Here is a 288,358-nt window from a genome sequence, read left to right on the forward strand (position 1 = left end):
TATTACTTTTCCACATTTTATGAATTATGTGCTTTTTATATGAAATTTTAGCCTAACTTAACTTATCAAAGCTTTCCCTCTGTTCTTTTCTAGGTATTTTGTAGTTTTAGCTCTTATATTTAAGTGTTTCATTCACTTAGAAAAGTTTTGTCTGTGGTCTGAGGTAAATATTAGAGTTAAAATTCTAACATATGGATATCCAATTGTTCTAGGACCATTTGCTACAAGACTATATTTTGTAGCTTGTCAATTTTGTTGAAAATCCCATTATGTTTGAGTCTATTTTATGATTCTATTTGGTTTTATTGATACATTTTTTGTACTTATGCCAATGCCACATGACCTTGATTGTTGTAGCTTTGTGCTAAATCTCAAAATCAGGTACTATAGGTCCTAGAACTCTCCCATCCTTTATTAATAAAATGTTTTTATTATTATAAGTCCTTTTCCTATTCTTACAAATTTTAAAATCTGCTTGTCTATTAGACAAAAAAATAACACCAGGATTTTTTTTTTTCAGTTTGCATCAAATCTATAGATAAATTTGGAGAAAATTGACATTTAAATGACATTCAGTCTTCATCTATGAGCATTGTTTTTCCTTCACTTATTTAGACCTTTAATATTTACTCAGCAATATTTTATAGTTTCTAGTGTTATTTCCCTCAGTATTTCATGTTTTTATATCTGGAAATTGATTCTGTATTTAACTTCCATTCATCTGTTGTTATAAAATAGAAACGCAATTGATATTTGTATATTGATCATGCATCGTGAAACTTTGTCAAACTATTCATTCAGCAATTTTATTATCTACTAGAGGCCCAGTGCACAAAATTCGTGCAAGGGCCTTGGCCCCGGCCCCTGCACACCGCTGCGGCAGCCGGGGGCCTCTGCCACCTCTGCCACCTCTGCCACAGCCCCCACCCACTTGTGGCTTTGTCCAAAAGGAAGAACATCTGAAAGGACATTTGTCTAATTAGCATATTAGCCTTTTATTATTATAGATTTTGTAAATTGCTTAAGATTTTTTCTATAGATGTTTACACCATATGAGGGTAAAAGTCTTTTTATTTCTCTTCTAATTAGTATTTCTTTTGTTGCTCTTTCTTGCATTATTGCACTGGCCAGCACCTGCCATGAGGTTTAATAGAGGAAGGAGGTTGTTTATTCTTGTAATATTCCCAATCTTATGAAGCAAATGTTTTCTGCTATAAAATATGTTAGCTGTAGTATTTTGTAGATACTGTTTATTAGCTGGGAAAGTTGCATTCTATTCCTAGTTTGCTGATCAATCTGTCTAGATGTTCATCCATTTTATTAATCTTTCCAAAGCACCTGGTAATATTTACATACTATTTCCTTTTGTTTTTCTCTCTTCTCTTTCATTGATTATTTGTACATTTTTTTTACTCTTCTTTTTTAATTAGGTGCATTTTTCTCTTATTTCTTTCACTTTTTAAATGTAAATGCCTATATTAATTTGTGGCTTTTTTTTCTTACATAGCAGGTCATTGCTTTCTGTTCCCTCCTGTGCTTTGCTTTCACTACAACTCACAATACAACATATTGTTTGCATTTTTATTCAATTCAAAATGCACTAACATTCCTTATGATTTCTTTTTTTTTCCCCCTTGTGGGTTCATTTGAAGGTTTTTACATTCTTGACATATACCAATTTTCCAGATACCATGTGCTTGTTCCTATTTCATTCTGTTGTGGTCAGAGAAGTACTTTTAAAAAATTGAAGTTCACTTAGTCTTTTATTATCCAGATATATATTTTGTCTTAACTGTTTTTGTATAAACTTGGAAAAAAATAACTCTGCTACTGTTAGGTGAAGTGTTCTATAAATATTAGTTAAATTTGGTTGATAGTGTTGTTCAATATTCTTATTTTATAAATTACTATTATTCTATCAATTTCTGAGAAAGGGGAATTAAAGTGACAAGATATAATTGTGTTTTTCTTCCTCTTCTTTTAAGCTTTTGTTTCATGTATATTACATTTATCTTATAAAATGCACACACAACTAGGATTGTTTATCCTCTTAATAAACTGACCCACTTATTATAAAATGCAGCTCTTTATTCACAGTAATATTCCTTCTTCAGAAATATGGGAGAAAGAATTGTAAAGAGAAATTTTTTGGAAAGAGCTCTTGTCATGTTGATATTTTGCAAGGCCCAACAAAGTATATTCTTTCTCCTATCAGTGATCAGAGCAAGAAGAACAAGTCATGGAAAAGTCAGCTTTATTACTAAAAACATTTATTTTGAAGAGTATGATATAAATGTACATAAACATGGACTTCCCAATTCTACCCTTCAGAATGAGGCATATTTCCCAGCCAGTCATTGGCATCAATTGACAATAGAGTCTCTGATGGTGATACAAAGTAAAAAATCCTAATTAATTTCTGAATATTTCTCCCATGGTCCTCCTTTCCAAATCCTAAATGAGTTACATACTCATTCAATGCTAAGTGGAACATCAAAGTTCACCTCACATTTCATCTTTTTTTTTTAATCTCTTAGGCAATTTAATTGAACTTTGGATAAGTAGAGGTATCTTTCCCTCCCTTCTCTCTACTCTACAATCTGTTTCACTGAAGCATGCTCATTTACCAGTTATGACCAAGACCATCTCTATACTCATAAGATTAGCTGCACCAACATATGCGGTCCAGTATAAGTTGTGAAAACATATTGCATACATTTATCTCTTGGTTCTTTTACATCTATATAGTGTCTAGCATGTGCTGGGTACTGTTCTGGGTATGTGAGAGAGATTCATGAACAAAGCAGACAGAAATCCCTGTTCTCATTCTAGAAAGATAAACATCTCAGGTTAGTTTCTTGGCTTATTAGAGATGTTTTTAAATAAAGATAAAAATCAATTAAATTTTTATCAGTAAACTTAAAATATATGTTTGATGGAAAGGAAAATGTATGTGAATTCAGAATACATAAAAAGCTAGATTTTCTTTAATTGCTTTAATTCATGAATGGGGAAACTAAGGACAAACACCTTTTCTACTGCATATATATTTTTTTGCATTTTCACAATTGGCACTACTTATGCCCTTCTTAAAAATGAAGGCACAGTTACCACTTCCTTCGATAGTGAACCTGGAACAAAACAGAGAGATTATTTACTAAACCTCATTAAAAACACACACACACACACACACACACACACACACACACACACACAAAATCCAACAACAACAACAACAAAAACAAACCAATAAAACTAGGCACAGCCTAAAATATATAATGTAAACTTTGGTGACCATGTTTCAAAATGTGCAATGTGAAACTAATAGAGGGAATAAAATGAGCTGCTTCTCTTCTCTTATTAGTCTTCCAACTTTACTCAGCACCTTTGTTAGGGGAAGAAATGAACACTATGGAAGTTTACTGCCTTAATAACAAAGACAGTCCTGGATCTTTATGCTGTTTTATAATGTAGCAAACCTTGTAAATCATTTTGTTGATTAATTTTTCTCTTTATACTTTCAGATAAGAATTAATAAATCCATTTGCTTAGCTATTTAAAGATTATGTATAGGGAGAATGCAATTAATATTTCAATGACCACCCTTCACACATTTAAAACATTGGTCTATGTTAAGGCCGAAACATATATTTCCTTGTCCACTCTTTGCAACCATCACCATAGTGAAATAAGTATTTTGTATTTTACTATAATAAACATGAATAATTATAAATAAAATATCTAGAAAGAGTTTATGAATTCTATTTTAAGTCATATAAAAACATAGGGAATTATTCAAAAGAAAAATAGAATGATAAATCATGAATTTACAGTTATATCATAATTAAAATGCTTTCAGCACTTCCTTTTTGGAGGAACTTTGTAACACTTGGTGTGCACTTTCTTAATTTCTAGGGTATCTTCAAAATTTTATCCTGCCTGTTTTAAAAATTTATGTCTATTTCTGTGCCTATGCATTCCTTAGTGTCAACTGAGAACTCGCCAACTCTTATGGACTGAATTATGACCCCCCCAAATTTATGTTATAGACCTAACCCCTAGTAGCTCAGAATGTATTTGTATTAGAGCATAAAGTGTTTTCCAAGGTGATTATGTTAAAATGATGTCTTTAGGGCAAACCTTAATCTAATATTACTGGTGTCTTTATAAGAAGAAAAAAATTAGATACAGATAGGTGTTGGCAGAGGGAAGGCCATGTGAAGAGAAAGAGGGAGAAGATGGCCATCTACAAACCAAGGAGGGAGGCTTTAGAAGAAATCAACCCAACTGATACTTCGATCTGGGACTTCTAATCTCCAGAACTGCTGTTTAAGGCATCTAGTCTGATATTACAATAGCCTAAGCAAACTAATATACTGACTTTAAGCAACATATAGCTCTTTTACTTCTACCTCCTTTTTAAAATGAACTACATATAATATATAGTATGTTAAGCAGCCAATATTTTCTCTCAAGAAAATACCACATTAGGTTTCATAGTCAGAAAGTTTATCGTACTCTTTCTTACGTTTTTTTAAAGTTGAAAACATAATTACTGACTATATTATTTTCCTCAAATCATTGTGTGTGTATTTTTGCCCCAAATTGGATATTAACACAATGGTAACAGAAGTTTCTCTAAATTTATGCTGTTTTTTAATCTAGGAAATATCATAAACCATGTTGCTACTCTTTTTATATAGCTAGTAAAAGGTAGCTAGTGGTCCCCTCTATGAGAAACTCAACATCCTTCCTATTTCTTTCTCTTCCTTGAAGTTGGAGAAACTCTTTAGTGTTTCAAGAACAAAAATGGAGTCTAAAGGTACAATCAGTTCCTCAGGCTAAGGAACATAGAGAAGTTCTAAAATTTTAAATAAAAGCCAAGAGGAACAAATATTTCATATTTCTCACTTATTCTCTTCCATTTCAGGTCACCAATGGATGGAGTGTCAGCTTGAGTGTATTTTCTAAGACTCCCCTGTCAATGAGAGTCTACAGCAACCACAAATGAACAAAAGGCAAAGTACAAATGAACAAGGTGGGAAGAGGCAAGGATCAAACTACTTAGACTTTCGTTTAGTAAGTAATATAGAAAATAATATAGTCAGTAATTATGGCTCACATGTGCCATAGATCAAGTCACCATGTAGAAGGAAATATTGGCATCTGATGCCAAACCCTCACTAAAGGCCACATGTTTGTCTGAAGGTTCTCTCTGGCATCTCCTTGTTGAGGCCCTTTTTGGGACATGATGTGAAGGACCTATGGGGCTAGAATCCTTATCACGCTTAATACATTTAATAACAAACGCATGTTTTTCAGACTTACCTATTGCCGAATGCATTACCATTTGCCCACATCCAGCGCTCACTTGCATTTTGCTTTTTCAGTCCAATCCAGTAAGAAGAGGTTCCCAGATAGTAGGTCAAAAAGTCCTTTTACAAGATACAGACTGTTGTAATGAATGTCTCTGCACTTTTTCATTCTCACTATCTTCAATGCTAATGTCCTTCTTTGAGCCCATTATTCTCTTGTTAGGGTTTCTGCAACAGCTTTGTAAGATGACACTGTGCGTTTATATTTGCCATTCACTAGTCCATCAGAGCAAAGACAATGATTCTTCTAAAACTTAAGTCAGATCATGTCATATTTTTGTTCATAATTCTGCAATATCTCCCCATTTTACTTTACAATAGTCTACAAACCCTTAATAATCCACGTCCTCTACTCACCCCCTCATTCTAGGCACACTGACTGGCTGCCCCTTTTCTGTTCCTTGAATATTCCAGGCAAATATATATTATAATGTTTGTGCTCCAGTTGTTTCCTCTTCCAGGGAAGTTTATCCCTCAGATTCCCTTGACTAACTCCCTCATATACTTTATATTTTTGTTCAAGTGTCATCATCTCAATGAGAGAAGACCATCTTACTTGCAGCCTACCCACTTGGAACATTCACAATAACCACTTAATTTAAAAATATATATTTTTGTATAAAATTTACTAACTTCTATATCCTAATATAGTTGACATATTTGTTATAACTGTTTCTTATTCCCTGTCTCTTCCCTTGGGGTGTAAACTCCATAAAGGCAAATATATTTGTTTTGTTGAATGATGTATCATAACTATGAAGTATACTTGTCATATAGTAGCTCAAAAAATTAAATGAGATTTATATTGCAAAGGAAAAATCTAACCACTTCATTCTGGGAGCTGAATATGATCAGAGTTCCATAATAGGCCATACAGTTTGCCTGGCTGTCTCTCCAAGTTTTTTCTTGTTCAGATCGAAAGAAGCATTTATTATGGATTTGATTCCAGCCTTGTGGACATGTAATTGCATCCCAAGTGCATGTCTTTTCTTTAAAGATCCTTGGATTTTTAACTAAAATTAACACAGTGATAGAGAAAAAAAATGAATGAAGTGTAAGAAATAGAAAGAATTTAACCTTCAGGGTAAACAGTTATCATTTATTTAACATTGAAAAAAACGTATTTTTCCATATTCAATTTAAATGGTTTAACTTTAAACATCAACTCAAAAAAATTAAAGATAAAAAACAAAGTATAAAGAAATCATGATTGAAGAATTCAGATCTATGCTTAATTTAAGGTAGTAATAATAAACAAATAAACAAACTTCCAGAAACTCAAACATTTTAAGCCATTTTCCCTCCCGGTTTCTTCATACTATTGCCGTTTTCTCTATTCATCTATTTCTTTTCTGTAGCCTACTATGGGACATGTGGGACATGTAAATAAACCCATTCTCTGTATTCATAACCTGAGAAGGCCGACTCCCTTTTGCTAACTTAACTAACAATAGATGTATTTCAAGAACTACATTTCCCCAGAAGTTGGCATTGGAGGGAAAAATGTTGAAATTTTACTAGTTTTTTACTCTCCAACTTACTGTAATTAGATAAATGAAGTTATTTGTTAATGTATAGCCTTGAGAAAAACAAAGTTTACCAAAAGGACACCTCCTACCCACAGCAGAAATAAGTTACTGATTCATAGTCAAGTCTATGAATGGGAAGATCTTCAAATGGAGCAATAAACTAGCAGTGTGAGACTAGTATAAAAGCTAAGTTAAATAATCAGGTTACCAAAACTGTTTAAAAGTATCAAGTCTAAAAAAACAGCTAGCACAAAAGTCAAGAAATTGGTTCAGAACTTGAGTCATCAGAAAGCCAAGCTTTCTCATTCATTCATTCATTCATTCATTCAACCAACTACCAGTTGAGCTTTTATTATGTGCAAAGCGCCTTTGTAGCTCTGGAAATACAACAGCATACATAACACAAAAAATAATGTTTGCTCTATAGGACTTACATGTGCAGGTAATTATTGGTTAGTCATAAAATATATTAGAGTGAGGAAGATTGGGATTATTGGTGGAAAGAGTTGCAATTTTAATGCAGTTGTCAGGATAGGGTTCAATGAGAAGGTGCTATGTACTGAAGGTTTGAAGTAAGTGAGCTAGTGAGGCATACGCATGCACAGGGGAACATCTTCCCAAGCAAAGACAAGAGATAAAATACAAAGTGTTTGGCTTGTTTACACAAGGGTTGGAGTGAATATGCCTATATGACTGGGGAAAAGGCAAGATGTAAGAGATGAGATCACAAAGGAAATTGGGTAACCGGATCTGATAGAACCTTATAGGCCATTGACAGGCTTTTGGCATTATTCCAAGTGAATAAAAAAAATTGCAGTACTTTAAACAGGTCTGATTTCTTTAAAAGTTTTGTTAAAAAATATACTCTAAAACTTTACTGTCCAGTATAGTAGCCATTAGCCAGATGTATCTGTTGAACCTTGAAATATGACTAGTTCAAATCTAGATGTCCTGTAAGTATAAAATATACACTAAATGTCAAAAACTTAGTACCAAAATGAATGTAAAAATCTTATTAATAATTTTATATTGTTACATGGTATAATGACACTATATTGACTATACTGGGTTAAATAAAAATACAATCAAAACAATTTTTATTAATTTCCTTCTTCCTTTTTATTTTTAAATTTTTTTTCCTTTTTACTTTTTAAAATGTGGCTTCTAAAATATAAATGACGTTTTTGGCTAACATATTTTCACTGGAAACTTTTTCCCTGGAAGGTTAAGGGTGGAAAGGGGAAAAATATTTACTAGGGAAAAGATGTTAACTAGGAACAGGGTGGTAATAGTAGAGGTGGTGAAAAGTACTCAGATTCTGGTTATATTTTGAAAGACCAAGCAAATTTGTTAATTATATTTGGGTTTGAGAGGAGGAAAAAAGAGTCAAAACATGACTATAAGGATTTGTATTTCAAAATTGGGAGATAGAGGTTCTATTTCCTGAGATGAGGCAGATTTCAAAGAGAAGAGGTTATAGGGAAGAAGTAGATAAACATTTCAGTTTAGACAGCATACGTTTGAGGTATTGGACAGTCAAGTAGGTAGATTTAAAAATTTTGAACTCAGGGAAGAGACCCAGATTGGAGATGTGCATTTGGAGGTGATCAGTGCTTATGTGACATTTAAAGTTGAAAGTCTGGTCCAGGTGGCCAAAGATGCAAGGGTAGATAAAGAGGGGACCTTTTCAGGGATTGACCTTTGGGGCACACCAAAATTAAGAGGTCAGGGAGTAAAGAAGGAAGCAAAGGAAATCTGGAAAGATGGATAAACTAGATAAGAAGCAAGCCATGAGAGAATGGTGTCTTGGAAGCCATATGAACAAATTATTACCAAGAAGAGGGAGTGTTGATTCCTGTAAATAGGTCAAGTAAGAAGAAAATTGAGAATTGACCACTGTATTTAGCAATATGGAAGTTACTAATGAAACTGAAAGAGGAAGTGGGAACCTGATTCGAATAGATATAACAAAAAATGGGAAGATAGAAGTTAGAAAAAAAACGAGCAGAATTTTTTTCAAGGTGATTGCTGTAGAGTAGAAAATAAATATATTGGCAGCTAATGGAAGTCTACGTTTTTAAAGGTAGGTTATATACCACCATATTGTATTGCTGATGAGATGTTTCCATTGAACATAAAAATAAACAAACCAAAACAAAACACTTGATGATGTAGGAGAGAGAGAGAGAGGAGAATTACTAAAGTATTATTACTGATCAGGCTATAGGATTTAGTGTGGAACATGACTTCTTCATCGATAGTACCAGGTGTCTGAACAGATAGAAATTAAGGTAAGTAAGTAGATGTGATCATAAAAGTATTTGAAAGTTTTCTACTAATTGTTATAAGTTCTGAAGTAAAATTGGAAGCAAAGATATAGATTTGAGAGTAAAGATGGGGAAAGAGGACTTAAAGGTTTGGAGAGAAAGGAGATCTATGGGAGTGAGAGAGTTAATGCACTAGGGAAATGTAATACAATTACTAGTCCCCACCACACTTCTTTTTAACCCTATCAAAATTACACCTGTGTGATTCTGCAACACTCATGCTCTTTCTCTCAGTTAAAGAGCTCTGATAAATGCCTATTGGACCTTAAGATTCAGCACAGATGCTTCTCCCTTCATAAAGCCTTAATTGAACACCAAAAGCAAATTTATAATCTTCTGTTCTGCTTCAAATTGGGCATACTTCTATTTGCAATTATTTGTGTTGTTACTGTTTATTAATATGTTTGTTTTTTAGGCATAGATGGATTCCTTTGAGAGCAGAAATCCCATTTTTTCATTTGGTTATCATCACCACCTAGTACTTGCCTGAAGTTCAATAGATATTTATTGAAAGAATGATCATTCTAGAAGGCAAAGCAAGTGACTAAATTTGAAGATAAATTAGATGCTCTTTTTGGGAGAACACTTTCTGTTTCAATTGTTCAATGTAGTATAAGGAAATGATCATTAATATTTTTTAGCAAAAAATGTTCACTTACATTTTCTAGGAAATCCTAACATTGCCCAAAGAAGAATGGCCATGCCTCCACATATCATACTTCCTACAATTAGCATTTTCTTTGTTTCTAGACCTAGAGAAAAGACATGTATGTCATTGTTTATCTTCTATGGAAAAACAAGCAAACAAACATCTTTTTCTCTATTTTCTCTATGTTCTGTTCACAACCAGATAATTAATATATTAGGAAGGGGAGATAGGGTGTGAAGGTCTGAATTTTCAGCAGCAACAGCCTCAAAGTGCATTGGCTCCACTTTTTGGTACCATTTCTGAGAACTAGGTGACTCAGCCTTCTGCCCCTTTTCCAGCACAGATAACCAAATAGCCTCCTGGGACATTTGAATAAAAGTCTGTCTTTTCAAAGAAAAAAAAAAACAACAAAAGACTGTCTTTTCCAAATGCTGTGATGATGGGAGTGTGGGAGTTGTATTTTCTTTTGGGTGCAAACTGAGATCAAGAAAGGATGATAAGAAGATAAGACAAGGCTTAGTTCCTGTCTCCAAGGCCCACCTCTGTCTCTCCCTTACCTGGCCTCTTGACCTCCTGCTCCACAGCTTCCTTCCCATCCAGACCCTCAGTCCCTGTTCTCTCCATCTCCTTTGCGCTCCCGGATAAATTCATCCGAGGTCACAGCTGCTGGGATAATCCTGGGGTAAAACTGCAAATTGCTAATTATATGTGGTGAACGCTACAGGGAACTGAGACACCAGTATGTTAGGAGGATGGTGTCGCAAAACTGAAGTGGAAATAGCACATCAATCTAGTTTCCTCCACTCCGGCCCACGGCAGGACTTGGGTTAGATGTGCCTGTGGGCAGCACCTGTCAACTGCCATTGCCTCTGAGGCTGGGACAGTAACTGCTACCAAGCAAACAACAACCCGCCCCCTTGCCCTGGTGGCTAAGGCTCCACGCCCAGGATTGGCTGGAGGACTCTGAGAATTCAGTCTCTGATTGGCTCCTGCTAGTCGCCCTCCTGCTAACCTCTCAAAGCTGGGACTGGAGAGACCCGTACTTTCCATTTCTGATGCTGTTATGCAGTCTCCCTAACATCTCAACCCTGAGACAATTTTACAGCACACAGGTTATTGGTTTGTGCGCTGTGCATACTCTCTAGCACTACAAAGTGGCTCTGCCCTTCCCCCCCACGTTTGTAAAAATAAAATTTTCTGTTCTTAACTTCTGAGTTCTAAGTTTATCTATTGATTGCTTAGGGATATTTGGGGAGACAAACCCAGTGTTCTTAAATGTGTCCATAGTACTTGAATGAAGGTTTGTTTCATATACAAGGAGTCCTTATTTTGAACAGTAAAGCAGGATAATAAAAATGTGTGAGCTACGACCATGTCATGTTATTTTAATAATCAAAGGGGGGAAACTATGATGGTTCCTTGCTCTACCTATAATTTTTTTAAATTTTTCTTTATTGATTAAGGTATTACATATGTGTCCTTATTGCCCCATTGCTCCCCCCCCCAATCCTCCCACTCATGCCCTCACCCCCCTGGTGTCTGTGTCCATTGGTTAGGCTTATATGCATGTATAAAACTTCTTTGGTTCATTTTTTTTTAAATACTCACCAGAGGATATTTTTATTGATTTTTAGAGAGAGTGGAAGAGAGAGGGAAAGACAGAGAGAAATATTGATGTGAGAGAAACACATGGATTGGTTGCCTCATGCAGGAGCCCTCTGGGCAGGGGAGGAGCCTGCAACCTATGTACATGCCCCTGACCAGAGTCAACCAGGATCCCTTTTGTCCACAGGCCAACGCTTTATCAACTAAGCCAAACCGGCTAGGGCTGACATTTAAATTTTTTTTGTTGAAACATTAAAAGCTCTCTTATTCTCCCTCAAAAATGTATGGGGAATAGAAAGCCAGTACAACTAATATTTTTTTTAGAACATTGTATATAATTTGAAACATTAGAAGCATTGAGAATTCAAATGCTTCATTTTATTTTGAAAAAAAAACAAGCAAACAGCAACTTCTCAAGAGTGCTTTGAATAGGTTGACTTCTTGTATAAGTTGCAATATTGACAAGAATCTTTTCTATGCGCTCTCAACCTTTTATTTCTAAGTTTAAATGGGCTTCCACCATTGGATCTTTTGCATTTGAAATGTCAAGAAATATCTTTGAAAATTCTTTTGACATAAATTGTGTGTGTGTGTGTGTGTGTGTGTGTGTGTGCGTGTGTGTGTGTTTGGCTGTAACTCCTTTGGGACATCTCCATTTTTCTCAACACATGCACTTTCCTTATTTTGTGTTGATGTTTGCCTTCACTAAATTTCCCCAGCTGCATAGGTAGAGTCTCTTCAAAGTGGAAGTGTCAGTATCCCCATGACCAGGTATTTTTTTTGTAAGTCCATTTACCTCCTATTTGAGTGTCACTTTTAGCATTATCACTTTTTGTTTCTTTGCTGCATTTTAATAATTGTTGACCAACTCCTTCTTCTGACTATCTTTTTTTAAAGTGTTTTATGAATTTATCGCTGGGAGACAAAGAGGTAACAGACTACACTTAACTACCTATGAATTAACTGATGAGAGATACACACTAAATAATCATTGAAAGACTTAGAAAGAAGTGATTTGGTGGATCATTGGTCATGATGTATAATGATTTGTAGGCTGAAAAACTAACAGTGAAGTTTGTACTTTATATAATTACTTCTAGTCAATGTAATGTAAATCTGTTGTAACTATACATAAGCATACTGTAAAACTGAAATTTACATGTACATGTAAGACATGTATTTGGAGGGGGTGTTATTTAATTAAACCGTGGTAAATAAATTTGTTCAGAATTAGAATCATGCTAAACAATTCACAATCACCCTTCGCACATTCTCTTGCAAATTTGCCTATAAATATATACACATATAAACATACATTAAATATACATATACCTTATTTTACAGCTAAATTATGAACTAAGTGTTTGTATAACCCAAAATTCATGGGTTGAGCCCCTTCCCTCTTATTTACCTGGCCAAGTAATTAGGTTTAGATGAAGTAATGAAGGCAGAGCCCCCATAATGTGTGTGTGTGTGTGTGTGTGTGCGTGTATTCTATCTACATTTTTTTTTCTACTCAACCTGGTAATTAGGACAAATGAAAGGCCCGTTACTATACTGTATGCACTATGCTGAGTACTCAGAGATCTGAGTTGATTTGTTTCCAAAAACACCTATAGTACCTCACTATTAGGATCATCTATTTTGATAAAAGAAAAGGGAAAAGTAGGACTCAAATACAGATAAATGTTCAAGTATGATGCCAAGCTATTGCTGGAGTATTGTCTTTCTTTAAGGAAATACTAAAGTTATTTGCTAAGATAAGAATGAATGTGTAGATTAAAGTAGACTAGAAAACATTTGAAGTCAGTCCGACAGATAATTGAGGGGAAAAGGGACTTGCCTAGCATAGATATTTTCCCAGCTTTATTGAAATACAATTGACAAATAAAAATTGTATCTACTTAAAATATACAACTTGATGTTTTGATATATGTATACACTGTGGAATAATCACTACAACCAAGTAATAATATAACTATCACTTTACATAGTTCCCATTTTATTTCTATGTGTGTGGTGGTAACACTTAAGATTTACCCTTTGAGGAAATTTCCAGTATATAATATGGTTTTGTCAACTATAGTCACATTTCTGCACATTAGATCTCCAGAACTTATTTACCTTGAATAAGGAAACTTTGTACCGTTTGACATTGCCCCATTTCCTCCTCCCTCCAGCTCCTGGGAAGTGCCATTGTACTCTCTGCTTCTATAAGTTTGGTAATTTTTGATTCCATATATAAAGGAGATCATGCAGTACCTGTCTTTATGTAAATGTATACACAATACAAAAAGCAGCAACTTTGAATACAAGAACACAAAGTGGTATGAGAGGAGTAAAATTGTAGAGTTTCTGTATGTAATTCATGTTAAATTGATATCCATTCTTGAATCCAGTCAACCATTACATATAAAATCAGCCTCTCATTCATAGAATGGAGTGTATATAACACATACACCTCACTCGTAAAACAGGACTGTAGTTAAAATGTAGAAGAGAAGAATGTATTGGGATATATAACCAATAGTGTCTGATACAGTGTTATTGCCAAAAGCTTTTAAAAATGTGTGTGCCCTGAATGGTGTAGCTAAGTTGGTTAGAGAATTGTCTCATGCACCAAAGGGCCGTGGGTTCAATTCCAGTCAGGGCACATACCAAGGTTTCGGGTTTGAACTCTGATTGGGTTCACAGATGAGAGGCAACCAATCAATGTTTTAATGTTTCTCTATATCTCTTTTGCCCTTCCTCTTGCTCTAAAACAGTGGTTCTCAAACTTCCTAAAGCTGCGACCCTTTAATACTGTTCCTCATGTTGTGGTGACTCCCAACCATAAAATTATTTTCGTTGCTACTTCATAACTGTAATTTTGCTACTGTTATGAATCATAATGTAAATATCTGATATGCAGAATATATTTTCATTGTTACAAATTGAACATAATTAAAGCATAGTGATTAATCACAAAAACAGTATGTAATTATATATGTGTTTTCCGATGGTCTTAGGCGACCCCTGTGAAAGAGTCGTTCTACCCCCAAAGGGGTCGCGACCCACAGGTTGAGAACCGCTGCTCTAAAATCAATGGAAACATATCCTCAGGTGAAGATTTTTAAAAACTGTGTGTGGGGCGGGGGGGTGGGGGGGCAGGGGAGGGGGTTGTTATTTACTGATTGCAGGACACAAAGGAAGTGGTAGCACTAATACTCCTCACACACACTATAACAAAGTCACAAAGACAAACCCATTCTGCTCAGTTTCATCTGAGACATCAAAGGTTAAGAATAATTCACAAGTACTGATCACCTTATAGCCAGTCAGTGCTTTATCACCTATGCAGGAGTTACTCAGAGAGTATAAAATCAAGTTGACTTACATGAGACCATGATTCTCCTTATGAGTACAAAGCTATTTTAGTGAAAATGTACAAAAAGGAAATGCATTTGAAAAGAGTTGCCATTATGCTGTACATCACCTCAGTGATCCATGGTGAGGGAGGGAAGTCATTTTCCACTCATCTCCACACAAGTGCAAAGAGCTCTGAAGGGACCACTCAATGGACACAAATTTGAATGGAGCAATGGCATTATCTGACCCTACATAAAGAAGTATAACAACTACTTCTGGAGTAACCTGAAGCTGACAGAGAAAAGAGATAAAGGATTGATTGCAAGGTAGTTAACCTACTTCCACCAATCACAAAGTGAAACCAGATGCACGTCCCACCTTGGGAAACCAGGTTGGGGTGATTATAAAAAGTATCCAATACAGATTTAATGCAGTTTTATCAAACTGCCACCAGTGTTTTGGGCAGAAATATAAAAATCCATCCTAAAACGCATATGGAAACTTGAGATCCCAACTAGCCCAAACAATTTTGAATAAGAATAAAAAAGTTGGATAGTTTACACTACTTGATTTCAAAACACATTGCAAGGCTACAGTAATCAAAACAGGTTCATACTGGCATCAAGACAGACATATGGAATAAGATAGAGGGCCCAGAAATCAATCCTCAGCTGTATACATGCTCATCTTTTCTACAAGAGGGCCAAGACCAGTCACCAGGGAAAAGACATTCTTTTCAACTAATGGTGTTGGGAAAACTTCATGTGTATATGTTAAAAATAAAGTTGAACTCTTACCTTATACTGTATGAAAATTAATTTAAAATAGATCAAAGACTTAAATGTAAGAGCTAAAACTATAAAACACTAAGGGGGAAAGTTATAGGAAGCTGGATTTGGTAATTATTTCTTGGATATGACATCAAAACCACAGTCAACTAAAGTAAAAATATTTAAGATTACCTACATCAAAATTTTTTAAAAAATACTATGCATCAAACAACATAATCAATAGAGTAAAAAGGCATCCTAAAACAATGGAAGGGAATATTTGCAAATCATATATCTGATAAAGGATTAAAATTCAAGATACACAAAGAACTACATCTCAACAGCAAAAAATAAAAAATAAAAATAAATTAAAATTTTTTTTCAAACAACCTGATTTTTAAAAAATGGCAAATAACTTGAACAGATGTTTCTCCAAAGAAGACATATAAGTGACAAAAACTATATGAAAATATTTTCAACATAAATAATCATTAGGAAAGTACAGTCAAACCCACAATGAAGTAAGGTACCATTAGGGTAGCCATTAGTATGGCTATTTTCAAAATATCTATACTAATAAAAGGTAATATGCTAATTAGACCAGGTAAATTGGCCATCTTCCAGATGTCTGACTTCCTTCTGGACAAAGCCATGGTGGTGGGGGCCAAGGTAGAGGAAGTTATGGGCAAGATCAGGCTGGCAGGGGGTTAGGGGTAATTAGGCTGGCAGGGGAGGGTAGTTGGGCATGACCAGGATGGCAGGAGAGGGTCACTGGGGGCAACCAGGCCAGCAGGGGAGGACAGTAGGGGGCATTAAGCAGGCAGGCAGGTGAGTGGTTAGGAGCCAGTGGTCCTGGATTGTGAGAGGGATGTCTGACTGCAGTTGGACATTCCCCAAGGGATCCCAAATTGGAGAGGGTGAAGGCTGGCCTGAGGGACAACCCCCCTCCCATGCACGAATTTCATGCACTGGGTCTCTAGTAGAAAATAAGTGTCATGAGGATGTGAATAAATTTGAAATCTTGTGCACTGTTGGTGGGAATGTAAAATGGCACAGCTGTATGGTGTTTCCTCAAACAATTAAACATTGAATTACTATATGATCAAGCAAATCTACTTCTAAGGATATACCCTCAAAGAATTAAAAGCAGGGTTTTGAAGAAATATTTGTAAACCTATGTTCATAACATTTCTGTTCACAATAGCTAAGCAGCAAAAGCAACCCAAGTATCCATTGATTGAAAGATGGATAAACAAAATACGGTATATACATACAATGGAACATTATTCAGACTTTAAAAGGAAGAAAATTCTGACATGAGTGAACCTTGAGGGCATATGCTAAGTAAAATAAGCCAGTCACAAGAGAACAAATACTGTATGATTGATTTCACTTATATGAGGTACATAGACTAGTCAAATTCCTAGAGGCGGAAAGTAGAATGGTGGATTGGAAGGGGTTGGTGATAATGGGGAAGTTGTTATTTAATGGGTATAGAGTTCCAGTTTTATAACATGAATAGAGTTCAGGAGATTGGGTGCACAACAATGTGAAAGTACTTAACACCACTGAATTGTGCACTTAACGATGACTAAGGTAGGGAATTTTATCTTGTGTATATTTACCACAGTTTAGAAAACAAAACAAAACCACAACATATCATAGGGGATTCCAGGCAATGAAACCCTAATAGTGAATGTCAATAAAATCCCAAAAACTGAGAAAGAATCAGATCAAGAGAAGTGTCTCTAACAGGAAGTAGCAGTCAGATAAGGGGATTTCTACAAAACCCACAAAAAAACACTGAGTTAGGAAGCCATCAACAACATACATCTGTGCTTCTCTGCCTACAGCTTTCTCCCCTCCTGTGTGGGCCAAAAAGAGTAGCTATTAAGTAGAGGGTTGATTGGAGCAAAGGGGAAAAGGGGAAGCAAGCAGAGCACCCTGTCCTCTGAATGCTTCCAGGTTTGAAATACTTCACGTCAGAAGAAGGAAGAGGTTTTAAACTGAAGATTCAGTTTGAATAGATGAGCTTAGAGTTTTGATATCATGCTGGAGATAAAATTTCTGAAATGATACTGTTCTTATTACTGATAGGGACCCCAAACTACTAACTGTTGAGATGAGTTACTACAGAATGAGTTTTGAATGTATTGGGCCCAAAGTAGAAAATAAAAAATATATATTATTGGATATCTAGATTTTGTGAAATTTGGAATCCAACTGCTTTGAAGTGCAGTAAAGAAGAATGTGGAATAGAATAGCCAGAAGAGCCTTCAGTGTCTAGTGTGCAACGATTTAAAGGTGGTTTGGGGTTGAGTTGGTTGCCTGGCAGCATTCTTTTGATTCATCTCACCTCCAGTGCCTGCTGTACTGAGCTTTTGGGGTACTGTTCCCCACCAGATCGCCAGTGTTCTTTAGAAATAAGCAAAGGTAGAGATGGTCACTACTGGACCAAGCATTCTGTGTACCTAGGCCTCAGTTTTATACTATTTCATTCCACTTGTTGTTGCAGCCTGGATTTATAACTTTGTGCTATGCAGTTGCATTTACTGGCTAACTGATTTGCAGAAACCTCAGTAGCTATGTTCTTGTTTCATTTAATAAGCTTTCTGTGGCTTGTGAAGGGAAGATCCTGACAGAGTGGGCATCCAGTCCATAAAAAACACAATGGCCCATCCAATGTGGCTCAGTGGTTGGACACTGATCTATGAACCAGGAGGTCACGGTTGGATTTCTGGTCAGGACACACGGGTTTCGGGCTCAATCCCCAGTGAGGGATGTGCAGGAGGCAGCCAATCAATGATTCTCATAATTGATCTTTCTATTTCTCTCTCCCTCTCCCTTCCTCTCTGAACTCAATAAAAATATGTATTTAAAAAAACACACAATGAATTTTCTGATGCCTTTCAGTCACTTGGAAAACAGTAATTGGGTCCTAATACTTGATAAATTCTATGAAAAAAGCATCGAATTGGGTAATGGATAGATTGGTTGATATATACATGTATGAAGAGGAAGGGAAAGAATACTTTTTGGTGAGTTGTCAGAACAAAAGTGTGTTTTTTTTCTCATGAAAAGATTATTTTTACCGTCTATACAAATTTGTATTTATTTTTCCAGCCAATTCACTCTGTATGTATGTGTAGGGTAGACAGATTTGGAAAATTAAAATACAGATTTCCCAGTTAAATTTGAATTTCAGATCAACCAAAAATATTGCAAACATAAGAAGCACAAACATTGCATGAGAAATACACTAAAAAGAAAACCACATTTTAAAATCTGAGATTTAAATTTAACTGGATATTTTTTATTTTACCCGAAGGCCCTGCATAGGTCACAACAATGTTTCTTATCTTTTAAGTTGTTAAGTGTTTGGTGTTTTCCTCAATTTCCTGCTTACACCTCTCAGTGAACCCTTAGGTAGTGATGCAGCGCAGGGACTGGGGGCAGGAAAGGAACGCGCAGCAGAGGAAACAGATTGCTGCCCTGTAAGGGCGGAAAGGACCCGTAGGAAGGGGAAGCAGCAAAGGATGACAAGAAACACTTGGAAGCAGGAGCAGAGGAATCCAGGTAAACAGTGTATTTGGAAGGTGAAACCACTGCAGGAACAAACATGAAGACAGGTGCGCTGTCACTGAGAGACACTCGAGCTGAATTTAGCAGAGGACTCCTAGAAGCAGTGTCAGGACCATCACCGTGTTTTCCTGTCTTTCCCCAGGAGTATAAAGTTTCCATTTCACTTCCCGCTGTAAGGAGCCTTCTGCTTTGCCTCCATTGCCCTCAGGCTTTTGTTTCATAGAGGAGACATTTCCAGGCCGGGCTTAGTGTCTTTTGTACAACAACTACTGTTCATCTCCTCCAGGCTTGCAGCATACCGGGGAAACTTTCTAAAGTCTCTCTTTTTTAAGTTTTATTGTATTGTTTAAAGTATTACATATAGTTTTACATATGTCTCCTTTTCCCCCCATTGACCTCCACTCAGCCAACCCCCCCGCCCTCGTTCCCCTCCCCCCACACACATGCCCTCACCCTCCTAGTGTCTGTGTCCATTGGTTATGCTTACATGCATGCATACAAGTCCTTTGGTTGATCTCTTACCTCCACCCCCACCCCTCCCCTGCCTTCCCACTGAAGTTTGATAGTCTGTTCTATGCTTCTTTGTCTCTGTACCTACTTTTGTTCATCAGTTTATAGTGTTCATTATATTCCATAAATGAGTGAGATCATGTGATATTTATTTTTCTCTGACTGGCTTATTTTGAACTGGCTATCAAATTTTCACATCCGGCGAGGTCTGTAAAGTGCCTTCAGCTAGGTCTGATTTACTGCTGAGTTCTATGCTTTCATCCAAACCCACACTCTGCCTTTAGCAACTTGTTAAAACCTTTAGCAGAATGTTTATAACGGCTTGTATGAGTTATTTATTACCCCAGGTAAGTACGTGTTCATGACCTGTCTCTCCTTCAAGGTGCCTTTCATTTTGACTTCTTTTTCAGTTGAGTTGACTGCCCTGTGGCCTCAGATTTCTGATGAGTTTAAGAAAAGTTGTGAATTTGCAAATTATCCAGCTTTACTTAGTTGTTATAAAAGCAGAAATGACGCCCCTTTCCATTTTTCTGCATGAACCTGAGTCTTCCCCTCCAGTGGCTGTGTGACCAGAGATCTAGCCATGCAGCCTTTACACATTGAAGTTTTGGCTCAACTGCAGAGGGATAAATTTCAGCCACATTTGGAAATCAAGACTAGAATGAGAGGCAAGAACTACCTCATCCCAAACTGATTTGCATCAGGGTGAGCTCCTGTATATTTCCAAAGTAGCTGGCTACCGTTGAGGGCTTAAGACCCTCAATGTGAAGAGTGTGCTTCAGGGCGGTCTCAGCTGATAGGTTCTGACATGTCCACAGTAACAGATATAAAAAGCAGGACTGGTGGCTCCTGTGGTGAAAATGCCAAGGCAGCAGAATAGGGGAGATGCAAGATTTTCCCATGCTACAGTGTCGTCACCAAAATGCTTAGAATGCAACCCTTAAGCTATCCAGCAAAAGGGTCCCCAGCCACGCATCGAAAACACCCACCTGCACCATCAGAATTCCTCCCTGGCCTCTGACATCCTACCTGCCAGATTGCTGGGCATTGCCCCAGTGGGATAGTGAGAGGACAGCTGAGCAGCTACTATTGCCTCTGCATTTGTGGTATTGTCTCCTAGTAAATGTCCCAGAAAAACTGATGTGAATGTATGGGTTGACTATTGGCTCTTATACAGTACTAGTGGCCCAGTGCGCAAAATTCTTGCCCGGGAGGGGTGGGGTGTCCCTCAGCCAAACTGCACCCTCTCCAATCTCAGACCCTTTGGGGGATGTTGACTGCCGGTTTAGGCCTGATCCCAGGATGTCTGACAGGCCTGATCCCAGGATGTCCCTGGATATCTGGCAGGCCTGATCCCAGGATGTCCGACTGCCGGGATTGGGCCTAAACTGGCAGTTGGACATCTCTCTCACAATCCCGTACCACTGGCTCCTAATCGCTAGCCTGCGTACCTGCCTGATTGCCCCTAACCGCTTTTGCCTGCCAGCCTGATCAGCCCCCAACAGCTCCCCTGCTGGTCTGATTGACGCCTAACTACTCCCCTGCTGGCCAGATCACCCCCAAGGCTTTTATTAATATAGATATGACCCTTCGCAATAAATTTCACTAACCCTGCTTTACAATAAGGGCTTGACGATTGAATCATTGGGGCCAGACACCAAGATTTCCTTTCTTTGAATAGTGGAGGGAATAATTATCTTGTCTTTAAGTTGCCCTGAACATCAAATGAGATAATGACTTAGAAAAGTATAAAAGCACCATATAAAGACAACTGTCTTTTTCATGTACTGAAAAGACAATAAAGTGGTAAAATGAAAAACACTATTTCTATTCTCCCTCTTCCTTCCTTTACAGGCTTTATTTAAACTTTGAAACTTAGAAAAATTTCACTCCTATTTTCATTTCTTTACATTCAATGTTATTTTGTATTAGTTTCAGGATTTATATTAGTTACAGAATAGTGGTTAGACAATCATATACTTTACAACGTGTTCCCTGATATTTCCAGTACCCACCTGGCATCATACCGTCATTACAACACTGTTGAGTATATTCCCTATTTAAGTGACAATAAGTTTACAGGTTCCTTCCAATCTTTCTTTTGTGTTGCTCACCCTTCCTTTTCTTTCTCATGTCTTCACTGATTTTCTTTATATAGTATCTCAATTGGCCCTCAAAGCTCAGTGAAGGCACTGGGACACGCTTAATCCATTTTACAGACCAGGAAACTGAGGCCAGTTCCAGTTGGCTATGGAACTGGACTCAGCACACAGGGGGCCCTCACAACTGCACTCTCCACTTTTCCTAAGGGACAGCTGCGGGGCAAACAGAGCAAACCTCCCCGTGAGGCTTCCAAGCCTTGTTCTCAAGCACCTCTTCACCATGGATCGTCCACATTCTTTCCTCTCCCCCGCCCCTACCCCACCCCACCCCCATTCTTTACTGCCCCCCCATTCTGGGGAGCAGGTGGTAGGCTTCGCACTCACCATGCAGGCATGCACCCCCATGGGGCAGGGCGGGAACTGAGGGTGTGATGGGGCGGGAACTGGGCGCAGGGTGGGCACAGGCTTGCTTTTGGGCCAAGGTGGGAGAAGGAGTCCTGGCCTCTCAAGTTCACAGGCCGCAGCAAGGCTGGTTAGTGCGGGAGCTTCACCAAACTACCGCAGTTGGGTACCCGGCAGTGTGGCACTCTTCCATCTAGGTGGCGCTGCCCCTCAACCCCTGCCTCAGGGCTGTGAGTCTGCGCCCTTCCGCCTGGTCGTCCTTCCATGCCAGCAGTCATTGCCTCTTGTTTCCCACATCTTGGGGCCACTGCAGAACCTCACTCTCCACGGGGAAGGCAGATCCCTGCCCGCCAGCACCCTGCCCCGGCCTGAGCCCCCGCCAGTGCATCCCACCTTGGTGCCGCTCTGCGCCCCTTGGGCTGCCTGCCTCCTGGCCAGCCACTTCGCCGAACCGTGGTGCTTGCCCAGGAGCTGCCCCTCAGGCAGAGGCCTGTCGGTGCACCTGCAGACCCCATGGCCATGGCTCCTGGCTGGCCGCTTTGCTGAAGCTTCCTCTTCCTTCAGGCGCTCTCCTCAGACCCCTGGGACCTTCACTCGGTGGCCCCACCCTTCCGTGGCTCTCTGCAGCCCCCTCTCTACTCAACTCTCCCGGGCCGCCCACCTGTCAGGAAGCTGCCCAGGTGCCTTGCTGCAGGTAGCGCGGTTCTGGGGTAAGGAGTGGGGGTATAGGGAGCAGCTCCAGTAAAGTTTAGTAAACCCCAGGACCCCAGGCCCTCCTTGAGAGGAGTCCAGGGCCAGCGGGAAGCTTGACTTCCTTCATCACCAGGAGCAACCCAAGCCTCCTGCTTGCTCCAGCTCCATGGCTGCCACCATCTTTAGTAGTCTTCAGTCTTCGCTCTGCACCTGTGTATGCAAATTAACCGGCATCTTTGTTGGGTTAATTTGCATAGTCACTCTGATTGGCTGGTGGGTGTAGCGGAGTGGCAGAGTGATGGTTAATTTGCATGTTTCTCTTTTATTAGTGTAGATATGCTCAGTATACAATGAGCAATAGGGAGATCTCCAGTTCTGGACATTGACCTGTGGCTTATATGGCATGGAAACTCCTACAAAAAGATCATTATAAAAGTTGTACATTTGTGGTGAGTACATGGTACAATATACAGATCTTGTAGCATAGAAACCCATATCTGAAGCCTATATGATCATGTTGACCAATGTCACCCCAATAAATTTAATGATAATTTTAAAAGTTGGGCAAAATTCTAAAACAGCTAAGAAGACAAAACTTGAGGGACTCCAATTGGTTATGACTTACTGTTTTTATTTTACCTGCCTGCAAGGAAAAAAATAAATATCTCTTTGTAGGATGATATTATTCATAATCTCCATTGTTGTTATATACTACTAGAGGCCCAGTGCATAAAAAATGTGCACTGGAGGGGCTTCCCTCAGCGCAACCTGTGCCCTCTTGCAGTCTGGGAGCCCTCGGGGGATGTCTGCCTGCCGGCAGTAGGACATCCCTCTCACAGTCCGGGACCCCTTGCTCCTTACTGCCCATCTGCTCGCTGCTCCTTAGCGCTGCCACAAAGGCGGGAGAGGCTCCCACCACTGCCACTGTGCTCACCAGCCATCAGCCCGGCTTCTGGCTGAGCAATATTCCCCTTGTGGGAGCGCACTGACCACCAGGGGGCAGCTCCTACATTGAGCATCTGCCCCCTGGTGGTCCGTGCACATCATAGCAACTGGTCATTCTGCTGTCCAGTCTATTTGCATATTACCTTTTTATTATATAGGAGGCCCAGCATTTAATAAAATATTATTAGGCACCCTTAAAAGAGAAAAGAAAGAAAAGGACTAAATGACAAAGCATCAATTGACAAACCAAAAGTCTCAGACACTGATAATATCAAACAGGAAATTTAAAATAAAAATGATTTGTGTGTTCAAATTAAGAGATAAAAGTATAAAGAGGTTCAACAACATGGAAATAATTTGAGTCAAATAAGAGTTCTAGAACTGAGATAAATAATAATTCTAATTTAACATCATTTCATTAAGGATTAAGTGACGGCAAGATAGAATCCAAGAGATTACTGCAACCTTCACAGTGACTTCAGGATGACTTGCAGGAGGGCTGATGAAACAATGAATACACTATACAAGAAATATGAATTTGGAAGTCATGGGGGGCCAGGTGGAAACCTCTTTCATGAAGAGGCACTTGGAGTCCGGGTCCTGCCCACTTTTTTATTCACTTTGAATACACATTTGCCCTTTAGCAATGCATACTGGCATATCAAAGGTAAAGTTTGGTAAACAATGTAAAGATGATCAGGTCAGGAAATTGCCTTCAGCCATCACAATCACAGCAGGGCAAACTACTGAATATCAAAGTCCATTGGCTTTCCAAAGTCTCTTTTGCACTTTCATGCAAATGCTTGTTATGCGTTGACCTCCAGCAAGAGATAAAAGTGTTTAAGAAGAAAGGAATGGCCATTGGCATCAAAAATTTCTGAGAAAGAACAGCTAAGCAAATGTTATTGCTTCTGCATCTGTGATATTTTCCCCAACTAAATGTCCCAGAAAAAACTACTTACTTGTAAGTTTAGATAATATATACAAGAAATATTCAATGGATGTAGTGAAATATAGCCTTTGTTGGATTTTGTTAGGCCCATTTTGTTAAATTAGAGAAAATAATTTAGATTGGACTGGATTAATCCTACCTAGCTATGTGTGTGAGTGTGTGTGTGTGTGTGTGTGTGTGTGTGTGTGTGTTATTTGCAAAAGAGGAGAAAATTGAGCTTGAAACAATAATTGGGACTCTGATCCAGACATGGATTTGTCTTCCTTACTTTCAATGCATCTGATAGCACCATTAGTCTTGGATTTACAGGGCAATTCATTAATCTCCATGGTATTCCTCACAACATGCCTTCTGGCAAAGTAATTCATTTCAAGGCAAAGGAAGTGGGGCAATAAATAACAATTCACTGGACATGCCCCACCACCCAAAAGCTGCTAACTTGGTAGAGCAGAAGAGTGACATAAATGTTTTTTGAAACCCATATGTGGTGTAATCTGGAAGACAGTACTTTAGAAACATATAATATATATCATATATATATGTATATATATATATATATATATAATATATATAATTTTGTTAAGTTTGCCATGGGTATTTTACTTTATTGTATTTTGTCATATAAACAAATTTAGCTCTTATATTGTCATTGTGTCAATTTTGAATGGCTTTATTCATCTTGTTTCTAAAGGCATTTCTCACTTAAAGATAATAATAAAAAAAATCCAACAATGCATATTTTCATCTAAAATGTTAATGTTGTCATTTTTATACATAAATATATGATCCACAAAGAGATTAGAAGGGGCTAGTCTATTCTCCCCACAAGAGGCTTATTTTTAAAAAATATGAGGCATTATTGCCTGTAGGTATATTGCACTAGGCAGCCATGATGCTTGGGTCAGGTCTCAAGTCTATCACTTGTCATCTGTGTGATGTTGGATAAAGACATCATCTCTTTTTTATTTCATTTATTTTTTATTTTAAAACATATTTTTATTGATTTCAGAAAGGAAGGGAGAGGGAGATAGAAACATAAATGATGAGAGAGAATCATTGATTGGCTGCCTCCTTCACACCCCCTACTGGGGATCCAGCCTGCAACCCAGGCATGTGCCCTTGACCAGAATCCAACCTGGGACCACCCTTCAGCTCGCAGGCCGATGCTCTGTCCACTGAGCCAAACCAGCTAGGGCAGTGGTTGGCAAACTGTGGCTCGTGAGCCACATGTGGCTCTTGGTCCCTTGAGTGTGGCTCTTCCACAAAATACAGTGCGATTGAAACTTCGTGGCCCATGCGCAGAAGTCGGTATTTTGTGGAAGAGCCACACTCAAGGGGCCAAAGAGCCGCATGTGGCTGGTGAGCCGCAGTTTGCCGACCACTGAACTAGGGAATAACCTCTTTTAAAAAAAAATATTTTATTTTATTGATTTGAGAGAGAGAGGAAGGAGAGGGATAGAGAGATAGAAACATCAATGATGAGAAAGAATCACTTATTGGATGCCTCCTGCATGCCCCTCGTTGGGAACAGAGCCCACAACCAGGACCAGGAATCAAACCCATGACCTCTTTCTTCATGGGTTTACACTCAACCACTGAGTCATACCAGCCTGGGCAGGACATAACCTCTTAGTAGCTCACTTCCAGTTTGTAAAATAAGGGTGATGATAATAGTATTAGAGCTGTAATGATAAAACTAGCATTAGTAAAGTGCTTAGGATGAGATAATCACATGTTTTGCATATTCTTTCTTTTAAATGTTGCTGGCAAGATGTTCACTCTTATATTTTTAGATAAATTTTGATAGCTATTTTCAAGTATCAGAAGGAAAATCTAGTAGTACTTCAATTAAGTTGACATTGATTGTTTAGATATGTTAGGTCAGAGGGAGCCCAGGATCAGGTGCATGCAGATATGTGACGAGATAATGGACCCTCCCTGGAATTTCTAACAGGTCAGTGTGCCAGACAGAGGGCCACACAGATACCGGCTCCTCCCTGGAATCCACAATGACCCCCACACTGATACTGACTCCTTCCTGAATACCCTGCCAACCCCCACGGTGGGAACTTCATGACCCCTGCCTGCGGGAACTTCCTCAGTTCATGCCCCCCCCCCCCACCGCCCCTCACTAAACACCTGTATAAAAGAAGAGCCGCCCCTCCCTGTTGGCAGGAACTCACTGGCCCTGTCTTTGGGGTTCGTGGGTGTCACCCGAGAATGTGGATTAAACCTCTTTTCCCTTTTCTGACTGGCTTGATTCTCTTTTCCTGTGTCACGAGCCTAACAAGATACATTTAGGAGAAGTGACTTTTTTCTTACAATATTGATGCTTGCAATTCAAAAGCATGTTTTCTTATTTTTAATTTTTTTGTTCAAGAGTTTTAGTTTTTTTCCTTTTGGTTGTGCATATTTCTAATTATTTTGTACCTATGATTTTTATTATTTAGTATCTCTTGTGAAAGGGAGCTATTATTTTTCTTAATCTTACTGTCAATTCCAACATATAATAAAGCAGTTAATATTTTTATTAAGTACTTTAAAAAATCTTTACATATTCTCTTTAGTAAAAAACAAACAAAATGTCAATCCATTTTATGATATTTATGGTATCAGTTGCCTCCTGCACACTCCCTATTGGGGATCCAGGCTGTATCCCGGGCATGTGCCCTTGACCTGAATCGAACCTGGGAGCACCCTTCAGCCTGCAGGCCGATGATCTGTCCACTGAGCCAAACCAGCTAGGGCATAACCTCTTTAAAAATATATATTTTATTTTATTGATTTGAGAGAGAGGAAGGAGAGAGAGAGATAGAAACATCAATGATGAGAGAGAATCACTTATTGGATGAATAAGTGATGAATCACTTATTTATGGGGGGGAATACCAATACAAAATTTAAGGTAAGATTTACTAATGAAATCAGAAAGAACTTACTCAAAAACAGTGGTTCCACAACCCCACCTCCGCCTTTCATACTTGATCAAGAAACGAATGAGCCTGCCTCCTGAGAATGCTGCATCACACAGACCAGTAGCCTGCCCGCATAACCCTGGAGACACATTTCCTTCCCCCTTTTGGTAGCTTAGCTAAAAGCTGGCTCAAATTGTTTGAGCCAATCTGCAGAAAGATAGTAAGGCTGAGCTCAGCTTTTCTGGTCCCAAAACCGTTTTTGGGGCCTTTGGCATACCAACATTGGCCGCCAGTATGCAGACTCCCTAACATGGCCCCTGAGCCCCAGAATCGAACCTGGGACTCAGGGACCACGTTCTCATATTCTAGGGAAACTAGGTATTCTATCTCATCTTAGGCTAATCTATACCTGTGTCACAAAGTGGCAAGGTGGAGCCTACTCTCTCCCTTTCTCTGGGAGAGCCCTTCGTGTCTTTGCTGTCTCCTGGCTACGACAAACCCCCTCTGCCAGCACCTTTGCCGTGACATGTGCAGGGCATCTGTGTCAAGCCATCTTTGTGGAGCAGTGAGCGTTTGAGAAGTGTTCCCGCTTTGTTATTTCTCGGCTTGAAAGTTTGTGTCCAATAAATTCGATGTCTGCATCATGCTGCACTAGTGACCCATAAGCCCTTGTACAACACTGACAATACCCAGACACAAATTCGAAAATTGCTCGGTACTTGGTAGACACAGAGAAATAAGAAAAAGGAAGAGATAAGAGGAAGAATGTCAGCATATTCCCTCGTGCACAAGTTCTCTGTGTCTGAGGCCACAGTAGGGTTGCAGCTCATTTGTAAACTTGTGGGAGGTTCATACAGAGATTTAAAAACAGAAGTTTAAGCTTTAGTTTAGAAACAGAATTAAAAGTCATAACTCCTGTTTAACATTCAACTGTTAGTTTAACCTTCACCTCCCTCTCTCTCTTTTTATTTTTATTTTTTTGGTTATCAAGCTTTCCTTTCATCGCTATCAATGTCTGAAGAAGTTACTTATGCAGATCTAAAATTCCAGGACTCCAGTGAGATGGGAAATATTCAAGAGTTTGACCAAGTTGGTGTGAAAGGTAAGATTCTGGGCTATGGATGTTTTGTAAGATGGAAGAAGTATAGAAGGTGGTAGAAGTGTAAGGGCTTTACCAGGACATGTTAGGGATGAATAAATATGCAAAATGAATGAATGAATGAATGAATGAATGAATGAATCAAATTAAGGTGTATACCATTTCCAGGCCTTTTTGCTAATTTTGCTTCCCACAGCACCTCCTGCTCCTTCCCATGTGTGGCGTCGAAGAGCCTTGGCTCTGATTCTTCTGTGCCTTCTGCTGCTGATTGGACTGGGAGTGTTAGGAAGCATATGTATGTATTACCCAAGTTTTCTTTCTGTGTGTGTGTGTGTGTGTGTGTTTTAATCTTCACCCAAGGATGTGTTTATTGATTCTTAGAGAGAGGAAGAGAGAGAGGGAGAGAGAGAGAGAGAGATTGCTATGAAAGAGAAGCACTGATGCGTTACCCCTAGTACTCCCCCCCCCCAAACCTTTTGGTGTATGGAACAATGCTTCAACCCAGCCACCTGGCCAGGGCGTCACCCACGTTTTGATTGAATGGAAAGACACTTAGAATTGCATGAGTTTTACAAGGAAGTTCACTCTTTGAATTGAGGCTTTGGAATGATTATAAGTGACGTGAACATAAAGGGTGCTTTATAACAGAGTCCTTACAGTATGGTACTTAGTCTCTTTCCCTCACTCTTGTGAAATGAATGCTTCCCTAGACCTTCAATATTCTTAATACTATTTCAGCAAAAAGAAGGTGATGGATGTATTGAGAGATTAACAGTTTTTATCATTTCTTTTTTTTTTTAATATGGAGTTTACCTAACTTCGAAAATAGAAATGGAAAAATTGGAAAAGCTACAAAATTTCAGAGACAAACTTCAGAGTAATGTTTCTCTACAACTAATATATAATATGGATAGTCTTGAGAAGATCAGAAACCTCTCTAGCACACTGCAAGAAATGGCCACCAAATTATGTTATGAACTATGTAGAAAAGAACCAGGTAATCCTATATTCCTGTCTAAGTTATTTATTATACAATGAACTAATCCTAGGAGTCACTCGGTAATCAGTTTTTCCTTAGGAAGACATTATTTGGGGGAAGGAATTAAATCTGGTTGACAGAGTACTTAATATTTCTATTTAGTTAAAAAGAAAAACCATAAAGTAATAATAACATAGGCCCCAAAATTACAGGGATGACACTAACTTAATGAAACATTAAACAATATACAGTTTCTCTAATCTGACATTCATTAGGTTTTTCTGGGTAATGAATTGACAGAAGATTGGGAGAAAAGAATATCTCTTTATAGGTGACTTGGTTCCTAAATTTCAGCAAATTTTTAATGAGTCAAGAGAAAATAAAGTTGGGCCTTGTCCTTGTAACACTTTCTATAACTATTATAAATAAAATATGTTCTTTGTGCCCTTGCAAAGTTTCCCAAATATGCAACAAGTCAGAGCTAAAAATGGTCTCTTTGAAGAAGACAGGATTGATGTGGATTGATGTAGGTTTGTGGGCTTGATTCTCATTACCCAATGTTTCCTAGGATTAGCCTTTATTACCTTGTAGTAATATCACAAATGACAAAGGGAGAAATAAATTAATTATTATCCAGGGCTCCTGAGGTAGGAAAATGTGCTAGAAGATAAGTGTTTAATTTGAAATGTGTTGTTCAAATTATGTTTTAGACACATTGTGGTGGTATAGAGGGGCCTAGAACACAAAATTCATTTTCTTCACCTTTGATGTACAAAGAAATAAGACAAGTAAATTTGGTTAATTTAACATAGAGGACAACGGGAATAATGAGAATAATAAGATTATCAAACACATCAAATGGAACCACATTCTTTTTCCAGAGCACAAATGTAAACCTTGTCCAAAGAAATGGGAGTGGCATGAGGACAGCTGTTATAGAGAATTTAAAAAGTCTGAGACATGGCAACAGAGTGACTTCACATGTTCTGCTCACAATGCCAGCCTGGTGAAGATTAAGAACAAAAGTGTATTGGTAAGGTCCTATGATCTCTGCGTGTGAGGAGGGAAATAACTTTTCCCAAGGTAGAATAAGTAGGAGTGAGGCATGTTGGGGAAGATCTGTATCAATCCAGACATGATTCTGGCTTATTCTAGGTGGAGTATGACATGACTGAGACTTGGCACATTTATCTCAGATAGCCAAGGTAAAGCATATAAAACTTTAGCTGAGGACCCTAGCATCAGTGTATCTGAGAGGCTGGGCAAATGAATAGATATGGGGCACCCAGAATCAGGTCTGTAAGCATTTCCAAAGTTTAGGATCAACTTTTAGGACATGATTTTTGAACATTTATCTAAAAACAGAAGATCTGGAAATTATTCCTGACGTTCACTAATTCCAAAATATGTACAAAGGAGGAGATTCTTTATTTCCACCACTTTGTTGTTGTTGTTTTTTAACTAAGAGAGAAAGCCAATATATACTAGAATAAGAAGATAGTTTGGACGAAATACGTATAAAAAAACAGAATTAAGATGGGATGGCAAAGGCAAGTGCCAAGCAAATATATTGCACAGAGTTCCTGGGTCCGAGAAAAGGTGAGTTCTCCGGAAGATTTGTTTATATATTTATTTTTTCAAATATCTATATAGCATCTCCATATTTTACTTATTACTCAACATTTCTGGTCTCTCAGTGGGTAAGCACATATTTATTTTTCAAGGCAAAACTTCATTTCCCAGGAGTCTCAGCTTCCCGACTCAAACATCTTTCTCCTTCTCCAAAAAAGAGAGGGAAATCCATCCATAGCTCTTCTTCATGTGTTTTTCCTCAAGTGACCCATTCATAGTGTTTATTAAAAAATGTGACTTTGGCTACAAAACTCGGGACTGGTTTTAAGTTCTGTTCTATAACCACTCTCGTCTGACTTTGCTACATTTTCTCCTACTCTTTCTATTTCTATTTTCATGTGTTTAAAGCCACCTCTTTGCCCCTAGACTGAATATTTACTGCTCAATATTTGAATCCCGAAGTTTGTGAACTTCCTTGACTCTAAATTAAGCTTATGAATGGATTGTTATATCCATGTGAGATATTAACTGATGTATAAATGCTGGAAGAACTCATAGTGAAAAACACTGCCTCAATTTTCTTTAATGACAATGAAAAATAGTAGTATAATGTTAAAAATGTTACCTTAAAAGAGTTATTTGTAAGAAATTATGTTGTGAGGTAAAATACAGAAATGGAAGATAGTTATTTTAACAAACCATCTCTATTTCCTGTAGGAATTTATAAAGTCCAAGGAGTTATATGGCTATTGGTTAGGATTATCTCCCAGAGAAGATTACAAATCTAGGAAAGAATTGGATGAAACAATTATCTCCTCTGACTGGTAAGTCTTTAGTCATGTTGAATGTTTCTGGTTGATTTGAATAAAGGAATTTTCCTCAGGAGCATTGTAGGTTACAATTAAAACTGGCTTCAATTGAAATAGTATCCATAAAGAATTATTTTCCATAAGGCTTCCCTCATACATCTAATAATGCAAGAAGTTGGCACAAATGTCTTCCCATTATCTTGACAAGTTACTAACAAACTTATGGTAGCAAAATAAGAGAGAATTTCTATGGATTGTGCTTTTATCTAAGAGAATTTTAAAAGCCAACAAAATTCTTTTCTGTTCCTTTTTCCTTTTTTAAAAAATTTGCCCTGCCCCGTCTTCTCGGTTTGTTTTTATTCTGTTTTGTTTTTACAAGGGACTTTATATAAAGAACTGAATTCCAACATTCAGGTGGGGTTGTTTTTTTGTTTGTTTGTCCTGTTCTTTGAAGTTTTTGCCCTATTGAAGATGACCAGAAAATCCATTCCCCAGTCAAAAAAAAAAAAAAAAAAAAAGGAAGCCAACAAAATTCAATGGGCTCTAACATGTACTTAAAATGATGCTAAGTGCTTAGATTCACAGTTAAGAAAAAGATTGATTCTGCCCTTAATTACTTAACCATTAATTGTATGATTAGACTAGCTTTACAGATAAAAACAATAGAAGGTGAAAATGCTTCATTCAGAATAACAAAAAATAAATTTTAGCTTTGACATTTGTGTTATACACTGACTTTTTTTTAAATGTTTTTTTCTTTTTTAAAATATATTTTATTGATTTTTTACAGAGAGGAAGGGAGAGGGATAGAGTTAGAAACATCGATGAGAGAGAAACATTGATCAGCCGCCTCCTGCACACCCCTCACTGGGGATGTGCTCGAAACCAAGGTACATGCCCTTGACCGGAATCGAACCTGGGGCCCTTCAGTCCACAGGCCTATGCTCTATCCACTGAGCTACACCGGTTAGGGCTACACTAACTTTTGAAATGACCACTTTGAATGGAAATTCTAGAGATAGACTAGAAGAGAATTTCTGGTAAAGAAAATAAAATGAACTTGAGCCTGGTATATTGCACATATGCTATATCTAAAATATTTCATTGTGTAATATATTTAAAATGTAATTATAAATGGATTCATATGTTGTCTTGTTCTGCTTGTAATGAGGACAAAAGCAAGCCTTACATAAAAGTAATGTCAAAATTTTATTGGTAGTTTATAATCCCTTCAATTTCGGAAGTAGACAAAATTAAATTAAAGAACGAAATCGAGTCTTAACCTGTTGTATACTGTTGCAAACTGGTGAATTTATACATACCTGTTGTTTGAGGACACATCAAGCAAACTCAGGGTGACTGTGTTGAGGTGTTTCCACACTGAATCTAAACTCTGAGATTCCTGCATACTCACTACTTTGGGCGAGACAGTAAATAGAAGCTTTGACTGCTTTTGGTTTTGGTTGTTTTTTCCTTCAGAAAAAAAAAAAATAGTAGGTGTAGGAATATAAGTGAAAAAGACAGGGCAGCCCTAGCTTTGGCAGTTTGCAATGACAGGACAGAATAGGGGATAAGGTAAGTACAAACAGAGGAGAAAAGGATATATAGTTTAAAGATCTCATTTGGAGTGAAGGACTAGGGCTAAAGGTAGTGTATGTCTCAGGGGAGAGTGTAAATGGCATCTTGTTTTGGAAAAGTAGAATTTCCATGTGTTTATTTGCAATTTTTGCTAATGGGAAGATAATCTATAATGGGCTGGAAACATAATAGATTATTTCTAATTATAAAGAAATGATACTGAAATAAAAATTATATAATACTATATGTATATAAAACACATTATATTTGTATATAATATATAATTAAATATGTATGTATATATGATTCCCTTTTGGTTTTTATTCTTGATGTTATTTTGGAGTTTGTTTCTGGAAAGGGGTGTGATCAATGACATCTGTATTATTTCACCTCAAATAGGAATTTTTACTTTTGAATATTTGAGGAATTTTTTTATTGATAAATGGTCATTATTTATCAGCTCAAGTATGAATACTAAAGTTTTTTCAAAAGATAATATTTTCAATTTACAAGTTTGTCTTAATGTATAATCCCTGACCAATAATCTTGTATTAGTGGCTGGTAATAATTCAGAACTTCAGAGTAAAAATCTCTAAAAAACAACTAGAAGGAGAGAAGGTGAACCTAATATATGGTTACAGGAGAAAATTTGACTTTGGGTGGTGGGCACATGGTACAAAATACACATAACATAAAAACACACACTTGAAATCTATATGTTAATATGACAAATGTAACACAAATAAATTTAATTTTTAAAAAAAGAACACTTTTCAAAAATGGGGAAAAACTTAATAAAATGTGTTATATTGTCTTTATCATTAAAATAAATTTTAAAAAGCTAGAGGGATGTGTCACTTGGAGATAATGTTCATATTAGATTTATTATTGGTTTTGGTGATTATGAAAAACATTTGAGAAAGACAGTGTAAAAGATTTACTACTGAGCCAGTTAGACTAGAAAATCTAATGGAATTGCATTATTCTAAATCATGTTAGGTATTAGGGAAGGGAGATGCTAGGTCTGAAAGAACAGCAAATATTCCAGATGTGAGAAAGAGAACAAGGCAGAGAAAAATGAGGCAGTGTTTGACATTGTATATATGTCAATAAAAATGAGTAATCTGAAGACTCTTGATATTCTAAATAATAATTAAAACTTATTTTAGACAATGCAGAGCCTAGGAGCAATGATATACTGGAAAAGCAATTTTTGTGTGTATGAATATGTTTCAAATGTTTGAGTAGCCTATTGTAATTCATTATTTTCTTTTTCAGGTTTACAGGAAACACAAGTGACTTAAATGCTGCAATGTATTGTGGATATATATATTCTAAGTATGTTTATTATGATCTCTGCACTGAGGGAAAAAATGCTATATGTGAGAAGTTAGCTAATCCAGTGAAGATTGAGAGCATACTAATGAATGAAGAACCAAGTGAAAGAATGTAGTTAGTGTAATTAACTACAACTTTAAGTTACATGTATCTTGTGGACCACACAAATGGAATAAAGATGTTGTGAAACTAAATGTCTGCCTCTATCCTAACAATTCGCATTTTCAAATGTCCTCTTTCTCTTCATTTTCTAAGTAAAAGAAACCTTAAGTTATGCCTACAGTCAAACCATATCATTTAGATACTAAAGGATAATATTAAGCATCAATATAGTGTCTAAAATGAAAGTAATCTTTTTCTTGTTTTTCCAGAAACAAACAAGATAAATACTAACCTCATGGAGAATCAGATAAAATTGAATCTAAGAATATATATGAGGATAATAAGTCATGCCCAATTGAGATTTATTCTAGTAATACAGATTGATTTCCATTTTGGGAAAAAAAAGAGAAAGAGAGAGAGAAAATGGAATTGCTTGTCTTGCCCACTGAGGGTCAGCCAGGACTGATATCCATGAACTTAGAGAATTATTTGATCAACTATGAAACCTTACAAAACCTCATGTCTGTCAGGGGACACACATTCTAACATTGAGGTAGGAGTGGACAATTGACCATGGAATCCTCTTGTCATATCACAAACTAAAGCAACATAAAGCTGCATGTAGATCAAGCAATGGAAAGGACTAAGGGCTGTTTAAAAGCACAGCTGAAGAGCCAGCTCAGAGTTAGAACTATGACAACACTAGAGGCCCGATGCATAAAATTTGTGCATGAGGCTCAACACTCCCAGTCCTGGCTTCATCAGGAAGTTTGTTCAGCTGTCTGGTCTAATTAGCATATTACGCTTTTATTATTATAAACTAGTGGCCCAGTCCACGAAATTCATGCACGGGGGAGTGGGTGTTCCTCAGCCTGGCCTGCACCCTCTCCAATCTGAGACCCCTCGAAGGATGTCCTACTGCCGGTTTACAGGGATCGGCCTAAACCGACAGTAGGATATCCCTCTTGCAATCTGGGACTGCTGGCTCCTAACCGCTCACCTGCCTGCTTGCCTGCCTGATTGCCCCTAATCACTCTGCCTGCCAGCCTGCTCACCCCCAACTGACCCCTGCCGCCGGTCTGCTTGCCCCCAATTGCCTCCCCCTCCAGCCTAATCACCCCCAACTGCCCCCCCCCACCCCCCGCTGGCCTGCTCAACCCCACCTTCCCTCCCCACTGCCCTCTGCTGGCCTACTCACTCCAAACTGCCCCCCTCTGCTGTCCTGATCACCTCCAACTGACCCCCACTGATCCTGCTTGCCCCCAATTGGCCCCCCTGCTGATCTGCTTACCTTCAATGGGCCCGCCCTCCACCAGCCTGATCACCCACAACTGCCCTCCCCTCTTGGACTCTAACCATCTCTACCCCAGCCCTGCCACCATGGCTTTGTCCAGAAGAACTTCTGGAAGGTCTCCAAGAAGGTCTCCCTGTCTAATTAGCATATTACCCTTTCATTAGTATAGATAGAGGCCTGGTGCACAGGTGGGGGCTGGCTGGTTTGCCCTGAAGGGTGTCCCAGATCAGGTTGGGGGTTCCTGTGGTGGTTTGCAGGCCAGCCACGCCCCCATGGGGTGAGGGTCCACGCTGGGAGGGCATGGCCAGCCTGGATGAGGGGCTGAGGGCTGTTTTCAAGCTGGCCACACCCCCTTCAGGGTGGGGGTCCCCGCTGGGGTGACTGGCCAGCCTGGGTGATGGGCTGAGGGCTGTTTGCAGGCTGGCTACACCACCTTCAGGATGGGGGCCCCGCTGGGGTGCATGGCCAACCTGGGTGAGGGGCTGATGGCTATTTGCCGGTTGGCCACAGCCCCTGGAAACCCAGGCTCCCAGACCCTCCTTGAGCGGAGGCCACAGCGGCTGGAGCAGGTATCTGGGATTTATTTATCTTCTTTTTTTATTTTGTTTTATTGCTTAAAGTATTACAAAGAGTGTTACATATGTCTCCTTCTTTTTCCCCTCCTTGACATTCCCCCGGCCTCCCCTACCCCCAGTGTCTTATGTCCATTGGTCATGCTTATATGCATGCATACAAGTGCAGGAGATGCGGGACGCCACCCACTGTCTTCACTAGCAGAGAAGTGCAAACAAGGATCCCAGAAGGCTGGTGACCCTTGTACCCACGGCAGGGCCTGAGTTATGCACCGATTGTCTAGTCCTGACAATGGGAGCTCAAGCTATTTCCTGGTCAAATAGTCTCAGAGTAAATCCTTCTAGTATTTACTGACCTTTAGGATAGCCTGTCTGCTACTGCTATTACCTGCCTGCCTAAGGGCTTTATGTTTAACCAAAGCTGAATAAAAGGCTGGCGAGGCCTGGGCACCAGTGGAGGTCCTTCCCCTTGAGTTGGACTTGCCCGCCTGGCCCCCCAATATTTCCAAATTATCTCTTGTCTCTTCTCTTTCATTTGTGTGCGGCTCCTCTTCCAGATCCTGAGCCCTGAACCACGCGGGACGTGGAGGAAATAAACATACAACATCTGGCGCCTCAACGGGAAATCTGGAACTGAAGACTTCACCTAGAGTGAAAAAATGAAGATTCACTGGAAAGGTGGGAAAGGATTCACCGTATAGGTGGGGAGATATTTCACCGCACACAAAAGCCCACAATCAGCTGCAGAAGTCGAGATCTGTAAGTAGGGTGGGAACGTTTTCTTTAGCCAGGCTAATAGGGCAGGATTCGGCTTAAAAAGTAAGAAACTTTATTATAGACTTTTGATTTGCATGCTTAAGAAGTTAAAGTTTCAGAACGTAATCTCTTATAATTTTTGCTTGATGTTATAGAACATAACCCTTCGTTTCCTGAAGAAGGTACATTAGGTCTTGACTGTTGGGAAAAAGTCAAAACTTGAAGAAAAAAAAAAAGGCTCAGCAGCAGGGGAAAAACTTGCCTCCAAACTGTTTCTCCTTGTGGAACACGGTATTTCATTTACTAGAGCCTTTTAAAGAGAGTAAAGAGGAGAAACCTGGCTGAATGCTCAAATATCTTATGAAATGTTAGCAAGACTGGGACAGTATAATGATGTGCAAAATCAGCTAAAGTATGTGCAGAAAGCTTATAAAGCAGATTAGACTTTGTGGTAAAGCTTTTCAGTGATAATGTGTTGATGATAAAGGGCCAGTTGCTCTTCTCCCTGTAAAAGCCAGAGAAGCCTGTAGCGGCAGCAACAGAAACCTTAAGTGTTATCTCTAAAGGAAAAAAGTGGCGGTTTTAAAATCCCCTCCCCCTACCTTCTCGCCAGAAACATAATTTTCCAAAGCCTTTGGTAACTTAAGACTTTAGAACATTGCTGAATTAAATCAGAAAAAAATATTAAATATCTAGGTATTTTAAAATGACAAAAATACTGAAATATTAACCTGAGTTTACCTCAAAAAAATAAATCTAAAGGATAAAATTTAATCTATTAATTGAATATGCCTTGCATTTTATTTGAAATATATCCTTAAAAATGTAAAATATTATTAATTTGAGAAATGCTAAGTATTTTACGTGCTACCTAAAATTTGAAGCTTCTTAGAATTCAAATTAAATTGGGAGAAATTATATAGTTGTAATAACAAAATGCCTAAAGTATAGAAATTTTGAGAAAATAATTTTTGTGTTTTCTCTGAAATAATGAGGAATTCAAAATATGTTGCTCATTGGTCTAATTAAAAAGGAGGATTAATTATATAATCCTAACTAAATTTTTAATACAAAAACCAGTTTAAATTTCATTAATATCCTATCTAATAAAAGAGAAACATGGTAATTAGCCGTACCTCCGCTACCCTTCCCATTGGCTAATCAGGGCGATATGCAAATTAACTGCCAGCCAAGATGGCGGCTGGCAGCCAGGCAGCTTGAAGCGAACAAGAGGCTTGCTTGCTTCAGTGAGGGAGGAAGCCAAGGTTCCCCACCTGCCACTGCCGGCCTCTGAGCTTGCAGTTTGAAACATAGTTACAAATATAGAAGCTAAACAAAACCCCAGAAACCTGCTTTCAGCCTGCCAGGATCTCAGAGCTGGAGTTGAAACAGTGTTTCGATTATAGAATCCAAACAAACCAGTTACCTACTTTCAGCAGCTGAGGCCTAAGAGCTAGAGCCAAGCCTCAGAGCTAAAGCTGGCCCAGAATTAAAAAAAAAAGCAAAAAAGGAGAGTTAGGAGCTTCAGTCACCTGCCAGCCTGAAAACAGCCCTCAGCCCCTCACCCAGACTGGCCAGGCACCCCAGTGGGGACCCCCACCCTGAAGGGTGTGTGACCATCTGCAAACAGCCATCATCCCCTCATCCAGGCTGGCCAGGCACCCCAGTGGGGACCCCCCACCCTGATCCAGGACACCCTGTAGGGCAAACCAGCCAGCCCCCACCCATGCACCAGGCTTCTATCCTATATAGTAAAAGGGTAATATGCCTCCCAGCACCAGGATCAGCATGACAGGGGGCAGCACCCAAACCCCCTGATCACCCTGTGGCTCTGTGTGTGACAGGGGTGTGGCCACAACCTCCCTATCCGCCCTGCTCTGTTCATGACAGGGGAAGGCACCCCAACCCCCTGATTAGCCCTGCTCTGTGCCTGATAGGGGGGAGCTCCCCAACCCCCTGATCGCCTTGCGGCTCTGTGTGTGACAGGGTGTGGCGCCCGAACCCCCTAATCGGCCCTGCTCTGTGTGTGACAGAGTGCGGCGCCCCAACCCCTCCGCCCACGGGCCCTGCTCTGTGTGTGACGGGGTAGAGCCATAACCTCCCCATCGGCCCTGCCCTGAGTGTGACAGTGGCGGCACCCCAACCCCCTTTTCTGTCCTGCTCTGTGTGTGACAGGGGGGAGCTCCTCAACCACCTGATCGGCCCTGCTCTGTGTGTGACAGGGGCGAGCTCCCCAACCCTCTAATTGACCCTGCTCTATGCATGACAGGGTACAGAGCCCCAACCCCTCAGATGGGCCCTGCTCTGTGCGTGACAGGGGGTGGCATTGCAACCTCCCTATTGACCCTTCCTTGAGTGTGACAGGGGACATTGCCCCAACCCCCCAATCGGCCCTACCCTGAGCATGACTGAGGGTGGCATCACAACCTCCTGATCTGCCCTGCTCTGTACATGACAGGGGACAGCGCCCCAACTCCCCAATCAGCCCTGCTCTGAGCCCGACCAGGGGCTGCACCTAGGGATAGGGCCTGCCCTCTGCCACCCGGGAGCAGGCCTAAGCCAGCCGGTCATTATCTCCTGAGGGGTCCCAGACTGCGAGAGGGCACAGGCAGGGCTGTGGGACGCCCCCCCACCCCCCGAGTGCACAATTTTTTTGTGCACCGGGCCTCTAGTCTTTTAATAATTATAAAAAGTATATAATCTTTAAATATATATTTGATGGTCTTTCCATGTTAAATTTCAAAGCTATAACCGAGGGATGGTTTTTGGAAACTCCATGGGCCTGGAGTCATCCAAAAAAGAATTTGTTCTCTCTTCTTAAAGAAAACATTTTAAATTTAGCCAATCTAATATACTTGAAATCACATGGAAAGCTTTAATCAAATAAAAATTAATAACTATATTTTACTTATATATATATTTTTTAAATCTTATGAGGGTTTTGGCATCTAGGAAGGGCAAAATAGAGTGATGGTACAGATACAGCCAAATTTTTCAGCAGCGGAAATTTAAAAAACAAAAAACTCCTAGCAGCCTGCATGTTAAATAGGCTGGAGGTGGGGCAGCATTTGTGCCTCATGCATCAAACGTATAAATTCACTTGCTTTGCTTTTTAAAGATATCTACTTTAATTACTTTATAAATTAGCTTTTTAAATTATAATCAAGGTTTCATATAATTTCAGCTAAATGAAAAGCCCATATTTTTATAAACAATTAAATTCTAATAAAGCCCTCTGAAAGTTACTGGGACCACCCATGATCCCTCTGTATATACAAATAAGACAAAGGGGGTACTCTTTAAAAATATAATTCTAAGTTTAATAAAAAGGAGAAATTTAAAAATTTTGAAATTTCTTCCGCTAATATTTACAGGGTAAACTAAAGATTATTATTAAAATACTAATCTGATCCTTACTTGTAGTCAACATAATGTAATGAGAGTCATTGAAATATAGCTATTCAGCTGCATGGCTCAATATCCAAGCAGCAGCCCTGTATGTTGCTTGGTGTAAAAAGAAAGAAAAGTGTCTTTTAAGAGAAACTCTCTAAGTGTGTCCTAATAATTGCTCTGGAAGGAAATAAAAAGAGGTTTTCTTCAAATACATGAAAGCTGTAATGAAAAGTCAATGTTAGGCTTCATAAGCAAAACTAAGTAATTTGTGTTTTGCCTCCCTGAGAAAACTTTTTTAAAGTTATTCAAAGGCTAATAGCACAACTTTAGTTAATGTCATTTACTGTCTATAACCTAGGACAAGTGAAGTTAAAAAATCAACCTTATTTTAGACTAATTTAAATTGGCTAATTAAAATAAATGAATATTCATAAAAACTTTGTTGTACTGGGCAAAAAAAACTGTTCCTGAAGCATTAACTAATTTTTTACTAGTGGTTTATCTTATAGTTCAAAAACTGCTTAACATTCAATGAATACAAACCAGTCATATTTCTGTGCATAAAATAAAATTAAAAAGTTATCAAGACTGCATTGCAAAATTTCCAAAAATTTCTTAATGTTATTTAAATCAAAAAAGAAGGGGGGTAGCGTAATAATCCCCTGTGAGTAAATTACATCAAGAAAATTTTACTTTAAAAATTAATTTTTCACTTGTAATGCTGAAGACAAGACACCCACGAAAACACACATGGTGTCAAAATAAGCCAAAGGAAAATCGTTTGGGCAAAAATGAAAGGATTACAAGTCTAATTATAGAAAAGATTTCCTTATTAACCTTTGGTCGAGAATATGTCTGTATATTTCCAGAAAATCTCTCCAAGCCCCTGTGGATTCCTACAACAATGAATCCCAGAGAGGAACTGACAACACATGAAGACAAGAAGAGAAACAGTCCAGAGATGGAGATGGTGAAGACTCCTTGCCATACTAGCAGTCAGCAGCTGTGCGTCGCTGCAGGTTGCCCAGGACCAAACCAGAGAGGGTCGGACCTGCATTGCCACTGTTTGCCCACCATCCAGAACTAGCATATCATTGCTGAGATGTACACATGAACATTGAAATTGGGACTCAGAGAACTGTTGGCTCAGAAAGAAACTCACTACAGACTGATTCATTTGCCTCTCAGCATAACCACTATTGCTTGTCTCATTTTTGTTCTCATATGCTTATTTCTAGTCTGCAGATGCGGAATGAAGAGTCTTAAAAGGGCTCAAACCCTTCAGGCAGCAGTCACCTTTCAAGAATTATTAAGGAAAAGAAATGGGGGAGATGCAGGAGATGCGGGACGCCACCCACTGTCTTCACTAGCAGAGAAGTGCAAACAAGGATCCCAGAAGGCTGGTGACCCTTGTACCCACGGCAGGGCCTGAGTTATGCACCGATTGTCTAGTCCTGACAATGGGAGCTCAAGCTATTTCCTGGTCAAATAGTCTCAGAGTAAATCCTTCTAGTATTTACTGACCTTTAGGATAGCCTGTCTGCTACTGCTATTACCTGCCTAAGGGCTTTATGTGTAACCAAAGCTGAATAAAAGGCTGGCGAGGCCTGGGCACCAGTGGAGGTCCTTCCCCTTGAGTTGGACTTGCCCGCCTGGCCCCCCAATATTTCCAAATTATCTCTTGTCTCTTCTCTTTCATTTGTGTGCGGCTCCTCTTCCAGATCCTGAGCCCTGAACCACGCAGGACGTGGGGGAAATAAACATACAACAGTGAAGTATTTCTCCAAAGTTTCTATCTTTGTAGGGCTTTTATTTTCCCCCATTTTTATCCAGACATTATCCATCATTAATATAATAATTTCTGTTAAGAAGAGAGGAACAAAACATCAACTTTGCTTCTGATTTCATTATCTGAATAGTCTAGAATTTCAATTTTTCCTTTCGTTTAACATTTATCTTTTTTCCATTTCTCACTTTTATAAATAGCGATGAGGTGACTATGCAGTGCATAGACCTTTGTCTATCTCTGTGTCAAGTTCAAACAGTCAAATTACTGGCTCAAAGCAAATGTACGCTTTAAGACCTCAAAGAAACATTGAATAGATTTATCCTTGGAAGAAGAAGTTGAGTATCATATAACTTTAGGAAAATAGGTTAAAAGCTTTAGATCAGTCCATTTCATTTTTAATAAATAAGTAAAGTAAGGCCTAGAGACTTCTCTACTTTCCTTAATATTAGAGAAAGCACTAAATCTCATGTTACCCACATATTTCCTGCCCCTATCTCTGCCTCCACCCCCAACCCCCAATCAGAATACAGTTTCTTCCTCTGTCAAAAGGAAAGCCTCACTGCATTTGTAATTAATCACAATGAATTATGAATATTCCTTAAGTGTGTCTTACCTGTTCTGTTTTTAAAACATGTTTCTGAAGTATGGTACCTATTTGCTTTGTTTAACAATGGACAGGTTACTTTGATTTTCTAAATTGTATAAGTCATCCCATTCAATTGAATGCCTTATTGATTGTAACGTGACTATCCCATTGATTGTGATCTTACTGGTTATCGAAGCATATTCTTTTGTACCTGAGAAACAGGACTGCACAATTATCCTAAATTGTTTTAGTGACCACAGATAATGCGTCCCAGCTGACTCAGTGGTCCCAAGACCAGGACAGCACAATTACTCTAAATTACCTCGATGGCTCTAGATAATGAGTTTCTGGCAACCCAGTGGTCTCAAGACCCGAGGGCTCTAGATAAGGTGTTTCTGTCAATTCAGTGACCCCCCGAGACCCAAAACTGTAATTAACATGCTTAATTCTGCTTCTGTAAACTGCTTTTTTGCAAACCAGGTTCCTCATTCCAAACCACGAGATGTAATCAATACCTTTGTGATCTTTGCCTATATAAGTCTGGCTTTGCCACCATCTTATCACTATGAGATTTGGGAATGGCCCCTCATAGGCCCAGATTGCAATAAATGTGACTCTTTAATTCGACTTCTTGAGGCGTCCTTCTGTGATTCCTGGGGTACGTCACAACATTTCAAGAAAAAAAAAATTTCTTTCAAGTTTTGTAGTAAAAGGTAATGTCTTTTTCCTTGTGTCAATTATCATGGCACAAACTTTCCTAAATTTATTTCTTATAGTTCTTTTTGTTTTTAATTCTGTAGGAGATGGTTCTGTCAACCTATTGCACAGCGCCCAATCTTTCTTGAAAGTCAACGCAGGTGTTTTTTATTAATAAGAATATTTAACTGTTGCTTTTCACTGAGCAGTACTGTGATTATTTATGAAAGGGTTAATAATTTATTCATTGACAGGTACTGGTTGAACCAATGCATCGTATGGTTGTCACTACGCTAGATATTCAGGACACAGTGAGCATGCTCTTCACTGACTAATCTGGTGCTGGATCTCAAGCAAAGCACTTGGTCTCCTATTTCAGCTCTGCACTATTTAAAATAGCTTCATATAAATACTTGCCCTACCTTCCTGCCAGAATTCAAGTAATTAGAATTCAAATCCTATCTTAATGGGTACACTCTAAAGAAAGAACTGCCACTTTCAAATATATCTCCCTTTGTTTCGGTGGCTGCTTTGTGTGTGTGTGTTGAGGTGAGGAGGGTGAATATCTAACTACCTTAATTCTTAGTAGCCTCCCAGTTTTTCTTCTCTTTCTCTTAGTGCTACTTTTTCTTGATTTTCTATTGTTCATTAATATCCTGCTTTTAACTTCTCAGGACTCTTTTCAACCCAGAAAAATAGGAAGTAAAAAGGAAAGAAAAACATTTTGGTGAGTGTTATGGGTTGGCTCAACGAGATAGACCACCAACTCAGAATTTAAATTTAAGAGCCTTTATTAAGCTGGCCAGCTGACCATAGCACCTATCTCCCCCTCTGGGAGCTTTGGAGCATGTGGCAGAGATCAAGGGTGCAGTATGATCCTTTATAGCAAAACAGTGTTACCTTAGAAGTTCACAGAAAGTTCATAAGCACAAGGGGGGGGGGGGGGTAAACAGAGTCACACCTGGCTGGAGCGTATCATAACACATTGTTTTTCTAAGACAATCTAGCAATTTTTCTTCCATGGTTCCTAACCCTGACACAATCCTCCATACGTCAGTCCCCCCTCCCAGCACATTCAATTTCTCATGTCCCATTTCCTCCCCTTAGCACATTCTGTAACATTCTGTAACCCTTCCATGCTGCAGTCCCTCACCTTAGCACATTGAGCATTAACTCACCTGTGGTTTTCTAGAAATTCGTAGTGGGTTACACACAATTATAACACTGTTCTCATGGGCACAATGTGATTAACAACTTTATATATGCAGAAGAAAATATACCTGTATTTGTATTTTCACAGGGTGCTCTCAAGTCTGGAGATCCCTATGGTTTTTCCACAAATTAAAAAAAAACAAACACCAACTAGTTTATGTTTAAAACCTATACTTTTCTCTTAAGACCATTTCTTCAACTTGGTGTTTTACTGGAGGAAGTTAGAAAAAGGGAGATATGATGCATGCAGAAGTAACAGTTCTGTTTTTGACACTCTTTTTTTTGCTTGGTTTTTACAAAGGTAGTTCACTCGCTAAGTCCCTGCATGCCCAGATCACCCAACAACAGCAGCTCCTGCGAACGTCAGTGGGACAGCACAGCACACAGAGTGATTGAATTGTGCTTTATTTGTTCAGTAATGTCTGAGGAAGTGACTTACGCTACCCTCAAATTTCCAAATCCTTCTCAGTCAACGAAACTTCAGGAGAGCTGCAGTCTCAAGAGAACAGGTAAGATCCTCTAAGCAGGATCTGACAGACCAGAGAAGAGATCATTCACCTATACTGGTGGGTTCTCCTGTCTTCAACTCCAAGATTCCATTATGGAGTGCTAGTTCATAGTGAAGTCGCTATGCCAGAGCCTAGTTTTACTGAGCGTATTTAGTGTGCAAGGTCATGAGAGTGTGTAAAAAGACTCTGGTCTAAGCCTCTGGGAATCCAGATGTCTGGTGTCACCACAATAGCATATCTTATATTTTTTTTTAGAGATTATAGGCTATTAGGGGAATGGAAAAAAGTAATAGCATGAGGATAACTCTCCAGGATTTTTATTTAACTGCTAAAAGATATAAAGTAGACATATGCTATGAGGTTCATAGGACCATCTCACTCTACACTGAAAGTTCCTTATCTCAACATCATATAATTCCAGTCCACATAATTGCAGTCTGTTTTATTCAGCAATTCAATCCCTAGAAAGTTAGAGATAACTGTGAAGCAGTAGGAAGATAATTTTGGAAAACATCAGAATCATATTTCCTGAAATGTCTTTAATAGGACACATGGTTTCTTATACATTCCTGAGACCACTTTTGTTATTTATAAATTATTTACATATTTCAATACTTCTGTATATTTTTAATTCCTTTTGCTCTTAATAGGAAATTATATCTTCTATAAATATGTGGAATTTTTAATTTACTAATTTACCCCAAAGTATTTTATGTTCAAATGATGAAGATAAAGCTCTCCATATAAACAAATCTGATTATAGAATTTTAAGTATCAGGTTGGTAGATAATGTGTTAGGAACAAATGTCCAAACAGAGTCATCTTCTCCATGGTGTTTGATGAAGGCACTGTATGTATTTAGGGAGAGGTATTATATCATCAGCATCCAATTAATATCATAGGCAACTGACTTCAAGAGCTTATAAAACTGGAGAAGCAATTCATGTTCAGTCACATATTTCCCAATAATTAACAATCGTTATTAAAAATGTTTATAAGAATTTTATTCTTTACATACATCGGGGTAGGTTGTTTGAATTTCATTTTTGTAAAGTTTCACAAAAAGTTTGTCTATTTAAAAATATCTATCATCAGAATCAAGCAGAAACACTGGGAATATCTGAATAGTTAGAAAGAGAAAAAGAGATCAGAGCCAGGAGTGTTTTTTTTAAAAACACTTTAACTTTTCCCCCTGAAAAGATAACCATGAAATGCCAGAATTGGAGCTGAATAATGCAGCTGAAAATGGACCAACAAACATTGAGAGCACAGCTGAGTTGCCAGAAAGCATAGCGGTGAGAGGTAAGACCTATTTGAGTAAATAGACCCACTGGCTCCAGAAATAATTAATAAGAATGTGTGTGTGTGTGTGTGTGTGTGTGTGTTGGGGGCGTTGAAGCGGGGGAGGGTAGGCGGGAGGAGGGGGAGATGTTGGAGCATAAAAATTAGAGATTATTTTATTGTTTTTAAATATGTTTTTATTAATTTTTAGAGAGAGAGGAAGGAAGAGGGATAGATAGATAGAAACATCGATGAGAGAGGAACATCATTGATCAGCTGCTTCCTGCACGCCCCCTACTGGGGATCGAGCTCGCAACCCCAGCATATGCCCTGACTGGGAATCAAACCAACAACCTTTTGGTTTCTGGGTCGATGCTCAACAGCTGAGCCACCCCAGCCCGGCTAGCGATGACTTTTAAAAATAAAAGATAAAAAAAATGTCAAGAAACGAAGTAAGGAGGATAAACTAATGTTCTTTAGTTATGGGAAACGATCGCTTTTTTATGATTTTTGCATCTACCCCAGAGTTTTCATAGCCTTTTCTGGATTTTTCTTATTTTTATATTATTAAATCTCATTTTCTTATTCCCTCCCTCCTTTTTTTAAATCATTTTATCCTTTTGTTACAATTGATGGGTGATTTTCTTAAACTCTCTTATAATTTTTCTATCAATAAAATGTTTTTGGTATCATTTTATTTAAACTAATTCTTATTTTCCAAAGGCTTCTTTTTATAACACTCTATTTTGTGTGTAAATGAAAAATCTTACTTTTCTGATTATTTTTAAAAATTTTATTTTCAGGTCAACCTTATTGAAGTGTAATTTAAATACAAAGTAATATTCTCACTTTAAATGCATTGTACTTAACAAGCATATACCTATATACCACCACCCAAAAGACTCCTTGTGTACCAGGCTGGTGTGGCTCAGTGGTTGAGTGTCCACCTATGTACCAGAAGGTTATGGTTTGATTCCCAGTCAGGGAACATTCCTGGGTTGTGGGCTCTATCTCTAGTAGGAGGTATCCAGGAGCAGCTGATGGATGTCTCTCCCTCATCAATGTTTCTATCCCTCTGTCCCTCTCTCTTCCTCTCTGAAATCAATAAAAAATACATTTTTTAAAAAGACACCTTGTGTACCTTCCAAGTTATCCTAATCACTGACCTACTTCCTATCATCCTGAACTATCATGCCTGGTCTAGAATTTTATATAAATGGTTTCAAATAACATATACTCTTCAGTATTGTCTTCTTTCATAAGCATAATGCTTTTGAGATTCATCCTTGTTGTGTAAATCAGTAGTTAATTTCTTTTCATTGCCGAGTAGTAGTCCATCTCATAGATATACCGCAATATTTATCTATTAGTTGCTTCCAATTTGGGTCTAGTATGACTAAAGCTTCTTTGATGTGCAAGTCTTTGTGTAGACATTTTAAAGAAATTCCATTAGGTAAATACCAACCCAGGAGTAGAATTCTAGATTGGGTTGGGGGTATGTTTAACTTTATAAGACACCTTTAAGAGGGTGATACCAAATCAAATTTGTGGGACCCCAGTGTATATGAGATGGGTTTGCTAAATTGTAGCCTTCACTGAAGAACTCGTTGTCAGTGTTTGTAGTTTACCACCCCTCCTCCCCTCTTGGCCAGTTAATGGCTCTGGAGATGAATCCTCCAATTCATTGCTACAGACAGTGTTTTATGAGCATGAATAAGAGAAGGTAACTCAAAAGGACTTGTATGCATGCATCTGGGCATGGCCAATGGACACAGACACTAGTGGGGTGAGGGCATGTGCTAGGGGATGGGAGTAGCCTGAGAGGGGTCAATGGGGGAAAAGGGAGACATGTAATACTATATGTAATTCTTTAAACAATAAAGAAAAAAAGAGAGAAGGTAACTCAGTTGTATGAAATGGGGGAGAAAATACAGGGTGAGGGGAGTCTACTTGTATCTTACATAGATTTTTAGGTACATTTTCAGTTTTCAGGTCACTCATATTTCTACATGGAAAGTAGCAGGTAACACCAATTCATGAAGCTTTGGGGGATTCTTAAGTGAGCATCAGGTTGCTTCTTTTGTTTCCTCAGTGCTGAATGTGATGAACAGTTTCTAAGGGCCCACAAAGTTACTAGCAGCTTTTGTGTCTGCTTTCTAAAATCCATGTCGTTTTCCTGAATCCAGGCCTCCCCGGAGGACATTCTGTTCCATTGAAAGTGTGGGGCCTTGTTGCTTTCATTTTGCTAATGCTGAACCTGGTAGTGCTGGCTGGACTGGGAACCCTGATCGTAATGAGTAAGTTTCCACTTTTCTCGGAGGCTATCCCTTGGTTTGATCAGGAACATTACATTACTCTGATACATTATATAAACTTGAAAAATGAAAGATTTTAATAATTTGAAAGACTGCCAGGTAAACTAATATCAGTCTATCAAGAAAAGCCGGATTATGTTGTAATGATACACAAAATAGATAAATTACCAAGCTTTCTGAATCTTCTGGAAGATCTTAGAGGCATGACCCCTGTCTTTCTAATTTTTTTCTTCAATTCAGAGACTGGGGTTTAAATTATGGTTATATCTATTAAAGAACCTGAAATACATAATACATAGGTTCGGCAATATATTATAATATCTCCTAATCTAAAAAGTGTGGTTTGCATTTTTATAAACTAAATACTGAATTACACTCTTTTATTTTGAAATCTCTGCTTCAAATGGATCTTTTTGTTTTGCATTTAAATTTATTTGGGCATTTCCTTTAATAAGGAACTAGTTCTGCATTGAGTAACAGGTCACTTTTATCTCAATTAATTTTAATATTAAAAGTATGAAAGGTTGATGTTCTACATGTATGTAGCTATTATTCTATTTTTTCCATTAAATTGTTAAATAACTATTCTGATATTAATATAATGTATTGGAAGGCTTTGTGAGAAAATCTAATTAACCTCTTGCTGTGAATTATAGATTACCATGAACTCTTCTCCAGCAACAGAACAGCTTATGACAGGCAACAAAACATAATAGAACAGCTGGAGAGAAATATAATATTATACAGGGATATGTATAAAAATATCTCAAATGAGCAAGTTGCTTTCAAAAATATGTTTGAAAATACATTAAAATCGTGGAAAAAATTTACCTCAAAATACGATGAAGGTATAAAGAAGAAGGAAAATGGTGAGTGAAATCATTTATCTGTTTCATAGTCTCATCAATAACAGAGTTGTCTAATTTTCCCCAGCCTTTTCACTGTGTTCAAAATCTTTAAATATTTTTGAAATTAAAAAATCATGGAAATCTGATAACCATTTATAAATTCTTCTATAAAAAAACACTTTCTGTCTTTCTTCATTTAGTTTCTTTATATGCTGTTTAACTATTATTTTTTATCAAACTAATTTCTATATATCATCTATCTATCTATCTATCTATCTATCTATCTATCTATCTATCTATCTATCTATCAATCATCTATCTCTCTTGGGTTAGATTTAGTTTTCTTGAATCCCTTCTTTCTTCTTTTTCCTTTTTTTACACTCCGATTTATTTATGCTCCCATTTTAATGGACTTTACCTGGATATATAGGAAATAAATCTTCTGCATATTTGCATGTCTGAGAAGGTCCTCATATGGCTTCTTATAAATTTAAAGGTTAAAAGGAGTTTCTTCAAGAATATTGAAAATGTTGCTTCATTGTTTCTAGCAAGCAATGTTGTTAATACGAAGTCTGTTCCCAGTGTGATTTTCATTCTATAAAAATGACCTGATTTTAGCTTTTAAAATGTTTTCTTCGTTTTGGGGAGCTGAAGTTTTAAGATATTTTGGGTATGAGTGTTTTCTAATCATTTATTGGTGTGTACTCTGTGGGTCTTCTCAATATGAAAGTTTATGTCTTTCAAATTTAGGGAAAATATGTGCTATTACTAGTAAGTTCATACTTTCTACCCCATTTCCTCTGTTCTTTTCATGACTTCTTTGCTTCAAATGTTAAGATTTGCAGATTGTCTTCTCTTTCTTTTTCTGTATTATTTTTTTACTATGGGAGATTGTCTAAACTTTTTTTTCAATCTTTATATTGATTATTATTTTCACAATCATATTTTTAACCTGATAAAACCTTGCGTGATTCTTGAGAATTTTTTAATTGTTTTTTTAGCAGTCTGTTCTTACTTTTAAAGTCATCTCAGTATATTACTCAGAGGAGTATTTTAAAATATGACTCTTGTCTTTCCTAAAAAAAATTTTTTGGGTGGTAGACAGGTTATTTGCTTTTGTCTTTTCCTTTTTTTTTTAATCATGGTAATTCTCTCTCATGTTCTGGTGCTGTAATATACCTTATAATTCTTGCTTCTCTCTTCATATGTAAGAAAGGGATCCTGGTTTGTGTTGACTATACCGCTGTTAAAAGAGGGCAGGTTTCTGTTAGATCTCTCTGGCGATGAAAAATCTACCTGGATATTTTAAGGGTGGAAGACCAGACTGGAATGTATGAACAGACAACTTTCCTTTTTTTTCAGATGAAGCTGGATATAAACTGTGGCACTAACAGTCATAGCAGAAACCTAGGCTTTGCTAGATAGAGTATCCAATTTCTTCATAGAGGAACCATGCACTTCCCTCTGCTAAAAGCCCTTTGCCTTCTCACTGATTTATCTCCTTTTCATTCTTCAGTCCTTCCTTTCTTACCTTCTTTTATTTAAAAAAATTGCCTACCACTTGGGTGAAGACTCTAAGAATATAAAGTTTTCTGTATAACAGTTTAGTAATTCTTTGCCTTGAGTAACTAATGATATGATAGAAAAAACAGATGAGTAAAGAGATAATTGCAATCCAGTGTAATAAGTGCATGTAAACATAAATATATAATGCAAGAAATAATATAGTTGGAGGGAATAGTCCAGACTGGGTTAGGGTACAACATTCAGTGCTGGAAGGGAAGGCATATTGAAATAAAAGTGATGAGCAATATAGCATGACAGTCTCAGGAGAAGTTCAAGGTATTCAAAATAAGATTAATAAGAAATAAAACTCGACTGTCATTAGAGTTCCTGTAGATAATGGAGAGGGTTGGGATTTTAACCTGGAAACAATAGAAAAACATTGTATAATTTAACGCATGGTCTTATAGAAACACTAGAGGCCCAATGCACAAATTTGTGCATAGGTGGGTCCAGCTGGCCCAGCACCAATCAGGGCTGATTGGGGCGGGGCCTGTCGGGAGGAGAAGACAGTGGGAGGTTGGCCGGCCCACCCCGTTTGGGGTGCGATCAGGGCCGGGCCGGCTGAGGGACTGGGCCTTGGGAGATTGGCCAGCAGGCCCCTCCCCCTATTGGGGTGGAGGGGCGAATGGGGGCGGGGCCAGCCATGGGGAGAGGCTGTGGGTGGTTGGTCAGCCAGCCCCACCCCTGATTGGTGTGTGGGGGGGCTGATCAGGGGCAGAGCTGGTTGGGCGGAGGTGCCACAGGTAGATCGGGGTGGTGGGGGCTGATCATGGATGGGCCAGTTTTGGGGAGTGGCTGTGGACAGTGGGCCAGGCAGCCCTGCCCCAGAATGTGGTGGGGGAGGCTGATAGGGGGCCAGCAGCCTGGGGAAGGGACTATGGGTGGTTGGCTGGCCAACCCTGCCCCTGATGGAGGGGGCATTAGGAGGCGGAACTGGCTTGGGGAAGAGGCTGTGGGTCGATTGGGATAGGAGGGCCAATCAGGGGTGGGGCCAGGTCAGGGGAGGGGCTGCAGGAGGTTTGCTGGCTGGCCCCACCCCTTGTTGGGGTAGTGGGGGGCAATCGGGGTGGGGCCAGCTGAGGGGTGGGGCTGCGGGCCAATCGAGGTGGGGGGGTGCACCAGGGATGCAGCCAGCCAGGGCGGAGGGGCTGCAGGAGGTTGGCTGGAGTAGGGGGAGGGGGTGGTCAGGGGCGGGGCTGGACGAGGAGGGGCTGCAGGCCGCTTGGGGTGGGGCAGGCTGATCAGAGGTGGGGCCAGCTGCGGGACGGGACCACAGGAGGTTGGCCAGCTGGCTCCATCCCCTGATCGGGCTGGTTTGCTAGCCACAGTGGGCGTCATAGCGACTGGTTGTTCAGTTCATTACAGTGTTCCAGTCACTGGCTTTTTATATATATACTAGAGGCCCGGTGCACAAAAATTTGTGCACTCGGGGGGCAGGGAGGTCCCTCAGCCCGGCCTGTGCCCTCTCGCAGTCTGGGACCCCTCGGGAGATAACGACCTGCTGGCTTAGGCCAGCTCCTGGGTGGCAGAGGGCAGGCCCTATCCCTAGGTGCAGCCCCTGGTCAGGCTCAGAGCAGGGCTGATTGGGGAGTTGGGGCGCCACCCCCTGTCATGCACAGAGCAGGGCGGATCGGGAGGTTGTGATACCACCCTCAGTCACTCTCAGGGTAGGGCCGATTGGGGGGTTGGGGCGTCGCCCCCTGTCACACTCAAGGCAGGGTCAATGGGGAGGTTGTGGCGCCACCCCCTTTCATGCACAGAGCAGGGCCAATCAGGGGGGTTGGGGCTCCGTATCCTGTCATGCACAGAGCAGGGCCCGTCAGGGGGTTGGGGAGCTCCCCCTTGTCACGCTTAGAGCAGGACCGATCAGGGGGTTGAGGAGCTCCCCCCTGTCCCTCACAGAGTAGGGCCGATAGGGGAGTTGGGGCACTGCCCCCTGTCACACACAGAGCAGGGCGGAGCAGGGTGTTGGGGCACCGCACCCTGTCACACTCAGGGCAGGGCTGATGGGTAGGTTATGGCTCTACCCCATTTCACACACAGAACAGGGCCTGTGGGGGGTGGTTGGGGCGCCGCCCTCTATCACCCACAGAGCAGGGTGGATCAGGGGGTTGGGGATCTCATTTGTTGTGCGGCTCCTCTTTCAGATACTGAACCCTACTCCACGCGAGTTGTGGAAGGAAACACTCAACAGGGAGCCACCACTGTCACACTCAGGGCAGGGCCGATGGGGTGGTTATGGCTCTACCCTGTCACACACAGAGCAGGGCCCATGGGGCGGGAGGGTTGGGGTGCTGCATCCTGTCACACACAGAGCTGCAGGGTGATCAGGGGGTTGGGGAGCTCCCCCCTATCAGGCACAGAGCAGGGCTGATCAGGGGGTTAGGGTGCTTTCCCCTGTCACAAACAGAGCAGGGCGGATAGGGAGGTTGTGGCCCTGCCCCCTGTCACACTGATCCCGGTGCCAGGAGGTCTCGCAGCTCCGCTGATCCCATTGCTGGGAGGCATATTACCCTTTTACTATATAGGATAGAGGCCTGTGCATGGGTGGGAGCCGGCTGGTTTGCCCTGAAGGGTGTCCTGGATCAGGGTGGGGGTCCCCACTGGGGTGCCTGGCCAGCCTGGATGAGGGGATGATGGCTGTTTGCAGATGGTCACACACCCTTCAGGGTGGGGGTCCCCACTGGGGTGCCTGGCCAGTCTGGGTGAGGGGCTGAGGGCTGTTTTCAGGCTGGTGGGTGACTGAAGCTCCCAACCGCTCCTTTTTCTCTTTTTTATTCTGGGCCAGCTTTAGCTCTGAGGCTTGGATCCAGCTCTTAGGCCTCGGCTGCTGAAAGCAGGTATCTGGTTTGTTTGGATTCTACAATTGAAACACTGTTTCAACTCCAGCTCTGAGATCCCAGCTGGCTGAAACCAGGTTTCTGGAGTTTTGTTTAGCTTCTATATTTGTAACAATGTTTTAAACTGCAAGTTCAGAGGCCGGCAGCGGCAGGCAGGGAATGTTGCAGTCCTCTGCCACTGAAGCATGCAAGCCTCATGTTTGCTTCAAGCTGCCTGGCTGCCGGCCGCCATCTTAGCTGGCAGTTAATTTGCATATTGCCCTGATTAGCCAATGGGAAGGTTAGCGGAGTGACACCAATTTGCATGTTTCTCTTTTATTAGTGTAGATCAGGTAAATCCCTGAAAACAGTGAGGTGATGAGGCTTCTGTAGAAAATTTAACAAAATAGAGATGGACTAGGTCCTGTTGAAGCAATTCAAACATACTGAAGTTTTCTCTGAGTGCTTCTTCATTTTTCTTCCTATGTATCTATGATTCTTTTTCTGTCTCAGATTGTTTCAGATTCAAATCCCACCTCATTTCAGACACATTCTCTTCTTTCATATTTTAAGCAGTCACCTCATTCAATATGTAACCTTTTAACCTTTCAATATATAGTGAAGATGTTGGAATTCCAATATGTATGCTTATTGATTGTATATCTGTGAATACATATTATGCATATGTGTGTGCCAGCCTCAAAGACTTTCTCATTTGATTTTCAGATCTCAGATCTTGCTCATGTTCAGAGTCATGCATATGGTACGGAGATAGTGGGAAGAATTTCTCCTCCCTGATATGTGACAATGAGAAAAATGGCAATAGAACTCAGGTCTGTGTTATGATTTATGGTATGTCTGTATACATTTCCTGGTATTGTTAAGGTACAGGTAAGAAGAATTTGAGTGGCAATATTAATCCTTGGCTATTCCTAATGAATGGCTTTTATGCCCTTTCTGTGTGTCCCTTCCCTCTGAGTTGAGTCATTGGAGAATTCCTATACCACAGGTTCAAATAGCAAGGACATATAATTATTAGACTTACCAGACCATGAAACACATCATAGCAGGTAAGTTATAGATATGTATTTCTTTGGTATTTCTTATTCCCTGTGATTATTGGTTCTAATAGAACCAGAGTATAATGACTTAGTTTCAGTTGTGAGGCATATTTTAATGGACTATTGATACAACTTAAATCATGGGATTCTCTTTCCTCCTTTGTGCTGTTGTACACTGATGAAAATTTATAGTCTTGACTAATCCATTTGGTATAATCATATAAATCATTTATCTTATTTTCACATGTTACAGCCCTACTTAGTGTTATTAAGGTTAAAATACAGATAAATCAATAAAGTTACTGCAATACTCATGATTATTTTGCTGTTATTTTATTAATATTTGAGTGTCAAAAAAATACCAAATTCCTAACTATGGAATGCTAGAACCCTTACTATCCCAGCACACTCACTCGTTTAATTTGCTGTAATATATAGCATGCTCCAGCCCAACAGATCTTGTTATCAGCATGAACTTGAATTTAATTCATGTCTCTGTGATTTTTGCCCTTTATGATTTTACTAGAGGCTCGTCACGCAAAATTTATGCATGGATATGGTCCCTAGGCCTGGCCTGTGATCAGCGCCATCTTCCCCAGCTTCCTGCAGCGGGCCCGGCCCCCCGCCCTCCGCCACCACCCACCCCCAGTTCCCTGTTTACAATTGAGCAATCGGAGCCTGATGGCTGGGGGATGGGCCCGAGAGGTCAGCCGTTCCTGCCAGCTTGCTGGCCCCGTCCCCACCGTGGGTTGCCCTCTGTGTGTGGGGCAACTAGTGGGGTGGGAACCTTGGCATGGTGCCAAACCCATCCCCTGCCACCCACTCCTGGTTCCCCATTTGCCATTGGGTGATTGAAGTCTGTTGGCTGGTGAAAGGGACCGAGAGGTGGTCAGTGCATCTCATAGTGACTGGTCGAGCAGTCATCTGGTTGTTCCACTGTTGGGGTCAATTTTCATATAACCCTTTTATTATATAGGATAGAAGCTCAGTTCAATCTGGGTGCGGGCTGGCCAGCCTGCCCTGATGGGGGCCCTAGATCAGAGTGGGGGTCCCCGCTCGGGAGCAGGGATGTCTGGGGCAAGGGGCTACGATGGGTTTGCAGGCCAGCCACATCCCCGATCAAGGTGAGGGTCCCCCCTGGGGCCAGCTGGGGCGAAAGGCCATGGGTGGTTTGCCGGCTGGTCCTGCCCCCAATCGGGGTGGAGGGTCCCCGCTGGAGGGCGAGGTGAGGGGCCGCAGTGGTTCTGGTCTCTGGTCATTCTGCTCATTCCGCCGTTTTGGTTGCTGGGCTTTTATTATATAGGATAGTATTACCTGAACCAGAGGCCCGGTGCACAAAGTTGGTGCACAGGTGAGGTCTCCAGGCCTGGCCAACAATCAGAGCCAATCTTAGCCAGGCCAATCAGGGACGGGCTGGAGAGGAGGTGATGGTTGCAGGGCCGGGTGTGGAAGGAATGGACATCAGCCATTGCCATCACCATTGTTGGCACCCTGCCATCATGTGGTTCCCCACCTCCCCCCCTCCTCCTTCCCTCACCACCACGCCACCACCGCAGCGAGCAGGAGGCGGGCTGATCAGGGCCTGCCAGCTTTGGGGAGGGACAGGGCACAGGAGGTTGGCCACCGGCCCCAAGGAGGGAGCCAGCCCTTGGACCCTCTGGGAAAGGGGCTGCATCTGCTGCCACCCACCCTTAGTTCCTTGTCCCAGCCTGGGGCCTGCTGGCTGGGGGTAGAAACCAAAAGAGGTTGGCCGGCTGGGGGGAGGGACCATGGGAGGTTGGCCAGCCAGGGGATGTTGGCTGTGGGAGAGCACTGACCACCAGGGGGAAGCTCCTGCATTGAGTGTGGTCAGTGAATGTCATAGCAACTGGTCGTTCCGTTCTGGTTGCTTAAGCTTTTGTATGTAGATAGATAGATAATTATTTTTGTTGTTGTTGTTAATCCTTACCCAAGGATATATTTTCCATTGATATCTTTTAAAAGAGAATGGAAGGAACAGAGAAAAAGGGAGGGAGGGAGAATGAAAGAAAGAGAAAGAGAAATGTTGATGTGAGAGAGAAACATTAGTTGGTCACCTCCTGCACATGCCCTGAACAGGGATGGGGCTCTAACTTGCAACCCAGTTACATGCTCTTGACCAGCAATCAAACCAGAGACCCTTTGGTGCATGGCTGACACACTAACCACTTAGCAACATTGGCCAGGGCATTGACTGAATCTTTATTTTGTCCCTTTTGAATTTGATTAACCCAACTCTATTTTCAAATTTTAACTTTGTTGCTTCCTTGGAAATTTACTTCCATCACAGCAGGTTCAATTAGTGGTCTTCTCTTTCATATTCCCACATCACTATTTTTTAGTCACTAGCTATAAATGTGTCTGTTTTGTTAGACTTTTAGCTCCATAAAGATAAAAAATGTCTTATTCATTTTGTATATCCATTTGAAACACTTTAAGCCTGGCTGAAGTACAAGGTTTCTTCAATAGCTTGATTTTAAAAAACTGTGTTTTTTTTTTCTATAAGATTGTACTTAGAATATCAAAGGGGAGTACACTTCATTGTTTTAACATATTATATTTAATAATTTACTTTATTAAAAAGAGAAACATCTCAATCAGAGAAAAATTAATAAATTGTCAATAAATTAAGAAAAATTAAGAGATAAAATTGTTTTTAGACTAAAATTAGATATGAGATATAAAGGAAAGGGAGCAGACTATGATAATTTTAAATTTTCTATCTTCTTTTTTGTTTGTTTTGTTAATCTTTACCTGAGGATATTTTTTCATTGATTTTTTAGAAAGGGTGAAAGGAATAAAGAGAAGGAGCAAAGGAGGGAGAGAGAGAGAGAAATAAATATCCATGTGAGAGAAATGCATTAATTGGTTGCCTCCTGCACGTGCCCACACCGGGGTGGGGATCAACCTGCAACCCAGATACCTGCCCTTGACTGCGAATCAAACCCATGACCCTTCGGAGCATAGGCCGACACTCTAACCACTAAACAGTACTGGCCAGGTCTTAAGTTTTTTTTAATCTCAAATTTATACATAAGAAAACAATGATCTGGTATATGTGTGGTATTTTTATGTTTGGAACTGATATCGAGTATAAACTTTAATATGTCAGATTTATGTGAGAATCACATGAATATAATTTAATTTTGCTTGGAAGTGAATGGGGGGTGACTGTAATGGAGAATTTTTTAAAAATTATCTACATTTACCAATGATTACCATGTTCTTTTCATTGGGAATGCCAGAGGAATAAAGTACTGATCCCCATTATCAAGGGGTATTTGAACCTGGTAAGGAACATTTTGTTTAATAAAAAAATCAGTAGACTGGGTGACAACATCCAAAATGAACTGAGAAAAGGAGAAGCCACAGGGTAGAATCCTATAGACCCATACCACATATGGGGCAGGAAAATAGGAAAACAGTATAAGCAGTTAAGAATAAATGATTAAAAAAATAGGGAGAAAAAAGAAGGCATGATCCAATGGGAGCTGATGATTAAAAAAGGGGGGGATAGTTTAAAGAATAATTTAATCAACGGTGGAAATACCTCAAAAAAAGTTAAATAGTACTCAAAGGATGGCAAATACTATATATTACATGCCTATAATGAGCCACAAAAACTAAAAAAGACCTTTCTAGCTAATGTTTTATTTGACCTTAAAACAGTCTACAGCCGTGGGCAAACTATGGCCCGCGGGCCAGATCCGGCCCATTTGAAATGAATAAAACTAAAAAAAAAAAAAAAAAAAAGACCGTACCCTTTTATGTAATGATGTTTACTTTGAATTTATATTAGTTCACACAAACACTCCATCCATGCTTTTGTTCCGGCCCTCCGGTCCAGTTTAAGAACCCATTGTGGCCCTCGAGTCAAAAAGTTTGCCCACCCCTGGTCTAAGATGTAAGTATTGTTATCCCTAAATTTCAGATCAGGAAACTAAAGTTCATAGAGAATAAGTAAATTTCTTAAGGTCACATGAATAATAAGCACCAGAATGCAGGTTCAAATCCTAGTCTACGTATTTTCTTTTACATATATTCATTCCAGAGAAGAAGGGAGAGGGAGAGAGAGATTGAAACATTAATGATGAGAGAAAATCATTTGTCTGCTATCTCCTAGATGCCCCCTACTGGGGATCAAACCTGCAAACTCAGCATGTGCCCTGACTGGGAATCAAACCTTGACCTCTTGGTTTATAGGTCAACTCTTAACCACTGAGCAACACAGGCTTCTAGTCTGCCTATTTTCAAAGCCTAAGGTATAGCTAAAAAATAAAGTCTTAGTTAACAATGAATAGATGTCTCTGGCAAGAGTATTACAAATGAAGTCATGCGGGTTAATTATTGGTAACATTTAATTATTTTTCAAATATTTCTTGTGCCTACTAAGGTCGGCAACATATACTAAATTCTGGGGATGTAATAATAATAAGCCCTTCCTTCATACATCTTACAGAAGCTTTGATCTAAGGTGAATAAAAACAAATCGAGAATAATGCAAATGGTTATTTTACTGTAATTATGATATTTCATATACAAAAAATGAGAAGTACAGTGCTCAAGGAGAATGTTAGAGATTGCTTAAAATCTAAATGAGGAAGAAGAAATAAAGCTTAAGCTCCAGATTTTCTCTTTAGAATCTTTGAGGGTAATGGAAGATGTTACCTTTTATATCTCTAAAAGAAAATTCATGACATCAGGAGAGTTTTAAAGATATTACTTACTTACTTCAGGATAGGGCCCAATGAAGAGGGAAAGATTAAAAGAGTAGGAGAGAGGGAGGTGGTAAGTTGGGAAAGAGTGGAAAGGCTAGCCTTGAATGAACGGGAACCCATTCCACAGTGGATGCTGAAAATAAAATTAGAACCGCTACAGATGTAGAGATGGTGGTATTTGGAGGACTAGGCCATAGCTCACCTGATACCTCTGTTTTTGCTTATTGTATGCTGAATGTTAAGAGTGATGGTGTTAAGTAGGAAACCTGAGAATAAAGACGGTTTTAACGTTTCACTGAGGAAAAGGGGGCAAGGAACCGAGAAGAAGTTAAATGATTGTTGAGTGGAATTTTGATGACATGAGTTTGGTTCTGTTGTACTTGAATTAGCTCCCAGTGAGACGAAGGAATAGTAACTGATGTTTCTTTTGTATATAGCTGTTCATTAGCTGTCTTCCATCACCTGTCTCCTGGATGCAACTGAATTGTACATTACCCAAGAAAAATAAGACGACAGAAAATGTTTCAAAATTTTGCATTTTACCTGTGAGTTAGTCTCTTCTATTTTGTCAATAATAAAGGAATGTCTGGTATGCTAATTTTGGATATATTTATCTGACAGTTATCCTCCATATATGATCGAAGATGAAAAAGAAAAGGCAAGAAATTATGAGAGCATGTGTCTGTACCCCAAGCAATCATTTTTTTTTAGCAAAATACCTATTCTAAATAAAAGGAGACCCTTGGCATTAAGAGCACAGAGGTTAGAAATTCAGAAGTTCTGCTACATTTCCTAACCCTTCCTTTCATAGTACTGTCCCTTGCTTTCAGAGGGCACTAAGAAATGGAAAGTATAAATGCAAAATCAAATTATAGTCAAGGGTATTACCCTGTGTGATGCACAATAATGTGTCCCTTTGTAGAAAGAAAATTCTGCTGTGTTACTACTTTGCATATTGTTTAAGTAAATAATATAAGCTTACATGCTTTATTAAAGGAAGATTATGCAACTATTTTTAAGAAACTTAGAGTGAAGGTAACCTTATGATTTATTGCCCAAACCAGAACACTTTTGAGTGTGAAAGGAGGCACTGTAGATAGTTACATCAAGACATTGGGCATAAAATCAGAGGTGTCCTGAACAAGCCAAAATTACTCATGACCTCTTGGGTGAAATTGGGAACAGAAGGCCAAGAGGTAACTTGAGGGTTTTAGACAGTTGATGGCTCTTGTGAATTCTCACAGCGGTATAAGGAATCACCCTAGCTATTGTCACTTTTTCTCTTTTAAATTAAATACAGTCATCTAATAAGAAAATAAATACAAAAATAAGTTTTGGATATAACAGATTTGCTTCATGAAGTAATTGTCCCTTTTTTAAGATAAAGGAAGTATACAATTCATTTTTATTCATTTATTTATTTTGTTTCAGGTTTGGCAGCCTTATAAATGTTTCAAGTGCTGAAACAGTGAAGTAGGCAATATTCAATGGAAATGAAATAATTGGAAAATCTGATGACTCCATCAGTTAATATCTGTGGAAACAAAGTAGATATGCCACATTTTTTATCCTAGGTAAATGCAAACTTATAGCTTATTATAACACCACAGGATATAAAAAAGCATTCTGCCAGTTGAAGCCATGCACAATCTCAGAATCAAAAGGAAAATTTTGATTGTGTTATCTCAAAAAATTAAAAACTATATTTCTGTTGATGATATATATATGTATATATACATATATATATACGTGTATATGGGAATAAAAAATAGGGAAATTAGTATTAGTCCATTATCATGTAAAATATTAGAAACATTGAGAGTTAAAGTGGTTTATTTCATTTTTTAAAAATTGCATGGACAACTTCTTCTGTACAACTTCTTCTGACTAAACAGCTTGAACATTTTTCCTATGCCTTAGCAAACTGTCATACTCCTTTCTAAGTTGGGACCAGCTTTTAACATTTTATTCTTTGTGCTCTCACAGATATGAAATATTTTCTACAGTTCCTTTCATGTGACTTTTTGGCTGGTATCACTTCTTCATCACAACTACTTTTCTTATTTATGCTAATAAATTTCTTTGATAAGTTTCTCTGAAATAATAGCAGTGTCAACATTTCTATGGTCAGCATTTGTACAGTGTGGTAAAATTTTGTATTGCTTGCTCTGGAGTTTGCAATGTGTATATATAAGGCTCTGAGCATCTATTCTGACTCCAAAAAAGCTAGTTTTTCTGCCTTCTGAAAACCGTTGTTATTCACCACCAAAATCTTTAGAAACTAAATACTCAGTAAACATTTCCTTTATTTTCTTGCTTTAATTGAAATCCATTTCTCCTTTTAGGTTCCCCGCAGATATCCCAAGTGTTGGAGGTGGCTTTGTTTACCACATTCCATGTACTAGTGAACCCGAAGGTTCTCTTTTTTCTGTTTTCAATTTCCAGATCATCTTTCCTCCCCCCCAACTCTAAAAATTTCTAATGCTGACTCTTGACATCAGACTAATACAACCATTACACAACACTGACTGTTTCAGGCATCTTCCAACTCGTGGTGACTTCCCTGATTCCTTAAAAATTTCAGCTCACTGTTAATCTCTCTAGCACTAACACTCTCCTAATATTTAGTGCTTTGTATACAGAGATTCTATGTCATAGACCATCCTTCCAACATTCTAGACACTTAATTACTTGACCTCCAGTAATCTTGTATTTTTTTCTCACTTATTCTAATAACCCCTTTGGTCATAATCTAAAATTTATTATTGTCAATATCTGGAACCCCTCCATAATCTTAATTTGAAGTGACCCAGGCTCTAAATTCAGCCTCCTACATTTCCAAATCATTTCCTAGATTATTCTGACTCCACAATATGTTTGCTTCACCAGATCGTATTATCTAATGGCCCTTTATCCTTTTGTCACTTGCCTCCCTCATATTCTTTTGTTTTTACATCTTTATTGTTCATATTATTACAGATGTCTCTTTTTCCCCCCCATAGCTCCCCTCCACCCCATTTCCACCCCACCCCATGCCCTCACCCCCCCGCCCCCGCCACTGTCCTCATCCATAGATATAAGATTTTTGTCCAATCTCTTCCTGCATCCCCCACACCCTCGTCCCCCCGAGAATTGTCAGTCTGCCCCCTTTCCATGCCCCTGATTCTGATACATTCACCAGTTTATTCTGTTCATCAAATTTTTTATTCATTTGATTTTTAGATTCACTTGTTGATAGATATGTATTAGTTGTCACTTTGTTGTTCATAATTTTTTATCTTTACCTTTTTCTTCTTCTTCCTCTTCTTAAAGGATACCTTTCAGCATTTCATATAATACTGGTTTGGTGGTGATGTACTCCTTTAGCTTTTTCTTGTCTGTGAAGCTCTTTATCTGACCTTCAATTCTGAATGATAGCTTTACTGGGTAGAGTAATCTTGGTTGTAGGTTCTTGCTATTCATCACTTTGAATATTTCTTGCCACTCCCTTCTGGCCTGCATAGTTTCTGTTGAGAAATCAGCTGACAGTCGTATGGGTACTCCCTTGTAGGTAACTAACTGTTGTTCTCTTGCTGCTTTTAAGATTCTCTCTTTGTCTTTTACCCTTGGCATTTTAATTATGATGTGTCTTGGTGTGGTCCTCTTTGAATTCCTCTTGTTTGGGGTTCTCTGCACTTCCTGGACTTGTAAGTCTATTTCTTTCACCAGGTAGGGGAAGTTTTCTGTCATTATTTCTTCAAATAGGTTTTCAATATCTTGCTCTCTCTCATCTTCTGGCACCCCTATAATTCTGATGTTGGTATGCTTGAAGTTGTCCCAGAGGCTCCTTACACTATCTTCATATTTTTGGATTCTTTTTTCTTTTTGTTCTTCCAGTTGGCTGTTTTTGCCTCCTCATATTCAAATCTTTTATTTGATTCTTAGGATCCTCTAGTATACTGTTGAATCTCTGTATATTATTCTTTATTTCAGTCATTGTATGCTTAATTTCCAACTGGTCCTTTTCCTTCTTTTTTTTTTTTTTGGTATTCTCACTAAGATCCTTGAAGTTCTCACTAAGTTCCTCAGAGGTTTTTAGAAGATTCTTGAGTAACTTTATAATTGTGGTTTTGAATTCTATATCCAGTAGTTTGCTTTTCTCCATTTCTTTCATTCGTGACATGTTTCTTTGTCTCTGCATTTTGGCTGTTTCCCTGCATCTCCACGTCTGCTGCCCCCTGTGCAGGAACAATGATCGCTGCGAGCACTTCTGAGAGAAAGCTGCCCTTGCGTTCTGGCCTGATGCCAGACAGTCCAGTTTCTCCCCGTATTGGTCTGGGTCACCAGAATCTCACCTGGAACTGGAGTTCAGAGCAATCAGGAGCTTGTATCTCCCTCAAGATTGAAAAAAACAACAACAGCAGCACACTTGGTTGCCAGACCATTCTGTTCGCGCCTCTGCACTCCCGCACCTCCTACCACTCTCAATGCGCTTTTTTCTTTCCTTCTAGTTGTAGAACTTCCACTAAGCCAGCTTTCCCACAGCTCTGGATGATAATTGTTTTGTCTTTTAGTTGTAGTTTTGATGTGGTTGTGAGAGGCAGCAAGTACAGGTGTTTACCGATGCCGACATCTTGGTTGTTCCCTCGTATTCTTACTCACTTTATTACTTAAATTAGTAAAAAGTTTATAATCATCCCCTTAAATATACTCTCAACTCTCTTGCTTCTATTTTTTTGCTTCCTTATACTGGAAAAACACCAACAAGAGATATGCTGAATCCTAGATTAGTTCACACACCTATTTAGTTGATAGTGACTAGACAAATCCATATCTTCTAACCTCAAGTAGGTCTTAACACTGCTAATCATAGTTTATTTACTCATCAGCTTGCCTTTCTAATTATTTCATATATTTTCCCTTCAAAATTTACTTATTCCTTATCCTCACTCGCACTTATAACCTTACTTCTTATATCACTAGAAAAAGTAGAAAAAAAATAACTTCACTAATTCCATAACTACCATAGCTATGAAAGTATATGCATCATTGTCCATATATTCTGCCCCCATTTATGTTACTATGGATAAGCTATCCATGATCCTAACAAACATTTCCACTTTTTCACTATATTCCATCCCCACCCTGCTTTACCTACTCAAGGCATCATTATAGCAGTTTTCTTTTCTCTCTCCTATATCATCAGATTTTCCTCTCTACTAAATCATTCCCCCATACATAAAACATGTGTTAGTACTTCTGTAGCTATTACATGATTTCTTTTCTGCTCTTTATAGGAAAATTCTAGAGTTGGAAATACATGTTGTTGCCTTTAATTCTCTCCCTGTCCTCTCCTGAGCTTACATTAACCAAGCAACACCAAGATTTTTTTTCAACATCTCTGACAACAACAACATGAATGAGACTAACACTGGCACCAAGGAGATCTATTAAAAGGCTGTTGGGCTGTGTCAAAAAATATGGAGTAAATACAGTGACTCAAATACAACTCTAATTTATGGTGCCTATGAGTGAATGATACAGAACTTCTAAAGTTACTATTAGGAAAGACAAATATGACCTAGTAAACTTCTTGCTTAGAAATCTCTTTTGTCTCTCAATTACTTAAAGAATTTAGCCCAATCTGTTTGCCATAGCAAAAAAGTGCCTTCACTATCTGTTTCAACTATTGTATTGGATTGTATTGCATTGCATTGCATTGTAATGTATTGTAATGTATTGTATTGTATTGTATTGTATTGTATTGTATTGTATTGTATTGTATTGTATTCTATCCTATCCTGTTCTACTCTATTCTTTTCATCACATCTAATTCCTTTTTGTATTATGCACATCATGCTCTGGAAATAATCTTTTCACCATTCCTGTCATTTTTGTTGTTTTTCTTTGCAAACTGGCCCACCATTGTACAATGTGCATCCCTCTCTTCTAAATCTGATATACTTCTATTTTATTAGAGTTGGTAGGAGAAGAAATCCAAATTAGAGTCAACTTTATGTTTAAATGAGTGGGTGGTAATATATTTCATAAAAATGTAACATAAAAGACAAGAAATATATGAGAAATGAATTTGTGTTAGAAACTCTATTAAGTTCAATTTTTACCACATGAATGTAAACATTTAAGATAAAAGCTAAAAAAGAGAGAATGACGGGAGAGAGAGAGAGAGAGAGAGAGAGAGAGAGAGAGAGAGAGAGAGAGAGAAGAAAAATCTGGAGATATACATTTTGAGCCACCAATGTGTATGTTTATTAAATATTTAATAAAATGTGTAAAGCAGCAATTTTGTGGAAGCCACTTTGAATACAAAGCTAAATAAGTTATAGCCTCCCTTAAAAATATGTTAGAATTATTATAGGATAATAGATGCTGTTATAATTGGAGTGAAGAATTAGGAAAGAAATGGCCAAGAACATAGGAACATACAAGTTATGAAAGGGGAGTAGATAAGATCTATATATTAGTCAGGATTCTGCAAAGAAACAGAAACAATAGGATATATTTAGATAAGAGATTTACTATGGGAATTGGCTGAGATTTGCCGCAATCTGCCATATGCAAACTGGAGACCTAGGAAGCCAGTGGCGTAATACAGTCCAAATCTGAAAACCAGAGAAATCAACAGTAAAAGTCCCAGTCAGAGGACAAAGGCCTGAGAACAGGGGTACAGGCCACTGGTTATCCATCACAGATTCTGAAGGCCCAAGAATCAGTAGCTCTGATGTACAAGGGCAGAAGATGGATTTCCAAGCTCAAGAAGAGAGAAAATGTATCATTCCTCTCTGTCTTTGGTCTATTTGGGGCCTCAACAGATTGGCTGATGCCTGCACCATTGTTGAAGGTGGATTTTTTTCCCCTCAGTCTACTGATTCAAGTGCTAATTTTCTTTTCTTCTGGACATACTCTCACAGTTATATCCAGAAATAGTTTTTTTTAAATCCTCAACTGAGAATACATTTTTATTGATTTTAAAGAGAGAAAGAGAGAAGGAGAGAGAGAAATAGGAACATTGATCAGTTGCCTTCTGTACGCACCCTGACCAGGGATGGAACCTAGGGTATGTGCCTTGACCGGAAATCGAACCCACAGCTTTTTGGTGTATGGGATGTGGCTTCAATCAACTAGTCCACACTGGCCAGGGCCAGAAAGAGTTTTTCACTAGCTATCTGGTCATTCCTAAGCCCAGACAAGTTGACACATAAGATTAACAATCATAATCAATCTAGTACAGAATAAGTATTGGGTTTAGAAAGCTGCATTGTCGAAAGGAATGATATAAGTGAAAGTAGAGAAAGAAAAAAAACTTAGATGATAATAAGTTAATGCTTTTTTATCATAGTAGTGGATAAAATGACACTGAATAACATATTCTGGGAGTTATAATGTGAAGTACATAAGCAATTACCGATTTTCTTATCACAATATGAACACTTTTCATTATAAGAGAAGCTTCTTAGTGGGTAATTTTATTTATTATTTGCACTTTCTCACCTTTAAATTACTTCTCAATACACTCTAGAGAACTTTGGTCAGTTAAAATCACTGTTGATCATAAAATTGCCAGTTATATAGGCAGTTTTCAGTTCTAGAACATTTCATACTGTAGATAACTAACGCCTTAGAAATTCTTTCACTCTTAACCTCACTCATGGTGGTCCTATTGCTTCTTTGACTACTTTTTTACCTCTATAACTTCTTTCTCTCTCTCCACTGTCTTTTCTTAAAGTTCTATTTTAGACCTCCTTCTTTTACACATGCTGTTTTCTTCCAATGCATAAATATTAACACTTACCCAAATGTAGATAAAGCTCACATTTTTATTTCAAGTAGTCCTCTCTCTTAATCTCCAGAGCAAACTTTTTATCTTCCCAATTGAGCAGTTTTTTTCTGATTAATCCAAAACAATAAACAGCATCAAACTCAATTAAAACTTCTACTTTTTCAGTGAAGAAATATGGGAAACATTTCCTATTACAATTTTAGCCCCTCTCATAACAAAGCCAAATAATTTCCAATATAGAAACTTTATTCTTCTATATGTCACATTCTCCACTTTAGCTCACTCTATGTTCTAATCATCTCTCAGCACTGATGATGCAGTTTTCCAATGTCTCCTCCATCTTTCTTTAAAAAAAATATTTTTATTGATTTCAGAGAAGAAGGAAGAGAGAGAGAGATTCATTGATCAGTTGCCTCCTGCATGACCCCAACCAGGGACCGAGCCCAAAACCTGGGCATGTGCCCTGACTGGGGGTCAAACCATGACCTCCTGGTTCATAGGTTGATGCCCAACCACCGAACCGCATCACCAGGCTGTCTCTTCCATCTTAATGTCCACTATTTCATTGATATAGCCAGATTCTCAGCACATTTTCATAAGGTCTTTAATTATGCACCATGACATTAATACATAGAAGTTATGCCCAATTATATGTTATGCAAATGTACATGATCTAAACACATGATCCTTTTACTCTTAATCTATTTATGCTATTTACATAGTAAACCAGTTTAAGATAACCCATGCCTCTATAACTTTTTTCAGTTATTCCCTACTTTCCATTCCATCTACATTAGTGTAAAATAATTTTGATATCTTCTGTTCCCTTTTCTCTTCTCTCAGAATATTGTGTGTCTATTTGCTATATAAAGCTCTCAATTATATGGGAATATATCTCCAATGTTATTTATTGTGTACCACATTGCTTCAGAAAATAACTATCTATAATGCTTACTTTCCCCAAACCCACTATACACACACACACACACACACACACACACACACACACACACACACTAGAGGCCCAGTGCATGAATTTGTGCATAGATGGGGTCCAGCCGACCAGCCCCAATGGGGGCCCATCGGACCAGGCTGGTGGGAAAAGGGGCCGCGGGCAGTTGGCCGGCAGGCCCCGCCCCCAATCGGGGTGATGTGGTAGATTGGGGGCCAGGCCGATCAGGGCCCAGATCAGGCTGGTTGGCTGCTGCAGTGCACATTTTAGCCCCCCAGTCGTTCTGGGTCATTCTGGTAGTTCTGCTGTTCTGGTCGTTCCACCATTCTGGTTGCTGGGCTTTTATACATATAGATATATCTTACATCAAAGCCTTTGCTTATGCTTCTCCTTGCAACTTTAATATTACATTTTACATTTGCCAGATTAATTCTTAATCATTATTCCACACCTAGTGCAGGTGATTTAATGTTAGTAGAACATATCAAAATCATGTAACAAATTAAAATCAACTTCAGTCAAATTAATAATTGACCAATACTTGAGAGAAGATAGAGTAGTGATCTCTTGAAGTAGTAGCAGCAGAAAGAAAAAAAAAGAACCATACGACTTTACTATACTTCATTCTTAATTTCTAAATAAACAAGCTTTTTTATATTTTAATTTTACCTATCATCCAACCATTTCAGGCAAGCTGTTTATTATGAACAAGCATCTAAACATAACTTTGAATGCTACTATTAAATTCTTAGGAATGGGAAATGTAGAGCATGGGTTTCAGCTCAGCCCAGAAATATGTCTGCTATAAGCTTGCCTCACTCAGACCTAGTAGAGTCCTTTGGAACTACTTCTGGTTTCTCAAGAAGTGATATTTTGAAGATTGAGGAAACACACTTGCTCAAGTGTTGTAATATTTTGTGAGATTAGCACAGAGGATGTCTTTGATGAAATGACTCAATCTTTTTTTGACACCAAATATCTTCCAAGGAAATTCCCACTATGCATGCAATTTAGAATAACTGGAGAGGGAAAAAGAGAGAGAGAGAATACTTAAGATTAAATTGAAGGGGAACATGCACACAAAATTTTTCAAAAAAATGTGCATTGCTTTCAAATATAGTAAGTGGAAAATTAATTTTCTTTTGGGCATTAAAAATACAAAATTTCCATGTAGGAGATTGCCAATAGTTAGTTCCCCTTTCTTTTTTTTATGGCTTAGAAAAGTGTGCACTTAAGTCTTCTGTTGATCATCTTATTGTCAAATATTTTACCATGGATATGCTTTACAGAAAAAAAAAAGCAGTTTTTTCCTGAAAATTATATCTATCATCTTCATTTCTTCCTTTATGAGTATTGCAATTCACAACTTTAAAGTTCTTAGGTTGCATTCTCTGCTATATCCTTTTTAGTTATATGTTGGGGTTTTGGGGCTCCACATGGATATAAATCTAAAGATTCTATTACATTCATGACTGCTCAACTGAAGCTTGGAAGAATTGCTCAGCACAAGTCTTTTTCTAAGGAATTGAGTGATAACAGATTTTTTAAATGATGCCAAGTTTTAATGAAGTAACAGAACAAAAATGATCTGAGAGAACGTAAAAAGTATATACATATTTTTTCCATTGTTAACTTTGATTTTAAAGCCTTGTCTTTTGTCCTTAAATCATGTCTTTAAACTTTGCTAAGAACCTGCCAAGATAAGAAATAATACCTGAAAAACTTCTGTAGTACAATAGTGAATTCAATGTACAAGAGTTTTCATTCTCTGTGTTGACCATATGTTTTCCCAGTTTGTTTATCATGTATTATGTTCTATAGTGTTCTTTGAAATAAAATGCTTAATGTTGCAACTTTTCTCAAAGTATTGCTACTTTTATTTTTAGATTTAGATTTGAATCTGAAGTTTAGCTTCATGTATAATGTGAAACCAGGATCTACCTCTAATTTTACACCTTTATAACTGGAGGTCTACCATGTTGTACTTTGAAACAATACACCAAAGGATGGAGGAGAAAATGATGCTAATGAAAAAATTACATTTGTATAGCACTTGACATTAACAACAAATTATCAGATATTTTCTTTTTGTCTCACATTTACCTTGTCATTTGCATAGATTATCATTCTAAATGTCACAATTAAAAAGAAATTGAACTTTACAATTTAGGTTTGATGTCTAAGGTTGTATTTAACACATCATGAAGCCAAGACATTATCATAATTCAATTATTCTTGTACTCAAAGCTCTGTCTTTTTTCCACTTTAGTACATTACTATGGGACTTATGTAATGGGAATAAAAGGAGGATCATGACTATACATCATTCCATAATTCCATTTATTTAATAGAAGTAGATATAGTTATAAAGTTTTGAAAAGTGTTACGAAAATATTTGATTAGAAAGTTCTAGGACTCACTCAGTTGAGGTCCCTAGTCAGTAAATTAACTTATCCCCTGGCTTTTTATTAATTGGTTACAATTGTCTTTATTCAGTGGAAAGATGAGAATTATGACAATAGTGGTTAACATAAGATAAAGAGCATCAATAGTTTCCAGGTTGGCAAATCCATATTGTTTGTATGGAAAATAATACAATAATTAACAAATAATAATAATACAAGAATAAACAGTGTTTCAGGTACTCACAACTGTAAACCTACTTTTGCCTCACCCTGTATTTTCTCTTTTTGTTACATATTTACTCTTAGAGACCTTATTTTTGAGCATGGCTTTAAATAAGAAATATATACAATACTCAAATTTTTTTATTTCTAGCTAAGAATAAATGGACCTGAGTCACACACAAATAAGAAATATGTTGTCTCCAAAATCCAAAGAGTCCCACTAGTCATTGTGCCTCATTTTGGTTGTAGGAGAGCCCATATACAATAAATAATCTTATCTTTAATTTCTTGATATGCCCTACAGCAATGCACCCCTAGAAATTTCACTGAGAAAGAATGTCCCTAATTGTAAAATTTATCCCCCCCCCCCGACACACAAATGTGTTACCAATAAATTGAGAGAGGTTGCTACTTCTTACTCATTAGGCCCAATCTGCATAAAGTCATCAGTGTAATGCACCAGTGTGGTATCTGTGGAAGGAAAAGGTGACCACAATTCCTGTGAACTAAATAATGACATAGGCTGTGATACCCCTGAATTAAAACAGAGAAGGTCTATTATTGGCCTTGACAACTGAAAGTAACTGCCTCTGATTGGTTTTATTGACAGAAATGCAGAAAAAGGCATTTGCCAGATTGATAGCTTAATACCAGGTATCAGGAAAGATATTAATTTGCTCAACAATGCAACTAAGCTGTTAGAGCAACTGCACTTGGAATAACCCTCCAGTTAACTTACAATAAGATATTTTCATTCTCCAAGAAACATCTTGTCTTCTTCACAAACCAAATAAGCAAGATAAATGAAAATTGGATGGGAATCACCACCCTTGCATTTCTCAATTGATGGCAGATAGCACTGAACTCTAAATTCCCTCTATTCTTTGGCAGTTCATAGGGTTTGAGTGGGACCAAATCCATGACTCATTAAAAAGCAAAAGTATGATATTGTGATGACAGTATACCTCATCCTGAGAACCAAGAAATGCATGGTGGAGATCTGTACCATCATGGTAGACACTTTCCTTCCCCTCAACCCAGCAGGTTCAGCCAGAAATCTCTGTCCCTCAATAAAAAGAAGCTCTAGTGGATCTGTTATTCCCACCTGGATGACAGATCAGAGAAATAATTCCTACTTGGACTTTCCCACATAATAACACTCACTGCACAGATTACGGAACCTATGTGGGTTGAGTATATCTTTTCCAATTGTGCATTTCAAATAAGGAAAATAGCAAGATTGGTTTGGAGATCAACTGGACCCATTGTGAGAGTAATCAGAGCTAAAACTCTAGTGATCATCTGGCCTCCACAAGCACCTACTCTGACTGGTCAGCCACAGTGATATTTTTGGTGTCCTGGAATTAGTGTCAGTTTAAAGACAGTAATCTCAATAGAATCAGCTAAGACCTTTCTTGCATCTGCCTCATATGAATGGGTAACCTATCACTTTACCCAAAGTTTATTCCCTAACCTCAAATAAGGACCTTGGAAATTATCACTCCCATCCAGACAAAAACAAAAATGAGACATATGTTGCTGAGCAGTTAACTGTCTCTTGTTTCATTTGGTACTATCGATAGCTTGGGGAGAGGCACTGACAAGGGAGGCCCTGGTTCATCTGCAGGTAACAACAGCCTGGAGGATGAAGGAGCAAAGTGAGGCATCTGTCTCCTGAAGGAGATGTGTGGAGCTTAGAAGTGGTCCTATATAAGTTATTCCTTGGGAACCTGCCTTTTATGGGAGAGGACCTCTGGGAGCTTTGGCAGTGGACAGTGAACTAACAATATAACATTTATTTTCTGTATCTTTAAAAAAAAAAGAATGAACTGTTGAGAAAACAATGACCCTAGACCTCCAACAGCAGAAAAACTTTAAATAAATAATGAGGGGCCCCATGGCTAAACATGGACCAAGAGGAAAGCTGAAGCCCTATAGTGAGAAGCTCTGTGACAAATGGATACCCATGTGACAGAGGTCATGATGAACGTGGGGTTTGAATGAACTCAGAGCCACAAGTCACTAAGAGGCAAGAGTTATGTCAGTGTGATAGCCACGTACCTTATTCTAAGTACCAAGAAACCCAAGGTGGAGTTCTACACCCTCAAGGTAAGGTCCTTCCTTTTCCCTCAACCCAACAGCTATAGTCCTTCCCCAACCAAGAGGTCTCCACACCTCAATAAACACAAGCTGTACTGAATTTGCTGTTCCCAGCTGGATTCTGTTAGTTGCCTAGTATATCTAATCCAATTGTGCATTCCGGATAAGGAAAACCACAGGATAATTTGGAGACCTACTGGACCCGCTTTGAGAGGGACCTGAGATCTAACTCTATTGATTACCGACCTCCCTAAGCCCTTACTCTGACTGGTCAGCCACAGTGATGTTTTGGGTCTCTTAGCACTAGTGTCCGTTCAGAGCCAGTAGTCTCCATGGAATCAGCTGAGGCCAAAGATGCACTTGACTTATATGCATAGATAATTTCTCACTTTACCCAATGTTGTTTCCCTCATCCTCAATAAGTGATGCCATTGTAATTAGCTATTTATTAATAAAAGGAAAAGAGCAAAGAGAAGGCCAGACATTGTCAGCATGGTCATTTCATTGCTTAACCAAGAAGCTACAATATTACATTCTATGGGGAACTACTGGCTCATTCTCAGCAAAACATCCATAGAAGGGGTCCAACAAAGGGGAGATAGATGCACATACAGTGAGTTGTGGTGATGAGGGAAAGTGCCGGTCAATCAAACCTGGGGAATCATGGATTGGCTAGAATAGGCTGAGCCATTACAGTTCTGTGAAAATTTGGGAATTCATAATCCCCTAACCAAAGTTCTCTCTCTTGACTCTCTTGTTGTGATTGGCTCTTGTGCCGGGAGCCGGTCCATGCTTGCTCTTTCAAGGGACCTGGCATATATGGCATACTGTTCTTAATATGTTTGCTCACCTTCTTGGCACTATGTGTTTTAACCAAGGTCTCTGAGAAAGGTTGTTTCCCCAGGTAGGGATTTTCCCCTAAAGTTAGGGAGGGAATAAAACCTAAGTGCCAGGCGGGTAATTAATCACTTTAACTACGAACAATCATGCTTAAGCTACATAATCTTTACTCCCTGGAATGGAGATAAGAAACGCCCTAACCTTTGGAATAGAGATTGATAGGATTGGAATCAACTGGTATAAATACAGATGTAACAAGACAGAACTTAGAAGACAGAACCAAGAAGACAGAACCTACACAGAACCTAGAGACAGAAGAACTTCGCTGGAGAGAACATGGCAAAAGATCCTGGACAGAAACTGGCAACAGAACCTAGAGACAGAACCTAGCGAGAGAACATGGCAAAAGATCCTGGACTGAACCTGACTATAGAACATGGCAAGAGAACCTGACTAGAACCTGGTGACTGAACCTGGCTGGAGAACCTGGACAGAACCTGGCTGGAGATCCTAACCAGAACTTCGCTGGAGATCCAGACCAGAACTTCACTGGAGATCCAGACCAGAACTTGGCTGGAGATCCTGGCTAGAGATCCTGGCTAGGCTGCTGATCAACTGAATGCTATCTCTGTGTCATTCCTTCTTCGCCAACTCCGTCCACACCTTTGGGGAACCCTGGACCTGCTGGGGTTGGACCCCAGCACTCTTGGCTATCTTGCATTTGCCCATATGGTCCATGACCACATAGACCTCACTCCCAATGGACTGATGACCTGCAGTAGGAAACACAAACTGAGCTACTCTGATGCTGGGCTGGAGGGTGCAGACATGGAATGGACTCTGGCTCTGATATTAGCTCTGCTGAAGCCCCAGACACTCTTCTTCTATGACAGGACTAAAGGAACTGGGACATTGGAAACTCAGGAATGTAATTCTATAGAAATTAAAAAAAAATCACTCATTCTCTGGTGCAAGTCTTAGGAAAAATTTTTTTCTTGAAATATCACAAGAATTCCAATTCCATAGGCAGCAGGTGGGGACTAGTACCTCTCACCACCTATTAACATAAGGACCTTGGAAACGATCACTCCTATCAACACAAAACCAAAAAATATGTTGTTGGGCAGTTACTTGCCTCTTGTTTTATTTGCTACTTTAGATGGCATGCAGGAGGTTCAGCCCTGCCAAGGTGGCCCAGGTTTATCTGCCTACAATAACTGTACTAGAGGTTGGAGGAGCAAGGGGAGACTCTGTCTCCCAGTTTAAAATAATAATTCATTGCTTTGTTGAAAAAAATGTGCATCCTTTCCATTTTAAAATTGTGGCTGATACACATAAAAGATGCGTACAAAATTCATATGCCTAAGAATCACCCTGATATTATAAAATTATTCAAGGTATTGCCACTGAAAGCACATTGTTCCTCATTATGGAGCATGTGAATGGAGAGGGCATGCAGATAATTTATAGGACCACTGCACTGCCTGCAGTGAGGCCCGAGGCAAATTCCAGCAGCTGGTATTCACTGTGCTGGACTGCCAGCAGGAGGGCTCTGTCCCTGACATGAGGCAGTGAATTAAACATGACAGGCTTTGGCCTCAGCAATGAGTTTACCAGCTATATGCTGAGCACTTTCTGTGACAGCCCCTCTTATTTTGTCCCAGAATCCTTCCTTGGGTCAAAACAATGCCCTGAAGTAGATGTGTGGAGCTTGGAAGTGGTTCTAGGTAAGCTGTCCACTGGAGACCCGTCTTTTATGGGCTAGGACCTTGAGGAGCTTCTGCAGTGAACACTGTGCTAACAATATGATATCCAATTTTTAAACCTTTCCAATGAGAGTAGCTGTTAAAAATATTGATGACCATTGACTCCCAACAGCAGAGAAACTTTAAGAAATTATGAGGGACATATGGCTATACATTGGGCAAGAGGAAGAACTGAAGACCTATAGCGAGCGGCTTTGTGACAACACGGATCCCCACAAGGCAGAGGTCAAGATGAACATGGGGTGCGCGTAAAATCAGAGTTACTAAAAGGCAAAAGTTATAACAACATTATGGTCATGTACATGATCCTAAGTACCAAGAAACCCAAGGTAGAGGTTTGTGCCATCATGGTAACGCCCCTCCCTTCCCCTCAAACCAACAGCTATAGTCCTTCTGCAGTTAGTGTGGTTGGGCTAGAGGTCTCCACCCCTTAATAAAAGAAAACTTTGGTGGGCCTGCTATTACCACCTAGATCTGCAAGACAGATCAGCAAAGTAGCTTCCACCTGAGCTTTCCCACTATAACAGACCCTACGTGGGGATTGTGCCCCCCAGAAAAGAACAATAACAGGATGGGTTTGGAGACCCACTGGACCCACTGTGAGAGGGATCTGAGCTAAAACTCTATTGGTCATCTGACCTCCATAAGGCCCTGCTCTTACTGGCTGGCCATAGTGACCTGTTGGGTTTCCTGGAATTAGTGTCAGTTCAGAGCCAGCAGTCCCCCAAAAGTTACCTGAGATTCCCTTATGAATGGATAACTTCTCATTTTACCCAATGGTTCTCCCCTTACTCTTAAATAAGGACCTTGGAAATTATCAATCCCATCCAGACATAAACAAAAATGGGTCACAGGTTGTTGAGCAGTAACCTGCCTCTTTTCTCATTTGCTATTCTCCATAGCATGGGGGCTGTTGGGCACTACCGGGGGAGACTCTGGTTCATCTGCCTGTAATAACAAGGCTAGCGGTTGGAGGGGAAAAAATGAGGGGTCTGTCTCCCTATTTAAAATAGTAAACATTACTTTGTTGAACAAACGTCTATTCTTTCCATTTTAAAATTGTGGCCGATACACATAAAATGCATAGAAAATATATATGCCTACCTATGACTCACCCTGATATTATAAAGTTATTCAAAGTGATGGCCACCAAAAAAACAGTGTTCCTCATTATGGAGCACGCGAATGGAGGAGACCTATAATTGACAGGACCACTGCTGCGTTACCTGGAGTGAGGCCTGAGGTGAATTCCAGCAGCTGGTATTCACTGTGCTGGACTGCCAGCAGAAGGGCTCTGTCCACAGGGACCTGGGGCCAGTGAATGTGCTCTGTCACGAGGCAGTGGGTATACACATGACAGACTTTGGCCTCAGCAATGAGTTTATCAGATAAAAGCTGAGCGAGTGCTGTGGCAGCCCTTCTGATTGCACCCCCTCACTCTTCCCGGGTCCAAAGCTATGACCGCCCAGGAGTAGATGTGTGGTGCTTGGAAGGGGTTCTAGAGAAGACGTTCATTGGGAACATCCAATAGCAGAGAAACTTTAAAGAAATCATGAGGGACCCATGGATAAACATGGGTCAAGAAGAGAAAGTGAGACCGTATGGTGACTGGCTGTGACAACATGGACCCGTGTGTTGGACAGAGGTCATGATGAACCTGGGATTTAAGTGGAACCAGATCCACAACTCATGAAGAGGCAAGAGTATTGACAGCATGAATGGCCATGCACTTGATCCTAAGTACCAAGAAACCCAAGGGGTAGGTCTGTACCGTCACGGTAATGCCTTTCCCCACCTCAACCCAATAGCTATAGTCCTTCCCCAACCAGGGAGGGTCAGCTGAAAGTCTCTGACCCTCAATAGAAGGAAGCTGTAGTGGGCCTGCTATTCCCACCTGGATCTGTAATACAGATCAACAAAATAGCTTCCACTTGGATGCTCCCGCCATAAAAGTACTCATTGCGCATATCAGGACCTATGTGAGTTCCAGAAAAGAATAATAACAGGGTGGCTTTGGAGATCCACTGGACCCACTGTGAGAAGGATCTGAGCTAAAATTCTATTGGTCATCTAATCTCCATAAGCCCCTACTCTTACTGGCTGGCCCCAGTGATCTTTTAGGTCTCCTGGAATTCGTGTCAGTTCAGAGCCAGTAGACCCCAAAGAGTCAGCTCAGGTCTCTGTTCCAACTTTACCCAATGGTTCTTTCCTCACCATCCAATAAGGACCTTGGAAATTATCACTCCCATCCAGACATAAAAATGGGACATAGGTTGTTGGGCACTTACTTGCTTCTTGTCTCATTTGCTACTGCCCATAGCCTGAGGGATGTTGGGCACTGCAAGGGGAAATCCTAGTCTATCTGCTTGCAACAAGGCTGGAGATTGTAGGAACAAAGTGAGGGCTCTGTCTCCCTCTAAAAAGAATTACTTTGTTGAACATATGTGCATCCTTTCCATTTTAAAATTGTGGCCGATACACATAAGATGCATAGAAAATATATATGCCTACCTATGACTCACCCTGATATTATAAAATTATTCAAGGTGATTGCCACAACAAAAACAGTGTTCCTCATTATGGAGCACACAAATGGAGGAGACCTATAATTGACAGGACCACTGCTGCGTTACCTGGAGTGAGGCCTGAGGCGAATTCCAGCAGCTGGTATTCACTGTGCTGGACTGCCAGCAGAAGGGCTCTGTCCACAGGGACCTGGGGCCAGTGAATGTGCTCTGTCACGAGGCAGTGGATATACACATGACAGACTTTGGCCTCAGCAATGAGTTTATCAGATAAAAGCTGAGCGAGTGCTGTGGCAGCCCTTCTGATTGCACCCCCTCACTCTTCCCGGGTCCAAAGCTATGACCGCCCAGGAGTAGATGTGTGGTGCTTGGAAGGGGTTCTAGAGAAGACGTTCACTGGGAATTTGTCTTTTGGGGGAGGACATCCAACAGCAGAAAAACATTAAGGGACCCATGGCTAAACATGGGCTGAGAGGAAGAACTCAAGCCATACAGTGAGCAGCTCTGTGACAACATGAACCCCCATGTAACAGAAGTCATGATGAACATGGGATTTGAATGGAACCAGATGCACAATTAAGAAGCAAGAATTATGACAGCATGGTGGCCACGTACCTAGTCCTAAGTACCAAGAAACCCAAAATGAAGCTCTGTACCATCATGGCAAGCCCCTTCCTTTTTCCTCACCTCAGCATTCATAGTTTTTATCCAACCATGGCGGTTCAGCCTGAGTTCTCTGCCACCTTTCCCCCTCAATAAAAAGAAGCTGTAGTAAGTCAGCTAGTCACACTTGAATCTGCAGGGCAGATTATCAACCTGAGCACCAGGAGTCAGGGCAGAAGGCTGCCACTCCTCCAACCAGTGCAGAATTTAGGACGGCCACCCCTAGGCCAGCTTCCCTGCATGGATCTAGTGCTCCCCAGAGGGAACCAAGTGCTCCCAGATTATTTCCTACAAGGAAATCTCCTTCTACACTGGGTAGCCTATTGGTGTGACTTCAGCTTTTCACCCTGGTCACAGCCAGGTTTAGGCAGACAGGGAGCAGGGAAGGGGTGTTGCTGGGAGGTTCTTAAACTTTATGTTTAAAAAGTTCTGCTTTAGGCCATCCAACAAGAAGCAGCATGGAAAAAAACAGTGTAGAACCCATGTAAACTGTGGACTGTCAAGGCAGGACCACAAAGACTTTGGGAGGTCAAGTTGGCCTCCCTTTGTTTTAAATGCCGAACTTCAAGATGCTGAGCTCTGGGGATGCTGGCCCCAGCCATGAGGTGCGAGAGATTGGCCAGAGCCTGGGCCCAATCAGGGTTGGAGAGGTACAAGGAGTGCACACTGTGTGTGCACAGACCCCAGGTGAGAGGACCTGATCCAGGGGATGATGGAGGTCTGCAAACTGCCACAACTTTCTCTGAACAGGATTAAAATTAAGAGGGTGTCTGGCATCTGCATGGCCTTCCGAAGCGTTATATCCAAACACCCGGTGAGTTTAGAAAATTGATAGTGAACCTATGGACAATAAGGGGAGAGGCCACGTTCACGGCAAGTCTGTCACTCGGCCCCCACCTGGGTGAAACTTCAGAGACTGGATCACTTTTCCTGGGGTCCTTCTTACCTCCCTTGCTCTTTTTTTCTTCCATGTTTGTGGGAGGGCGGGTAGTTCTTACTAAAGTACTTGGCTTTTCCAAATCTTGCAATAATCTAGGTGCTTCAGGAAGTGGTATTGGATACTCTGTTTTGCAACCTTCTGGCACGGAATTGGGCCTGTGCAGCCTCCAGTTTGAGAAGCACATAGTGATGTAGTACTTGGACTTAATCACAACAACTGAATGGGAGGGGAAAAAAAGAGAATTATCATGGTAATTACTAACAGCAATAAATGTGGGAAAAGGCTGTGAGCCACACTGCAGGGCAGAAATGCAAAATTGCTCCCTTCCTACACTCACATTACCTTATATTTGCAGAAGGACTGTGGAGAAATTTTGGTCCTCTGTCCTGTGTTAATTATGACCAAAAGGTCCAAATAAGATAACACAATCCTATGATCCAGCCTATTGGAGGAGTCAGAGAAGTGGCGGGGTGCGGGTCCCCAAGCGGCTGAGCAGTCACCTACCTGTGCAGCTGTTTCCACTGTAACACAGGAGCCGGGCCTTTCCCTTTCCTCTTCAGGAAGAAGCCCTGAAGCTTGGGTTTGACCACAGGAAATAGAAAGGAGACTTGGGGTCAGGAGGAAGCTGGAGAGGTAGTCGCATACAGGACAGAGGTGGGAAGTACGGCTGGGGAGTAGGGGGGTTGGACCAGCACCCCTTGCTTCCAGGGCCAGCCCCACTAGTGCATTCTGCTCGGTGTCTCCATAGTTGAATGCCCCCCAGCTCAGAGCCTGGAAAGCAGTCAGCTCCGATGACTGAATGCTCTGCTAAAGAGACTTTCTCCTTCTGTGAGCTCCGACCTTGACCAACTGGGCTCGTGGCTGCCCCTCATCTCCTTCATTAGTCCCAGCTCAGTTCCACAAGAGGAGCTTTGAGTTGTGTTCTAAAGAGCAGGGGATCCATGAGCAGGGAGTGACATGATCAACTTCCACTGGACAAGACACCTCTGGCTGCGTGTGCACAATGGGCTGGGGTGAGAGGGAGCCTCAGAATCAGAAATATGGAATCCCACCACGATTTGACAGAAAAATCTAATAAAAGGTACCTACCAGCCCATGATTTTCAGCTAGTTCCTGAAATATGAACTTCTTAATGCAATTTGTCTGATGCACAATCTTTCACAAAACATGAACCCAAGGTAGGGAATGGTCAGTTGGAGGAAGGAAACATTAACAGAGCTATGGCAGATATGTCCAGGTGTCTCCCAATAGCCTTGTCCACTTCTTTCTATGAGCAACCAAACACCTGACTTATGCAGTGGGTTGCATGGTTGCTTAAGACTACAAAGTTCTTCCCTGACCAGTGTTGCTACGTGTTTAGAGGGTAGGCCCATGAACCAAAGAGTTGTGGGTTCGATTCCTGGTCAAAGGCATGTACCTGAGTGCAGGTTTGATCCCCAGTCCTGGTCAGGGTGCATGCGGGAGGCAACCACATGGATCTCTCTCTCTCTCTCTCTCTCTCTCTCTCTCTCTCTCTCTCTCTCTCTCCTTTCCTCCCTTCTTTCCCCTCTCTTTAAAATGAAAGAAAAAAATCAATGGAAAAAATATCCTTGGGTGAGGATTAACAGCAACAAAAAGACTACAGAGTTCCCAGCCTCCTCTGCAGCTGGGCTGAGTGTGTGACCAAGCTCTCCCTGCAGGGTGGGAAAGGAAGCAATTTGTGCAACTTCTAGAATATTTCCTAGAAGAGAGAAGTGGGCCCTTCTCGTTGCTTCTTCTTTTGTCCTGTTGCTGGAAAGGCGAGCTCTGAGGCTGAAGCTTTGTCCTGGCGTTTGTGGATGAGGGGAAGTCCTCTAGGATGATAAGACTTGAGAGAGAGAGCTTCCTGGGGCAGACTGAGCAGAAGAGTTGCAACCTTCTATTTTCCACTCTCGTGCAGATGAACCTTATCCTAACCAGGACAGCAGTTGTGGGGGGCCAGGCTACACAAAGAGCCAAAGGGAACAGCTAAGCGGACCTCAGTCTCCTCTCCTCTCCTGGCTCTTCTCTGGAAATCTAACCTGTGAAGGTCAATGCTCCCAACTAAACCAGTCCGGAGAGTCTCTTCCAGAGGCATCGCCTCGCTCATTCCTCCCACACTCTCTTCCAAAGAGGCAGCTTGTTGTGAAATGTGCTATGCTGACTCTTTTCCTGCGGACATCTGCAGATTCCAATGCAATAACTCAGGGAACAGGCTATCTCACGGGTGGTGTAACTTAATTATTGCTACAAATTCCCTGCTAAACTGACAAGTTTAAAAGCTTAATTTCAAAAAACCAACCAAATCCTACTTGCACTATGAAGGCAGAGCCTGGTACTTGCTTAAGCCTTGGCCTGAGCTCTCTGTTTAGAGAGACAGATATTTTGGAATTGTCTGGTGTCTGGTCTTGTCCATGGAATTCCCTATATCCTCTCCACCCTATTGTATCTGAGATTTTATGGAGAAAATGAATCCTAATATATATTAAATTAGGATATTGTCAAAAGGTCTAGAGTGCATTTGTTCTTAATTTGTTCACTCTAAGTGTCTACAAAATGTCTTGCATGGCTGGTTTAAAATAGAATGCATTGACTGACTGGCACGGCTAAGTGGTTGAGCGTCCACCTATGAATCAGGAGGTCACAGTTCAATTCCTGGTCAGGTTGCAGGCTTGAGCCCCAGTAAGTTTAGGGTGTGCAGGAGGCAGCTGATCAATTATTCTCCCTCATCATTGATGTTTCTATCTCTCTGTCCCTCTCCCTTCCTCTCTGAAATCAGTAAAAATATATTTAAAAAATAGAATGCATTAATAGAATATGTGAGGTTAATTGAGGTCAACAGATCAGGAGGTAACTGCCACTGAAAAGATAGCTTATTACCCACAGTTCTAGGAGCGAAAGCAAGCCGTGCCACACTGGGCTACGCAGGGAAGCACCAGGGTAGGTCAGGAGGCAGAGGGAGCCGAAGGAACTGTGGGAAGGAGCCTTTACTGCTGTTTCTTCAGGAAGGAGCAGATGAGGTAGGGTAAACAGGCTCAGGATTGGCTGGTTTGAATTAATGCCATGGGGTCTATAGCATGGGTGCTGGCCCCAAGTTGTCTGGTACTTGTCCTTGGGTGGTTAGGGCACAGGGATAGTGTCAGGAGTATGGCAGTCCAAAGAGGAGGTGGTTGGGGTATGGATACCACACTGGTTGTTTGTATTTGAAAAGTAGGCCCCTAGAAGGAGGACTCACTGGGGGAAGAAAGGAGGTAGACAACAAGAGAGGAAGGAGGCCAAGTGGAGGTGCCTTAGAATAAGGTATGTCCAACATATAGGGTCAAGTCATCTACCCTGCAGAAGCTAGAAACATGGTTCATACAAGGGCTCAGCTCAAACCTCACCCCCTTACAGGAGCCTTCCCTGCCTACGCAATGTGCTGTGGCAGTCTCCCCAGCTGGTACCCACTTCCTTCCCTTCATGGCGTTCAGGGACTTGCCCCCTGCTCGGCACCCAGCTGCAGCTTCCCCAGCCAGAGTAACAGTCCTCACAGGGGCCACAGGCCCTGCATGATCTGAGCCCCCGACCTCTCTCTCCTCCTTCCCCTCTATCCCCTCTTGGCTCACCCCAGCACCCACCCCTGCCCGCAAGATCCCCTCCGCAGCACTTACCCCTGCTAACAGGCTGTGCTCAGTCTCCCCTTCACAATGGCAGCTCCACAGAAGCGGCAGGATTTGTTTGTTTTTCTCATTCTCTTCTGCGCCTACAACCTCAGTGAGTGCCCAGCATTTAACCGGGTCAATAGTGAGTGGACAACTTCTCACTACCTGAAACAGTCTTATCTGTGGTCTGCAGTGTTTACTCAGCACCGTTCCTGACACTGGGACACAGCAGTGGATGAAGAAGGCAGAGGCCTCTATTCTCATGCAGCAGACTGCCTAGTGGAAGAGACAGAGAAAAAATAAGTAAAACACATGCAAACTTGGGCTGGAATGAAGAAAAATAAAGTTAGGAAGAACATCTGAGGAAATTCCTGAAGGTATTTAGGGAACAAGCAATGTAGAGGGCAGAGTGTTCTGGTCTGAGAATAACAAGAGCAAAGGCCCTCAGGTCGTGGAGTCTTTAATATTAGTGTGAATTCTTAGTTTTGTCTCAAGTCTATATTTTGCTCTTATTTGTAATCCTTCGTTTTATTTTTCTAGCTAATCTAACTGAGCCGGGGTCTTCAACCTATTAATTCAGCAAATTCTATCCCAGTAATTTAACATGAAAAGGGGTGAATGTGTGGCAAGTCAGCACGTGTTTATTGAGTGTTGGGCACTGCAGGCTGTGAAATGAACATCACAGTCCATCCATCCTGACAACCCTAGTGAATGTCTAGATGTCCTCAAGCCTTTTCCATTGTATCCCTTCCCCATCTTGTCTAGCTTCTAGCTCAGAACCTGATCTTTTGTCACACATTTTTGTCCCCCGTGTCTAACTCCTCATTCTGGGGGATTTGTTCCTGACCCTCCTGTCCAGTGCTCCTTCCCCTGCCGTGGCACACTCAACCCTCTCTGTTCTTATCTCACCTGATTGTAATCTCCTGGGGATGTGGGCTGCTGAAGGCTAGTTCCCCAGCAGAGTTGGGTCTCTGACCTCTGTCTTCCTCACACACACACCACCCTCCACCCTCCGCCCTTGAAAGCAGTTCATGAGGTATGGTGCTCTGGCTGGCTGGCTGGCTGGCTGGTATGTCCATATTTGGCCTGTGGACACCCCTAGGAAGGCCTCTGCCTTTTCTTCTCTGTGCACTCTGAGCCTGCACCCAGTGGGCTTTTAGGCCCTCAGAAACCTCACCACCTGTGGACGCCCTCCCAAGGCCAGAAGCTTCTAGCCATGAAAAGCCCTGCAGATTCACGTTGGCCCAAGCACTGCTTCTGGAACCCTGGGATTTCTACTGCCTCTTCATCTAAAGTGTGAGGTCCTGGCTGCCAGATCTCACCTCAAACACACCATCAGGTGCTGAGCTGTTGATTTTTTGTCAGGTCACTCTCTTGCAGCAGTCATGGGAGGCCACAGCACAGGGAAAAGAGTGCATCAGCTGAGTTTTAAGGGAGACATGGAAAGGCCAGTGATGAATACATCCCATTTCAAACTGAGTGAGGTCCTCTGCATATTCTGGAACAGACCTCTGGTGTGCAAGTGGGAAGTAGGGTCTCCCAAGGTCCAAATGAAGGCGATGTCCCCAGGCATAGTGGGGTGGTGTGTGGGGTGAAGGTTACTGGCCTACCCTGTAGCAGCTCCAGATTCCAGCCTGTGAGTGGGGAATTGCCCAGGTGGTCACAGGAGCATGATTCTGTAACTGCCAAGCAAAGCATGAGAACGGGATGCTGAGTGTTGGGGAGCTAGGAGGGTGCACATCGCTTCTGTGAGTCTCCTAATGGCCAAAAGCATTTGCCAAGTCTCAGGGGCCCACAGTACCCTGGGAGTGGGGCTGGGTGGCTTAGTTTTTATCACAAGGACAGCCACACCATGTGGCTTCCCAGAATGCAAGCAGCAGACTCTGGGTTTGCAGTCAGGCTCCACACTTCCTCACTATGGTCCAGTCACTTCCCTTTTCTGAGCCTCTATTTTGCCCTCTAAAATGAAGACATCAGTTGCTACCTCATCAGGGTTAATCCCATGAGGATTGATTTGGGTAAGATGAGTGGCCTGGCCTATAGCTGGTCCTCAGCAGATATTGTTTGAATTCATTTGGATCTCTAGAATGGACTAGAGCCTTGCAATATAATCTGGAAATTCTTCCTTGAAGATAGCCTAAATCTACAGTGTGGCAGTTTCAAGGTATTCTACTTAGCAAGCTAGAAGGAACAGTTAGAATTTTTTTGATAGCCAGTGACAGAAATCCTACAGTGGCTTAAACAAACCATCAAAGCAGGAGGAAATAGTTTATGTAACTAAGAAATTTAAAGGCAAGTAGCTTTAGGCAGAGCTGTACCTGGATGCTTGAGAACCTCAGCAGGAATCATCTCTCTCGACCTCTTGGCTTTGCCTACTCCCCTCTCTGCTGGTGTCATTCTCACTGGGGCCTTCCTTTTATGAAAGCAAGACGGCCACCAACAGCCAACAGGATATGATCTCCTATCCCCTCAGCACTCCAACGGAAATAGAGCTTCTCTTCCCCCAGGATTCCAACACTAACTGCTGCCTGTGGGAGCTGATTGGTCACATGCTCAGCCCTGAGCCAATCACTGTGGTCAGGGAGATGGACTATGTTGATTGGCCTGCTCCAGGTCATGTAACCACCCTCGCCAAGGAAATTTGTAAAACAAAACCTGAGTTGGAAGGAATTTCCAACATCGAGATCACCCACAGACAGTAACTTTTCTCAGAAACAAATTCTGTCTAGAATCAAAGAAAGTTGGAGAACTGAAAATGATGGTCTTTTCATTTGGTAACTATTACAATAAAAATAATGTTTTCTACAATTTCCGTGTTAATGAATCTAAAAGATGAAAAGGCCTGGACCCTCCCCTTGCCTACCTCACTTCTGACCCCAACATCACAGAGGACACAGAAAGCACAAAAATAGTCCTTATGGTTTGCCCTGTTGCTTCCTGGTTTTTTTTTACTTGAATGGACTGATGTCTGGTTGTATGCACTAGCTTACTTTATATATGTAAGAAACAAAGGTGGTCTTTCTGTTTACACCAAGATCGATTTCTTAAAATCCCTGAAGGTAGCCCTAGCCAGTTTTGCTCAGTGGATAAAGCATCAACTATGAACTGAAGGGTCCCAGGTTTGATTCTAGTCAAGGCACATGCCTAGGTTGCAGGATCAATTCCAGGAAGCAGACTATCCATAATTCTCTCATCATTGATTCTTCTATCTCTCTCTCCTTCTCATTTCCTCTCTGAAATCAATAAAATTATATTATATAAAAGAAAAAAGAAACAAAACAAAACAAAACAAAAAACCCCTACAGGTACAGAGATAGAGATTCAGCACCTGCATGCAAAAATAGGCTCTAGTGGGGAGAATCAGAGAACTCCCTGCACCAGTGTGGCCAGGGCTGAAAGAGTCACAAGAATTCGCTCTTCAAGTGGGAGGTGGGAGAGTAACAGTAATAACAGCTAAATGTATACTCAGTATACCACATGCTTTTTATCACATATTTTTTCCTCCATAAAACTTACAGGGAATAGCATCGACCTATGAAACAGGAGGTCATGGTTCCATTTCTGGTCAGTGAATATGCCCGGGTTGTGGGCTTAATCCCCAGTGGGGGCATGCAGGAGGCAGCTGATCAATGATTCTCTCTCATCGTCAATATTCCTCCCTCTCCATCTTCCTTCCTCTCTGAAAACAATAAAAAAAAATCTATGTATATAAAAGCTTAAGCAACCAAACAACCAGAACGACTGGCTGCTATGATGCTCACTGACCACCAAGGAGAAGACACTCAACCCAGGAGCTGCCCCCTGGTGGTCAGTGAGCTCCCAAAGAGGGAGTGCCGCTCAGCTGACCGACCTGTCCTGGTGGCCCACCAGCCTGGCAGCAGCCACTACCTCCCTCAGTAGTCCTGCAAGTCCAATATCCTGAGAATGGGCCAGGCACTGATGGACTGGTGCCGCCAGCACGATCTTGACAGCACCACAGGCCTCCTGTAAGTTGGCCTCCAGCACCACAGCCACTTTCCCTCCCTAGATGCTCCGCAAGGAAGAAACAATATAAAAGTGGCTGTCAGGTGGCTCCCGACAACCAGTTCGAAATTTCAGGCAAGGGCATCCTACCGCCAGCCAGGATGGCCAATTACGTCCCGCCCCTCGTCCCCCACCTCCCTTGAGACAGGCACCAGATGCAGGGCTCATGGCTGGCAAGCACCACTGTGGCAGCATGAGCCTCTCTGTATCAGGACTGACTGGGTGCAAGCCGCAGCAGGTGCAGAGGGGTAGGATAAGCGGGAGTGGAAGGCAGGAGCAGTGGACGTCATTGGACTGCCAGTTTGGGCCTGATCTCCACAAGCCATGCTGAGGGACCCTACCCATGCATGAATCCATGCACTGGGCCTCGTGTGTGCGTGTGTGTGTGTGGAAATCATCTCACAATACATGCATGTATCAATTTATGATGCTATACATCTCAAACTTATACAGTATTGTATGTTAATTATCTCAATAAACCTAGGGGGGAGTAAAATATATAAAATAAAAAATAAAAGAGAGAGAGGAAAGAAAGAGCCATCCAACTTAAGAATGGTTCCAGCACCTTTGCCTCTGTATATTTGCTCAGGAAGTTCAGGTCATTTATCCAAATGTTGCACAGGCTAATTTAATAAGAGTCACCTGTGGAGTTTGTGAAATTCACAGGATTTTTAGTCCTGCTCCCCTCCTCCCCTAAATCATTCTGAATCTGTAGATCTTAGGCATGAACTTTTAAGAGACTATTTGTATAAATATGATGTGAATGCTGGTTTGGAAACTACTCAATGAGGGAAGAAAAGTTATCCTAAATAAATACAAAACACAACCAAGGGAACCAGGAAATTTGATTGTGTGTGTGTGTGTGTGTGTGAGAGAGAGAGAGAGAGAGAGAGAGAGAGAGAGAGAGAGAGAGAGAGAGAGAGAGAGAAAGAAGAAGAAGAAGAAGAAGAAGAAGAAGAAGAAGAAGAAGAAGAAGAAGAAAGAAAGAAAGAAAGAAAGAAAGAAAGAAAGAAAGAAAGAAAGAAAGAAAGAAAGAAAGAAAGAAAGAAAGAAAGAAAGAAAGAAGAAATTCCTGGGGTATATCATGTTGCATAAGCCAAGTTATCAGTAAGCAATAAGGGATAAATTATTGTGACATAAAAGGTTCCCTTTAAAGGGGCTGAGAAGGATAGCATGACAATGGCAGGGCAGCAGAAGAGGTCTATGAGCAATAGGTCTGATCAAATTCCAGAGCCACTCCAAGGTCAGAAACATAAATGTTCTTTTCTTTTATATTGAATGTGAAAGTCAGAGTGTACGTGAGATCAGAATTAAAAGATACAAGATACCCCTGGGGAGGCGGGGGGGCTGTAACTTCTTTATAGAAATAAGAAATAACCAACACAGGTATTTTAATTATTAACAGCAGATATTTCAATGGTTAGAAATAGAGGAAGAAACTATGTTTACTGTGGGAAGCAAGAAAAACCCAAATGTGTGGGAGTAAAAGGCACAGTTCTTGAGCTTTAGAAAATAAAATGATCTTTGTAAGAATGACAATGACAGTAAGCTACTAAAGAGTAATGAAACAAAGTTGTTTTTCAATCCATGTATATGTAACTTGTATTGCAGTCCTGTGTGAAAATTGGTAAAGCCGTGTCCACTTGAGCAATAATGAAATAATTATCTATAATAAGTTGTGCTTAAATATATTTTATTTGAAATTCTTGCTAAATTTTCACAGTAGACTTTAATTCCTTTATTCTAGACTATCTGTTGGTACAGATATAAAATGTTGGTTAGCTCACAATTTTAAATCTTTAGAGAATAACAGGTTACTAGATAGAATGTATGAAGATAGTCTTTCAAAAGACAAAGTATTCTGAAATGCAACTAGCTTTGAACTTGGATCATATAAGTTTTTCCAGTAAATTCTACATTTTTGTTCTAGAAAAATCAGTTTCACAGATTAGTTTACCATTCTCTTTAGCTTATACATAGCTGTGCAATTATATGAGAACATAAGAACCATATTTTTCATCGATATCCTCAAACCAGCAATTTTGTCCCAGTAAAACTCTTGACCTCTAAATTTGTAATGTTTATCCTGTAATGTGCAAGGATATTAGTGAACTATGTCAGAGGAAAATTCTGAAAAATAAAAATTAATAATTCTAATATCTTCATCTCTTCAATTTCTTAGAACTTTTCTCAATGAAATAAAATCTTAACTATAAGAGAATGAACTTTGAAAAATAATTCCCAGATTACCACATGAATAACATCAACATTACTTATTTAAATAACTGAGGGTATAAATGCTAAATGATGTGTTACTTCACCTAGATTATAAATGATCTAAATTTTAAAGATTATTAAAAGTGTATTTTCATAGGGAAATGGAGGAGGACGAGTTATTTTGTACTTGCAGGCTGATGTGTACCTGGTATACAATGGTACAGGCACTCAATTTGCTAAGATATTTCCAAATCATTTGGTATAATGCTGCTGCCCAGAAACTAGAAGCCCTACTTGGGGATCCCTCACCTTCTACATGATTCAGCAACTCTCACAGCAAGATCTCCTGGACCTTGGTCTAGGGCGATGGCCTGTGTCAGTTCTGACTGTTCAATCCTCACATAGCAACCCAGTGCACTTGTGGGTATGTAACAACAAAGCTAGAAAAGAGTCCTTTATTTGAGAGAGGGAAGTCAGTAAAATGATTTTGCGACAGAACAATAGGGCCCTAGAACAGTTAATCCCCTAGGACTCCAGCAATAACCAGAACATCAGATCAGAAGGCATCAGACAGTGAGGTGGAGAATGTTGTGTAGAGCAAGTTTATTTGCCTGATAGGTTCAATACACAGTTGCTTTTAATATGTTTTTGGTTCTGGTAGGGTAGCTGTCTCCTTCCTCTCATGAACTTAACCACAAGTTCCTTACGTTTTGGTGAATTTGGAAGAAGCCTATTAATCCAAGTCTTCAATCTTCACTAACGCAGCTGTCTTCTCACAAATCCAAGAAATTTCAGCACTGCAGCGGGAAGTATAAGTATTTCCTTCTTGAAAATAGGCACATCCTTGGGATCCATTGATCTGGGCATATTCTTTAGTATTAAATCTGAAAAGTAATCCATTCAAAATTAATTATATTTTTTTGAAAATTAAGTTATACATCAAATATCTTAAATTTGACCACAATTAAATGTTTTCCATTATTAAATAAATATCATATATCTGAATATTGAGAGACTTATGCTTCCACAACACAAGATCCCTGAAGCTGGCAGACATGAGTTCTTTATTTCAAGTTAATTATAATTCCATGTAGAATTGTTTAAGATGGATGCTTAAATTCTGTGTTGAGAATTTTTTCCCCTCCATTAACATGGTAGAAACTACCCAATCTACACTAATAAAAGAGAAATATGCAAATTGACCATACCTTCACAATGCCCACCAGCCAATCAGGAGGGAGTATGCAAATTAATCTCATCACCTCCTTAGAGACTGACAGCAAGGAGGAGGCAGCTCCCAGCATGGCACAGTCTGCTTGGCTGTTGCCGTGGCAACCTGGGAGCAGGCAAGCGCAGCCCGCAGGCAGCTCCCAGCACAGCCGGCTTGGCTGTCACCACGGGGACCCGGGAACAGGCAAGCCCGGCACGTAGGCAGCATCCAGCATGGCCTGCTTGGCAATCGCTATGGTGTGGAGCAGGCAGGCCCTGCAGAGAGCAGAGAACCATGCAGAGCAGGCCTAAGCCATCAGTAGGACATCCCCTGAGGGCTCCCAGATTGGAGAGGGTGCAGGTCAGGCTGAGGGACACACACACACACACACACACACACACACCCATGCATGCATTTCATGCACTGGGCCTCTAGTCTATATATATAAAAGGCTAAGCGACCAGCTGACTGGCTGACCAGCCCATAGATATGATGTGCCCTGACCACCAGGGAGCAGATGCTCAATGCAGGAGCTGCTTAGCAACAGCAGCTTTGCAGAGTGCCCTCTTGCACTCCAGGATCCCTCGGGGGAAGTTGGACTGTGGGTTTCAGCCCGATCCCTGCAGGCCAGGATGAGGAACCCCACCTGCTGGAGGGACCCTGCTCAGTCTGAAGATGGTCTTCAAGCCCCAAGGCTACCCCAGGTGCAGCCAGCTGGGGAGGGACCATGGGAGGTTGGCTCCAGGGTGTGTCCAGCCCATCTCGCCCAGTTCTGCCCCACCGGCCACCTTATAATTAATTTCCTTTCAATGTGCACAAATCTGTGCACCAGGCCTCTAGTGCAGATTATATTAGAAGTACTAGATTTTCTTTAGTTTGGAACTTTATGAAGCAAAACAAGCAAACAAATGAAATCACTTTCTGTGTATAAAGTTGTTACATTTTACTATGCACAAGTATAATTTATATATATATATATATATATATATATATATATATATATATATATATATAGAGAGAGAGAGAGAGAGAGAGAGAGAGAGAGAGAGAGAGAGAGAAAAGAGAACAAGACAAAGTTAAGAGAGAAATGAATGTGGCCCTAGTATCAGTCCCCAGTTCCTCTGTTAAGGAATTGGTGATAAATAATGTCATTAGAAAATTATGCTCATCAGATTTAAATTTTCTGTGTGCTCCAATTCTCCCCCTCCCCCAAATGATCTGCCTTACACTGCAATGTTCTTTTCTTGCTTCAGAGCAAGTTTACTAAATTTTATTCCTAGTATGTGTGATTGCTCAGACTGGCCTTTCCTCAGTAGGAAATGGCCATGTGATCCTGAAGTTCAATCTTGCTATGCTGAGTGTGCCGCACTAGTTTATCAGATAGCTCAATCTCAGGGAACCCGTGTTCCCAGGCTCTGAAACATGCTGTGGGGCCCCCTCCTCCATACTTCAATGAGGTACAAATGGGGGGCGGGGTAGGAAAGATTAAAACTCTTTTGAGAAGAGGAACATATCTTCTTAAATTCCAAAATGGAAACAACTGAACTTGCCTGGTGTCATGGTACGCCTGTGAACCCTCAGTCTAGTGTCAGTCTCTCAGATTAATGTGTATTCGTTTCATGCCCGGTATTGCTCCATTTGCAGAGCAACTGTCATTTTTTGTGTGTTTGTTACTTTGCATGTGCTTTTTGCCATTCTTATCTGTGTGAAGCCAGATTAGTCAATTTAATGTAAGTAGTGGTGATTAGAGGGTGGGAAGATTGGTGTTGGGTAGAAAAGTCCAGGACGAAACTTGGGGAAATGAATGAAGATAAAGTGTAACCAGGGAGAAAAGTATAAACATATTGTTTGTTATTAAAAGAAGTCCGTGAGTCACAACTGAACCACAGTATCTTTGACAGAAAATGGGCACTTATAATTCAATTTAAGGAAACTTTGACAACATGCATTATTAAAGAGTGAAATAGACGTTGAATAGATTAATTATTTGATAAGGATAGGGAGGTGAAAAAACCTGCTATGCCCAGAAAGATGCCACTGCTTGTAAGTTTCAGCTAATATACAAATGCCATATGTTATATTAAAATACAAATGTGATTGTACCATTTGAATATAGTTGTGATGAGAGGTGTTCCTCAAAATATTTGGTTTTGTAGTCAGTTTGCTAAAAGAATTTTGTAAAACTATGTGCCCCTTGACATATTTTTTGGTTGACCATTTTCATATCTTTTAATAGTTGCCAAAAATCATTTTTTCAAAATACTATATATTCTATAAATAGTTTAAATATTTTTATTAAAACCATAAAGTGGCTCATGTTAATTCATGAAAAACATTTTATATATAATTTAATTGCAAGTCCCCATCATAAAATTAATCGTTAAACTATTTAACCAATGTAGACTTACTTTTTGTTAGAAAATAGCTAACAATTGTTAAATTTAAATGTGTGTTAATGTATATTTTTATAGAAAATACTAGAGGCCCAGTACACAAAATTCATACATGGGATGGGGGAGGGTGTCCCTCAGTCTGGCCTGCACCCTCTCCAATATGGGACCCCTTGGGGGATGTCCGACTGCCGGTTTAGGCTGATACCAGGGATTGGACCTAAACCAGCAGTTGGGCATCCCTCTCACAATCCGTGACCAATAGCTCCTAACCGCTTGCCTGCCTGCCTGATTACCCCTAACTGCCTCTGCCAACCTGATCGCCTCAACTGCCCTCCCCTGCCAGCCTGATTGCCCCCTAACTACTTGCTCTCCCACGCTGACCTGATTGCACCCCTAACTGCTTGCTCCCCTGCGCTGGCCTGATCTCACCCCTAACTGCTTGCTCCCCTGCCATTGATTTTTAGAGAGGGTAGAGGGGGAATGAGAGAGAGAGAAACATCTATGTGAGAGACACATTGATTGGTTGCCTCTCGCATGCACCCCAACCTGGGGCCTAGGATCAAGCCTGAAACTGAGGAAGGTGCCTTTGATCAGGAATTGAACCCAAGACCTTTTGGTTGGTGGGCTGATACTCTAACCACTGAGAAAAACTGGCCAGGGCATCAGTATTTGTTACTCAAGCTCTATTTTCTTGGTAGGTTGTACTCTTTTTTGTATCTAGATTTCTAATTCTTAAAATTAACTTTTTATTGAGGTAGATTAATTAATAACATGTTTCATATGTACATTATTGTAATTTGATACCTATATATACTATAGCATGCTCACCACCAAAATTAAAAAATAAGCAGAGAATCTGATTAGCCATCTCTCCAAGGAAGACCTACAGAGGCCCAATAGGCAAATAAGAAGATGTTCAACATCACTAATTATTATGGAAATGAAAATCAGATCATTTTGTCAATATCCCATTTCTTAGTGTTATTAGCTTGGATTTTTTCCACATAGAGACTTACAAGGCTGGAGAGGGGCTAGAACCATCTTCCCACAGCCAACTTCTGCCAGATGGATCCCATGATAATCCCAACCAGAAGAAAGAAAGCTTGGGTAATGGTTGGGACTTCAGAAAACGCTGAGAAAGAGAAAAGGAAAAATCTTATGTGAGAACCACATTTCCGGTTGCAGAAGTAAGATAGATGGGAACATACGTTAAAGCCATTTATTAATTCTCCTTCAAAATGTACTGAATTCCTACTGTGTGGATCAGAAATGCTATTTATTTGCTTTACATTACATGGGCAATTTCTGTAACCAGGAAAGGAGATTCTGACCTTTTCCTCCAAGCTGTCTATCTTCAGCAAGGTGGAGTTCTTGTCCATGCAGTTTTTTCTACTGTTACTCCAAGTTTTCTCTTCATTCGTTGCAAAATAATAGCAGCTGTTTTGGTGCCAGTGCCACATCTTAGGGCAAGGATTGCATTTGTGGTCTGAAAAAGAAATTATACCTAAAAGTACAAACTAAACAACTTTGGAGTGATTGGGGAAGGTTTTGGAAACTGAGCTACTTAACTTGGTAATAGGGTTTGAGACCCAGCACCCTGAAAACATACTGTTGTAGGAGCCTTTGAAAATGAGATCACCCCAATTATGGTTTGGGGCAATGGTGATTAAAATGATCTTTTCAGGGCTCAGTCTTCTGGCCTTAGAATGAATGATCTGTTCTACTTTTAACTTCTTATAACACCAGGATCCCCTGAAAATAGTTCATAAAATGAGGGACTGAAGTATCCAAATCAGGGGTCCTCAAACTTTTTAAATAGGGGGCCAGTTCACTGTCCCTCAGACCATTGGAGGGCTGGACTATAATTTAAAAAAAACTATGAACAAATTTCTATGCACACTGCACATATCTTATTTTGAAGTAAAAAAAACAAAACGGGAACAAATACAATATTTGTATTTGCATGTGGCCCGCGGGCCGTAGTTTGAGGACCCCTGATCCAAATTAATATAAGTTCATGATACTTCCCCAAATTTGCCTCTGTTTCAAAAATATTAAATACTTGTATACCTTCCTTTGTCTTCTATAAAATCAGTGTGATTTCATTAGTGGTCTTTGGACAGCATGACTCTCTCATACTCCCAGAGGTGATGCACATAATTAACCTAAACTGAGACAACAGATTTGATCTGACAGGTCACCAGATCCTGATTACCTGAAGTGTGAATGACTAGCTCTTGGCAGAGTTTGATGGCCATTTGTCCCTGCTTCTTCAAAAGACTGGAGATCTGTGATTTGAGCAGTTCCTCCTCCGTGGGAAAGTTCCTGTAGTTGCTCAGCTGCTGGGATAAGTTATCTTGCTGGTGGTGGACGGTTTTTTGAAGTTGACTCAAATTCTCTGAGTCTGAGTTAATTTCCTTAGACGTCTGCAAAACTCCAAGGCATAATAGTAAATAAGTTCAGACAGCGTCCCATTCTCACGTTAGCCATGGATAATTCTCTTAACACAGAAATATTTCTTACATTGCTTAACATTTATTAATAACTCCTCATAATAAAGGAATCTGGAAGAAGCACACCAGATGCCTTTCTATTTAAGTTTGTTTAGAGCTCATTCTTATAACTTTATTTATATTTACTTATTTTTGCTTATATTAAAATAATGAATTACTGATTATATAACTCTGACATTTCAACTAAAGCAGTGTCAGTCAGTTTTCCATACACTTGTTGGAAATTCTGTCTTTTTCTTTTTGGAGTTGGTTCACATAATTGTTTTAATAGGAACAGAGTCCTTTGGGGCAATGGCTCTCTCAAAGTATAGTCTGCAGACAGCTTGTGTCAGAATCACTTGGGGTATTTGTGTGTGTGTGTGTGTGTGTGTGTGTGCGCTTAAAGGCAGATTTTAATGCCACTCTTGATCATTTCTGATCCTAGGTCCATAAAAATATTCATTTTTAATAAGCACTTTAGATGACTCACCAGCAGAATAAATTTAAGAGCCATTGCACTCAAAGCATTGCACTCTAATTGAGAAAAACTCTTCCTTCTATGGAGAACCAATGATTACATATTACATTTCCTCTTTTTATTATTTTATTTTTTAATATGTTTTTATTGATTTCAGAAAGGAAGGGAGAGGCAGAGAGAGAGAGAAACATCAATGATGAGAGAGAATCATTGACTGGCTGCTTCCTGTATGCCCCCTACTGGGGATTGAGCCTGCAACCCCAACCCAGGCATGTGCCCTTGACAGAATCAAAACAAGGACCCTTTAGTCCACAGGCCGATGCTCTATCCACTAAACCAAACCAGGTAGGGTGCACCTTAATTTTTTTAAACATACATGATTGTTAGGTGGGCTAAGGGAGGTTATGGGGAACATCTGCAATAATGTCAATAATTTAAAAATAAAAATAAAACATACATCATTGTAGAAGATTAACTACTAAGCTTCATAATGATTGACTGCTGAATAGTTGTCACTACTGCTAGAACATAATATTTCTTTTCAAAAGAGCAAGTTACATCATTAGCTTCTATTTGTATGTCCAAATAAGTATGTCTAAATCCTAATTATCCATGAGATTTTACATATATAAAAAGAAATGAAAGTATCAGAGGAAATGTTGGTATCATTTAGCAAATAAACTTTCTTGACTGCAAGTCCCCTGAAATTGAATACTGTGCTCACTCACTACTCTACTCTGTACATCACATACTTAACATCCTACAAAGTGTGTATTCTCAGGATGTTTTTGCGCTTGTTAGTTCAGGATTCCCTACCCGGAATAGCCCCGACTGCCCAAATGATGGGTCAGACTAAAAAGAATACTCTTTTTTTCACTAATGTGCTTGGAAGTGGAGCTTCCATTATTGGAGGTGGTTCAACTTTCTTTTTTCTTTATATTTTTAAACATATTTGTATTGATTTCAGAGAGGAAGGGAGAGTGAGGGAGAGATAGAAACATCAATAATGAGCGAGAATCATTGATCAACAGGCTCCTGAACACCCCACACTGGGGATCAACCTGGGTATGTACCCTGACCCAGAATCTAATCCTGATTTCCTGGTTCATAGGTCAATGCTCAATCACTGAGCTATGCCTTACCAGCTGGTTCAACTTTCTATCTACTGGCTAAGGGATATCAGGCAACTCTTCCTCCTTGTTTGTATCTCTTTGTCATTTATAGTAGTCAGGCTGTTGCTGCTGCTTAGCAGTTTGCTACTCTAGAAAGGTCTTACATGAGCAGATTAAGCCAGACTTGTACAGTCTTAGAGGTAAATAAAATGGTATGCTTTTCCTTGAACCCACTGTCCTTGGCTTTCTGTTTCTCACCACTGGAATAATAAGTGGATGTGTGTGTCTATGCAGAAAAGAGACTCCTTATTCCAACCAATAACTGAGAAATAAAAGTTGGCTTCCTAGTCCAGTCTAGCTTATTAAGAGAAAGCAATGGACTTAGGGGAAAATCCTCATAATAATATTTTCCTTGTTGGTTTACCTTAGAGACAGGGAGGAGAGAAATAGAAAGTAGCAGAAAGCTTTAGAGTATTTAGGATGTAGCTCTTATCATATATCAAAACTGAATTCACATAGTCTACCACTGTGTTTCCTAATCATCTTTCTTGAGTTGGATGCAAGTATACTTACACATAATCCCCAAGGTCACAAGCCCGATCAGCAGCAACAGACAAAGGGTTAGCAGACTCAGGGCTGCCCAGCGCCATGTGTGGGACAGACCTGGAAACAAAGAAGGAAGCCAACAGAGGGATGAACAAACAACTCCCTTGTGGTAGTCACATACGGACGGTTGTTTATTTTTCCCACCGAGGAAGCTTCCTAAGCCTCTTGTATGCCCCATCTAGAAAACACCTAAAACAATGTGCTGTAAGGGCCCCACCCACCTCCCTCCCTTATTTCTTCCTTTCTTTCTTTTCCCTTCTCCTTTCCTTACGAGTGTCTTCTAAGCATTAGGTTTTTGTTTTCATCATTACACACCTTTCTTCAAGTTTATTAAATTCATGAATAAGATGTTGTAGAAAGTGGTTTTCTGGATGACCCTAACAATAGAAGAGATCCCAGGTTTTTAAAATTACAAACCTCCACAAAACAAGTGTTACTATGGGTTTTATTTTTATCTATTACCCATTTTATTTATCACCTATTAGATAATGAATGGATACTGAGTGAAAGAAGGAATGAATGTACAATCCAACTTACAAACCACAGAAAAGACGAGAAAGCTAGCAAATAATTCTTTAAAATTTGACATTCCATATACAAGGTGGGGCAAAAATATGTTTAAAAGTGTTTGTATGGAAAATAATACAATAATAAATAATAACACAGGAATAAACTTTGTGTTTCATGTACTCACAACTGTAAACCTGCTTTTGCCCCACCCTGTATATATCACAATGGTTCTCTTACTTACCTCACTTTCCTATTCCTCAATTCAGGATCTAATGGCATCTAGCCCAATATTTGAGAATGATTAATGTAATCTCCAGGTGCACTATTACATATAACATATCCACTACTCCCTCGTTCTCAAGGATTAGAGTTAAACTTTTCTAAAAAATAATGTATAGCCATCTTTCTTATAAAATGCAAAGCCTATTCCCATCTTCCTTTTTATATCAACCCCCTCTCAAACCACACACACACACACACACACACACACACACACACACACACACACACACACACACTCTTAAACTGAAAAAAATAATAAATCAACACTACTAATTATTCTGGGAATTCCAATTTCTTAATTTTTTAAAATACTATAAAACTGAAACTATCATCTATTTCTGACTCACCCATTCTCCAATTTTCCTGTTCAGTTTTTTATACCTTTGAAAAAAAGATTTCCTCTATCTTCTATGTTTTAGAAGCTTCTCATCTGCCTTCTAAAAGATCCCTCTGGCATCTCTCGCAAGGACTACATTTATAAAAGGACTGCATTTATAAAAAGTAACCTTTTAGCCCCCATTCTCTGGCATGTCTAATCAACATTTTTACTATAACACATGGCTTCATGAAACATAGTGATAACACACCATTTTTTCCTCAATATTGGGAACACTTATTCAACTAATATATTCCACCACTTTGTCTCTATTTCGAAGCTTTCTTCTCTTTAGTGTAGGTATCAAAGCCAGTACCTCAAAGCCTTGAACACCTGTCCATCCCCCAAGGTCAAGTTGCACTTTTCCTGAATCCTTACCTTTTTTCCTTAGGTTATTTCTATTCTGGTTATTTCCTGCTCCAACGGAATCCTGAAATGAAAGTGTCGCATAGGTCACTTCTTCGGACATTGTAGAAGAAAGCACTCCTGTAAATTGTGTAATTAATGTTTCAATGTCTTCAGGCCTGAACAAGATGTTCTTTCCAAGGCTTGGAGCTTTTATACAGACACTCAACTGGCCCAAGACACATCCCACTGCAATCTATGTAAGGACAGAATGATAATCTGTTTTTCTGCAGAGAATGTGAGTGAAGTCCGATATTCTCCTTAGAAATCAGTATATTGTAGATTCCAAATGGCTCTTTCATTATTGTTTCATACTATGAAGCAAAGAAGTGGTGTTTGGAATCAGTGGAGGAGTGGTGGTTTTATGCGGGAAATCCTATGAATCTCAAGGTTTCAATAAAGGGTCAGGTGTCCTCTTTACATGTGTTAAAGGTAAGGTAAGCTAATTCTGCATGACACATTGGATGTGGTTTATACTCACCTATATTAGATATCAAGCAGATACACATACTAAAACAGGATGGAGTGTGTAGTCACATGTACTGAGAGCTGTATAGTTAAATACCACCCATATCTGGCTGATGCTTTAAGAAATTCAAGTGTGTGTGTGTGTGTGTGTGTGTGTGTGTGTGTGTGTGTGTGTGTGTAGGAAAGGAAGGGAGGGAGAGAGAGAGAGAAAGAGAGAGAGAGAGAGAGAGAGAGAGAGAGAGAGAGAGAGAGAGAGAGTTGGCAATGGGGCATTGAGAAGAAATGGATAGCTATTAAAACTATGTGTGAATGGAGTTCCCTTCTGGCATGGCTAACTTCCTATGGAAAATCTTCCTGCAAAAAGCAACTAATATTCAGAAGAAGATTATCTTGAAAAAATAAAAACAATAATAAGAGCATTTTCTCTGTTTCACTGACCATATATACAAAAACATTTACATCTGTATGCATGATAATATCATTTTCAATCATTTCCATGGTTAAATTGTACAAACTCTTATTTATGTTCATTCCCATCTGTACATTGAAATCCATTCCATCTACCTACTCAAAGATTTTTAACTTATAATTTTCTGTCTCTGGGATCATTATTTTTTCAGCTGGTTGACTCATCTTAACTTATAAATATGTGATATCTTCTATTTTAAAAATAAGCAAAAAATATCGTGTTCATCCCCTTCACACACACTACCACTATCACCTCATTTCTCTAATCCTCTTAACAATAAAAGTGTTCAAAAGCTGCCTATTCCTGCTGTTTCTTCCTACTTTTCCTGAACCCACACTAATCAGTCTTTTCCCCTCACTTTCTATAAAAATGCTTTTTTCCAAGTCACCATCAACCTCCACAGTAACACATCCACAGGCTATTTCTGAGGATTCATCTTAGCCTACAAGCAACATTCAACATAACTGATCCTTAAAATTCATCTTCAAAAAAATATTTACAAGAAGGGATGAAGAAAAGTAAAAATTAAATTTGGAGGCATCAAAGGCATAAAGAAAGTCAAGATAAAAGCAAAGAGAAGAACTGGCCACAAGGAGGAGCCAGAGGATGAGTATAGGATGGAATTTATTTTGAAATGTATATTCACCCAATAAGCATAATACAATATCCTGATTAAAATAAAGGACGATGAAGACAGGCTGATAGATTCAAATCCTAGATCAACAGGATTTCATAACAGAAAATCTTAGCTTTTTCAAAATGAAAAAAGTAAACAGCATTTAATTTGTGTAAAAGGTTAGTAAGTAAAAGTTGAACCAACAATTTTAAGGCAGAAGACTGAGAGAGAATAGGATATCACCAATAAATGAACTGAAGGATTAGCTTAAAGGTTATAAACACTTAAAAGTCCATAAAAAGATGTCACCAACTTTAAAATGCTCAGTTTCTTTATATTTTTCAGTTTAGAGACACTGTTATAGCATTCATAGTAGTCAACATTATATTCTTTTTGTCTTTTTCTTTTACACATCTACTAACCACCATTATACATTGATCAGTTTTATCCATGATGTTATGCATTCTACTAATTTCCTTTCTTGTTGCATCTACAACTTGTCATTGGGATCCTAGTGTGTTGTACTCATTCTTCAGCTATCAGCATAGATAATGGAGTCTGGACTAAATTTAAAATCCATCATACTGTAGTGAAAAGAATGTGGAGGTAGATGGTGCTACTTTTTATAAGAAGTGTGAAAATAGAAAAGTCCCAAGATTCCTTAAACTTCTTTTTTTACATGTAGAATGAAAATGCCCATTGTACATGTATGTATGTATGTATGTATGTATGTATGTATTCTTTCTTTCACCATATCTATTGGATGATTGCTGTATGTCAGTCACTATTTTAGAGTCATGGAATACACCCTTGAGGGGATAATTACAAAAATTTAAATATCTAGGGAGACTCTCTGTGTGTCAGAAAAGAGTGAAGCTTTTCTGTAGGGACAAGAATGTGGGCTGGTGTGTAGTGTGATGAGGGAAGTTGTTCTAAATACTGAAAAATAAAGGTTAGGTAGCAAAAATATAAGATTTTATGCTCCATAAAGACTAGTACCATGACTTTCTCCATGAATATTCACCAATGTCAGTGTTTGAAGCATAATTAACATTACTTAAATATTTGCTTTAAACTAAAAGATAATTCATGTAAAAGTGACTCTTAATCTCTAAAATATTAAACAAATAAAGGTTTTTTATTCCAAATTCAAACTCATAAGGCTGTTTGTACTAAAGAACTATTTTTTCAGAGTAGTGTTGGTGTGTGTGTGTGTTTTTTCCAGTTTCCTGAACTATAAAAAGAGGGAACAATAAAATATGCAAACAAAAATAAAATATGGCAATAACATGCCTTGTAGTGTGATTAAGAGATATCTAGAAGAGCCCCTGGATTTTGGAAAAGAGGAGGGGAAGTTTATTACATCTATTTGTTTTTCCTGCAGTTCTCTGATTAACTGTTGCTGAGTAACTCAGCTTGTATTTATAGGATATGTATAGCAAGAAAGCAGAATTAACAGTAAATGTTATCAGGAGTTCCTTTGACCCTGAGAGTCTCCGTACTCAACTAGCGTATACTTAACACCGCCAAGCCATGCTTGGGGAATAAAAATAAAGACAAATATATTTTAATGAAACATAAATCTAAATATAAGATCCTTAGTCTGTGGCTAGAGTAATTGAAGTTCCAAAAAAACAACATGAATTACAATCCAGAAGCTAAGATGTAGGAAATAAATATCCTCTGAGGTTTAATGTTACCCTGTTTCAGCTTTACCTACTTCTAGTGTTAAATGTACAGTTTTAAGAACGCATGGATCAAACGCAAGACCAGCACATTCCTGGTGGTTTACAAAAGGAATAAATGGAATATTTTTATAATTAAGCCAATTAGCTAAGACCTAGAGAATATGGTAGCTCTGACAAAGCAAGCTCATTGTTACGTTTCATACCTTCTTAAAGTGTCTGTTACTTGAACAAGAAAATGTTTACAAGAATTATAAGTGCTTCCAAATGTCCATCCATCTTCATTTACATATTTGATTTAATTTAACTGTAAATTTTCAGAAGTTAGCTACATGGTTATTAAGGGAACAGAGTCATGCTTTATTGAAACGATGCCATTTGAACCATAACCCCCACACTCTTCTTTCTGTCACAATTATTTTTCAATGTTTCTGTATATTTTAGGAGGAAAAAACAACACTAAAGTAAGGCAGTGTCAGAAAAAAAACTTAAAAAGGGAGGAGATAGATGAGAAGAAAACCTCATGACATGGTAGGTGAGTAGATGTGGGCAATAGAAGAGAGGGAACGTCAAACATTCTCAGGCTGTGGTGGCAGACTGGGGTGATCAATATTAGAAAGAGTGAGGAGTCCACTTTGGCTGAAACGAAGTTACTCAAACAGAAACAGAAGTGGATAAATGGTAGAATATTGATCTGAAAATACTCTGCTTATGATTGGGAATCACTGAAAGTATAACTGAGATAAGAAACTCAGTGACAAATATGAGTCTGGGAATTTTAAAAATTTGATTATTTAATTTTTAGAACATTATTGAATTTGACTTTTAGTTAAAGTGGGATATTTTATTAAGGATTGGGTTTTGGTGAAAATACTCAAATCATGCTAAGCTTGAGTTAATCAGCAAGGCCTTTCATGCTTGTTTTGTTTATTCTTTACACCTCTTCTCAAAATAGTTTGAGGTGTGTATGGAAAGAAATTTTAAAATAAAAGATTATTTTATGTGAATCAACAAAGAATTCAGAGTGAAGGAGATAACAGGAAGAAAAAAATATGTATACAAGATGTGCTAATTAGAAAATGAATAAACAAAATATCTGCCATGAGATCCTATGTAATTACTATATTGAATAGTAAAGTCTAACACTATTAACTGAAAAAAGAATAAAAATAAGATAATTAAGAAGACAAATGCCTAATAGTTTCAGAAGAAGAGTAGCTTTTCTGGCCCTAAAGTTTTAACAAAAATATATAAGAACTACCTAATGACAAAGTAGGTAGAAACCTCACCAATATTTTTCTAGCAAGCATAGCAGTTAGCTTTCTAGGGTTGTTCTTATAAATACTTTCATTTAAGCTAAAAGGACAATTAAAAATCCTATCTAATAATAGACAAACATGGTAATTAACCATACCTCTGACACGCTTCCCATTGGCTAATCAGGGCGATAGGCAAATTAACTGCCAACCAAGATGGCGGCCGGCAGCCAAGCAGCTGAAGCGAACAGGAGGCTTGCTTGTTCCAGTGATGGAGGAAGCCAAGGTTCCTCACCTGCCGCTTCTGGCCTCTGAGCTGCACTCTAAGCAACTATGTTACAATTATAGAAGCTAAACAAACCCCAGAAACCTGCTTTCAGCCAGCCAGGCCTCAGAGCTGGAGTTGCAACAGTGTTTCAATATAGAAGCTAAACAAAGCCCAGATACCTGCTTTCAGCAGCGGAGACCTAAGAGCTGGAGACAAGCCTCAGAGCTAAAGCTGGCTCTCAGCTCCAGTGACAGCCATAGAAGGTAAATAAATCCCAGAATATAAGAAAAAGAAAAAAAGGAGAGGTTGGGAGCTTCAGTCACCCGCCAGCCTGAAAACAGCCATCATCCCCTCATCCAGGCTGGCCAGGCACCCAAGTTAGACCTCCACCTTGATCCAGGACACCATTCAGGGCAAACCAGCCGGCCCCCATCTGTGCACCAGGCCTCTATCCTATATAGTAAAAGGGTAATATGCCTCCCAGCACCGGGATCAGTGGAGCCGCAAGGCCTCCTGGCACTGGGATCAGCGGAGCCTTGAGGCCTCCTGGCACCGGGATCAGTGGAGCAGCGAGGTCTCATGGCCCCTGGAGCAGCATGACAGGGGGGAGCGCCCAAACCCCCTGATCGCCCTGAGGCTCTGTGTGTGTCAGGGGGCGGGGTCACAACCTCCCTATTCGCCCTGCTCTGTTCATGACAGGGGAAGGCACCCCAACCCCCTGATAGGCCCTGCTCTGTGTGTGACAGGAGGCAGTGCCCCAACTCCCCTATCGGCCTTACTCTGTGCATGACAGGAGGGAGCTCCCCAACCCCCCGATCGGCCCTGCTCTGTGTGTGACAGGGTACGGAGCCCCACCCCCCCTGATGGGCCCTGCTATGTGTGTGACAGGTGGCAGCGCCCTAACCCCCTGATCGGCCGGCTCTGTATGTGACAAGGGTGGCACCACAACCCCCTGATCCACCCTGCTCTGTGCATGACAGGGGGTGGTGCCGCAACCTCCCCATCGACCCTGCCTTGAGTGTGGCATGGGGAGGCACCCCAACCCCCAATCGGCCCTACCCTGAGTGTGACTGGAGGTGGTATCTCAACCTCCCGATCCGCCCTGCTCTGTGCACGACAAGGGGAGGCACCCTAACTCCCTAATCGGCCCTGCTCTGAGCCGGACCAGGGGCTGCAGGGCAGGCACCTAGGGTTTGGGCCTGCCCTCTGCCACCCAGGAGTAGGCCCAAGCCAGCAGGTTGTTATCTCCCGAGGGGTCCCAGACTGTGAGAGGGCACAAGTGGGGCTGAGGGACACCCCCGCCCCCCGCTAATGCACAAATTTTGGGGCCCCAGGCCTCTAGTCCATTTTATAAAGTTAAATGTGTAGGTGATCTGGATGTCACATGAAGGCAGCAGCAGCCTCACTAATCTGTATCATCAGTGTGAGCAGACAGGCAATTTTTTACTGTTTTATTTATTAACTAGAGGCCTGGAGCATGAAATTTGTGCATAGGTATGGTCCCTAGACCTGGCCTGCGATCAGGGCCATCTTCCCTGGCTACCTGAAGCTGACCCAACCCCCCACCACCACCCACCCCAGTTTTCTGTTCACCATTGGAGCCTGCTGGGTGGGGAAAAGGACCGAGAGGTGGTCAGTGCACCTCATAGTGACTGGTCGAGAGGTAGTTCTGGTTGTTCCGCTGTTAAGGTCAATTTGCATATTACCCTTTTTATTATATAGGATAGAAGCCCAGTGCCAGGGTGGGGGCTGACTGGCCTTCCCTGATAGGGGCCCCCAGATCAGATTGTGGGTCCCTGCTGGGGGGTAGGGCCAGCAGTGGCAAGGGGTCACCCACCCCCCCGATCAGGGTTGGGGTCCCTGCTGGGGGGTGAGGGGCTGAGGGTAGTTTTCAGGCTGGCCACATCCCTGATTGGAGTGGGGGTTCCTGCTGGGGAGAGGCCAGCCAGGGCAGGGGCCGCAGGTGGTTTGCAGACTGGCTATGCCCCTGACTGGGGTGAAGGTCCCCGCTGGGGGCTGGGGCCAGCCAGGGCAAGGGGCCCAGGGTGGTTTGCAGGCCAGCCATGCCCCTGATTGGGTTGGGCTCCCTGCTGGAGAGTGGGGCCAGCCAGGGCGAGGGGTCGTGGTCGTTTTGGTCTCTGGTCGTTCTGGTCTTTCTGCCATTTCGGTCACTGGGCTTTTATTATATAGAATTCTACTTCTTGTTCCAAAAGTGACTAAAGAATGGGACAGATTAAGTAAACTGCTCATATGCTAGACATTATAAGACTTCAATACATTTAAATCAAACTAAGTGGTTTTTTGAGAAATAATTAACATTAAAATTTTGTTATGATAAAGGTTAAATGTGTGGAATAAATAATATTATTATGATGTAAAGGACACTAGGAATACATTTCTTCTCTAAAAAAATATCTCTTCAAGTATAGCACCACTATGCTTAGTATTACATTATTTCATAGAATTAGGATTTTTCCATTCCTGGAAATTCACTTGAAAGTGCAAACGTTAATGAAAGGTAATAACACATCAAGTCATTAACTCTGCGTTATTTCACTTTATTTGATGTTGTCCTTTGATGCCTAAACCTAAGAAATATGCTGCCTGCCTCATGTGGAGTCCTTGAATTTCTGAAGAATTTTATTTGAGAAAGATGCAAGTATTTGGTTGAATTCTAGGTCTTAATTAAAAATGGCTCCTTCTAACATAAGACCATGAAATACCTAACTAAGCCCATATTTGATCAAGTGATATTAGCTTTTTCTCCTCACAATAGGATAGGCTATATATTTACTGGTGTTTTGCCCCCAAATTCTCATCAGAAAGTAGTTTATTTTAACAATGTGATCCAGACTTTGTTAGGGTTAAGATCAAGCATGAACTTTTGTTCTTTGAAAGGATACACATGATGGGATATCCCTCCATTTACAGTTGAAGATAAGGAAACGAGAAACAAATGCTGTTATCTACTCCTTTCAACAAGTTATTATTATTTTTGTGTTTTTATGTTCAAGGTTCATGTATCTCTAAGCAGCTATGAAAGGGCTTCCTGGAAAGAAAAAACAAAAACAAAACAAGAAAATGGAAAGAAAAAAAACCCACAAAAACCCACATATCCCCAACTCATGGCTCCACCTTTTGAGAGAGAGGAGGATCACAGACTGACAGACACAGAAATAATAAAAGTGGACACTACATTTTGCAAAGTCATTGGACCCTGAGCTCACTTGCAGTGCAAAGGAAACCATGCAGGATGAAGATGGATACATCACCTTAAATATTAAAACTCGCAAGCCAGCTCTCACCTCAGGTAAGAATGCCCAGAGCAAGCCACTTGAAAATGAATTATATAAATGGGTCAACTCTAGTTTTCTTTTCTTTTCTTTTTTAACTAGTATAGCATGGATAGTTTTATTTTCCTGAATGGCATTATTTTCCTATAGCATTTGAATACTATCCACATAGATTCAGATAGACTTGTTTAGGCAGCAAACAAGAAAAGATACAAGCAAGGAACATTACACTTACAGAGTTTAATGTCAGAGGGACTAGAAACCATGAGAGTATAGGAAGGGAATGTTTGAAAACCCCATTTTTTAACATCTCAGCAAATGGGTGTGATTCTCTAGGTCTTGCTCATTAAAGCAGTTACTTATGGGGATGACCACAAAACAAAACAAACACACAAAGTGTAAGTTATATTTGGACTCAGAGAGACGTGCTCTGAGGACGGGAATGGAGGTATGGAGTGGGGGTGGGTTGTGCTGACTGTTGATGATCACCAAGGGAGCATGGCAAGATCTGCCCCTGATGCTGTTTACATCACTGAAAAAAATCCAGAGAGGGCAGGGCCAGGAGTGTCGCTGCCCCGTACCCATGCCTACACCTGTTCCCTGACATCTTTATTGTATGCCCACAGTTGACCCTGCTTCCTCGTCATTGTGGCGGGTAATGGCTTTGATTCTGCTGGTCTTGTGCATTGGGCTGGTTGTTGGACTCGTGGCTCTGGGGATTATGTGTAAGTGTTGACTCATTCAATGATTGTATCTGAGAAAGGCAATGCCTGAGGGTCCTGGTGTATGCCAGTGATCTTAACTGTCCATATTTGTCTATTTGTCACTACTCCAGTTATTCTAGCCACAGCTGCCATGATATTCTCATGAAAAGGGAACTCTGAACTTTCTCTCCTGATTAAAATCATCTTTAGATTTCTTATGAGTTAAAACTTATTTTCAAGAATTTTAGACCGGTTCTTAAGTTTCTCCTCGGTATATATCCATGCTCTTTTGAAACTTTTTTCCATTCTCCTGCATATCTTAAGATCCTGCCAACAAGGAGTTTTCTCCACTTCACAAATAAATCCTGTCCCTCACCTGAGATTTTGTTCATTCTATTCCCTCTATTTTCCCTATAAATCTAAAAGCCCTCCAATGCCATATTATTATCTGTGTAGTTGTTTGTTTGTGTTCCTGTTTATTTTTTCATAAGATATTTTAGAATCTTCCATTCAACATTTTTTATTTACCTGAATATCCCAGTACTTTTAGCATAAAATAAATTAATATGCACTTTTAAATAAACGGATATTTTGGTAATACATGAAAAACGAAACAACAGAGTTTATTTGCCTACATGAAATCCGCTTAGAAATCTGTATTTAAGGAAACTTTCAAAAAAACTGCTGGGGGAATGCTATTTGAAAATGGCATTTTCTTATTTGTTATTATTTCCTTCAAGTAGTTCACTTATTATCTGAATAACCCTGTCAGTTTTTCTTAGTTCTTAATTTGTTCTTTACATCCCCCCCTTTTGCCTTGATCTCTTTTCAGCACTCATTTATTCATGTGTATCTAATACAGTGATTTTCAACTGGTGTGCTACAAGAATGTTTAAAACATGCAATACCTGACTACTTAGTCAGGGGCACTGACTTTCCTTAGATTGTCAAATTAAAAAAAAAATGACAACATCACACAACAATAACCATCCACTGTGAATGAATCAAAATTATACCCTTTTTATTTGTCAGATTAACAAAAAAAATATTTGTATGTGCCTCAGTTTTAGTAATTACTTTATGTGTGCCATGAGATGAAAAAGGTTGAAAGTCACTGGTCTAGTAAACAGTTCATAGATTAATAACCCTAGTGAAATTAGTTTATTGAAAGATCCTTGCATTATCTTTATTCTCCTTATTACAAATTATTAACTAATTTTTACATCTAGCTGTCACACAGCAAAACTATCTACAAATTGAGAATAAAAATCTCTCAGGAATTCTGCAACAATTATTAGCAAACCAATTCTGCCAAGATTTAATGAAACCATCAGAACAGAAGGACAGTTTCAGTAAGTATGATTTGGTAACCTCATCTCTCCTACCCTAGAGTATTTCTGTAATGCTATCTGTAGGAAACATTGAATTTATAGGAAAAGTAAGTCCTACTTAGAATAAAAGGATTCTTATGCTTGATTTCTCCTTAAGGCCATAAGGACAGCCCATGTGACAAAAACTGGAGATATTATGAAGGTAATTGCTATGGATTCTTCAGGCACAACCTGACTTGGGAAGAGAGTAAGCAGTACTGTACCAACATGAATGCCACTCTGCTTAAGATTGCCAGCCAGAACATTCTGGTAAGGAGATTCCCATGCCAAATATTTTTAAATCATAAGGAGAAAAATCTGAAGTGAAAAATTTGACTTAAAAAAAACACACACACAAATTTTTTTCTCATGCCTTCTGGTTTGTGAAACTCGAAGAACTTTATCAAGCTCAGTAAATATCAACATTCTTGCTTGTTTGTTTGTTTGTTTACTTTTCATTCCCTAACAAGTGAACTTGGTACAATTCTAAATATCAAATATAATTAAGTGATATTAACATAGAATAAAATCTAACTTTCTTGCGGTCCAGGGTGTTATACTGAAGCTTTGTCTTTGTGCCTTTAAAGAACTGTGGAGTTAGTTGCTTCTCGTAGGCACCGAGACCCGGCATAGAACTGGGAATCGAACCCATGACCCTTGCGTGCACGGGACAAAGGCCCAACCAACTGAGCCACGCTGGCCAGGGCAGCGCACGGAAGTTTCAAAGGCCCATTGCTTAGAATAGTGCCTGGCTCATGGGAATGGCCCGGTACCTGCTGCCTCTTGGGGATGTTGGTCTTCCAGTAAAACCCACTCCCAAGGTCTGAGGGACCCTGAAGACCACCTTGGAGGCAGAAGGATTCCACTGGGTCAGGAGTCTTGAAACCCTGAGTCAGTTGTAAGGGCTCTGAGTTCATAAAAAGGGAAACTGAGGCCCCTAAAAGTGAGACTCATCCAGCACCCTCTGAACCATGGTCGGCAACACGAGCAGGGGACCCCGCACCAGAACCCCAGGAAGCGGGCAGAAGCAGGAGAGGCAGGCGAGGCTCTGGCCCCGTTCCCCTGCCCCGCTGTGTGACTTGGGACAAGCCAGACCACCTCTCTGAGTCTGCAGCCCCAGCCAGGAAGCTCTGTGCTCCAGGCTGCTCAGGCCCAGGCGGGCTCTGCCTCACCCCTCCGGAGCCCCCCGTCGTGGAACCACCAGGCCTTCCTGTTTACTGGAGGCCCCTCTGGAGGCTGGGAGGCGACAGCCTTGGCCTCTTCTGCTCCCCGCTTCCTTCCTCTCCCACTTCAGCGCCTCCGCCAGGCCCTCAGGGCCCCCAAGGCCAAGACTTAGGAGCACCATCCAGTGGGGGACGCTGAGGCCACCACTCCAGAGGGCCTACCCAGGAGCACGCTCTCTCTGGGACCCTGAGGTTTCAGAGGCGCTTGGCCATCCCTCTGGCACCTTGGGACAAGCCATTTCCTGGAGTGTCGCTGGAGGCATGAAGACTGACAGCATTGACTGTCCCAGATCCGACACCACGCCCACCTCTCAGCCCAGCAGTAGGGGAGGAGCACATGCTGACCTTGGAGGTGTCCCCTCCTCCCCATCCTCCCTCTCCCTCCTCTCTGAGCTCCCCAATGTGGGCCTCAGACCAGCAGCCCAGCCAGGCCTCACTACCCAGATAAACCCGCTGAATGAACCCTGGGGAGATTCGTGTGCACTTACAGCCACATGCTGCCCATCTGCCCATCCTGCCTGGTTTTAAAACCCTCGTGAGCCTCCCCTATTCGGTATCCTTGTCCCAAAGGCTTACCCTGAACGTCTGAAGCCCGTACACTAACTTCAGTGTACAGGAAATTCAGGGAGTGGAGGAGCAAGTCCAGCAACACCACAGGGAAGCAACAGACACATCTGGGAGGAGGAATTTTCTGCAGGACAACGGGTCCCTTCACAGGTCAATGTCATAAAAAGAAGGGGCGAGTCAGAGGTTCAAGTTTGACGGACAGCGCAAATGCAACGTGAGGTCCTGGACTGCCTCCCAGTTTTAACAAAGACACATTTGGGGGGGAATTACATGTGGACTGATTATTACCTATGATATTAGTGTTAACTTAGTGTCCTCGAAACTCTGAGTTGCAGCTGTATAGCAAAATGTCCTTATTTATTAGAGTCACACTGAAGTCACACTTTAGGAGTGAAGTTTGTTCATATCTGCAATTTACTTTAAACTAGTTTGACAGCAATAAAACAGCAGTGAAGGAAGTATGGAAAAGTGCTAACAATTACTAAATGTTGGTGATGGTATATGAGTGTTCATGATATTATTTCCTCTAATTTTGTTTGTTTGAAAATTTTTACTAAAAACAAAACTTTCTGGGCCTCCCATTGCCCTTTGGGGAAAGACTAGATTCCTGGCTGAGCATTTAAGGCCCGGCAAGCGTGGCTTCTATCACCCACCAAGCTTGTCTCCAGCTAGGACACCCCCTCTAGCCTGCCTTCCAGCCCCCACTAAGGCCTCAGCCCTCCCTGCACTCACTGGGTCCTCTCTACCTCTGCAGCTCTGCAGAGCTGTTCCCTCTGCCCTTCCACGCTCTCTGTCTCGTGGTGAAGTGAACTCCTAGGTGTCTTTAGGGCCCCACTCCAGAGCTCCAGGTCAAGGAACCCTCTGCCACCAGCGGCCCTCTGAGCTGTGTGCACTGAGCGGCCCAGAACTGGTCTCAGATGATTAGGCCTGATGGAGTTTTGCGAGCATGGGTGCCCTCCTGGTGCCGGGAGTCACAGCACAGTGGGCCAGGGCTTATAAGCCTCCATGGCAGGTGCCGGGGTGCTGCTGAAGGAACAAACGTGCATGAAGGAAACCCTCAAAGGAAGGTTAATAGGGGCAAAGGTTGGGTAGTGGTTACTAGAACTTTTAAAATTTTTGTTTGTTTTCTTTAAGTTTTAAAGCCTTTTTTTGTGAACAAAGTGATTCTATGGTGAAGAATTTGGGTCAGCTTAGGTTTTCAAAAATTGGTACACACCTGAATTCAGGAAGCTGTAATAAGAAAATAAAGATAATGGTGAAAAACAAAAGAACTGTGTAAGCTTTCTGAACATTATTTTTACCTGTGTTTGCAATAGGAATATATCAAATCCAGGACTGGATTAATTCGTTGGGTAGGACTGTCCCGTCAGAACCCCAATAAAGTCTGGAAGTGGGAAGATGGCTCAGTTCCCTCCAAAAATATGTAAGTCACTGGGCGCTCAGAATACAGCAACTTTTATTCCCGAGATACTCTACCCACTTGGGTACAAGTTACTTTTAAGTTGGGAGGTAGTTCTGTAACCTACTGTGGGTTATATAACCAGAAGCTGAGTAATTTACACCAAATCCTAAGAAGAGAACACTGATAGTAAGACAATCCTGCTTTTTGTATCATCCCATTCCTCTGTTCTTTATCTAAGTCACAATCCTCCTCTATTCCCAATGTTTTTTCTCATTCATTTCTACTGACCACTTTACTATTGGAACAGTTTATGTCTTTTTTTTTAGCTTAATCTATTTTTCTTCATATATTTTTAAAAGAAAATTATCCTTATTATTTTGTGGTTGAAAGTTATTCATGGATTCTTTTGACTTTTTTGTAGCATGTACCTACTCTTGCACCCTAGGGGTCTCCAGGAATCAGACTCATCATTGTTCACAGGGTGGTTCTGATGTCCTTGTCATAAGGCTCCATCTGTCTGCAAATAATCCAGTCAAAGGAGCCAATTGCACTGAGTTCCTTAAGGTGGCTTTCCAACCTTCTGTCTCAACGCCATTTTTTATCTTGTATATCAAAACTGCAATGTCTCTCCTGTTAAAAGTTAAACTCATTATTAACCAAAATTTATACAATCTGATTATTACTCACATTTTTAATTAGTTTATCTACAAATATTTATTAAGTATCTTCTATGAGTAGGAGACAAGGATACTTCAACTGCAAGCAAATCTTTCCATAGACCTTGATCTCCTATAGCTTGCTGTCTCATTCACAATATTGCAAGAAAACTGGTGTTCCTTCTGTTCTTTCAACAAATCAGAATCCCCCAACTATTAAGCAAGTTCCCCAGTAGAACGGACCTTGTCTCTTTAACCACTCTATCATCAACACAGAAAAAAACACACAAACGTTGGCGCATAGTAGGCATCCTATAGATATTTGACGAATGAATTAATAAATGTGCATTTTGTCCTCCTCTCATAAGCAGTGTAGCAGAGAATATAAACAAGTTAATACAATATAGTGTGCTGTCTTATATCTGCTATCTTATACTAGTAACATAAACCTTTATTTCAAAAATATTTAATCAACTTACTTTTCCATGAGCTCATTTCCATTCTGTGCAGCTAATTGCTGTGTGAAGCTCATCTAAATCCTACCCTTCCTTCAAGACAAAAATAAGGTATTATCTTCTATAAAAGGTAAAAAGGTAAAGCCTTTCCAATTGCTTCAGATTCCCATCCATCTCTTCCTCTGGACTACTCTGTAACTACTGTTCACTTGCTGTTTAATCTTATTCTATTTTAAATTATTATTGACCTATTCAAATGGACATACTTTATACTCCCAAGCAGATTGGCAGACTTTCAGTGATCTGAATGTTGTTTGTAACTTTCTTTTCCCATAATTTTATCTCAACTTTATGTAACAAAATTGTACACAGAGTTTTATTGCTGATTGTTTGGCTTTCAAAGGAACTCATGTCTACTTTTTTCGTTCACAGGTTTGAGCTTTCTGAAAATGCAAGAGAAAATATGAATTGTGCTTATTTTCATAATGGGAAAATTCACCCTAGCTTCTGCATGAGCAAACATTATTTAATGTGTGAGAAAAAGGCAGGCATGGCAAAGGTGGCCAAACTATTTTAATGCAAAGAGATGGGGAGGTTGTCACAGACAAATGCTTGATTGTATAATAAAAAAACTGGATGAAAGAATCACTAGCCATAAAATTACTTATCTTCCTTTTTTCCCCTTGGAGTCATTATGTCTCCTACCAGCACCACATAGCCCCCTCTTTATATGTCTCTTTATACGAAGGGATAACTTGGTCCCTTCTTTGTACGTCCAGAAGCTGGTCTGTGAGTTGATATTTTGTTTCCAATTGTGCTTTTTCTATTAATTTCCGTCTTCTTGTTTTCCATTCTTAATTATCTCAGCATTGTATTATTCACTGTATCTTCAGACCTAAACACACATGTATTTTCAATTGGAACAAGAAAGGTTTGGACTTAGTTGACTTAAGCTATGCAAAATATCTAAGTTTCAGAACCATATAAAATACCCAAGTTTGAAAGACAGCACAAGGCAGTGGGAAAAATATGAATCTTGGAATCAGAAGAATAATTTAGATGGTGTGATTATCTAAAGTACAACCATGGGCCAATTATATAGTCTCTTTTACTTCCATTTTCTCATATTTAAAACTAGAGGCCTGGTGCATGAAATTTCGTGCACTGGGCAGGGGGTGGGGGGGATTCCCTCAGCCTGGCCTGCATCATCTCACAGCCTGGGACCTCTCTCTCCTTACCGCCCACCTGCAGTGGAGCTGGGAGAGAGGCTCCTGCCACCACCACTGCACTCGCCAGCCAGGAGCCTGGCTTCTGGCTGCGTGGTGCCCCCCTGTGGGAATGCACTGACAACCAGGGGGCAGCTCCTGCTTTGAGCGTCTGCCCCCTGCTGGTCAGTGCACATCATAGTGACCAGTTGATCTGCTGTTCAGTCAATTTGCATATTAGAGTTTTAGTACATAGGATAGGACAGTGGTCAGCAAACTGCGGCTCGCGAGCCACATGTGGCTCTTTGGCCCCTTGAGTGTGGCTCTTCCAAAAAATACCGACTTCTGCGCATGGGCCACGAAGTTTCAATCGCACTATACGTGCGCGCCCGCACGTGGTATCTTGTGGAAGAGCCACACTCAAGGGGCCAAAGAGCCGCATGTGGCTTGTGAGCCGCAGTTTGCCGACCACGGGGATAGGATAATACCTAGCTTATATACCTCACAGTTCTACAACATAGCATAAAACTTCAGAGTATTAACTATATCAGAAACTCCATACACCTTGGATTTCCTGTTTGCTATTCTATGCCCAGCACCAAGCAGTTTCTGCCTCATGAGAAACAGAAAAACATAGTGACTTCTCACTGTGTAGAGTTCATTACAAAGCATCAATTCAGTAAGACGCTGTGCAAATATAATTTCTTTTCTAAATCTACCTCGTGTAAAACTCAACAGCAGTCATTTTCTGTGCGAAGAAGGAACAGAAAGTTTGCAAGAAACCTGATGGAGTTTAAAAATGAATAAATGCTTCTTATCAAGGCCATAGGCTAGGAGACAGATCAGCAAGTAAAAATACTTTATCTAGTTCTTTTCCTGACAGTTCTATGCTTGCTTTTTGCTGAGTAACTCGTGAAATATTTATAGACATGCGGAGAGGCACCCTCTAACAGGATAACAGGCAAAAATTGCATTTCCTTCCACAGCTTCCCTGAAGGCACACTTTCTCCTTAAATTAGTGCCAATAACATGTACAAGCATGATTCTCAAACTTCTCAGCTGAGGTGCTTGTGAAAACACTAGATGTTCAAATACAAGTAGTTATGCTGAAAGGCTAAGGAGACAGCCCTATGTTTTTAATGAGCTCCCTTAATTGATTCTGATAGGTCATCTTCAATAGATTTCAACTAATATTACCTTAGATCTCAATCCCTATGTGGCTTTTGTAAGTTACTTAGTCTCCTTCAAACTCAGCTTTTTTGTGTGTCTATAAAATCAGTGTAATATTATTACCTTACTCGTAAGGCAAGTGTGAGATTATTAATGCGATTATATAAAGCATCGAGCAGAGTACCAAGCATGTAATGAACACTCAGTAAATGTGTATTACTTTTATAGCTTTGCATACTAGCATTGAAAGATATGTAAGTTTTTATCTTGTTTTATACTATCAGTAAATGAACAGGGGTTTTTTTTTTTTTGGGGGGGGGCGGCGAGAGGAGGGAGGAATAACAGAAATACCTCAGATTCTGCCTCCACTTAAAATGTCTCAAGATCTTGGCATTTTGCAGTTAGTATCATTATTTTTCTATTTTTACTTTTTATTTAGAAACTAATAATTCCCAAAACTATCTAAAAATCAGTGCTATCTCTGGTCTTCAATGTTTTATCTCCCCCAAATGAAAATATGTATATATTTATACATCACTATGGTACAACAAAATTTCAAAGACTAATATCTTAGTGCATGGCAAATATGTAATTAATTACAAATGTGACCAATAAAACTGTGCTTACAGAGATTCTTTGGTGGTTTTGTTTGTTTGTTTGTTTTTTGTTTTTGTTTTGTTTTTTGGTACTCATATCATAAGCATTTTGTACATGAACTCAGAATATAGCACAAGTACTGTGATCAGACCACTTGGTTTCAGATACTAACTCTTCTACATGAGCAAACCAGTAAATAACTTGACTTCTCTGTGCCTCAATTTACTAATAGTTAATAGTAGCACCTGTACCATAGAGTTGTGACAATCACAATAATTCATGTCAAAGCCCTTGGAAACAGCACTTGGAATATAATGAATAGTAAACAAGTATGATTAAAAACATCAAATATAAAACAAGTATCATATTAACCTTCTATTGGGAGAGCCCAATGGATCAAAAAAAATTTACTAGAGAATACGAAGTGCTGATAAAATTTAAGAGAATCTAGAAATTAATGGTAACACTTTGAACTATGTTCCTGACGTTCGTCTTAATGTACATTTGGTATGTTTAAGGTTTCTACCTTTTTTCCCCCCTGAAGACAGAAATATTTTCATTGATTAAGTCACATTACTTTTCACATCAGAATCTCAGGTCACATGAAAATCATATAAAATACTTGGAGAACTTTCTGGAGATTCTTCATTCGCCTCTTGAGTTCTCCTTATCCCCACTCTGTGCCCTGGGAGGCAGAGCTCAGATGAACAGCTTCATCAGGGTAGACTTGGCCTGTGGCTTCCAGCAAATTCAGCTGCTGGGAGGTGCGAGCAGTGATCAGAAGGTGACCGGGGAGAGTGGACAGTGTTTATTCCCTTGGCTCTCTGTCTACCATGCTGGTCCTTTCTCTCTCAGGCCACAAAAGTGTCAGTAAACACCCTTCTCTGGACCCCTTAGGCAGAAGGGTAATAACAGCTCCCCAAAGCATATATCACCTCCTTTTTTTTGCTTCCTTAAATCCTTAACAAAATTTCATCAACAGCCCCTTTTTGCTTCCTTTAATCCTTATCAAAAGTTCGTAAACAGCGTCTTTATGAATTACCCTTAGAGTACCCCTGAGAGCCGCTTGTTTCCCTCGGTTGCAGAGATCAATGATGGATCCAGTGAGACACTGAAACAAAAGAGAACATTGCGATGTTGCAGACGGTTGGGGTTTACAGACTGTAAATTACTGAGAGATGACCTTTAGCCAGAAGAACAAATGACCAATGATAATTAAAGTATCAAATTTCTCAATACCAGTGCAACAGACGCAGGATGTGGCAGAAATAGCCATCTACCTACTAAATAATTCATGCTTCCCTTCTAGAGTGAAGTTGTCACAGAAAGCTTGCCAGCCAGGCAAAACTTATATTTATCAGGCCAAGCCTTAGATCCAAACACAGATGTTACATTAGTGCATGTGGAGGTGATATGTTGCTTCTAGGTTACGGCTTTCAAGATGTGGATTTGCCACCTTCTTGTCGCCTTTCCAATGGCCAGAAATAGAAGACAGAAGGCATCTGGGCACCATTTGAATGAAAACTACTGAGTAACCAGGATTACTGAAATGAGAATGTTATGTGAGCAAGAAATAAGCTTTTATTGTGTTAATACTGATATTTTGAGATTTACTGCTCACCGCAACTGCATTAACCTAATAGTGTGTAAATTTATTTCAGGGATGCAATCCCTTCCTAGCTTTATTTAAAAAAACACACACATATTTTTATTGATTTTTTACAGAGAGGAAGGGAGAGGGATAGAGAGTTAGAAACATCGATGAGAGAGAAACATCGATCAGCTGCCTCCTGCACACCCCCCACTGGGGATGTGCCATAACCAAGGTACATGCCCTTGATCGGAATCGAACCTGGGACCCTTCAGGCCACAGGCCGACGCTCTGTCCACTGAGCCAAACTGGTTAGGGCTCTTCCTAGCTTTCTTATTTAAGGATACACTGTGACCGACAACACTCCTTACACCCTGGATTGCCCAAAGTGAGCTACATTTGTATCTCTGCTGTCTACGTCATTACCTTGCTTTGTGTCCTATAACAAAGATAAGTACCTTTTTTGCACTTCTTTTCATCCTAACAGTAATTCAGTGCTATCACCTGAAACATCTGCTACATCTTAGATACCAGACCAATCGCAGCTTCTATCAGTGGCCATTTGAGTTCAGTTCCTTTCTCATTTCCTTCTTTAGCAAGTGGTGCTTTGGATTAAACTTCATAAACTTCTACTTTCTGGATGAAGATGCATTATTCTATTCCTTAAACCCCAACAGATTTTCCCACCGGTGTGTAAAAATAGCCAATTTCAGTTCTTTCACCAATCTGCTGCTGACTACAAAAGCAGTTATTTGTCTTAGCTTCTCGTGCGGACTGCCTCACCTATCAAAGCCCTTCAGACATGCAGGACGAAGATCTCTATACCTCCCTTCAATGGGACACTCCAACACCACACCCTTCCCAGAAACATCAGTCTTCCACCAAATGTTCAGGTAACCAGTTCTAATTATTTGGTCCAAGACTGTGCAGTGTATATTTTGTTTCCCATTACATATTGAGCCCAGGTGAATTTTCTAATGAGGTAACCCATTTTAGAATATGATAATGTGCAGGCTATGCTAGCATTAAAAAATGTAATAGCCTGGCCGGAGTGGCTCAGTGGTTGAGCATCAACCTATGATCCAGGAGATCATGGTTAGATTCCTGGTCAGGGCATATGCCTGGGTTGTGGACTCTACCCCCAGTGTGGGGTGTGCAGGAGCCAGCCGATCAATGATGCTCTCTTATCATTGATGTTTCTCTCTCTCCTCCCTCTCCCTTCCTCTCTGAGATCCATAAAATTTTTAAAAAATGAAATAAAGAATAGCAGTAGTAAGTAAAGATGAAGTGAAAAGAGCAATGGACTTGACAAATGTGTAGTTCTATCTCTCTCTCTCCCCAAAGAATTCCTGGATTTGGAAAATAAATGAAAAAAATCATATTTTTTATAATTTTAGTTTCTGCATAAATACTCCTTTGCAAATTGTCTGACAAATATTAAGAAATAAAGGGAAAATGGACATTGAAAAACTGGTCAAATCTCATCAGCCTGGAGCTATCTGCTATAGTAATCAGTTCTGTCTTTATTAAGTTTAGTATTTATATTAGTTTCCTATTATTGAGGTAACAAATTACCACAGACCCAGGGGCTTAATACAACACAAATTTATTAACTTACAGGACTAGAGACCAGAAGCCTGCACTGGGTCTTACTGGGCTGCATTCCCTCTAGAGCAGTGGTTCTCAGCCTTGGCTGCACATTAGAGTCACCTGGGAATCTTTTTAAAATCCTGATTTCTGGGCCTCATCCTCCGGAAATTCTGTTTCTTTGTTATGGGGTGGGGCCACAACATGAATAACAAAGAAACAAAATTTCCGGAGGATGAGGCCCAGAAATCAGGATTTTAAAAAGATTCCCAGGTGATTGTAATGTGCAGCCAAGGTTGAGAACCACTGCTCTAGAGGCTCCAGGGGACAATCCATTCCCTTGTTCTTTCCCAGCTCGAGAGCTGCATTTCCATGGCTCCTGGCTTCTTCCTCACTCCTCAGAGCCAGCAGCATCATGTCTGCTTCCATCATCGTGCTGCTCTCTGTCCCTCTGATCTCCTACCTCCCACTTACAGGAGCCCAGATGGAAGAACAGAATATCCTCTCTGTCCTACATGTTAACTTAATTACATCTTCAGTCTCCTTTGCCACGTTAGGTAACACTTACAGGTTCCAGGGCTTAGAACACAGGTATCTTGGCTGGTGCATTATTCAGCTTACCCCACTATACAAAGATACATTTTGTCTATTTTTCTCTGATTAGTGTTGAGAATACAACCAGTTACAAAATCTTCATTTTTCCCCCCACCTAAATAGTTGTAAAATTACCTCTGGGAATAATGTTCCTCATCCAAAACCATATGTTTAAAAAGAAATATCTTTGGCCCTGGCTGGTTTTGGCTCATGGATAGAGTGTTGGCCTGCGGACTGAAGGGTCCTGAGTTCGATTCCAGTCAAGGGCACATGCCCAGGTTGTGGGCCTGATTCCCAGTGAGCAGCTGATCAATGATTCTCTCTCATCATTGATGTTTCTATCTCTCTCTCCTTCTCATTTCCTCTCTGAAAGCAATAATATATATATTACATGTCTTTGAACCAATCATGTTCAAGTGACACTAAAAAGAGATGAGGATACGCATAATATTTTTGTTTTCAAAAATAAAAGCTTGCTTCCTGATCTGCTACAATCTCAAAAATATTTTAGGAAAGAGTACATATAACTAGTTAGTAAGTTTGTGGCATCATATATACATATAAAGGTATAAGAAGTATGTTATTAAAAATGTCAGTTCAATTTGACATTTTTGCAATCAAATGTATTCCAAGTTACAACTTGCATTTCAAAGAGTCGGAGTTCTCTTTTTACTGTTACAGTTACATGGTGTCAAAAATTCTGTGGTTGAAATGCCTAAGGTTAATTCCTTCTTTCACTCAGTCTAGTCTTATCCTGGCCCATCCCTTTCACCTACTTTTTCTAACTCAACTTTATTGTCCCTATTCCTTGTTTAGGAACATGGTGTCTTATGATGGTGATATCATGTATATTCTGCGTGGGCTCATTAACTGCCGCCATTTTCTTGGGTATTAAGTGTAAGTACAAAAGGATAGCTTTTAAAAAATCTGTATGTATTATATACGACATGTCATTTAACATACAATTACATCTGTATATGATGATAAATAAAATGTCATAATTTACAAATGGATAAATAAATCAATTACAAATATATAAGTGACAAAAATAATAACATCCTAATGTAATTTATGAAACATTGAGCTAATATAACACTCTAAGCACTTGGATGCTGTTATAACTTTTAATGTTCAATGGCATGGTGTTTAATTCAAATCTAACGCTGAGTCTCTTTGGGGAAAAGAATGTAAATAATGACTTATGTGAATTGTGTTAGCATGTGAAAAATTTCAGTAAATGCTCTATATATTCTAATATGCATTTATTCTAAACTTTACTTGTGCAGATTATTTTAATAAGAGTTCACTTTATTTTAGACAAGGAATAATTTAATGTTTAGCGCAAGCCTGAGAACTTTATTTGGGCGATATTTAATCACATTTATTTAATTTTACTCCAAATTTGAGATGTTTTCACCTCTAGCATGTGAATTTTTTATGAAATATAATAATTACAGGGCTGCAAGTTCCACAAAAATGACTAAGAAAATTTATTATCACTCATGCTACCTCCAAGAAATATGCTGAGACAAAGATGAAGTTATTGTCGAGATAATTTTTCTCTCTTGCGTGCTTTGGCAAATCATTTCTCTCCCTGGGAGGCATTAGCTGGTGACTGAGAATTATGAGTTCTGAAATGAGGAAGAGAAGGGTTCAGATTTGCTTCTAGCAAGTACAGGAAACTTGACCTGAATCATGTTACCTATGAATTCATTTCCCTGGTGGTTCTGAGAGGAATGCTTTAATAATTACTAGGAGCTCAAAAAGTAATTGTTACTGTGTCTATCTCCTCAAATAAAATTTCACAGCCTAGCATAAATATTAGAACTTCCAGAAAGCTTTTATCTTATCCCATCCTCTCTCTGTGCTTTATTAAATATGTATATATATATATATATATATATATATATATATATATATATATATATTTAAGTGTATATATATATATATATATTTAAGTGTGTATATATATATATATATATATACACACATTTAAATAAATATATTTAAATCAAATGCCAGTCTATTTTTTTAAGAAACTCACATTTAAATATTTGTTAATCTAGAAGATATAATGGAAATAGATTTGTAGAGTTGAAAGAGAACTAACAGATAAGTTAATTAACATACTAATCTAGTTTATTCTGTAAAAACTGGGAACTTTGAATGGAATATGGCCAAGTTTTATTCTAACTATAAGAATCCATATTTTTTTTAAATAGGGCATATTTAACTGACATTGCAAATATCTAAAGCTATGATTTAAGTATCAATTATCCTATCTAATAAAAGAGAAAAATGGTAATTGACGTACGACGATACCCTTTTCATTGGCTAATCAGGGCTATATGCAAATTAACTGCCAACTAAGATTGGCAGTTAACTGCCAACAAGATGGCGGTTAATTTGCATATGTAGGCACAAAGCAGGAAGAAGCCCCCTGCCACTGACAGTGATCAGAAACCCAGGGGGGAGCTAAGAGCTGGGGGGCAGGGCAAAGGCGGCCCTGGGGCCACCTTTGCCCTGCCCCCCAGCCATGATTGGAGAATCAGGCACCTTTGCCGCCCTGGCCAGTGATAGCAGGAAATAGGGGTGGAGCCAGCGATGGGAGCTGGGCACGGTCGAAGCTGGCAGTCCCGGGAGCTAGGGGTCCCTTGCCTGGGCCTAAAGCGAAGCCCACGATCGCGGGGCCGCTGCAGCTGTGGGTCCCCGCTGCCCGGGCCGGAAGCCTAGGCCAGAGGTGTTAGGCCTGGGCAGGGGCGGAGCCTGCAACCACGGGGAGCTGGGGGTCCCCTGCCCAGGCCTGACACCTCTGCCGGAGGCCTCAGGCCTGGTCAAGGGGCCGATCTGGTGATTGGTGATCGGAGGGTGATGAGGGTCAACTCCTCTGGCCAAGGCATCAGGCCTGGGTGGGGGGCGGAGCCGGGGATTGGGGAGATATGATGGTCCCCTTGCCCAGGCCTGAAGCCTGGGTCAGAGGTGTCAGGCTTGGGCGGGGGGTGGAGCAAGTGATCAGAGGGAGATGGGGGTCCCCTGCCCAGGCATGATTCCTGGGCCAGAGGCCTCAGGCCTGGGCGGGGGCCAGAGCCAGTGATCAGGGGGAGATGGGGGTCCCCTGTCCAAGCCTGACACCTCTGGCGGAGGCGTCAGGCCTGGGCAAGGGGCTGATCAGGCGATCGGAGGGTGATGGGGGTCAATGCCTGAGGGCTCCCAGTATGTGAGAGGGGGCAGGCTGGGCTGAGGGACACTCCCCGCCCCCCCCAAACACACCCAGTGCACGAATTTCGTGCACCGGGCCCCTAGTATATAATAAATGTCAATGCTGTGTTATAAACTACTTGGGATGAGAAAATGAAAGAAACTACAAAGAACTTTCAATTTAAAAAAAGATTAAATGAAGATGCAACATTTTCAAGTGAACAGGATATAGAATTTATTTTTTATATAAAAACTAGAGGCCCGGTGCACAAATTCGTGCATGGGTGGGGTCCCTTGGGGTGGCCTGCAGGGATCGGGCCCCAGCTCATGCCCCCAACCTCACAGCCCTGCAGCTCCACAGCCCTGCATGGTACCCAGCTGTGGCTTGGCGCTGCCCCCTCACCTGCTCCACCATCCTACCAGCAGGGCGATCACGCACCCCACCTGGCTCCCTCAGCACCTGGGAACCTCCACGCCCCCCCACCACTGCCGCTGGTCACTGTCTGAGTGGCAACCAGCAGGGCGATTGGGCCCCCCGCTCACACCCGCCTTGGCCTGGTGCTGCCCGCTCACCTGCTCCACCATCCCGCCATGGTCCCACTCTCGTCAGGGCCCATTGGAGCTGGCAGTGCCTCCACTGCCAGCGCCGTGTTGCCAACTCCTGCCATGTTCCACCCTGCCCCCTGGTGGTCAGCACACATCATAACAAGCAGTCGAACTGCCGGTTGAACTCCTGAGGGGACAATTTGTATATTAGGCTTTTATTATACAGGGTAACTTATCAAAAACTGAATAAAATAATTTATCATCTGCAATCAGCAATTCTTACATAATTGAAAAGCACATAGTACATACTAAATATGTTAATGAAAGCACACGGTACATTTTCTGCATTCTCAAACTTGCTGTCCAATGGATACTTAACTTTTTCTGCTCTGCATAGTTCATGAAATCTGTTTAGATAGCCAAGACAATCATGTTCCTAACAAACTCTGTATTGGTTGGTTTTGACACATAAATCTCACTTTTGAAAAATTTCCCCGTAGATAAACCTGCATGTGTAGCAATAGGGAGTATAGTATATTAGACAAAGCTCAAATGCCTATGATTAAGGGACCATTTAAATTCATGATATATACACACTGTGGAATACCATAAAGCAAGGCAGAGAAGGAGGAAGAATTAAAGGAGGGGTAAATTTAAAGATAAATAGAAGTAATTTCTTGCTTCCATGTTACTATTTTGTATTTTCTGGTTTTTCTCTACCATATTACTTATATTAATTGACTTACTATTTTAAAAACTCCATAGTGCAAAACATTTTCTAAGAAATAAGATTTTTTTCATTTGTTTTTACTATTATTTTTCATTTTCCTGATTCATCAGTTAGGTAAAACATATAACATCTTATAACAAATTCTTTCTTTTTACCCTCACCACTAAGCAACACCGGCCAGGGCTAGAACAGATACTTTTATTTCCTTCTAAAAATGTGTTGTTCCATATTTCCCCAGGTAATTATTTTGTTTAAATCTTTGTTCCTCACTGGTTGCAAATTGATTATAACCTCAACACTAATAAAGGTGCAGTACATTCCTTCCCACCTGGGGGGAAACTAAAGAAAAGTCTCATTTCCTTTTCTCAGTTTTATTACAGTTTTATGTGGTACAAGCTCTTCAAGTAGTAATAAGCAAAGCAACAATAACCTCAAAATATAGTTAATCTAAGATAGTCATCAAAATTAAACACTCTAGATTAATACTTCAAAGTCCTGAAAGGAAGTTTATTATTTTTCATTGTTTAAATGTGCCAGGTTATTAATAGGATAAAGTAAATAACACCACTGTCCTACTCCCCACTCATGAGACCCAGCCTTTTGTGAAGAAGGAAAATAAATAAGCCACTGACAGCTGGGTTACTTGTACTATCCAGAGATGGATAGGGCATAAGCATCTGCTTTTTCTGGCCCGTGGCTCTTGGTTTTTGGCATTTCCTTCTCAGTAGCAATGTTGATGACTAAGACAGGTCAGACTATGCAGATATGCAATTAAATATTTTATTATGATTGTTGGCCAGTTAATTGGGAGACAAACAACATGAAAATGCAAATTGCTTTTTTTTATATACACAAACTTCTCCTTCATGACAATATTCACTATTAGGAACACAGCAAAATTAAAGCTAAGCCTCCCTTTGAGGCAGAGCTAACTAGCGTATGTGCAATAGTAAACCCAAAAGTAGGAGAAGGAGAGCTGGGCAAAAGTAGTATAAGACTTAGTGGATAGATATTTTCCATAATTGATTAAAAACATTAAGCCACCAGGTCAAGAAATTCTATAAAAATCCAACAGGATTAAGAAAATCGATATTCATGTTTAGATAAATATTTAATTAAATAGGGACATATAGGTACTTTATAACATGATTTTGAAAAAGAACTGGCTTCATAAGCTAGCCAGAGTTATAAGAAGAGAATAAGCAAAAATTAATATAAAAATAATCTGAAAATAAGAGAAGGGTTGGCCCTATGAGATATTAAAATAAAGTAAAAATCTAAAGTGACTGAAATTACGTGGTGCTGGCATATGAAAAGATAAGTAGATAACTTGAATATCCTCAAAACAATAGAAATACTGCATAATCAAGTACGTCATTGGAAATTTGCAGTAAGTGAAAGATGGCAAATAAAGAGTATGGGGAGGGAAGAGTCAATAAATGATGCGAGACAACTATGAGCCATGTTGCGGGGGGGGGGGGGGGATATTGAAGTCATATCTTACAATTTACAAAAAAAAAAATCCAGCAACATCAAAGAGTAAATGTAAAATATACTTATAAAAGTTTAATCTCAGGTATAAAACTTTTACTACGTAAAAATGACCAAAAAGATATCTGATCTTTGTGGGGTCAACTACCACATTTGCCAAGGCAAAAGACAAACTGGGAAAATGTCACTGTAGCTTATATCAGACAAAAAAACCACCTTTTAAAAAATGTAAGTACACTAACAGGATCCGTGAAACAGGATTGGTTGCTACAGAAGACTGTAGGACAGTGATCCCCAAAGTCAAAGCATTCACAGATCTACAGTTTATTACAAGAAGAGGATATCATTTAACAGCGGCATTCACATAAGGATACATGTTACAGTAAGAGGTCTGGGGAGGCCAGATGCAGACAGGCACCCTTTTCTTCCCTTGCAAGGTCCTTTCAGGACACAATTTCTCTCTTGAATCAGGAGCCACTGATGTGTACACAGAGCACCTCGGTACCAGGGAGCCCCAAGTCTTGCTGGAAATTTTGATATTTTGCTGACTACCCCGGCACATTCCGTCGCGGAACCAGCCTCAACAGCAGGGACTTTTCAGGCTCTCTTTGTAACCAGGAGTGAATCATCAGTCATTTGTCATTAAGAAACAAGACTGACCAGCTAGTGTAATCTCGCCAAAGAAAATTCTCAGACTGATGGCTACAAAGCTACACTCTTTAATTAGCGTTTGGTGGCTTGTGCAGGGATCAGCTCCATGCAGGAACTTTAGAAGCGCTGCTCAGGCTGGTTCCAGGCCTTCTCAATCAGCCCTTCTCGCATAAATAAGGACCTCATAGAAACAAGAAGGAAAAATCTAGAAACCCAAAGAAAATTCACAAAGGATATAATTATACACTTCATTTAAAAATGTTTTATCTATTTATATGTATGCAAAAAAAGTTTCAACATCAAACATAAAAAGAGAAGTGTAAATTCAGATAATATTAAGATTCCATTTGCATATATGGAGGGTAATTTGGAAGTATCTACTATGGTTTAAATCAGTGGTTCTCAACCTTCTGGCCCTTTAAATACAGTTCCTCATGTTGTGACCCAACCATAAAATTATTTTCGTTGCTGCTTCGTAACTATAATGTTGCTACTATTATGAATCGTAATGTAAATATCTGATATGCAGGATGGTCTTAGGCAACGCCTGTGAAAGGGTCGTTCGACCGCCAAAGGGGTCGCGACCCACAGGTTGAGAACCGCTGGTTTAAATAAATGCACTTAAACTGACCTAGCAACTTATCTTAAAAATATACTCACACATGCGTGAAATTACGTATGACTAAGGTTCTTTGTTATAGTAGTCATTTCTGTAATACCAAAAGATTACAAATAATCTAAAAGTCAATAGAAAATTTCTAAAGTCATGATACATTCATACATAATACATCCATACAATGGACTGCTATCCTATATAATAAAGAGCTAATATGCAAATGATCATCACGCCCTCATGCCATCACGCCCTAACGGCTCAGACACTCAACACTGGGGAGAGAGGAATGGGGACCCGCCAGGCACAAATGAGCTCACAAGAGAGGAATGGGGACCCACCAGGCTGCAGCCCGGGAGAGGGACAAGCCGCCCACCCCATGGTCCCGGGTGCCTGTGGCTGTGGCCCAGGCAAAGCCGCCTGCCCACGGTCCTCTGTGAAAGTAGCTGGCCTGGGCAAAGCTGGCCTGGGTACTGGGTGCCTGCAACCGACCAGAGGGAGGGACACCCAGGTCCTGGGTGCCTGTGACCGGCCGGAGGAGGGAATCCTGGGTCCTGGGTGTGGGGCAAGGCAGAGGCAGTTAAGGGTGATCAGGCCAGCAGGGGAGCAGTTAGGGGTGATCAGGAAGACAGGCAGAGGTGGTCAGGGATGATCAGGCAGGCAGGCAGGCGAGCAGTTAGGAACCAGGGGTCCCGAATTGCGAGAGGCAGTCGGACATCCCCGAGGGGTCCCAGATTGGAGAGGGTGCAGGCTGGGCTGAGGGACCACCTCCTCCTCCCCACCTCCCCCCGTGCACAAATTTTGTGCACCGGGCCTCTAGTAAAGTTATAATGAAATAATGATAAAGTTCTTTATGTACTGATATAAAATTTTGTCCAAAATACATATTTAAGTACTGAATGGTGCAAAACCATGTAAACAGGTTGTTACCATTTGTGTAAAGGCAAGAAAGGGCAGTTTATGTTCATTTGCTTGTAAAATTCAAAATACCTCTAGAAGAAATTGGTAAGCCTAATTGCTTTGGAGGAATAGAATTGGGTGAATAAAAAGGCAAGGGGAACAAAGGAGCTTTTTGCTATGTATCCTTTTTAGTTTGTGTTCTTGAGCAATATAAATTGCTTTTGTTTTCAGTATTATTTATTAATAAAGTTTTCCCTCACATTTCCTTTATATATATATATATATATATATATATATATATATATATATATATATATATATATATATATGTATATATATATATAGTTTTTAATTTTATGTTTTAATTACCATTTAGATTCAATATTATTTTTTATTAGTTTTAGGTATACAGCATAGAGTAGTAGATAATTCTTGAACAATGTAAATTTTTAAACAAAAACAAAATAATGCAAACTAATGTCACAAAAAAATCATCAGTAATTGGTAGTTGTTTTTAGTCTGTGCTGAAGGATGACTTTGTTAAAAGTTGTCAGGAATTTAGTAGAAATGATTGTTATTGTTTGAAGTTTTCCAGGTGTCAGCTATTGCAAAGAAGCAGCAAGAAAAACTCATGCAACAAGACAGAGCGTTGTTGAACTTCACACAGTGGAAGACAAACCATGGCCTCCAGATAAAATACTGCCAAACCTTGATGCAAAATTCTTTCAGATCAGGTAACTGATATAAAAATAAGTTTTCACTTTGCAGATATGAATGTATGCACCAACCCTGCACCCCACATCAGTGACATTCGTTTTATTCTCTGCAAAATTGTAGTCAGCATTTTATAATAGAAGAGACATCGTTTGATCCACTCACCAGTTTGATCTTATTTCTGTATTTCAATAGTATGTAGAAAATACAGAGGTTCCAAAAAAATGCAGGTAAAGAAAAACATTCACTCAAATTTCAGTGAAATGTGTGAGATTAGTAGGTCAGATGTTTTATCCAATCAAATTTGTAAGTGTATCATTAATTGTAGCTCTAAATTCCTCAATATATTTAGTTCAAATATATTCAAATTGAGATGAATCTTTCAGCAAATATCATTTTGAAAATTAGAGCATTTACTTAAAACTAAAACAATGTAGAATTCAGCTCTTTTAAAAATTATATGAAGTTATTTCAGTTATGTTTTTTACATCCCTTATAAGCATTTTAAACCTAAAATGGTCTATTTCTACTTGTTATATAGTTTCTAGTCTACGATTACTTAATTTACATTTAATAATGCTTATAATTCAGAGAATTGACTTCCCTGTAGTGGATACCACTTAAGTAATCACCAATGAGAGAGGTCAAAAACCTACCATAGCTCCTTCTGATTAAATTTGAATCACTGTGTGCCCAACAATGTTTTTAAATATAATAAGCTATTGCAAGCATATGGTAGGACCACCACTGACCATCAACCTTGAATTGATGACAATATCCATTTGGAGACTGACATATCCAGGATGTTCTTCCACCCTTCAGTTGCCATTGTTAACACTATGTTATAACTATAACAATATTCAGGATCTTAATTGGCATGGATTCCAAACAAAGGATATTGATGAACCTTTAAAAATTAGTCGTGTGGGCCATGAAAACTGATAAAAAACTATTTCTGACTTTGTCTAAAAACTTGAGTGCTGCAAATTTCAGTATCTTTTCCTGTATAAAACTTTGCCGGAAACACTTGGTCAAAATTTTGCTGTTTGATTCTCCTTTTATACATTTGAGCATCCTTCTTTTGTGACTATATTCTTTCTTAAGGCAGATTCCATAAAACTGATTATACATTATGGCTTATTTCTTAGTTATATCAAAGTCTTGAATTAAGCATACTGGTTACATGTTTATTTTAAGTTTCTTCACCTACATGTTTTCAAATTATTCTTGAAGGTGCATTGCTTGCTTTCTCCACTGTACATGAAACATTCTATATAATAAAAGCCTAATATGCTAAGTATCCGGTCATCCGGTCGGCCATTCAACTAATATGCTAATAATATGCTAAGGCCACTCAACCACTCGCTATGAGGTGCACTGACCACCAGAGGGCAGTCAACTGGTTGACCAGTTGCTATGACGTTCACTGACCACAAGAGGGCAGACGCTTCAACCAGTAGGTTAGCTTGCTTCTGGGGTCCGGCTGATTGGGACTGAGCGAGATGGGCTCGACACGCCCTGGAGCCCTCCTGCAGTCCCTCTCTGGCTGGCCAACCTCCCACATCCCTCCCTGGCCCTGATCATGCACCAGTGGAGTCCCTTGGCCTGGCCTGCACCCTCTCACAATCCAGGACCCCTTGGGGGATGTCAAAGAGCCAGTTTCAGCCTAATACCACAGGCCAGGCCAAGGGACCCACTGGTGCACAAATTCGTGCACCGAGCCTCTAGTTTATTTATATATAATTGATTTCAGAGAGCAAGGAAGATAAAGTGATAGAAACATCATTGATGAGAGGGAATCTTTGACCAGCTGCCTCTTGCATGCCACCTACTGGGGATTGAAGCCAAAACCCAGGCATGCGCCCTGACTGGGAATCAAACCATCACCTCCTCCAGGTTCATAGGTCTACTCTCAACCACTTAGCAACACTAGCAGGGCAAAATATTTTCATGTTTAACTCTCATAATTTAAGCATTAACTTGAGGCTTATTACTCAACTTGCCTAATGGTCCAGTACATTTCCAACTAGACTGGGCCAGTAGGATTAACAGATAGAAAATGGTAAGCAAACAAATGAGGACTATAAATGAGGTAAACTTAAGGAAAGGAGATATTTATAAAAATATAATAATCATGTCAATTATTATAGAAGAGGAACAATTTGAAAAAAGATATTCCCAAGTTAATTTTATCTTAAACTAATTTATAGACCTATTGTAGTTGGAAATTATTGTATACATATTACTGGAGTCAGCCTCAGAGAAGCTGAAATTCTAAGTATTGCAAGATATGACCCATTCGATTAGAGTGGTCAGCTTCACTGGGGGTGACTTAAGGGGTTCTTTTGAGAGATGTTCTTCTAACATTTTTACAATAACTTTAATGAAGTAAAATGTTTTATTCAAAGCTCCTTGTCCAGACAACTGGATTCAGAATGGAAAAAGTTGTTACCATGTCTTTGAAAATTGGAATAATTGGGAAACCAGTAAAGAGGATTGTTTGAAGGAGGGTTCCAGTCTTCTACAAATAGACAGCAAAGAAGAAATGGTAAACACTGTTTCATGGCTTCCTATCATTCTGAAAATACCATGTGACCCATTAAAAGAAAGGATTAATTGTAAATAAGATAGAATTCCTTAATCTTTTATGACAGTAATATATTGATTGTAGTAAAGGTTTAAAAGAGACAAAGTAGGAATTAGTATGATTTGTGTTCCTTTTAATTGGAGAAGCAAAACAAAAAACAGAACAGTTATCCTGAAATCATTTAGCAGATGATAGTTCTATGTCCTTTGCTAATCAAAGATGGGAACGAATAAAAGAAATACCATTTTGTGACATGCTAATCAACTCTAAAATATACATACATTATAACTGTATATATGTTTTAAGTTTATTATTTTTAATGCTGTAGGGAAGAATAATAAACTATAAAAATTTTTCAATTATCAAAGAAAACCAGAGATATAAAAATTGAGATGCTGTCATAAAATGTAAAGGTGTATGAAAATAAGGATTTTCTAAATAAATTGTCTTATTAACATTACACCCAGTTTACTAACATCTTAAGCAAACAATGAAGTCTTCCCGAAACCATTCCATCCATATATATGTGTGAAGTAGAATTTATGGCTATACATTTCTGAATTCATTAAGTACATGCAGCTATATTCAGTAATTAATCAAAGTTCATTTTTACAAGAATAATGGGAGAACATTTGTTAACTATGTGCAGTAAAGCAAGGCAACTTGAACTAATTTACTACAAGTATGGGTTTTCACTATATTTTCTGTGCAAATTTGGTGACAACATTAGTAAAGTTTCCTCTAACAAAAAATATACCTACAGTTAAGTTCCTTCTGGGATCTTCCAAACTATTTTTCATTTTTTTAAAAATATTTTTAATTGATTTCAGAGATGAAGAGAGAGGGAGAGAGAGATAGCAACATCAATGATGAGAAAGAATCATTGATCGGCTGCCTCCTGCACATCCCCCACTGGGGATTAAGCCCACAACCCAGGCATGTGCCCTTGACTGGAATCGAACCCAGGACCCTTCAGTCCACAGGCCAATGCTTATATCCACTGACAAACCAGCCCGGGCCTATTTTTTCATTTTGAAGTATAAATTTGAAAGAATGATCTACATGGTCTATGATGTCGAGGATAATTTACTTCTTCTGATAATGAGGGTTCAGTATAACACTTACCTTGTTTGACATATATCTCTGCCAAACTCTAAATCTGTTAAAACAATTTTAATATCAGATGCCTATTTTCCCCATGGTCTTCAACACTACATTGATCATATGGCAATCCTATATAATAAAGAGGTAATATGCAATTTGACCATCACTCCAACACACAAGATGGGCGCCCCCATGTGGACACAAGATGGCCAGCAGGGGATGACAGTTGTGGGCAATCAGGCCAGCACGGGAAGGCAGTTGAGAAGGACCAGGCTTGCAGGGGAGGGCAGTTAGGGTCGACCAGGCTGGCAAGGGAGGGAAGTTAGGGGTGACCACGCCAGCAGGGGAGGGCAGTTAGGGGCAATCGGGCCAGCAGGGGAGCAGTTAGGCGTCAATCAGGCTGGCAGGGTAGTGGTTAGGGGGTGATGAGGCTGGCAGGCAGAAGCAGTTAAGGGAAATCAGGCAGGCAGGTAGGCGAGCAGTTAGGAGCCAGCAGTCCCGGATTGTGAGAGGGATCCCACCAGAATTGGGCCTAAATGGGCAGTCAGACATCCCTTGAGGGGTCCCAGATGGGAGAGGGTGCAGGCTGAACTGATGGACAACCGCCCCCCCCCCCCTCGTGCACAAATTTTGTGCACCGGGCCTCTAATAGAAAATAAAATCTATGGTATGTATTTCTTCTTTTAAATACACCTCCTCCTTTCTCCAGCTTTAAAGTTCCATTCATTTCTGTCTAGGAAAGATGGCACACTTTATATTTCACGGTATTTTGTTGTTGTTTTCCCCACACCCTCCGTTCACCGGCCTGCTCCTGTTTCTTATAGGAATTCATCACTGGCAGCCTGAGGAAGATCAAAAGTGGCCATGATTACTGGGTGGGACTTTCTCAGGATGGACCCAGCCAACCTTGGTTTTGGCAAGATGGCTCCACTCCGTCTCCTGACCTGTAAGTGTCTAAGGGAAAAATCACAATGTTTCAAGAAGAAAATACGTAAGGGAATTCAAATGTTTATTTTATTTTATTTTATACCTTAGATGTCTTCCAGAAAACATAACCAGCATTATCATTTCATAGACTTCTGATTGGAATCAAAGCTGCGTAATTTAAGAGCAGCTTCATGGCTTCTAAATCTTCCTCCTTCCTTCTTCTCGGCCTTCCTCTCAGCTTTACCGCCTCGCCTCACTCTAGAACAGCCGTGGGCAAACTACGGCCCGCGGGCCGGATCCGGCCCGTTTGAAATGAATAAAACTAAAAAAAAAAAAAAAAAAAAGACCGTACCCTTTTATGTAATGATGTTTACCTTGAATTTATATTAGTTCACACAAACACTCCATCCATGCTTTTGTTCCGGCCCTCCGGTCCAGTTTCAGAACTCACTGTGGCCCTCGAGTCAAAAAGTTTTCCCACCCCTGCTCTAGAACACTTACATCAACATCTGAAAGTCTGAACAATATTATAATCAAATATATTTTTCCTTTGTATAATTTAATAACTAGAGATTGCTAAGGGAAAGAGCTTATAGTAATTATTAAGGAATTTCCATATTAAGCTTTTCAGATAGACCATAGGGAAACTGGTGAACAGAATAAGGTGCCTTAGTATTTTGAAAATTAAGTCAGGGAAGATGTTCTACTCTAGAGCCTATCTGTGTGCTTAAATATGCAGTTTGTTCATAATAAGCTAACATACTTTTATTGAGAGAAAACAGCTCTGTTCTTGAAGGAGGACAAAACTACTATAGGAGGGTGCCATATTAGAACAAAATAAAACATTACACACCTCTCATAAGTTACCCACAGGAATACCTCCGTAAACCCCACACCTAACCTCAGGTACACTGACTCATCTCTCCAGGTTACCAACAAAGAGACCCCCATCAACTCACCAGCTCTGTGGATACTTCAGAAACAAGGTCCTTTCTTCCACTAACTGTACCGTTTGGAAATATTTTATCTGTGAGAAGTACACATTAAGATCCCCTGCCTGAAAGAAGTTGAGTTTGAAGAAATGCCAAAGAGCAAGTGCAGAAGTGAACCTCTGTGTGGGCTAAACGAGCTACCTGGGACTCAAAACTTATTTTTGCATTTGCCATGGGTAATATTCTTTCGTATTTCGCAGACATCCTTTTGACTGTGTTCCAATTGCCAAGAATAAAGTTGATTTAGGGCTACAGAAGATAAAACCCTGAAAGGCTGAAAACAAACTGAAGAAAAATCACTTTCATGTGTCGCTTTTGTTTTGTTTTTAGTCTAGAATGACTATAAACGCTACACCGAAATCTATGTCGCTGGGGAGATGATGCAGTTCTTGCTGACTAATTTTTTAAATAAATGCTGTCTTTAAAACTCACTTTCTGCCAGACCTCTTTTTTTAAATATATTTTATTGATTTTTTTCAGAGAGGAAGGGAGAAGAATAGAGAGTTAAAAATATCAATGAGAGAGAAACATGTGCCCGACACCAAGGTCCATGCCCTTGACCGAAATCAAACCTGGGACCCTTTAGTCCGCAGGCCGACGCTCTATCCACTGAGCCAAATGGGTTACGGTTGCCAGATCTTTCATGCATTTGCTAGGTTTCCAAGGCATTTTATCAGACTGGTAGGATAGGAGCTCCGGGATATGGATTATCAAGTTGGAAGGAAGAGATGCTGATAGCTGCTGCCTGTATGACAATACCCTGCTTAGAACCATGGATTTCTACTAGAGAGATGAGCTACCAGTACTCACAAAAGTGAAAGGGATAGCCAGGCTGCCAATGCCAGCCGACGTCTCTGGTGAAGGGTAGCTGTGTGCTTCCCTCCTCCCTCTCACTGACCATCCCCACAACTCACAAATCAAAGGACTCTCAAAGGTTAGCTCCCCAGCACTTTTAACTGTATCCCTCTGTGCCTTAATTTATCTACTGTAAAATAATAATAAACTTATTTCAAAATACTTTTGAGGTTTAGATCATTAATATATGTAAATTGCTAAGAGTAGTGCCTTGGGTATAGAGTTTGACACTGCATCGATGCTTGCTATTATTATTTGTAGTAAATCACCAATCATCTCTAGGCATCTACCTTACGTTGTATTCCAGGTAAAAATTGCCCCTTTTCCTGCTCATGTCCCAGGAATATTGAAAGGATAAAGTTTATACGTAAAATGCCAGCAACTGTCTGGAGAGAATTTATCTCTTAAAGTGAATAAATTTCTTCAAGTACTTCTGTAGACAATTTGTGTCCTAGCTCTGTAGGCTCCTTGAATATGGACTAGCTTGTTCTCAAGAGACAGTAGATGAAAGTATCTTATGATCTATGAGAAGGAAGAATTCACCAATTATTATTACATTACTCTGCTACCCCTTACCATCACTACAATAACTTACTGCACAGTAGATTCTCATCAAATATTTGTTAAATGCGATATAATTTTATTAAATCTTCCATTTTTCACAAGGAATAGCTGAGCCACACTAAATTCTCATCTTTCTTTATAATAAAGACAGCACTTACATAAATAAAGTAAAATGAAACCTAAGTCACTGAAATGGTTGAAACCATTTAAACAAACCTGTAAGCCTATTGTAAAAGGTGACCTCTGAAGAGGAAGGTCCTTTAAAGAAGAGAATTGCATGTTTTTGTGAGGTTTTTTTTTTAATTTTATTTACCCTTAACCTTCAGTTTAAATGGTGGGGATTTCAACAGGAGGGATTTTCTCTAGTTTTCTGCTGAAACCTAGAAAAGGAGACGAGCCAAGAGAACAGCGTGTGTTTGGTTTTCACAGCTGGCAGCTGGCAGCTGGATATAATAACCTGGAATAAAGGAGGAACAATGGCAATTTTTAGTAGTGAAGACTGTTTTTCTTCAAGCTTTTTCAAAGTATTGTCATGAGCTATGTTTAGAGAAAGCATAGGAAGTATTTCATAATTCTTCTAGGTAAAAGTACAATGAAGCAAACGGCAAACATCCTTCGGCTGATGTCATCCCGCCGGTATGGGATGCAGTATTTACAGGTCAGAACGTTATCTACAGTGCAGCTGGCCGCGCTCCTTCCAATTCCCTCAGTGGTGATCCTGCTTTCCACGCAGGGACTACAGGTGGAGGGTGTTTTCCTGCAGGTTGATTTTGGCCCAGAATGCCAAGGCCTTTTTCAAGGCAGCGGTAAGAGACTGAGCCTTAGCGCTGGGATAATCAGTTCTATACCCTACCTGGCCCACCAGTAACAAAGTGGGTATCTTGATTAATCTCAATGAGTTCCAAGTTAGCTTTTAAAAATGGGAAAGAACCCGGCCAGCGTGGCTCAGTGGTTGAGACATCGACCTATGAACCAGGAGGTCACTATTCAACTCCTGACCAGAGCACATGCCTGGGTTTCGGGCTCAACCTCCAGTGTGGAGCATGCAGGAGGCAGCCGATCAAGGATTCTCTCTCATCTTTGATGCTTCTATCTCTCTCTCTTCTTCCTTCTTCTCTGAAATATATATATATATATATATATATATATATATATATATATATATTGGAAAAGAAAAGAAAATATAAAAATCTGTCCCTGAAAAAGTAAAGAGGCTTTGCAATGTGGTATGATTAAAGTACATTAACTGCGTAAAAAGAAAAAATATTTAGAGCAATAAGATTGAAATACTAATAACCATTGTTAGATTCTATTAGTCTATTCATACAATGAACCTTGTAAAAAATATCATGTACACTTTAACTTGGATTATGCCGCTTTTCCTATTCTTCAAAATTGATAAGAATCCCTTCACCAAGTATTTGACTCCCAAATATTAAGGCCAGCCCTGAGGCAACCTAATAGACTATTTATTTCATAATTTGTTTATATCCCCAAAGTAAAAGCTCCCATTACACTGCTCACACTTCCTGCTGTTATAGGGCTCAAGACCTGTTTCCTGTTGATAAGTTTTAAGAGCTGGTTCAATATCCTCAGGAAAAGAAATAGCTCGTTGTGTACCCTGGGGAACTGGGCCTACCAGGAAGGGCCATGTTCCTCGTTTGAGTTTTCCTGCAATTGCTTCAGAATTACCTAAACACACAAGAGCCTAGACAAGGTCTTCTCTTGCTGAAAAACCAATTCAGGGGGCGCTGCCCTCTCTGATTTTCAATAGGAAATTGATCGCAGCAACTCATATTTTCCAATGAATGTTATAATTATTTTCTATTCTTTTTATTTCTTTTTTAATTTGTTGACTTTTTAGAGAGAGAAAAAAACATCAATTTGCTGTTCCGCTTTATTTGTGCATTCTCTGGTTGCTTCTTGTATGTGCCCTGATCAGGGATTGAACTTTCAACCTTGGCATATCGGGATGATGCTCTAACCAATTGAGCTACCTGGCCAGGGCCATCTTTAAAATTGTTTTAAAGTGTGGAGAGAATGTTGTGCCACACTCCTTTTTTGGTTTTTGAAATATTTGCTCATATTGTGATCAGTATTGTGGGCTTTACTGTACAGATGAGGGGGTTATGGAGGGCAAAGACAGAGAGAAATAGCTCAAGGACAGCCAACAATGTCAAACAAATGCTTTTATTTTCTTTTCCTTCTTCACTCTCTAAAGCAGGGGTCCTCAAACTACAGCCTGCGGCCCACATGCGGCCCGCCGAAAACATTTATCGGGCCCGCCCGGTGTTTTTGCCGCCCTGCCTGTCCTGCTTAGCAGCCGGCTCATCCAGGGCCCGCAGTGCGCATGTGGAATGTCTGAGGGACAGTGAACTGGCCCCCTGTTTAAAAAGTTTGAGGACCTCTGCAAGTCTAAAGTGATTCTTCCCCTTAGGTTGCCGATTTGGAGATATAATACTATTCAACACGCACCTTTCAGGCAGGTAAACTTTTTAAAGCAATGTCATCTAAAAAGACTTTTGTCATCCAACCCTGAACACGGGTGGGTCAAAACTTGTATGCCCTGTCTCTATTTTACAAGTTAGTCCACAAAGTCATTTGATTTATTCATATTAACTGTATTTTCTTGCTGTAGTAGCAAGATTTAAATAACACTTAACTGTCTAACTAAGGGTCTAATCCACATTTCATATTATGTGCTTACTATATTACCTGTGTGCATTAAATATCTGCACTCATCATGGAAAATAGTTGGTAATATCCACAGCTCCCCAATGTCGGTGCCTTTCTACAATTTGCTCATTAATGCAGGTCTGCAGAGAAGGTTGGTTATGCTTGTTTGTGCCCTCCTTTATTTTAGAATAACCACTAAATCCCTTTTCCCTCTTTTTGCATATTTTTAATATCCCTTAAATTTTATATTACAATTTAGATTGTGGAAGTGCCTTCACATTTACCTCATTTCAGCTAATAATAATACCATAAAGAAATTATAAATATCTTCATTTTATACTTAACAGAATAAACTTCTTGAAATAAAGTGATTTTGCAATAATAAAACAAAGGGATCTAAAATTCTCATTTTATGATCACAAGTGCAGTGCTTGCACAACACAATAAATCAAAATTTGTCTAACACTGAAGAATTTTTCTAGCCAATGGACAGAAAATCAGTAATTAGTAATTGATAGGTGACACAGTTTTATGAAAATTAACACAGAAATGTTCTCTTTATTGTATGTTTGCAAACTTCATGTCATTTCACCATAAGATAGATATTTACTGAAAATAAAACTGAAGAATTCCAGTTTCCACTGTTGAAAAATAAAGATTTATAATAAATTATCCTTTCTAGTGTTAATGCCTTAAGATGGATTTACCTGTAAACGAATGAACTCAGGGTTTATGATGGTGTTCTTTGCAATGGCCCCTGTATGGCTGCGCGTATTGTCATCCTGAGAAACGGGCACCTCCACACAAAGCCAACGGTGTATGTCACAGTCTCTCACTTCCCTGACCCGATTAGATAACTTGCCCCACTGCAATTCGGTTTACTCATCTTGAGCCACGTGTTGATGACAAATTTGCTTCAAAGGATTTCATTTTTTACAAAAGTCTTAAAACCATCCTTTGGAAGACAGAATGCATCTCAAAGACTTCTTATTTTTCTCAAATAATCAAAGAATCAGTACTCTTGTAGAACCCATACAATGTCTCATAAGGCACAATCAAAACACTTCTATCATATTTTGAAGAGCATTTTCACACTGACTTTTCCCCCAAGTCACAAATTCATTCAAAATCACACACACACTTCACATTGTTTATTATTATTAAATCTCCAGTACCTGAAAGGTATAAACATGGATCAAATGGAAGAAAATAGGAACTGAAACTAAACTATTCCAGATGCACATAAACAGACTGACTTTTGTTCTGGTTGTCAATCTCTCTGAAAGGAGTATCAGGGATAGTAATTCTGATATGGAACCAAGTTGAGACTATTTCTATCCTAGAAGAAATTTCTAGGAGGCAATCATTGGAATCTTAAATAGACATGGAGAGATATGTTTGTAAAAGTTAAGATTCTAATAAAGAGAATTAGCCAAAGCAGATGGGGGCTTTATTGAGAAACTGAGAAGGAAAAATAATATGAACTTAAGCAAACCAAATGAATTAGTTTTGTATTTGTTAGCTCAGAGTAAGAAATGATTGCTAATTTCTCATGGACTCATTGACTGTTGGAGCAAAGGATCTTACATACAGTTAGTTCCTCTGTTTAAGTTTCTCACTCCAAGTATTAAGTAATAAATAGAAACAAAAAATGGTATCAAATGCTGAGAGAGAAGAACACTAGAAAGTTATCTCAAAATCCAGAAGGTGGATTACAACAACCTTATGGATTTCAGGGGCCAGTTGGTGATATGTAATCAGGACTTCTTTGTGACTGGTGCATATGTGCATGAACTTCCAAGCTCAGAAGTACTGGTGATCTTGAGCAGGAAATATGAAAATCCTTCTTGTGCCGGTCAGAGCAATTGCCTTTCCAGATTTTTTTTTTTCCATTTTTCTATGTCTCAGATATCCTTTGCATTGACTTTGCATGTCTCAGGCTTTTTGTTGAGTTGTTGCATAAACATGGATCAAATGAAAGAGAATAGTTTGAAACCAAACTATTACAAGTGCACATAAAGAGAATGACTTTTGTTCTGATCTTCAGTTTCTCTGAAGGGAGGGAGCACACAGTTGTAGTCACAGCTGGAGAGTCAATCACCTACATGTAATGAATGATTCACAGACGCTAAGGGAGTCTCTCTAACTTGACTGGGGTCGCCACTGTTTCACACGCACACCGCCTCAACTCTTCGCAGTTCTTTGAGAAAAACATTCCACTGAGAATGGTCACACAGTCCCCGTCTCCTGGACTGGTGAAATCTGTTTTAATCTTAAACCTTAAAAAAGGAAAAAAAAGTTAACTTTATTATATTTTATTTATAGAAAGAAATACTAAGCACTCAGAAAGTACATAGGAAATATTCCTAGCTTGATACAATTATCGAATAGATGCCCAGAATGATTTTACTGGAAAGATAAAGTCAACAACCACTTTTCAGCCCCTCAATTTCCATGGTCATTCTTTGAAGCATCAAGTCAACCAAAACAACAAAAACTATTTCTATCTAAAACTATGGTACATGTTATAATCCAACTTTAACATGTACTTTTACAGCCATCTGAAAAATTACCTTCTCTGTGACTCAGTTTATTTAACTGTAAGATAAAAATGATTAAGTTGTATATTTCCTATTTCCTACAATTTTATTAACACTTTTATCTGTCAGCCTCAGGACATCCTTCTACAAACATAGTATCCAATACAAAGGAGATGTTCAGTTAATGCTCATTGAACCAATTTGTAGACCTGACAGTCTCTATTACATGCCTTTCCCACAAAATATTCTGAAGGCTTACAGTTCAGAAGTGTAAGATGCTCCATCCACCCACAGCCAGGGCTTGTCACTGCCGTTGCGGGATAGCCCTATCCAGTAAGAGTAGAAAAACTCAGAGTAGCTCTGAGGCATGGCAAACTGCTGCAAAGGCACACAAGAAAACGTTCAGCTTTTAGAGATATTATAATACATATATATATATACTAGAGGCCGAGTGCATGCACTGAAAATTCATGCACGGGAGCGGGGGGGGGGGTCCCTCAGCCTGGCCTGCCCTCACAGTTCGGGAGCCCTCAGGGGTGTGAGGTGGCCCGGAGATCAGGGGATGGCGACACCCCATCACACCTCTGCTTCTGCCACTGCTGGCAGCACAAGCCTCAGCCGGCCCTGGTTACCTGAACCTCGGGCGGCCGTGGGTGGCTGGGCAGCCGCCATCCGAGGCTTGCCTGCACCTTGGGCCAGCCCTGGGCAGCTGAACGGCTGAGGGGACTGAAGAACTCCGGCCTTGTCGTGTGCCTGCCGCCCCGGCGGGGCTGAGGGGACTGGGCGCAGTCATCTTGTGGCTTTGGGCACCGCCATCTTTGAGGGTGTGACAGTCAATTAGCATATTCCCTCCTATTGGCTGTGGGCGCCGCCATCTTTGAGGGTGTGACAGTCAATTAGCATATTCCCTTCTATTGGCTGTGGGCACCGCCATCTTTGAAGGTGTGGCAGTCAGTTAGCATATTCCCTCCTATTGGCTGTGGGTGCCGCCATCTTTGCGACAGCGTGAGGGTCAATTAGCATATCCCCTCTTTATTAAATAGGATATATATACAGAGATGTGTAGTGGCAGCCAACACTTTTAATATGAGAACAAGACATGAAATCTGCCTCACATAGATAATAATTCATTTAAGAGGAAAGCATCTATGCTAAGGTCAGTTCATTTGTTTGGGCATGGGAGATATACTGATACTTTGAAACAAAGAAGCACATCAAACAAGATTTTAAAGTGACCTGTTATTTTCAAGTCACAGGGTAAGACACATAAAAAAAAAAAAATACAGGAGGACAGGAGGAAGATTTACAAAGAGATGTGAAGTGATTCTGGGGAATGGAAGAAAAAAAATGCAGGAATGGGGAAGTAACTTTTAGAAATAAACATTGAGGAAAACATCCAGAAGCAACTGACCAAAAGGAGAAAAAAGAAGAATTTGGAAGATGACTCATGTCTCAGACTAAGAGGGAAGAAAGAGAAATATATATACTTAATCCTCACATAAGGATTTTTTTAAATTGATTTTAGAGAAAGAGGAAGGGGGAGAGAGAGAAACGTTGATGTAAGAGAGGAACATTGATCCATTGCCTCCCATATGCTCCCTGAATAGGGATCAAACCTGCAACCTAGGAATGTGCCCTGATGGGGAATCAAACACAAAACCTTTAGGTGTAGGGGATGATGTTCTCACCACCTAAGCCACCCAGCGAGGGATCATACATATACTTTTAAATACATGCACATATATATGTATAAATTGATAGAACTCCCTGATTGAAATAAGTGGGAAAGTCTGTGGACCTTGACTCCTTAGACTATTCTCCTTTAAAGACGTCTTTTTGAGAATACTTCAAATGTTGACCAAAACTCAGGACCTTACCAGCACTTCTTGTGTGTTTATCTTCAGCATGGTTGCGTTTTCAGCAATACAGAAAGAGTCACAGTCCTGCCAACTCTTGCTCTTTTTATAGAACTGGTAGCATTTGTCCCCATGCCATTTCCAATTTTCTGGGCAAGGGCTACATCTATGTTCTTGGAAAGAAACCAATTTTAATAAGTTATTTTCTACATAGATCTGTTTTCTTGCCTCTCTTGAAATTATATAGTATTTGATGACCCAAGAAAGAATGAATTCCCTTTCTCTTAGATATTATTTGCCGAGGCAATGATAACTACAAATGTTTACCTAGCACCCACTATGCCAAGAATTATAATTGGTCCTGAGTATACAGTGGAAATTAAAACAGACACTACCTGCTTTCATGGATTGGAATCTAACAATGAATGATTGGAACTTCCTTGCTCCTTGCCCTGTGCAATTTAGCACACAGAGAGGATGTCCAATACATACAGAACGTTTCATATGTTCAGGAACTCAACATACATTGTACTTAAGAAACAATTGAAGTTTTAATATTTTTCTTCTTCAAAATCCTGTTATATAATAGGAAATGGGGTTTTTAAATGCAATATATACCAATAGGATATGAACTCTTTTCTCCTTCTAAACACAAATAAATAAAATTTTAGAAAAAAAATACTTAAATACTTAGCCAAGTATGAATTAGAATGGTAAATATCCATGTATCAGAAGTTAAGATGGGCATCAAAGTTAGAGAATTAAGTACGGAGGTCAAGGATGAGATGAACTACTGGGGGTAGTGGTTGTAAATATAGGAACTAAGCCCTGATAGCTATATCTATGTGGGAACATGGCCTTGGCCTCTGAGGGTTGGGGACCTGTAACTGAGTCCCTTATTGGTATATGGTAGAATGGAAACTCAATAATTCCATAAAAATGTCTTTACTTTCAAGACAATCCAGTGTCAAAATGTAAATGTTGAAATCTGAGTGGTCAATACAAATAGATATTATATTATTGTTTGTATTTTTCTGTATATTAGAAATATTTCATAAGGTAAAACAAAGTTTTAAACAAATTAGTAATTTAGATTTCTTCGTAAGTCAGTTTGTATTTCTGGCCTAGACCTTATCTCTTATATAACAAACTGGTTATTCATATCTTCACTTGGATATCTAGATTATATTTCAAATACAACCTGCCCAAAACGGCATTCCTGGTTTCTAACCTTCCCTTTTATAACCACAGAATTCTTCCCCATTTCACTTGATCACATCTCTATGCTTCTAGTTGCTTTGCTCAAAAACTCTGGAGGTATGTTTGACTCCTTTATTTCTCTCACAACCCATTTATTACATCATGCGTTCATCTCCACTGATCATATCCTAGTTTGAGCCACCATTATCCTCTTACCTGGATTACTGCAATAGCCATCTCTTACATGATTTCTCTGTTTCTATCCTTCCCTCTTCCAGCGTGTATTCAACATATTTGCAGAATGAGCCTTTTAAAATTCATGTCAGACATGTATTTCCTATGCTCAAGATCCTGTGATGAATTCTCCTTTTGCTCCAAATGGAAGCCAAATCCCTTACAATGTCCCCTAAGCCATAAATAATCTCGACCTCATCTTCTATTAGTCTTCTACTCACTCGCTCTGGTCCAGGTACACAGGCTCCTTTATTATTCCTTAAATATGCAGTTATATTCACTTCTTAGGCCTCTTGCATTGTCTAAAATGTCTGAATTTCAAGAATCCCTTCATGTGTTGTAACACAGATGTATTTGAGCTAAATGATTCCAATAATTGGACATGATCTGGATGCCCAAACTATTAAGTTTTCCAGACAACTAGTTAAATAATACACCCAATTAATTAATATATTGGTTCCCAGGTCCACTGATGGGAAAGTCAGCCCTATAGTGACAGATATCCTGAAGGTAGGAGAGCTCAGTGATCAGGACTCACCTCCAGTTTTGTTATAAAGCTCACGACAGTATTTTTCAACCACCTGCTGCAGAGTTTCTACGAGCTTTCTGTTCTGGGCTTGGAGAGATTGCAGTTGTTGGGATAGATTCCCCGATCTTTCTTCCAGTTCACTAATGCTGTCTTTCTGAGTATTGGAGAGCTGGTAGAACTGAAAAACTAAGCCACGTTACCAAGTCAGACTGGACAGTTTATTTCTTTATTTCCATGTCTATTTTCTACATATGGGAAAGACAAAACAGTATCTTGTTCATGATCGCAGGCTCTGAGATCTCTTATTACCTATATTCAAGTTTGGGCTGTGGTACATAAGAAATTGTATTTCTGTGGGCAAGTTACTTTCTCCAAGTCTGTTTCCTTATCAGAAAATATGGAGTCATAGCAACAATTTCTAACTTCAGGAATAAATTCCTTAACCATAGTTACTGTTTAAAAATATTTTTTTATATTCTAAAATCATTACTCATCCTAAACCCGCAAATCCATTTATCCTTTGTCCATTATATTGAGCATCGACAATATACTATACATTATCTCATTCAGACATTAAAATGGTCATATTATAATTTCTATGTTTGTATACATTTGCGGTTTGACTCAGTAAGAATAAGTTACTATCATTTGATTAAAAATGTTCAACACTCAGGTTTAAACCCCAAGTTTCTAAATCTAAATGCAAAAATCCTTTATGAAAAAGAAATCCTTTATGAATCATAGAAGTTGCTTTATAGCCTTAAAAAGAATGGTGGTTGCCGGGAGCCGGTCCATCCTTGCTGTTTCAAGGGACCTGGCATATATGGGCATACGGTTCTTAATATGTTTGCTCACCTTCTTGGCACTGTGTTTTAACCAAGGTCACCTCTCCGAGAAAGGTTGAATCCCCAGGTAGGGATTTTCCCCTGAAGTTAGGGAGGGAATAAAACCCCTCAACTAAGTGCCAGGCGGGTAATTAATCCCTTTAACTACGAACAATCATGCTTAAACTACATAATCTTTTCTCCCTGGAATGGAGATAAGAAACGCCCTAACCTTTGTAATAGAGATTGATAGGATTGAATCAACTGGTATAAATACAGTTGTAACAAGACAGAAACTCTCAGAACTTAGAACAGAATCAAGAAGACAGAACCTACACGGAGCCTGGAGACAGAAGAACTTCGCTGGAGAGAGCATGCCGAGGATCCTGGAGAGGGACTGGCCTTGGAGCCTAGAGACAGAGCCTAGCGGGAGAACATGGCAAGGGATCCTGGACTGAACCTGACTACAGAGAATGGCAGGAGAACCTGACTGGAACCTGGACACTGAACCTGACTGGAGTACCTGGACAGAACCTCTCTGGAGAGCCTAAGCAGAACCTCTCTGGAGATTGAGACCAGAACTTGGCTGGAGACCCTGACAAGAGAACCCGGCTATGATGATCACCTGAATGCTGCCTCCGTGTCATTCCTTCTTCGCCGACTCCGTCCACACCTTTGGGGACCCCTGGACCTGCTGGGGTTGGACCCCGGCATATGGCGCCCGAACAGGGACCCCTAGGTAAGCGCCCCGCACTCGGGACAGATCGGACTCCACCGTAGGAAGAAGGTGGATAGTCTTCGCCGACTCCGTCCACACCTTTGGGAACCCCTGGAACAGGATTCCCCTAGGTAAGCCCCCCACCCCCATTGAGAACCCCCACACTCGGGACGGATCAGACTCCACCGTAGGAAGAGGGTGGATAGTCTTCGCCGAATCCGTCCACACCTTTGGGAACCCCTGGAACAGGATTCCCTTAGGTAAGCCCCCCCATTGAGAACCCCACACTCGGGACGGATAGGACTCCACCGTAGGAAGAGGGTGGAGAGTCTTCGCCAACTCCGTCCACACCTTTGGGAATCCCTGGAACAGGATTCCCTTAGGTAAAGCCCCCCCCCCTTGAAAACCCCCACACTCGGGACGGATAGGACTCCACCAGGGTGCTACAGACCCCCCTATAGAGGATAAGTAGGGTAAGAAGGTGGATAGTACAGAACTTAGATTGAGAAGATGTGCCATACTGAGTCCAAAGAAAGAAGACTCTGTATTGATTCTTAGATTGAGAAGATGTGCCATACTGAGTCCAAAGAAAGAAGACTCTGTATTGATCTTTAGATTAAGAAGATGTGCCATACTGAGTCTAAAGAAAAAAGACTCTGTATTGATCTTTTAACATATATGCTTGTTAGCAGAGGAATTAAGGTTACTCCCAGTCAGACAGAACATTTTATACAAGAAGTATGTCCATGCTTTTCTGAGGAAGGAAAGGTAAATGTAATGGCATGGGAGAAGGTAGGCCCAAGGAGCCTTATCCTTAACCCCACTGCAGCCTTTCTACCCTGGGAAAGTGCAGGATTGGCAAGCTCTCCCTGGGATGATAGATCAGGACTCAGGTAATAGCGGAAAGCGCCAATCCTACTCTTAAAATGGATATAAGAGAGCATTTGAGGTTTTTCTTTTTAATGCTTGCTTTTAAAAAATAAAAAAGGGGGAATTTGCCGGGAGCCGGTCCATCCTTGCTGTTTCAAGGGACCTGGCATATATGGGCATACGGTTCTTAATATGTTTGCTCACCTTCTTGGCACTGTGTTTTAACCAAGGTCACCTCTCCGAGAAAGGTTGAATCCCCAGGTAGGGATTTTCCCCTGAAGTTAGGGAGGGAATAAAACCCCTCAACTAAGTGCCAGGCGGGTAATTAATCCCTTTAACTACGAACAATCATGCTTAAACTACATAATCTTTTCTCCCTGGAATGGAGATAAGAAACACCCTAACCTTTGTAATAGAGATTGATAGGATTGAATCAACTGGTATAAATACAGTTGTAACAAGACAGAAACACTCAGAACTTAGAACAGAATCAAGAAGACAGAACTCAGAACACAGAACTAAGGACACAGGGCTTGGAAGACAGGACCAAGAGAGACAGAGCCTAGGCACAGAACCTACACAGAACATTCTCTAGAGACAGAAGAACTTTGCTGGCGAGAGCATGCTGGAGGATCCTGGACAGGGACTGGCCTCGGAGCCTGGAGGCGGAGCCTGGCAAGAGATCAACTGAACACTGTCTCCATGCCCTTCCTTCTTCGCCGACTCCGTCCACACCTTTGGGGACCCCTGGACCCGCTGGGGCCGGACCCCGGCAGGTGGTTGCGAAACAATAGTTAGATCAAAATAAAGTAGAAATTTTGGGATCAGGGCAGAAACTACTTTTTTTATTTTAAAATTTAAGATGGCAAAAGTTTGCAAATTTGTGTGAATTTTTTTTTTTTACATTAAAACCTGCTCATCAATGTAACCTTTTATTTTGAACCACCTTTTTCAACTATTTCAGGGAACATGGCTGTAATGATCTGATGAAGCAAATGTGTCCACTTCCTTTTTAAGTTTTTGAACTTATCCTTACTAGTTTGAAATTTAAAGAATTTTATGCATGCATTTTTCCTTTTTTGATTTTCATAGATTTTCACAAAATCATAGTATAACTTCCTGGTCCTTTTGAAAAATATTGCAGTGATTAAAGACCTGGGGGTGGGATATAAATGAAACCTCCTCCCTCTATATTAGCCCACGGAGCCAGGCATGCTAATGGTGGAAACGATTGTCTCAAATCTTTTGTGAAATGGAAGAAGCTGCAGCATGCATTTGTTAATAATAGTTGATTTTAAATATTGGCATATTTAAACAAAAACTTTTTATCTCAAACAGAACATAAAAATCTAGCTAGCTGGGGGGATGTGGGGATAATCGGTGGATAAGGACACATTTGTAATACCTTGATCAATAAAGGAAAAAAAAATCTAGCTAGCAATTGATTTCTGTATTTTAATGTTTCTTCCACTGCTTACTATTTAAGTAGGTACTTTAGAACAAGGTACCTTGAATTTATTCACAGGCTCTAGAAGTCTAAATAAATAAATAAATAAATAAATAAATAAATATCATAACAAATATTTCTCATCCTAGACAAACCTTGGAGCCAGGGTCCTCCTCCCCCAAGTCAGAGTGCAGACTTACACACAAACCCCAGTATTGCCAGGCCAATCAGCAGCACCAGGCACAAAATGACCAGGATCAAGGCCACTGGACGCCATGCTGAAGAGGGAGGTGGCTGCTCTGCAGGGAACAAAAGAAGAGACAGGGTGTTGTTTTTTTGTGCGTGTGTTTTTGTTTTTTTTCTCTTGGATGTATGTCAGCTGCAAGCAAGTGAGAGGAGTTGGTTCTGGGAAAGAACAAATCCTGCAGAACAACAGTACTCAGGGACTAGATAACATTCTTCCTGCCCTCAGAAACATGACCGTAATGCTCCAGGCCAAGCCTCACGTTCCCTGGCTAGATTCTTTTTACCAGCCCTACCCATTTCTATCCCCCACACCCACACAGTCTTACTTTGCAGTGAATCAAGTTATGCATTACTACTATCTTTATATATCTTTGTTTGTATAACTTTATTTTAATCAAAATTTGAGTTACAAAAGAATCTCATGTAAATGCCGTAAGGAGGAACAGTTTTTTACATCATCAAAGAAGAGATGAAATTAATTTTTTGTCACTTTTGCAAAATACCATCCCTCCCAAGTTTCATATGCTTCTTCCAAAACACAAATTGCATATCAATAATGAGAAATTATTTTACTGTTTCTCTTAGGGATTTCTTTGTTGAAAGTCCCTCTTTTGTAAGGATTTTATTTGTTCTTTCAATTTATAGCTCTCCAAAAATAGACTATAGAGAAACAAATCATTACACTATGGTTCAGTTAGTTGAGCATCGAACAGCGCACCAAAAAGTTGCCAGTTGGATTGCCAGTTAAATTTCTGGCCAGGGCATATGCCTGGGTTGTGGCCAATTCCCAGTAGGGCGTGTGCAGGAATCAGCTGATCATCTTTATCTCTCATCGGTGTTTCTCTATCTCTCTTCCTCTACCTCCTTTCTCTATAAAAATCAAAAACATATTTTTAAAAAAAGAAAAGAAAAAGGAACATGATCGTCAATTTCTCAAGGATAGATCCAATTTTGAGCCAATCCTATATAATAAAGAGTTAATATGCTAATTAGACTGAACAGCAAAATAACTGTAAAGGACAACCTTCCAGATGACCTTCCAGACAAAGCCGGGGCTGCAAGGGCCGGCTGAGTCTGCAAGGGGCTACTAGGGCTGACTGGGGCTGTGAGGGCTGAGCCCCTTGCGCAAATTTTGTGCATCGAGCATCTAGTCTATATATATAAAAGTCTAAGCTACCAAAATGATTGCACTGCTGAATGACTGCACTGCTATGATGCACACTGACCACCAGGGGGCAGATGTTCAATGCAGGAGCTGCCCCCTGGTGGTCAGTGTGCTCCAACAGCCAACCTCCCCTGGCCCCTGGGCTGAGACAGGGAACTGGGGATGGATGGTGGCAAACGCAGCCCCTTTCCCAGAGGAGCTGAGGGCTGGCTCCCTCCTTGAGGCTGGTGGCCAACCTCCCACCCCATCTCCCCCCCGCAGCCAGCAGGCCCTGATCAGCCTGCCACAGGCCTGCTGTGGTGACAGCGTTGCGGCGAGGGAAGGAGGGGGTAAGGGGAACTGCACAGTGGCAGGGTGCTGACCATGGCAGCATCAGAGTCTGGCATCCATTCCTTCCACACACAGCCCAGCGACTGTTGCCTCCTCTCCGGCCTGGCCCTGATTGCCGGCCAGGCCCAGGGACCCCATCCATGCATTAATTTTGTGCAACAGGCCTCTAGTTAAGTAATAAAAACGCTTATAGACAACATCCCTTGTTCACACCCCCACAAGTTTACCATGTAGTAATTTTAGGGGCTCTGCTTAGGGGAAGTAAACCTGTCACCTAATGAGATCAGCTATCAATCTGAATGAACCTATGAATCTGACAAGGAAGACTCCCTGATATGGTGCAGGTAGCATCTAGCAATGTGATTAAAATGAAACAAAGGGAGAGAGAAACCCTAAAACAAACTGATCTCTTTATGACTTGTGAGTTTCACTTCATCAGGAATTCAAGTCAGGTTCTAAAACAAAAAGATTAAAGAAACATAATTTCATTTCCTCTTTAGAAAATTCCTCTACAGAATTTATTCTACGTACAGAAATTTGTACCAAACATTATTTCCAAATAGGGAATGATAAGTGGTAAAGATGTATAGAAATAGAAAATATCATCACTATCTTTTGGAACTTACAATCTAGTTGGGGAATTAAGTAAAAAAGGAACAGACATTGATATATTTTAAAATGTGAATCTTAATTTTTCTTAGTAATCATCTTCATAAAAACTTTCAATAGTTTGCATTACAAGTTGGATAAAATCCAAGTCTTTTTCATGAAGACTCAGATTGCTCTTTTTTAAAAAAATGGAAATTTGATTACAGTACTTCCAGACTTAAAACACTTCCAATACCTTTATTGCACTTAGAATAAAATTCTATAAGAGCTTTTTTCATCTAGACCAGTGGTTCTCAACCTGTGGGTCGCGACCCCTTTGGGGGTCAAATGACCCTTTCACAGGGGTCGCCTAAGACCATCGGAAAACACATATATAATTACATATAGTTTTTGTGATTAATCACTATGCTTTAATTATGTTCAATTTGTAACAATGAAAATACATCCTTCATATCAGATATTTACATGACGATTCATAACAGTAGCAAAATTATAGTTATGAAGTAGCAATGAAAATAATTTTATGGTTGGGGGTCCCCACAACATGAGGAGCTGTATCAAAGGGTCATGGCATTAGGAAGGTTGAGAACCGCTGGTCTAGACCCTACATGACTCATCCTTTTTGTACTACTCAGCCCTCAGGCAAATGCTCTACTCCAGTGGCCTCTGTTTATCCTTGAAACAAACAAGCTTGTCCCAGTGCCTTCGTGTTAGCTCTGCCTCACCCCAGCGGTAATTAGTCCTCAGATGAGTTTATTGGTAGGCTACTTCCTGGTATTCAGCTTGCAGTTTAAATGGCACTTCCTTAGTAGATGTCCAGGCATCCATCTCTAGCACACTACCCCATTGTGTCTGATTTTTAAAACCAAGATTATTAGGTGCTATTTTCATGGATTTGTTTGTTTTTCTCTATCTCCTCCCCCTCAAATGTATACTCCATTTAAGAAGTGATCTTGTCTATCTTGTTCACCAGTGTATGTCTAGTACTGAAAACAGTGCCTGGCACATTAGGGCTGGATACATTTTTAATGAGTAAATGAATGAAGAGTGAAATTATAAAAAAAAATATTACTATTTCTTAAACTACATAATTTTTACAAAGACACAGAAGATTATCTAAAGTTAAACCTTACAGATAGACTTTTTAAAATCAACTGACTTTTCAGCAACCTTTCTGTCAGCAGAGGGCAGACTCAGCTAAATTCATCTCCTAGCTGTACTGGCTTCTAGCCATTGACAGGTAAGATTCTGAACCATGAACAGATCTGAGAGATCTGGCCTGTGTGCTTTGATCTAAGTTTTCCTGGAAATTGCTGATTTCTCAAGGCATGGTCATTAGGAGTATCTCAGAGCACAGAGCATAAAAGAACAAGTCGAAAAAATTCTCCAAAACCTTGTCTTTTCAAAGTTCTATATCACCAAGGAACATCAACCAGGTGGGTGTGTCTAGATTCCAGAGAAACACGTGCACATGTGGACCAAATACCATGTTAGCTTTGTTTTTCTCCACATCTCTTATAACCATCAAATATATTACATATCTTACTTCTTTTGGTTTATATCTGTCAAGCCCCAGTAGAAAGTAAGCTCCTTTTTGGAAAAGATTATTGTCCTTTTAGCACATAGACATCAGTTGAAATAAGCTCAATTACGGTCATATATATAATTTCATTTCAAAGGAATCATCTTTCCCTGATCATTTGGAAATATTTCTACTCTGACTCTTCTCTCTTTCTCTTTCTCCCTCACCCATTCTCTCCCTCCCTCTCTCTTCTTTCCTTCTTCTCTTCAACTTTTTCTCCCTCAGTATTTAAAATAGCTTCCTGTTCTATCTAAAGACGTAGAGAAAGAAAACCCTATGGCAGTGATGGCGAACCTTTTGAGCTCGGCGTGTCAGCATTTTGAAAAACCATAACTTAACTCTGGTGCCATGTCACATATAGAAATTTTTTGATATTTGCAACCATAGTAAAACACTTATATTTTTGATATTTATTTTATATATTTAAATGCCATTTAACAAAGAAAAATCAACCAAAAACATGAGTTCGCGTGTCACCTCTGACACGCGTGTCATAGGTTCGCCATCACTGCCCTGGGGGGTTTCTATACCAGGTATAGTCACTTCTAAGAAACCAGACCTTCATGATGGAGAGGCTATGAAGTTGCAAGTTGCACTTTTTCTTTTTCGCTCGCTCCCTGTACGTATTTTTTCCTAACTATGGTTTTAATATTCCTGAGTTTTAATCCAAGTGTGCTGCTTATAATGTGATCTCTCTCTAGGGATCACTCCCACCCTAAACTAAGAAAAATAGCTTGGAAGTTGCTTGGGTTTGGCTTGGCTTCATTTGTCTCTAATTTTTGGAAGAGAACTCTGATGATGTCTCCTGAGGCATGTTTAGAAAAAGGTGTGGACAGGCCAAGGAATGATATAAACATCCCTAGGAATAATAAGATATATATAGAAAAAAAAACAGCCTTTCCTGTATCCTCTTACTATAACTATTCTATAAAAGGTTACAGTGCTAAGGTCAAATTTTGAACACAAATTCCTTTAGTTATAAGAAACTTTGTGGATGAAGAGAGTTGTCACACCAAGCAAGTTACTCTTCATCAGGCATCAGAAAGGGGACATTTTATATACCTCCATTCCTTGAGTCTATAAAAAAAAATGAAACAGACATGACTAAATTAATCTATTAGTATGCTTCCAAAATGAAAGGGATCGTAAAAGCTGGAAGAGACAAAGAGAATTCAAAAATGTGCTCAAAGCCACATTGCAAACTAGTGTCAGAGCCAGGATTATATTGTCGTGCCTAACACCACACTGTATACGTCCCTGTGAACCAGGACCCACAGAGAAATGGGCTAAACTGGTGACACTGACTATTTCAGGAAATACATATCTCATCCTTTAGGTCTCTGTTCTTTTCAACATTTTTCAGTTATTGCTAGCTCACACCTGATCTTTGATTATAGCTTTAAAATTTTTAAATTTTAAGTGTGGGGTTTTTTTGTTTTGTTTTGTTTTGTTTTGTTTTTAGCAACTTCTTGTTTCCTTAATTTTCACGTGTGGCACATAGGAAGCCCCTCATGGGAGAGCGCTCAAGGCTCTGTGGGCTGAGAGTACTTTTCATGGTTCATCAGAATGCACGTTTCCTTTATTTGGATAAGAAACCAGAAGTGCTGGGGAGTTACTTCGTTGCTTGGGGTTGAGCAGCTAGTCAGTGATAGAGCCAGAAGTACACTCTAAGTACTCTTGTTCTAGAGCTGAATGATCTTTTGCTGCTGTTGTTTTGCTTTTTTTGTTGTTGTTGTATTTTAGTTCATCCTCACTTAGGATATTTTTCCATTGATTATTTTAGAGAGAGTGGAAGGGAGGGGGAGAGACACAGAGAGAGAAACATCAATGTGAGAGACACATCAATTGGTTGCCTCTTGCACCCAGGGCCAGGGTTCGAGCCTGCAACTGAGGTACATGCTTTTGAGCTGAATTGAAGCCTTGACCCTTCAGTCCTCGGGCTGATGCTCTATCCACTGAGCCAACTGGCTAGGGCCAGAGCTGAATGTTTTAAATCATTTTCTTCTCCTCCCAACAAACCTCACATTAATATTTGCCTTATATGGCAGTTCCATATGGAATCATAGAAAGACTCTAGAGTTTTATCACTTGTAAATTTCCACTTCTATATTGTGAAATATCTCAATAAGAGGCACTTTAAATAATACATTTTTACTCTATCACCAAAGTGAACTTTATAAAATATAAGTGTAATATCTTCTTTAAGAAACAAAGTTTCTCAGCATACTCTATAAACCCCTGCATAGTAGGATCTCATCCTACATTTTGCCTTATCTGCCCAGATCGCCCTCATACACCCTTTCCTTCAAGGACTAACATTCCCCATAGTCTACCTTGTCACCATGTTTCACACTGTTGATAATTTCCAAAATTGTCTTATCCTGATCTAAATTCCAATCCCAAACTAACACTTCAACTTTTCCCTCTAAACTCTTGTCATTCTTAATTTTAACCATTAACACACTGCACCAAGCTAGTTCCTTACCTCTCTGTTTTTACCTTTGCACATGTGGTATTCACAATGGAAAAGCCACCCAGTGCCTCATCTTGCTCTACCTGAAAAATTTGGATTTAACCTTACAGACCAGATCAAATGTCACCTCCTTCAAAAATATGCTCATGAATAACGCAGTAAGTTATTCGTGCCTATTTGCTTTTGTGGCCTCCTATGTATATTCCATAGCACTACATAACATCTATCTATAATAATAAAAGCGTAATATGCTAATTAGACCAGATGTCCTTCCAGAAGTCCTTCCGGGTGGCCTTCTAGATGAAGCCAGGGCTATGAGGGAAGCCTGGGTCCTGGGTGCCTGAGGGAAGCTGGTGCCTGCAGCTGGGGGAAGGAAGGCCTACTCTTGCATAAATTTCATGCATCGGGCCTCTATATAAAAGCCTGAGTGATCAGCCAACTGCCCGACCCACCTAACCGCCTGGTAGCTATAACTCACACTGACCACCAGGGGGCAGACACTCAATGCAAGAGCTGCCAAAGGACAGCAACTTTGCAGAGTGCCTTCTTGCACTCCGGGACCCCTTGGGGGATGTCAATTGCCAGTTTCAGCCTGATTCCCTCATACCAGGCTCAGGGACCCCACGAATAAGGTTTCATATTGAGTAGGTATGCATTAAAGTTTTATTGAATTGATTAGATGTGATTTATGCCATAACTCTTCAAGGAAGGGGTTATGTTGGAGATGAGAAAATAAAGCTAAAAGCCTAAGACAAATTGGAGAATATTGTAGTTAATATGAATAAGGAAAAGTGAAACTTGAATTTATCAATAATTTTTTTCCTTAAACCAAAATAGGTTTTCAGAGTCTTTTGTTGGATTATATTTAATCTTCAGCAGGCATTTTGGATTATCAGTTATTTCATTTGCTCTCTCTCTAGTATATTATTACTGTGAAGTATTCCAACTGTATTTTTTCAAGCTACAATTGAATTAGAATCTCCTACACCTTAAGAATAATTTTTTAAAAGTATCCATGCAATCCCATAATACTCAGCTCTAACACTTTTTTTCTTTTTACACCTAGACTCCTCATAAAAGAAGAGAAAACATTTTAAGAAATGGGAAAATGACAAATATTTATTTTCCTATTTAACTACTAGTGGCTTTCATACTCATGCTATTAAAAAAATAGCAATAATCTAGTTTCCTTCTTATTGTTAAAACAATAGATTGTTTTTAGCACTCCTTTTATTTGAACTCTCAGCAGCATTCATTATTATTTTTAAAATTCACTATTCACTACTGTTGACTTTTTCATTTCTTTTGAAGTTACTGTTTCTTGGCTTCCTAGATGACTCTCTCTCCTGGTCCACTTCTACCACTGTCCACCATTCATTCTTAGTAGCTCTTATTGAAATCTCTTGCTCATCCTTCCCCTCAATATTGTATTCCCTAAAATTCTCTCGTTGGCATTCTTCTTCTCACTTTCTTTTTGTCTTTTCATTTAACATTCTCTTCCTCAGTGATATCACTCATTTTCAGAAAGTTTACTAGTAATTCCTACCTAAATGTTGACAATTTTCACATAAATATGTAGCTCAGAATCCTTACTTCCGATCTACATACTGTATACTAGTGGCCTGGTGCACAAAATTCATGCGGGTGGGGGGAGGGGGGGGGAGGCTGGTGGCCCTCAGCCTGGCCTGCACTTTCTTTAATCTGGGACCTTGGGGGATGTCCGACTGCCAGTTTAGGTCTGATCCCATAGGCAGTTGGACATCCCCCTCACAATCCAGGACCACTGGCTCCTAATCACTCACCTGTCTACCTGCCTGATTGCCCCTAACCACTCTGCCTGCTGGCCTGTTTGCCCCCAACTGCCCCCCCCCGCCAGCCTTCTTGCCCTCAACTGCCCCCCCTTGCTGACCCCCAACTGCTCCCCCACTGGTCTGATTGCCCCTAACTGGCCCCCCACCAGCCTGCTCGCCCCCAACGCCCCCCCCTTGCAGGCCTGCTTGCCCCCAACTGGCCCCCCCTGTCAGTCTGCTCACCCCAACTGGCCCCCACTGCCAGCCTGCTTGCCCCCAGTTGCCCCTCGCCCTGTCATCCTGATCACCCCCAACTGCCCTCCCCTCCTGGCCTGATCACCCCTAAACGCCTCTGCCTTGGTCTTGCCACCATGGCTTTGTCCAGAAGGACATCCAGAAGGTCTCCTGGTCTAATTAGCATATTACCCTTTTATTGGGATAGATATTAGTACAAGTGTCTTTGGGCAACACCAACTGCATGTCCCTTCTCATCTAGGCATCTCAAACTCAAACTGAATTCATTATCTTTCCTATTCTTTCTGCAGTTTCCACCTCAGATAATGGCAACATCACCAACATACTATCAGATGGAACTTAGTCAACCTATGCTCTCCCTTTGTCTTCCCACTTGTAACCTGTCACCAATTATTTAAATTCTACCTCCTTAACATCTTTCATATCTGATTCTGCCTCCTCATTCCCATACTACCTCAGTTCAGGTTCCCAAATCCCATGCTCATACTAGTGCAAAATCTGTATCAGCTCATCCAGTTTCATACTCCTTCAATCTATCCTCCTCATTGTAACTTAGATGGTCTTCTAAAAACACAAAATTGATTATGTTACTACCTGTTTAGATCCTTTAGTTAACTCATTTTACCTACTGAATAGAATCAAAATACCTCCATATGACACAATAGGTCCTCCTTACCTTTCCGGACTTAACCTCTGATCAAGTTTCCCCCTCCAACTTCACTTCTGAGCCATAATATATTGCTTATAGTTCTCTGAAAAACAAAGTTATTGAAGATTCCTTGGCTTTTCTATCATGTGTCTGTCTGCCTGTAAGGCCCCCAGCCTCTTAAACCTTCCCATTTCTGCTTCCGCATCATGAGGAACATCTTAAAGTCAACTCAACTCAGTGGTCACTCCCTCTCTCAAAACTTTCCTGATCCCTTTGACCCTTACCAGATAGAGGTAACCAAGGTCTCCATTGTGCCATGTGAATGCTTTCATCATGGCACTTACCACAGTTATTGCTGAGTTGAGAACTGTATTAGACTTTAAGTTTCCTCATAAACAGAGATCAGATCATATTTGGCATTATATCCTGTACTTTGCAACAGGCCTAGGGTAGCATAACCCCCAATATAATTTGTGGGAAGAAGGCATGAGGGTATTACCTTATATCTTTGCTTTCTATCTTTCTAATTGTTTAGGGGGAAAAAAACATACATAACTTTATATTGAAAAGATGAAAGTTTAGAAAATAAATGAATGTATATTGTTTATTTTTGTTAATTCTAAAATATTCCAGTTATAATTCTGCCATAAATGATGTGGAATCTGAATCATCTGCATTGACCAAAAAAAATAAAAATCCCAGAGTGATTTTACTCTGTTTTTTTAAGAGCAAAAACATTTCAAACCTATTTTCCTGAGAAATAACTAGACTTCTTTTGGGACATCGCTCTAAATGTCTGCATTATCACAAGGTGAAAACAAGACATCATACACATAGGGTAAAATAACTATTTTCAGACGTTTTCCTGGAAGACACTGCTTTGTCCCTCTACTCCTAGTGTTTCAATTTCCACTTCTTACAAAGAAGTTGCCAGATGTTTCAGTAGCGTTTTATCCCTTACCCTTCCCTCTCCACCCTCCAAGCTCAAGAGAACTTATTTGTACACCCTGTTCCTGATTATGCTGATCACTAATCCTGTGAGAGTTCCTGGCTCTTGTCAAAGGTGAAAAGTGAAGTTAAACACAAGCCACTTAAAAACCACAGCCCTGAGGGCCATTTCTTCACAGGATCTGTTGGAGGAAAACATATCCTATCCTATTGCACATATCCAGTGGCCGCAGAGGCTGACATCCCGAAGTCGCCACTGTGTTTTACATCAAGGAGGCTGGAAATCCCCCAGGCTCCCCTCACAGGTTACGGGAAGCCACATCAGTGAGTCTTGGGAGGCAGATCATTCCATAAATAGAAAGTGAATGGAAAACTTTAGAGGGGAAAGGAAGAAAACCTAGATGAAGAGAAATGGAAGAGAGCAGAGGAAAAGTGTGTGCCCAGATTCACAAAAGGGAAGAGAACTTGGATATGGTCAAGAGAGGGAGGGCACGTTCAGATCCGGACTTTGAACGAGGATCTCTCTGATACAGACTGACACAAAAATGTTAAACAAACACTTCAGGGATTCTCCAGGAATGGAATAGTAAAAAGAAAGAAAGAAAAAACCCTCACATGTTTGGCATGCCTGCAGTGTACCAAGGACTTTGCACAGCTCATCAACCTTAGTACTAACAGCCACCTTATAAGTTCATATGAAATACCAGTAATATGTATAAAGCACTTAAAACAATGCCAGGCACATAATAATCAATGTCTACATATTTCTCATCACTAGCATTTTATAAATGAAGAAACTGAGGCCTAGAATACTTAAGTAACATGTCCAATATCACAGTTAGTAAGTGACTTTCCAGGTGTTAGAATCTAGTCTCATCTACATGACAGTATGAGGCCTTTTCACTAGACCTCAACACACATTTCTGCCTTAGATTGGCTGAGTTGCCTGGGAAATAAGACCTTTCTCTAGCCCTAGCCATCCTGAGTTCGAGAGGCAACCAATCGATGTGTCTCTCTCACATTGATGTTTCCCTCCCTCTCCCTTCCACTCTCTCTAAAAATAAATGGAAAAATAACTCAGGTGAGGATTAACAACAATAACAAAAAAGACCCTTCTCTAAATATATGAACTATCTCTTCTATGGACTGAAAAATATATATTAACATTAATATATATACATATATATATATAATAAATATTTTATTAACTTGTCACAGGGTAAATTATTGGAAATAAAAGCATAAGATGGAAGCTAAACATAACTGAAATTAAATATTTTCATAATTCAATTCAATCATCTCAATAATATTCTGGAACTCAATAGAAAAAGGGGAAGGAAGAAATAGGATGTAATTGCACCTGAAGGCATCATTTAAATCACTGAATCACAGAATGTCAGAGTTGAAGAGAGCCTAAGAGGCATTTGCTTTAATCCCCTTCATTCCACAGATGATAAAGCCAAACAGTTGATGTTGATATGACTCTCCAAAGGCCTCACAACTTCAGGGTGCAGAACAATTACAGCAAAACACCAGGCTTGGTGTATCTGCTTGGAAAACTCCCTCCAAAGCCATGAGTTCAAAACTAACCAAAAGGTAGCCTTTAAAAATCTAACTTTCCAGAGCAGATCACAGATGGTAAATAAAACAGCATTGGATTTGGCCCTCGTGGGATGGCGAGAAGGAGAAGGGACAACGCTTTACTCGTACACACAATCTCAACTTCGTATGACATACCTAACTGGTCAAAACAACACACCCTCAACTGCAAAGCCCTCTGCCAGCAAGAGAATCTTAGAACAACAAACACCTACGTATATACTGAGTTTGATTTTTTTCAGATACTCTTAAAGGAAGTGGAACACAACGGGTGGAAAGTGAACAGTTCACATGATTGTAAATCATGAAAACATTCACCCGTCTTTCCCCTATTTTGTACATTCCTCGGAGAGGTTAGCTTATCTCATGCATTTCTCAAGGGTCTGGCCAATTTGGACTCCAGAGGACAGAGTACCTGTGTGCCCAAGCTTTGGGCGCTGGGCTGGAGTAGAGGCTTGAGAATGCAGGCTCAAGGTGGTGCCCCATTCCTCATCCAGCATGTTGTTCGTGCTGTAGTACTTGGCCTGCATCAGGACGCCTGCGAGGTTGCGGGTGAGCTGTGGCTGGATTGCCCCGAGCTGCCAGGCTTCTAAGGGACAGTTCAGGAACGCAGGCACTGAAAGGCATTCCTAATGTTCTTCTCTCCCAGCAAGTAGCAGGGAAGCGTCTGACTCCAGTTCCTGCCTGGAGAGGCCCAGCCCCTCGCCTGTAATCTTGTACTCTGAATGCCAAGTTGGTCAGGCGAAGGGGAAATGGCATGTGTTTTCTGTTTGGGCGGTCTCTGTCTGAACAATTACCGAAGCAGTGGTGCTTCTGGGATCTCTTCTGTTCATCTGTTTGTACTTCCTGTTTAACTGTGTAAAGAAGGCAAGACCTTAAAATTGCAGAGAGCCAATTCCAGTTTTCAGACTCTGCAAAACAATCATCAGTCAGAGGGATATATTACCTACTTTCTTGCCCATCATACACTCGCTGAGGCACTTAGATCAAATTTCACCTCTCGGTGCCTTTGAGAAAACAGACGAGACTACAGGTTCAGCCACTTCCTTTCTCCGAGGCTATAGTATAAAGCATCATATACAAGGAATGTAAGCACAAGAGAGTCCTTTTGAGGATATCTAATTGATCCTATTCTTTTATTTTAAAAAAGGGAGATTGAAGCCTAGCTAGGTGAGAAATTGCTCTAACGTCACATAGCTGCTTAGTGACAGAACTAGGCTTGAAAGCACTTTCTGGCCCTGGCGGGGTGGCACAGATGGCTGGAGTGTTGTCCCCATACACTAAAAGGTTGTGGGTTCAATCCCCAGTCAGGGCACATAAGACAAGCAACAGATTAAGGTTTCATTCTCTCTCTCTCTATCTCTATCTCTATCTCTATCTCTACCTCTATCTATCTCTCTTTCTAAACATATCCTTAGGTAAGGATTACTAAAATTTTTAAAAAGGAAAGAAAGAAAGAAGAAAGAAAGAAAGAAGAAAGAAAGAAAGAAAGAAAGAAAGAAAGAAAGAAAGAAAGAAAGAAAGAAGCACTTTCTGGTTGTCAGTTCAATTCAATAATCTTTCTTCTTACAGTATGAAGACTCAATTTAACATTTTATATCACACTAGAGGCTCGGTGCACAAAATTCGTGCAAAAGGAGGTGGTCCCGCAGCCTGACCTGCACCCTCTCCAATCCGGGAGCCCTCAGGGGATGTCCTACTGATGGCTTGGGCCTGCTCCCCGTGGTTCTCTGCTCTCTTCAGGGCCTGCCTGCTCCACACCATGGCCACGGGCAAGCAGGCCCTGCTGGGTGCTGCCTGTGGGCACCGCTTGCCTGCTTGCGGGTTGCTGTGGCAATGCCTGCTGGGCTCACGTTGCTGTGGTGACACCGCCAGCGTCCTGCCTTGGCTGCTGTGGGCACCACCATCTTTGTCGTGGAGTGATGGTTAATTTGTATATTACTCTTTTATTAGATAGGATGCTACATCATGATCATGGACACAATTTCCTGGAAGTAAAGACTTTTAGAATTATTACTAACTATGTGTGACTTTAGGAATCTAGTAACAATTTGTGCCTACATTTCCTAAGCTGAGAAGGAAATGAGAAGTTTGCTTTAGATAATGTCCAAAAATTCTTCCCAAATCAGTATAATAGAATTATATTATTCTACTAATATACTTCTATATTTGGGGGTGACAGCTTGGCTAAATCAAGCACACTAAATATAGAGTGTGGAAGATGCTTGGATTAGGGCCATCAACCCTTAGGAGGGATGGGTCAGGAATTATATATTGTGGATTAATCATGCATCTCAACCTATGTATTGTTTACTGGGTTATTCTAAATAAAGCAAATGGAAAGAGACCTTTCTCTTGCATAATGCCTTGTAAAAAGTAGGAAATAAAAAATCATTTGGTAATTTTCATTGGGTTGATGTATTAGAAAAGGTTATAGAAGAGGAGGCAGTAAAAAAATGGAAGGAAACAGTAAGTGAAGCACATATGAGAATGAAGCAGAAAGATGGAATATGAGAAATCAGAACAGGGGCCTAAAATATATATACATAAAGGAGATACTGATAATTATTATTCTAATGAAATGGCAATGAAAACTATTTTCCAAACTTCAGTTATTCACATAGATCTTTGACAATTTTTGCCAAACTATCTACATTAGAATTTTACTACTTGTCTTTAAATAATTTTTTTCAACAATGACAAAAATATTCTTTGAATGCAGGTACTATTATCTGAGACATATCAGTATAAAATAAAACTCTCTTTCCTTTTAGAGACTACATTCTATGGAGGAAAGCAGATGACATACAAGAAAATAATAAGTAAACTGTAGAGTTTACTAGATTCTGATAAGAGTTATGAAAAATATATGGAAGATAAGAGAGATCAGGGATATATAGGAAGGAGGGTTGCTAATTTTAAATGAAAGAGAGTCAGCCGCATTAAGAAAGTGATATTTTTGCAGATGTAAAAGAGATGTAAGGCTAAGCCTGGAAATTTCTAAGGTAAGAATCAGTCATAAAAAGAGAACAGGGAGCTGAAAAGGTATGAGGGGGAAGCATGCCAGCTCTAGTTGAGAAACAATAGAAAAATCAGTGTCCTAGATGGAATGAGTTTAGAGAAGAATAGATTGACTCAAAAGAATAAAGTATGCCACAGTAATTGTCTCATAGACAATTTAAAGATTTTTTGCTCTTTATTTTGATTTTTTTTTCACTCTGAGGTATATGGGAAATCACAGAGTTTTTGTAAAAGGCTGACATGATTTGCTTTAAATTTAATGGAATCACTCTGCTATGTTTGAAAATAAACAGAGGACAAGGCAGATGCTGGGAGACTACTTTTAAAATTACTGCAATTGCCCTGCCGACATGGCTCAGTGGTTGAGTGTCGACCTATGAACCAGGAGGTCATGGTTCAATTCCAAATCAGAGCACATGCCCAGGTTGTGTTCGATTCCCAGTGTGGGGTGTGCAGGAGGTAGCCAATCAATGATTCCCTCTCATCATTGATGTTTCTAGCTCTCTCTCCCTCTCCCCTCTTCTCTGAAATCAATAAAATATTTTTTAAAAACACACACACACACACACAGAACTCTCCAGGAGTTCCAGTCAAGCTCAGAGGGTACCAGAGACATACAGGGAGAAAGCTGAGCTGTTGTGGCTTTAGAGTGAGGGTCACCATTGTCCTTGTGTTGAGCCCTCCCCCCACGTGAACTTGAATCTGGTGAACTCCACTTGCTCCAACCTGATGACTCCCTGGGACTCCACCCCACCACAAAGTTCTGTAGGCTCCAGGCAATGAGTGACTGGCCTCAGTGTACACTGTGACATTTGATGAGTGGCCTCCGGCTCAGCACTAGCACCATATCTGAATCTAGATGAACCTGGTAAACATGATTCATCCTACCCTCATGACTCCCAGAGCCTCTGCTTACCACTCCAGGCTTTTTCAAAGACTGAGCCTTACAGGCAACAGGCAGACAGCAACAGATCTCAAGGTGCCTTGTGACCTCTGCTGACCTGCCCTAGGCCCAGTACTGGTGGAAGCTGGCCTCACAGTGTGCATTTTCCCACGCACATCCAGGTCCAGCAGAGGCAGCTACCAAGACATATCACTTACTGTAGTGGTTCGCAACCTTCCTAATGCCGTGACCCTTTAATACAGTTCCTCATGTTGTGGTGACCTCCAACCATAAAATTATTTTTGTTGCTACTTCATAACTGTAATGTTGCTACTGTTATGAATCGTAATGTAAATATCTGATATGCAGGATGTATTTGCATTGTTACAAACTGAACATAATTAAAGCATAGCGATTAATCACAAAAAAATATGTAATTATATATTCAATATGTGTTTTCCGATGGTCTTAGGTGGCCCCTGTGAAAGGGTCGTTGGACCCCCAAAGGGGTCGCGACCCACAGGTTGAGAACCGCTGACTTAGTGGCTCCTAGCAAGTATACTGAGGCCAGTTATAGGCAGCATCTGGCATTGGCCTGCACCGGAGACTCTCCCAGGGGCCTCAGAACCAACACTCCCAATGGCCAACTTCAGACCACAGCAGAGCACCACCTGATTAGCACCACAAATGGCACATCCAAAGGGGTGGTCTAAGCAAGTACCAGGCCCTACAGGGGCAAATCCTGCTCTGTGGGTAAACACTACACAACAGCTCGTATGCTGTGGTAATGACCAACATTCACAGTGAGTTAGCCTGAAGATCAATCCCACCCACTGACGTGCCAACAGTAATCAAGGCTTAACTACAACAGAAGGGCACACACCACCCACATAAGGGACTTTCCTGAAACATGCAGCTCATTGATCAGGAAGTCTGTACCACTGTGCAAAACAGGACATCTACTACATAAAACCACCCTGCCAAGGTGGGAAGACTTAATAGATCTAAATAATATAGAAAAAGTAAATACAGAGAGGAAGCCAAAATGAGGAGACAATGAAACAACAAAAGAAATAGACAGGAAAATAACAAAATAATATGGAGGGAAGCAATCTATCAGATACAGAATTCAAAACAATGGTTATAAGAATGCTCAACCAACTTAGTGAGAACTTCAACAAAGAAATAGTAAGCATAAAAAAAGGACATAGAAACCATAAAAAGAACCAGTCAGAAATGAAGACTACAGTAACTGAAATAAAAATACATTGAAGTGCCCAGCTGGCATGGCTCAGTGGTTGAGGGTCAACCTATGAACCAGGAGGTCATGGTTCATTCCTCAGTCAAAATATGCCCAGATTGTGGGCTCTTTCCCCAGTGTGGGGCATGCAGGAAGCAGCTGATCAATGATTCTCTCTCATAACTGATGTTTGTATCTTTCTCTCTCGCTCTCCTTTCCTCTCTGAAATTAATCAAAAAAATTTAAAAAATACACTGGAAATCCCTAGCCGGCTTGGCTCAGTGGATAGAGCGTCAGCCTACAGACTGAGGGGTCCAAGGTTCGATTCTGGCCAAGGGCACATGCCTGGGTTATGGGCTGCATCCCCAGTGTGGGGTGTGCAGGAGGCAGCAAAAGAATGATTCTCTCCCATCATTGATGTTTCTATCTCTCTCCTTCTCCCTTCCTCTCTGAAATCAATAAATAAATATATTTTTAAAAAATACACTGGAAAAAATCAATTCAGTGATTTGGAAGACAAGTTACCAGAAAATATTCTATCAGAGCAGCAAAAATAAAAAATAAAAAGAATTTTTAAAATGAGAATAGTTTAAGGGACCCTGAGACAACATCAAGCATAACAACATTTACATCATGGGTAATACCAGAAGAGAAGAGAGAGAACAAAGGATTGAGAAACTATTTGAAGAAATAATAACTGAAAACTTCCCTATCCCGACATTAAAAACATCATCTACCACTTCCAAGTAGGATTTATTCCTGAGATACAAAGTTGGTTCAATATCCGCAAATCAATTAATATAACATATTACATAAAAAAATGAAGTACAGATGTCATACAATCACATCCACAGATCTAAAAAAAAATGCATTTGACAACATCAGCAATAATTTATGATAACAATTCTCAACAAAGTGGGAATATAGGGAACATACCTCAACATAATGAGGGCTATATATGATAAAGCTGCAGTAACATCACACTCAACAGGTAAAAGCTAAAAGTGATTTCCTTAAGATCAGGGACAAGGAATTGGAAAAAAAAGGAAAAAAAAGAAAAAGAAAGAAAGAACTCATGGACATGGACAACCGCGTGATGATTGCAGGGTGGAGAGAGGTGGGTGGAGGTAGAAGAAGGTACAGTGGGGATAAATGATGATGAAAAAATAAAAGAAAGAAAAATAGATCAAGTTGTCTACTTTCACACTTTTATTCAACTTAGTACTCAAAGTCCTAGTCAAAGCAATCAATAAAAGAAAAAAAAGGCATCCAAATTGGAAAGGAAGAAGTATAACTGTCATTATTTGTAGATGACATGATACTATATAGGGAGAATCCTAAAGATTCCACCAAAAAAACTATTAGAATTAATACATGCATTCAGTAAAGTAGCAGGATAAAAAATTAATATTCAGAAATTTATTGCATTTTTATATATAAACTAGTAGCCTTGTGCATGAAATTCATGCACTGTGGTAGGGGGGAAGGGGCCCCTCAGTCTGGCCTGCACCCTCTCCAATCTGAGACCCCTCAGGGAATGTCCGACTGCCTGTTTGTGCCCACACTTTTAACAGATAACAGCTCCATTGATGTTTCTTTCTTCTCATGTTTAAAACCATTGGAATTAGTAGGTATTCAAAGTGTGTATACATTTTGGGGAGACACCCTCTATATCTCTAGTCAGCGGTGAAAGAAACCAATAGCAGATTTGGAATCCCCAGACAGGGAACCTCACTCACTCCCCACATGTCTCCCCACTTCACTTTCCACCTTCGTGGGCAGTGGGAGAATCAACGTTTTCTCTCATTAATTTGGAAAAGCACGTCCTGTCACCCGCTGCCTGGCAGAAGTGTGCTAGGCCCCAAGCAAGCGAGGCTCAGTCAGGGCAGCCTTTGCTCATGGGTGCTGGCACCCAAAGTGCACATTCCTCCTCTCCAGTCGCCCCGACTATCCCACTGTTTCACTGAGAGGACGGAATTCCTCTCCCCCTCTGGGTTCTTGATCTTGAACGCTGACTGAAGGCACCTCAGCAAGGGCCACCGGCACCCACCAGGTGTGTCTGTCTGCACCTGCTCCTGCCTCAGCACCTGCATTAACCCCCCAGAGGTGATCTCGTAGCTGCACTGGCCTCCGTGGGAACAGAGCATCACCACTCCGCCCTCTCACTGTCATCTCACAGGCGCCCACCCACAGCACCCAGAACACCCAGACACTCTCCAAAGGACGTGAGCGCATCAGAGGGGATGTGTGCACATCCCGTGGGGGTGTTAGGCATGCTGGGGTTGATGAAAGTGCAGCAGAGAGGCGGGGGGAACTTTTCCACGCCTTGGTCTGCGCTCGAGGGTGACAGTGTGCTGGGGGATGTTCGCATGCAAGGGGGGGAGGAAAGGATGTGCACACCTGAGGCCTCTGGCTTGCAGATCCACAAACCCCTGTGGTGCCGCCAGGAGGACATCAGTCTGGCCCGCCACGGTGGCTGTCCCTGCAATCCTGCACCTTCTGGGCCAGGAGGCGGATCTTGCACAGCCACTCCTGGGTGCTGATGGCTTGCAGGCGCTATTTCAGCTCAGCCTGCAGGCTCCACTTGGAGCACTAACAGCTGCCACCGCAGCCATGTGGGGAGTACAGGCCGCCCTCTGCTGGCCTGCCTCCCCTGTCCAGAGGCTCTCTGTGCCCTGCTTACCTGTCCTGAGCGACTGGGGCTGGGCGGAAGCCAGGAGTCCTGCCCTGCCCAACCCCGGGCCGCTCCACCCCTGTGTGAGCTGCTGCCCTGCCCGGCAGGGTCACGGATCCAGGTCCCGGTCCAGCGGGTGCCTCCCGCGCTGCCGCACTGCCTTCAGTATACAAATTAGCCACCATCTTGTTGGAGGTTAATTTGCGTATAGCGCTGATTATCCAATGGGAAGCATTGTGGAGGTACAGTTAATTACCCTATTTGTCTATTATTAGATAGGACAACAAACTATCAGAAAGAGAAATTAAGAAAATAATTCCATTTACAATTGCATAAAAAAATAATAAACTACCTGGCAATGAATTTAACCAAGGAGGTAAAAGACCTGTACTCGGAAAAATAATTATAAGAAGAAGATACAAATAAATGGAAGCATATACCATGTTCATGGATAGAAAGAAATATTAAAATGTTTATACTATCCAAAGCAATCTATAGAGTCAATGCAATCTCTATCACAATACCTATGGCAGGGCCCCTCACTGTCACCTAGCGTGGGCGATGCCAATCCCTCTCCAGGCGCAGCCCCACCAGCAGTCCCAAGCACATTTTCCCAGCCCCTTCCACCTTGGTAAGTGGCTGGAGCTGAAGGCGGGCAGGGCCAGAGACACTGGAGAAGCCCAGCCCGAGACTCGGGACTGGACGCGGAGTTGCATGGAGGCAGTGAACAATAGCTCTTCCAGTCTGCAATAAAAGATGGCCTCGAATAAAGCTACATTGCAAAAAATGGGAAAGAAACAGAATGGAAAGAGTAAAAAAGTTGAAGAGGCAGAGCCTGAAGGATTTTTAGTGGAAAACGTATTGGACTGATGTGTAGTGAATGGGAAGGAGGACTATTTCCTGAAGCGGAAAGGATTCACAGATGCTGACAATACTTGGGAAACTGAAGAAACCTTAGGTTGTCCAGAGTTCATTGAAGCATTCCTCAAAAAGCTGGTGAAGAAAAAGATGGTACAAAAAGCAAGTCTTTATCTGACTTTGAATCTGATGATAGCAAATCAAAGAAGAAAAGAGATAAACTGATAAACTAAGTGGCTTTGCCAGAGGTCTTGATCCTGAAGGAACAATTGGTGCCACAGACAGCAGTGGAGAGTTAATGTTTCTCATGAAATGGAAAGATTCAGGTGAGGCTGATTTGGTGCTGGCAAAGATGAAGTGTCCTCAAACTGTAATTGCTTTCTATGAAGAAAGACTAACTTGGCATTCTTGTCCCGAAGACAAAGCCCAATAATTGTTTGCATTGCTTTTTATATATATTTATACATATATATAAAATCTGGGTCTTGTTTGTTTGTTTTTTAATTTTATTAGTGAAGAAAGAACTACATTATAATGAAAATCAAGTTTGATATGTTTGTTTTGAAGTAGTGCTGGGGAGTGGTTGGGGCGGTTGCATCAATAGCACTGGTTACTTTGAACAAAAGCTTTCTGTAGTTGCTTCCTTTATCAGAAAAGAACATTTGATACCATGTTGTTGTATTTTTTCCTCTGCATTAGAGAAACTTTTCTAAATGTTGGGAAAAATCTCCATAGTCATTACTCAGTCAGGATTAGTGTGTGCCTAAGGATCATTGTGGGTTTTTTGTTTATTGAGGGCGGGGGTGGGAGGAGGGGAGAGCAGGTGTGTACACATATGTAAATGGTTTTCTTTCTTTTTTTCTTTTCTCTCTCTCTCTCTCTCTCTTTTTTTTTTTTTTAACCAAAACACAACTATAGATAAGCTCATGTTTCTGAGCTGCCATCATTTTCAGCAACCTAAGAAAAAAATCATTTGAAGTTAAATTGAAATTTTTTCCTGAAGTTTTTAACCTTTGAAATTAGATAATTTGTAATTAATTGGACAGTTTAAATATAATGTAAGCAAAATAAAAAAAAGAATAAGCAAATGGGACTATGTCAAACTAAAAGTGTTTTTACCCAGCAAAAACAAACGAACATCAACAAAATGAAAAGACAACTTACTAATCCTGAGAAGATATTTGCCAATGATAAGGGGTTAATATAAAAAAATTATAAATAACTCATACAACTTAATAAAAAAAAGCAAACAATACAAATAAATGGGCAGAGGACCTGAATACAATTTCTCTAAAGAGGACATACAGATGGCTAATAGACATACCAAAAGATGCTCAAAATCCCTAACCATCAGAGAAATGCAAATTAAAACCACCATGAGATACCACCTGTCAGAATGGCTATAATCAATAATCAAGAAACAACAAGTGTTGGTGAGGATGTGGAGAGAAGGGACTGTTGGTGGGAATGCAAATTGGTGCAGCCACTGTGGAAAACAGTATGGAGATTCCTCAAAAATTAAAAATAGAACTACCTTGCCCTAGTTGGTTTTGCTCAGTGTATAGAGGGTTGGCCTTTGGACTGAAGGGTCCTGGGTTTGATTCCGATCAAAGGCATATGCCTGGGTTGCAGACTCAATCCCCAGTCAGGGGCATGCAGGAGACAGCCGATCAGTGATTCTCTCTCATCATTGATGTTTCTATCTTTCTCTCCCTCTCCCTTCCTCTCTGAAATCTATAAAAATATATTTAAAAAATAATAAAGTACATTATGACCCAGCAATTCTACTTCTGGGAATTTATTCAAAGAAATCCAAAACACTAATTCCAAAAGATATATGCACCCCTATGTGCATTGCAGCATTATTTACAATAACCAAGATATGGAAGCAACCTAAGTGTCCATCAATAGATGACTGGATGAAAAAGAGGTGGTACTTATACAATGGAATATTACTTGGCTATGAAAAAATGAAATCTTACCATTTGAGACAATAGGGATGGACCTTGAGGGTATTATGTTAAGTGAAATAAGTCAGACAGAGAAAGAGAAATACCAATTTATTTTATTTGTATGTTTAATTGAAAGCACAAAATACAGAAACAGGCTCATACATACAGAGAACAGACTGGGAAGGGGGGTGGAGGGCTGGGTGAAAAGGTGAAGGATTAGTAAGTACAAATTGATAATTACAAAATAATCCTGGAGATGTAGAGTACAGCATAGGAAATAGAGTCAATAATATTGTAATAACTATGTATGGCTCCAGGTGGGTATAGGATTACCAGTGGGATCATTTGGTAAAGCATATAAATATTTAACCACCATGGTGTACACCTGAAACTAATATAAAATAATATTGATTGTCAACTATAATTGAAAAATAAAAGTATTAAAATTTTAAAAATGTGACTAAATAACCAAAAAAGGAGAAAGCTTTCTTTTAAGAGCAGTTCCCCTACAATTACACATTACAGGAGATCTTAGTAATTAGAGATGTGGCAGACATATTTTCTGGGTTATTTAATTGAAAAGGGGGAAAAAGATAGAATTCCTGCTTTTTATGGAAGTTTTTGGTCACAATTATCATCATATTGATGAACAAAATTAAAAAAAATAGCTCTGATTATAGTGAAGCTATTTTTTATTTTTTTATTTAGCTATTCAGAATTATATTGTGCCTCGACCTGTGTCTGATGAATCACTGCTAAATGTGGAGAAACAAATCGCAGGAACACCCCATGTACACTCCAGTGGCACTTTTTAAGGTAAGAATTACTTTGTTACAGCCAGAAGTTAAGATCTCCTGAAACACCAAGGAATTCTGATTAATCCCAGGTAAATGCCAGGTCAATTATAGAATAAAAATTCAAGTTATGCTATACTAGCTCCATTAGAACATAATACTGGATTACCAATTGAGTTAACATATAGAAATCACAGTCTCCATCCTGTCTCTCAGCTAAGATTAAAGTTGGCTGAGCTCTTTTGATATTTCCAGCATTTATTTCGACTTCAAATACCTCTCATTTGTGTTTTGTTTTCTTCCCTCCTTACTATCTACACTAATAAAAGAGAAAAATGGTAATTGGCGTACGACGATACCCTTTTCATTGGCTAATCAGGGCTATATGCAAATTAACTGCCAACTAAGATTGGCAGTTAACTGCCAACAAGATAGCGGTTAATTTGCATATGTAGGCACAATGCAGGGAGGCAAAAGGGAAAGCAAGAAGAAGCCCCCTGCCACTGACAGTGATCTGAAACCCAGGGGGAAGCTAAGAGCTGGGGGGCAGGGCAAAGGCGGCCCTGGGGCCGCCTTTGCCCTGCCCCCCAGCCATGATCAGAGAATCAGGCGCCTTTGCTGCCCTGGCCAGTGGTAGCAGGAAGTAGGGGTGAAGCCAGCGATGGGAGCTGGGCACCGTCGAAGCTGGCAGTCCCAGGAGCTAGGGGTCCCTTGCCTGGGCCTAAAGAGGAGCCCACGATCGCGGGGCTGCTGCAGCTGCGGGTCCCCGCTGCCCGGGCCAGACACCTCGGCCAGAGGCGTTAGGCCTGGGCAGGGGTGGAGCCTGCAACCGCGGGGAGCTGGGGGTCCCCTGCCCAGGCCTAACACCTCTGGCGGAGGCGTCAGGCCTGGGCAAGGGGCCAATCCTGTGATTGGAGGGTGATGCGGGTCAACGCCTGAGGGCTCCCAGTATGTGAGAGGGGGCAGGCTGGGCTGAGGGACACTCCCCCCCACACACACACCCAGTGCACGAATTTAGTGCACCGGGCCCCTAGTCCTATATAATAAAAGGCCAGCAACCATAACAGTGTAATGACTGAAATGACCAATCGACCAGTTGCTATGAGGTGCATTGACCACCTCTCAGTCCCCCTCCCCAACCCACAGGCTCCAATTGCTGGATGGCCAACAGGGAACGATGGGGAACCGGGGTGGGTGACGGCGGGGCGGGATTGGGGACTGGCGAGTGGGTGGAAGATGTTTAGGGTGATTGCAGGCTAGGCCTAGGGACCCTAACTGTGCATAATTTCGTGCACTGGACCTCTAGTCTTATATACTTTACTCTGCTCCTCCATGTCAACACCCACATCATTATATCGACAACTTCTTCTCACAGATACCACTTGAGGGCACACTACAAAGCTGGTCATAAATTATTTGCATATGAATCCATACACAATTGTGGGATGAGTTTTCCTGTGTCACTGTGCTTCTGATTTCAAACCTATTAAAATAAAATGCAATGAGATAATTAGAACAAACATAAGAAATACAGACTACTAGTCACACAATGCTGAAATAAATTGGTGAGGATACTAGTAAAAGAGTTCTGAAGTGTCTACACTTATTGGAAAAGGAGACTTGAATTTAGATTGTATTAGTTCTCAAATGACAACATATCCTTCATTATCTATCCTATCTAATAAAAGAGAAACATGGTAATTAGCCTACGACCGCTACCCTTCCCATTGGCTAATCAGGGCGATATGCAAATTAACTGCCGGCCAAGATGGCAGCCAGCAGCCAGGCAGCTTAAACTGAACATGAGGCTTGCTTGCTTCAGTGACGGAGGACGGGAATGTTCCCCACCTGCCTTGCCGGCCTCTGAGCTTGCAGTTTAAGAAACATTGTAACAAATATAGAAGCTAAACAAAACCCCAGAAACCAGCTTTCAGCCAGCTGGGATCTCAGAGCTGGAGTTGATACAGAGTTTCAATTATAGAACCGAAACAAACCAGATATCTGTTTTCAGCAGCTGAGGCCTCAGAGCTGAAGCCAATCCTCAGAGCTAAAGCTGGCCCAGAATTAAAAAGAAAAAAAGAAAAAAAGGAGCAGTTGGGAGCTTCAGTCCCAGCCTGAAAATAGCCCTCAGCGCCTCATCTAGGCTGGCCAGGCACCCCAGTGGGGATGCCCACCCTGAAAGGTATGTGACCAGCTTCAAACAGCCATCATCCCCTCACCCAGGCTGGCCAGGCACCCCAGTGGGGACCCCCACCTTGATTCAGGACACCCTTCAGGGCAAACCAGCCGGCCCCACCCATGCACCAGGCCTCTATCCTATATAATAAAAGGGTAATATGCCTCCCAGCATCGGGATCAGCGGAGCCGAGAGGCCTTGCGGCACCGGGATCAGCGTGACAGGGGGCAGCGCCCAAACCCCCTGATCGCCCTGAGGCTCTGTGTGTGACAGGGGGCGGGGCCACAACCTCCCTATCCACCCTGCTCTGTTTGTGACAGGGGAAGGCGCCCCAACCCCCTGATCGACCCTGATCTGTTCCTGATATGTGGAGCTCCCCAACCCCCTGATTACCCTGCAGCTCGGTGTGTGACAGGGGGCAGCGCCCCAACCCCCTGATTGGCCCTGCTCTGTGCGTGACAGGGGGTGGCGCCGCAAATCCCCATCGACCCTGCTCTGTGCATGACAGAGGGCGGCGCCCCAACTCCCCAATCAGCTCTTCTCTAAGCCCGACCAGGGGCTGCACCTAGGGATTGGGCCTGCCCTCTGCCACCCGGGAGCAGGCCTAAGCCAGCAGGTCGTTATCTCCCAAGGGGTCCCAGACTGCGAGAAGGCACAGGCCGGGTTGAGGGACCCCCCCTTCCCCCCCAAGTGCACAAATTTTTGTGCACTGAGCCTCTAGTCTATATATAAAAGCTTAAGCGACTTTTATAACCGAACTACCAGAATGATGAGAACGACCGGTCAACCAGTTGCTATGACGTGCACTGATCACCAGGGGGCATACGCTCAACACAAGAGCTGCCCCCTGGTGGTCTGTGTGCTCCCACAACCAACCTCCCATGGCACCTCCCCCCTCTAGGCCGGACAACCTCCCACAGCCTCTCCCACGGCCAGCCAGCCCCCCAGTAGGCCTCGATCACCAGCCAGGCCAAGGGACCCCACCCATGCATGAATTTGTGCACTAAGCCTCTAGTTAAAGTATAAAAGTGACTAAAAAACGTTTTTTATTTATTGAATTTATTGGGGTCACATTGATTAATGAAACTATATAGGTTGCAAGTGTACAACTCCATAAAACATCATCTGCATACTGCATCGTGCACTCACCACCCAAAATCAAGTTTCTTTCCACCACTATTTATCCCCTTTTTGCCTTCTTCCACCTCTCCCCACCCTCTTTACCCCCTGGCAAGCATCATATTTTGTCTGTATCCTTTGTTTGTTTGTTTGTGTGTGTGTTTGTTTTGTTTTGTTTTGCTTAATCCCTTAACCTTTTCCACCCAGCTCCCCAACCCCTCTCACCTCTGACAGCTGTCAGTTTGTTCTCATTTTATATGAGTCTCTTTCTATTTTGTTTGTTAGTTTATTTTGTTCATTAGATTCCACATATGAATGCACTCAATATGGTATTTGTCTTTTTCTGACAAGTTTATTTCATTTAGCACAATACTCTCCAGGTCCATTCATGCTGTCACAAAAAGTAAGATTTCCTTCTTTTGTATGGCAGACTAGTATTCTATTGTGTAAATATACCACAGATTTTTGCTGTTGTTGTTAATCCACACCCAAAGATATTTTCCATTGATTTTTAGAGAGAATGGAAGGGAGAGGGGGAGACAGAGAGTGAGAAGCATTGATGTGAGAGAGATATGTCAATTGGTTGTCTCCCTCACATGCCTGGACCAGGGCTAGGGGATTGAACCTGCAACCATTTAGACTGAAGGCTGACATTCTATCCACTCAGCCAAACCAGTTAGGAGCCTACCACAGCTTTTTTATCCCCTCACCTATTGATGGGTACTGGGTCTGCTTATGTGTTGTTGTTATTTTTATTTGTTTTATTTCATTTTTCTAAAGGTCTGCTTATGATTTTAAGAAATAGTACTACTTGCATAAAATTAAATAAAGCTTCAGACAAAACAGTTAATATTCTATAAGCAGTTCTTTGCTTATCTATCAAACTCTTTCCTAGAAATATATTTATCAAATAAAGCAACAGTTTAGTGAAATTATTATTGGGTATATTAGTGAGTAGATCAAGTAGAAGAGTTATTACTGAAAGGGATCTAGAACAGAATGAGGAATCAGAGATAGCAAAGGCCATTTAAAGAAGGGGAGGGGGGAAAACCCTATATATTTCAATGCCTCCTAAAAGCAGAATTATATTAGAATACAATGTAAAAATAAAAAAGAATACAATGTCAGACAATTACATTAACTACCATGGGTAAGTGGAAGCATGTCTCTTGTGTTGGGGGTTTTTTTGTTTGTTTTTTTAAATATATTTTATTGATTTTTTACAGAGAGGAAGGGAGAGGGATAGAGAGTTAGAAACATCGATGAGAGTAAAACATCAATCAGCTGCCTCCTGCACACTCCCCACTGGGTATGTGCCCGCAACTAAGGTACGTGCCCTTGACCGGAATCGAACCTGGAACCTTTCAGTCCCCAGGCCGACGCTCTATCCACTGAGCCAAACTAGCCAGGGCTGTCCCTTGTTTTATTTGCTCCTCAGTCTCCTGAAGTAGCAATACTAATTACTCAAACTACAAGGACATCACTGAGCCTCAGGGTAAAAACTATAATACTCTTCATCTTGCCTATCTATCTCCCCTTGGCCCTGTGCTTGAAGGATTGAGAGAATTCTTCTGTAAAAAGGACTAGGCTAAGAGCATGAAACAATTTTGATCAAGGCCTCTGGGAGAATTCTGACCAGTGTTCTCCAAAAATCTTACTTGACATCCAAGAGATGTTTTGGATATGGACAGACCTAGATTAAATTACAGCCACCCAGAAAACCAAGGCATAATAATGTATCAAAATATTAATTTTGAATCCCTCTTTTTATTTTAAATAAGAGAGCATTATTTCTAATATGAGAGGCCTGGTGCACGAATTCGTGCACCAGTGTGGTCCCTTGGCCTGGCCTGCAGGGTCGGGCTGAAACCTCCTCTCTGACATCCCCTGAGGGGTCCCAGACTGCGAGAGGGTGCAAGCCAGGCCAAGGGACCCCACTGGTGCACAATCAGGGCTGGGGAGGGACATGGGAGGTTGGCCAACCGGGGACAGACTGCAGGAGGGCTCCAGAGCATGTCCGGCCCATCTCGCTCAGTCCCGATCGGCCAGACCCCAGCAGCAAGCTAACCTATCCGTCAGAGCATCTGCCCCCTGGTGGTCAGTGCATGTCATGGTGAGTGGTTGAGCAGCCTTAGCATATCATTAGCATATTATGCTTTGATTGGTTGAACAGCCGACCAGCCGACCGGACACTTAACATATTAAGCTTTCATTATATAGGACTATGCCGGGAGCCGGTCCATCCTTGCTGTTTCAAGGGACCTGGCATATATGGCATACAGTTCTTAATATGTTTGCTCACCTTCTTGGTGCTGTGTTTTAACCAAAGCCACCTCTCCGAGAAAGGTTGAATCCCCAGGTAGGGATTTTCCCGTGAAGTTAGGGAGGGAATAAAACCCCTCAACTAAGTGCCAGGTGGGTAATTAATCCCTTTAACTATGAACAATCATGCTTAAACTACATAATCTTTTCTCCCTGGAATGGAGATAAGAAACGCCCTAACCTTTGTAATAGAGATTGATAGGATTGAATCAACTGGTATAAATACAGTTGTAACAAGACAGAAACACTCAGAACTTAGAACGGAATCAAGAAGACAGAGCCTACACGGAGCCTAGAGACAGAAGAACTTTGCTGGAGAGAGCATGCCGGAGGATCCTGGAGAGGGACTGGCCTCGGAGCCTAGAGACAGAGCCTAGTGGGAGAACATGGCAAGGGATCCTGGACTGAACCTGACTACAGAGATTGGCAGGAGAACCTGACTGGAACCTGGATACTGAACCTGACTGGAGAACCTGGACAGAACCTCTCTGGAGATCCTAAGCAGAACCTCTCTGGAGATCCAGACCAGAACTTGGCTGGAGATCCTGGCTAGAGATCCTGGCTAAGCTGCTGATCAACTGAACCCTGTCTCCGTGCCCTTCCTTCTTCTCCGACTCCATCCACACCTTTGGGGACCCCTGGACCCGCTGGGGTTGGACCCCGGCAGGACTAGAGGCCCTGTGCACAAAAATTTGTGCACTCCGGGGGTCCCTCAGCCCGGCCTGTGCCCTCTAGCAGTCTGGGACCCCTCGGGGGATGACCACCTGCTGGCTTAGGCCGGCTCCCTAGGGGATTGGGCTTAAGCTATCAGTCAGACATCCCTCTGGTAGCCCGAGAGCCCTCGGGGGATGTCCATTTGCCAGCGGGGAGCAGGCCTAAGCTGCAGTCGGACATCCTTAGTGTGGCTGAGGAGGTGGGAGAGGCTCCCCCCACCACCGCTGTACTGGCAGCCCTCAGCCTGGCTTGTGGCTGAGCAGAGCTCCCCCTGTGGGAGCGACCTGACCACCAGGGGGCAGCTCCTGCATTGAGCATTTGCCCCCTGGTGGTCAGTGTGTGTCATAGTGACCAGTCATTCCCAGTCATTCTGCTGTTAGGGTCAATTTGCATATTGCCCTCTTATTATACAGGAGTGCCTGGCCAGCCTACGTGAGGGGCTGATGGCTGTTTGCAGGCTGGCCACAGCCCCTTCAGGGTGGGGGGTTTCTGCTGGGGTGCCTGGCCAGCCTGGGTGAGTGGCTGATGGCAGTTTGCAGGCTGGCTACAGCCCCTTCAGGGTGGAGGTCCCCGCTGGGGTGCCTGGCCAGCCTGGATGAGGGGCTGATGGCTGTTTGCAGGCTGGCCACAGCCCCTTCAGTGTGGGTGTCCCCACTGGGGTGCCTGGCCATCCTGGATGAGGGGCTGAGGGCCATTTGCAGGCTGGCCACAGCCCTTTCAGTGTAGGGGGTCCTGCTGGGGTGTCTGGCCAGTCTGCGTTAGGGGCTGAGGGCTGTTTTCAGGCTGGCTAAGCCCCCCAGTGGGGACCCTCACCCCATGAGGGTGTGGCCAACCTGGGTGAGGGACTGATGGCTGTTTTCAGGCTGGCCACAACCCCCCAGCCACCCAAGCTCCCAGTGGAGGCTGGCTGGAAGCAGGTATCTGAGATTTATTTGTCTTCTATAATTGAAACTTTGTTGCCATGAGAGGAGACTACAGCTGGCTCAGAGCAGGGGGGAAGCTTGGCTTTCTCCATCACCCGGGCAACCAAGCCTCCTGCTTGCTCCAGCTCTGTGGCTGCTGTTCACCATCTTGGCTGGGTTAATTTGTATAGTCGCTCTGATTGGCTGGTGGGCATGGCTTAGGGTGTAGCAAAGGTATGGTCAATTAGCATCTTTGTCTTTTATTAGTGTTGATATCTCGGCAGGCAAGAGGGACAAAAGAAAGAATAAACAAATGGGACTACATTAAACTAAAAAAGTATTTACACAGCAAAAAAAAAAAAAAATCAAGAAAATGAAAAGGCAATTTACTAATCCAGAGAAGGTATTTGCCAATGATGCATCTGGTAAGGGGTTAATATCCAAAATTTATAAATAGCTCATACAACTTAATAAAAAAAAGCAAACAATACAAAAAAATGGGCAGAGGACCTGAATACACATTTCTCCAAAGATCACATACAGATGGCTAATAGACATATGAAAAGATGCTCAAAATCACTAACCATCAGAGAAATGCAATTAAAACCACTATGAGATACCACCTCACACCTGTCAGAATAGCTGTCATCACTAATCAACAAACAAGTGTTGGTGAGAATGGGAGGAAAGGGACCCCTGGTTCACTGTTGGTGGGAAGGCAAATTGGTGCAGCCACCATGGAGAACAGTATGGAGATTCCTCAAAAATTAAAAATAGAACTACCTTATTCCCAGCTAGTGTTGCTCAGTGGTTGAGCATTGACCTATGAACCAGGAGGTCATGGTTCAATTCCAGGTCAGGGCACATGCTCAGGTTGTGGGTTCAGTCCCCAATGTGGGGCATGCAGGAAGTGGCCAATCAGTGATTCTCTCTCATCATTGATGTTTCAATCTCTCTATTCCTCTCCCTTTCTCTCTGAAATCTATAAAAATATATTTAAAAAAATAGAACTACCTTATAGCCCAGCAATTCTACTTCTGGGAATTTATTCAAAGAAATCCAAAACACTAATTCCAAAAGATATATGCACCCCTATGTGCATTGCAGATTTATTTACAATAGCCAAGATATTGAAGCAACCCAAGTGCCCATCAACAGATGATTAGATGAAAAAGAAGTGGTACATATATCCAATGGAATATTACACAGTCATAAAATATTGAAATCTTGCAAGTTGTGACAACATGGATGGACCTTGAGCATGTTATGCTAAGTAAAATAAGTCAGACAGAGAAAGGCAAATACCATATGATTTAATTTATATTTGTAATTTCTCAGAGGGAAGGAGGGACGGCCAAAAGAGATTAACCAAAGAACTTAGATGCATATATGCATTGCCCTTGGACACAGACAATAGGGTGGTGAAGGCCTGGGATGGGCTGGGAACTGGGTGGAAGAGGCAAATCAGATTCTTAACTGCTTGATATGCTCTTCCCTTTCTGAGCAAGGGTATGAGAATTTGTCTCTAGATACTTACAAGTCAGGAGAGAACTTTGAGCCATCCTCCCAGAGCCATGGTCCTTCAGCCTGAGGGCGAGAGAGCCCTATCCAAAATGACTTAGCAGGTTGAGAAGACACTTGCTTTGCTATAAATTCCTGTAGGGAAACATAAATACAAATACACATCAAGAAGAGAGAGATAAATAGAGATGATAGAGATAGAAAGACAGAGAAGAGACAGAGAGATGTTCTTATAGACACCGTGAATCACCTTGGTGAAGGATGCCTGTGTACACTGGCATCAACCTCTAGAGAAGTGTCAATTCTTGAATTCCACTGAGTGTCTCAAAAGGCATTTTTCATTTCTTCGGAGTCATTTGATTTGATTTTCCACCAAAAGAACTGTTTAGATTCATAGTGTAGAATGTTTCCTGATTACTAACCCTTCTTATAGGCCATCTAAGTCCTAACCTTCATTCATGATGAATTGTAAGTTCCACCTTTTCTGTAAAAGTTTTTATGTCCACAGGGATCTCTCTCTGAATTCCTATCACATTTGTTGCCAATACCAAATATTTAACTTTTTAAAAAATCCTCACCAAGGATAGTTTTTATTGATTTTAGAGAAGAAGAAGAAGAGAGAGAAACATTGATCAGTTGCCTCCCATGTGCACCATTACCAGGGATCAATCTTGCAACCTAGCTATGTACCCTGACAAGGAATTGAGCTCGCAACCTTTCTGATGTGCAGGAGGATGCTCCAACCAACTGAGACACCCAATCAGGGCCCAAGTGTTTAAGTTTTAACAGCTGTTGTTTCTTTTTTCTTACAAATTACATGAGCATTGCAATATCAAGTTTACTTTTTTCACCTCTTTGCCTTTTCCAGTATCTTTTAAGGAATAAGTGATGTATAAATGTATATTATTATTGTAGCTATTTTTCTTAATAATTATGATGACAAGGGGGATAATGTTCTATCTCCAAATTTGAAAATTAAAATCCAAATCCACAAAAATTAGTAGTTGCCTGATTATTATAATCATGCAAACTTGCAGTGTATTCAGAAGGATTTGTTTTAAAATACAATGTGCTTATTTTTAAATTAATTAAAATGAAAAGCATAAATTATAAACATTACCCACTTAATGCATGCTCTTACTATAATTATGGAGAATAATAAATATCACTTTTTCCAAAGGAAGATTATCATTACCTGAAATCTATCTCTATTTTTCTGCTCCATATATACTACAGATAACTATGACTGAAAAAAACACTTACCAATTCTTTTGAATTATCTATCTTCATGAGATAAGAGTCCAGTTGAGAGCACTGTCTTTTACTTTCATTCCAGGAATTGAATGATGTGCCTAATAGGTAACAGCTATTCTCGTGTGCAATCCAATTAGGGGGACAAGAACTGGAAAGAACTCCTGGAAATAGAAGATAAATATGATGTGGTGCAAGCACCATCCATCCTGAGGACACAATAATAATTAATGAATCACCATTAAAATATTTCCATTTCAATTCAAACTATAAGAATATGACTTTACAAAATAGGCCATATTTAAAATGTCCCCATTCATTTAAAAATGAATTAATTATAAAAAGTGTTTTAGACAGTCAACCTTCCTTTCTCTCTTGTCTACAATTCCTTCAAATTCAGCCTGGAACTCCCTTTCTTCATACCTCTTAAGATAAATCAACTCAAAATAAATCATTGAGGTATATGGTAATTTCATGTTAACTTTTTTACAGGTATGACATCCATTTCAGAAGGCAATTTCCCAAATGAAAAAAAGTATAAGAACAATTATTCACATTACAGAGTATTGATGTTTTGTAATATTAGCTACTTGATATAAAACATAAGGAAGGATGGGTACACAGATGGAAAACTGAAGTAAAAGTGCTGTCATATTCAATTATGATACAATTAAAAGGTCAAGTATATATAAAATTGTAGTGAAATTGTGTGGTAAAAATTAATTTAACTAGAGTTTTCAGGAATATATCTATTCGGTCTATCTCTTCTATATGTGTGTCCTTTAGCCTCTTAATTCTCACCAACATGTTTCCTTGTTTCCTTTATCTCTCCCTTTTTTCCTTTCTGATGTCTTATTTTTTATTCTTACTATATCACTATAAAATTTCAGTTCCCCAAAGGCAAATAATATATTTTGAATTATAAAATCTCCTGTGGGCCTAAACACATAGACAGGGATAAATTAGTTACTGATTTGGAAAAAAAATCCAACTTAGAACTGCACAGCCAAGTACATGGATATTTATGATATAACTTCATTGTATATAGGACAGGGGCATTTTAGACTGGGATAATACTAATGTGTGCTTTCTTTGAATGCACAGCCACTGCATGTAAAGGTTTTCTCTTTCCCCCACCCTTCCAGGCCAGAACACCAATAATTAACCTTCCTAAACCAAGAATTCCATTACTCATTTAACTTTGCCCTTGCCTGTGGTTGTGAGAGCCTTGGGAGAATCCACACTCTCTTCTAAAGATGATTGTGTGGGTTTTCTTGATGGAAAATTGTCATTCTTCAATGAGTTGCTTCCTGAATTGGATCTCCAAATACCTTCATATACCAACAATAGTGACAAAAGGATTATTCTACTGTGTTTGAAAATTTAAACTCCAAAATCCATATTTTTGTTGTAATATAAAGACTAATTCAAAAGAATATATGCATCACATATTCACTGCAATGTTATCTACAATAGCCAAGATATGGAAACAACCCAAGCAAGCGGGCAAAAAAGTTGTGAGATATACTAGTGTGTGTGTGTGTGTGTGTGTGTGTGTGTGTGTGTGTGTGTATTACTAAGCCATAAAAAAAGAATGAAATCTTAGAAGATATTATGCTAAGTGAAATAAGTCAGACAGAGAAAGACCAATACCATATGATTCCACTTACGGTATATATGGAATCTAAAGAACAAAATACATAAACAAATAAAATAGAAACAGATTTTTAGATATAGAGAGCAGACTGATGATGGCCAGAGAGATATTTTTTTTTTTAATCCTCACCCAAGGATATGGTTTTTTGTTGTTGTTTTACTGATTTTAGAAAGAAAGTAATGAAGAGGGAGAGGGAGAAGGAGAGGAAAAGGGAGGGAAGGAAAGAGGGAGGGAGGGAGAGAGGGAGAGAGAGAGACAGAGAGAGAGAGGGGGGAGAGAGAGAGAGAGAGAGAGAGAGAGAGACATTGATGCAAGAAGCATTGATCATTTGCCTCCCACATATGCCCAGACAGGGAATGGAACTTGCAATCTGGGCACGCACTCTGACTGGGAACTGACCATGACCCTTTGGTGCATGGGACAATACTCCAAACAACTGAGCCATGCCATCCAGGGAAAGAGATACATTTTTTATTAGTGACTAGGGGCCCGATGCACGAAATTCGTGCACTGGGTGTGTGTGTGGGGGGAGGGGAGTGTCCCTCAGCCCAGCCTGCCCCCTCTCACATACTGGGAGCCCTCAGGCGTTGACCCTCATCACCCTCCAATCACAGGATTGGCCCCTTGCCCAGGCCTGACGCCTCTGACAGAGGCGTAGACCCCCATCACCCTCCGATTGCCTGATCGGCCCCTTGCCCAGGCCTGACGCCTCCGCCAGAGGTGTCAGGCTTGGACAGGGGACCCCCACCTGCCCCCGAACACTGGCTCTGACCCCCGCCCAGGCCTGAGGCCTCTGGCCAAGGAATCATGCCTGGGAAGGGGACCCCCATCTGCCCCTGATCACTGGCTCTGACCCCCGCCCAGGCCTGAGGCCTCTGGCCAAGGAATCATGCCTGGGCAGGGGACCCTCATCTGCCCCCAATCACTGGCTCTGGCCCCCGCCCAGGCCTGAGGCCTCTGGCCAAGGAATCATGCCTGGGCAGGGGACCCTCATCTGCCCCCAATCACTGGCTCTGGCCCCCGCCCAGGCCTGAGGCCTCTGGCCCAGCAATCATACCTGGGCAGGGGACCCCCATCTCCCTCTGATCGCTTGCTTCACCCCCTGCCCAAGCCTGACGCCTCTGACCCAGGCTTCAGGCCTGGGCAAGGGGACCATCATATCCCCCCAATCCCCGGCTCCACCCCCCACCCAGGCCTGATGCCTCGGCCAGAGGAGTTGACCCTCATCACCCTCTGATCACCAATCACTGGATCGGCCCCTTGACCAGGCCTGAGGCCTCCGGCAGAGGTGTCAGGCCTGGGCAGGGGACCCCCAGCTCCCCGCGGTTGCAGGCTCCGCCCCTGCCCAGGCCTAACGCCTCTGGCCTAGGCGTCCGGCCCGGGCAGCGGGGACCTGCAGTGGCAGCGGGGGTTTCCGCCCCTGCCCCTGCAGGGCGCCTCTGGCCTAGGCGTTCGGCCCAGGCAGCGGGGACCTGAGGGACCCCTAGCTCCTGGGACTGCCAGCTTCAACCGTGCCCAGCTCCCATCGCTGGCTCCACCCCTACTTCCTGCTATCACTGGCCAGGGCGGAAAAGGCACCTGATTCTCCGATCATGGCTGGGGGGCAGGGAAAGGCAGTCCCAGGGCCGCCTTTGCCCTGCCCCCCAGCTCTTAGCTCCCCCCTGGGTTTCTGATCACTGTCAGTGGCAGGGGGCTTCTTCCTGCTTTGCCTTTCGCCTCCCTGCATTGTGCCTACATATGCAAATTAACCGCCATCTTGTTGGCAGTTAATTTGCATATAGCCCTGATTAGCCAATGAAAAGGGTAGCGTCGTACACCAATTACCATTTTTCTCTTTTATTAGTGTAGACTAGAGGCCCAGTGCACAAAAATTTGTGCACTCGGGTCGGGGGGGTCCCTCAGCCCGGCCTGTGCCCTCTCGCAGTCTGGGACCCCTCGGGAGATAACAACCTGCTGGCTTAGGCCTGCTCCCGGGTGGCAGAGGGCAGGCCCAATCCCTAGGTGCAGCCCCTGGTTGGGCTCAGGGCAGGGCCGATTGGGGGGTTGGGGCACCATCCCCTGTCACACTCAAGGCAGGGTCGATGGGGAGGTTGTGGCGCGACCCCCTGTCATGCACAGAGCAGGGCCAATGCAGGGGTTGGGGTGCTGCCCCCTGTCACACACAGAGCAGGGCCCATCAGGGGGGTTGGGGCTCCATACCATCATGCACAGAGCAGGGCCCATCAGGGGGTTGGGGAGCTCCCCCCTGTCACACACAGAGCAGGGCCCATCAGGGGTTTGAGGAGCTCCCCCCTGTCACTCACAGAGTAGGTCCGATAGGGGAGTTGGGGTGCCGCCCTCTATCACCCACAGAGCAGGGCCAATCAGGGGATTGGGGCGCCGCCACTGTCACACTCAGGGCAGGGCTGATGGGGAGGTTATGGCTCTACCCTGTCACACACAGAGCAGGGCCGATCAGGGGGTTTGGGCGTTGCCCACTGTCACGCTGATCCCTGTGCCAGGAGGCCTCTCGGCTCCGCTGATCCCGGTGCTGGGAGGCATATTACCCTTTTACTATATAGGATAGAGGCCTGGTGCATGGGTGGGGCCAGCTGGTTTGCCCTGAAGGGTGTCCTGGATCAGGGTGGGGGTCCCCACTGGGGTGCCTGGCCAGTCTGGGTGAGGGTCTGAGGGCTGTTATCAGGCTGGGGGTGACTGAAGCTCCCAACTGCTCCTTCTTTCCTTTTTTTCTTTTTTATTCTGGGCCAGCTTTAGCTTGAGGCTTGGCTCCAGCTCTTAGGCCTCCGATGCTGAAAGCAGGTTTCTGGCCTTTGCATACAATGTTGCGAATCTGCTGGCTGAAAGTCCGGCGGTATTTGTTACAGTGTTTCAAACTGCAGGCTCAGAGGCCTGCAGCTGCAGGCGGGGAACGTTGGTTTCCTCTGTCACTGAGGCAACCAAGCCTCATGTTAGTTTCAAGCTGCCTGGCTGCTGGCCGCCATCTTGGCTGACAGTTAATTTGCATATCTCGCTGATTAGCCAATGAAAAGGGTAGCGGTCGTACACCAATTACCATGTTTCTCTTTTATTAGTGTAGATAAACACATAACACATTGCTGATACAGAGGTAAAGATTGATAGCTGATAGATAAATAGATGATAGATAGATTAAATAGATGGGAGGAAAATAACTTCCATGAAGGTGGTATAGTAAAAAAAGGAAAAATGAAACAGAGAAGAAGAAAGAGTATTAAGGAGAAAGCAAGAAGCACATAGAATAAAGTCAATTGGAGCCATGATAAATTTGGGATAATAATAAATCTTCGTGTGTTTTTTTTTCACATTTTAAAAATGAGAGCTCCTTGAGAACCTGCCCTGTACCTATAACGTAGATTATACTCAATAAACATTTGATAATTAAATAATCTAATAAAGACTCTCTGAAGGCAAAATAGTACTTTATTGACAGTAGAATGCATGAGATATAAAATCTAAGGAGATTTATTCATCCATTACAAAATATCTACTTAGTACTTAGTAAGTGCCTCAGGTAATTTCTGCACTTCTATTAAAGATGAGATATAAAACAGTTTTCTTAAATCATGAGCTATCAGAATAGCTTGTAGTCTTATTAGGGAATTTATTTTATTAGATAGCACCACTTTGTACTTTCTTCTTCACTTCCACTGGTTTCCTTCCATTAGTTTATTCCAGAAATTCCACAGCTTTGAAACCAGGAAGATAGTAGAGCGATGTAGTTCAGCGTATGAGTTTTTTAGACAGATTGCCTAAATTTCTAACTGTGGTCCTACCACTAACTAGTTTATGATCCTTAAAAAGTAAAATAGCCTGCCATACTCTTACTTCCCTTATAAATAAAATGAGAATTAATGGCACCAATTGAATAGGATTAATATACAGACTAAATTACATTATGCATGTCAAGCTTTTAAAAGAATGTCTCACACATTATAAATGCTTGCTCAATATCTGTTGCTGTTAATCTACAGTAGTACTCACCCATAGTACCCAGGACTATAGCTATCACCAGTATTACCAAGCATAGGATTCCCAAAGTCACAGCAATGGAACGCCAAGGAAGAGATGCAGCACAAGGTCCTGATGGAGACAGAGGGAACAGGGATTGGATGAAGAAACAGGATGCTTGGCCTGTGTGACTCAGTGGCTGAGCGTCAACCCATGAACGGTTCGATTCCCAGTCAAGGCAAATGCCTCTGGGTTGTGGGCTCAATCCCCAGTAGGGGGCATGCAGGAGGCAGGCAATAGATGATTCTCTTTCATCATTGATGTTTTATCTCTCTCTTCCTCTCCTTTCCTCTCCCTGAAATCAATAGAAGCATATCATATATATATATATATATATATATATATATATATATATATATATATATATAATTGATTTCAGAGAGGAAGGGAGAGGGAGAGATAGAAATAACAATGATGAAAGAGAATCATTAATTGGCTGCCTCCTTCATACCCCCACACTGGGAATTGAGCCCACAACTCAGGCATGTGCCCTTGACTGGAATTGAACCCGGGATCATTCAGTCTGCAGGCTGACACTCTAACCAGTGAGCCAAACCAGCTAGGGCAGAAACTTTAAATAAAAAAAATAAAAAAAAGAAATAGGATGATGGATAATGGTACACTTAAATTCTACAATTCATCCAAATCTGGCAAATTCTAAAGTGAATCATTAATCACTGATACCCTGATTATCTAGTTATCTAGGGTTAGTCTGAGTTTTTCCCCACCTTTAGCATATCTCTTTGGGTTCTGGAATTGTAATTTGAGCACAGTGCCTTTATAATTATGCACTCCTAATTTCAGTTCTACATTGATGTCTATAAGTCTTGATATTACCAGGATTCCTGAAATCCCACTCATTCTTAGAAGAGATAGCTTTATGTGGAGGAAATAGTACTGATTACTACGGGTGATCTTCCCTTTTTATGTAGGTATTGCATGACTTTGGGCAAATTATTTCTTTTTTAAAAAAAAATTATCTTTGTGAAAAAATGAGGTAATAATATTCCAAAGAATTATTGTGAGAATTAAGCAAGCTAACACATGGAAAAGCACCTAGTTTACTAGTAGAGACTACTAACAGATTATAGGTAACTCACTGTGTGTCTATACATATGCATGAACACACACACACCTCCCTACCTCTTGCATCATCCCGTTTCTCCACTCTTCCCCAACAGGTTGCTCAAAAAAAACATTGTGTTAGTGGTGAGAGCAAAATAATTGGGCAATGTGAATGACCAGAAAGCAGAAGAGAGCAAATTATGATCTCAAACCTTGTGGATAGTCTTTTTCCTGATAATAGGGAACTCATTTTATGTTGCCATCACCACTCCAAGAATATAGTTTTCCCTTTAACTTAGAAGAAGCAGTAAGAGCACTTAAGATAATTGTCAGATAGAAGAATTATAGAGGAGACTAAATGGAAGAAAAAGATCTTTTAATGCTCTTCCCCATATTTCACTTCTTTCACATTTTCTTTAAGACTCATGGGTTACTAATAGGACCTTTTCATCTAATGCATATATTTTTCTTCACTGACTTACAAAGAATTTCTTTTGTTTTTTAAAAACATCCAAATCCAGCTCTTACCACATATACATAAAAAATCAGGTTCAGTATTCTAAATCCTATAACTTCCAACTTCCCTTTGGCCTTTACCACAAAATCATAAGTTTATCTTTATCTCTCACCTATCTTCCATCTTTTCATTCTTGTCTTTCTTATCCCTGATATCTTGATATGGTTTATGTATACACTTTCAGTTTTCCTGACCTCCATTCTACAATTTACTTCTATCAGACAAATCACTCCTATTGAAATTCTTTCATCTTTGCAGCTTATCATACTTATTACCAGTCCCTCGCTGCTGACCAATCTATTTCTGTAGAACAGATATTATGAGTACTTTCTATCATCCTCATAATTAATTTAAATATGAATAATTAGTCACCGAATGGTTGTTACAAGAAAAGGCTTATCTTCAGTGACTTTGGAAAACCTTTTAAAATATGTTAATATTTTAAAACTTTGTACTGTCTTTGCAATTTGTCTTTAAATCTAAAACTGTTCTAAAAAGTAAAAGTTTTTAAAAAATAATATATATATACATATATATATATACACATATATATGTGTGTGTGTATATATATATTACTAAGTCCCTTACATTCACAAGTCTTTCAAATTTTCTCCACTTGGTTAAGTGTTTTAGTTGATGAGAATGAAAATGTGGAAGGCAGAAAGAAAAAATACCTTTCTCTGAGGACACAGGTCTCTTGGTGATGCCTCTGGAGCTGAACTGTAACTGCGTATATCCATCTTCATCCAAAGTTTCTAGCTCAGATCGGTATGCCATTGTTCCACGGAGTTCTTCAATTGACACAAGATTTGAGAGCTCTTCCCTCTCTTCTATGACAATTGTCTGTGGACCAAAGAGGATCTATGAGGCAAGTCATGTGAGAACAAGTTGAGCCTAAGTAAGTAGTACAACCAGTTACCCAAAAGCAGGAAATGAAAACTATGTTGTAAGTTCCATTTATATCTTTAGATCCTGTTTCTGAGACTGATGCCTTAAAAAAATTATAAGGCAGCACCATAGACAGGTCTTTATTTCAGACCAAAAATAAGAAGCATAAAAAGATTAATATCTTATGCTGTTGTCATTACAGTCACAAATAAATTCTGCATCACTAATTGGCTTGGCCTATGTAAACTATCAAACAACTTTGGTACCGTAATTTTATCATTACTTTGTTTTACTATACATTCATTCATTTATTCATGTACTCACTCATTCACTAAGCATATATTGAATGCCCATCTTTTGAAATGGCAGGAGCTGGAATACAAGGATAAATGAAGAAACTCATTCTCTCATCGTGGAAACCTACAGATAGATATATGAAGGATGCTATAAAAAGGTACATTGTTATAACAACAGAGACTAAACAAACTTCTTTGGGATTTGCCAGGGATTGGTAATACAAAGTAATAATTATTTATTGAACAAATTACTATAAGCTAAGTACTAGCCAGTGAGCATGTTTTCTCATTCAATCTTAATTTTCCAACAAGACCATGTGATAGGTATTATTTGTCCTATTTTTAAATGAAAAAGTTAAAACAGTAATTTTACTCCCTTGCTCAGTTTTAAGAAGCCAGTAAAAATATTGGAGCAAGGAATCAAACTAATATCTACTCTTGCTGGAAAATGTATGATCTTTTCTGTTTTGCTGCACTGCTTCATTCACCATTTCATACACTTATATTGCTAATAACATTATAGAGAATTCTGGGACTGAAATATTAGGCTAAATGTTTGATTTTTTTTCCTGCATTCCAATTGCCATAGTAATGCCCCCCAAAATACTTATCATTGCTGGAAACTAGAGATGTACCCAACCCATTTACAAGACTTTGAAGCAAGTAGAATGAAGGAGGAATGTAACATTGAAACAATGAGGACAGATTTCCTTCATTAATCTTTCTTTCCTACTGAAGGAAATAGAGAAGAGGACCAGCTTGGATTGCATGCAACTTCCTCAAAACAAAAGGCTAGGGACTTTTTAAAGGCGGGAGTGTGCTAAGGAAAAGTTGCTGAGTGGCATTAAGGGGAGTTAATCCATGTGACTAGATCATGTGGATTTGTTGCTTATCCAGAAGAGAAAGAAATGTCTGTCCTTATGACAGGAAGCAATGGTACCTGTTGAAGCTGAGTGGTGCTTCCTCTGAAGTTACACACCCTTATCCTCCCTTCCACAGGCACTGGGAGAGCAAGCATTATCTCCCTAACTGCCTGAATGTTTGCATTCAAGGAGATGTCTCTAAGGTCCTTGAAGTAAGTTTGGGGTGGTATATTTTACACCTTAAAGGGCAGGTAAATAATTTATAATGTGCACTGGAGCTGGGGTCCCTCAGCCCAGCCTGCATCCTCTCACAGTCTGGGAGCCCTTGGGGGATGTCCACCTGCCAGCTTAGGCCCACTCCCCATGAGTCCAGCTTCTGCTTCTGGCTGAGCAGCTCTCCCCCTGTGGGAGCACACTGACCACCAGGGGGCAGCTCCTGCATTGAGCATCTGCCCCCTAGTGGTCAGTGCACACCATAGCCACTGGTCATTCCGGTTGTTCTGCCATAACAGTTGCTTAAGCTTTTATTATATAGACTAGAGGTCCGGTGCACAAAATTTATGCACGTGTAGGGTTCCTAGGCCTATCTGTGGGGTGACCGGGAGGGCAATCAGGAGGTCCCTGCTGGCACCTGCCTTGGCCAGCCTGGCACTGCCTGTTCACCAGTCAGCCCCATCCCCTGCTACCACCCGCTTGCTGGCCAGCCCTGCCCCTCCCACCTCCACTGGTCAACTCCCTTTGCGGGGCGACCAGCAGGGCAATCAGGGGGCCCGCCTTGACTGGCCTATTGATTTCAGAGAGGGAAAGGGAGAGAGAGATGGAAACATCAATGATGATAGAGAGCCATTTATTGGCTGTCTCCTGCCCACCCCACACCCGATGTACAGCATAATGGTTATGTTATTGTCATGATTAGCTAGTAATTAATATTAATAATAGGAAGAGAGAAAGTGAGAGGTCAGACATTATAGGCATGGTCATCTGGACAGTGTCACCAGAAAGCTACAGTTTCACACTCCCCAGAAAACCACCTGTCCATTTCCTGCAGATCACTAGGGGAATGGATCCAACAAAAGGGGAGATGGGCTTATGCACAGGAAAGTTGGGGTGACATAAGGAGGGTGCTTGCTTGTCAGTCTAACCTGGGAAAAAGATCATTGGCTATGGGTGGTGAAGCCACTGCAAGCACATGAAATCTTGAAGGGTTTATGGATTAAGTTCGTGGTTATAATTCCCAATGAGCACCTTCTCTGTTGCCCCTCTTACTCTTCTTGTTCTCCTCTTGTGCTCTGACACTCTTGCTCTGTGACCCACACTCGCCTCATGCACTTGCCTGTTCTCTCTCCATAGCCATGTAATCTTAAGCAACCCATGGCCCAGGGCCACGCAGACTCTACATGTAGGATGCTGGACTGGACTGTGCTTTAATATGGAGTGAAGGCTCTGGGAAGTGGTCTTAATTCTTGCCCTACTGAAGACAAGATTGGACTTCTTCCATGGCAGGACATAGGAAAATGCAACATTGGAAACCCAGTGGCTTAATTCCATGGAAATAAAGATCACTCATCCTCCCAAATGAGTCTCAGGAAATTCCTTTCCTTGCCACATCACAAGAACTCCATGTCCATCGGTAATAGATGAGGACACAGATTGCACCCACTGATAACAATTAGACAATCATACACTTTATACAATGTTCTCCCTGTTATTTCCAGTAACCACATGGCATCATACGTAGTTATTACCATATTACTGACTATATTTTCTATGCTGTACTTTAACAAGTTGTCCTTACATTGCCTTTGGAAAGCAAGGAGTAGACTAAGAATGGTTGGTGTTATTTTGAAGTGGGAAATTTTTTGTATGTGTATTTGTTTGCTTTAAGTCACATGTGATATTATCCCTCTTTCTTCCATCCATAATTGCCCTTTCTTCTTCTTAGCATTTTGTCACTAAATAGGTATCCAGGTTTTGGTTAATTGAATATATTTGCTATATTTCTTTTTGTCCTGTGACATTTAACTCAAAATCATCTCTAATAGGAAGAAAAATATAGCAAAACTTGATGCAAGATAGGCCAAACAGAAAAGTCTATAAATTTCCCAGTATGGATATGACTAGAGCATCTCTGATTTTTCTTGTTTTATATTTGGGAATTTCATAAATAATTTTATCTAGAAAAAAAAAAGCAATTAAACCCAGAAAATATTTGGAAGGAATTCACCTGGTATATTCCATTCATTTTTTAAAGGGGAGTGGTGCACAAGATAGGACCATTTAATTGCATAAGGGAAAAAATATCTGTTATTGGCAGAATTTCTAAATTCAGAGTCCATGTTCTAGCTAATAAATGCATCATGTTGCTTTGTTCTTGTCACTGAGTGAGTTTAGATGTGCTGTTTAATTTTCTCTACTTGTTTCCTCACCAGTAAAATAATGATGGGTCTTAAGTCTCTTTTGGGATATTTGTATGGTGAGTAAGAGAGGAACAGGATAACTAAAAGATAAAAATAGATTTCCTATGGTGTGTGATCTAAGTCAGTATGAATTAATCAAAAAAGAGTTATCAAAACCAGGCAGGAGTGAATGACATGGTGGTGGCATCTGCTGCTTTGTATTAGAAATTTCAAGGCAAGGTAGAGGAAGTTGATCTGTTTTAATAACACTTGTGAGTAAAATTGAAGATTCTTTGCAGGCTGGACCTGATTCATAGTAAAAATGTGACGTTCACTCTGCTTAAAGGCATCTCTATGTCTTCATTGTTAAGCAATTGTGGCTGTCAAGAGTTACATTTGATTATAATAAACCATTGGAATCCTTTAATAATTACCATGTATCTTTATTTTATTTCTTTCTTTATTTAATTTTAGTTTAAATGCATTTTATTTTTAGACAACCTATATGTTTTTTTCTTAAAAACAATGCCTCTGCTCCGAATAAATCAGGATCAAAATAAATGAAGAGCTCAAGATAACATCAGTCCTATTTGTCCTTGTCTTGGTGTGTGGATGAAAAGCAGCAGCCAGTTATGATAACAGGTGATAGAACCAAATTGCCAAATTAGTTAACATTTTTCCATTTCTAAGCCATCCTTAAAGAAATCAAGCATGGGGGTCACACCATCCTCACGGTAGTCCGGCAGAGTCACCATGCCATCTGGACTCATGTTTTCACCAGTAAAGAACTACCAGCTTTTTAAATGAGCAAGGATGGGCTTGACTTGTTCTGCAGCCTCTGTATAAAAGGCTTTATTCTTTCTGCTCTCTGTTCTTCAAGTTTCCCTTTGATTGATTTCATATAATATCTGATGTACTTCTTGTAGGCTTCTTTTGTGACGCTGGCTTCCTGCAAATGATGGTTCATGACAATATCAACTCCGGCGATTACTGTGCTTTTGGTACCTTAGCCCTCAGGGGCTTCAGCAAGGGCATTTCCACCAATCAGTGAGTCATCAATGTTACCCTCTGTCCTACTGACCATCTTCCTCTCTACCTCCAGGCACAGCCCGTCCGTGATTTCCCAGATCTTATAGATATCGGAGAACATTTCATCATGGCTGATGAGGTCCCAAAAATGATCATAATGACAGTTTTGCTTCCTTCTTTCCAATTTGGATGCCTTTTATCTCTTCTTCTTGTCTGATTGCTATGGCTAGGACTTGCTGTGGCACTCAGAGGGAGGGGAGAGCAGGTGGGAAAGCTCTTTATTTTATTTTTAATTTCTGCCACCATATCATAAGTTCCAGAGGGCAGGGAACTTGTCACTACTAATTCCCAGCATTTAGAGAAGCACTTGCATGTATTAAATGAATGAATAAACTAGTATATATGTAGCTAATTTAATTTAATTGTTCATTGTCTTCCTCCACACTAGACTGTAAGTAGCTTGTTAGCACTAAAGAAAGAAGACATGTGTACTAATGCCCTAGACCTTCACACTCACGCACCACTCACTCACTGCCCATCCAGAGCAATTTCCACTCTTGTGAGCTTCATTCATGGTACGTGCCCTATACAAGTGTACCTTTTTATTTTCTTTTTTTAGACCATACTTTTACCATAACTTTTCTAAGTTTAGGTATGTTTAGATACACAAGTACTTAACATCCTATACAATAAAAGGCTAATATGCAAAGTGACTAAACGGCAGAATGACCGGTCACTATGATGTGCACTGACCACCAGGGGGTAAGCCACTTAGCCAGAAGCCAGGCTCACGACTGGCGGGAGCCTCTCCCACCTCTGTGATAGAGAGTTGTTAAATGAATAAATAAAATTTTTAAAAAGTAAGAAAAATGTCTAATGCACATCTGTTTGTCAGAGGTTTCATCTGAGAAATGTTTCGTTAGGTGATTTTGTTGTTGTGTGAACATCACTGAGTGCACTTACACAAGCCTAGATGGTATAGCCCAGTGGTCGGCAAACTGCAGCTCACGAGCCACATGCGGCTCTTTGGTCCCTTGAGTGTGGCTCTTCCACAAAATACCACGTGTGGGCGTGCACATACAGTGTGATTGAAACTTCGTGGCCCATGCGCAGAAGTCAGTATTTTGTGGAAAAGCCACACTCAAGGGGCCAAAGAGCCACATGTGGCGCGCAAGCCACAGTTTGCCGACCACTTGTATAGCCTACTACATACTTAGGCTATATGGTATAGCCTATTGGTCCTAGGCTATAAGCCTCTACAGCAGCGGTTCTCAACCTGTGGGTCACGACCCCTTTGGGAGTTGAATGACCCTTTCACAGGGGTCGCCTAAGACCGTCGGAAAATACATATATAATTACATATTGTTTTGTGATTAATCACTATGCTTTAATTATGTTCAATTTGTAACAATGAAATTGAGTGTCACCACAACATGAGGAACTGTATTAAAGGGTCGTGGCATTAGGAAGGTTGAGAACCACTGCTCTATAGCACGTTACTGTCATAAATACTATAGGCAATATAACACAACTAGAGGCCTGGTGCACAAAATTTGTGTACTCGGGGAGGTCCCTCAGCCTGGCCTGCACCCTCTCGCAGTCCAGGAGTCCTTCGGGGATGTCCGTCAGTTGGACATCCTTAGTGCTGCCACAGAGGTGGGAGAGGCTCCCGCCACCGCTGCTGCACTTGCTAGCCATGAGCCTGGCTTCTGGCTGGTGGCGCACCCCTTGGTGGTCAGTGCACATCATAGTGACTGGTTGTTCTGCTGTTCGGTTGAATTGCTTATTAGTCTTTTATTATATAGGATGTTAAGTACTTGTGCATCTAAACGTACTTAAACTTAGAAAAGTTACGGTAAAAGTATGGTATGAAAAAATGAATATAAAAAGGTACACTTGTATAGGGCCCGTGAATGAAGCTCACAAGAGTGGAAATTGCTCTGGATGGGCAGTGAGTGAGTGGTGAGTGAGTGTGAAGGTCTAGGGCATTAGTACACATGCCTGTAGGCCTTATGTAAATATTATACACACAGTCTACACTACATTTATTACAATCATTTTTGTCACTCAGTAGTAAGTTCACCTTTGCTTACTGTAAATTTTCACTATAGAATTTTTTAACTTTTTTATTTTTGTGATAAAACATTAAATACAAACACATAATACAGTTGTACAAAATTATTTTCTTTCTTTGTATCTTCATTCTATAAGCTTTTCCCTGTTGTTAATTTAAAAATATATTTTTTTCTCTTTAAACTTTTTTAAAAATATATTTTTATTTATTTCAGAGAGGAAGGGAGAGGGAGAAAGAGATAGAAACATCAATAATGAGAGAGAATCATTGATTGGCTGCCTTCTGCACACTCCCTACTGGGGATCAAGCCTGCAACCTGTGCATGTGCCCTTGACCGGAATCAAACCTGGAACCCTTCAGTCCACAGGTCGATGCTCTTTCCACTGAGTAAATTGGCTATGGCCTTTTTAACTTTTTTGTTAAAAGCAAAACACAAACATACATATTAGGCCTCCACAGGGTCAGGATCATTGATATCACTGTCTTCCACCTCCACATCCTATCCACTGGAAGGTCTTCAGCTGCCATCTCTTATATAACAATGCCTTCTTCTGGAATACCTCCTGAAGGACCTGCCTGAGGCTCTTCTTGAAGAGGTTAATTACTCTTTAGAAATATGTCCACGGTGGTTTACTTGTATGTGTGGTTTATTTAATCATAGATTTAAGTAGGTAATGCAGCATGAAGTTTCTCTCTAATAATGGAAACCTTTTCGTGTTGGAGTCCATGCTTTAAAACTTTTTAAGGAACTTATGGAGGTCTGTAAATCTGCTAAACTCTTCAGTGTGAATTTTTGGGGGGTTTCTTCTTCTCTTGCCTCTTGAGCTATGCATTCCTGCTCCAGTTCCAACAACTTCTCATCGGACAATTTCTCAGGCACTATCTTTAGGAGTTCCTCAATGTCATTCTCATCCACACCCAGCTTAAAATTGTTTGGCATCTCAATTGCAGCCTTGTTGATTTTTGCAACTTCCCCATCTTGGCAAATTCTTTGAAGTCATGGTGGAACCTCTTGAGTGTCTTTTTTCATTTTTTCCATATGTCATTCAAACATTTCTTGGTGACATTACCCCAAGTCCAAGCAAGGTTCATGATGCCATCATAGATGTTGTAATCTTTCCAGAATTGCATCAGTATCTTTCTCAGTAGCAACAATAGCCTGAACGAAGGCCCTCCTCAGGTAATAGGCCTTAAAAATTGCTATACCTCCTTGATTCATTGGTTGAATCAAAGATATGGTATTTAAATGGGGGAAACACCACTTTGATATTGGGATGAAGATTACCAATAAAAGGAGGATTTAAGGAATATTATCAACAATAAGCTGAATCTTGAAAGTTATGTTTTTCTTCAAACAGTACTTCATTTCACTGGCATAGCAATTCAAGAGGGTATCGTAGGAGAGGGGCTGGACCATCTGTGACTTACTGCTCCTGTAGTGCACTGGCAGTGTGTGCTTATTAATATGCTCAAAGGCCCTGTGGTTCTCACTGTGCCAGATCACAAAGGGTTTTAATTTGTAGCTTACAACATTATCTCCAAGCAAGACTGGTATTCTGTTTTTAAGAGCCTTAAAACCTGGCATTGATTTGGTCTCTTTATGGATGAAACTCCTTCTAGGTGTCTGTTTCCAGAATAGGGACATTTTATCCATATTGAATATTTAATCTGGCAAGTTCTTTTCTTTCACAATCAGTTTATCTAGAGTTCCTAAAAATTCTTCAACTGTCTTCACATGAGAACTGGAGACTCACCACTTACTTTCACATTATCCTATGTAATAAAAGCCTAATATGCTAAGTGTCCGGTCTTTCTGTCATCTGTTCAACCAAAGTGTAATATGCTAAGAATATGTTAAGGCCACTCAACCGCTCACTATGACATGCACTGACCACCAGGAGGCAGATGCTCCAACCAGTATGTTAGCTTGCTGCTGGGGTCTGGCTGTTTAGGACTGAGCGAGATGGAACAGACACAGCCAGGAGCCCTCCCACAGTCCCTCCCCGGCTGGCCAGCCTCCCACATCCCTCCCCAGCCCTGATCGTGCACCAGTGGGGCCCCTTGGCCTGGCCTGCACCCTCTTGCAAACTGAGACCCCTTGGGGGATGTCAGAACCAGTTTTGGCCCAATCCCACAGGCAAAGCCAAGGGACCCACTGGTGAATGAATTCATGCACCAGGCCTCTAGTGTAATAAATAATGATTCTTGAATTATTTAAATCACCCAGAGCTGGCAGGAAATTCAACATTGTAGGTGGGTCCAGTCTTTGCTTTGAACATCACAAACTCTTTGCTTTGTCTGTGATTGTCATAGTACTGAGAGGGATACACTTCTGTGCCTGATCTTTGATCTTCAATCCAGATCATTAGAAGTTTCTCCATAGCTTATATGACCCTTTCTCAAATTTTTATATTAGCCTGATTACCTTCAATGAAGCTGATGTTCTAACAGTGTCTGTCACTTTGCTCTAGTTCTTCAAGATCATAGCCATGGTGGAATGCTTAACTGGTGAGCAAAAACCATCACAGATTTTCCACTTTTGTAGTCCTAGTTTTATTTTCAGATCAATCACTTGATGTGGCTTCTTACTGGCAAGATCAGCAGTGGATTTTGTAAACATAGGAGCCACAATAAACAAAACAACATGAGATTTGGTCAAGCACAAGAGGAAATGATGCAATCAGGAGACACAGTAAACACAACATGTATGCTGTTGCTAGTAGTATAACATTGCCTACTGTTTTATCATAAGTAGAAAAAATTACTCTAAAATAATGATAAAAAGTATTGTATAGTAAATTCACAAACAGTAACCTAGTTGTCATTATCAAATATTATGTATTATACACAATTGTATGTGATTTTATACAACTGGCAGCCTAGTAGGTTTATTTATACCAGCAACACCACAAACATGTGAGTAATGCATTGCACTACAACATTATGATGGCCATGTTGTCACTAGGTGACAAGAATTTTTTAGTTTATTATAATCTTATGAACCACCATGGTTCATGGTTGACTGAAACATTGTTATGCCACTCATGACTATAATCAGGTATTTAAAAATTATATATTAGGAATCCTACATCATTTTCAAAATACAACACACATGTGTAATAAGATGGGCACAATATTTAGAAAGTTTCTTATTTAGTGTTTTTAAAATATTTGGGATTTGGTGTAAATAAATAAAAAATGTAATGCTGCCCTAACCGGTTTGGCTCAGTGGATAGAGCATCGACTTGCCGCCTGAAGGGTCCCAGGTTCGATTCCGGTCAAGGGCATGTACCTTGGTTGCAGGCAAATTCCCAGTAGGGGGTGTGCAGGAGGCAGCTGTTCGATGTTTCTCTCTTATTGATGTTTCTAACTCTCTATCCCTCTCCCTTCCTCTCTGTAAAAAATCAATAAAATATATATATTTTTAAATGTAATGCTATCATCTGGCCGGTGTTGCTCAGTGGTTGAGTGTCAACCTATGAACCAGGAGGTCAGGGTTCAATTCCTTGGCAGAGTACAAACCCAGTTGTGGGCTTGATCCCCATTGTGGAGTGTTCAGGAAGCAGCCAATCAATGATTCTCTCTCATCATTGATGTTTCTATCTCGCTTCCCCTCTCCCTTCCTCTCTGAAATCAATAAAAATCTATTTTTAAAAAATGTAGTGCTATCTAAACATATCTCAGAAAAGGCCTTAGCAAAGGCAGATGACTTGATGTTTCTGAATCCATTGAAGTAGATGCCTGCAGTCAGTTTTATAGGATGCTTGATTGAACTTAAATTATATTATTACTCAAGGCCTGGTGCATGAAATTTGTGCAGGGGGATGGGGTTCCCTCAGCCTGGCCTGCACCCTCTCACAATCCTAGAACCCTCGTCAGGCAGGCAGGCAGAGTGGTTAGGGGCGATCAGGCAGGCAGGCTCCCCTCTCCCAACAGTAGATTCTGTGAGGAATGGGGCTCCCTCCTCCCACTTGTCACAGTCTAGTTTGAAGGCCGGCCACACCCCCAAAAGTATGAGACCCAGAGTTCCACAGCACCCTGGCGGCCTGGGGCCCACAGACCCTTCTCACCTCCTTGCCTCAGCAGCCTGGGGTTAAAGACCCTTCTCACTACTGCTGCACCAGGCCTCTAGTATATATATAAAGCTTTGTCATCAACTTAGAAATAGAAACTATACCAGACACAGAGGCAAAAAATGACCTTCCAGTGTTGAACTGGAATTTTTTCCAGGGATCCTTTCAGCTCAACATAGCAGGATACAATAGTAGCACCCAGAAATCTATGACTTTTTTATACACCAATAATGAACTCACAGAAAGAGAAACTAAAAAAAATTCACATTTACCATTGCAACAAAAAAATTAAGATACCTAGGGATAAACTTAACTAAGGAGGTAAAAGATCTGTACTCAGAAAACAACAGAATATTGAAAAAAGAGATAGAGGAAGACATAAACAAATGGAAGAATATACCATGTTCATGGATTGGTAGAATCAACAGCATTAAAATGTGCATACTACCCAAAGCAATCTATAGATTCAATGCAATCCTCATTAAACTACCAATGGCATATTTCACAGACCAAGAACAAACTCTCCAAAAATTCATTTGGAATAAAAAAAGACCCCAAATAGCTGCAGCAATCTTGAGAAAGAAGAACAAACTTGGAGGGAATCACAATACCAGATATCAAGCTGAATTACAAAGCCACTGTCCTCAAAACTGCCTGGTACTGGTACAAGAACAGACATATAAACCAATGTAACAGAACAGAGAACCCAGAAATCAACCCAAGCCATTATGATCAATTAATATTTGATAAAGGAGGCAAGAGCATATAATGGAGTTGAGACAGTCTCTTCAATAAATGGTGTTGGGAAAATTGGACAGATACATGCAAAAAAAAATGAAGCTAGACCACCAACTTACACCATACACAAAAATAACTCAAAATGGATAAAGGACTTAAACATAAGATAGGAAACCATAAAATTCTTAGGAAAATCCATAGTCAGCAAAATATCAGGCATATGTCATAGCAATATCTTTACTGACACAACTCCTAGGACAATGGAAACTAAGGAGAAAATAAACCAATGCGACTGTCAAAATAAAAAGCTTCTACACAGCAAAAGAAACCATCAACAAAACAACAAGAAAGCCCACTGCATGGGAGAACACATTTGCCAATGTTATATCCAATAAGGGTCTAATCTCCAACATTTATAGGGAACTCATACATCTTAACAAAAGCAAGATAAACAATCCAATAAAAAAAAATGGGCAAAGGACCTAAATAGACACTTTTTGAAAGAGCACAGAAGGCCAAAAGACATATGAAAACATGCTCAAAGTCACTAATCATCCGAGAGATGCAAATCAAAACGACAATGAGGTACCATCTCACACCTGTCAGAGTGGCTATCATCAAGCATTCAACAAACAACAAGTGCTGGAGAGAATCTGAAGAAAAAGGAACCCTCATGCACTGCTGGTGGGAATGCAGACTGGTGCAGCCACTGTGGAGAACAGTATGGAGTTTCCTCAAAAAACTAAAAACGGAACTCCCATTTGACCCAGTGATCCCACTTCTAGGAATAAATCCTAAGAAATCAGAAACACCAATCAGAAAGGATATATGCACCCCTATGTTCATAGTAGCACAATTTACAATATCTAAGATTTGGAAATAGCCAAAGTGCCCATCAGCAGATGAGTGTATTAAAAAGCTGTGGTACATCTACACAATGGAATACTAAGCTGCTGTAAAAAAGAAAGAACTCTTACCATTTGCAACAGCATGGGATATACCTGGAGAACATTATTCTAAGTGAAATAAGCCAGTTGGAGAAAAATAAATATCAAATGATCTCACTCATTTGTGGACTATAATGAACAACATAAACTAGTGAACAGAAAGAGACCTAAAGACAGAGAAACATCTAACAGACCATCAAACCTCAGAGGGAAGGCAGGGAAGGATGAGGGGAGAGGGTAAGAGATCAACCAAAGGATTTGTATGAATGCATATAAGCATAACCAATGGACACAGGCACTAGGGAGGTGAGGGCATGTGCTGGGAGATGGGAGTGGCTGAGGAGAGGTCAATGGGGGGAAAAGGAGACATATATAATACTTTAAACAATACTTTAAAAATTTAACATGGGACTGCAAAGACATAGATGATTTAAAGCAAATTTGAAAAAAAAAATTGAAGGACTACCACTATGTTATTTCAAGATATACTATGAAACTACAGTCTTAGCCAGTGATGTTAATGTTGCTGTCAATCTCACCCCTGATATCTTCCAGAAGTTTTTGTTTGTTTGTTTTATGTATTTGAGTGTTCTTCTTTGGGTGCATAAATGTTTACCAGAGTTATATCCTCTTTTTGTATTGATCCCTTTAGAATTATGAAGTGGCCTTTCTTGTCTCTTGTTATGGTCTTCACTTCGAGTTCTATTTTGTCAGTTTTTATGCATGCATATAAGCATAACCAATGGATGCAAGACACTGGGAGGGAGGTGAGGGCATGTGCCAGGGGGTAGGGGAGGCTGGGGGAAGGTTAGTTGGGGGGAAAAAAAGGATACATATGTACTACTATTTGTAATACTTGAAACAATAAAAAAAGAAAAAAAAACTACAGTCTTCAAGATAGCATGGTAGTGTAAAAATATACAAGTCGATCAATGGAATAGAACAGAGTACAGAAATAGACCAAAACATATATATGGATAACTGTTGACAAAGTGCAAAGGTTATATAGTGAAGAACAATTAATCTTTTCAGCAAATGTTGCTAAAATAATTAAATATATTTAAGCAAAAAACAAACTTTGATACATAACTCACAAATTAACCCAAAATAAGTCATAGATTTCTCTGTATAATCTGAAACTATAAACTTTCTAGAAGAAAGCATAGGAGAATATTTCTTTTTTAAAATATATTTTTATTGATATTACAGAGGAAAGGAGAGAGATGGAAACATCAATAATGCGAGAGAATCACTGAACACCTGAGAGAGAATCCTGCACACCCCACACTGGGGATTGAGCTCTGACCGGGAATTGAACTGTGACCTCCTGGTTCATAGGTCAAAGCTCAACCACTGAGCCATGCCAGCGGGCAGGAGAATATTTCTGTGACTTTAAGTTAAATAACAAACTTCTAGAAACAACAATAGAAACATGAACATGGGCTTTATTAAAATAAAAAACTTCTAATTCTCTGAGTATACTATTCAGAGAACAAAAAAATAACAAGTCATAAACTGAAAAAAATTATCAAGACAATTTCTGATAAAGGACTTTTATTCAGAGTACAAAGAGCTTTCAAAACTCAATTATAAGAAAACAAGTAACAAATAAAAATTCTCAAAAAAAGTATAGCTGACTTTATCCAAGAAAATATAATAAATAAGCATATAAGAAGATGCTCAAAATCATTTTTTCATTTAGAAAATGCAAATTAAAACTACAATAATATACTACTGCATACCTATAACAATGGTTAAAATTACAAGACTAACATTCTAAGTGTACCCAATGAGGAGGTGGAATTGTGTCATCCATACACAGCTGGTAAGAATGTAAAATGGTACAACTTTGGAAAACAGTGTGGCAGTCTCCTAAGTAGCTAAACGTAGATCTAATGAATGATCCACACATTACTCAAGAGAAGAGAAATCTTATGTTCATACAAAGACTTGTACACACATGTTCATAGCAGCTTTATTTGTAACTAGAGGCCTGGTGCATGCAATTCGTACCTGGGTGGGGGGAGGTCCCTCAGCCCGGCCTGCACTCTTTCCAATCCGGGACCCCTCAGGGGATGTCCGACTGACGGTTTAGGCCTGTGGGATAGGGTCTAAACTGGCAGTCAGACATCCTTCTCACAATCCGGGACCGCTGGCTCCTAACTGCTCACATGCCTGGCTGCCTGATTGCCCCTAACCACTCTGCTTGCTGGCCTGATGCCCCTAACTGCTCCCCTGCCAACCTGATTGTCCCCTAACTGTTCCCCTGCCAATCTGATCACCCTGTAACCGTTCTCCTCTTGGCCTGATCACCCTCTAACAGTTAGTTAAGTTAACTGCTCCTCTGCTGGCCTGATCACCCCCAACTACACCCCTGCTGGCCTAATCGCCCCTAACTGCCCTCCCCTGATGGCCTAATCGCCTCTAACTGCCTCTGCCCCGGCCCACCACCGTGGCTTTTTCCAGAAGGACCTCTGGAAGATGTCCGGTCTAATTAGCATATTACCCTTTTATTAGTGTAGATAATTCTTTTCAAGAACTCAATGGTGTTAACATGTAAAAGGATAATCAGTTTGTGGTCTAGCCACACAAGAGAGTAATACTTAGTATATAAAAAGGAATGAAAAATTGATATAAACGACAAGATAGATGAATCTCAAAATAATTAAGCTAAGTGAAAGAAGCTAGGCAAAAAAGATAAAAGGAAAAAGAAGCATACTGTGTTATTTCATTCATGTAAAATACTACCAAATGCAAACTGAAATGGATTGGTAGTTGTCTGGGAAGGAAATAATGGGGAGGAGCAGGGTGAAACTTTAGGGAAGATGGATATGTTCACTATCCTGATTGTGGTGATGGTTTCAAGGGAACATGTTTACATCCCTAAAAATGTATTGATTGGGCCTGGGTGAGGGGGCTCAATCCGCCGCCTCCACCTCTGCTGCTGCCGCCTCCTCTGGGCTTCAGTTTCAGTGCAGGTAGCGGCCGCTGCCAGGACAATACGCTGCGAGCATCCCCAGGCAGTGAGGAAGAGGAGGCTCAAAGAGGTCACGCACCTGTGCCAGGATCACACAGTGTGTTAATGTTGGAGTTCCAGTTTGAAGTTGTAGTTCCTCCATAGTAGGCACATTGGGACTTGACAACTATATCTAGTCCTTGCCAAATACATCCAGTGTGAGGTCCCTCCAGGTACAAGGTGGGCACCATGGCTGAGAAGTTCGACTGCCACTACTGCAGGGACCCCCTGCAGGGGAAGAAGTACGTGGAGGGGGATGGCCACCCCTGCTGCCTGAAGTGCTTTGACAAGTTCTGCGCCAACACCTGTGTGGAATGCCCCAAGCCCTTCGGTGCGGACCCCAAGGAGGTGCACTACAAGAACCGCTGCTGGCACGACACCTGCTTCCGCTGTGCCACGTGCCAGCACCCCTTGGCCAAGGAGACTTTTATGCCCAAGGACAACAAGGTCCTGTGCAGCAAGTGCACCACTCGGGAGGACTCCCCAAGTGCACGGGCTGCTTCAAGCCCATCGTGGCAGGAGATCGGAATGTGGAGCACAAGGGGACCGTCTGGCACAAAGACTGCTTCACTGCAGCACCTGCAAGCAAGTCATCGGCTCTGGAAGCTTCTTCCCAAAAGGGGAGGACTTCTGCATGATTTGCCATGAGTCCAAACTTGCCAAGCACTGCGTGGAGTGCAATAAGGCCATCACATCTGGAGGAATCACCAGGATCAGCCCTGGCATGCCACGTGCTTTGTGTGTGTTACCTGCTCTAAGAAGCTGGCTGGGCAGCGTTTCACCGCTGTGGAGGACCAGTATGACTGCGTGGATTGCTACAAGACTTGGTGGCCAAGAAGTGTGCTGGATGCAAGAACCCCATCACTGGGTTTGGTAAAGGCTCCAGTGTGGTGGCCTATGAAGGACAATCCTGGCACGACTGCTGCTTCCACTGTAAAAAATGCGTGGTGAGTCTGGCCAAGTGCTTTGTTTGCCAGCAGGAGCATGTGTACTGTCCCGACTGTGCCAAAAAGCTGCAAAACGACAGGGGCTCCTGTCCTGCAAAATGGAATTGAGTCTTGTTATTTGTGTCCTCGCCCTCTGCCCTATACCACCCACAGGGAAAGAGCGGCCTTTCACCTCTTCAAAGTTCTTCCTGTCTTTTCTCCCATTTTACAGTATTACTCAAGTAAGGGCACAGTGATCATTCTAGAATTTAGCAAAACCAACTCTGCAGCAAAGTTAATTTTGCAATGGCTGCATTAAAAAATGAACACTTAGATCGACTCTTCTGTATGTTTATCATAGAGCAGAAAAGTGCTAACCATTCAGCTGCTTAGTGATGTAAGCAACAAGCCTAAGCAATATAGCCCCCACTGAGATGCCCTCCGTGACTCAGCTGGGACCCACCGTGTCATCACACGACACACAAGAGTTGTAGCGGCTGCTTCAACTCGCTGCTCACCCTGAGTTCTGTGAGCGGAAAGAGAATTTACCAAAATGCAGGGTTTAACTTCCTCATCAAAACCTTCCTTCTGTTCTTTGGTGCTTTGATCGACTAATACCAATTTCTAGAAAATTAACATTTGAACTTAGCTGTGATGCTAAACTGACCTTTCCCCCGTACTAACATTTGAGTTCCCCGTGTGCCGTGTTTTCTGAACATTCCTACTTTCAAGCACAGAACATGCAGGTGATGTGGAAAGTGTAGGCAGATCTGAGAGAACGAGCCTGTTTCAGAGGAACACCGTCACAGTGAATACTTCTGGAAGCTTAACAAAACTAACCCAGCTGTTGGGTGTGTGTTTTTTTATTAATACTATTTTGTTTTAACTAATTGCAACATAGACTATGGGTTTGGAGACTTTTATGAAAACATTTTAGCCCCCTCGAACATTCCTGCAGTTTGAAGTCATCCTGTAGAAGTAACCATAAATCTCTAGAGGGTTAGCTGAGCAGGCATCAGGACGGCCATTGACATGGATGTGACATTTCCAAACAGTGGCAAGTTGAATCCCTTGTAACATAGTAGTGGTTGCTCTTTTGTTGATCTGTTAAATAGGCTCACCAATGTCTCTTGCAATTCTTAGGTCTGTACCTCAAGAGCTTAGCTCGATTTCTCAGGAAGTGGGGAGGTCACTGTCCTCATAGGCAGATTTCCATGTAGTGCTTGCCTGAGATGCCGGATCACCAACTTTCTGTATTCTATCTAATTGTTATCCTATGTAATAAAGAGCTAATATACAAATGGTCATCATGCCCTCACACAGTAATGACTGACACTCAACACTGGGGAGAGAGGAATGGGGACCAGCCAGGCTGTGGCCTGGGAGAGGGACGAGCCGCACACCCTGTGGTCCCGGGCGCCAGCAGCTGTACCTGCGCCTGTGGCCCAGGAGAGGGACAAGGCATCCGCCCCGCAGTCCCAGGTTCCAGCACCTGTGGCTATGGCCCAGGCAAAGTCGCCTGCCCATGGTCCCCTGTGGCTGTGGCCAGCCCGGGTCCTGGGTACCTGCAACCAGCCAGAGGAGGGAATCCTGGGTCCCAGGTATGGGGCGAGGCAGAGGAGGTTAGGGGTGCTCAGGCCAGCAGGGGAGCAGTTAGGGGCAATCACGCAGGCAGGCAGAGATGGTTAGGGGTGATCAGGCTGGCAGGCAGGTGAGCGGTTAGGAACCAGCGATCCCTGATTGTGAGAGGCAGTCAGACATCCTCTGAGGGGTCCGGATTGGAGAAGACCCCCTCTCACCCATGCATGAATTTCATGCACTGGGCCTCTAGTATTACATAATAGAATGGGATGATATCAAAGTGAACATGTAATGACAATACATATTAACATTCTTGTAGCTATGGTTAGAGAAGCCAATGCTTCATTTCTACATTTTGTCATTAGCTAATATCATCTAACGTTTCAGTGTATCCTTACAGAAATAAAAGTAGCATATAAATAAAAAAAAACTTATTGATTGTGCACTTTACATATGTTTAGTTTATTATAAATCTGTTAATAAAAGAAAATGTCTCTTGTTTTTCTAGGAATAATAGAGATTTTTTAAAAATAAATTGGTGCTAGATTATGTGTCATAGGATGCAAAGGATGTGGGAGAAAGTAGTAAAAACATTGAAAATAGAATATTTCTAATTCCATTTGTTTCTGTTCAGTGATATTTCCATATGTGGATCAGTTTGTTTTAGAATTGATTGTCGTTCGTTTCTGATCCTGTATGTTTCTGCATTATAGCATAGTGTAACAGAATTAAGAAGAGTTCATCAATATAAGGTTTGTATTTTAGTGAAAAAAAAATCAACTATTTTTCCCTCTGGGCCATCCTACTCATGAATCTAACAAATACAAAATCAAGGTATTAAGCTATCCTTTGGTAGAGAAAAGATGAAGAAATAACTAATTCAGGAACTGATACTTAATTGTAGACTAGGTCACAGAAAAGACCACCCAATTTCTAATTACTTTCTAATGTGAAGATATGGTGTGTGTGTGTGTGTGTGTGTGTGTGTGTGTAAGCGAGATAGTCTGGAGAGAGACCACGATTTCAAAGACCACCAAGTGATCACTTTTAACATTGAGAATGTGCGTTTCTGGATTCCAGTATGACCTTTCCCTTTTTCAGTTTCTTCATGGCTGTTTCCCATGCACGCATCCCCTTTATTGCCCTCTATCTGCAGTTGGGCAGCTCTTCTCTGTTCTATCTTCTATGCCGTTTTAGGAGGGCGAGGGGATGGTGGCACTGATGTAGAGAGGTTTCCCAAGGTTTGGAAAGGAGCAAAACTTTAAAATAAAAAAAGAAGAGGGACCAAAGGCTAGTTGGAGGCTTTGGACAAGCTAAGTGAAAAAACGTAGACAGCCCTAACCGGTTTGGCTCAGTGGATAGAGCGTCAGCCTGCAGACTGAAGGGTCCCAGGTTCAATTCCGGTCAAGGGCATGTACCTTGGTTGCGGGCACATCCCCAGTAGGGGGTGTGCAGGAGGCAGCTGATTGATGTTTCTCTCTCATCTCTCTCTCATTGATGTTTCTAACTCTCTATTCCTCTCCCTTCCTCTCTGTAAAAAAAATCAATAAAATATATTTTTTTAAAGAAAAAATGTAGACAGAGATAGAGTCAAAACTTTTGCTATAAAGGTATCAGGCAACTGGGGCCCCACTTTCTCTAAAGAGCTCTACAGTCAGCTAATACCTGTTCTGAGGGCTCTCACAGTTTGCAACCAAGTGAGGAAGAATAGCTTAAATTCCAGAAGAGAATTCAAAGATGGGCTCCTCCCTTTCTTCCGGAGCCTTCAAATTCACTGTGCTCTCAGCAAAGTCGCCTTCCTCTGACATATACTGTTTGCAGTTAATATGCAGCTCTCGGCAAACGCGTTTCCACTTTGTATATACACACAGGTGTCTGAAGGATTCCTCTGGGGAAGAGCTCTGAATCTAAGCCTGTAGGTGGGGACACAAAAGAAAAGTAGATTACTGCCACCTTGTGGCAGGAATGTGGTCCTGTCTCAACGTTTCAAATCTAATAAAAGAGGGAAGGAAAACTCCGAAGAAGGGTAGTCTACAGAGGAGACTCTCAGAAATCCCCAAGCTTCCCTCTGGCAAGAGGAGCACATTGTGGGGAATGCTGCGGTAACTTCACAGTGGGTTCAGCAAAGAAGGGAAAACTTACACGTTGGGCCTCAAAGGAGAGCCATCCTCCCAGCTCCATGAGGGGCCTGGTTTCCTCTTACTTAACCCCGTCCAGAATGGGGCACTGGAATGAGCAGTTAGTTGTTTGATGAATTCCTGTGGGGAGCAACATTTCTGAGTTGGTGGTGGAGTTCAGTGTGGCTGTTTTACAGAGTCACAAAACTAAAGAACCGAAGGAGATCTTTGACATCTCGGTGGTTTTACAGAAAGGTTTACTGAAAACTATAGATACTCCATAACCTGTCCATCAAAGGTCATGTATGGAATTCATGGCTAGGCTAGTACATGGGTATTCTGATTCTCAAACAAGGCTCCTCCACTCAGGTCCTAAACCTGATTTATTTCCCTCTAAACCAGTGGTTCTCAACCTTCCTAAGGCCACGACCCTTTAATACAGTTCCTCATGTTGTGGTGACTCCCGACCATAAAATTATTTTCGTTGCTACTTCATAACTGTAATGTTGCTACTGTTATGAATCGTAATGTAAATATCTGATATGCAGGATGTATTTTCATTGTTACAAATTGAACATAATTAAAGCATAGTGATGAATCACAAAAACAATATGTAATTATATATGTGGTTTCCGATGGTCTTAGGCGACCCCTGTAAAAGGGTCGTTCGACCCCCAAAGGGGTCGCGACCCACAGGTTGAGAACCGCTGAGAGAAACCAATATACCACCTTGACACACATCCATAAAAACTCACCAGATCATATGTGCTATTAATTATCAGCATCTGGGCATCCAAAGACAAGCAGTTCTCCCGGCTTTTTTCCCAATTAAATGAACTAGAGGAAAATTGGTAACAGTTTTTTTCATGCCAGAGCCAATCTTGGGGACAAGGACCTAGGAAGTGTAGAATATCTCATCAGTGGAGTTATGCCTGAGGAAAATATTTCCATAATTCTTTAAAAACATTTTTTCCTATAATTCTTAAATCAAGTGTCCACTCAGAATTCATACCTACCATCTCTTCTTAGATTATACCCAGACTCTGCAAATACCTCCCTTTTCTGAAGCAAAAGAAAAAGCATTCTGATTTTAGTAAACTAAATTAGAAGTAAGGCTGCTAAAAAGCAAAGTTTGGGCTGTGATGTAATTTTAGAATCTGCTCTATTTTTTTAAAGTTAAGTTTGGAATAATGGAAGTGAACAGTAGGGAAATGAACACTTAATAGCCAGTCTGCTATTAAAAGTTATGCTTATGTATTTTAAAACTTCATGTCTTTGAATAGTGGGTTTAGGCTTAAATACTATGCCTCCTTATTTAAGACACATGCTGTATATGCAGTAGCCCATAGGTGGCTCTTGAGTACTTGAATCATGGCTAGTCTGCATTAAGATGTGCTATTAGTGTAAAACACAGGCATAATTTTGAAAATTTAGTATGAAAAAATCATATGAAATATCCCATTAATAATTTTTGTACTCACTAGTGTTCAAAAACTAGTTCAGCACTAGCTGGTTTGGTTCAATGGATGGAGCGTCAGCCTGTGGACTGAAGGGTCCCGGGTTCCATTCAGGGCAAGGGCACATGCCGGTTTGCAGGCTCGATACCCAGTAAAGGCTGTGCAGGAGGCAGCCGATCAATAATTTTCTCTCATCATTGATATTTCTATCTCTCTTTCCCTCTACCTTCCTCTTTGAAATCAATAAAAATATATTTTTAAAAGTAAAAATAAAATTTTTAAATAATTAAATTAAAAAATAAGAGCTATTTCAAATATATTGGGTGAAATAAAATGTTACTAAAGTTAATTTTATGTTTCATCTTAATTTTTAAGTGTGGTTACTAGAATATTTAATGTTGCATATGTGACAATACTATATTTCTATTAAATAAAGATGTTTTAGCCCTAGCTGGATTGTCTCAGTGGGTAGAGTGTCAGCCTGCAGCCTGAAGGGTCCTGGGTTCGATTCTGGTCAAAGGCACATGCCCGGGTTGCTGGCTCTACCCCCAGTGTGTGGCATGCAGAAGGCAGCCAATTAATGGTTCTCTCTCATCATTCACTGATGTTTCTATTTCTCTCTCCCTCCCCCTTCCTCTCTGAAATCAATAAAAAATATACTTAAAAAATAAAATAAAGTTACACTTTAAATAAAAATAAAAAATAAAGATGTTCTAGGGAGAAAAATATATTGACATAAAGTGAACATCTTAATTTCAGTAAGATTTCAGAAAACGGAGTTTTCAGTTGCAAAATCCTCAGAGTCTAAAAACCTCAACTGAAGACTTAGGCAATAGGCAATATTTGTCAATGCCTATGTGTTTAGTTAACAACACTTGGCATTCACCAGGCACTTTCCTCCCTAGCTGCCCTGGCCCTTCACCCCTGTGATTCTCCCAGGCATGGCCACCAGCCCTGGGCAGTTAGGCAGGATATATTTTTTAAATAAGTTTTTTTTTTTAATTGATTTCAGAGAGAGGAAATGAGAGGGAGAGAGGGATAGAAAATGAGTTATCCATGACTGGCGTCTCTGGGAGATGGATCTGTGTAGTCCTGACGTAAATTTAATCCCATGCAATTGATAAAAACAAACATGTTTTTATGGATCCACCTGTGAAATAAATCTTTGGCTGGAATGTAGCTATGTCTGCTTATAAAAACATTCGTATCCTTGATATACTAGGCTTCTTCCTTTAAGCCTTCTTTGACATGGGGTATTCTTTTATTTCCTTGATAACTCCCTTCTGAAAGAGATTAGATATGTTTGACAAAAGCTAAAGATTATTTTGTCTAAAAATTTTTGCTGGTTTTGGAAGTTTAAATAACCTTATAGCCCAGCCAGTTTTGTTCAGTGGTTGAGCATCAACCTATGAACCAGGAAGTCACGGTTTCTTTCCCAGTCAGGGCACATGCCTGGGTTGTGGACCTGATCCCCAGTAGGGGAAAGGGGGGGTTGCAGGAGGCAACCGATCAATGATTCTTTCTCATCATCGATGTTTCTATCTCTCTCTCCCCCTCTCCCTTCCTCTCTGAAATCAACAAAAATGTATTTTAAAAATTAAATAACCTTATAAATGTTAAAGGGATTAATAAACTGCAAAACTTTATAGAAAACAAGTTGTTATTGTCATTTAACTTATCTGGGTTTCAAGTTTTCATCTATAAAATGAAGAAATCTGTGGCTATCTGTGGACTGTTATTACTTAATAGCTAAAGAAATCACATGGTTAAGATTAACTGAGCTATACAAGCAAGAACTGGAGATGTCTTTTTTTACTAGTGGTAGTTATTAATGCTTAGAGTAGGACTCATTCAATGCCTTCAAGGAAGCAACATACTTCATTTCACACCTTCTAATTCTCCTTATGACTAAAAGCATATGCCTGACTTAATTGCGTATTATAGGAAGGCGAAATAAATCAGATAATTTCTGTAACAACCTGAGTTCACATTGTCATCTCCTTCTTGTAGATGCTACTATTTCTACCCGCCTCCTAGAGTCTGAGTCCATTATATAGCTGAGATCAATTCAATTCTTTTCATATAAACTAACTCCCTGGGCCTGTTATATTTTTTGTCTAATTTGAAGTACCTACCTAACACTTCCAAGCCAGTGTATCTTCATTTATTCAATTTAAATTGATGTAGTACACTTTAAGAGATTTTGCCATAGAACAAAGCTAATGCAGAGGTAGGAGTTCCAGGGACAAAGGAGATTGTTTAGGAAAAAAAAAAAATGACTGAGATACATTGGAATGAAAGCAGATAAGAATCTGTGGCAAGGGGTAAGGGGAGAAGGATTCTTCCAGAAAAATCTCAAAACTAAAATTTTAAAATGGAAGAAGACTCTTATGAGGAAAGCAAACTTAAATTCAACAAAAGTGTGCTTAATGAAATCAGGCATCTCAAGAACTTGAGGGAGGATAGGCTGGGGATGACAGAAATAGAGAAATTCTGGTGTAGAACATTATGAAATGAAGTTATAACATGATGTAAATAACTAGAGGCCTGGTGGATGGATTCGTGCACTGGTGGGGTCCCTCGGCCTGGCCTGTGGGGTCCTGGACAAAACCAGTTCTCCTGAGGGATCCTGGATTGCGAGAGGGTGCAGGCCAGGCACCGGGCCTCTAGTATGCATATAAGATCTTTGATTAATCTCTTCCCACCCTCCCCCCTTCTCTCTGAGATTCATCAGTCTGTTCCATGTTTCCATGCCTATGATTTCCGCTCCTGCATTGATCACCTGCCCCCCCCCCCCCCCCCCCCCCGTGATCAGTGCACATCCTAGCTACTGGGCAGACAGTGGAATGGTTGGCCAGTTGGCTGGTTGCTTAAGCTTTTGTATATACAGATGATACATATATCAATATGCCAATTTTGTGCCTAGAGGCTTTTCCAAAAGACAGTTAAGATTAATTAGAGGAGCTTCCAACTTTATACCTGAAAAATTTGCTGCCTTTTTCAGAGCTTCTTGGAGATTGAGGTTCTGGTGATGAAGTTCCATTTGTTGTTTGGATTTCTTATCCAGCTCCTGGGTAAGGTTTTCATTCATTTCCTTGAGTTCCCTCTGTAATTCACGGAAAGTCTTTTCCTCCTGTTTCTGGGCTAAACTCTGTCCCTCCAGTATATTTTTCTGGTAAGTAAGGTTTGCTTGCTGTTGCTTTAGAAGATCAGACACCTGGGATACTAAATTACAGCTGGATTAAGAAAGATTTCATTTCTAATCCCCAATAAAAGTCCCTCCACTAGATATTTAAGAAATCAAAGAACTAAATCAAATAATCTATTTTTATAACAGATAAATTGCTGTAGAATGACCAAAAGTCACTCAAACATTATGGATTTGAAAGTTCTTTGATATTCCTATAGTATTTTTTTTTTATATCAGGAACTGTCACAGACACTTGTGATTAAAAAAAAATTATCAAGGTTTTACTTGTAACTGAGAGTTACACACAAGTTAAAAGCAATACCAAGATAAGTATCAATGGCATTAATAAAGTATAGACAATCTGGAAATAGTCACCAACCAGAATTAATGACTATTAGTAGGAAAATCATTAATCATTTATTATATTTGTGTCTTCATTCTTCTGTCATCTCTTTCTACATTTTCTAGACTTCCTGATTTTATTCAAGAACTAAGATACCCTTTTTTGAGACACCTTCCTGCAGGACTATTTTAAGTGGCTATGTCACAAGAGTCTCAAACTTTTTTTTTTTTGCCACAGCATATTTTAGGAAGGGTGGAGATGCAATAAAAGTTGTGAAATCAAGCAGGCAAAAAAAATGTTAAGGGTCAAATATCTCAGTTCTAGAAGCTTGATGATTCAGTAACAAAGCAGTCTCCTTGCCTTGCAGGCCAGGTTTGAGCTTGTTGTAAAGTAATCAGAGCCTCAGAGAAAGACTCTTCCAATCACCACCGCTGGTCAAAGTCACTTCTCCCATCATCGGGAAAGGCCTTAGTGTTACAGCGATTGAAAAGTAAATGGTTGTGACCCTAAACAACAATTGAAAAACAAATAGTACTTGAAAAGCCTTAATACCTGGGTCTAGACAGATGAAATAACTCAGATCTACAATCTCAATACACAGGCGGATGAAGTGGGTACTCGACATCATTTTCTTTCTTTCTTGGCCACTTTCATCCTTCTTTCATTTCTTTTCCCCAGAAATAACCTCTTTCCAATATATCCATACAATAAGTTTGAAGTATTTTATTAAAATGTTGTACTTATTAAAATTCTGTTTCCAGTTCTTAACTTTAATTAGGTATTTAGTCATCTCTATTAAAACTCAACAGGAGCTAAATGAGGTTTTTTTTACTTTTGGGTCTCTCAGATGATCTTGTGGATAATTAACTTCAAATTATTTTCACCCTCATTGTTTTAGGATTTATGTAGGCTCTATCCATGAAGCTATGAAAACTACTCAAAACAAAAACCTACAATTCATAATCTTCATTCCATGCCACAATTTGAGAGACTAGCACAATATACCCATTCATCTTCCCACTCATTCTAAAAACAGTTTGTTTAAAATGTATCTAAGTCAAGGCTGTTTATAGGTATTCTGAAACCAATTTACAAACCATGCTTATAAACTCTCATCTTTTCCCTCCATCACTTCCTTGAGTCGGCACTTACATTGCATTGTCAGCATTATGATGGTCACCAGTAAACCCAGACAAAGGATCCCCAGCGTCACAGCCACAGGGCACCACTTCTGAGAAGAAAGACAACGAAGACCTAGAATGACAGAGAATAGAATCAGAAAAACAGAAAAGATGGAGGCGAGTAATCAAATCATTCTTTGGATCTTGTCTACTGGTATACCTGGCACTTTGCATTACTTACTTTTAGTCCTCCCAAAGACTCTGCAAATAATGCACTATCCATATTTATAGATGAAAAATCTGGACAATTAAAGAACTTAAATAGTTTACTGCCACACAACTGACACAATTGAAGATCCAGGATTCAATACCAGATATTTGACCCTAAGTATCTGATTCTAAAGCTTATACTTTGTTTACTCCCCCTGACAATGAAATTCTCAGTCCAGCTTGGTTGGATCAACTTGTTTTCAATGTAGGCCAAATCTGTGTGTGCGTGTGCACACGCGCACGCACGCACACACACACACACACACAGTGTTTTATAAAACACTAGAGGCCCATGCACAAAATTTGTGCACTGGGGGCGGGGGGGGGGGGTATCCCTCAGCCCAGCCTGCATCTGACAGCTGGGGGATGTCTGACAGCTGGTTTAGGCCCGATCCCTGTGGGACATCCCTCTCACAATCTGGGACTGCTGGCTCCCAACCGCTCTCCTGCCTGCCTGCCTGATTGCCCCTAACTGCTTCTGCCTGCCAGACTGATTACCCCCTAACCACTCCCCTGCCAGCCCAATCACCCCCAACTGCCCTCCCCTGCCAGCCTGGTTGCCCCTAATTGCCCTCTCCTGCAAGCATGGCCACCCCCAACTGCCCTCCCGTGCTGGCCTGGTCACCCCTAACTGCCCCTCCTGCTGGCTTGATCACCCACAACTGCCCTCCCCTGCCGGCCATCTTGTGGCTGTGGGCACCACCATCTTTGAGGGTGTGGCAGTCAATTAGCATATTCCCTCCTTATTGGCTGTGGGTACGCCATCTTTGCGATGGCATGAAGGTCAATTAGCATATTCCCTCTTTATTAGGATAATATATATGAATATCTGATGTTAAGCAAATAAGCTTTAATCAATAAACTGGTATCATTTCAAAGAATTAAACATAATTTTGTGCTATTCAACTCTTCATTAAAATTACATCTTGGAACTGAGATTACTGGGCAAAGAAAACTGGAAATGAAACCTCAATATTCATTTGACTTATATTAATTCCATGTTCTATATTTACACCAGCTGTGGCCCTGTTGTTATAAGAAAAATATTCACTATTAATATAGAAGCAAAATTATGTAACTCACATATTTGTGTATGACTAATTATGCATTCTACCACTTAAAAAGCACAGATATTTTGGTTTAGCAGGAAAACATCTCATATAATGTATTTGATTTCTCATCTTGTGAGATAAATAAGTAAGGCACTGATGTTACCTTGTATATGCAAATAAGCAAACTGAAAAGTTTAGTGACTTGCTAAAATCACACATACATTAAGATCCCTACTTAGGTCTTTATCCAGTGTAAACACGTAATGACATAAATCAATCAATCAACGATCAAATATATTCACAGAGTTCTCTCATGTGTCAAAAGCATTTCTGGATGATGTGAGAGAGGAGAGAAAATGGCAGCCAAATAGGCAGACCTTTTTTTTTTTTTTTAATACATTTTTTAAATTCATTTCAGAGAGAGGAAGGGTGAGGGAGAGAGGTAGAAACATCAATGAGAGAGAATCGTGGATAGGCAGACCTTTCTTGTACCTCTTTCAAGGGCCAGACTGGAAATAAAGCTAAAGTGAGGAACATACACCTGGAATTACCAACTGAGGTCCAGCTGAGGAGGAGACGTGCATGAAGAAGGACAGGAAACACCTGGAGACCAGTAGGAAGGGCGACGTCTGGAGAGGGGCTGACCCAGCAGCCCTGCGGCGGGCCAAGAATGAGGAAGGATCACTGCTGGAGGGTCTTTTCCCTTAGAAGACGGAGGCCCAGAACCCAGTCTGGGCTCCACAGCTCGGAGCACCACACCCAAGACCGGTGGCCCCTGTAACATCCGGCCGTGAAAGGCGCCAGGGCTGTTGGCTGCAGCGGAGTCCAGAGCCCATAGACCGGAGCCAGCGGAGAGAAAACCTCAGTGTCTGTCCCCACGCCTCGCCCCAGAGCGTAGGAATTTTCACTTGTAGCTACTTACCCAAGGCTTTGGTGCAGGGATTGCGGCGTGGACTCGAGGTGACTAAGGAGAGGGTGGAGTGGGAAGCGCTGGAGGGAGACATGGAAAAGCAGCCGTCGGGAGTGCTGCATTCCATCACAGGCTCCCAACCCGAAAGGGCCATTTTTTTCCTGAGAGGGGCTAGCTAGCTGCTCCCAATAGCTGAAGCTCAGGAAAAGGAAAAACTCTTCCCTAGGTCATATAGCCGGCCCCACCCTCAGCAGCCCGGACTGCCACACCCTGCAGCTTGACGTGTGCAAAGGAGAATGCAGCAGGAGGCCAAGCCTAAGGGTTTGAACAGTCTCAGGGAGTGTCTGTGACTGGGTTGGGGTGGGACCATCTGCCCCATTATCCCCAGAACCTGACTGGTGCCGCCCCCATGCGGGAGAGCTGATAGAAACTCCAGGTTTCCAGCTGATCTCGCTGGCTTGCATACAAGGGTCTGCCCAGCCAAGGGCAGAGTAATATCCCAAGCCACTCCCAGAGGAGTAGCTCTGGGACAGTGAAACATATTTACCACTTGCCCTGAAATATGAACAGCACCTCCCCCTTATGGGAGGCCTGGAGGTCTAGATTCCTGATTCTGCCTAAAGCCCTTTCAGGAACAGATTTTTCAGTGATTAAGAATGACCTGTCAAGCAAAGGCAGGCAGAGGCAGAGCCTGGAGAGCCTACGGAAGCTTACTGGCCCAGACCTGCACCCCATGCTGCTAACAAACCTACTTTATAGGGCAGCTTGACCCCTTCTGCAGGCAACCAAGTCCTATGGAGACAGACATACGCTGTGGGTCACTTGGAACTTCAAGCAGGTTGGTGGAAGCCAAAGGAGGGCAGTTTCTGACAGTGGTTAGTACATAAGTATCTCCCAGGAAGCCCAGAATTGGCGGACAGAACAGTCAGTCAGTCATCAGAAGAGCAGGATCCAAAAGGAGATACCAGGAGGCACTAAACTCTGTTGAGATGAATACCATTTCACTGTTTTTCTTTCTCCCTCCCCCCACCCTTCCCTGCCCCGCCATTAAAACACATGGAGGCTAAATAGCATGTTATTAAACAATGAATGTGTTACCAAAGAGATTAAGGAAGAAATAAAAAAACTTCCGGGAAACAAATGAAAATGAACACACAACAACCCAAAATCTATGGGACACAGTGAAAGCAGTCATGACAGGGAAGTTCATAGCATTACAGGCCTACCTCAAAAAACAAGGAAAACTTCTGATAAATGATTTAACCCTACAACTTAAATAATTAGAAAGAGAATAACAAGAAAAGCCCAGAGTAAGTAGAAGGAAGGAAATAAAGATCAGAGTGGAAATAAATGACATGGAGACTAAAATAAAAACAATACAAAAAGATCAGTTAACAAGATTAATTATAGTCAGACTCATTAAGAAATAAAGAGAAAGGACCCAAATTAAAAAAAAAATCAGAAAGAAGAGGTGAAGTAACAGTTGACATTACAGAAATACAAATGATCATAAAAAAATACTATGAACATGCCCGACTGGCATCTTTCAATGGTTGAGCATCAACCTATGAACCAGGAGGTCATGGTTCGATTTCAGGTTGTTGGCTTGATTCCCAATGTGGGATGTGCAGGATGCAGGCAATCAATGATTCCTTCTCATCATTGATGTTTCTATCTCTTTCTCTCTGAAATCAATAAAAATATTTTTTAAATGCTATGAACAATTATATTCCAACAAGTTGAACAAACCTGGACAAAATGGACATATTCCTAGAAAATACAATCTTCCAAAACTCAAACAGAAAAAATGGGAAAACCTAAGACTGATAATTACTGATGAATTTGAAGCAGTAATTTAAAAACTTACAGCAAACAAAAGCCCTGGACCAGATGGATGGCTTCACAAGGGAGTTTTACCAAACATTCAAAGAAGAACTAACTATACTCCTTAAACTATTCCAAAAAATCCAAGAGGAAGTAACACTTCCAACCTTTTTTTATGAGACCAGCATTAGCCTAATTTCAAACCCAGATAAAGACACTACAAAGAAAGAGAATTCTAGGCCAATATCCCTGATGAACATAGATGTTAAAATCCTCAACAAAATATTAGCTAATTGAATCCAGAAATACATTAAAAAGATCATACTCCGTGACCAAGTGGGATTTATTTCAAAGATGCAAGGCTGATACAATATTCACAAATCAATACATGTGATACATTACGTAAACAAATTGGAAGACAAAAGTCACATGATTATATCAATTGATACAGAAAAAGCATTTTATAAAATCCAACATCCTTTTTTAAAATATATTTTTTATTTATTTTTTACAGAGAGAAAGGGAGAAGGATAGAGAGTTAGAAACATCGATGAGAGAGAAACATCCATCAGCTGCCTCCTGAACACCTTCTACTGGGGATGTGCCTGCAACCACATCCCTTGACCGGAATCAAACCCGGGACCTTTCAGTCCACAGGCTGATGCTCTATCCACTGAGCCAAACTTGTTAGGGCCCAACATCCTTTTTTGATACAAACTCTCAACAAAGTGGGAATAGAGGGATCATACCTCAACATAATAAAGGCCTTATATGACAAACCTACAGCCAGCATCATACTCAATGGGCAAAAACTAAAACCATTTCTCTTAAGAACAGGAACAAGACAGACACGTCCACTTTTACCATTCCTGTTCAATATAGAACTGGAAGTCCTAGCCAACATGATCAGATTAGAAGAAAAAATAAATGGCATCCAAATTGGAAAGGAGGAAGTAAAACTGTCATTATTTGCAGATGACATGATATTGTGCACAGAAAACCCTAAAGGCTCCACAAAAAAACGATGAGATTTAATAAATAAATTCAGCAATGTAGCAGTATACACAATTAACACCCAGAAATTGATGGCATTTTTATATACCAATAATGAACTCTCAGAAAGAGAAACTAAAAAACAATCCCATTTACCATTGCAACAACAACAAAAAAATAAGATACTTAGAAATAAACTTAACCAAGGAGGTAAAAGACCTGTATTCAGAAAAATACAGAACATTGAAAAAAATAGGTAGAGGAAGATATAAACAAGTGGAAGAATATACTGTGTTCATGAATATACTGTGTTCAAGACATAGAAGCATGGAACAGACTGATGAACTCCAGAGGGAAGGCAGAGGTGGGATAGTGGGTGGGGAGAGATTAACCAGGGAATTTATATGCATACTAGTGGCCCTGTGCATGACTGTGCACCAGTAGGTCACTGCTGCCCTCCTGTAGCTCCCCTGCCCACCCCCCCCCCCCATAGCTTGTTGCCCTGCCCTCTTCTGTAGGTCTCCACCTCCCACTGGCTTGCTGCCCTGCCCTATACTGTAGCTCTCTGCTGCAGGCTTGTAGCCAGTAGGTCGCTGCTGCCCTCCTGTAGCTCTCCACCCACTACTCCGCCCTCCTGTAGCCCCCCCCCCGTTCCCCCACCCCCCCTTCGCCCCCATAGCTTGCTGCCCTGCCCCCTCTTGTAGCTCTCTGCAGCCAGCTTGTACCTCACTGGCCCACCCTCCTGCTGATCCGTGATCTGGTTGTAAGACACTTAGTCATTACACCTCAGGGTGTAATGGCTAATTAGCATATTCCTCTCTTATTATATAGGATATGCATAGCTCATGGACACAAACAATAGTGTGGTGAAGGCCTCGGAGGGGCAGGTGCCGGGTGGATGGGGTCAATGAGACAAAAACACAAAGGCTACATCTGTAATACTTTTAACAATAAAGATAAATTTTAAAATAAATGTCCATACTATCCAAAGCAATCCATAGATTCAAAGAAATACCTATTAAAATATTAATATCATATTTCACAAATCTAGAACAAACACTCCAAAAATTTATATGGAACCAAAAACACTCCGAATAACAGCAGCAATCTTGAGAAAGAAGAACAAAGTCAGAGGGATCACAATACCAGTTATACTACAAAGCCACTATAATCAAAATAGCCTGGTACTGGCACAAAAACAGGCATATATCAGTGGAACAGAACTAATAAAACCCCAGAAATCGACCCAAGCCATTATGCTCAATTAATATTTGACAAAGGAGGCAAGAGCATACAATGGAGTCAAGAGAGTTTCTTCAATAAATGGTGTTGGGAAAATTGGACAGATACATGCAAAAAAATGAAACGAGACCACCAACTTACACCATACACAAGAATATACTCAAGATGGATAAAAGACTTAAATGTAAGTTGCAAAACCATACAAGTCTTAGAAGAAGACTTGGGTGATGAAACTCCTGAATTTTTAGAAGTCACAGGTCACACTCCAGGGCAGGGAAGGCACATGTCCCCATTGTCTATAGACCACCCTTTGTCCTGTCTCCTTGGTAAGTAGAGACCATTCATCCAACCCCTACTCACAATAGTATTTTTCTAAACAGAAAGCAATCGGATCTTGTGCAGTAAGTGACTGATCTAAACAGGGTCTAAGAAAAGAATTTACTTCATAATTGTAGTAACAGTCAGGCATCAGTATTTACTACATGAATAATGAATGAATGAATGAATAAATGAATGAGCAAATGACTACTGTTAACTTGCAGGTTTACCTATTAATGCCAGTACTATTTTCATAGTTAAGTTTATCAGCGCAAATGTTAAATTATTCCATGTTCACACTTATTTTTGCTACTGAGAGAAATTTATGTTTTGTTTATGAAAACATGACCTGGAATTTCTTATCTAAATTTGTATGACTTCATTTGTATGAATTCCCTCTTTTGTATTTTGTTCCTTTCTCTCAGAATGGATATAAAATAAAAGGCAGTTTATGTAGATTGTCTGTGGATTTAGGATTATGAATTAATTTTTAATTAAGCAATTTAACCTACTGTGTATATCAAACAAATTATAATTTTTCAAGGCAGTGGTGTACAATAACACATAATTTATACTAACTCATACTGAATATTATTTTATCTGCTTTGGATAACTTATGAAATGTATCCAGTTTTTGCAATGCCTCAAAGGCTATTATAAAAATTATCACTGAATACTCTGAGTGAATTCGCATTTTTTGAACCATCTGATGCATTGGGTTATGAATAAATGGAATATTGTGATACAATCCTAGCTTTACCATTTACCAGCTGCATAAATATGGGTAATTCAGTGGAACCCAATCCCTAGCTAGTCCTCTGTAAAAAGAAGATAATAATAATAATAATAATAATAATAATAATAATAGTCTTAATCTCAAGGAGTGAAGATTCAGAGAAATACTGCATCTAAAGTGAATAGTGTAGGATGTAGTAAATGTTCAATAAAGGTTAGTTATCATCATTATCTACTACATCATCATGCAAAACAAGTTAGTCCATTCTTCATCTTTATCATCATCATCTCCATTGTATCCAAGTTGCTTTACTTTCTTTTTTAAAAAAAATTATTTTTTTGATTTTTTGATTTTTTACGGAGAGGAAGGGAGAGGAATAGAGAGTTAGAAACTTCGATGAGAGAGAAACATCAATCAGCTGCCTCCTGCACACCCCCTACTGGGGATGTGCCCAGAACCAAGGTACATGCCTTTGACCATAATTGACCCTGGAACCCTTCAGTCCGCAAGCCAACGTTCTATCCACTGAGCCAAACTGGTTAAGGCTGCTTTTCTTTTAAGTAAATGTTTTTAGTTCTATAGTTAAGTGTTTTAGCTCTTTAATCTTATATTCACTTAACACATTTTAAGGCTGATCCTGGGATTCATTCACCCCCTCCTTACCTTTAGCTTCCCCTCCATTTGTCCTCTGATCAGGTTGATCCTTCATAGTCTTGCTCTTGCAGTCATCAAAAATCATACCCAAATTCATTCCAAGAATGAGAAAGTGAAGCAGTCAAGGACTTCTACAAAGTGGAAATGTCTGAGCTTTTGCTGGAGTGTTTAAATAGCTACTGCTATCTAATAGAATGACTCAATCATCGGTAGGAGGAAGGAGAGGCTTTGCTTCATATTTACTGACGCAAATTCTTGGCTTATTGCTATTGCAGGAGGGGAAAGTGGTGATTCTGAGGGTATTTCAGGATATTTCACTAAGTAATTAATGAAAGGAAAAACTGTATTTTCCAAAAGCGTTAGAGGAGAGGAATTTGTACCCACTCTTCAGACAAGAAAACTGAAACTTAAATTAGTAAGACACATTAAATTTGTGGGAAAGTGTGCATTTAGACCAGTTGTGTGATTCCAATGTCTATATTTGCTTGCTTATTTCATTGTAGCAGATTATCTCTATACTGTATCTTTTATAAGTCTCACATTTTCCTTTTAATTTTGACTTTTAATTGCCAATAAGACAGGAATTCTTGGATTTATCACGTATGGCCCTTAAAATCAGCCATAGTGACCAACAGTATAGCATAGCAGCAGAGAAAATTTTGGACTCAGGTGGAGCTAGCTTCAAATACTTCCTTGGCTAATCCTTTGATTTATAATCTTGGGGAATTACTTAACAGTCTGAACCTTTGTCTTTGTCTATAAACTGAGACATGTTATTGGGATTCAAATGGAATCTTGGGTGAAAATGCTAAGCTTTGTACTTCAAGCATGATGAAAACCCAATTATTAATAATCCTATCTAATAAAAGAGAAAAATGGTAATTGGCGTACGACGATACCCTTTTCATTGGTTAATCAGGGCTATATGCAAATTAACTGCCAACTATGATTGGCAGTTAACTGCCAGCTATGATTGGCAGTTAACTGCCAACTATGATTGGCAGTTAACTGCCAACAAGATGGTGGTTAATTTGCATATGTAGGCACAATGCAGGGAGGCGAAAGGGAAAGCAGGAAGAAGCCCCCTGCCACTGACAGTGATCGGAAACCCAGCCATGATCGGAGAATCAGGCGCCTTTGCCGCCCTGGCCAGTAATAGCAGGAAGTAGGGGTGGAGCCAGCGATGGGAGCTGGACACGGTCGAAGCTGGCAGTCCCGGGAGCTAGGGGCCCCTTGCCTGGGCCTAAAGTGAAGCCCATGATTGCGGGGCCGCTGCAGCTGCAGGTCCCCGCTGCCCGGGCCGGACGCCTCAGCCAGAGGCATCCTGCAGGGGCGGAGCCTGCAACCGCGGGGAGCTGGGGGTCCCCTGCCCAGGCCTGACACCTCTGCCGGAGGCCTCAGGCCTGGTCAAGGGGCCGATCCAGTGATTGGTGATCGGAGGGTGATGAGGGTCAACTCCTCTGGCCGAGGCATCAGGCCTGGGTGGGGGGCTGAGCCGGGGATTGGGGGGATATGAGGGTCCCCTTGCCCAGGCCTGAAGCCTGGGTCAGAGGCGTCAGGCTTGGGCGGGGGGTGGAGCAAGCAATCAGAGGGAGATGGGGGTCCCCTGCCGAGGCATGATTCCTGGGCCAGAGGCCTCAGGCCTGGGTGGGGGCCAGAGCCAGTGATCAGGGGGAGATGGGGGTCCCCTGTCCAAGCCTGACACCTCTGGCGGAGGCATCAGGCCTGGGCAAGGGGCCGATCCTGCGATTGGAGGGTGATGGGGGTCTATGCTTCTGGCGGAGGCGTCAGGCCTGGGCAAGGGGCCGATCAGGCGATCGGAGGGTGATGGGGGTCTATGCTTCTGGCGGAGGCGTCAGGCCTGGGCAAGGGGCCGATCAGGCGATCGGAGGGTGATGGGGGTCAACGCCTGAGGGCTCCCAGTATGTGAGAGGGGGCAGGCTGGGCTGAGGGACACTCCCCTCCCCACACACACCCAGTGCACGAATTTCGTGCACCGGGCCCCTAGTTATTAATATTAATGATAGTAATATTCAACACAGATGAATTGCCTGTCAAAGAATTTTGTTTTATACGTGATTGACTTGACTCCTCATAAGGATGCCTGTATGGGTTTACTGATAAAAGTCTTATCTATTTTCCCTCTATAGCTTCTTAACCATAAAAGAAAAATATTATGCTAAGAGAACTGTATTCTTGAGAAGAGGCCTAAGATTGAGATAAATCTCTCAGACATTCTTCTCCATAATTCACCAGGTCCTAGGAGAACATAATCATTCATTTTCCTTTGGATCAATAGCCATGGGAAGCTCACTTAAGCAGACCAGGATCTGGTGATGAGTTCTACAAATCCTATACTCCATTCAAACACAGTTCTTTCTTTTTCCTTTAAAAACATCCCCTCTCAAACAATCCCTTCTACTAAACATCTACCGGTAAAATTACCATCATTAATTTCTTTTCTCCCCTCATTTTATATATCTCACAGTGTACGCATTGATTTCAATTCTGTTAATGTTATTCCACCTCACCAACAAAATGACAAGTCCTTTAAAGGTAAGGAGAGATCCCTTTTTATTAATAAAATTCATTCTTTCCTACTACACTGGCACACCATATAAACTGTGTAATAGTCTGCAAAAAGTAGACAATAGGTGAGATTCTTAACTATAAACACATACACAACGTAAGCTGGGTTTTAATTTAGCAAAAATCTGTCTCAGTTATTTTATTTTGAGGAAGTGGAACTGAAGCCCAAACAGTTTAGGTTGAATGTTTCTTCTCTATCAGATGCCAGACAAGAACTCGGCTCACAAGTTTTTCCATTATGCCAGTTAATAGAAAACAAAGGTGACAGTTGAGATATAGATTCAGTATGAACATCTCTTGAAATAATTCAGTAAGAGACTTTTCAGATCACCAAAGCAGAGACTACCCACTCCATAGAAGACTTTACAAGTACAGTGTGAGGTAGAGGACACCACACGAGGGTTACCCTCAAATTTTTTCTTCACTCCCCTCAAACTAGAAGCTTGCATTGAGGAGCCACAACCTGGAGCGTTTAAACGTTAGATCAGTCACAGTCTTCTGGGTGATCTGGCTCTTTAGCACAGCCTTTTTTTTTTTTCCTGGTTTTCCCTGTTCAAGCCTGATAGAAACAAGTAGTTCCTCTCTTTGTTTATTTGTGGTAAAACATACATAAAACTTTCACCATTTTAACCATTTTTAGTGTACAGTTCAGTGGCATTAAGTACATTGTTTTGCAACCATCGCCACCCTTCATCTCCAGAACTTTTTCATCTTCTCCAGCTGAAGCTCTGTACTCATTAAACAATAACTCCTATGATGGTGATTTTTATCTGTCAACTTGTCTGGGTCACAGGGTGCCCAGATATTTGGTCAAACATTCTTCTGAGTGTTTCTTTGAGGTGTTTTGGGTGAGAATAATATTTGAATCACTAGAGTAAACCATGTCTCCCTCCATAATTTAGGGCCTCATCCAATCAGTCAAAAGCCTAAATAGAACAAAAGGCTGACCTTACTCCAAATAAGAAAATTTCTTCCTCCGACAGCCTTTAGATTGGAACTACATCATTTTCCCAGGTCTCTAGTCTGCTGGCCTGCACTACACATTTAGATTTGTCAGCCTCTATAGTTGAATGAGCCAATTTCTTATAAGAAAGCCAGTCTCTTTCTCAATATACTCATCCTATTGGTTCTGTTTCTTTGGAAGGCCCTAACTAATGCCTTCCTTCTCCCAGCTCCTGGAAACTACCATTCTATTCTCTGTCTCTATAAATTTGCTACTCTAGGAACCTCATATAAGTGGAAGCATATGTTTGTCATGTTGAATCTGACTTATTTCACTTAACATAATGTCTTCATGGTTCATACAAGTTGTAGCCTGTGTCAGAATGTCCTTCCTTTTTAAGGTTGAATAATATTTCATTGTATGTATAGACCACATTTTTAATCCATTCACCCATTGATAGACATTCGTGTTTCTCCTATTTGTAAAAATCCAGGGGGATAATTTCTATAATCCTTGTGGGGCATATAGCTAGACAGACTTGACAGACTTTAAGTGGGTCTCATTATCCCTGCCTCCCAATGTTCATGCCCTTGAGTGTGGGTGGGATTTGTGGCTTGGAGTATGTATGTGATCATGTGTATGTGATCACAAAAGGTGTAGAGCCTAAAGGTTCTCTCCCTCTTCTCTTTCTCTGCCTGAATTTAAAGAAAAAAACTTACTTGAATCCCACTACCACAAAGAAATGAATTTGCCAGAGGGAGCTTGGAAGTATATTCCTCCCCAGTTGAGCCTTCATATGAAAACGCAGCCCAGCAGACACCTTGATGGCAGCCTGTGAGACCCTAAGCAGAGGACCCACTTAAGCTATGCCCATACTTCCACAAGCAATGTGAGATAATAAATGCTGTTTTATATTGCTGTTCATGTAATTTGTGGTAATGTGTTACATGGCACATAAAACTAATAATCTTGTGATAAACTTTATCCTCCTGTCAAAACTTCCTTAAATTTAATCTTATCACTGACTTTCAATGCCTTTGAGGTTGCCACTGAATACTCAGGCTGCAATCTTGGTTCATTCCATAGAGACACTTCCTAGTGGAGTGGTTGCAAGATGAAACTGGGTTCTTCTCCCATGTTATGCATTTTTTGAAGCCGTGGCTATTGTTCATTGTTTAGCTCTTTGTAATTCATGCTTGATGCTTCGGAGTGATGATAGTCCTGGTCTCTGTTTCACTGAGGCAAAGAGAAGAGAATCTGGTCACCTGACTTAGACAAGGTCAAAAGGAAAATAACCAAAGGAACCAGAAATAAGTAATTCTTTAACCCCACTTGTTACAGCTATTGTATAACAATTCCCTGAAGCATAGATTAAAAGCTTGTGTACATGTGCCCTCTATTTGTTCCACTCCACATCCTTAACAACTTATGTCTAAGCTAATGATTCACAAGCTTAATGGAACCACAAGATTGTGTAGGATTGTAATGAGATCAGCCCCCTTTATCTCAGCTACCTGCCATGCCATTGTGTACCTTCTTCAATCTTTCCTCCTGAATCCTCTTTCCTCTCAGATGCGGCTGAACTCACAAGGTATAATCACTTTGATAAAGATAAACACAAATCTTTATTTCTCCAGGGAATAATCCAGTAAGGGAAAAAAAAAAAAGTGGCAATAATAATTCTAAAAAAAAAAGAACAAGTAGCTAGGAGGTCATTAACAGAATCCCATTTGGTTCAAACCTATTAAGTAGCTGTAGGGCAAGAAGTTGATGGTTATCACATGACAGAAAAGTGCTCTGGGAGGGAAAAAAGGTCATGTTAATTGGCAAACCTGTTCATGCGGGTGAAGGCTGGAATGATTGAGAGAAGAGATGGCCAGGATAGCAAGGGAAACTATTCATGAATTGAAATGTCAGAATAGGTAAAACTTGGTCATGGTAACAATGAGAAGCATGATGGACATCAGTTATCCATGAAGGTGAAGGTCATTGGTAAAACTGAGTGGAAATCAAGGTCATGGTAGTTAACATTTAAAATGTTTCTTATATTGAGACAATTTATGCATTTCACACACATTAACTTATTTAATCTCTATAAATCTATGAAGTAACATCATCATTATTATTGTCACTTCATTTTATATGGAATGAAACTTAACCAACAGAGAGATGTAATAACTTGCCCAGTATAACACAGCTAGTAAGTGACAAAGCAAGTATTTAATCCCAGAAAATCTACCTGGATTCTTAGCCATGATGCAGTACTACCTTTCTGATAAGAAAAAGAGAAAGAGCCCTGGCTGGTGTGGCTCAGTTGGTTGGGCGCCATCCTGTACCCAGAGAGGTTTCCAGTCAAGGCACATGCACAGGTTGCAGGCTTGATCCCCAGTAGGGAGTGTGTAGGAGGCAGCCGATCAATGTTTCTCTCTCCCTTTCCCTTCCCTTCTCTTTAAAATCAATAAAAACATATTTCTTTTTTAAAAAAGGAGAGTGTTTTCTCTCTTAAAAAAACAAAAAACAAAGAGAAATAAAGGGTTAATGGTGTTACCCATGTTCACAGAAATAAATATAATCAAAATGCCTTCGTCTCTCTGATTCTATTTTCTCCATGAAACAAGATCTAGGTCAGGTCAAGTGGACATTCCACTCCTATTATATAGGTTTCCTCCCCTCCCCCCTAAAAAATGTATATAAACTTTATCAGCTGATAATTCAATTTTGAAAATGAAATGTATTTTAATAAACACTGCCTTTATAATTATTCAAAGTGTGTGTATACATTTTTGTGGGATACCCTATATGAATGAGAAAATTAAGGACTTGAGAAATAACTTAATAACTCAGTGGAGGGCCTGGATTCGAGTCCTGCTCTTCTTTTCCTATTAAATACCTTCTACCTTGCCAAGCTTTTTGCTGAAATTTGGAAAATACTGTTCATCTTAACACCAGTTTCCTTACATAAAAAAAAAAAAGTACTGCTCATTTAGTTTTGGAACTGACTGGTTTCGAATCATCAGTGTCATATGAGACTTTTATCTCACTGATTTCCTTAGCTAAAAAATGAATAACTTTATATTCTCCATTCTTACATCACGTTGTCATGTAGTATGAGGGCTCTTGGACTCAATCTTTCTCAACAGTTGCCCTGAACAATCACTCAATAAAATTAGACTTTCAGAGTTAGAAAAGGTCTGAAAGTTGGTTTTAGTCAGTTCTTATGAAATAGATACATTTCCATAAACTAATGTCTAATTTTCTTATGAAATACTTTGTATTAAGTAAGTGATTACCAACTTAAGTATAACTCATGTAAACGGCATTCATTTGTTCCTATAGATACGTTTCTTTACAAATATTATATGTCTTTTCCATATGTGCTTATTTTTACTCTTACCTAAGATTTTATTTGAGAAAGATAGAGAGAGAGAGAGAGAGAGAGAGAGAGAAATTTTGGAACCCAGTTTGTTTTTTAAGTCTGTCTGACTATTTGTTTCAATGGGAATTGAAGTCAGAGTGGACAGGAATTTAATGGGCATGACCCAGAAATTCTAAATTCTAATCTCCAAATCTGTTTCTCCAAAGATGGGATGGCTTTCCAGTTCATTTGGCAACCTCTCCGTCCTCCTCCCATAGTGAGGAATAAATGACCCAGAACCGGGAGAGTTGATTATCGACATGGTGAAGGGGAGGGTTTCAGAGAACAAGAAAGGAGGCCTAATCACGTGGAGGGCCAGTGAATGGGTTTGGCAGGGTGACTTTCAACCTTCAGCAGCCACCTGGGGTGCTGTGGGGAAGAACCAAGAGGATCACTTCTTTTCTGATGGAGAAGAGCAATCTCTCTTTGATCCTCCTCCAAGTCAAGTTTCTCCTCACTGCCTAGAAAAATACCTAATTCCGAGGACTGATGTGTCCTCGTCACCCGTCTTTCTTTTGGGGGCAGTGGGAGAAAGCTAAAGACATATAGAAAAGGACTAATAGTAGAAGGAAAGAAAAGACAAGGGGAGCAAATGTGGAAACCCTCTGGCCAGGAATAGAAAAGAGAAAGAAGGCAGGATGAATGGGAAGGGAAAGATCACGGAAAATAAAAAACCCAGGGGAATAAGAAGAGAGGAAGAGAGAAAAGAAAACAGTGATTTATTGTTAAGAAAAGTGTCTCTCCTAAGTCCTCTAGGTCAAGAAGTCAGACAAGGTGCAGAGCACGGAAAGGAAGCAGCAGAACATGGAAAGCAGGGAACGGACACCCAGTGCATGATCCCGGAGACGCCGGAGTTCAGCCCCATGGGACTGAGAGCCCACACCGTGTTGGCCTCTACCCTGGTGTATTTCATCCAGGTAAGTTTTGAAAATGCGCGAATAATGCTTTTGTTTTTGTTTCTTGGATAAACCAACCCTCAGACGAATCTGGGGGAAAATGAATGCGGTAGGGAGACAAAAGGGGTAGTGGCAAATGAATAACTAGACTGTTTCCTTTGTGGTATAGGGTGACATAGTGCAAGTGTGACGAATGATAACATTGAAACAGGGGACAGAAATTAGGGCAACTGTAGATACAAGTCAGGTATCTATGGCAATTTAGAAATGCCACTTCCGTGTGCATATTTCTCTCTTTTAACGTTTTATCACTCATCCCTCAAATTCCCAAACAAGTAATCAAAACTAGGTATGTAATTCTCCTGAATGGACTTTCCCACATCAGCCCTAATACTATTCTTGGAGTTCAAAGGTGCCTCCATTAAAGTTAAAAGAGGGGAAACTCTTTAAAAATACTTCGGATCTTTCATTTTTCTCCCCACTAGAATTCAGAAGCCCCTGAGTAACTCATTTAGCTGGGAGAGGGGTCACTGGACTAAGGGATTCTGAACAACTCTCAAGGGGAAGTTTACACAGCTATGAAATCCGTTAAGGAGAGCAAATGAAGAAAGTGCCTACTATCGGATTCCTGTACCACTTCTAGCAGGGCGTGGCTGTGTCTGTTTTGCTTCCTGTATAACAGTCAAATCAATGTCTGAAAATCCATTTCTTGTTCTTTTTCTTGTATCTTCTTTTTTGCTTCTTCCCTTCCCTCCTTTTCTCTTTTCCTTCTCTTTTTGCAACAGGCCTGAAAGAGGCATTTTATCTGCTGAGAACTTTCGATGTTTCTAGCCTTTAGTCAAGAAAATGAAACCAAGTACCAAAACTGGGTTGAAGAAACTCACACTTTGTCATCCTTAATGGTCAACTATTTTAAATTAAAACAAAACCTGTAGTTTCTCAAATGTTATCAGCAGAAGGCAGCTGTTAGATCTTTTACAAAATCCTTTTCTGATACGTTAGGAGTATGTGTGCACTCACCCCGCCAACCCCCATAAAACCCCAAGTAAATGTAAATCTCTGTCCCTATTTAGAGGACTTTTGTGGCCTTTGTTGTTGATTTCCTGAAATACCAAGTCTTTCAAGTTATTGGAAGAGAGAAACAGTTTCTCGAGCCAACGTTTACCTAGAGAGGTTTTTGAAGGAGAAAGTCAGCCAAAATGTCAGGTAGGAGAAGGAGTGGAAGTTTCTTTCTTTACAAGGAGTTGAAGGGACTTGCTAACAATGTCAAGGAGCTGTTAGAGCAGATTGGGTTTCATTTGAGTTATGGCCAAATCAAGAGGTGTGTGCAGGTGGTCATGTTACTTAAACCCCTATGCCTTGGTCCCTTACCTATTTAAAATAAGGTTAAATATACCCACCTACATGGTTATCAGGATGAAATGTTAAGAAATATTAAAAATTATCAGTCATCTGACTGGCATATAGTAGCTACTCAATACGTTTTCTCAAATTCTTCTTCTCTCGTATGGTAAGTTATGGATGTACCGAGGGAATGAAAAAGGGCAGAATTCATTTTGTACTGGGAACGAGTTAGGAAGACAGTCACAATATTCTGAGGGACAGATCAGGAAATTTCTAGGACAAACGAATTGATATAAATGCTGCCTCTCATTCACGGGGCAGTGATGCTCAGCCACCACCATAAGAAAAAAACAAACAGATTAGATATTTGTTCTTCCAGGTTCTCCCACCTCAAGTGTAGTAATGGATGGGTATCAGAGAGATGAAAACAAACAGCCCTAAACATGGTTGACCCCATGACCTTGTCCTCGCATTTACCCTGCTCTCCCCAACTGATCTAACATAGCAGTCATTGGTTGGTGGGCAGAGAAGATGAGACAGTTTTCCTGTCTGAGACTATTTCCCTTCCTACAGCTTCCTTGGGCAAGATGTGAGGAGAGCTGTGTCAGTCCTGAACAGTAAGTATCTGAGAGTCCAACTGCGGAGGAAGGAGAGACAGACAAAAACATCAATACCCAAAACAGGGTCAAAATGTCACCAGATATCTGTGACTTCCCTTATTTCTACTTAAATGGGCACTTAGCCCACAGACGGGTTATCCCAAAATAAAGACGTGCATTTTTGTCATCCGAAATACTCAGAATAACACTGCTGACAGCGTTTTTTTCCAAAGCCAGTTTTAAAAGCAGCCGACTTAATCATCGCAATTTATGCAGTCATAGAGATTTGCAGAAGAGTTTCTTACTCATCATTTTTAGTGACTCATGCAGACAGACTGGATTCAATATCTTAGTCACAGGCAGCTACATGTGGGTGATTTCCGAAGGTACATCACCGCTTCAAATCTGGGGTATTTTATTTTTTAGGGCATGTTAATATTTATTGCAGCCTTTACTTAGCTATTACTTTGAGATAATTACCCCTCAATCTAAACCTATCACAATTAGGTCTTATGTAGACACAATGAATATAAAGGGGAAAGATTCATTCCACTTAGAGATAAACTAGTGAAAAAATCAATGACAGTTTCGATCGAAGATTTGCTCAGGCTGAAGGAAAACGCATATTTAGCCATGGGAAGAGTTTCTCAATGCAAATATGTTACACCCAAGGGAAATGGTGATGGCCTTGGTTACTTTCACACTCTCTCTGAGGTTTCAGCATCACCGTAGGAAGAGTCATTTTAATAGAATCAGAATCACAACGTAGAGCTATAAAGGGCTTTGAACAAACGGGGAATGTTCAAATGGAGATTATTACGCTAAGTGAAATAAGCCAGTCAGAGAAAGACAAATATCACACGATCTTACGTATGTGTGGAATCTAAAAAGCAAAATAAACTGATGACACAATAGGGGAAAAGAGGGTGGGGTGGGGGGGGGGGAATGTGAGAAAACCTGGAGGAGACATTGTTCAGTGAAAATGCCAACTGTATGTTCCACAACATACAGAGAGGTGAGAGTGCGCATTTCTATAGATTTGAATAGATAAATATATCAGAAAGTAATATTAAATTTACTCCGTCTTTAAAGATAAACAAACATTTTCCTTTACTTCCCCTTCCCACTCCTGAGCTTATCCCATACTCCTTCTCTCATGCAATCCACATTTTTATCCCAGTAGAGAAAATGTATAATTGTCCTAGTTAATTCACAATATTTAATTAGCTTTCATCATGATGAATTTGGTTTCTACATTTTCCCCGTTTTTGTTTGGCCTCAGCCGTCATGTATGTCAGTTTTGATTCTGGATGTGAAAATTTAGGGCCCTTTTTATGGTGGGAGTTTTTATGGTGGCCCTTTCTGCAACAACTTGCGATACATAAATTATGAATTCCGTTGTATTGCTTTCATGCTTATAACCGAAATTTTCTTTATGTTTAAATTTTATTAATCTCAAATATATACAAATGTTAACTTTCACACCCATTTGCCGGAAGCCGGTCCATCCTTGCTGCCTGACACAGTCGCTGCAGGAAAGAAACATCTGCATAGCATATGTTTCAAGGGACCTGGAGTATATAGCATACTGTTCTTAATATGTTTGCTCCCCTTAGCACTGTGTGTTTTAACCAAGGTCACCTCTCCGAGAAAGGTTGTTTCCCCAGGTAGGAATTTTTCCCTGAAGTCAGGGAGGGGATGCCTCTCCTAGAAAGGTTGTTTCCCCAGGTAGGAATTTTTCCCTGAAGTCAGGGAGGGGATGAAACTCCTTAACTAAGTGCCAGGCGGGTAGTTAATCACTACAAACAATCATGCTTAAACTACATAATCTTTACTCCCTGGAATGGAGATAAGAAACACCCTAACCTTTGTAATAGAAATTGACAGGATTAAAATCAACTGGTATAAATACGGATGTAACAAGACAATAAACAGCAGAACCTCTCTGGAGATCGAGACCAGAACTTGGCTGTAGATCCTGGCTAGGCTGCTGATCAACTGAACGCTGTCTCCGTGTCATTCCTTCTTCGCCGACTCCGTCCACACCTTTGGGGACCCCTGGACCTGCTGGGGTTGGACCCCGGCACCCATTTTCAAACTCTTTAAAAATATATTTGTTGATTTCAGAGAGGAAGGGAGAGGAAGAGAGAGAGAGAAACATCAATGGTGAGAGAGAATCACTGATCAGTTCCCTCCTGCACACCCCACATTGGGGATCGAGCCTGCAACTCGGGCATGTGCCCTGACTGGGAATCAAACCGTGACCTCCTGGTTCATAGGTCGACACTCAACCCTTGTGCCATGCCCGTCAGGCTCAACCTCTTTTAAAGTCGCATTGGGAAGTTCTTTCTTGGTAACTGTCATCATAACTATTTACAATAGTCATGGCTATATTTTCTATGAATATTAATTCATGAGCAATACTTTACTCTGTCTTATAGTGATTTACATACTGCCATCTATCATAGAAAACTATTTAAAGCATCCCATTACACAATAGATTACATTGACGTTAATATAGCCCGGGATGCTTTTATCCTAACAAGGGATCATATTATTGTAACTCATTGTTTTGATTCTGGAATCATAATAGGAATTGACTATATTTTTATTGCAAAAACTTTATTCTTTCTTCATAGTTGCCTGACTACAGATTGGGTACATCTCTGGTATATATGGTAAGTTTCAGCTATAATAGCCACTGTTTTTGTTTGTTTGTTTGTTTAGTTTAAATATATTTGACAGCAGGAAAAAAAAATGTATATGAGACCACCAGCCTACTTACTTGCATAGGATTGCATGGAGTCGTTTCTTTACTTCATCGCCACCCTATGTGACAATATGACAGGATTTCCTATTTCAATACCATCTTCCCGGGCAACATCAACAGATTATTGTCTACATCCTCAGAGCAGCTCTAAAATAGCCTATAGAGGCTACTTCAATAAAGTAAAAAGCAGCCCCTCCAAGTCACATTACACCTCTTGCTAAGTTTCTAACAAATTGACTCTGCCCTGCTGACAAAGTAAGGAAGTTTAACATGTGAAGTGAAAGCCTTGGAATTAAAATCTTATAATTACTCTATAAAAGATCCACACGAGAATCAAACCGCAGACGTGGAAGGCTGATTATGCCCAAGTTAGGAAACGCAGCAGAACCCAGAGCTCTGGTGCGGGTGGGGTCCTTGCAGGTTGCTCGTGGTAATTGGCGCCCTGCTTCTCCTGTGTGGCCTGACTTCGGTGTGCTTCCGCTGCTGCCTGAGTCGCCAGCAAAATGGGGAAGATGAGGGCCGGCCACCCTACGAAGTGACAGTCATCGCTTTTGATCATGACAGCACGCTCCAGAGCACGATCACCTGTGAGTACACTGACTGTTTCCATGGGAAGGGAACCGGGTTCAAACACGCGATCAGGATGGTACGACAGCATTAAAACACCTGGTTGAACAGTAAAGAAGCTGTAACTCAGAGCTGTTTTAATGACCAGAAGCCTGGTGATGCAGTGACCTGTGCTGTCAGCAACACTGTATTCACAAACATTGTTCTTGTCTGATGAGAGAGTGAAGGAAGAAATGAAATGCTGGAGATGATGTTGGAAATGTTTTGTGAGAAGAATTACCCAATTCACAAATAGTTATGATTAAGAAAATTGGTTTAAGCTCTAAGCATACCCCTTTTTCAAAAATGCCTTGGGCCCTAGCTCATTTGGCTCTCTTTCTCTCTCTCTCTCTCTCTCTCTCTCTCTCTCTCTCTCTCTCTCTCTCTCTCTCTCTCTCTCTCTTTCTCTCCTTCCCTCTCCATTCCACTCTCTCTAAAAATCAATGGCAAAATAGCTTCAGGTGAGGATTAACAACAACCACAAAAAGTCTTGGATTTTGTAAAAACCCACAGGTTCTATCTGGAATTATATATTTAGAGGAGTTTGTCATGTGTACTTTCAGTTATTTATTCTCCAAGTCTTTCGGTGTTTTTTTTTGTTGTTTTTTTTTGTTTGTTTTTTGTTTTATAAGAGAAAGCTTATTTAGAAAGTCAGAGAAAGAAAAAAGAAAAACACAAACAAAAAAAAAGAGTGGGGGGATAAAAAAAAGTCGTAGAGGTAGAGGAAGTGAGCTGTAGAAGAAATGGGCTCGGGAAACAAGTGTTCCGGAGGCAAAAGAAGGACCCTTGTTGCTTAGGATCAGAGCGAGGCATGGAAAACTCACCTAGGGGAGGGAGCGGGGACAGGCCTGGGGATGCCCCATAGGGAGCTGCACTGGGCCCCTCCTGAGGGCATGCTTCTGGAGTCTGGGGGGGGGGGGGGGGGGGGAGAATCTCAATAGCATATTCATCAGTTTTCCAGAAGTGTTTTTTCAGGGTCCTAGCCTCTTCTGATTCGGGGGAAAGGGGAGGGGTGCTCATAAGTCAATGCACTTGGTCCTGATGATGTCAGTCCTGGCGCCTCTTGTCTGGTTTTGCTGCATTTCTGGGCTTGAGGCTAAAACACAACGGAGGCGAGGCCTACGTGTGTTGTTTTGCTGATCGAAACTGTCATGGAGCTTAATGCTTCAGGGCTATTCTCTGGCTCTCTTCTTTGTCCCCCCTCTAAGGGGGGTCTAACCCTCATAACTAGCAACATGCCCAGAGAGGAAAGGTCAGACTGAACTGCAGAGATCTAAAGGGCAGGATCAGAGATAGGCTAGGGGAGGAAATGTTACCCTGGGGGTGAGGTTCTTGTTTTCCCAGTTTTGCTGGGCACCTGGGGCTTTTCACCCTGGTGACCTTCTCGACCTGGCCCATCATCCTTGCCCTGCTCATATCTATCTGTCTACCACAGATGGGATCTATTCTCCACCTTTTGATACACAAAGTATGAGCCTCAACATTCTTTTGATGACCATAAGACACTTTATTTTCTTCTGTTCTCTTCTTTATAGTATAGTATTTACTAAAGTTGGAGTGCAAATACCAGGCAGAACAACAGGTGGCAAAGCACTGTGATTTTCATTTTGCAAAGAGAACAATGTGACGTGCTGTTGCTCACCTTTCCTGCCTCCCAGTCATTTTGAGAAAAGATAAATAAGGCAGAAATACATATTTCTAAGGAGACTGCAAGATCAGTGGGTCAGTCTAAAGCAGTGGTTCTCAACCTTCCTACTGCCGCGACCCCTTTAATACAGTTCCTCATGTTGTGGGGACCCCCAACCATAAAATTATTTTCGTTGCTACTTCATAACTGAAATTTTGCTACTGTTATGAATCGTAATGTAAACATCTGATATGCAGGATGTATTTTCATTGTTACAAATTGAACATAATTAAAGCATAGTGATTAATCACAAAAACAATATGTAATTATATATGTGTTTTCCGATGGTCTTAGGCGACCCTTGTGAAAGGGTCGTTCGACCCCCAAAGGGGTCGCGACCCACAGGTTGAGAACCCCTAGTCTAAAGCGTTCAAAATCTGCCGGCGATGATGGGATACGGGAACCCAATTTAGATTATTCGAGGATACCAGAGAAGATAGGGTCTTTTTAGCAGAAAGTGAAGTTGGTTTCTAAACAAGCTGCACAGGGTTTTCATAACCCTGTGGCAGAGTTGACAACGAGTTTGGTCAGTTGTAAGGTAGAGGGAAACTTAGAGTGTCGTAAGCCTGATTTCTGAGGATGTCACATTTACTCTAGCTCTCTTCCTTCTCCCCTCACCAGCCCTGCAGTCAGTGTTCGGCCCTGCGGCTCGGAGAATCCTGGCGGTGGCCCACTCCCACAGCCCGCTGGGCCAGCTGCCCTCCTCCGTGGACACCCTCCCAGGGTATGAGGAAGCTCTTCACATGAGCCGCTTCACAGTGGCCAGGTGTGGGCCGAAAGCACCTGACCTCCCCTCAGTGCCAGAAGAGAAGCAGCTGCCTCCAGTGGAGAAGATGTCTCCTCAAGGAGAACATGCTTCAAACTGATGGGAACTTCGGTTTTATAAATGGGGAGGGGGCACCCGCAGAGTTGGTAAAGATTGACAGATGGAACATTTTTTTGCCACCTTTCAGGAGATTTAGGATGAATCTAAACATCATCTAGTGGAAAACATGGATTCCAACGCTTCATTTCCAGCCACATATATTTTTCGAGATGGAATGCTCTAATCGAGAACTCTCATAATGTATCCAGTACCAAAATGTGCAACTAACCTCTAGCAATGTGTCAAAGATTTCTTGAATTCCTCCAACTATTGAGTTCCTTTACCCACAGGATACTGCAAGTTGCTCTTCTCTGCCAGCGCCTGGGTAGAATACGCTTGAGGGGCCATAAGCATTAATGTACCAAATTCACTTTTCCTCTTGAGGGAACACCCACTTTGACACTGAACGACAATGGTCATCTTAGACATCATGTAATACCTAACTGGACATCCATAATCCAAGGGTGGGCTTGCAATGTGGGCTAGGAGAACACAGTATATATTGAAATGCCAGATATAAAGGTCTTTCTTTCACTCTGGTCCTACCTACCAGGGGTATTGGACAGTGCACAGAGGACAGTAACAGTTCTACTCAATTTTCAGTTCCTCTGCCCTGTGAACACACGCATGCACGCACGTGCTTGAGCCCACACACGCACCCTTTTCTAACTTGGAAAGAATAGCATTGCTTTGCTTCTTTTCTCCTGCCTGAGTTGACCACTTGAAACCAAGTATGTAGTGACAAGCACTACTAGACTCTAGTGGTGGCCTTTCCTGCCACCTAGTGGCGCCATGATAGAAATGCATCCTCCTATCTGCACACTTCTCCATTTCCGGGAGCACAAACTGAACCAAGCCTAGATGAGATCCCTCCCAAGGCACCAACCCCTTGTGCCATGTTGAACTGCCCACGTAGCATACTACCTCCAACGTATAATACTATTGGAAAATTGAGGAAGTGAATTCGATTCAGCAGTGACCTTAGATAACCCAGTGGAATCTTTAAAGCACAGTTTTCTCATCTGTACGATAGACAGGCAATGATAACACCTCACAAGTTTGATGTGAGGGTCAAATAAACTAAGTATATATGACATATTTGTAAAGTATTATGCACGTGTGTGTTGTTGTTTTTTTATTCTTGATACAGATGCCTGGTTTTCATCTGCCTGCTATGATCCTACTGAAAATTATGTCTGATTCCTCCTTTTGCTATGTTAGTGCTAAGTCACACCTGAAGTCGCTTTATTTCATCAGTAATATTTGTTAAGTGAGGTAAACAACTAAAGATATGCAACTCCTGTTAATGTGTTCTGTGTAGAGGTAGGGAACATTTGAACAAACTCATTTATTAGGAAATTAGCTCCAGTACTCAGGGAGACATTACAGAGCCAGGAATGGCTGATTAGTGCAGTCAGTGCCTCATTAAGTACATTCTTGGAGGAATGCTCACTCAGCCCCGCCAGAGGGAAACTATTCTGAGTATAACCTGCTGGTGATCTGCGTTTTTCCTGGGTCATTTATCAAACTGCCTCTGGAAATTGTTGAAATGCATGAATTGTTCATAGCACCTGAGTTGGCCTTGTTTTGCTGCTGCCAAATGAATCACTTTATTATCACACATTCTGTGAAATGTTCTTGCTTCATTTGTCCTTCAAGATACCATAGTCTTAAGTTAAAATGTTGTCAGGTATAATAAGATCTTGGAAGAAATCCTATCTTATTCTAAAGAGATCTCTCTGTCCCATCTCTCCCTGCCCCTATGCCCCTCTAGTAGGTACATGGAGTTCACGCCTGTCACCATTCCATTTTGTCAAAGCTGGTAGCACCCATGTGATTTCACTTCTTTATCTACTCTATCTAAGATATCTCTTAATAAGCCCAATCACTTTAGCCACTGTTCTCAAAAAATTTTAACCCCTTTAAACTTTCCTCACACCTATTCTTCAAACTTTAAACATTGGTTCATTGAAGCTAACTGATTTCTCCCCAAAGCTGACACTGCTGAACAGAAGAGCTGCAGAAAATCTCTCAACTCTGCCGACTGAGGTCATTTACAAGGTCACGATCTCCAACACACCAGAACCATTTACCATTTCTTCTAGATTTTCTTTAGTAATTATTCTATTCCTTTCAGTAGTTATTCAAATTTCAATATCTCTCTTCAAACCTCACACCCCATAACCTACTCTTTAATTCTAGGCAGGGGATTTGTCCTCTTAGTTTAGAGAGGAAATCAAAGCTTTCAGGTAACTTCCTAGCCCAAAGCTACAACCCTTGTGGCTCTGAACCTCTCCTTTCCTCTTTCCTTCTGTCTAAATGAAATAGATGTCCTTCCTGCTTCCCAATAATAATATTTCTAATTGTGTGTTGTATTACATTTGATTCAATGGAAATTATGTGCCAAGAATAGTGCTGAGGCAAACTGGAGGTATAAAACTGTGCAAGAAACACAGGGTCTCTGACTCTTGGTCCTCACAGAGCTTAAGAAAAAGCAAATCTACATATATAAAAGCCTAATATGCAAATTGTCCCCACGGGAGTTTGACTGGAGACCGATCATTTGCTATGATGTGCACTGACCACCAGGGGGTGGCGTGGAATGAAGGAGGCCCTGGCTGGCAGCCAGCAGCCGGGGAAGGGAGGCCCCACCAGCAGCCATGGAATGGAGACCCTGGCTGGCAGCAGGGAAACCCTGGCCAGCAGCTGGAAGGCCCTGATCAGCCCTGATCACTGGCCAGGCCTAGGGAATCCTACCTGTGCATGAATTTCATGCACTGGGCCTCAAATATATATATATATTTCAAACATGAAGAGTGCAAAGAACCATTGGGAAAGGCAGAGTGATGAAAGAGCATTTTCAAAATGTGATACGGTTGGGTAAATTTGAGAAACTGAAAAAAGACTGGAGTAGTTGATTTAGTGAGCTTAGGAGGGAGCTGCAAAAATGGAGTCTGAGAGAGACAAGGGGCCTTGGGGGCAAGGAGTATAGACTATATTTTCCATGCATCAAGAAGTCATTGAAGGATTTTAAACAGTAAGTCACGTATGCAATTTGAATTTTAACAGTGAGTGAATGCTACAGGAGAAGGGACTGGAGCAGTGAATGAAAGCATGAAGACCAGATGAGAGGCTACTGAAGAAGAGTAGATAAGAGATGCTTGTGGATGGGACTACCTTGGTGATATTAGAGATGAAAGTAGCGATAACTGTAGGGATTTGAAAGATGTATTGGGATACCATTATCAGGATTTGCTGATAGATTGGAAAGGGAAATGCTATAAGGGAAATGAGCGAAAAATGACTCCTAGATCATTGAGCTGAGCCAATACATGGAAGGTATTAGTGTTTATTATGATGGGAAAGACTGGAGAAGACCAGATTTAGGGGTGAATTCAAGGCAGTGATTTCTAAAATGGGAAAAAGGCGTTTCATAAACTTGGTAAAATATAAGCCAACTTAATCTAAGATAAATCTTGTATGTGGTTATGAATGAGATATTCAACTTCCCATCTTCCTTCTTCTTCCTCTTGCTTATTCTTTAATTGTTCATTTTCTACTAGCTTCTTCCCTTTACTAGTACAATACAAAATTTTTATATGAATTATGTATTATAAAATGGAAGGAGAGTATAGAGCTGAAAAAAAAAGTGCCCATTGTTAAGCCTGTACTAAATGATTCAGACACTGAACTAGAAGACGATGAGCTACTTAATGTATTTTTAGCAGAAGAGTTCCATAATGTGATCAGTGTTTTAGAAAGATATTCTGGTGAAAGTCTGAGATCTTAGTCGAAGTGTGAAGAAGTCAGGTCTTAATTCCACCTAGAAGCTTATTGTAAAAGTCCTAGTTAAAAGTGCTGAGGGCCTTGCCCAGCTGGCATGGCTCAGTGGTTGAGCATCAACCCATGAACCAGGAGGTCAGGGTTCGATTTCTAGTCAGGGTATATGCCTGGGGTTGTGGACTCAATCCCCAATATGGGGCGTACAGGAGACAGCTGATCAATGATTCTCTCTCATCATTGATGCTTTCATCCCTTTCGTCCTCTCCTTTCCTCTCTCTGAAATAAATAAAAAACATATTTCTTTAAAAAGAGTTTATTTATATATGGGTATGTGGGAATAAAGCAAAAATGAGGTTTATGTAACCAATTTAAGAGACGGGGAGAAAAATTGCAAAGTCTGGGAACAGCAGGCTGTGTTTTCTTTTCCTTGGATAAGCAGATTGTCTGGAAGGTAATCAAGAGGCCATAATGGGAAATCTGCCCTTGAGCAGGCTGTCTGACTGGGAAAACAATTTGAGTGATTTATGGATTGGCCAAGATATACTGAGAGTTCACTCTGGAAAATATTTTGCCTGCTGTCTCTGAGTAATGTTGGCCAGGGTCCTTCTGTTGGCACCTTCACCTTGGTGAAGCCAGGAGTATACTTTCCCACTTCGGAAAATCACCTCATGGTTTTAAGAGTTTGAAATGCAAGTGTTAGTGTTTGAGTTGAAACCTGACAAATGAGAATTCTAAACAGTAGATATACAGGATACGAGCATGTTCTGTCAATGGGCAAAGATAGAAATAATGAGAATGGGAGTCGTGGAGAGTGTTCAAAATGCTAAGGGATATAATAAGAATGAATCTGGAAAGACAGGTTGGCATTTTTATGGAAGGCATTACTTAGGCGCTTAAGCAGTTTGATCTTTATCCTGCATGCTATGAGAGCCACGGTTAAGTTTTTGAAGAGGGGAAAGAGATCATGTGGCTTGTAAGATGTTTTGGCTGTCAGGAGAGAAGAGATGTGAGATGTAGAAGACAGGGAGACTAGTCAACGCTATTGAACTGTCTACCTCACAGACATACTTCTTCAACTTTTTTCATAAAAGCTTATTTTAGGCAGAGTCATGAAGTCAGGCGGGCTACATGTAGCACCTCTTTATTTCAGCCTCACGGTACTCATGCTTTAATTGTTCATGTTGCCCTTTGGTGATTGCAGTCCTTGTTTGGCAAGTGATATCAATGTTCCAAGTATTCTAGACCTTTCTTGAATACCAGTTTGTATATCCAACTTGCCGGTACAGGATCTCTCTTACTCCCCTCTTGCACTAACTAGATTTAGAATTTGCTCTCCCCTATGGTGTTAATATTAATTATCATAGGTGGTAAAGTTGAGTACTAACTACCCTTTCCCTCTCTCAAAAGTGTTATAAATTAAAACTCAGTAAGTACCAAAGTGGATAAATGCAAATTCAATTCAAAGGGGACAAAAGTTAGTAAAAGTCAAATAACTGGCAAGTACACATTACCATTTGAATGCCCAGAGGGCACCATTTGGCTCTCCAAACTCCTTGTGTTGGAGGCTAAATTGTAGAGCAGTGATGTAATTTGCAGGGAGCTGAGTGTCTGAGCTGGTTTTACACTCAACTTCCTAAGACTTTATTTTTTATTTTATTTTTTTTTATACATTTTATTGATTCCTCACAGAGAGGAAGGGAGAGAGACAGAGAGTCAGAAACATCGATGAGAGAGAAACATCGATCAGCTGCCTCCTGCACACCTCCCACTGGGGATGTGCCCGCAACCCAGGTACATGCCCTTGACCGGAATCAAACCTGGGACCCCTCAGTCCGCAATCCGATGCTCCATCCACTGAGCCAAACCGGCTCCGGCAAGACTTTAAAAAACAAACTGAAAAACCTTTTGCTCTTATTTTTAAGTTTAATTTTTATTTCCTTTCATCAAATGTATGCATTAATAGAGATTTAAACGTCAAAGAGCTCGACAAGGCTTGCGAAGGAAAGCAGCACCTTCCCATCACACCCATACATATACGAAAACTTCCTACTTTTTAGCTGATCCTGCAATTCTACATTTCTCCAAATACTATGGATATGTTGCATTGTTGAAGATGAAAATTTAGCCATTTTTTTTTTATTACCATGATTCCTATCTTTGCTACTATGGGGCAAGGGAAATATTCCTCTTTCCCCCTCTGGTTCTTTTTGACTGGCTGGAATCATCAAAATAACAGGAGGCAGACTGACAAGAGAAAATCAGAGTTAACTTTCTGTGCTCAGAAAACCCACCCACATGAAAGAGTCAGAGACCCTGCATACATGAGAGGTTCAGCGATAGAAAGGGGGATTGAGGTATACAAGGCATCCTGAGCTGGAGGTGAGGTAAGGTGCACTGGGGGCTTCCAAAGTCATTGCAGGATAATAAGAAGAGCAGACATTCAATATTAGTAGTTTGCCTTGGCCTATCCATTGACAGGTCAAAAACAGTTATCTCTGATAATCTCTTATGGGCAAGGTCTCTAATTCAAATTCCTCCAGATAGTCAAGGGGAAGAGGAGTAGAAGTTTCTCTGCAGTCTAATCTAAAATCTCAAAGTAATCTGTATTCCACTGAAGCACATTTGGGGTGGCTTGTTATGGACCCCCACACCACCATAACACTCTGAACACTTCTTGTGCCCTCCTATCTTCTAAATATAGTTACTAGTATATCACAATTTTGATTATATGAGTGCAATGGGAAGCAGGCTTTGTGGGTTAATACTTCGGTTCCAATCAATCATGGTGTACTTACTTAATAGTTCTATATTTCAATTTCTTGCTGTAAAATTGGGATAAAATGAGTATATTACATTATTATGTGAGGACTATGGGGGTTCATAGACACATACTATACATATAGCTTGTATTTTAAAAGCATATGATTAACCACTTTTACTACCTTGGTGATTATCCTCATCGCTCTCGTGTGTCAAATCCTGTTTCCTGTATCCCATGTCTTTTCCTTTCTTGGTTTACTTACCCATTTCGCAGGTGCTTCCTGAAAACAGATACACAAGCAATGAAATTTTGGTTTCCATGTTTAAGGAGTGTCAGGTACTACCCTTATACTTTAAATGATAATTTAGCTTGTCACAAAATTCCCTTAGGATTTTTAAGGCAAAACTAGCTGTTATAATTAAAATCGAACTTCCCTTCCCCATTTTCTGAATTCTCTCTGAGACTCCTAGTATTTGAATGTTGAAACTCTAATTTGCATCCCTTTGCCCTCTTGCCATCTGCCTTACTATTTTACTTCCTAGGAAATTTCCTCAACTTGATTGTAATGTTTCTATTGAATTTTTCCCCAAGGTCAACAGAGAATCCATAACCATGGAATGATATTAAGAAAAGAAATGACACGTTGAAATAGTGTTACAGGCGAGTTGATGAGACCTTGATTCTTGCCTTCTTGAAGGAGAGATTTCAATCAAGAGACAAAGTGTAGAAAAGCAAGCAAGAATTTATTGAGGATAGCAAAAACGCTTAGGACAGTGAAACCAGGCAGGGCGTAGAAGCAACAGGAGGCCTAGGCCCACTGGGAAGTCAGGAAAAAGGCTCACTTGGAGACAGGCCCAAGGAGTTAGCCTTGGGCCACCAACCTGCCACTGCCTATTGCTTCCATGGCTGCAAGCCTCCTGAGGTCTCTGAAGTTGAGGAGGTATGTGCCTGTGGGGGAAGGAGAGCGGGGAGGGAACGGCACAGGCATGCTCTCTAGAGGGAGAGAGAACTGGGACCTTCATTTTCAAGGGTTTTAATGGCTGGGTGTTTAGGGGAGGTCTTAGGGGAGAATCAATAGAATATTCAGCATCTTTATGCTGATGTACCAAAATGAGATTTATTCTCTTAATTTGTCTGTCCTTGGGTGTGGTTGGCAAATGGCAATAATTGGGGTTCTGTTATCTGTCTTCTTGAGTAGAGTGATTTATGCTATTTACCCTGTGGCTGGGGAGGTGAAGTACAAACCATTTACTCTTAAGTATCCTTGGTTTAGGGAAGACAATATTTACTATCAGGTGGCTGCAAACTGCTGTTTACCTATCTTAGCTTCCCTATTCTGCTTGTCCTGAAATTTTTCAATTTTTCTAGCTTCTTACTGTTCTGTAACAATATGGTTTTATTATATTTATTCTGGCTTTAGTGGGTTCTCTCTCTCTCTCTCTCTCTCTCTCTCTCTCTCAGAAATGATAAAGACAAAACTTAAAGACTAATTAAGAATGGATTTGAATAATAGTTGTGGTTTTAAAACATGTTCACAGATTCTTTAACATTCCTCCCATCTCTGGGGTGGATTTTCACCCATAAAAATGATTGAAAGATGCCAAGGTGAAAAATAATTAACATCAAGAAGTAGGGCTATACAATTCACTTTCCTGTTTCAACAGTGCAGCTTAGTTTCTTTTATTTTGTGGCTTTATTTTTTTAAATCAGAGACACTGAGACTTGATACAATGTAGGTGACAGGGGCTGCCCTTTGTCTCATACAGTTTTTAAAAATATATATATTTTTATTGATTTCAGAGAGGAAGGGAAAGGGAGAGAGAAACATCAACTATGAGAGAGAATCATTGATCGGCTGCCTCCTGCACGCCCCCTACTGAGGATTGAGCCCACAACCCAGGCATATGCCCTGACCAGAAATGGAACCCTGACCTGGTTCATAGGTCCAAGCTCAACAACTGAGCCATACTGGCTGCATGGTCTCATACAGTTTTCAGAACTTCCTGAGCTTGTCCTGGGTAAGCAGCCCTTCCTCACACTTCTTATACTTTCTGCTGCCCTCCCCCAATAGGTCCCTGCCATCAATAGAGGCTGGAAAAGCCCTAGTCCAGCCGTGGGCAAACTACGGCCCGTTTGAAATGAATAAAACTAAAAAAAAAAAAAAAAAAAAAAAAGACCGTACCCTTTTATGTAATGATGCTTACTTTGAATTTATATTAGTTCACACAAACACTCCATCCATGCTTTTGTTCCGGCCCTCCGGTCCAGTTTAAGAACCCATTGTGGCCCTCGAGTCAAAAAAGTTTGCCCACCCCTGCCTAGTCCCTTTGATTCTTGGTGAGGTTCGGGGAGGGCCGCCACCCTTCCTGGTGGCACTTTCTATTCACCTTGGGGACACTTAAGCAGTAGCCCTATCTATCCTTCAGGTAAATGTTTGTATAAGAAAGTTTGAGAAGAACTACTGAGTTCATCACTTCAATCTTGATATTTTCTTTCCCCATCTCCTGAGTTAACAGGACAAAGTGAATCATTTCTATATTTGAGCATGCATGCAGCCCTTGGAGTCATGGCTGACACCCCTCTGGGGACCTTGATGGCACTTCATGCCCTTCACCTAATAGGGCTCTTCGAATTCCTGAGTCACGATTTGTTTATGTTCCTGCTCCAGGCGCAAACGGCAGCAGGAACACAAACAAAATGACGCCAACGCGGTGAAGGAGGGGTCACGGGCTGAGGAAGCCAGCCCAGCTCCCAAGGTGCCCGGCGGGTGCAACTGAAGCAGCAAAGGGCAACATGCAAGCGCAGGGCATGTCTGCACCGGCCAAAGGCACCCCAGGACCCTCGTCCCCGGTCCCCCAGATTCCAGATCCCAACCAGCTGGAAAAGGCTGGTTTTTCCCCCAGTGTGTTTGTTTTTGGACCCAACCAAGGCCCAGCGAGGAAGAGGGAAGAAGACATCTTTAGAACATATTTTTTTGGTTTTAAAACCTTTTTGCATGTCACACTCTCCATAGAATAAGAAGTATAAAATCCGTTTCTGTTTGCAATGGATTCTATTCAGGAAAAGGTTAGATAGGAAGAGAAGACACTGAAGTCAACCACGTGTCTGTCTCCCCCCACCCCCCATCCCGCGGGGTCCGGGGCGCCGGGGGCGGGGCGCAGGGCGGGGCGCCGTGACGTCACAATCCCAACGCGCCGCCGTGTTGTTTTGTGTTCCCAGCTTTCGGGGAAAGCCGCCGCGGGTTCTTCACTCGGCCTTGCTGGACCTGCAGACGCGAGGAGCCGAGATCCCTTCCCAGAGCTCGGCCTAGAGCTGCGGTGCGACGGGAGCTGCCATTTCCGAGGCGATCCTGAGACGTCCTGAAATTTGGCGGAAGGAGGCCCGACGCGAGCGACGCAGTCATCAGCCCTGGAGGCAGGCCCCCGCCCGGGGATCTTAGAAACCCTGCGGTTCATCATGAAGTTCCAGTATAAGGAGGACCATCCCTTCGAGTATCGGAAAAAGGAAGGAGAAAAGATCCGGAAGAAATACCCGGACAGGGTCCCTGTGAGTTGCGGGGGAGGGAGGCGGGGGAGGGGGAGGGGGACATAGAAGGACGGGGGGAGGGGGGCGAGTCGTGATGGCTGCCCTAAGGCGCAGCGGAGCGCTGGTCCCTGCAATTACTCTTCCCTGCTCGCCCGTCACTGCGGGAGAGCCAGCGGAACGGGTGCGCCCACTGCGGATCTTTAAAAACCCATTTTCCCGGGGCCCGCACCCATCTTGGCAGCGGACCGCATCCCCCCGCGGAGCCTGCGTTTGAATGACTCAGCGGTATCCGAGGCTGTGTGGGTTGGCAGGCGCTCGGAAGGTGGCCCTTTTGTGCGAGGACGGTTAGGTCGGGCCCGTCTGTTTGCTTCCTTTAAGGTCGCAGGGAAACTGATTTGGGGGGAAATCTCTGGTTGTTGCTCCCATAGATGTCTGCCTTAGCTGGCTCTCCCTTAATCGAGTTGACTTTTGGTCCTCATAGCATTGGGTTTGGGAGGCAAAGGTTCGGAAGCCAGTGGGCCTTTTTTTTTGCTTTTTTCATTCTGTTAGGGTTGCGGGGGGTGGGGAGGGGAAAGTGCCCCAAGACCGGCCTGGCCCGGGAAACAAGGTCACGTTCTCTGCGCAGCAGCCGGGCTGCCTCGTTCTTGGCTCCCGGGCTGTGGGGGCAGGCAGCTTCCTCCGCTGCTTATTCTGATCAGCTTGTCATTAGACACAGTCAGGAAGGCCCGGGCGTTTTTCTCTGGGTTTTGGGGACCCTGGTTAATGTAATTGAGGAGGAACAGAAAGGGTATGTTTCTGCATCCGGGCGTTTTTCCCATCACCAGCCCCCCCTCCCTCCCTCCCCCGCCCCCGTCACTTGCCGGGTTATTCTCTCCTGTGGGCTACACAGCCGGATTGGCGAGCAGAAGACTGTTACGGGTGTTAGAGGGAGCAACAACCTTTATATTTTGGGGATGAAGGAGCAGAAACTTTAGATTGTAATCTCCATCTTCAGGCAGGGACACTAAGATCCATGTTGCACATAATTTACAGGTAAAGGAATTTCCATGATCTGATGTTGCTTTCTTGACCCAGCAGGTATGCTTAGGCCTCCTCACCAATCCTTATCTAAATGTCATGATCTCACAGCCACCAGGGCAATCTGGTAGAAACGGGAACAATCCTTTTCCTCTAAGGACAGTTCTTTTCCTCTAAGGAAGAGGAGACGTGAGGGCTGTACCATTCTCTGGAAATTGCACACCAAAAAGGAACCTTCGCTTATTGCTTTGCTGGTCTCTGGCTCTTGGGTGACCGCTTCTAAAGTTTCTCCCAAATCGGGTGATACTCCACTCTCCTATAATAACATCTAGAAGTGACAGTTAACTGTATTGATAGTTGGCCGCGTACCTGAGCATTTTCTGCCTATAGTCATTCACTCTATCTTAATCATCCGCCCACCGTTATAATCCCCATTCTATAGAGGAAGACTGAAGCGCACAGATAGATGAAGTAACTTCCTAAAGGCTTCACACAGCTGGTCTGTTGCAGACCTGACCTTGGATTGCAGCCCTGCTTTGGGTCCTTCCTGCTATAATGCTCCTCCGTGTCTAATACAATTCTATCAGAATTAAGTGTGTGCACTGTGTACCTCACACTGTTAGGTATTGGATGTAGAGAATAAACTGTTGCTTCCATCAAGAGTCCAGGGTGGTATGAAGCTCTGTTCTTAGTAGCTCTGTGTATGTTCCCAACTCTGAAATGTACCTGTTCCTAAACCTAGCTAAATTTCCCATGTTTCCTTAACATTGAGATCCATCCCATTTCCATTTCCATGGATTCACCCGGAATGTTTCAGCTAATTCTCCCTATTCCCTTCCTGCTGAGTTTGCTATTAAATTTTCACAAAATGGTATAATTGGTAAACTATTCGGACCATCACTCAGACCGCATGGTCCCTCCAGTTAAGCTTTAACCGGTAATAAGCCTCCCAGCTGCTCCTTAGCTCGGTCCTCAGCCTGTGACCTTCTTTCCAGCTGTGACGCAGGAAGAAGAGCCTTGCTGAGTTCTGAGGTTTGATCCCAGTTTGGGGTAGAACCCTGGATCTTGTTAAAGTGCTCTGCTTACCAAATAGAGGGTTAGAGTAGATTATTTCCAAACCCCCCTTCAGCTCCACCGTTGATGGGTGGTGGTAAAGCAGCCACGGACCCTGACTGCTCCCACAACTCAAGCTGAGCCCCAGCAGAGGCTCTAGAGCCGCCACACCTGAACAGGAGTGACTGCGCCTCGAGGGAGAAGGGCTTCATGGGTTCTTAAAATGACCTTCATAGCTACAGTGTGTTGAAAACCTGTGACATTGCAGGAAACTGTTAGGCACAGGTTGTCTATTTTTTTTTTCTCCACTGTCTATTTTTTAAATACATGAACAGCCCCAAGGAGTACTAGCCACATGACATTTCACGGAAGGGAAAAACATGAGCAAAGCCTCTGGCCCAGCGCTCACTGCAAGAGAGTAGCGGAGTTGGGATTCTTGGAAACCTAAACAGTTTCCGGTAAAGCAGCGCTTTACTCCTCTCCTTCCTTTTCCTCTCCAAGTCCTCCCACCTACTCCCCCTAGCCGATGTCTTCTTTGCAGTTGGCTTTTTTTCTGCTTCCTTGTTGTGGTTTCCTTCTTTTGTTAAAAAAAAAAAAAAATGATTTCAGAGAGCAAGAAAGAGATAAAAACATCAGTGATGAGAGAGAATCATCGATTGGCTGCCTCCTGCACGCCCCCCCCCCCCCCACACACACACACACTGTTTGGATCGAGCCCAAAACCTGTGACCTTCTGATTCATAGGTTGACACTCAGCCACTAAGCCACATCGACTGGCCTACTACAGATTTTATTTTTAAGTGTTATGCTCCTTCGGTCTTAATGGTATAGGATTATTTTTCTCTGTATACATAAAATAAGTTTTTCACTACTGTTTTTTGTTTTTTTATTTTAGAGAGAGAGGAAGGGGGAAAGAGAGAAACATTAGCGAGAACCATCAATCAGCTGCCTCCTGCAGGCCCCCTTCTGGAGATGGAACCCCCAACCTGGGCAGGTGGGGGACTTGAACTGGCAGCCTTTTGATGCACAACCAGTGAGCCACACTGGCCAGGGCAGTTTTTCACTATTTTAATTGGTCTCCTTAAATTTAAAAGCTTTAGACACTTTCCTCTAAGCCAGTCCTTGTGTTTAGATACTTCTGTATAATTCACAAAGCATTTTCACATAAAATTTTATCGGTTACTCAAGTCCACCGTATCAGTACCATAACTTTGTAAAGGAGATGTTGGAAAGTTATCATCTTCCCTTTACTCATTGGAATGCTGAAGCTTAGAGAGGCTAAGTGACCTGTTGAAGATCAAACAGCTACTGGGGATACTTGAGCAGTGTTTATTTCTGCTTCCGTAATTTTCCTATACTTTCCAAATCCTCTGTCTAGGGTAATGATAGTTTCTAAACTAAAAGTCTAAATCTCATGGCTTTATAATAGATTTTAAATATTTAAAATTTAAATATATAATATGCATGGATTCTAAATCTATAAATACTAAATATACTTTTGTAGTATGCAATTTAAATTTAAATATATTATTTAAATATTTAAAATGTTAAATATTTATGTCTTCCATTTTATAAACTTACATGAGTAAAAAGTCTTTAATTTTTTAAAAATATTTTTAAGTTAATTTTTTTAGAGAGAGAGGAAGGGAGAGGGAGAGAGAGAGAAACATCATGTCAGAGTGAATGAAATATCGATCAATCGAATGGCTGCCTTCTGCACGAGCCCGCAACCTGGGCATATGTTCTAACCAGGAATGGAACTAGCAGCCTTTAGGTGCACAGGATGATGCCAACCAACTGAGCCACACTGGCCAGGGCAAATCTTTAATTTTTACTCCTCCTATGGAAAGCTATGATTTTTCTAAATTTTCAAATATACAAATATTTATAGACATTGAAAAATCCTTTGAAATTTTAACATAATATTGATAAATGGGTTATTGTACTGAGATAGCACAGAATATCCACTATAAGAACTATTTTACTACTTATTCTTTTGCTTAATAAAATAGTGTCTTGAACTTTTTTTTGTGGTCATTCTCAAAAAAATTGACAAAGTATAAAATTTAAACCACATCATCTATAGCTTTAATAAATGGCATTTATAAGAAAGAAAACTAACAGGTACTCTGGACCATTTGAGAAGACCTAGGCAACCCTACTGCTCTAATTAAAGACCAGAAGGCATTTATCCTATAGTATACCTGACGGGTAACTTGTAATTACTTAAAATCAAGATTCTTTTTACTTTTCGTCACATGCCCTGTCCGTCCTCTTGTTATTGCAGTAATAAAACTACTACAACCTTTCTAAGAAAGCCCATTTCCCCATATATTTGTAAGGGAGAATAAGAAATGGAAAAATGTTCCTGGGACTAGTCAAACTCACTTCAAATGGGGAAATGGTAGGACGTGGAAGGAAAAATACTAGGTTGGTTTCCGTAGTTTTCATTCCATTCTTTGACGCTCCTGCCAGGTGATCGTGGAGAAGGCTCCTAAGGCCAGGGTGCCTGATCTGGACAAGAGGAAGTACCTGGTGCCCTCTGACCTCACTGGTAATGCTCCTTTTCTCTGACCCTTCCCCCCATAGCAAAGCATTCCCAGTCCTTCCTGTGTGCATGAGATTGTGAGACTGAGGACTAGGTTGATGAAAGTAGGGTTCTTCAGAAAGTTAGGTTATTCAAAATGGTGACATAATTATTGCCCATCACCAGCCCCTTAAGCATTTCGCATCATAGTGCCTTGTTTGATGCAGGCACAGAAAAGTATAAACCATTGAAAGAGATCAGATGTCTATTATTTAAAGAGATCAGATGTCTGTTATTTAAAGCACTTAACATCATCTTTGTTACTATGATGTCACTTTATTCCAAGAGGAAAGCCAGATTAGTTTCTTGCGAGAATCACATTTTAGAGATTCTCAAATGATTTCCTTGTCTCCCCAAACAACATTTTTTCGGTTAACGTTTTACAGATACTTTGGTTAACGCTTGGAAACGCAGAGGATATATTCATTCTTCACCTTGACCCTTAGTGGAATTATCACTGCATCCAGGAGACACTGGAAAGATTGTTAGATATGTTTGCTCTAGAGGTCTTAGATTTACATATCAGCCTTCAGTGTGCTCCGGAAAAGGGAAAGCGCTGAACTCCATTCATTGTCCCAGCATTGGGATGAGTGGTGGTGCTAAGGTTACTGGAGTCGAGAAGACCACTTCCTATGACTAGTTTGTGTTAGGAAAGAAGTGTGTTTCAAATCAGACTGAGACAATGCTGGGCTGTTGCAGTCTGGATATTAGTGTTCCCTCAAAGCTGTCCTCAGGCTCAGCGTGGATATGCTAGCACCGGGTCTAAATTTGCATAAATGAAGGTAAGCTCCTATTTTCTGAGGAATAAACTGCTCAGTGGCCTATTACAAGTACAAGGGAGTACAAGTCTGAGTTTCACTTTATTTCTGTCGCTATGGGACAGTAATGGGCTCTGTTCAGATGGTATGTAAAGGTGGTACTCTAAAGGGAGCAGGTGTAGCAGGATTCTCCTAGTCCCTTGTGTTCTCTCCTCTTGCCTTTCTTTTATAAAACCTTCTTCCTTATTCCAGTTGGCCAGTTCTACTTCTTAATCCGGAAGAGGATCCACCTGAGACCTGAGGACGCCTTATTCTTCTTTGTCAACAACACTATCCCTCCCACTAGCGCTACCATGGGCCAGCTGTATGAGGTAATGGTCCTGGTGACAACAATACGGACAGGTCTGGTGTTCTCCGGCTTTTGTTCTAGTGCATTTTGATAACACACCTGGGAAGTGGAACAGGAGGTGTTGTCTATCAGGATCCTCTTACTCACGGCAGGCACTGTGAGGCTCTGTGAGATGAGACAGCACTGTCTTTCAGGAATAGAGCAGCTACTAAATGCAATCCCTTTTAATTCTTGTTCCTGTCTTGCCTTGCCTGGAGTATTATTATTTTTTTAATGTATTTTTATTGATTTCAGAGAGGGAGAGACAGACAGAAACATTTAGCGTGTGCCCTGACTGTGAACTGAACTATGACCTCCCGGTTCATAGGTTGCCACCCAACTACAGAGCCACGCCGACCAGCCTTGCCTAGAGCATTTTAACATGGGATTATCGTTATTGAAACAGTAGGAAATGGCTTTTGATTGTGAAAGTTTCAAATAAACTGAAATTTATAATTAAGACCAAAATCTTTAAATTGTTTTAACAGGTAAACTCAGCTGGAGAGAATAATGTATGTGATTTTTTAAAAATACATATTTCTATTGATTTCAGAGAGGAAGGGAGAGGGAAAGAGAGAGAGAGAGAAACATCAGTGATAAGAGAGAATCATTGATCGGCTGCCTTCTGCAAACCCCACAGTGGGGATTGAACCCCCAACCTGGGCATGTACCCCGACCGGAAATCGAACCACAACCTCCTGGTTCATAGGTTGATGCTCAACCACTGAGCCATGCTGGCCAGACCAATGTTTGTGATTTTATTTGGTTTCCTTGGTAAACTGTCAGAATCCAATATGAGAAAATTATAGTGTAGGACTTTGTCTTGCTATATCACCTAAGAGTGTAACTTATTCCTGAAAGGATTTCCCACAAGATGTTGCCTCCTGTGCCCCTTTAGTGAGTTAAATAAACTTCGAATATTCTAATCTAATTGTTATCCCGTGGCATATATTCCCTATCAGTATATATCTCAATGTGCATGTTTTGTTGTATCTGTGTTTTCCTCGCTAGATAGAATGAGCTTTTAAAGATAAGGATTATGTTCTAGTCTTGGAGATAATGAATGGGATGATGTTTTCTGACTTGTCCTCATCTCTTCCCCTAGGACAACCATGAGGAAGACTACTTTCTGTACGTGGCCTACAGTGATGAGAGTGTGTATGGGAAATGAGTGGTGGCAGCCCAGCAGATGGGAGCACCTGGACTCGGGGGAAGGGGGAGGGAAGTGTGTGGGATGTGGGGAAGAGATCGTTAGCTCCCACCATGGAGGAGACAGAAGGTGAAGACACCTGGAAACACTACACCGTACACACCGTCATCATATTTTCACCTGCTCAACTGGTATTTTTTGCTGCTTCCTCGGGCCAGGGAGAAAGCCTGTCAGGACAGAGCCGTTGGATTAGCTTTGCTCGAGGAATGGAGAGGATATAATTTCATAGCATTGCTGCGAATTAATTTTTTTGGTTTTTTTTTGTTTTTGTTTTGTTTTGTTTTGTTTTTTTAGAAGAGACAGGAGGTGGGCAAGTGGGGGCCAGAGATGATTGTGGACTAGCATCAACTTCCGGCTCTCCCTTCTCTTCAGGCAGATTCTCTCTGACATTTGCACAATTTAGCTGGGGGGAGGGGAGGGGAGGGGAATGTTTTAGGACTACTGGTAGTGGACCATTCCTGGGACCAAAAGAGACACATTGTAATTCAAACATTGTGCCCCATCTCTCGTATCTGTACACCTCCTCCTCCTCCATATCCTCCTCCTCCTCACCTCCTCTCCCCCCCCTCCCCCAGTCATAATCTCACAGACATCAAGCACCACCCCAGTGACGGGGATAGATGTCAGACAGAAATTTAGATGGCGCTCACTTTAGGAAAAAGGACGTGACAATGAAGGTAGTTTTGATGGCATTAACTGGAACTGATGAAGTATTGAACATCTCTGCCCAACCTGCTCGCTCTCTGGCTCTCTGGCGCCCTTAGTCCCACCCCTACCTTGGACTTTAATGAGCCTCAGCCATTTCCCATCACAGACTCAACGATGTCCTCCCCCCCTGCTGTCCCTTCTGTCTCACAGGCACGGAAATGCGCAGTGATGGCCAGCTGCTTCCCTCCTGGGTTTTCGTTTACTGCAGCTGCTGGTTAGAAAAGCTGGAGAGGGTGACTTTCAGTAATTCGTGGGGGTTCTGTTGATTCTGATTATTTTCACTTTAGGGGTTATTCTGGGTGGGGGTGGGGAGCACTCAGACATGACATTTCAGCTCATCTCTGCTCACGAGAAGGGTTCTTCCTGTGTGGGGGAATCTGGGTGTTGATTCTGTCAGCTGCAGGCTCTTGTGTAATGTTTATGCTGTCAGGCCAAGGAAATAAAGTAATTGTTTAAACTCGCCGTGAGTTCAGAGCTGTTGTCTTTGCTTAGTATGCATTACGATGGACGGCGGGTGGAGTCTCTGAGCAGAACATCTGAGTGGGTGACTGGTGGCAGTATTCGTTCACATGTGGTCAGACGTGTACAAGTTTGCTGACCAGGAGCGACCATCCAAATGTGCGTGTGGAGGTGGGGCCATGCGGCGCGACGATGATGTGTGCGTGGTAAATGCTTTGTCACTGTTTTATGTGATTTTCTAAACTGGAGGGGGAAGACCGCCTACATCAGAATACAGGGGGTGGAATTGGGGATGTGCAGGTGCCTAAGCCTTGTTCCAGATTTTACCCACTCAGAATCTCTGCGTAGGCGCCTGCATTTTTAATCCCATGATTCTGCTGTGCACTGAAGTTGGAGAGGCGTTGCTCTGTACACCTGGTTTTGCCCTAAGTCCCAACTAAACATATTCCCTTCACATCTTGTTCAGAGTGAGGCTAAAACAGAAAAGGCATGTAGGTAAGGCTCCTGGGGTTACACAAGCTTGGGTATTCTGACCATTTGAGTCCACTCTGTCAGGGACTAACACCTGAGTGAGCAGTTGGGGTGCAAGTTAGGAGACAATGAAAAAAATATTAGTAGACAACTGCTTTCTTAAAGAACTTCAAAACCTGTCTCTCATACTGTAATCTTGCATCTGTATCTCCAAGTGGTGTCTACCTCTGCAGTTGTAGGTGGTTATGAAAGATCCATGGCAGGACTCCACCCACCACCAAATCACGCTCAGTGTATTGACTGAGAAAGTGCAGCCAGGATTGAGGGAAGGAAGGAGCCCGAGCCCAGCAAGCATCACACGAAGAAAATTACGAAAAGTTGTAAGGAGTTTTGATGTTGACATCAAAGCACTGGGAATGAGACACCTGTCACCACTGGCAGAAAAATATTTAGGTGTTTCTGATAAAGCCAAATGGAAGCTAATATTTGAATTAAGATAGGAATTATATTTTTAAGGTAATGGACTTAGTCACTGCCTAAGAATAAAATGGGATAAATGTTTAAAGCAAATAACCCAGGCTGGGTTTGCTCTGTGGTTAGAGTGTCGGCTTGTGCACTAAGGATCACAGGTTCGATTCCTAGTCACGGACACATAGCTGGGTTGCAGGTTCGAATCTCCTGGCCCTGGTCAGGGTGCATGAAGGAGGTGACCAATGGATGTTTCTCCCCCACTCCTGTCCCTCCCTCCTACTCCCTAAAAAATCAATAGAAAAAACATCCTTGGGTGAGGATTAGCCAAAAAAGGTAAAAATCAAAACAAATACTTGGCAGATCCCAGTTCCCTACACATGGGGAGCAGTCCCTGGAGTGCATGGAGCGGCGGACCATCACTAAATCCGAGGGGTACTTTGAACTTAGAGCCTCTGTCTCCTAGGAGGCCTTTGCCTAGTCTAGTCTGACCTATCTCTGGGTCTTCCTGTTGGAGATCATTTGTCCTTGGGTGGGATTAGACCGGCCCTCTACTTTCATAAATCCCTAAAAGTAAATAACTTAGTTCAGGAGCAAAGGCAGGCTGGGGGTTCGAGGGCTCCGATTTGGATGTTCCTTCCTGAACAGTAGTATCTCAGAGCCACTCCCATGATTCCTGCTGGTCCAGCTCTAAAGCCTCGCAGTGCCCCCTGGCCATTGTGTAGTTAAGTCTCGGAGTAAAAGCAGCTTAGGGAATGTCTTTTCACTCTTGTCCCATGGAAGATGGATTGACACTCTGATACTTCTTCCTGGGAATCAAGTGTGAATGATGTGTCAAATAGTCCAATTTGCCCCTTAGAATTCAGCCTGAAATCACTATCAGAGATGAGTGAGTATTTAGCTTTTATCATATATTTTGGTAGATCTCATATCTCTGTAGGGTGAGCATACATCCAGTCTTGCAAGGAGCATCTTGATTTATGCCTGTTATCCTGATTGGTTTATTTATGCTTATTTCACTGTTACAAGTTCCCCAATGGACAAACATAGAAGTTCACTCTCCTTATATTTAATATAAAATGGAAGCTTATCACCACCATAGAGGGAGAGGAGGGGTGAGAGAGAGAGAGAGGGAGAATTTGCCATCCAGATACATCCTGCCCCACAGCTGTTAACCCTGTGGGTGGAAACGAGAAAAAGAAGGCCACTCCTGAATAGCAGACTGTTTGCCTTGTTTTCCCCAATGTAGAGTTGTTTTCCTATAAAGCTCTGCATTTAAAAAAAGTTCATAGACTGTATTGTGAAATCAGAGGTCAAGGTTGCAAAAGAGCAAAGCAAATGGAGGTTAACTAATGAAGAGCGGTGACTAGGCAGACAGGGGCACTGCCTGGCAGAACTCCAGGGGCAGCATGCGGTTTTGCAGTGTGGATGGTGTTCCCAGCATGTGCACAGGCCTCTGGTTGTCGCAGTGCCCCTTTGGTCACAATACTGTCAGTGCACCAGTTGCTGTGGAAATGTTACCGGCAGTAAGCACGTCATTATTTGTTGTATTTGTGTCATTCACCACCAAATGGTATAAATTGGAGTTTTTGTGTGTGGGCTGAGGCATGCTGTCCACTTGCCCATGGATATAACTGTTGAGATAAATGCAGTCATTTCTGGGAAATAAACTAGTTCACAAAATCAGTTTCAGCCAGTTTTTACTCTAGAGACTTGTAATCCATATTTCTAGCTGTGTTTTCTTTCAGATATGATTTTACTCAGAGATTTGAACAAGCTCCAAGCATTCAGCCTTATTTGTTTTGTTTTGTGTTTGTTGCATGAAACCACCAATTATTCTCAGGAACTGGCCCATTTCGCCCTTGAGTGGCCCTGCGTCCCTGTTATCACTGAGAGTGCTTGCCTGCAGCCCAACTCCCCACCCACCGCTGTGTTTACCTGGGTTCACAGTGCCAGGGCTATTTGGTCAACACAGCTGGTGGCATTTTATCACGTGAATGACTCAGGGCTGCAGAGCTTGTTTTTCTCAGCTATTTTGATATATGCTTTAAAAGGAAAAAAGACCACACATTAGAGACCCTGTGTCAAAAGCTGTGCTCTGTACAATTAACAAATAGAACTCCCCTCCGTCTGTACCACCCAGAGCAGAATGAAGCGTGTAAAACTGCCTTCCAAAGAGGATATGCTGGGCTCAGGTGTCTGCAGCCCAAACAGCTCTGGCCAGAAGTGCTCTCTCCCTGCAGCCACCTAGTAAATCCTATCTTCCCTAAGGGCAGCCGGTGCTGGGGACGACTAGTTCTGGTGGCAAGTTAGGCCTCTTTTTACTTTGTCTTCCTTGAGTCAACTTTCTAATCCCCAAATGACACATCCCTCCAGAACCCACAAGTGAGCCAGAAAGTGGATTAAAGCAGTGTCAAAGGGCAGGACAGAGAACAAACCTTCATTGGCCCATTATGTATAGAAATCATTGTGCTAGGTTCTTCATGTTGTCTCACTGAATCTTGGAAAAAAACTCTATAGTGAATATTTTGATCCAATTTGGCTGCTAAATAGGGAAAAGAAAGGTTAATTTTCCCAAGATGAAATAGCCAATATGAGCTCTATATAGTTAGATTCAAGCCCAGGTCTAGTTGCAAACCGAATGCCGGGACCTTCACTTCGGTCAAAGTGTTACCGGGGAGACAATGAGACCTTGGTTCTTCTTGAGGGAATGGTTTCAATCAAGAGACAAAGTGTAGAAAAGCAAGCAAGAACTTATTGACTGCAGCAAAAACATACTTAGGAGAGTGAAACAAGGAAGGCACAGAAGCAGCAATAGGAGAGCACAGTCTGGGCAGCCTTGGCTCATGGGGAAGTCAGAGAACAGGGGGCCATGGAGACAGGTTCAGGGGGTTAGCCTGGGATGAGCTGCTGCTGCCCCTGGCTGCAAGCCTCCTGGGGTCCCTTAGAGGTCAGGGGAGACCTGCCTGTGGGGGACGGATGGGGGAAGGGAATAGCATAGGTATGTTCCCCGGAGGGAGATCAGATCATACTGGGACCTTTGTTTTTAGACGTTTTAAAGGCTGGGTGTTTAAGGGAGATTTTAGGGGCAGATCAATAGAATATTCATCAGCTTTATGCTGATGCACCAAAATGAGATTCATCCTCTTAATTTGTCCTTTGATGTGGTTGGGAAATGGCACTGATTGGATGTCTATCTGTCTCCCTGAGTAGGGTGATTTAAGCTATTTACCCTCTGGTTGGAGAGAAGTGCAACCTTTTAAGTATCCTTGGTTTAGGGAAGATAGGATTTACTAGGTGGCTGCAAACTGTTTAACTATCTCTCAGTTTCTTTGTGGAGTTTGTCCTGTAGTTTTTCTAGCTTTTACTATCTATACTAATAAAAGAGTAATATGCTAATTAGACCAGGTCGACCAGACATCTTCTGGACGTCCAACTTCCTTCCGGACAAAGCCACAGTGGTGGGGGCCGAGGCAGAGGCAGTTAAGGACAATCAGGCCGGCAGGGGAGCAAGCAGTTAGGGAGTGATCAGGCCAGCAGGGGAGCAAGCAGTTAGGAGCGATCAGGCCAGCAGGGGAGAGCAGTAAGGGGCTATCAGGTCGGCAGGGGAGAGCAGTTAGGGGGTGATCAGGCTGGCAGAGGAGGGTAGTTAGGGGACGATCAGACCGGCAGGGGAGCAGTTAGGCGGTGATCAGGCCGGCAGGGGAGAAGTTAGGGGTGATTCGGCCAGCAGGTAGAGGTGGTTAAGGGTGATCAGACAGGCAGGCAGGTGAGCAGTTAGGAGCCAGCAGTCGGGATCAGGCCTAAACCAGCAGTTGGACATCCTCCGAGGGGTCCCAGATTGGAGAGGGTGCGGGCTGGGCTGAGGGACAATCGCCCCCCCATCCCATGCACGAATTTCATGCACCGGGCCTCTAGTCCTATATAATAAAAGCCTCATATGCAAATTGCCCCCTCGGGAGTTTGACCACTCGCTATCATGTGTGCTGACCACCAGGGGGTGGCGCAGAACATGGTCGGCATTGGCAACGTGGTGCTGGCAGCGGGCAGCAGTGGAGGCGCTGCTGGCCCTGATGGGCCCCAAAGAGAGTGGGACTGCGATGGGATGGTAAAGCAGGTGAGCTGGTGGCACCAGGCCAAGGCGGGTGTGAGTGGGGGCCCCATTGACCTGCAGATCGTCCCACAGACAGCGACCAGCAGCAGCAGGGGCAGGGGGCACCGCTGGCTCCCAGGCCCAGATCCATGGCCTCACAGATGGGATGGTGGAGCAGGTGAAGGGGTGGCACCAGGTCAAGGCGAGTTGCCAGGAGGGGCTGCAGGGCTGCGAGGCTGGAGGTGTGAGCTGGGGCCTGATCCCTGCAGGCCACCCCGAGGGACCCACCCATGCACGAATATGTGCACCAGGCCTCTAGTACTATAACAAAAGCAGATCAGAAACTTTGGGGATTCCATATGAATCAGACTAAAAACTGAAGCTGCACAATATTTCAGTTTCTCTTTGTAATAGTCCCCTGTCCTGTAACTGAGTTGTTTCTGCTTGCTACTTACAAATGTACTAGCTAATTTTACATCTCAAGCCCTCACCTTACATTGCTTTATCTGTAATGCCCTTCCCTGTCCTACCTGCCTGGCTGAGCTCTCTCCAGGAAAAGCACCTTTGTGAGGATTAGGTACAAGAACCAGTAACTGTAAAACAACAGTGGCTTAAAGAAGATATTTATTCCATTCTCATGTAAAAAGTTCAGGTTTGGTATAATGGCTCAGTCTCCCCAGGCCCAGGCTGGTCCCACACTGGGTGTGGTCGTCATCCTTCAAGTTAAAGGCATCACGTTCCTGTAATCAGATGGAGGAAGAGATCCAGAAGAGGACATACAAGTCAGCTCACTTTCTGTTTTTATTTTATTTTATTTTTTATGTTTAAGTTTAGCTCTCTCTTAAGGAAGTTTCCCTTAGGCAGTCAGGACAGTTCCACTTATTTTTACTGACTGCAGGTTAATACCCTGGCCATGCCTCATTTTAAATGAAATTGTGAAATTTAGTCTTTATCCTAGATGGGCATCTTCCTGGCTTAAAACTATTGCTATGGAAGCAGAACATAAAAAGATACTCTTCTATGAACCAGCTCCTAATAACTCCTTTAACACTCCTGGAAATTTGGCAACATAATTCTCAGTGCAAGTACTATATTCTGTATCTCTGTGCTTCTGTTAAAACATCCATACATTTCATTATTACTTTTTTGTATTGTTTATTTTGTTTTAAACATATCTTGCTTCCCAAATTATATTTTAGGCCCCTCAAGTGCTGGAACCATATTTTAATTGTCTCTGTATCCCTGGTAGCCAGCAGGTGATTAGGAGCTAATGATTGCTAAATGAAGGAATGAAGAAATAAGCATCTGGATCTTATACTAAAACATGGGATTTATCTATTGATGAAGACTTCCTGGAACTTTAAGGAAACAATCAATTGTGAAGGTCTATGGGAGGAGCTAGGGCTTATGGAAATTCTTGTATTCTAAGCAATCATGAGAACACTACACACTAGAACCTTACAGGAAGAACTCTACGTTTATAATAAAGCTCTATGGTTCTAACTTCCCCTTCCATTAACTTCCTTTTCCTTATTCAGGGTGGGGAAAGTCCGGCCAGGGAGCTATCTAAGGCCCAAGAAATCATTTGGTCTGGCCCTGCCAAGGCAACCATAGTCAGAACTTAAAATTCAATAAATCTAGGAGCTTTTTTCATAGCAACATAAATTTATTTTAAACTAGAGGCCCAGTGCATGAATTCGTGCATGGGTGGGGTCTGGCCGGCCCTGTCCCAATCGGGCTGGATTGGGGCTGGGCCTGTTGGGAGGAAGAGATGGCGGGAGGTTAGCCAGCTGTCCTTCCCTGATCAGGGCCCAATAAGGGTTGGGCCAGCTTGGGGGAGGGGCCGTGGGTGATTGGCCTGCGGGCCCCACCCCCGATTGGGGTTGGGGGGCTGATTGGGGGTGGGGACAGGTGGGGGGAGGTTGGGTGAGAGGGCAATGAGAGGTGGGGCTGGCTGGGGGGAGGGGTTGCGGGAGGTTGACTGGCCGGCCCCGCCCCCTATTGGAGTGGGGGGTGCGATCAGGGGCAGGCCAGCCAGGGGGAAGGGCTGAGGGCCTATCATGGTGGGCTGATTGGGGGTGGGGCTGGCTGGGGTGAAGGGCTGGGGCTAGGGGGACATTTGGCTGGCTGGCCCCACCCTTGATCGGGGTGGGAGAGTCTGATCAGGGGCAGGCTGGCCAGGGGGAGGAGCTGCAGGAGGTTGGCTGGTGGGCCCAACCCCTGATCTGGCCGGTTCGCTGGCCACAGTGGGCATCATAGTGGCCCGTCATTGGTCATTCGGTTCATCATGGTGGCTGGCTTTTCATATATGTAGATGAACTATATTAAGTGAATGATGTTAAAAATATCCAAATGGCCCTTGGCAGAAAAAGGTTCCCCACCCCTGCCTTATATAAACACTCCTTCATCTTGGCACGCAGGCCAGAGTATGCACTTGGCTTGAGATTTCTGCATGCATTGAGTTGGAATCCTTTGTTTTTCCCCAAATAAATCCTTTTTGATGACAAAATGCTTAGTTGATATTATTTTTCAATAGACACTATTCACTCTTAGAACCTGAACTCTTTAGCTTAATCTAGACATTTCTGACATTAATTGCTTAACTAAGCAACTAGGAACCCTTTTATCTCATTAATGATATGATTTTCAGTAAAGTGATATGGGAGATATTACTATAAAATAAATTTAAAATGTATTTGTGACATAATTATAAATTAATGAGTGTGTTTAATGTACTAATTGCACAGAAATAAGACACCATTAACATTCTTAAATTCCCAAGGCCAATTTTATTACTAGAATAAGAAGAGATTGAGTTGTTTTAATGAATTTAAGGCTAATTGCCCTGCTGTCATTTTCCACCTCAACCGGAAAGAGTCACAATGGACCTGAGATGGGTGGGTCTCTGTACTAATAAAAGGGTAATATGCTCATTAGACCGGACATCATTCCGGATGTCCTTCCTGAGGAAGCTGGGGGTGGAGCGAAGCCCGGGTCCCGGGTGCTGGAGGGAAGCCAGTGCTGGCAGCCGGGGGAAGGAAGGCCTGCTCTTCCGTGAATTTTTGTGCATCGGGCCTCTAGTTAAAGTATAATTAGTAGTTTGAATCTCAATCTTGACCCTTTCTTTTGCTTCTAAGGAGTTTGAGATAGAGGTTAAGTAATCTGCACAATGCTCCCAGTTTTAATTTTCAACCTATTTTTGAAAGTTAATTATTAGTATATTTATACTTTGTGAGCATATTTGTAAAAGTTCTCTTAAAAAGGCAATGTATTCTTTTTTAGAAAACTACCACAGGGATTAGCACAAGTAATTAAAGATTAAGGTGGTTGGAAGAAACTTAAGAGTTTGAATCTTATAAGTATTTATTATCTTAAGAGTTGAGTCTTGAGAGATGTGGTAGAGATGGCTCGTTGTTCCCCAGAACCCAGTTTTTTTCTTCCCCGTTGTAATAACCAGGCACCTGGCCATCCAAAACAAACACTAGATTTTCCTGCTCTACTTGCAGCTCTGTATCAATATACCAGTTTCTTAACTTCTATGAATTTCAGTTTCCTCATTGGTATATTACAAATAATAATGTCTGCCTCTGAGAATGACATCATTTTATACATAATTCTATTAGAGTGCGTATTAATCCTAAAATACTATAACTTTTCATTTAGACATTTCTCTACATTATCACGAATTCCGTAAGACCTAGATTATGTTTAATTCATATTTGTATCCCAGTGTCCAGCTCTCAGTACATTTTTATTGACTCTAAAATGACTGTGCAGTACAATGCAGCAATAAAGACTAAAGCAGTCCGGGCATTTTTCAGACCTGTCATATTAAGTGCAAACAAATCTCAAGCTTCTCTAGCCGGCAGGTAAGGCATCCTTGGAAGCAAAATTGAGCCTTCAAAGTCAACTAGAATAGAGTGTAACTTGATAATTGACTTCCTCATTGTTTCCTGCCTGCTTTCATAATCTACGCAGCTTCAGCCCTGGCCGGTTTGGCTCAGTGGATAGAGCATTGGTCTGTGGACTGAAGGGCCCCAGGTTCCATTCCAATCAAGGGCACATGCCTGGGCTGTGGGCTTGATCCCCAGTAGGAGGCGTGCAGGAGGCAGCCAATCGATGATTCTCTCCTATCATAGATGTTTCTATCTCTCCCTTTCCCTTCTTCTCTGAAATCAATAAAAATATATTTAAAAAAACAGCTTCAAATAATGTCACTGTGCCCTTTGCCCTCTATGCTGTAGCTTCATGGCTAAGTTCCTCCAACTCACCAAGACTTTTATAAACTCAAGGCTTTATAAAAATTTATCTAGGATATTTGTTCCTAAATATTACTCAAGATTCTCCAGAGAAACAGAGCCAATAAAATTATATAGAGAGACACAGGGATGGGCAAAAGTAGGTTTACAGTTCATATGGAAAAAGACACACCGTTTACTATTCTTACAATAGCTGTCCTAACTCAAAAGAATGTCACCCATAACTGTAAACCTCCTTTTGCCTGCCCCCGTATTTCTGTAGAAGATGGAAGTACCTGCTCTAATCCTGCTTCTTCATAACCTGCCCCTCAGACAGACAAAACACGAACAATCAAAATGCTAACCACGGCTTGATCTTTCGGTGTTACTCCCTTGGCTTCTGTTGGAAACATAAAATTAGAAATGCAATGATTTATTTGGCAAAGAAGTGTATCAGGGAACATCCAATAAGAGGACAAAGGAAAAAGTAGCACTTGCTGTAGTGTAGGCAGAAGCTTTTGCAGCCCCACCTAAAATGCTAGAAAAGACGTTTGGCTGTATCTGGTGGCACACATCCGCAAGCACTTCTCCCAGGGATCTGACCCACACAGTGCAGTCCTGGTGGACACAGATGCCCACATTCCTGCAGGCAGTGCCGGCCTGCCAACTCATGTGCCTCAGACTGTGCCATGGCCTTCTGCTGAGAGGGCAGTAGGGCAGGGACGCAGTAGGGCAGGGACGGCTTTGTCTCTCTCTCTTTTTAAAGCTCCTTAAAATAGCTGCAGGATTCTCATCAGCCAGGCTCATCGGAGAACTAAAGACTGTTCTCTGTAACTATTGGTTGTTCGAGCCTATCCTTCGAGGCAAAAGACTGAACCTGCTGGTTCCTTCCTAAAGACATGTTGTGGGGAGGGTGAGTTAGAAATTCTAAGATCAAGGAGAAGCTACATCAAAGGGTCATCAAGGCAGATGGGGGTGGGGAGGGCGGTGGGTTTGAGGAGACCAGTGGTTCTCAAATGTAAGAGTGCATCAGAATCAGCTGGAAGCCTGGTTAAAATACTTTTTGGGCCCCACCCCCAGCATTCCTGATTCCATAGGTCTAGAGTGGGGCTGAATTTACATTTCCAAGAGGTCCCCTGGTGATGCTGATGTTAGGACCACACTTTGTGATCCAAGGACACACTATAAAAACCACTGTAATAGAAAAATGTTAGAATATTTCTTATCTAAAATGCATCCCCGCACCTTCAACAAACTAGCAAATCGAACTCTGACTCAGCAGTGCTTCTCTGAGATACACAAAACCAACTGCATCAGACTGGTCTGGATTGCTTATAAAATAAGGGCCATTTCTACTCACCACTCCAGACTTAATTATGTGGATTTCTGGGGGCAAATACAGAAAATTGCATTTTAAACAGGATTAATGTATGCATATGGGTTCTTGAGAACCACTAAGTAACGTTTTACATTTGCCAAAGAACGAGAGAAATTCACGAATTTAACAATGTCTACAATAGAATGTATCTAGTCCCAAGAAGAAATAGACCAGGAGAATGTCATTTGAGATATTTTTGGAGAGTACATTTATTGGGGCTTATCCAAGGAAAAAATTCAAAATGATCTTTTGGGTTTCTCTTAATCTTCTAATCATTTTTAAACTTGGGTAAATATTGGTGTGTTATACTCTGCATATTACTACTGCAATGTAGGGGGGTTTGTTTGTTTATTCTTGAACAAGATAGCCTGGGTCTTTATAACTACAGTCACGTACAGTCACCATCTATCCTATGGAATGGTATTCAGCTATGTGGTGTTTCTAATACTGGCTGCATATTAGCATCAGTGGTTAGCTTTTAAAAACCACAGAATCACTCCTGGGAAGGACATGGGGGAGGGGCTAAGCATCTTCACTTTTTACAAACTTCTCAAGTGGTTTCTGGAGTCAGGGTTGTGAAGAACTTATATGCTCATTGTTCCAATGCTGGAAATAGGAGCTTCTCTTCTGAATTTACTGCATTTTTTTTCCCTATAAAATAACAGACCTAGAATAATTCTTGCCAGATCCACAGTTCTCTCTTCATTAATTCTTGCACTGCTGTGGAATCTAAAATAATCCCAGTCGCTGGATTAGATTTCTGCTAGACCAGCATCTTGCACATGTTTAATAGCCATCTATCTTCTGTCCAAAATGACTCTTATGCTATTTTAATCTGACTGAAAGACTTTGATGAGCTAATTTACTAGTACAAAGTAGCCCTCAAACCTGACTCCTCCTCCAACTCCATCACAGCTAGGTTTTTCAAACAATTATGTTCATTGCACTTATATCCACAAGGTGGCGGGCCAATCCATTTAATAACAATGCAACTTCATAACTGGCTACAACGATCATTTTGTCACTAATAAAGGTGTTACCTTTCTGTAAACGAAAACCATGGAATCTTAAAACTAGCAGGAAATACGAGAGATCACCTTCATTGATTGTCAACTTTTTTATCTTCTAAAAGAGGGGAGATGCATTACACATTTTTAATTGTCTGATTTTCTAGTGTCTCAGAATCTAGATAAAATTCTAACACACTTATCTCAGACACATGGAAATTCTTCTGTTAAAAAATTAACAGTAATGCATATCTAAAAAAAGAAATAAAAGCACATTTAAAAAAAGAATAAAGCAGATCTGTTTCCTCATTTGATTTTAATTACCTAACAGGTTAAAAAGAAAAAAAAAGCCCTAGCCAGTTTTCTCAGTGGTTAGAGAGATGGCCCCATAGGCCAAAGGGTCGTGGGTTCGATTTCTGGTCAAGGATTTGTACCTTGGTTGCAGATTCGAGCCCTGGCCCTGATCAGGGCGTGTGCGGGAGGCAACACATGACTGGTGTCTCTCATGGATGTTTTTATCTCTCTATCCCCTCCTCCTTCCCTTTAACTCTCTAAAAAAACCAATGAGAAAAATATTCCCAGGTAAGAAAAAAGGAAGGGGGAGACCAAATAAAAATTTATAGGAAGGAAAAAGGAAAATGCTTAGTGTTTTATCTCAGTCTTTACATCTCTGAGAGTTGTTTGTTTCTATGAAAGATGAAGCTTGTTGATCGACTCTCACTGCAACCCAAAAGGCAGGCATCACCCTGGCTGGGTGGCTCAGTTGGCTAGAGTGTTGTCCCAAGATGCCAAGGTTGCAGGTTCGATCACCTGTCAGGTCACATACAAGAATCAACGAATGAATACATAAGCAAGTGGAACAACAAATCAATATTTCTCTCCCCTTTCTAAGGAAAAAAAAAAAGCACACATTATTGATAAATTCCTTTAAATATATCTCAGAATTGAATTTATTTTCATAGCCCCAGTCTGTAGGTTGTCAATGAAGAACTTCCTCATGTGCAGGTGGATACAGGAGGCTGACGTGAGAAAAGGAAAAGGAAATGAACACTTTTTGAGCATCTTTTGTCAAACTAGCTCTACTCCTTGTTTGTTTGGGAGTTTACTTTTTCAAATAAAAATAAAAAGGGTAGAACTACATTCTCCATTTTGGTATTGCTTTAAAAAGAAAAAAGTAAAAAATAAAAAACCTTTGCAGCTACTAAAGAGATTACCCAAATACAGTAGTCCTCTCTTTCTCCAACCTCCTGCATACCATGTCAGTTGCCCTCTCACTAATTAATTTTGACCCACACTGGTCTTATATCTGTTTCTGAAACTACATTAAGCAATTTCCTATTTGGGGGCTGTGCGCACACTGGCGTGTTCTACTACCTTGCTCCTCCCTTAGCTCTTCATGTCCAACTCATTCTTATACTTTGTCTTAGCTTAAATATTACAATCTCTAACCACCCAGTTAGATATTACAGGCTCCCTGCACTATCACTCTGAATCTCAAACTATTTTTTTGTTTGTTTTATTTATAACACTAATTGGAAATTGTATTTTTTATTTGCCTTTTTACTTAGATTTTGCAATTTCTTTTATTAGGAAGCATGTATACTCCATGAAGCCAAAGACCATGTCTGCTTTTCATTCATTCAATAATTGTGTCACTTGAATATTTGACTTGTGCCTACTATGTGTCAGGTACTATGCAATTAGGCACACAATAAATGTCTATTAAGTAGATAATAGTATCCCTTTAGAAGAAATCTCTCCCTTTTTAAATTTTTTATATAGAGAGAAACAAATAGTAAAAGTTCACACTCTTGAATTTATCCAAAGTAGATAATCTCATTTGAATCTCAATGAGAAAAAAATATATTAGATAAGTCTAGTAAGTAAAAAAAATATGTGAAAGAATAATAACATGAGTTGAAATTTGATGAATGAGACAAAGCTAGCCCGTTTGGAGTCTAAACTGGGGGCAGAGGGGTTCTAAACTTAATATTTTATTATAGTGGCCTTTCCTTACATTATCATGTATGAAGATTGGAGGTTAAAGATTGTGTTTTTTAGTTCCCCCATCTATTCAGGCCTTCAAAACTTTGAAAGTGAGTCTTGGACACTCACCTAATTATTTCTAAACTAGAGGCTCAGTGCACGGATTCATGTACATTGAAAGAAAAGAAATTAGAAGGTGGCTGGTGGGGCAGGACTGGGTGAGATGGGTTGACATGCCCTGGAGCCAATCTGCCGTGGTCCCTCCCCAGCTGGCCACACCTGGGGTGGCGCTGGGGCTCGAAAGGCATCTGTGGAGTAAGTGGGGTCAGGTAGGGTCCCTCCGTCTGGCCTGCAGGGATTGGGAAGAAACAGGCAGGCTGACATCCCCTGAGGGGTCCAGGAGTGCAAGAGGGCACGCTGCAAAGTTGCTGTTAAGCAGCTCCTGCATTGAGCATTGGCCCCCTGGTGGTCAGTGTGCGTCATACCTACTGGCTGGTCAGTCGGTCACTTAGCCTTTTATATATATAGACGAGAGGTCCAATGCATGAAAATTCATGCAAAAGTAGGCCTTCCTTCCCCTGGCTGCCAGCACTGGCTTCCCTCCACCAGCCAGGACCTACGCTGCTTCCTTCCTCCAGCTGCTGGCAGGCACCCGGGATCTGGGCTGGCTTCCCTCCGGCCCCTGCTTCATCAGGAAGGATGTCTGGTCCAATTAGCATATTACCCTTTTATTATTATAGATTGTTCAAGAAGCTCAGGAATTCTGGAAGACCTGGTTAGGAAGGGTGGGCCATCACCAAAGTTTTTCCTGTTATCGCATTCTTGTTTTTGCTGTAGCTAGGCCCTTAACTGTTTCAGCATGATTTTACAAGAAAGATCCAGAGATTGATTCAATCTCATGGGACTAGAGTAAGCTACTCCTGGGCCAAGGAACAAGCACAGGGAAGGAAATAAAAGACCGATCATATAATCAAAGTGAGAACACCTATTATATAGAAGGCAAGCTTGATACTAAAAGTGGACACATACATAGCTTATCTCTAGGAGTATGAGTTCTAAGAAGCCCAGGTACCATGAAGATGGCAGGAGAATTGCTTTGTCCAAGCAAAAGGTTCTGAAGTTATGAGCTGCTTTCTGAGCCTGATACCAGTTCAGATCCACTGTTTCTTGTCTATTTGGTAGTGTGATCATGGGTTCTGATGTTAATAGTCATCTACCATCTCTCTTCCCTTCTAGCATTACTATAATGTAGCTTCTTTAATAAAACTTTCAGTTTTGCCAAGTTCAAGTGAATTAATTTGCTCCCACTAAAATCATGAACTACATAGTCAGGTAAGTGGCATACTGTATGTTTCTTATGCATCATCTATCCATCCTAGAAAATGACCATTAAGGGCACTTTGACTTAACATTGAGTGTGTACATTCAGTTAGACACCCTGATCCAAGGCACTGGCATAGTAATTACACAGGGTCGAAAAGGAGTGTTTACTAAAGGATCTGCCGGCTGGGCCCAACCTCTTCTGTGATTGCAATTGACTGGTATCGCTGAGTTGTGCCTGTAGGTTCCAAAGCCAGGCTACCGATGTTCAAATTCCAGCTCCTCCAGTTACCAACTGTTAAACTTTGTGCAAAATATATATGCTCTCGGCAGTCAGTTGGTCCATCTGACAAATGGGGATAACTTCAAAGGGTAGTTGTGGGTATTAAATACTTAACACATGAAAAGTGCTTGGCACGTGAAACATACACAATAAATATCACTTTTTATTTTATTCTAGAGGCTCAGTGCACGAATTCATGCATGGGTGGGGTCCCTCGGGATGCCTTGTGGGGATCAGGCCAAAACCAGCAGTCCAATGCCACCTGCTGCTCCTGCCTGCAGCTCCTGTTCATCCCGGTCCTGCTGAGCCTGCTCCAGACTCGCGCCTAGTCAGTCCCAATTGGGAGAGACTTGCGCTGCTGCAGCAGTGCCCACTAGCCATGAGCCCTGCTTCTAGTGCCCATCCCAAGGGGGAGGTAGTGGAGGGGAGGGATGTAATTGGCCCTCTGGTGGGCAGTGGGATACCCTTGCCAGCCCAGGATCTGGATCCATCCTGTTGATGTTTGCGCCAACTGTTGGGAGCCACATGGCAGCTGCTTTTATATAATTTCTTCCTTGTGGTGCTTCTAGGGAGGGGAAGCAGCCATGGTACCTGAGGCTGACTTCCAGAAGGCCGGTGGCACTGCCAGAATTGTGCTGGCAGCATGGTCCATCAGTGCCTGGGCTATTCTCCAGAGATTGGACATGCAGGACTACTGAGGGAGTGAGTGGCTGCCCCTGGGCTGGTGGGCCGCCGGGATGGGTCCATCAGCTCAGTGGTGCTCCCACTGTGGGAGCTCACTGATTACCAGGGGGCAGCTCCTGTGTTGAGTGTCTGCCCCCTGGTGGTCAGTGTGCATCATAGTGACTGGTCGATTGGTTGTTTGGTCATTCCGTTGCTTAAGCTTTTATATATATAGGTATTTCATTTTCAATTGGATCTCTTTGTCCCTCTTCTCTTTCTTAAAACATAATGCCTAATGCTAAATTCCTTGCTTGCCTTCACCATAGTAATCTTCTTTAGGAGAAAAAGTACAGTGGACCATCAACATGTTCTGGGATGCTCATACTTTATAAATATCTCTTTTTTCTTCTATGTTTATTGTTTATCTTCATGTCATGATCTTATTTCTTACCATGACTAGCTCAGTAAAACAACTCTTCAATCCCATTGTACCCAGCGATTAATGGAGAGAAAAGTGTTTTTATATTCATTAACTTTCTGTTAATGGAAAAATTTAAAACATTAAGATGATAGTTTAAGGAATTACCCTGTGCCCATCACCCAGCTTAACAAACATAATTTCTCCAGTCCAGATGAGTTTGGAATTCCAGATATCATATGATTTCTTCTGTGAACTTTCAGTGTAAATCTCTGCAAGGCAAATGCATTTTTGTAACATAATCTCTATGTCAACAATCATCCCTAATATCATCAGCTATTTGATCAGTGTTCACATTTCCCTGATTGTGAACTGGATTGTTTGTCCTTAGGGTTTTCTATGGTCCTGGGTTGCCAATGGCACCTCTGTTGGACATGTTCTTCTGTTTTTTCTATTGTATATTGATACTAAGATAGATACTTAATAAGATACAAATTGGATTTATTTTGGGAAATAAATCCCTATTGTTTTATAATAAGGGTTGTGTACTTGCATTCAGAGATGTTTAATATCTAGTGCTTAATATTTTTTTGTTTTTTAGTGCTTCATTTTTATAATTTTAGCAGCAATTGATGATCATTAATGACATCCATTAACTCATAACACATGGAAAAATAGTGGTATTTTAATTCAAGCATTCTCTTTTCATTTATTTGCTGAAATATTTTTATAACTAGTTAACACCAATTATTAGGTTACTCTATGCTATAGTTTATACAGGAAACTGTTTGCTGGATAAATACCTGATTCTTTTCTTTCCTAGTTTTTAAATTAATGAGTAAGCTCATAAAAATAATTTCAGACTTATAGAAAAAGTTGAAAGAATGGTGCAAAGAATTAATGGATAGTCCTAGAGGTATCTTAACCCAGATACCTCAAATTTTAACTGGACAGAATTAAACAGGCCAGAAAGGCTTTCTTCAAAATGATTGCAATAAGGGAGAGATATTGAACTCAACTCTGGAAAAACAAGGTGGAAAAGTTTTTAAGAGCTGGGGTGAGCTAGTAAAAAATTACTGGAGAACATTAGGGGAGTGCTGGCCAATGTGGTGAGGCTATCTGTGACCACACAAGAAATACAATTGTTCCTTAAAGTTTTGAAAATTAATTTTCAACTTGATTACTTTTCAAAAGTCCAACTTATTCCATAACACGGTGACTCTGAGACAACTACTTAGACTCACAGGTTCACATGCAGTAGAAAAAGCTTTGCTTTAAAACTTAATTGTTGCCTGACTGGCATGGCTCAGTGGTTGAGCATTGACCTAAGAACCAGGAGGTCATGGTTCAATTCCAAGTTAGGGCACTAGAAAAGTAAATTATTATAATGTGATTAACCAATGCTACCCCAATACATTTAATTTTAAAATAATATATAGCAGGCATTTGGCACTCATTTCTAGTTCTATTTCTATAAATAAAGAGTGTGACTATATGATATTTTTAACTATATTTTTAATTTTGACTTGCTCTTTCTGAATGCATTCACTGATGATCTGTATATTCAGCTTCAGTTTGAAGCATAGCATGTGCACAGCAATGCAACTGGGGAAGACTTTCAGATGGGTTTTGTTGAAAATTATTCAAAGTGGAGTCTGGACTCAGCAGGGAAGAATGTTGTAATTATGAGGAATGCCTTTTAAGAGCACCAAAGGGAAATGGCTGGAATATATGCCATAAATTTACCATCGCAGATACAGTTTGAAGTCTTTATTGAAAGGAATAACAGAACTTGAGTGCAATGAAGAAAAAGAAACAATATAGAGGCAACAGCCATGTAGTGGAGGAGACCTAAACAATAAAGGAGACAGGTATTCTTTGTGATTGCTAGTGTCTAACAGGGGCAAAGCAACACTTCTATTAATCTCTTTTCTACATATTCCAAAGAATAACTAGCATAAAAACAGTAACCCCTTATTCAGAGCTGTTATGAAATTTGAGTCTCTCAAGTTTCTTCTCATGTGTTCTTCTCTAAAAGATACATCCAGGGGAGAAAAATGTGAATCTGTTTATATAAACAACCCTGACTGTTTCCAAAGAAGCAATATTCTTACAACAGGGTCTGATACAAGTTATTGTTCTGGGCTCAGCATAGCATAATGGTTATGCTCATGGTCTCTTGAGAAAGACAATCTTGGCTTAAATCTTGATTCTAATTCTTACTAGCCATACAACCTTGGCAAAATTTCTCAAACTCTCAGGGCCTTAGTTTCTTTATTATTATGATGGCAATAATGATAGTACTGTCTCATAGGCTATTGGGGCAGTACATGCTTTAATACATGCAATCACTGAAGTACTGGTGCCAGCAATATTAGAATCAATTAATAAACATTAACTATATCTTAGGTGCCAAATAGGACCAGATTCCCCTTCATATGTATGTCCTATGTGATATTTTCCTCCATTTATTAACCAAGGCCTGAAATTTTTATGTAATATTTATATCCATATGTAAATATATTTAAAAATCATTTTAAGTCCATATTTTGATATTTTGTCTTGTATTAAGAGATCTCCAGTTATATGTTGAGCTTTACATGATTGAATGCACACAAGATATTAAAACATCTCTATGATTACTTTCTGTATAAGAAAATATAAAAATGAATATCATGCCATATGCTTCTAATTCTTTCTTGCTATTTTTCTTGATAAGACTGGAGTTCAGTGCTCCAGAAGAATTTTATTGCTGCCAAGATTTTATTTTCAGAAGAAGCAATATATCAATTTTCTTCAAAGAAGAACCAGTTACCTTGACAAATAAAAAATGCCATATGATTTAACTTACATGTGGAACAAACTAAACAAGTAAACAAATAAAACATAACAGAAACAGACTCAGAATCAGACAAAAGTGAATGATTGCCAGAGGGGAGGAGAGTGGGGGTGAGTGAAAAAATTAAAGGGGAAGAGGAGTTTCAAAATTCTGGTTATAAAATAAATAAGCCATGGGGGCAGAAGGTACAGCATGGGAAATATAGTCAATAATATTGTAATGACTTTGTATGGTGACAGATGGTTAGTAGACATATGGGGATCACACATGAGATATATAAATGTCAAATAACTATGTTGTGCACTTGAAACTTATATAATACTAGGGGCCCGGTGCACGAAATTCGTGCACTGGGTGTGTGTGTGTGCGGGGGACTGTCAGCCCATCCTGCCCCCTCTCACATACTGGGAGCCCTCAGGCGTTGACCCCCATCACCCTCCAATCGCAGGATCGGCCCCTTGCCCAGGCCTGACGCCTCCGCCAGAGGTGTCAGGCTTGGACAGGGCACCCTCATCTCCCCCTGCTCACTGGCTCTGGCCCCTGCCCAGGCCTGAGGCCTCTGGCCCAGGAATCATGCCTGGGCAGGGGACCCCCATCTCCCTCTGATCGCTTGCTCCACCCCCCGCCCAAGCCTGACGCCTCTGACCCAGGCTTCAGGCCTGGGCAAGGGGACCATCATATCCCCCCAATCCCCGGCTCAGCCCCCCGCCCAGGCCTGATGCCTCGGCCAGAGGAGTTGACCCTCATCACCCTCCGATCACCAATCACCGGATCGGCCCCTTGACCAGGCCTGAGGCCTCCGGCAGAGGTGTCAGGCCTGGGCAGGGGACCCCCAGCTCCCCGCGGTTGCAGGCTCCACCCCTGCCCAGGCCTAACGCCTCTGGCCTAGGCGTCTGGCCCGGGCAGCGGGGACCCGCAGCTGCAGCGGCCCTACAATCGTGGGCTTCGCTTTAGGCCCAGGCAAGGGACCCCTAGCTCCTGGGACTGCCAGATTCAACCGTGCCCAGCTCCCATCACTGGCTCCACCCCTACTTCCTGCTATCACTGGCCAGGGCGGCAAAGGCGCCTGATTCTCCGATCATGGCTGGGGGGCAGGGCAAAGGCGGCCCCAGGGCCGCCTTTGCCCTGCCCCCCAGCTCTTAGCTCCCCCCTGGGTTTCTGATCACTGTCAGTGGCAGGGGGCTTCTTCCTGCTTTCCCTTTCACCTCCCTGCATTGTGCCTACATATGCAAATTAACCGCCATCTTGTTGGCAGTTAACTGCCAATCTTAGTTTGGCAGTTAACTGCCAATCTTAGTTGGCAGTTAATTTGCATATAGCCCTGATTAGCCAATGAAAAGGGTATCGTCGTACGCCAATTACCATTTTTCTGTTTTATTAGATAGGATTGTATGTGAGCCATCTATACTAATAAAAGGGTAATATGCTAATTAGACCAGAAGACCTTCCAGGAGACCTTCCGGACAAAACCATAGTTGCAGGGCCAAGACAGAGGTGGTGAGGGGCAATCAGGCCAGGAGGGGAGGGCAGTTGGGGGTCATCAGACCAGCAGGGGGAGCAGTTGGGAGCAAGCAGGCTGGTGGGGGGTCAGATGGGGGCAAGCAGACCAGCAGTGGGGGGCAGTTGGGGGTGATCAGGCTGGCAGGAAAGGCAGTTGGGGGTGAGCAGGCAGGCAGTGGGAGGCAGTTGGGGGGCGATCAGGCTGGCAGGGGGGGCAGTTGGGGGTGATCAGGCTGGCGGGAGGTCAATTGGGGGTGAGCAGGCCAGCAAGTGGGGGAGAAGTTAGGGGTGATCAGGCCAACAGGCAGAGTGGTTAGGGGCAATCAGGCAGGCAGGGAGGCATGTGAGCGGTTAGGAGCCAATGAGAGGGATGTCAAACTGCCAGTTTAGGCCCGATTCCTGTGGGGTCCCAGATTGGAGAGGGTGCAGGCTGGGCTGAGGGACACCCCCCACCCATGCACAAATTTCATTCACCAGGCCACTAGTACTTTAATAAGAAACATTTTGAAAAGTATATGCATGAAGATAATCTATCACCCATGGTTACTCAGTGTATTATAATTTTTGCATTATTATTTTCAATTATCCTCCATAACTTCAAGAGAAGGCCTTATACATGAGAATTTTTCTAAGTAAATGTTTCTGATAAGTACACCATAGTTATGTAACTTTGATCTCATATCCATTAATTGCATATATACATCTGTATTTAAATAGCTTACATATGATATAAGATTCCCATTGCAATTCAATACATACCTCTGTTTTGCTATAGCACTTAGCAATGTGTAGTCTCATTTTGCTCACAGATTTCCTTTAGAATCTCTTTTAGATAATTAACTGAAAGTCAAATAAAATTTGCAAAAGAAAATATATTTTAAGGATGTTAGCTCTTTCAAACACTCGGGAGTGTAAATAAAATAGAAACCTAAATTTCTGAAATACAAATTTATTCATCATTTTTATTATTAACTGGGAAATGAATTGAAAGTTTCATTTGCATCTAACTGATATTAAAGTACTTAGCTTTTATTGATGATGAATATTTATGAATTTAAATCTGGTGCTTTAATCATTTCAAGTTTTCATATCTGATTGATGCCAATCGAAGCAATTAGTAAACCAGGAAAGTAAGGACATAATGACCGAATATACCATTGACACAAACACCTTTGACATAGCACACATCCAATCAATCACAAAGTATTTATTCTATCACTGCAATACTCCCTATAACTGTTCCCTTCTTCACAATAACATAACTTTTCCCCTATTAAGATTTTATTATTTTTATATTGAGCTGTTATAATATTCTACCAGCTCTCTGTTGCTAGTTCTTACTTGCCAACATTTTCTTCAAAATGCCTCTAGAGCTAATACCTCCAGTGCACAGCTTGAATAATGCTACCCTTTCAACTATCTTCAGAGACTATAAGCTATCTATATGCTAACATTCAAACTCATTAAAATGGAAAGATTACAAAATTACCATTTTTCTTAACAGCTCTATTTCGAACTATCTTCAAATATGAAACCTTTAACCCACATCATTTCACATGGATATGTTCTGTTTTATTTGTAAGGATCTGGAATTCCAGATGGCACAAGTTGAGTTTTCAAATAAAGAGGGAATGAAATGTTCCTAGCATGCATTTGTTTTAATCTGAATGGTCTACGGTTACCCCTAAGGGATCTTGGAGACTTTACACAAATTGAAGAGAAAATCTGTCTGCATGCCTGCTTTATCAAGACCTGATCCCAGTCCAGCTACAAAGTCATGAAATTTGTTGTTGGACAAAGGATTTCATTTTGGTCAAGTGTATACACCTCTCACCATCACATTAAGTTCTCCTGGCAACCCTATGAATGAGTGATGCTCAAGTGCCGTGTCCTTACAATGGGAAGCCAAATAATCCAGCTAAATCTTAAAGCGTTATTAGATAAGCAAGTCATATTTGACTAAAATGATGACCCCCAAACTGTCTTGTTTGTTTACAGAATTTCCCCTCCTTTTCTGCCACTTGTTTACTCATCCCTGGTTCATTTATACTATGGCCATACTACCCAGGAAGATCTCTCCTCTAACTGGTAATTTACAATAAGGTTAGCTTACTTGACACAGGGAAATACTTCTGTTTGTTCAATCGTTTCTCTTTCCTCTCTCACTTATTAAGACAAAGTTTGCTAACAGTTCATTAGGATATTGCACTGATTCATTTTATTAACAAGTAAGTGTTCGACACTTGAAGTTATATTGGTGTGCGCAAGACTTTATCAAGGTGTGCTAATAAAAATAATATGGGCAGCACTACAACACAGCCTGTTCTTCACAATAAAATAGTCTTCTCTACTTAGTAATAATTTTAAAATAGGTTGTAACAGCACAGCATCATAGAGGAGTATCCATTAGAATTCTAGGCTATATTTCATTTTTTTAATTAATTTTTAAAAAAATATATTTTTATTGATTTCAGAGAGGAAGGGAGAGGGAAAGAGGGAAACATCACTGATGATAGAGAATCACTGATTAGTTGCCTCCTGCACACCCCTACTGGGGATCTAGCCTGCAACCTAGGCATGTGCCCTTGACCAGAATTGAACCTTTCAGTCCACAGGCCGATGCTCTATCCACTGAGCCAAAATAGCTAGGGTTATGTTTGATTTTGATATTACTATCCTATGTGTCATATCCAAATATAGCATCTTTATTTCTAGAATATAATGCTGTCTTCTTTTAAACAACTAATAAATAAATTTGTTTATTTTAGCAAAAACATGAATATATATACACATATATATACATATAGAGATATGCATATATATATATATGTATATGTATATATATACATATATATTCGCCTGATGCACAAAATTAGTGCAAGAGTAGACCTTCCTTCCCCTGCTGCCGGCACTGGCTACCCTCTGGCACCCGGAACCCGGCTTCGCTCCAGCCGCCAGCAGGCACCCGGGACCTGGGCTTTCCTCCGGGCCAGGCTGAGTCCAGAACGATGTCTGGAATGATGTCTGGTTAATTGGCATTTACCTTTTTATTATTATAGATATATATAAAAGGTAGAAAAGACTTCCACTCCCATTCATGGTCCCTTTAATACCACTTACTTCAGAAAAGAAAATTACTATTAAGCACTTTTTGATTGTTTTCAAATTACTATATGCTTGTGTAAATTCTCTTTATTTCCACCATCTTCCACATTAACAGATTATTGACACTTGTTTCCACATGAACACAGTATTGTGGTTTTTTTTTTTACTTCTTTGTGTGGTTTTATATATGTGTATGTACTTGTATGTGTGTGTGTGTATATATATCCTATCTAATAAAAGAGAAACATGTTAATTGGTGTACAACCGCTACCCTTCCCATTGGCTAATCAGCGAGATATGCAAATTAACTGCCAGCCAAGATGGCGGCCGGCAGCCAGGCAGCTTAAACTGAACATGAGGCTTGCTTACTTCAGTGATGGAGGACTCCAACGTTCCCCGCCTGCCTTGCTGGCCTCTGAGCTTGCAGTTTAAGAAACATTGTAACGAATATAGAAGCTAAACAAAACCCCAGAAACCTGCTTTCAGCAAGCCAGGATCTCAGAGCTGGAGCTATACACTGTTTCAATTATAGAACCGTAACAAACCAGATACCTGCTTTCAGGAGCGGAGGCCTAAGAGCTGGAGCCTCAGAGCTAAAGCTGGCCCAGAATAAAAAAACAAGAAAGAAAAAAAGGAGCGGTTGGGAGCTTCAGTCACCAGCCAGCCTGAAAACAGCCCTCAGCCCCTCACCCAGACTGCCCAGGCACCCCAGTGGGGACCCCCACAAAGAAGGGTGTGTGACCAGCTGCAAAAAGTCATCATCCCCTCACCTAGGCTGGCCAGGCACCCCGGTGGGGACCCCCACCCTGATCCAGGACACCCTTCAGGGCAAACCAGCCAGCCCCACCCATTCACCAGGCCTCTATCCTATATAGTAAAAGGGTAATATGCCTCCCAGCACTGGGATCAGTGGAGCCGAGAGGCCTCCCAGCACTGGGATCAGCATGACAAGGGGGAGCTCCCCAACTCCCTGATCACCGTGCGGCTCTGTGTGTGACAGGGGGCAGGGCCACAACCTCCCTATCCGCCCTGCTCTGTTCCTGACAGGGGAAGGCGCACCAACCTCCTGATCAGCCCTGCTCTGTGCTGATATGGGGGAGCTCCCCAACCTCCTGATCGACCCTGCTCTGTGTGTGACAGGGTGCGGCGCCGCAACCCCCCACCCCCCACGGGCCCTGCTCTGTGTGTGACAGGGTAGAGTCATAACCTCTCCATTGGCCCTGCTCTGAGTGTGAGAGTGGCGGCGCCCCAACCCCCTAACCAGCCCTGCTCTGTGTGTGACAGGGGGCGGTGCCCCAACTCCCCTATCGGCCCTACTCTGTGAGTGACGGGGGGAGCTCCCCAACCCCCTGATGGGCTCAGCTCTGTGCATGACAGGGGGAGCTCCCCAACCCCTTGATCGACCCTGCACTGTGCATGACAGGGTACGGAGCCCCAACCCCCTGATGGGCCCTGCTCTGTGCATGACAGGGGGTGGCGCCGCAACCTCCTCATCCACCTTGCCTTCAGTGTGACAGGGGACGGTGCCCCAACCCCCCAATCAGCCCTACCCTGAGCGTGACTGAGGGTGGCATCACAACCTCCCAATCTGCCCTGCTCTGTGCATGATGGGGCGACGCCCCAACTCCCCAATCGGCCCTGCTCTGAGCCCGACCAGGGGCTGCACCTAGGGATTGGGCCTGCCCTCTGCCACCCGGAAGCAGGCCTAAGCCAGCAGGGCGTTATCTCCCGAGGGGTCCCAGACTGCGAGAGGGCACAGGCCGGGCTGAGGGACCCCCCCTCTCCCCCAAGTGCACAAATTTTTGTGCACCAGGCCTCTAGTATATATATATATATATATATTTTAAAAATAAATTTAATAATTTCATACATCAGTTGTATATGAATACCCAATTTCCACATTTCTATTGCTAAATATCTGTCATTTTAAGGAGACTACTTACTATATTATATACTAAGTATATATACACCATGGATACACACATGCATATAGTGTTATTATTAGTCTGTTTTATTTTTATTATTTTTTAAAATATGTTTTTATTGATTTTCAGAGAGAGAGGAAGGGGGAGAGAAGCACTGATTAGAGATAGAAACATCAATGATGATAGAGAATAACTTATAGGCTGTCTCCTGCATGCTCCCTACTGGGGATTGTGCCTGAAACCAAGGCATGTGCCCTGACTGGGAATCAAACCAGTGACCTCTGTGGATGGGGTGACACTAAATCAATTAAGCCATGCCAGCCAGTCTGTTTTATTTTGGTTGATATTACACCAGTACTATAATGAGAAATAACTTGTAGTTTTATAGACTATTTAGATACCTGGAAAGGCTAGATCCCTACTTCTCTTGTTAATATATTTTCATATGTATTTTGTTAATCTTATAAGTTTTTACTTTTAAGTATAATTTATTTATAATTTATAATGAACTTATTTATTATGAAATGCACTTGTATTGGTTATCATGTAAATCTTTGATGAATTCAGAATAGTGTTATCATCTTCAAAGTATTAGTCTTTCCATCAAGGCACATCTAATATATATTTAATTGATGCTCTTCTCTGTGCCTTTTAACAAAGTATCCTATATAATAAAGAGGGAATATGCTAATTGACCCTCACACCATCACAAATATTGCGGTGCCCACAGCCAATAAGGAGGGAATATGCTAATTGACTGCCATGCCCTCAAAGATGGTGGCATCCACACCCAATGAGGAGGGAATATGCTAATTGACTGCTATGCCCTCAAAGATGGTGGTGCCCACAGCCACAAGATGGCGGTGCCCAGTTCTCTCAGATCCACTGAGGCAGCTCCACGTGCCTGCCTCTGGAGTCCCCAGTCCCCTCAATCCCCCCAGCCGCCCAAGGCTTAGGTAACCAGGGTTGGCCACGGTTTGAGCTTCAGCAGTGGCAGCAGCAAAGGTGTAACAGGGCATCACCTTCCCCTGATCGCCAGGTCGCCTCCCGCCCCGAGGGCTCCCGGACTGTGGGAGGGGGCAGGCCGGGCTGAGGGTTCCCCCTCCAGTGCATGAATTTTCTTACCCCAGGCCACTAGTATATTATAATCTCTTTCATATAAGCCATAAACATTATTAGGTATATGAATTTGTTTAATCAAAAAAATTCACTAAGTACCCATAATGTGTCAGTATAGTATTCAAAGGGAAAAGATAAAATGTAGAGCAATACAGACATGAGCTCTGTTCTACTGAAGCTAACAACCTAATGGGAAAAACAATACTGAGTAAATAACCACCAGATAATGAAACAGATGGCACTGACAAATGCTACAAATGAGGAGTACACAAGCCATTGTAACAGAGAAATTTGGCCTAGTTATAGCCTAATATTAATTATTCTGTGTTTAATGATTACTCTAGGACTTAGTCACCTGGGAAAAGTAGAAGGGAAGATGCTTCAGGAAAAAGGAACAGTCTATGTATTTGCTCTGCAGCAAGGGGGATCTGCAGCAAGTGACAGTTCATACCAACCTGCCCAGAGGAGTCCAGACCTGTGCTTGTTGCCCCAGAATAATTATTGACACCATCTGCTCTCATTCTGAAAGTTATCCTTGTTTTTTTTATGATGTTATATGGTGACTCTACTCATGAGCCATTCAGGGAACTAAAGGACAACAACTGTGATGGGTCCTTAGAGAGTGAGAAAGTATGTGGTACTAGCTGGGTAGAAAGCCATGCACCAAGTAAGGAAGGACCTCATAAGCCATGCTAAGGATTTTTAAATATATTGGATTGAGAGTATTAAGAAGCTGACAGTAAAGGTTTGGTGAGTTTATCAAATTTATATTTTGAAGAGGTTACTCTGGAAATTGATTTGAAGAAGTCAAAGGTGAATGTAGTTAAGATAGTGAATAAATGTGAGAGAGTTTATTGTCTTGTATTAGATGGGTTGCAATGCAAATTTAGAGAAGTGTAGTAATTCACTAAGTTGAGATAGTCAGCGGCATATATCACAGATGACTCCTTGGTTCATTTCACTAGACATCAAATGCCAAGAAAGACAACCATATTAAAGTATTTGATTTTTTCTTGATATTGGTAAGGATTAGGGTTGAGAAGATAGAATCTGTTTGGAAATGTTGTGTGCTAGGTGTTTTTTAAGCTATCTAAGCAGAACTGTCAATAAGAGGCTTAAAGATGGACCTAAATATTGAATGTTAATATATAACTCACTGGTGTATATTACAACTCTGTCAACTTTTTATTCAGCTTCCTTATTAAAGTGTTTTTTTAATTCTAATTGTTTTTTCCCCCCAGCATATTTTCTTATAATATCTTATAATATCTGGATATTAACTTCAGTGTTTATTTTTTAAATATTTATGTTATATCTAAATAGGTTTTCTTGTATTATTGCTTTTCTTTGGCTAGGACATCCAAAGAAATGTTGAATAAGAGGAGTTACATCCATCATTTTTGTCTTCCTGATTCTATTGAAAATGATGATTCTAAGTTTGCACTATGAAAGATAATATTTGCTGAAAGTTATCACAAATAATCTTAGTCAGGTTAAATGTTTTCCTTTACTTATAGCTATTTCTTTCTGTCCTCTATATTGACAAATCTCTTGGTAAACATCCAAACCCATCCCCAATTTTAATCAGAATTTGGTCATTATGTAGCATTCTTTTAGTACAATAGTGTAATATGTTACCTCTTTTCTAAAGGATTTTTGCTTCTATGTTTGTAAGTGCTATTGTCCTAAAATGTTTTCCT

At 41.1% G+C, this 288,358-nt stretch overlaps 10 protein-coding genes, 1 long non-coding RNA gene and 3 pseudogenes across 17 annotated transcripts in view; 8 read left to right on the top strand and 6 right to left on the bottom strand.

The window, feature by feature from the left end:
- Positions 1 to 4,941: 4,941 nt before the first annotated feature.
- Positions 4,942 to 35,262, top strand: CLEC12A (C-type lectin domain family 12 member A). The gene is made up of 7 exons (XM_059680926.1): positions 4,942 to 5,079; positions 28,695 to 28,805; positions 28,999 to 29,097; positions 29,611 to 29,799; positions 30,663 to 30,814; positions 32,071 to 32,177; positions 35,019 to 35,262. Exons 2-7 carry the CDS (start codon positions 28,715 to 28,717, stop codon positions 35,191 to 35,193), a joined length of 813 nt encoding a protein of 270 aa, XP_059536909.1. The 5' UTR covers positions 4,942 to 5,079; positions 28,695 to 28,714; the 3' UTR covers positions 35,194 to 35,262.
- A 20,279-nt stretch (positions 35,263 to 55,541) lies between these two features.
- On the top strand, positions 55,542 to 63,542 carry LOC132226028 (uncharacterized). The gene is made up of 3 exons (XR_009451001.1): positions 55,542 to 55,649; positions 61,051 to 61,158; positions 62,045 to 63,542. It is a non-coding gene; the product is annotated as an uncharacterized LOC132226028 (long non-coding RNA).
- Positions 63,543 to 91,417: 27,875 nt separating this feature from the next.
- On the bottom strand, positions 91,418 to 100,612 carry CLEC12B (C-type lectin domain family 12 member B). 4 transcript variants are annotated; one of them, XM_059680929.1, is made up of 6 exons: positions 100,522 to 100,612; positions 98,943 to 99,032; positions 96,503 to 96,721; positions 95,619 to 95,773; positions 95,304 to 95,419; positions 91,418 to 91,568 (listed from the first exon to the last, which is right to left on the bottom strand). In XM_059680929.1, the coding sequence occupies exons 1-6, from the start codon at positions 100,610 to 100,612 to the stop codon at positions 91,418 to 91,420; spliced, it is 822 nt and encodes a 273-aa protein (XP_059536912.1). The 4 variants fall into 4 exon arrangements, with proteins under 4 accessions (XP_059536912.1, XP_059536910.1, XP_059536913.1 ...); XM_059680927.1 differs by having other exon boundaries at positions 98,943 to 99,040; positions 100,521 to 100,612; XM_059680930.1 differs by having other exon boundaries at positions 91,418 to 91,481; positions 98,943 to 99,037; positions 100,518 to 100,612.
- A 7,835-nt stretch (positions 100,613 to 108,447) lies between these two features.
- On the top strand, positions 108,448 to 115,625 carry CLEC1B (C-type lectin domain family 1 member B). The gene is made up of 6 exons (XM_059682177.1): positions 108,448 to 108,620; positions 109,230 to 109,328; positions 110,537 to 110,659; positions 110,796 to 110,947; positions 113,784 to 113,890; positions 115,413 to 115,625. The coding sequence occupies exons 1-6, from the start codon at positions 108,557 to 108,559 to the stop codon at positions 115,555 to 115,557; spliced, it is 690 nt and encodes a 229-aa protein (XP_059538160.1). The 5' UTR covers positions 108,448 to 108,556; the 3' UTR covers positions 115,558 to 115,625.
- Positions 115,626 to 120,293: 4,668 nt separating this feature from the next.
- On the top strand, positions 120,294 to 136,608 carry CLEC9A (C-type lectin domain containing 9A). The gene is made up of 6 exons (XM_059680931.1): positions 120,294 to 120,436; positions 122,541 to 122,621; positions 130,441 to 130,587; positions 132,976 to 133,115; positions 135,083 to 135,204; positions 136,114 to 136,608. Exons 1-6 carry the CDS (start codon positions 120,346 to 120,348, stop codon positions 136,244 to 136,246), a joined length of 714 nt encoding a protein of 237 aa, XP_059536914.1. The 5' UTR covers positions 120,294 to 120,345; the 3' UTR covers positions 136,247 to 136,608.
- A 3,981-nt stretch (positions 136,609 to 140,589) lies between these two features.
- Positions 140,590 to 163,002, bottom strand: CLEC1A (C-type lectin domain family 1 member A). 2 transcript variants are annotated; one of them, XM_059682178.1, is made up of 6 exons: positions 162,552 to 162,987; positions 150,691 to 150,789; positions 146,641 to 146,817; positions 144,690 to 144,841; positions 143,072 to 143,190; positions 140,590 to 142,551 (listed from the first exon to the last, which is right to left on the bottom strand). In XM_059682178.1, the coding sequence occupies exons 1-6, from the start codon at positions 162,664 to 162,666 to the stop codon at positions 142,401 to 142,403; spliced, it is 813 nt and encodes a 270-aa protein (XP_059538161.1). In that variant the 5' UTR covers positions 162,667 to 162,987; the 3' UTR covers positions 140,590 to 142,400. The 2 variants fall into 2 exon arrangements, with proteins under 2 accessions (XP_059538161.1, XP_059538162.1); XM_059682179.1 differs by having other exon boundaries at positions 142,488 to 142,551; positions 143,072 to 143,138; positions 162,552 to 163,002.
- Positions 163,003 to 170,678: 7,676 nt separating this feature from the next.
- Positions 170,679 to 171,616, top strand: LOC132227273 (chromobox protein homolog 3-like; annotated as a pseudogene).
- A 2,839-nt stretch (positions 171,617 to 174,455) lies between these two features.
- CLEC7A (C-type lectin domain containing 7A) lies at positions 174,456 to 220,142 on the bottom strand. 3 transcript variants are annotated; one of them, XM_059682183.1, is made up of 8 exons: positions 220,128 to 220,142; positions 217,915 to 218,016; positions 191,503 to 191,671; positions 189,220 to 189,318; positions 184,769 to 184,894; positions 183,576 to 183,727; positions 182,329 to 182,447; positions 174,457 to 175,041 (listed from the first exon to the last, which is right to left on the bottom strand). In XM_059682183.1, the coding sequence occupies exons 3-8, from the start codon at positions 191,603 to 191,605 to the stop codon at positions 174,909 to 174,911; spliced, it is 732 nt and encodes a 243-aa protein (XP_059538166.1). In that variant the 5' UTR covers positions 191,606 to 191,671; positions 217,915 to 218,016; positions 220,128 to 220,142; the 3' UTR covers positions 174,457 to 174,908. The 3 variants fall into 3 exon arrangements, with proteins under 3 accessions (XP_059538165.1, XP_059538166.1, XP_059538164.1); XM_059682182.1 differs by lacking the exons at positions 184,769 to 184,894; positions 189,220 to 189,318 and having other exon boundaries at positions 174,456 to 175,041; XM_059682181.1 differs by lacking the exons at positions 184,769 to 184,894; positions 220,128 to 220,142 and having other exon boundaries at positions 174,459 to 175,041.
- On the bottom strand, positions 195,758 to 196,438 carry LOC132226031 (translationally-controlled tumor protein-like; annotated as a pseudogene).
- LOC132227270 (four and a half LIM domains protein 1-like) lies at positions 207,304 to 208,208 on the top strand (annotated as a pseudogene).
- Positions 209,337 to 220,385, bottom strand: OLR1 (oxidized low density lipoprotein receptor 1). Its single transcript, XM_059682180.1, has 6 exons — positions 220,128 to 220,385; positions 217,915 to 218,016; positions 216,209 to 216,454; positions 212,528 to 212,667; positions 211,798 to 211,913; positions 209,337 to 211,568 (listed from the first exon to the last, which is right to left on the bottom strand). Exons 1-6 carry the CDS (start codon positions 220,267 to 220,269, stop codon positions 211,427 to 211,429), a joined length of 888 nt encoding a protein of 295 aa, XP_059538163.1. The 5' UTR covers positions 220,270 to 220,385; the 3' UTR covers positions 209,337 to 211,426.
- A 12,759-nt stretch (positions 220,386 to 233,144) lies between these two features.
- Positions 233,145 to 242,705, top strand: TMEM52B (transmembrane protein 52B). The gene is made up of 5 exons (XM_059682184.1): positions 233,145 to 233,746; positions 235,643 to 235,686; positions 238,308 to 238,346; positions 238,859 to 239,025; positions 241,353 to 242,705. Exons 1-5 carry the CDS (start codon positions 233,468 to 233,470, stop codon positions 241,595 to 241,597), a joined length of 774 nt encoding a protein of 257 aa, XP_059538167.1. The 5' UTR covers positions 233,145 to 233,467; the 3' UTR covers positions 241,598 to 242,705.
- An 8,622-nt stretch (positions 242,706 to 251,327) lies between these two features.
- Positions 251,328 to 259,846, top strand: GABARAPL1 (GABA type A receptor associated protein like 1). Its single transcript, XM_059682185.1, has 4 exons — positions 251,328 to 251,686; positions 256,211 to 256,289; positions 257,333 to 257,451; positions 258,574 to 259,846. Exons 1-4 carry the CDS (start codon positions 251,597 to 251,599, stop codon positions 258,637 to 258,639), a joined length of 354 nt encoding a protein of 117 aa, XP_059538168.1. The 5' UTR covers positions 251,328 to 251,596; the 3' UTR covers positions 258,640 to 259,846.
- An 18,913-nt stretch (positions 259,847 to 278,759) lies between these two features.
- Positions 278,760 to 288,358, bottom strand: part of LOC132226033 (uncharacterized) — a 14,877-nt gene continuing 5,278 nt past the window's right edge. Inside the window, exons 4-5 of the mRNA XM_059680932.1 lie at positions 281,269 to 281,349; positions 278,760 to 278,985 (exon numbers count right to left, since the gene is read on the bottom strand). Of these exons, the coding sequence (XP_059536915.1) occupies positions 281,288 to 281,349 (62 nt within the window). The 3' untranslated portion in view covers positions 278,760 to 278,985; positions 281,269 to 281,287. The remainder of the gene's footprint in view (positions 278,986 to 281,268; positions 281,350 to 288,358) is intronic.

Source organism: Myotis daubentonii, chromosome 2, assembly GCF_963259705.1.
Source record: "Myotis daubentonii chromosome 2, mMyoDau2.1, whole genome shotgun sequence".
NCBI lineage: Eukaryota > Metazoa > Chordata > Mammalia > Chiroptera > Vespertilionidae > Myotis > Myotis daubentonii.

Coding starts and splice junctions, on each gene's coding strand:
- CLEC1A (XM_059682178.1), bottom strand. CDS start 162,666: ATGCAGGCCAAGTACTACAGCACGAACAACATGCTGGATGAGGAATGG. Junction 146,818..150,690: donor GGCAATACTGGGGTTTGTGT/GTAAGTCTGCAC, acceptor AACGTGGCTTAG/TTTTTCAGTTCTACCAGCTC. Junction 144,842..146,640: donor GCTTTATAACAAAACTGGAG/GTGAGTCCTGAT, acceptor TTTCTTTCCAAG/AACATAGATGTAGCCCTTGC.
- CLEC12B (XM_059680927.1), bottom strand. CDS start 100,612: ATGTCCGAAGAAGTGACCTATGCGACACTTTCATTTCAGGATTCCGTT. Junction 95,420..95,618: donor TAGACAGCTTGGAGGAAAAG/GTCAGAATCTCC, acceptor TCTCTTTCTCAG/CGTTTTCTGAAGTCCCAACC. Junction 91,569..95,303: donor TCTAGCCCCTCTCCAGCCTT/GTAAGTCTCTAT, acceptor ATTACTTTTCAG/ATTTAATACTAAAGAATATG.
- GABARAPL1 (XM_059682185.1), top strand. CDS start 251,597: ATGAAGTTCCAGTATAAGGAGGACCATCCCTTCGAGTATCGGAAAAAG. Junction 251,687..256,210: donor AATACCCGGACAGGGTCCCT/GTGAGTTGCGGG, acceptor CGCTCCTGCCAG/GTGATCGTGGAGAAGGCTCC. Junction 257,452..258,573: donor CCATGGGCCAGCTGTATGAG/GTAATGGTCCTG, acceptor CTCTTCCCCTAG/GACAACCATGAGGAAGACTA.
- CLEC1B (XM_059682177.1), top strand. CDS start 108,557: ATGCAGGATGAAGATGGATACATCACCTTAAATATTAAAACTCGCAAG. Junction 110,660..110,795: donor AGAACAGAAGGACAGTTTCA/GTAAGTATGATT, acceptor TTTCTCCTTAAG/GCCATAAGGACAGCCCATGT. Junction 113,891..115,412: donor TCAGTTCCCTCCAAAAATAT/GTAAGTCACTGG, acceptor TTTCGTTCACAG/GTTTGAGCTTTCTGAAAATG.
- CLEC9A (XM_059680931.1), top strand. CDS start 120,346: ATGCAGGACGAAGATCTCTATACCTCCCTTCAATGGGACACTCCAACA. Junction 120,437..122,540: donor GTCTTCCACCAAATGTTCAG/GTAACCAGTTCT, acceptor TTCCTTGTTTAG/GAACATGGTGTCTTATGATG. Junction 133,116..135,082: donor TAGACAGCAAAGAAGAAATG/GTAAACACTGTT, acceptor TGTTTCTTATAG/GAATTCATCACTGGCAGCCT.
- OLR1 (XM_059682180.1), bottom strand. CDS start 220,269: ATGGCCCTTTCGGGTTGGGAGCCTGTGATGGAATGCAGCACTCCCGAC. Junction 216,455..217,914: donor CATAATGCTGACAATGCAAT/GTAAGTGCCGAC, acceptor GCTGTAATTTAG/TATCCCAGGTGTCTGATCTT. Junction 211,569..211,797: donor TCTCCTTTGAGGCCCAACGT/GTAAGTTTTCCC, acceptor CCCCACCTACAG/GCTTAGATTCAGAGCTCTTC.
- TMEM52B (XM_059682184.1), top strand. CDS start 233,468: ATGAATGGGAAGGGAAAGATCACGGAAAATAAAAAACCCAGGGGAATA. Junction 238,347..238,858: donor GTACATCTCTGGTATATATG/GTAAGTTTCAGC, acceptor GGGTCCTTGCAG/GTTGCTCGTGGTAATTGGCG. Junction 239,026..241,352: donor GCTCCAGAGCACGATCACCT/GTGAGTACACTG, acceptor TCCCCTCACCAG/CCCTGCAGTCAGTGTTCGGC.
- CLEC12A (XM_059680926.1), top strand. CDS start 28,715: ATGTCTGAAGAAGTTACTTATGCAGATCTAAAATTCCAGGACTCCAGT. Junction 28,806..28,998: donor TGACCAAGTTGGTGTGAAAG/GTAAGATTCTGG, acceptor TGCTTCCCACAG/CACCTCCTGCTCCTTCCCAT. Junction 30,815..32,070: donor TTAAGAACAAAAGTGTATTG/GTAAGGTCCTAT, acceptor TATTTCCTGTAG/GAATTTATAAAGTCCAAGGA.
- CLEC7A (XM_059682183.1), bottom strand. CDS start 191,605: ATGGCATACCGATCTGAGCTAGAAACTTTGGATGAAGATGGATATACG. Junction 189,319..191,502: donor ACCTGTGTCCTCAGAGAAAG/GTATTTTTTCTT, acceptor TGTCTCCATCAG/GACCTTGTGCTGCATCTCTT. Junction 175,042..182,328: donor TCAAAGTTCTCTCCTGACTT/GTAAGTATCTAG, acceptor TTATTTTAATAG/GTTTGAAATCAGAAGCACAG.